The sequence below is a fragment of the Bubalus bubalis genome, chromosome 12 (genome assembly GCF_019923935.1).
Source record: "Bubalus bubalis isolate 160015118507 breed Murrah chromosome 12, NDDB_SH_1, whole genome shotgun sequence".
Lineage (NCBI taxonomy): Eukaryota > Metazoa > Chordata > Mammalia > Artiodactyla > Bovidae > Bubalus > Bubalus bubalis.
The window spans coordinates 2,607,786-2,851,578 of NC_059168.1; the positions used below are offsets into that span (position 1 = coordinate 2,607,786).

Here is a 243,793-nt window from a genome sequence, read left to right on the forward strand (position 1 = left end):
AGTGAGTGAAGAACAGGCTGGTGGGAGCTGAGGCGGGAGCCAGACCACGCTGGGCCTTACAGGGCACAGTAAGGGTCTTGGGGGAGCCTCAGATCAGCTCCCCAGCTGTTCTCTTATACCACCGGTGGCCTATGTACAGGACTACACAAGGTATGAAATGAATCAGTGGACAATTAAACTGCTGGAAAACTACTCTCTACCACTATGATTTAGGACAAGGGAATTATGAATGCGTTGTCAGCAGTTTACTGAAATGGGCTTCGGACGAAGAAAGTGCATAACTTCAGTGTACAATGAGGGAAAAGAAGGGATTGAAAACGCACTCGGGAGCTCTGGTGATCCCAAGCCTTGCTTGATGTATCAACCCCAGTACCTGGGATCAGAAGTTTAAGTTGTAACTTTTGAGGGAGTGCTGAGAACAGTGATCTTTAACCTAAGGGGTCCTCACTCTTGCCAAGGCTGGTGAGGCACCCTCTTTTTCAGCACCAGCCAGAGTCAGGTGGGCCTCAGCCTGACCTGGGGGAGCTTTCCAACTGCACATACATGAGGGAACTACAGTCAGAGAGCCTCATTCAGCAGGTTTAGAATGGGGCATGGGACTATGTATTTTTTAAAAGGCAGGACTTCCCTGGTGGTCCAGCGGTTGAGAAGCTGCCTCCCAAAGCACGGGCCACAGGTTTGATCCCTGGTTGGGGAACTAAGGTCCCACAGCCTCGGGGTAACAACTAGAGAGCCTGTGCGCCGCTACTAAGACCTGATGTAGATAACCAATTAAAAATTAAAAAAAAATAAAAGGCGCTATGGATGATTGGGATGTGCCAGGTGAATTTAAGAAATATAGCACTAGACAGAGGCCTACAGCTTCAAAGCTGGAATCTGTCCACTTCAGCAACTCATGGCTTGGCCTTCAACTTGCCACCTCACGTTAACCCTAAGTCTTTAAATGCCACTTTAACTTCTACGCCCAGTCAGGAGTTCCTGAAGGGTTTCCCAGGTACCCACTAATTTCACACACAAGCTAAGTTTCTTTGCTTGAAAGCAGCTTATATACAGCCAGAACCAAAGGCAGAAGAATCACCCTGACTGTGGCAAAGGTGGCCGTTTCATTCCTCTTTGAAGAGTCACCAAAAATTAGGAGCTCCTGCCTGCTGTGCCTGAAGAGCGGGGAAGTGTTTTTAACTTTTTGTACTACAAGGTACTATTATACCTTCAGCACACCTTGAATGCAAAGAGACGCGTGAACTTGTGAATCCTATGCTAAAACCCCACAGGTGCAGAGCACACTCGCTGTGACTCGCCAGGTAGAAAAAGGGGCACACGCAGCCCTCAGGAGGCCTCCACTGCCGCCTGCGTCATCTCGGAGATTCTCTATCCGCATTGTGAGCAGAGAGGGCAATACACAGCTCCCAGGGCTCGCTATGAAGATGACGTGCAATACGCAGCGCGTTCAGCACAGTGCCTGGCATTCGAAAGGCAGTCAACACTCATTCAATGACTAAGTGAGTTTCTAGATCTAAATACAGTTTACAGGTGCTCATATGTAAACACAAAACCAAACATATGTTTTTTAGAGCAGCAATTCCCAGACCACTGGCTGTTATGGACCACTAAAAATCTCCAAACACATAACACATTCTGGGGATTAATAGGTTTGCTTTTTCTTGATTTTTTTTTTTAACCTATTAAATATGTTAAAATACAATTAAAATACAATAACTGTATTAAAATATAATGACAAGACAGCCATCTAAAATAAACATGTTTTAAAAAGAACATTTTAAATGAAAAAAAAAAGAAATATTTCATAATAAATAAATAATAAAACATTTCACATTTACAAGAAGTCACGTCACTGTTCCTACTGTCAAACCAGGGAAACTGTTACCAACCAACACAAGTCTATGAACCAGCATCCAGGAGTCACTCTCAGAGCAGGCTTACCAACCTAAACCACACTGCATGAGCAAGCTGACCAGGTCTGCTCTCTGGAACCCAGGTGTGAAGACAAGGAGGATGGGAGGGGAGAGCAGAGCACGGGGCCGCAGCAGCACCGCCGAGATGCCTGCAAATGCCCCTGGGGATGTCACTTGGTGCTGTGAACACTAACGGCCAGCGCCTTCTGAGAGCTCACCCTGTGCCTGCGCTTTCTGAGAGCTTGCCCTGTGCCTAAGAGGCACGCCTGAGCCTTCACTGCTACGCACCGTCACGGCAGCACAGGAATGCCGCGCTGTGCTGTCAAGCCTCAGTTGCATCCAACTCTTTGCAACCCTATGAACAGACTGTAGCCCACCAGGCTCCTCTGTCCATGGGATTTCCCAGGCAAGAATACTGGAGTGGGTTGCCATTTCCACCTCCAGAGGATCTTCCCAACCCAGGGATCGAACCCCTGTCTCCTTCGTGCCCTGCACTGCAGGTGGATTCTTTACCACTGAACCACTGGGAAAGCCCAGTAGATGAATGCTCTTGTTAATGAGAAGATAATTCAACTCTGTGGAAGAGGAGACCTTGTCTAAAGTTCTACTTTGGGGAACCCAGGAACCTCCTGAAATTGCATGTATAATCTTATTGTATTCAACTGTAGCAGAAATACATTTCTACTTCTCAGCCTCAATCCCTAATGACATCTGAGAGCTGGCCAATATTCCTGGGACCTAATTTCCAAAGGAGTGTCTCTTAGAAAACACTGCCTCACCAAGGATTGAGAAAAAACAAACAAACCCCACTAAATCACATCCAAATAGTATAACGAGAGAATTTATGAAGTTACAGAGTTCTTTTAATAATGTAAAAATTCTTTCCACCAACAATGAAGAGATCAAGAGGGATCAGTGTTTTCATCAACATAAAGATTGGAGGGAATGTGTTGTTAAATTCACAGCATATTATTGCTTATTCCAGTTTCAAAAGAGGAAAAACAATCATTACATTAAAAAAATATGGGAAGTACATGAAACTCGACTTCCAAGCTGGCCTGATCTCAGAAGAGCAGTGAGCTGCCCACGCCACTCGCCAACCAGCTGTTTCTGCGTTCAGGGGTCCTTTATGCCAGCTATATATGGGATTCACCTAGAGATGTTTGAAAAGGTTAAGCTGCCCATCAGACTCTCTGAGCTTGGGGCCTGGAGAGCAGTGGCTTTAAATGCTTTGCAGATAATTCCAAGGGCAGTTGCAGCTGAGGCAGAAAAGTCCCAGTTTTAACCACCTGAAACTGATATTTTTGGTTAACATCTACTCTCCTTACAAAACAAGGCCCATCAGATCTGCCCTCTTAAGCAGAATGACTCCTGCCTGATGGTGAAATGGAAGCTAAGAGAGCGTGAATGATTTATTTCTGGGAGAAACAGAGAGCCACATGTAAAACTCTAGTCAAGCCCTAAAGCCCACGCGTGCTTCAGATGCATTTCTAACCACCACTATTTCCTCAACGGGACTGCAAACCCTTCTCACGACGTCCCGCTCATTAAGATCCTTTAGTGCACTTACCCTCTAAAACACTTTTAGCTCCAGACTCCCTGATAGGCACACCACCCTTCAGAACTCGCCCCACCATGTGCATGGTGAGGGCGAGTCACCTACACTCAAATAGCTCTGCTGCTGGTCTAAACAGTCAGGTCACCAGCTACCTGAGGAGACGCTGCTCAGTCACAGTGGCCCATGAACGTGCTTGGAACAGAAGAGCGTTAGCAGCAAAGAACGCAAGGTGAAGGGCGGCCTTGGAACACAGGGAGACTGAGGGCCCTCTTTTTCTCTCTAGCCTCATCTCTCTCTCACCCCGCCCCTTCCCCTTCACATTCATTGTCCTGTCTCTAACTTTAACACATTAACATATGCTTTTCTATCTGCATCTAATCTGATCTAATTCTGCAGATTTCAAAGTCAGTATCACTTCCTGGAGGAAGTCCCCCGCCAGGTGAGATGCTCCTGCCAGGTCTTCCGAGAGCACCTCCGCAGAGCCCCCATCAGCATGCTCACACGCCAGGGCTACCGAGCGCGAGGGCCACGCGGATCTCGTGCACTGATTCCCGGGCCGGGCACCTCAATAGTGGCTGATGTCTGGCAGACTGAAGAAGAGCCCAGAAGTGACACCGAGAAGCAAGTCTCTAATTGACCCACAATGAAAGGTTCCCCTCGTAACTCAGGTCTCACTTTCCACCCCCTTTAAGCCAAACTCTGTGCGGAAATGTGAAAAACTGCTGAAGCTGGGTTTGCATAGACAATGATCTGTTCATCCAATTTGTTTTTATACGTTTGAAAATTTTCATAAAGAACTTTTTGGGGAAAAAGTAAGTTCTGCTTCCATTTCTAATCGTGCCTTTCTTGCTAAATATTATTTAGTGATAGGATACCCAGCAACAACATGTCCTAATCATTTTCCCACCATCTGCTGGCAGTCACCAGGCACAGAGCGCACACAGCCCTGCTGCTAGTATAAGCAAGTACCAGAGAACCCTATGGGCAGCTACCGAAATGCAGGATGCTTCTGCTAACAGCCAGACTGCTGTTGCTGTTTAGTCACTAAGTCGTTTCTGACTCTTTTGTGCCCCCCTGGCGGGACTGTAGCCCGCCAGGCTCCTCTGTCCATGTGATTTCCCAGGCAAGAATACTGGAGCAGGTTGCCATTTCCTCTTCTGGGTAGTCTTTCCAACCCAGGGATTGAACCCGTGTCTCCTGCAGTGGAAGGCAGATTCTTTACCACTGAGCTACCAGGGAAGTCGACTGGATCCTCTACCAGGTTTCAACAAAATGCTGAGATTTCATCAATATCTTTTTACAGCCTTTCCTAGAGGAAGAGAAGAAGAAGAAGAAAAGGATACTGGCAACAGGGAGTAGCTGCAGAAGAGAGATCGGCAGCGACACAGGATGTCAGGGGAGTAGAGGCATACAGGTCAGCTCGCTCTGGTGCTGGCCTAGGAGCCAAGCACCACCCGGCCACGCATGCTCGAGTCTAGTGGCTCCCAATGTGCGCAACAAAGAACACTGTTTAACACTGAAAAGCCCTCATCACGAGGACCACTCCCAAGACTGTGCACCATGAACGACTCTCTTCTAGGAAAAAAAAACTGACACAGACATTAACTCTGTGCAACAGACAAAGAAAATAGAACCAAACCCCTCACTTCCTCTTCCGTGTTCCCTCCTGAACAACATTCCTAAGGCAAAGGGCTGTGATGTCAGTTCAGTGTGGCTGACCTAAGCTATGACACTGGCCATTACCTCTTGCTGCTTCTCCTCATTGGGATAGGTGTCTACAAATACTCCCAGCCCCACAAATTTGTCCATGTTTCCAAACACAGGCCCTAGAGAGAGAGAACAGACGATGAACAACAGTGAAACAAAGCCAAGAGTTGATAAAGGAGTAACACATCACTGTGATGGAGGAAAAAGTGAGATTCAGAGGACCCCCAGGCGTCCCTTTAAGATGAGGAAACAGCTGTAACAAGCATTCAGTAAGCACCTGCAGTTGATTGTCATTAAAGGGGAGAGAGAGAAGGCCAGCGTCTCCTTGCTTAGCACCCCAGCTGCTCCCTGATGTGACCTGGTTGCTAAGGTGCCCCTGAAGCATTCTGCTTCACAAACACTTGTTGAAGACTATGCCCCCGAGTGAACTGAATCCCCAAGTTTCTGCTTCTAACTGCAGAAGAGATCAGGTCAGATCAGGCTCAGTTTGTCTTGTACTTGCAGCAGAGCCTCCAGTACAAACAGGAAAAACAGCTAACTCTTCTCCTTTCTCCTGACTCAGGAGTTCTGAGATAGGTCTCTACTCGGGCGCAGGAGAAATGCCCAGTGTCAGTATTTGGTGGGGGGCGGCCAGTGGTTTCCTTCAGCCAACTGGGCCGTGAAGTTTCAAAGAGAAAGCGGAAGTAACCAATAAACAAGAAACCATCCCAGGATGAGTCAAGGTCAGCTGTTTTTAGGACTCAGACCCCATTCTAGAGACTAAACAGGCCAGTGTTTATCCAAACATCAAGGGAGAGGGAATACCGCTGGCACTGTGAAGTCGTGCCCACCTCACGAAGAGGGCACGTGAGAAAGCAGGCCTGTCACACCCCCACAAGCACAGCCCAGGGCCCCAGTACCTGGCTGCATCCGATCCTTCGTGTACCAGATGGCCAAGCCATCCCCGTGCAGGTTCTTCTTCCCTTGCCCGTGGATTCGGAAGTGCACCTGCAACTCCCAGTCTCTCAGGAAACATGGCTAAAGGGAAAGAGACGCTGCAATCAAAGAGGAGCCTAAGACACCAGGCCTCGGGCCCTCATCCACGGCCTACAGACTTGGAAAACACAAACGCGGGGGACGCGAGGCTAAGAGGTAAAACCAAAATTTAAGACTTGCTAAGGGTTTGTGTAGTAAAATTAAACAGATTGAGCCATTTATCTGTATGCGGTATTTAATATGAAAAGTGAACACACCTCCCAATCAGCGTCACCATCTCCCAACAGAAACAGGATAGCATCCCAGGGTTGGAAAAGATGAGAGAACTTCATGTTAGACTACTGTGATCCTATGCCCACCCAGCAAAAGATCTCAGCGTCCAGGATAGAGGTGGCTGAATTAATACTCATCTGCAATTATGATCACCCCTCTGAGAGAAAGACTCTAACAAGCTGGGATCTCAAGAAAGGTCAAGGCCTCATTCATTACAAAAGAAAAAGATAACCTAAGTCATCTCCAGGAATAATTAACATCTGCTACAAACAACTCTAATTAGCTAGACTTGGCCCTATGCCAAGCTGAGGGGCAACCCAGAGTTCCCACGAGAAGGGATAAGCTATGCCCCCACCAGCGTCAGGCCCTCAGGCAAGGAGCAGAAATCCACCAAAGGAGACACCCCCGGCCCCACCACAGAGACAGCCTCTGGTGGAAAAACACGAAGGAGGTAGGCACTAAACAGACTCCTGTTTTTCTTTTGAACTGTGTATCAAAACCTTGGGGAAAAAAAAAAAAGTAGAGACAGAAGTAAGTGGATAATTCAGTGTTCTAAATAGTTGAACACTTTCAAAGAGAAACTAGAGTAGGTATTTAGAGAGGCTCCTGGTTAAGCTTCACCGTGAAAAACGAGGGGAAGGAAGAGCAGATAGGCCAGTTCAGGCAAAGGCCCTCCATGTAGATTGTTCAGAAACAAACAAACAAAAAAAACCAGTAGACTGCTCTGGCTCTTTAGCAACAATTATTTGCAGCTTCCATTTTCAATTTCTGGGAAATCTCTTAAAATGCTAGTATTAGTACATAGTCAAAATAAAAGGGGTGTGGACACTTCCGAGTTCACCAAAGAACCCTGAAATCTCCAATAGCTTCCCCTCCTCTGATAAGCCAAGCCCCCAGTTGTCATCCTGGGTTCTCATCTTTCTGCTATTTGATTTTGATTTCAGAGCAAGAGTGAAATTCAGTGGCCGGAAGCTGCCCCCATAGCCAGTGGGGTATTACGCCTCTGGGAAGACACTGAGCCAAGAGGCCTCCGCCGCTCTTGCCATTGGCCTCGTGTAGCACAATGTCACACAGCCCTGCTAAGGGTTATGTCTAACAGTGGGTCTCAAAGTTTGCTGCATGTCAGATTCACCCAGGGAGCTTTTAAAAATCCAAGTGTCCAGGATGTACCCATTCTAATTAAATTAGCATCTCTGGGGGTGGGACCCAGCCACCAACTCCAAAGGACAGCCAAATTGGAGCACTACTGCTCAAACAAATCCATCCTATTCAAATAACTCAGAAACAATGCTAAGGCTCACTCTGACAGTCAGATAACAAAAAATATAGGTAACAGAGAATCTGAAAAAGAGCAAGATAACTAGATCCTAGACTAGAATCACTGCTACATAAAAGGGTTACAAAGAGACAGCCAGCAAGATAACAGCAAAGTATCAAGCCTTGGACAAAATCACTTATAATCCATAGACCTGTATCAGTGACTCTTGTAACAGACATATAACAAACAACAGCGCATTTCTGTAACCATCTTAACTTCCCAAAGCTTTTTCATGTCTATTGCCTTATTTTACTCTCACAGTAACCCTGGTGGGCAAGTAGAACCAATATGATGAAGCTCATTGACAGTGGGAGAAACTGAAAACTGAGAGAGGATAAATAACTGCCAGGGCTCACAGAGGGTCTGTGAGACCACCAGATTGAGAATTCAAGTCTTTCAGCCGCCAGCCCTCCACCTCTTCTATCCAAGCACACTGCCCTGCATTCCGTCCAAGAATGAGCTCAGCACTGCAATCTGGGTTAAGGGGCCAGAGTATACAAATAGCTCACATAGAAACTTCTTGTCTCTCTGCTTCTTCAGAATTCTCTGCCACATAAAATGAGCAGGGACAAGAAACTGTTCCTTTTTCTGACGTGCACTTATCCACAACCAATGATAAAAACCATGGGAAAGTAAGTTCTTAGCCTCTGAGCACCCAAAAGAAAGTATTCAAGAATGCCAAGGTCACGCCCCAAAGTAAAGTGATCATAAAAGATTTGCAAAGAGCCCTGGAAACCGAAAAGAAAGCATCATCTTACACTTGTACAAAATCACAGTGCAGCCACACCAGGAATACTGCATTCACTTCTTGCCGCCATACCTCAAGGAAGACAATGTCGCTAGAAAAGGCCCAGAGAAGGACAAAGAAAATGACCAAGGGCTCAAAGTGGCTTTTACATGAAAATAAAATTTAAAATTCAACTCAAAAGGAAATAACAAGGGGTGAGGGGGAAGGGGGTCAGGGATACTGGAATGAAGTGTTGGATAAATTTAAGAGTAGTTTTTTATTTTATAAAGCAAAGTAATTAAATGTGAGTTGACTTATTAACCTCCAAAGTAACACTATCAGGTCAATCAGGAACTAAAGACATTTCAGAAAACTGAATCAAAACCAATTATTTGCTATAATTAGGGGAAGAGAGATCATCTCCCTAAATATCTGATTTCAATATGAACGTCATCATAATCTCTCAAATGAAAATACTTCATATTCACAGAAGACAGAATATGGAGGCGGGGGCGGGGACTGAGAATAAGTCAGTATGCCACTGAACTTTTTCAGTATTTTTCTGGGTCACCAACACAGAAGGGAAAAAGATTCTTACCACCCGGTTCCACAGGGCACCCTGTTTACTTTGCATATCCGGGGTAAGGCGGATATACTGGGTCATCACCATGGCATTGCCCATCAGATTCCACAGAGAAGAACTGCTTGTGCCCACACCTACGGGGAGGAAGTAGATCAGTTCATTCTCTTCAACCCCAACCTATTTGGAAAACCGCCATGGGCCCTCTGAAAGCTGGAGTCATCTTTCTTCCCCCTTCATGTCCCACCTCCTGTCACTCATTAAATCTTAACTCTTTACCACCTTTCTTCTTTTCACAAAGACTTTCTCAGGTGAAGACCCTAGAGCACATCAGAGTTGTCACTTCATCCACGCCACAGTAACCATGCTCAGATTCATTCTTCCCCATTTTATATGTGAGTAAACTTTAGCACCGTGAAAGAAAAAATTTCCCCAGTTATACAAAAAGAGCTTGACTCTCTGGGGCTCTAGGGCTTAATCACATTCTTTCTTTGAAGGAGAAGCTACTTTCCCCCTTACCTCAGACTATCAGCCCTTGCAAGTGAGAGCTCTGTGTCTGTTACCCACCATATTAGCAAGGAGGAGGCACTGGAGACATCCTCTAAGTGAATAAGCAATCACCTTTAGCAGCAGAGTATACTCTCTTATGCTTTGTGTTTTTGTTTGTATGCTGTCCCCATATCCTCCAGTAGGGAAACAAATTAAGCCATCTGCACTGATTTGGTCCTGTCTGTAGCTAACCATGTAAATTTGCTGGTTGATGAGTTGTGCCTAGTGGCCTATGTACACTAAACACACCAAAGCTAACCAGCCTCTTTTATCAGTAGGGCTCCTGGACTGGAGAAGAATAGGTGTCTTAATTGACAACAGCATTTTATCTTCTCAGTGCGGCCAAGTTCTACCCCAGTTCTGCCTCATGCTTTATTTCTCGCACATCCACAGCTCCATCAGAAGCCCAGCTTACTGCTAGTGGCCCTCAATCACGGTCCACCGTTCGCAGTTCTCTCCCCTGCCCACCTTCCACCTGTCCATCTCTAAATCCCCTTCATCCACGCCCGGAGCTAGTGGCATCCGAGAACCCTGCTTCGACCTGCTGGAAACTTCCAGGACTAATTCCGAGGGGTGGGGAGAGAGAAAGCTGACCCCTGCCCTTAGGATCCGTGGCTCCCGAACACAGCCAGAGTCCCCAGGGGCTCCCACCCACCGCCCCCAGCTTCCTCGGGGTCACGAAGCCCTTCGCCGCCCTCGCCTCTACGGACAAGCTGAGGTCCCGAAGCCCTCCCCGTGCACGACCACCTAGCTCCCGGCGCCTCACCCTGGTAGGGCTTCGACAGCGAGTGCTCCCGTTTCAAGTACTCGAACGTTTGACCCGCCCCGACTTGTCGTGGCCCCTGCCCAGACCCTAGCAAAAGGAGAAGGAGCAACATCCTGGAAACTTCCCGTGCCGACAAACGCCGCCGCCACCGCTGCCACCACCCAGAAGGTCCCAGGGCCACCGCCATCTTTCCCACCGCCGTCCCTTCATTAAAAGCCCGCCCCGTCCTCCAAGCCATTGGTCCGTGGGACCATCTGCTTCACGTCCTATTGGCTCTCATATAATCCCCGCCCCCGCAGGTGAGACTTTCACCGATTGGCTGGCTTGAGTACCAGTTGCCTTGCCAACCCGCCTGGACTCCCTTACGTTTTTGCATTTATCCTGAGTGCCAGTAGGCCTCCTGGCATACATAGTGATTTCCATTTTGTGTCTGCGTTCTGGAGTAAATTTAAGGAGATAAAGTGTTTCTTCTAGTCCCCACGCAAACGTTCTAACTTCACTGCCACTCACTCACTCACTCACTCACTCCTGACTGTACGGAGGTACCAATCAAGAGGCTATAAAACTGAAAAGAGAAATAGAGAAATTTACAACTCAAGGAGCTGGAAAATTATCAAATTTATAAGAGGGGCTTAAAGAGTACTTATCAAACAACTTGACCTGATGACATTTATAAAACCAGCCAACAATGGCAGAAGACACATTCTCTTCTGTGAAAAAGAAACATTTACCAAGATAATCTGAGCCAAAAAACTCCAAACCTCCATAAATTTAAAAGAATTGAAATCACACAAAGGATATTCTCCTATCATGACGGTATTATACTAGAAATCTGTAACAAAGATTTCTGAGAAATCGCCAAATGTTTGGAAGGTAAACTCACTTTTAAATAATCTGTGAGAGAGTAGGGGTCTCTGGGGGACTTCAGCAGGTCCTCTGAGAAAGGAAACAGAGTAATCAATCCTTTACCTGTTAGTATAATCGCATCTCCAGCCCTGAAGCCAAAAAACTGAGATTCATCCCAGCTTCCATTCTCTTCCTCACCAATTCCATTACCCAACCAATAAATAACTGATGGTTTTAGTCTTAATTATTTCTCAGAGCCACCACGGCCTTTCCATCCCTCCCTTTGTCTTTCTGCCGAACAACAGCAACAAGTGTCCCAACTGTTATTCTGGCCACCATCATCAACGTGGCCATTCAAGTGATCTAAAGCATGTAGCCATGCTCTTTCCTGAGTGTCAGAGTTAAGCCAGTCCATATTGATAAAGCTATTAGAGTAGTGTCTGGCATGTTGTAAGCACTGCTTCTGTTTAGTCCCTAAGTCTTGTCCCATTCTTTGCGACCCCATGGACAGCAGCACGCCAGGCTTCCCTGTCCTTCACTGCCTCCCAGAGTTTGCTCAAACTCATGTCTATTGAGTCGGCAATGCTATCTCACCATCTCATCCTCTGCCACCTTCTTCTCCTTTTGTCTTCAATCTTTCCCAGCATCAGGGGCTTTTTCAATGAGTGGGCTCTTCACATCAGGTGGCCAAAGTGCTGAAACTTCAGCTTCAGCATCAGTCCTTCCAATGAATATTCAGTGGATTTCCTTTAGGGCTGACTGGTTTGATCTCCCTGCAGTCCAAGAATCATCCTTATTAACAGAGCCCATGACGGTTCCCAGGTGGCGCTAGTGATAAAGAATCTGCCTGCCAATGCAGGAGATGCAAGAGATAGATGCAAGTTCAATCCCTGGGTTGGTAAATTCCCCTGGAGGAGGAAAATTGCAACTCACTCCAGCATTCTTCCCTGAAAAATTTCATGGACACGAGGAGCTTGGCAGGCTACAGTTCATGGGGTTGAAAAGAGCTGGACCCAACTGAGCACACACACAAATGAGGGTTCACCATCACCTGTGAGGAAGAGATTCGGGCCCTTCAACTTAGCACACAAAGCCCTCTGCCATCTGACCCACAGCCCAGGTCCTTCATCTATATGCTCCAGTTTCCCTGTTCCCTCTTCTTTTCCCCAATCCACTTTCTCTGAAAGCCTTCCCTGACTCTCTCAGGCCCTCTGAGCTTTCAGTGTTCCAAGAACATTTCTTACACAGCATTTGCTTGTCTTCCTGATAGACTTAATCAAAGTTAAATCTTTCTTTCTTGAGCATAAATATATTTAATAGGAGATACATGACTATGAGGGCTTCCTAGGTGGCTCAGTGGTAAAGAATTTCATGGACTGTATAGTCCATGGGGTCGCAAAGAGTCAGACACAACTGAGCAACTTTCACTTTCACTTCACTTTTCAGTATTCTTGCCAAGATAATCCCATGGACAGAGAAGCCGGGCAGGCTATAGTCATGGTATCGAAAAGATTCAGATGTGACTGAAGCAGTTGAGTGCACAAACACATGAATAGGAGCCTGTTGGATGCGGGATCCACTTTTTAAAGTTAGAGTTGCCACAGCCATTGATCTTTACACAAAGCAGATGACGGGGTGATAAAACCTTAGGAATTGAATGAATCTATTTGTGTCATATCCTGGCTTTAAAATCATTCATGCCTCCAATTACCAGGAGTTAAAATTCAAACTCCCTAGTCTAACATTCAAGGCCCTGCTCAGCCTGCATCAAGTCAATCTACATGTGTCCATTACAAAGTGTGTCATCCTGAATTACGGAGCTCAATTAGCAGAGAATGTGTTTGTTGCCCCAGCAAGTCTGGGTGCTCCTGGACCACAGGGAACACATCTTACTCATTTCCTATCCCAGGCCCCACCCACTTCCTGACTCTTTAACCCATCACCCAGCACATAGTAGGGATTCTAATTGTTTTTAATAAAACGATGTCCATTGTATTTCTCTGTCAGCTGGAATTTTTTTATGGTGGTAAAATAGACATAAAATAAGATTTTCCATTTTAACCATCATTAAGTATATGATTCAGAGGCATTAACTACATTCACATTGTTGAGCAGCCTGTCAGCTGGATTTTTTGTAGATTATGTCAGGAGATCTCTCATTATAAAATTCATTACAATGAATAAAAAGGGAATAAAAGAAGGGTGTGAAAGACAAAATGCATAAATCAGACTGTTGCAAAAAGCAGAATGCTCACTAGTGAGGAATGTATCACAGGAAAAGAGGGAGACCTGGGGTTTTATAGGGGCAGGTAAACAAGGAGCCGTCACGATGAAGGCTGAAGAGAATCTTATCTGAGTCAGCGAGGAAGTGTGGAAGTGAGTCTTATCTTGGAATATTCTATAACAGAATATTCTGTAACTAACCTCCTTTAAGGTTAGTCATTTTCAGAACTCAAAATGGGGTGTGGAGGGGACACAAAAACAGGGAAGGCATTTCTTGACTGTAGCTGCTTTCCAGAATTACAGGGTTCAGACGGAGTTCAACATGTCCAGGTGTGCAGGGGAGGTGGAGGGGAAGAGAAAAAGCCATGTCGCCCTCCAGCATGGCCCTACACACACGGACGCAACTTCTGAAAGCTGGGTCAGGTCTTGAACTACCACCCTTTTGTGCTAAGTCACTTCAGTCACGTCCAATTCTTCGTGACCCTATGGACTGCAGCCTGCCAGGCTCCTCTGTCCATGGGATTTCCCAGGCAAGAATACTGGAGAAGTTTGCCACTTCCTTCTCCAGGGGATCTTCCCAACTCAGGGATCAAACCCATGTCTCTTGTGTCTCCTGTGTTGGCAGACAGATTCTTTACCACCCTTTCAGCTGTCTGAAAGGGTTAGATTCCTCTTTACTCCATGGAATCACAAGCTGGGGTTGCACATCTCCAGGGAGGGGGCATTGATGTACAAAGTGAACTGTGCATTCTGGGGTTCTGGATAATTCCTAGCTTCCTGTCTTCAAAATCAGGCAGGCACCTCCACTCAGGAGCACCTGAAAGCCTGATGCTCCCCTACTCCATGAAAGAGGCTCCAGGTGGAAGCTTGGCCCCATCCTTTCTTCTCTCTCCCATCCTTCAGTTCTTTTTTTTCTTTGAATTAAAGCATAGTTGATTCACAATATTGTGTTAGTATGACCCTTCAGTTCTAAACCTTGACATTCCATTTAAATCTCATCCAAGTCTAGGACACAGAGCAAGGTTTAACATCAGGCCTTCTATTCTTCCAGGATCAAGACCATTCCTTGATCCTCAGAAATCCAGGTTGGGCTTATCTTCAACCCTGTAGTTACATCTGACCTGGCTCCACCAGCTACATTCCCAGCAGACTCTGGAGGACAGAAAGGGACAGTAGCTCAAACATGAACCAGTGGCAATGCATAAATTTTGACTTCCCAACAAGTCATAATTTTAAATAGTCTGGAGTGCTTTTGCCATGTACAGTTGCCTGAGACTCACTCCCAGACACCTGATTCATAAGTCTGGGGTAGGGCCCAGGGGTATGGTTTCAAAAATCACCTCCCAGAGAATCTGCCCCCAGCCAATTTCCAGACCCATATCCCTCTCCAGTCTCTCATTTTAACATCACAAGGACTTGGTGTGGTGGGCAAGGCAGCCACTGCTCCACTTTCAGATGAGGACATTTGTTCTCAGTTAACCGAGTAAATTTCAAGCAGCTTACTGCACCTGAATTTAGAGATAAGAATCAGTTATTGTTCAGTCGCTCAGTTCTGTCTGACTATTTGCAACCCCGGACTGCAGCACGCCAGGCTTCCCTGTCCTTCATCATCTCCCAGAGCTTGCTCAGACTCAGGTCCATTGAGTCGGTGATGCCATCCAACCATCTCATCCTCTGTTGTCCCCTTCTCCCTTCAATCTTTCCCACCATCAGGGTCTTTTCCAATGAGTTGGCCCTTCGCATCAGGTGGCCAAAGAATCGGAGCTTCAGCTTTAGCATCAGTCCTGCCAATGAATATTCAGGACTGATTTCCTTTAGGATTGACTGGTTTGATCTCCTTGTAATCCAAGGGACTCTCAAGAGTCTTCTCCAACCCAACAGTTCAAAAGCATCAATTCTTTCTTTATGGTCCAACTTTCACATCCATACAAAACTACTGGAAAAACCATAGCTTTGACTATACTGGCCTTTGTTGGCAAAATAATGTCTCTGTTTTTTAATATGCTGTCTAGGTTGGTCATAGCTTTTCTTCCAAGGAGCAAGTGTCTTTTAATTTCATGGCTACAGTCACCATCTGCAGTAATTTTGGAGCCCCCCAAAATAAAGTCTCTCACTATGTCCATTGTTTCCCCATCTATTTGCCATAAAGTGATGGGACCAGATGCCATGATCTTAGTTTTCTGAATGTTGAGTTTTAAGCCAGTTTTTTCACTCTCTTCTTTCACTTTCATCAAGAGACTCTTTAATTCTTCTTTGCTTTCTGCCAAGAAAGCAAAGGGTGGTGTCATCTGCATATCTGAGGTTATTGATATTTCTCCCAGCAATCTTGATTCCAGCTTGTGCTTCATCCAGCCTGGCATTTTGAATGATGTACTCTGCATATGAGTTAAATAAGCAGGGTGATAATATATAGCCTTAATGTACTCCTTTCCCAATTTAGAACCAGTCTGTTGTTCCTTAGGGTCTTCCCTGTAGCTCAAATGGTAAAGAATCTGCCTGCAGTGCGGGAGACCCTGGTTCAATCCCTGGGTCAGGAAGATCCTCTGGAGAAGGGAATGGCAGTCCACTCCAGTATTCCTGCCTGGAGAACCCCATGGACAGAGGAGCCTGGCGGGCTACGGTCCGTGGACTCGCAAAGAGTCAGACACGACCGAGCAACTAACACCACTACTACTATGACTACGTTGTTCCATGTCCAATTCTAACTATTGCTTCTTGACCTGCATACAGGTTTCTCAGGAGGCAGGTAAGGTGGTTTGGTATTCCCATCTCTTTAAGAATTTTCCACAGTTTGTTATGATCCACACAGTCAAAAGCTTTGGTGTAGTCAATGAAGCAGAAGTAGATGTTTTCTGGAATTCTGTTGCTTTTTCGATGATCCAATGGATGCTGGCAATTTGATCTCTGGTTCCTTTTCTAAATCCAGTTTGACCATATGGAAGTTCTTGGTTCACGTACTGTTGAGGCTTAGCTTGGAGAATTACTTTAAAATACCCTGGGGGAATATGGTGTGTGTTCGGGCTAGGGTAGGATAGATTGAAAAAAAAAAAGGCAGCAGGATATTGATACATATTGAAACTGAGTTATGAATATATGGGGATTCCCTCTAGCTTTACAGATGTTTGACAGTTGCCATAATAAAAAGCTTTATAAAATCTCCTTTGGAGATGATTAGGAAACGTGCTGGGTATACATTTGTGTGTGTGTGTGTGTGTGGTGTTTTCTAAATTTCCTGCAGAAAATGAAAACTATGATTAGCTATAACCTGTAAAGGTCATTGTGATGCATCCAAAACAATGTTGTCATAACTAAAAAGAAAGGAGTCTACAATCTAGATAAAAGAAGACTCAAGGGATGAAAATATGTCAGGGTGTATCAATTCTGTCCAGGAGAGAGGCTATTTCCAAATGTCCTGTGTTGGATATTCAAATCAAGTCTACTAATATATTCATGAGGATTTCCCACTGAACACTCTAACCCTTTTAGCAGTTTTTAAAAATTTTTTATTTGAAGCACAATTGTTTTACAGACTCTTAGCAGTTTAATTTCTCAGTATATTAAGAAATTGAGCTTCCCAGGTGATACAGTGAGAAAGAATCCACCTGCCAATGCAGGAGACACAAGAGAAGTGGGTTCGAGTCCTTGGGTCAGTAAGATCCCCTGGAGGAGGAAATGGCAACCTGCTCTGGTATTCTTACCTGGAAAATTCCACGGACAGAGGAAGCTGGTGGACTACAGTCTATGGGGTCACAAAGAGTTGGACATGATTGAACATAGACACACATATTAAGAAATTAGTATTAGTATATTATTACATTGTAAATATTAGTATATTAGTTAAGAAATTTATATTTGGGAGCTTCTTTGGTGGCTCAGTGGTAAAGAATCTGCCTGTTAATGCAGAATAAGAGTTTGATCCTGCATCCAGGAAGATCCCATATGCCTAGGAGCAGCTAAGCCCATGCCCCACAATGACTGAGCCTGTGCTCTAGAGCCTGGGAACTGCAACTAACTACGGAACCCCACATGCCTAGAGCCTGTGCTTCCCAGTGAGAGTAGCCAGCACAATGAGAAGCCTGTGTACAAAATCAAAGAGAAGCCCCCACTTGCCGCAACTAAAGACAGTCCACAAGCAGCAATGAAGATCCAGCACAGCCAAGAATACATTAATTTAAAACAAGAAATTCATATTTGGGTTGACCACTTAGTTATGTGTTTAATTAGTGTGGCCTACCCTCCCCAATCTATTAACTCATCAGTGAATTAATAAAAGTCAGTGTCCTAAGGACCAGAACTCAGATCTGCAATGACTCAGTGAAGTGGTAGAACACCTACAGATTAGGGATGGCCTCTAGGCATCCCGAGGCCTGTTTGTCACAGAGTTGGGACATAAGTGTCATCAAGAATTGCAGGCTGGGGGTGGGGGAGGGAGGAGAACCCTGGCATATTTGAGTTGGAATGAAAACCTCTGCCCTTTTGAAACCCAGCTCCACTGTATGACCTTGGGCAAATTATATAATCTCTCTGAGCCTCAAATTCATTATCTGTAAATTGGGTGTGATGAAACTTACCACGCTGGATTGCTGACTGCATTAAACTAAAGAATGCATAAAAATGCACAAGCACCTTGCTGACTCTAAAGAGTGCCTTAAGAACAGAAATTACTATTGTTTCGAAGGCTTTGTTATGGCTTGTCCGCAGTGTTCTGGACTGTGTTCTGGTCCCTTTGGAAGAAAGTACCTCTGTCAGAGTTGCTTTCTAAATGAAGTGGAAACCACTGGCTTATTTGAGGATATTGCTCAGGGATCTGGGGTGAAGAGTGGAAGTTGTGTAATGTGCAAATTTTATCACTGGGGTTTCTAATTACAATAAGCTATAGTTTTATAGGACTTCTCTGGTAGCGCAGATGGTGAAGAATCTGCCTGTAATGCAGGAGACCAGCATTCGATCCCTGGGTTGGGGAGATCCCCTGGAGAAGGGAATGGCAACCCACTCCTGTTTTCCTTTCTGAAGAATCCCATGGAGAGGAGCCTGGTGGGCTACATACAGTCCATGGGCCCACAAAGAGTTGGACACAACTGAGCAACTAACACACGTAGCTTTGAAGGTCAAACAGCCAAGTAAAGTCTTTGTTGGGTATAATTTTCCTCATTCTCCTTCCTGTGGAAGATGGATGGATGGAGGAGCCCTGACCTCTCCAGGAGCTGGATGAGTGGGGAAGTGCTTAGGTACAGCTGAGCTACAGCTACAAGAGAAGCCATGGGAGGAGGTGGATGAGGTTGGACATTCTCATTCTGTGCAGAGAATTCAGAGCCCATCACAACAATGGCAGGCTCTTCAGGGTGACTGGGAGCCATGGGGTCTAGGGAAGCTGTCCTTTGCCTTTGGAAATCAACCTGGTTCGAAGTTCTAAGTCAGTCTGATGATGGCCATTTCCAAAGTCATGTAGAGGTTTGTTGGCTCTGGGAGGAAGCCAAGAAGTCAAGGTTAGACTAAACACTAACGGACAAAACCTGAAGATTAATGTGCAAGAAGCCCAGTTATAAAAATATGGCTCTATTTCTTTAAATTGTATTCCACTTAGAATTTCTTTAAACAACCATACACATGCATGTCTGGGTTTCCCAGGTTGTACTAGTGGTAAAGAACTCACCTGCCAATGCAGGAGATACGAGATGCAGCTTCAATCCCTGGGTGGGGAAGATCCCCTGGAGGAGGACATGGCAACCCACTCCAGTCTTCTTGCCTGGAGAATCCCATGGACAGAGGAGCCTGGCGGGCGACAGCCATAGGGTCGCAAAGAGTCAGACACGACTAAGCATCTTCGCACACATGTATGTCTGTTTTATAATAAAGATTTCTGTTTTCTGTCATGAGGACTTATGATGCCCTTTGGTTTCAACACTCCTCAGTGAAAATGACAGCTTGGAAAGCATCAGCAGTAGACACGTTTCATTTTCGGGACATGGCTCTGTTGACCTTGCCTAGCTGTATGACCTTGGGCAAGTTATTTTACCTCTTTGGGACCTGATTTTTCTATCTGTAAAAGGAGAATAATAATAATAATAACCCTATTCATGAAATTGCTATACATATTTAAATGAGAAAAGGAGTTCAAAGGGCAGTGCCTGGCACATAGAACTCACTAGATGGGAGCTTTTTTTTGTTAATAGCCTGTCCCTTCACATTTGAATTGCAATAGCAGTTTCCTCCTAGGCTTCACTGGTGGCTTAGCAGTAAAGAATCTGCCTGCCAATTCTGGAGACCTGGGTTTCAATCCCTGGTTGGGGAAGATCCCCTGGAGGAGGGCATGGCAACCCACTCCAGTATTCTTGCCTGGAGAACTCCATGGATAGAGGAGCCTGGAGGCTACAATCCATGGGACCGCACAGAGCTGGACACAACTGAGTGGCTAACACTTTCATTTTTCTGCTATATATAAACACCTAGGCCAGACTCCTAGTTGGCCCTTCCTGGTGTCCTGCCCACCCTAGGTCAACTGCTGTGGCCTAGGGTACTTTGGTTCAGGCCGGGTCAGTTGCCCACCTCCACTAGAAACCGTGAAAATGCTGGTGGGGCAGGTTCCCAGAGGAAAAGTATGAAAGTATCAGTTGCTCCGTTGTGTCTGACTCTTTGTGGCCCCATGGACTATAGCCTGCCAGGGTCCTCTGTCCATGGGATTCTCCAGGCAAGAACACTGGAGTGGGTAGTCATTCCCTTCTCCAGGGGATCTTCCTGACCCAGGGATCAGGAAGCCTGGCCTTCTACATTGTGGACATATTCTTTACCCTCTGAGCTACCAGGAAAGCACCGGAGAAAAAGGGAGGTGCCATTTCCATGAGAAGGGGAAGGAAGCTGAGCACACCAGAACAGAGGCCCACTACTACCTCTAATCTTGCCGGTCTGGCCTTTACCTTCCTCCCTTGGTTACCCAGGAAGAATCCAAGATCAAAGACTTTAAATTAGAATAGAACCTAATTATCTGATCCGGTTCCCTCAGGTTAAAGATAAAGACCCTGAGGCCTGCTAGATGAGCTGGTTGCTGAAGGCTCCACAGGTGTTTGGTGACTTGGAAGTTGTTTGAGCTCTTGGGAATAAATATCTGAAGGGCCCTCTCCTTTCTGGGTCAGGCTGGGAGCCAATAAGATTCGGGAATCAGGAACTTGGCTCACTGATCTGCTGGGCTGATTTATTGCCATGTGTGGATTATGGCACGCACTGTGGGTGTGAGGGCCATTTACAAAGAGAGTCTTCTAACTCCCACCCTCCTCATAGGCACTCCCGAAGGGAATTCCAGTGGATGCTCAGGAGCAGTGCCTGAGACTAGTGTTTTTCAAGTTGTGAATCTGTCAAGACATCAATTTAGTTGGGTCAAGATCAGATTTTTTTTTTTTTTTTAAGAAATAGAGTAGAGGAGAAATGATATCAAGGGGGCAAATATGAAACAGTTTTCTCAGTTACAATTTTACACATAAAGCTACTGGCTAAATGCTTTCCTCTCATTTCCCATCCTTGTCCCCCAGCAGTGTTTTTCCCATCCTCTTTTTAAGGAAAATCCAATTCATTCTACAAGCACATATGGAATGCTGAATATTCTGGATACAGAGATGACTATGACATAGTTTTTGCCCTTGAAGTGTTCTCGGCCCAGTGGGAATTGATCTCCAGTCCAGAGTAGGGGAGAGATGAAAATGAAGAGGGCAGAGAGTGGCGGAATACTTTGCAGAAAGACAGCCCCTGGGCAGTGGAAAGGGGGTGAGGGGGACTTTCCTGTTTTACTTTATACATCCTGTGCTATTTGAATTTATTTCAATGAACACGTATAACTCAGTTATTTTATAAGCCTAGTAAAAATATAAAAAATACACAAATGGAGAAATGAATGAAGGGTACAGTAATATGAAAGTCCTAGCCTGGGTAAAGGGAAAGAAACCAAGGTTTACAGAGCAGTGCTTAAAAACATTTTTTTTTCATTTATTTATTTGGCTGTGTGGGGTCTTCATGCAGGATCTTTAGTTACGGAGTGTGGGATCTAGTTCCTTGATCAGGGATCAAACTCAAGGCCCCCTGAATTGGGAGCTTGGAGTCTGAGCCACTGGACCACAAGGGAAGTTTCCAGAGCAAAACTTTCAAACTTGGACTTATTTGGTCCTTTTAATACATCAAGAAAAGTTTCTTGTTCATCTTTTTTTTTTTTTAATTTTTCCTCTTTTAGCTATATGAATTCTTATTCTGGATGGACATCATGGTCAACATTTTGATCATTATTATCATCAGTTTAAGCAGGTCTTCAGTCAGTAACAAAAGAGTTATTGGAAATCAGTAAAATGTTCATCTTTTTTTTTTTAATTTTCCTCTTTTAGCTATATGAATTCTTATTCTGGATAGACATCATGGTCAACATTTTGATCATTATTATCATCAGTTTAAGCAGGTCTTCAGTCTACAAAAGAGTTATTGGAAATCAGTAAAATGTTATTATGATCTTCATCTGTAAAGTGGAGAAACCAATGCCGTAAGAGGCCAAGCACTTTGCACCAGTTTACCAGCTGGTGAGGTTCAAAGCCCATGACATTCCCTCCAAGAAAGAGTCAGATACTAGGGACAATGACTCTGAAAACCACTCTTAAGTCTCTGTAAATACTCAGGGTTTGTTATCTTGCTCTTCCTAGTTTTTCTCTAGTAATGAGCCATTGCTGCTCCTAAGTCACTTCAGTCGTGTCCGACTCTGTGTGACCCCATAGACAGCAGCCCACCAGGCTCCGCCGTCCCTGGGATCCTCCAGGCAAGAACGCTGGAGTGGGTTGCCATTTCCTTCTCCAATGCATGAAAGTGAAAAGTGAAAGTGAAGTCGCTCAGTCGTGTCCGACCCTCAGCGACCCCATGGACTGCAGCCCTCCAGGCTCCCCCGTCCATGGGATTCTCCAGGCAAGAGTACTGGAGTGGGGTGCCATTGCCTTCTCCAATACTTTGTTAAAATAGTAAAGGGTCTCGGGACTGGTAGTCCAGTGGTTAAGACTTCCCCTTCCAGTGCGGGGGTGGGTGGGGGGGTGGGTTCAACCCCTGGTCTGGGGGCTGAGATCCCACATGGCTCTCTGCCAAAAAAGCATAAAACAGAAGAAATAGTGTAACAAATCGAATAAAGACTTTAAAAAAATGATCCACATCAATAAAAGGGGGGCAGTCTTTGTGTTTTGGGAGGCAGAAGGGAAAGCTTGCTATGGTTGCCAGTCCCGGGGACAGAAGGTGTCCCAGTACTTCTGAGGGGGAGGGAAGCAGGGGAGAGGGATGGGGGCAGAGGCCTGGGCCTGAGGGCCACCGTCACACCCAGCGCTGCCTGAGGTTCTCAAGGGGACCCTGGGTTAGCAGGGGCTCCCCAAGCCTGAGCTTGCGCGGTGTTAGGTCTATCTGATCAGGATCCCAGTTGAAAGCCTTGTGTCCCTCCCACCAGCCTGAGCCCTTTGGGTGACGCTCCCTGAACTTACACTCCACCAGCCTCCCTGCTTCCTTTCCCATGGGGGCCCCATGTGGTCTTGTTCAGGCCTCAGAGATCTTCCGCTCATCCTCAACTGATTTTCTCCCTCTGCAGGAAGGGAAGGGAAAGGACAAGAAGACTGGCTGGAGTTGGATGGGGAGACGTAGGGGAGCTAAGGACATCCGCACGTCCTGAAAATCCTGGCTACCTCTTTCCCATTGTCGTCGTGGTTACTGATCAGGTATTGCGCTCTCACCATGGGCCAGACTTCCTCTCACTAGGCACTCAAGGATGTCCCAGAGTCCTAGGTCATGCAAGCGATCTGTGGACAAGCCAACCCGCGAATTGGGCCTCCAGAGCTCTGCCTGAATCCCCATAGTGGGGCATCCTACCTCCCGTGTGCCTGTCCCAAAGGAGAACAACCTGTCCTATGGCAATAGGAAGCTTACCCAATGAATACAAACACTCCTCCCCCTTGCCATTCTGGCATTTGACTGCCTGTCAGGCACATCCTTTTATGGGCCTGGATCCGCTGACCTGATGTTTTCATCCACTTCTCTGGCTCAATGAAGAGTCTTTCTCACACATGGGGTCCCCATGTCCCCACTCCCTGGGATGACCTGAGTTGGGATGTGAGTCAAGGCAGCATCCAGGGACTTCCCTGGCAGTCCAGTGGTTAGGATTCTGTGCTTCCAATGCCGGGGAGCATGGGTTCAATCCCTGGTCAGGGAACTAAGATTCCACATGCCCCTAGTCGTGCCTCCCCCGAGAAAAGAGCAGCATCCAGCTAACTCCATGCTTGCTTCATCCCTCAGAGGAGGGACAACTGCCCCTTCCCTTCTGAAACAATTAAATAGAACAGATCTATCTTGAAATGCTCAGAGTTACTGTAGACTTACAGACAGTGGTGAACAGGCCATGGCATGTATTTTTTAAAATGTTAATTTATTTATTTTTGGCCTTAGCTGCAACATGCAGGATCTTTGTTGTAGTGTGCAGGCTTCTCTATAGTTGTGGTGTGAGAGCTTAGTTGCTCTGTGGCATGTTGGATCTTAGTTCCCCAACCAGGAATCAAACCTGCATCCCTTGCATTAGAAGGCAGATCCTTAACCACTGGACCCCTAGGGAAGTCCTCACAGCATGTATTGAGGATGGCCTGTGTCTCACTCTGCTTCTATCCAGGCTCTCATACCCCAGGCCCACAGCATCCCTGAGGACTCTGTCCAGCGTGGGGGCTGCGGCAGGCCTCAGGCTCTGAGTTCCACCAGCAGACGGGCAGCTGTTCTGCCTAGACCCAGAGGTTGAAGAGGGTTAAGAAACCAGCCTGGGAGGATCCCAGCCTAGGGAGTAGGGGCAGGAGACCCCAGGTCACGGATTCAAGACCTTGTTCATCAAGGATCCTCAGTGTTAGCAGAATGCCAGGTATAGAAAGGGCAATAAGCCTTTAAGGGTGTCTCCCTGCACAGGACCAGAAAGGAGTGGACTCAACTGCGGGAGCTGTAGGCATGCTAGTGCTCCTGTTTCATTTAGTTTATGTTTTTCAATTTCTCCATCTCTTCTTTTTTTTGATGTTCTTTTTCAAACCTTTATCAAGTGTAGTAGAAAAACTTTTGTATGCTGCTGCTAAGTCACTTCAGTCGTGTCCGACTCTGTGCGACCCCGTAGACGGCAGCCCACCAGGCTCCCTCGTCCCTGGGATTCTCCAGGCAAGAACACTGGAGTGGGTTGCCATTTCCTTCTCCAAAACTTTTGTATACCTATAATATAAATAGTAAGGGCTTCCCAGGTGGCACTAGTGGTAAAGAACCTGCCTGCCGATGCTGGAGACATAAGAGACTTTGGTTCAACCCCTAGGTCAGGAAGATCCGCTGGAGGAGGGCATGGCAACCCATTCTTGTATTCAAGTATTCTTGCCTGGAGAATTCCATGGACAGATAAGCCTTGCAGGCTACAGTCCATGGGGTTGCAAAGAGTCAGACACAACTGAAGCACCTGGCATGCAAGTACATATAAATACTATGTATAATATATATATATATATATATTAGAAAACTTATGAACTTTTGCCTAAAATATTAATGGCATTTTGATTCTACTTATTTGGCTTAGTATGAATAGAATGCTAGATTTCTAATTTAAAAAACAGATATGCAAGAAGAACAAAAGTTTACTATATAGCACAGGGAACTATAGGCAATATCTTGTAATAACCTAATGGAAAATAGTCTGAAAATAATATATGTGTATATATATATCCAAATCACCTTGTTGTGTACCTGAAACATTGTAATTTAACTATACTTCAATCAAATATATATATATTAAGAAAAAAATATATATTAAAAAAAATCACACACAGGAGCTGTAGACATGCTGCCATAGCGCCGGGAGAGAACTCTTCAGGCCCATGTCAAGAACAGAGTGCTTAGGGGGACTTCCCTGGCAGTCCAGCGGCTAAGACGCCCCGATCCCAATGCAGGGAGCCCAGGTTTGATTCCTGGTCTGGGAACTAGATCCTGCATGCCACTATTAAGATTAATTAATTAAGATCCCAAATGCCACAACTAAGACCCAGCTCAGTCAAATAAATAATAATAATAATAAATTAATAAAGAATGGAGTGCTTTGGGAGGCTTGGGAGGTCAGGTATCAGGACCCCTCAGAGAAGGATCCTCTCTAAACTCCTTTCTTGCAAATGGAGGAAACTCAGGTGAGTAAAGACTTCTGCCCCAGGTCTGCCCCCCAAAGGAGGAGGATTCTCATTTGCAGGTCCCTCTCTGCCATTCTCACAGCTGGTTCACAGGAGCCAGACATGGCCCAGGCCTCCTGCTCTGTACATTAAAACACCTCCATCTCCACGTGGTCCTCACCATGCTACGGGAACTCTGCAGATGAGGCAAGGTTAACTGCCCTAACCAGGGACCCAAGCCAGGCAGAGAATGAACATGGATTCCAGTCTGGGCCTCAAATACCTCTTCTGACATTTTCTGGGTTATATTGCATTTGACTTTTTCTTGGGAGTCCCTCAGACAGCAAGGAGATGAAACCAATCAATTCTAAAGGAAATCAACCTTGAATATTCATTAGAAGGACAAATGCTAAAGCTGAAGATCCAATACTTTGGCCACCTGATTCGAAGAACTGAATTATTGCAAAAGACACTGATGCTGGCAAAGACTGAAGGCAGGAGGAGAAGAGGGCGACAGAGGGTGAGATGGTTGGATGGCATCATCAACTTAATGGTCATGAGTTTGAGCAAACTCTGGGAGATGGTGAAGGACAGGGAAGCCTGGCGTGCTGCAGTCCACGAGGTCGCAGTTGGATACAGCTTAGTGACTGTACAACAACGAGTCTTGTCTTCCCTGCAGATTGAAGGCCTTGGGAGGGTAAAGAGGAATTTCTTTATTCTGTCTTTCTTCTTTCTCTCTCTCTCTTTTAAGACCGTATAAACTATTTAATAACAGATTCCTTCTCTTCCTTCATTTGCAGGACATCAAGGATTCTGGATATTGCAAAAGTTTCCCTTTAAGTTACACTGGGAACCCAGAGCAAGGCTGTATGGACCCCTGCTGGGGTAGCACAGAGAGGTGAATTTCATTTCTTGACTTCATTGGATCGGCTGTATTCACTTAATCACTGGTATGAATAAGAGCATGGATGGGTGTAATTAAATGAACTGTGGTGGTTTAGTCGCTAAGTCATGTCTGACTCTTTTGCGACCCCATGGACTGTAGCCTGCCAGGCTCCTCTGTCCATGACAGGATTTCTCAGGCAAGAATACTGGAGTGGGTTGCCATTGCCTTCTCCAGGGGCTCTTCCTGACCCAGGGATCGAAGCAGCACCTTCCGCATTAACAGGTGGATTCTTTACCACTGAGCCACCAAGGAAGACCCACCCCTTGCATTTTTAACCTAAGTATCTCGAAAGCTTCTGTTTGTTTTTCCTTCTCTTTGCTGGTTTCTGTCATTGGGCTCAGTCCATGCATAGAACGCTTCTGAGTACAGACATCTGAAAAGGGCAAAATAAATACAGCCAATTGGTTGATAATAGGATGGGAGTCTCTGAGGACCCTGGGGGAGGGCGCTGGTCCTAAAACTGGCTGGAAAGATATGAGGGCAGAAGATCCCTTGAGACTGCACTTGTTCCCAAGCGATGGCACATGTTGGTTGGAGGAGGTAGGTGGAAACAGCTGGTCAAAGGTTCTGCTTGTGTTCTGTGTTGGCCAGTGCCCACCTGAGGGTCCTGTTTTCTGAACAACTGGCAAGCTGGGCACTCCCTGTGAAATATGAAGTGAGGGACCTCCCTACAAGGGATTGCTTTAGGCTGGCCTGGGATGCCACACTCACTACCCCTGCTAACAGGGCTTATTTGAGTCAGCCTTCTGCCACCTTCCTAAACTCTATATGATTGTTCCTCTCTGTTTAGTCTCTTTCCGGCTGCTATTGATTGTTGTTTTTACTGGCAAACAGTACGCCATTATAAAAATAAACACCAGTGTTTGTGCAGAGAGACAGTGAAACGGATTTCTGTGTCTCCAGGGCCAGCAAAATCCTTGCTTCAAGACCCAGTGCTCAACTTGGTACCTGATCCTCTCATCAGCACACCTCTGTGATTATTATAAGGATGTTTGTCTGTCTTTCTCCTTCCCCCCTAACAGGAGCGGCAGCTGCGGTTGGTCTTCCCCCCACACCCTGAGTGCTTGGCACTCAATTCATAGTTGCTGACTGACACTGAGGAGGGCTGGCCAGGAAGCAGTCATTTCAGGGTTAGGCCTGGCGCCGTGCCTCTCAGCTCGTTTCCACACGCAGCTGTCCCAGCTGGTCAGTCACCACAATCTAGGGTTAGGAGTTTGGTCCCGGAAGGGCAGACAATAACATCAACAATAACAATAACAGCTACATAGTCAAAGAGCATTCCGAGTTGTCCTGTCCTGTTCCATGCCTAGGGCAGCTGTTCCCACAAGCTTAGTGAAGCGGTGCTCTGTTAGCATTTTTTGCTTTTTATTTATCGATTTGGCTGCATCAGGTCTTGGTTGCGGCATGTGCACTGTTCCCTGCGGTGCACCCGGCTTCTCTGGTTGCTTTGCGGGCTTAGGTGCCCTGCGGCATGTGAGATCTTTGTCCCTGGACCAGGGATCGAACCCACATTCCCTGCATTGGAAGGTGGACTCTTAACCAACTGGACCACCAGAGAAAGTCCCTGTGTTATCATTCTTTACCCCCATTTTACAGGTGAGGAAGCTGGGGCTGAGAGACATTCCAACTTGTCTTACTGAAGTCTCACAAGCCTGCTCTAAAGATAATAGTCTAGATGGGCCCTGATTTGTGCCCAGACACAATTTCTTCATCTGTAATATGGAAATATCTTAGGGTTGTTTCCTAGGATTAAAAAATATTATGTATTAAAATTTTTTTTGGCTGAATTGGGTCTTCATTGCGGCACAGGGCCTTCTCTAGCAGGCAAATTCTCAACCACTGGACCAACAGGGAAGTCCTTGTATGTGCTTGTTGATTGCCTGTTTTCTATCCTAGACTGCCAACTCCAGGGGGCAGGATCTTTGGCTCATTCACTGCTATATTGTTTGAGCCTGGAACAAGCGCCCGGCATGGGAGCGCTCAGTATTTGTGTCCTAAAGGAAAATGACAGACCATGCTCCTTCCATCTGCATTCCCTGCATCTGGTCCCCCAGATTTCCCCTCCACTGGCCCGAGAGATCTCTGGCCTGGTCCTGGGGGATCAACTTCTGGCCTCTGGACAAGGTGGGCAAAAGCCCCAGCAGTGCAGAGGTCAGAACAATGTCTGTGGACGTGATGACCTCCCTCAGGCCTCTGCTCTCGGATTCTCCTTTTCTTTTCTTAAAGCAGGAAAAGCAATTTTCTGGCCCGAGCACCACGTGGTGCTGCTTCGGAGGTTCTTACAGAGAAGAGTCACCGCCTCCGTTGCAGCTTTTTTGGGGAAGGGGAAGGAGCCCAGCAAGCGAGGCCAGGATAGGCTGCGGAAGGGGAACAGTGCGATAGGCAGAGCAGGTCGGCGCGGAGGACAGCAGGACCCGCCAAGAGGGCGGAAAAGCTTGCGAGGAGGAGGGCGGGGCGGAGAGCCTCCCGCTGCTCCCGCGCTCTAGCGCCACGCCACCTTAAATGCCGGACTTCCTTAAGGGAGGGCGCCCGAGCCGCGCGCCAGGGGGCGGAGCCTCCCATGCAAATGAGAGGCGTGGGTCGCGGGGCGGGGCAGATGGGGCGCTGACCTGACGTCAGGGCCGCGGCCGGGACAGTTGGCTCGGCGGCGGCGGAGCGGCAGGAGCGGCGGCGCGAGCGGGGCTGCGCGGCGGGGCGCGCGGAGCGGCGGCGGCCGAGCCGGAGCAACATGGCGCCGGTGGGCGGGGGCGGGCTCCCGGGCAGTGGACCTGCCCGAGGGCGCCTCCTCCTGGCGGCGCTGGTGCTGCTGGTGCTGCTGTGGGCGCCGGGGGTCCGCGGCCGGGGCGACCCCCAGCGGAGCGCGATCCTGGGCATGAGGCTGGCGAGCTGCAACAAATCGTGTGGGATAAACACGGATGGCATCATCTACGTGTCCGAGGGCAGCACGGTGAACCTGAGGCTGTACGGCCAGGGGCTGGACTCCTTCTCCAGCAACCTGATCTCCTTCACTGAGGTGGACAACGCCGAGACCTTCCACAACTCCACTGACTGCCCCGAGCTCACCAAGGACCTGGTCGTCCAGAAGCTGGTCAACGTGAGCCGCGGGGACACGTCGGGGATGCTGGTGGTGCTCACTAAGTTCCTCCGGAGGAGTGAGAACATGAAACTCTATGCGCTGTGCACCCGGGCGGGCGTGGACGGGCCCTGGCAGAGGTGGACGGACAAGGATTCGCTGCTCCTCATGATGGAGGAGGCTGGGAGGCTCCTGCCCCTCTGGCTGCACGTCCTCATCATTATGGTGCTGCTGGTGCTGTCAGGCATATTTTCTGGCCTCAATCTGGGGCTGATGGCCCTGGACCCCATGGAGCTGCGCATCGTGCAGAACTGTGGCACTCAGAAGGAGCGGCGCTATGCCCGCAAGATCGAGCCCATCCGTCGCAAGGGCAACTACTTGCTCTGCTCCCTGCTGCTGGGGAACGTGCTGGTCAACACCTCCCTCACCATCCTTCTAGACAACCTCATCGGGTCCGGCCTGGTGGCCGTGGCCTCCTCCACCATTGGCATTGTCATCTTCGGGGAGATCGTGCCTCAGGCCCTGTGCTCCCGGCACGGGCTGGCCGTGGGTGCCAACACGATCATCCTCACCAAATTCTTTATGCTGATCACCTTCCCCCTCAGTTACCCCATCAGCAAGCTCCTGGACTTCTTCCTGGGTCAGGAGATCCGCACCGTTTACAATCGGGAGAAGCTGATGGAGATGTTGAAGGTGACCGAGCCCTACAATGACCTCGTGAAAGAGGAGCTGAACATGATCCAGGGGGCCCTGGAACTGCGGACCAAGACGGTGGAGGATATCATGACCCAGCTGCAGGACTGCTTCATGATCCGCAGCGATGCCATCCTGGACTTTAACACCATGTCAGAGATTATGGAGAGCGGCTACACCCGCATCCCCGTGTTTGAAGACGAGCAGTCCAACATCGTCGATATCCTCTACGTCAAGGACTTGGCCTTCGTGGATCCCGATGACTGCACCCCGCTCAAGACCATCACCCGCTTCTACAACCACCCAGTGCACTTCGTCTTCCACGACACCAAGCTGGATGCCATGCTGGAGGAGTTCAAGAAGGGTAAGGCCCCAGGATGTGGCTCCCGCATCCCTCTATGCGGCACCTCGCATATCCTGACCTGTTTTGTGTCTGCTGATCTTAGCATTCCATTCGTGTGACTCTGTCCATTTGCCCAGCACTCCCTATGCCTCTGCAGAGATGGGCACTCAGGCCAGCAGAAATAGCTCTTAAGCATCTGCCAGGAACTGTGCTTTGTGCCCCAGGTGGATCCAAGCAGGGCAAGGCATACTTGCCCGCATGGGAGCAGGATGGAGTGAGGCTAATGCCTTCAAGGAGGCCAGCACCGGGGCATGGAGATTAGGGCATGGTGCTGGAGCCAGCGGGTCCTATTGGGGTCGGGTGGGGAAGGGGCTGGGGAACCCGGAAAACCTTCACAGCAGAGGGAACATTTGGGGAGATCCTTGAAAGCTGGGGAGACTTGGTCCTTGAGGCAGAGGGTACCCCTTGAGCAGAGAAGCTGAGTTGGGCAGCAGAGAATGTGCTTCTGGTTCAGCAGGTGGTTCCATTCCTGTGGGTACAGGCACTGCTGATCAGCGGTCAGTAGGGGAGAGACCGAGACACCCAGGGCCTTGGGAAGAGCCTGAAAGTCAGGGCAGCCAGTCTGCTGGGCTCTCGGAGCTCTGGAAGGTTTTGGAGCCAAGCGAACACAGTGTCACTGGAGCGCCTGGCCCACGGAAGCCAAGTTGGGAGGGCACTCACTGGCTCCCTGCCGAGAGCAATGCCAAGTAATGCTTTTGACTGTTCAGCAGAAGTGAGCAGATTAAGCTTTGGTTATTCTATCTTTCCCAGGCGCCCCACATAAGCGTCCCTCCTGTGGTCTGCTGGGTATCTTCAGTCGGCCTGGTGTTTTTTTCCTCACACGTGCTCTTGGTAGTTAGACACTTGGAGGGTTTACTCGGCAGCTTCAGCGCTCAGAGCACACACCCCTTTCCTTACTTCTAGCAAAACTTTCCTCCTGCCTCTGCCACTCCGAGTGACAGTAAACAAGCCAATTATGGAGCAAAACCCTCCTCGGCCAAAGGCGGTGAGGAGACCAAAAGGGGAGCTCTTTATAAAGGAATGGGGAAGGTCACCTAAATGCCAGAACTCTGCTTCACTCCGCACACATGGGACTCCTGCTGGCTGAGGCAAGACCTCAGCCCGTTGTTGCTCATTTCTGGAGAGCCTCAACTGGCTGGATCAGTGGGTGACAGAGTAGGATAGGGAGGAGCTGGCCTGGCAGGGATGCTGGGGTTAGAGCCAGGGTGGGGACTGGGTACCTTCCCTTTTTCAGTTTGACAGACTGACTCTCAGCATCAGAGCTGAGGAGAACTCCAGTTATATAAGCTTGAGTGGGAAACAGCCTGTAAGGTGGTCTGCAGAGGGGCTGGTAATGGCACAGCCCTGGGGGAGCTTCAGTGTGGGCAGACCCAGGAATGGGGGAACCCAGGTATCAAGTCCAAACAGAAGAGCAGGGGGACTTTGAGCTCCACCCCCACCCTGCAGCCTCTAGGCCCGGAGGACTTTTCCTATGTTGCTTGGTCAGGAGCAGGGTTGGGCCTCGCCAGGGCAGCTTCCTCCTTAACCAGCTCTGTGGTCTTTGGGACTTGCTGGTGACACAGCCGACAAGCACGTTTGCATCGTCCAGCCCGGATCTGGGTCCAACCCGTGTGGACTGGCGTGGTCAGGCGTCCCGGCCCCTGATCAGCAGGGTGGGAGCTTCCTGAATCCTGGCAGGGCCGTCTTTGGGCTCATCTTTTTTTTTAATTTAAAAAGTACCACCACTTCCTGAAGCTGGGAAAACAGAGCTAGCATCTCCGAGGGCAGAGCGGTGTTGAGTGGGGCTCTGCAGACACACACTTTAGCCCCCTGGACCCTCCTCCTTATCAAGCCTGTAGCCTGAGGCTGACGCCTGGTGGGGCTGCTGGTAGCTGTGTCGGAGCACAGGCACAGTTTGCTTCCTGCGTTGTGGGGCCCTGGGCATCACACCATCACTTCTTGGTTCCTAGTTTCAACTCATGGCCGTGCTGGGCTCCCCAGAGTGTGATCTCTCACACATCTTCTCCTCGGGCATCTAAGGCCCTCTTGGACATAGCAAATGCTCAGTGTACACCTGCAACTTACTGCCTTTTCTTTACAAATCTGGTATTTAGAAGGCTTCTTTTTTATTTCATTTTTAAAAATATTTATTTGGTTGTTCTGGGTCTCAGTTGTGGCACATGGGATCTTTCTAGTTTCTACCTGTGAAATCTTTAATTGCAGCATGTGGGATCTAGTTCCCTGACCAGGGATCGAACCCAGGTGCCTGCATTGGGAACCTGAAGTCTTAGCCCCTGAACTGCCAGGGAGGTTCCAGGCTGCTTTTCCGTTGTTATTAAGAAACACCAATGAGCCGGGTTAACACAGCGCTGTCAGCAGCACAGATATTTGAGCCGGGGTCCCTGCCTAGTCGAGCCAAGGGGCTTTTCTGTGTTCTGGGGGACCCTTCATCACCTCCAGGTTGGATGAGGGCCCTCAATCCCTCCAGAGTCTTTCCGCTGTGGGTGTGACCCTCTTTTAAGGTCATTTCATCTCCACCTCACCCACCAGCATTGTGAGTTCCTTGAGGGTTGGCATCGTGCGTACCAGCACTTTCTCCACTCATTTGCCTGGCGAAGAAACGAACAGTAAACGTTTGTTAAACAATGAGTGAGCAACAAGTGAGTGGCTCTGTCACTAGCCAGGCCGGCCTTGCTGGCCCTGAGGACACTCCCAGCCTGGAGCCTTTGTGCTGGCTGCTCCCGCAGGCGGAATGTTCTTCCCCAGACTCTGTGGCTCACTCTCCCCTCCCTTGTGTCTGCTTCATCTTCTCAGTGAGGCCTTCCTGCCACCCTTATTTAAAGCTGCAACCCCTGGTCCCTCCCTGACCTTCCTGATCTAACCTGACCCACCCTGTGCTCATTTTTCTTTTTCTCCTATCACTTTCTAACAACTGTGTGATTTACGGGTTTACATTTTTATTGTCTGACTCCTCCCACTGTACCAAAGGGCAGGTCTAAGTGTTGTTCACCCATATATCCCTGCCCATAAAATGGTTCTTGTTTAGTCCCTCAGTTGCATCAGGCTCTTGCGACTCCACAGACTGTAACCCACCAGGCTCCTCTGTCCATGGGATTTCCCAGGCAAGAATACTGGAGTGGGTTGCCATGTCCTCCTCCAGGGGATCTTCCCAACTCAGGGATTGAACCCATGTCCCCTGCATTACAGGCAGATTCTTTATCGCTGAGCCACCAGGGAAGCCCTAAAATGGTTCTTGGTACATAGTAAGAGTTTGATTAAAAAGTCACTGAAGGAACGAATGACCTGTCAGATTTGAGAATTACCCCCATTCCAGAAGTGTTAGAATTTTGAGGAGCTGATAAGGGATACAGACAAATGGGTGTGCGGTGCTGTTATCCAGGAACTTGACTGTTTCCAGCTGCACCAGGAAAGCCAGGAGGAGCTCCTGCAGAGACACATGTGTTAGAGGTTCGGGTCACAGCCTGAGAAGCAGAGTTTGGGGTCCTGGTTCCCCTTCCCTGTGCCTCAGTTTCTCAGTGCACACAGCGGTCTTTGAGCATCAGGTGCTGACATAACTTCACTCACCAGTGATAATCATGGATATGTTCTGCACACTTAGAGACAGGTGCAGAGAGTCATTGCAAGCCTGTGGCTCTGAGCTTTGCCTTGAGACTAAAGCAAGGAGGTAACAGCTTCCTGGGCTTCCCAGGTGGCTCAGCAGTAAAGAATACACCTGCCAGTTCAAGAGACATAGGAGACACAGGTTTGATTCCTGGATAGGGAAGATCCTCTGAAGGAGGAAAAGGCAGTATCCCTGCTCCAGTATTCTTATTCTTACTGGGACAATCCCGTGGACAGAGGAGCCTGTAGTCCAAGGGGTCATGAAGAGTTGAACTCGGCTGAGCATGCCCACCTGACTGCTTCCCAGTTGCTTCTGCCTCCCAACAGAAGGCAGCTGTTGCCAGGTGTTTACTGAGCCCTGTACAGTGTGTGAGACCTGGCGCCCGGTGCTGCGGGCCCCCAGAGCAAGGCCCATCAGCTGGTGGGGCCTGTCAGGCCACTGGGAGGCTCCTGCTGTTGGAACCTTGGTCCTTCTTCTCCTTGAACCTCCCCTAGAATGTTGGCAGTACCGCGTGTTGTGGTTGAGTTTGGCCACAGCTGGAAATCTGAAAACAAAGCCTCCCTGGGCTACTCCTGGCTGGCCATGTCTTTCCTTCACCACAGATGCCTGCGAAGACCCTGGAAGCACAGTAATGAATGAACTCTCCACTAGAGGGTTTGGAAGCCCCACCCCTGATTGAAACCCACCCTCCAGCTTCTGCTCTGCCCCTCCCTGCAGCTCATTCCTCCCCGCCCCAGACATTCAGCTCTTCTTTAGTCATCTTATCTTTCCCCACCCACTTTATAACCACCTAGCCCCCAATAAAGAGCTGTGTTTAAACTCTGGGTTGGTCACTGACCCCTGAGGTAACCTTAGGCCTATTACTGCTCCTTATAGATAGTGGGTTATATACTGGAGGTTATGTATTGGGTATCTATATCCTATAGATAGTGGGTTATATATTGGAGGGAAAAAGCTAGAAACTATTTCATTAAAAACTCCTCCCGTATTTCCTATGCCATTCTTCCCCAGCGGCTTAATTTTATTCCTGAAACAACTTTATAAAGGCCGGAAAGAACACTGCATAATTTTTGCTTTTGGTTCCTACCATCTGGCACACCTTAAAAGCATCTTGTTTCCCTCCGCCTGCTTGTTCTTTCATTTGCTCAACAAACATCTAATTTTTGGAATCCTGTGTGTCAGACGGTGTGCTGGCTGTTGGGAGTCAGAGGACTAACACAGCCCTGTTCACAGAAGTCGTGGTCTACGAGGGAGACAGACGTGTAAACAAAACTTAGGTAGGCACTGTGGGGCTCCCAGGAAGGCCTAGGCTTCCAGAAACTTCTGAAGTTAGAAGGACAGGATGCAGTGATTATTTCAGAGATGTCGTAGTCCGACTGGGAAGTATTTGTGAACATGTGAGGTTTTTGCCTGGGATTCAGGTTGAAGATGTTGTCATTTAAGGGAAGCGGAGGAGGGAGCAGAGCCAGTGTGGCAAGGGTTGGGGGAGGGGCAGCGGTAAAGAATAACGGGGTGACCCTTTCTGGGGCTCCAGGGTGTCTGGTGGGTCAGTGATCGTCCATACCCGCCTGGGCTTCCTGTTCACGTGCAGATGGGGCACGAACAGAACTCAGTGGGGCTGGGGTGTGGCTCTCAGTCCTAGCATGTGCTTGTTGGTCCTAGACCACCCTGAGCAGCACGAGCGCAAAGTCTACCCGGGTAGGTGTGCAGGTCAGGTGCCACGCGGGCTTGGGAGTGAGGCCCGAGTGGGGCTGAAAGGTTTGGGAGTCAGCTGAGAGCGAGCAGCACGTGTGAGGCATGGAGGAACCTGGCTGAAGCGAGCCCAGGTGTGGGATGGGACAGTCGTCAGGAGGAGCTGGGAGAGGGCAGCCTGCAGAGTGGAGATCAGAGGCAGTCCTGCACCTGGACGGCGCCACCTAGAAACAGTCTCGATCTGAGCTGGTGATTTTATCTCCAGAGGCCTCTCTGGGGGCCGGTGTATCTGAGCGAGTGAGGGAGATGCCATCGGGCAGCTGAAAAGACGCTGGCCAGACTGCCGCTTGCTTCTCTTCACTGTGAGGCTTGTAGGCACCTCGTCCCCTCGCTGGCATCGTGCAGCCCATGGACAGCTTCCACAGAGGTGCTGGGGCTGAGAGCACTTTGAGCCATCTTCTGTTTACGGACCTTTTCCTACAGCTCTTGTGTGTGTCTGGAAGGTGCTGTCTTACAGCCAGGCCCTAGTAAGAGCTGCTTAGAGCTTTACTTGTCAAAAGTCTTGTATTCCTAATTCAAAAGACCAGCTCCAGAGTTTTCCTTGACCGCTCTGGTCAGGACAGGAGGTATCGGACAGTGCACAGACATCAAACCCCAAGCCGCAGACCTGTGTCCACAGAAGTGGGCAAGAGGCAGGAGACTCCCAGGAAGTGAGGCTTGTCAGTAGAAGTCTGACGTTTCAGTTGGCTTTTCAAAGCAGAGTAGACACGGCTCTTTTCACGTGCTACAAGCACTTGGATGAGGTCACGGGGTGAGAGATGAGCTTCTCAGCTCTGGGTGCCCTCCTTGGAGAAAGCTGCTTCTGTGTGTTGTGACTGCCTCTCAGGCCTTCCCAGAGGGGCAGGGAGACTCCAGCATTGAGTGCCCGTCCCCACGGTGGTGCTGTCATGCTGACGAGCCGGGTACCTGAACCGCTGGGACGTCCTTGAGGGAAAGAAATGGTGCCTTGTGACGTTTTCCTTGTCTCCTCGATGGCAGGGACTGCAAGCCTGTTTATCAAACACTCCCTAACAGGGGAGTGTGCCCGGAATGGAAGGATGGACCGGGCCCTTCTGTTGCTGACTTGGTGACTGATTCTGGCAGAGCCCCTGGTTACTACAGCCCCTCCCTGTGGGGAGGGACGGCTTGTCTTGTCCTCTCATCACACCTGAGCATCCAGGACGGACATCCGGTTGTACAAAGCTTCCTGGCTACAGCACAGACTCCTGGCTCATTTCATGGACTGGATTCTAGACTACGTAGTCTATTCCTGTTCCATTGATTATGTGATTTTCTTTTCATTGATGTTAATTGAAAAGATCTGTATGTTATTATCAGAATCTTTGAAAACACACAGAAATCAAAACAAAATATCTATAAGCCTGTGATCTTGTAGATAGAAAGAACCACTTTTGCTATTTTGATCTATTGTGATAAATTTTTAAGAAACTAAAAATTTTTTTAAAATTATTGTTGACTTTTTTTTTTGGATGTGGGCCATTCTTAAAGTCTTTATTTGTAATAATATTGCTTCTGTTTTATATTTTTGTTTTTTGGCCTCGATGCACACGGGATCTTAGCTCCCCCACCAGGGATTGAACCTGCACCCCCTGCATTGGAAGGTGAAGTCTTAGCCACTGGACCACCAGGGAAGTCCCTTAAATGTTTTTTTCTTCTAAGTTTAAAAAGTCTTATGACAAAACAACAGGGTCAAAATCATTTTCGTTTTTATTGTCATGCTCTCTCCATTGAGCTTCCCATGTGGCTCAGTGGTAAAGAGTCTGTCTGCAGTGCAGGAGACCTGGGTTCGATCCCTGGGGAGGGAAGATCCCCTGGAGAAGGGAATGGCAACCCTCTCCATTATTCTTGCCTGGAGAATTCCACGGACAGAGGAGCCTGGCGGGTTACAGTCCATGGGGTTGCAGAGACGGACACAGCTGAGTGACTAACTCTGCTCTCTCCCATTAGCTGTCCTTATGTGTTTTCACATTGAAATCACTGTTTGTGTACACAGTTTGCTGCTCTGCTCTTTGGACCAGAGTTTAGATCCCTTCTTCAGATTTCCCCTTTGATAAGAAATGAAATCCCTTTCTATCCCTGGGTTTCTTAGGAGGAGCGTCTAGGAGGATTTCCAAAGGCTGAGGGCTGGGCTGTGCCCTGTGGCTGACAGGGGAGCCCAGAGGGCTGGGGTGTGCAGCCTCCAGCCTGTTGTGTTGGGGGTTAAAGCTGCGATTGCTGGAGCGGTCCCCGGAGCTTACAGCCAGAGGCGCTCCCCTGCTGCAGGGCCCATTTACCGTGAACTGGGCAGGGTGAACTGGGCAGGGTGCTCGAAAGACTGGTTTCCCCGGGCTCTCTGGAACGCCTGGTCTCTGGCCAGCAGGCAGCCAGGAGCCTTGGTTGGAAGGTCTCCCCCTCCTCCACATTGTCACCGCCCCAGGCAGGCTCACTCACACACCCAGACACATCCATACCCCCACACACATACACAGTCCCCCACACATCCATACCCACACACTCAACAACCCCCCACAGCCACAGCCACACCTGCACGCTCACACACACAGCCCCATACCCACACCCACACATTCACACGTACAACTCCATACCCACACCCGCACACTCACACACACAACCCCATACCCACACCCACACATTCACATGTACAACTCCATACCCACACACTCACACACACAACCCCATACCCACACCCCCATACTGACACGCACAACCCCATACCCACACCTGCACACTCATACACACAACTCCCGCCCACCCACTGCACACTCAGACACATCCATACCCACCCCTTCACACATACAGTCCCCCACACGTCCGTACCCACACACTCAACAGCCACACACTCACATAACCCCACAGCCACACCCACACACTCACACAGCCCCATAACCACACCCGTACACTCACACAACTCCATACCCACACCCGCACACTCACACACACAACCCCATACCCACACGCACACACTACACACAACCCCTACCCACACCTGCACACTCACACACACAACCCCATACCCACACCCACATACTACACACAACCCCTACCCACACCCGCACACTCACACACAACCCCTACCCACACCCACACACTACACACAACCCCTACCCACACCTGCACACTCACACACAACCCCTACCCACACCCGCACACTCACACACAAACCCATACCCACACCCACACACTACACACAACCCCTGCCCACACCTGCACACTTGCACACACAACTCCTACCCACACCTGCACACTCACACACACAACTCCATATCCACACCCGCACACTCACACACACAACTCTCGCCCACCCACTGCACACCCAGACACATCACACACCCCTCCCCCGCACACATCCACATACATGTGCACATCCCCCTACCCAGCCTCACACACCCCACACAGGCAGGCTCACTTACACATACACAGGGACATGCTTTTACACGGGCAGACAGGCATACGCATTTATCCCCTCCAGGCAGGTGCTTCCCTCTCTCTCACACACACACACACACGCAGGCCTGTGCACATACACTCAAAGTCACCTGGAGTCCTGCTTTTAGTGTACATCCGTCTCTCATCAAACTTGCCCAAGAGTGAGTTTAAAGAGGAGCAAAAGCTTATGTAGTGGAGTTTATTTTGTTAAAGGCTCAAAACAGTGACTGGCTTTTGGGCTCTGTGGTGTCTGGTGACTTGGTCACCCACATTAATGACAGCATCTAGCCAGAGGCTGTGGGGAGGATGGAATGAGGTGAGGCACACACGGGGCTTAGTTCAGGGCCTGGCACCGTGTCGTCATGCAGGGTCAGCTATCTTAAACATTACTGTTATTACCATCCGAAAAATGCCCCCATTTGGGCCATGGTGGTTCACACGTACCAGCTTTGCTGGCAGCTGCCCCACCGTCTGGGCGTGGTGCCTTTCTTGGAATTATGAAGACATTGAGGTCAAAAAGAGCCTGCTATGTAATTACAGGCTCTTTTTAATTCAGATGGCATCTTATCTGGACCCTAGTGGGTATGTTAAGGGTAACAGAAACCAGAGCTTAAGGAAAAGAGAAGTCCAGAACAGTAACTTAAAACTGAGGAAATGCTCCTCATTTACTTATAATTTTTTCCCTGAAAATTCCTGCCACCATCCCGATTGCCAGCACCGTCACGGCAGGAGCACAGAGTGGGGGTCACTGCCCTGGGGAGATGGCCAGGGAAGCAACGTGGCTGCACCCCACGTGGGTTCTCTCATCTCAGGGCCTGCCAGTCGCCTGTCCTCCTTGGTGCCCTGGTTAGGGAGGGCACCTGATAGAAAAGCAGGAACAAGAGGGGGACCCACGGCCTGGAAGAGGGTGGAGCAGGGGTCATGAAGAAGGAAGCGCCTTCATGAGTGGTTAGCCTTTGTTGAATCCTGGGTTAACCCTCCAAGCGCTGTAGACGGGGAGCCGAGGCTCAGAGAGGACAAAAATCTTTCTCAGCCACGTGACAGCTAAGTGGCCGCCCCAGACTGCTCCCCTCCCCGGGGCCAAGCCCTCAACTGCTGTTCTGTGTCACTTAGTGAGAGTGTAGATTCTGAAAATGAGACCAGAAGATTGGGATATCCCAATAACCCCAGGCTAAAAAATGTACTGTCTGTTCTACATTAAAAAAAAACAAAACTTATTTAACCAGTCAGGTAGGTGGGTGGTAGTATATCAGTGTAATTTTCTTTTCTTTGTGATTTTAATATAGAGTTCCCTAGTGACTAATGTTGATCACATTCTCAGCTGCTTATCATCCATTTTGGTGATTAATGCTTTTGATTCCCTGTTTAAGATTCTTTGGGGCTTCCCAGGTTGTGCAGCGGTGAAGAATCCACCAGCCAAAGCAGGAGACTCAGAGGTTCAATTCCTGGGTCGGGAAGATCCCCTGGAGGTGGAAATGGCAACCCACTCCATTATTCTTGCCTGGGAAATCCCATGGACAGAGGAGCCTGGCAGGCTACAATCCATGAGGTCACAGAGAGTCAGACACGATTGAGCATGCACACATGAATGCATTAAGATTCTTTGCCCGAATGAAAACCGGGAGGAATCCTGTGTTATATTCTGGAAGCTGTATTGTTTACCTTAGAGATCTATAATCCTTCTGGAATTTGCTTTTTATGTGTTACAGGTTAAGATTTTTTTTTTTTTAATTCCTATGGATGTCCAACTACTCCAGTAGAACTCATTGAAAAGACTCGTTTCTCCGCTGAACATGCTGTATGTGGGGGTCTGTCTCTGGATGCTCTTCCATTGGTCTGTGTATTTGTTTCTTTTTCCAGTTCTGCATTGCCACAATTGCAGGAGTTTTATAGTGAACTGTAGTTTTATAGTGAACTTTGGTTAATGTTAACACTTTGTTCTTTGTTGTTCTTCAAGATTTAACCTCTTGCCTGGGAATTGTATGGAATTGCGTTGATTTCCTGCGTAGCTCAGTCAGTGCCCAAGATACGGGAGACCTGGGTTCAATCCCTGGGTTGGGAAATTCTCCTGGAGGTGGAAATGGCAACCCACTCCAGTATTCTTGCCTGGAGAATCCCCTGGACAGAGGACCCTGGCAGACTGCAGTCTGTGGGATTGCAAGGGTCAGACTTAGCACTATCTTTTTTTTTTTTTTTTTTAAACATAACTTGAAGACAACGTCTTTATAGTAAAGAATCTTCCAGTCTCCAAACATGGTTACGCCTGTGTTAGTACATGCTCTCTCTCTGTGTGTTTTCAAATCTATACTTAAAAATTTATTTATTTGGCTGCACCAGATCTTAGTTGTAGCATGTGGGATCAAGTTCCCTGACCAGAGATCGAACCCAGGCGCCTTGCGTGGGGAGCTCAGAGTCTTAGCCATTGTAATACCAGGGAAGTTCCTAATTTGTACTCTCTTAATTTCTTTCAACGATAATAATCATTTTCTGTGTAGAAGTCTCATGCTTTTCTTAGATTTATTGGTAGATGTTTGGTGATTTAAAAAAATTCTTTTTCCAGATGCTTGTTGCAGATTGTTCCAACCACGGTGTTCTGCAGTTCAGTTCAGGTGCTAGCCACCTGGAGTTAGTAGACTCAGTCCCCTCGCGTGTGAGGGCTCAGACCTCCACAGACTGCCCTCACCTCAGATGCCGGCCTCAAGTGGGGTTCCCTACACCTGTGTACGTCTGGCCAACTGGCTCTAAATTCAGGGGTCTGAGAATTTGCTAGAATGGCTCACAGAACTCAGAAAAGTGCTCCACTCAGGATTGCAGCTTTGTTTTACGGGCTGTGCCTAGGATGGGGTCTGTCTGAGGGACGGAGTGCTCCAGGCCTTCTCCCCCTGAGCCCGGGTGCATCACGCTCCTGGTCCATCAGTGGTTTTACCAGCCGGAGCGCTCCCCTGAGTTTTGAGATCTAGAGTTTTCATCATCAGAACTTCCTCAGCATGACTGGTGCAGTCATCGGGCTTCCCTGGAGCGGGGCCTTGTGTAGCTTCTTGTATTTAACTGGTGACCATCCCCAGTCTCCCTCCAGGGTCCCGCCTAGAGTCACCTTATTAACACCACAGAGACACTGCTGCCTCTCAGCAAGTCCAAACGTTTTCCAAGCTCTTTGACGGGAAGCAGGATCAGAGACCAGGTGTATTCTTTTTATTAAAAATTAAAAAAAAAAAAAATATATATATATATATATATATTTTTGGCTGCACTGTGTGGTATGTGGGATCTTAGTTCCCTGATCAGGGATTGAACCTGTGCCCACTTTGGTGGAAGTGGAAGTTCTTAACCCCTGGACCACCAGGGAAATCTCAGATGTATTCTTTATTACATTATACAAATATAATGAAATGTAGTTAATTTTTGTATAGTGACTCTGAATTTATTGACCTTACCAAGTTGACTATTCTGATAGTTTATTTTAGATTCTTTTGGCTTTTCTACACATATGATTATGTTGCCTATGAATATGGCAACACTGCTGATAAACTTTAAGCATTTTATATCTTGTTCTTGCCTTAGTTCACTGGTTAGGACCTTTGGGATCATGTTGACCTGGTGACAGTGGGCATCCTTGTTTAAATATCTATTGAGATGATTGAATGATAAATCTCTTTTTTTCCTGAATTATATGATTGATTTTTGAGTGTTAATCCTTAAACATTTGTTGCATAACTGGAATAAACCTAACAGTCACGATGTATTCTTTTTACACATCACTGGATTTGCCAGTACCTTTTTTAGAATTTTGGCATCTACATTCATGAGAAAGATAGGTCTGTAATTATTTCTTCTGCCATTAAAAAAATAAACAAAAAACAATTGAGAAAGATATTATTACAGGGTGTCCCTGTTAGGTTTTTGTTTGTTGTGATAGGAAAAATAATTGCTTAATTATTACATCTTTTCCCTTCTTTCAAAATATCCCAATTTAGGCAAGCAGATTTGAACATAGTAAGTAATATTCTCACCCTCTCCTTCCCCCTCACCTGCTTCTCCTTCTGACAACAAGCCTCTTACATCACAGCAAATGTTGCTGCAGGTTTTTTTTTTTTTTTCCCATTTTTTAGTTTTTTTCTCCTTCTTCGGGTTTATGATATCAAGGTCTTGAGTTATTTTAATAGTTTACAAATTATTTGGGAACATGTGTGACTATCAGGAACCAACTGAGATTCATCAAAGAAACGCCCCCACCCCCGCCTCTTTTTTTGTGTGTGAAAGGGGTAGGATTACTAGGTTAGTTCAGGAGAAAGCCAGCCCTAGACATAGGTATCTTGATGTCAGCATTTAAGAGAATTTCCTGTTATGTCTTCATGGCTAACATGAGACACGTGGGCCATGAATGTCCCATTTAATTTTTTAAAATTTATTTTTAATGGGAGGATAATTGCTTTACAGTGTTGTGTTGGTTTCTGCCTCGCAACAAGGTGAGTCGTCCATACGCATACGTATACCCTCTCCCCGTTTGGCCTCTCTCCCAGCCACCCCAAAGCCCACCCCTCTGGGTCATCACAGAGCGCTGAGCTGAGCGCCCGGTGCCGTCATCAGCTTCCCACTAGCTCTCTTACACATGGTAATGTGTATATTTCAGTGCTTCTTTCTCATCTCACTCTCTCCTCCCCTCACGGTGTCCGCAAGACCGTTCTCTGCGTCTGCATCTCTGTTCCTGGACGGTGGTCCAGTTTTTAGATTGATTTGCCCGTAGTTATTAGTTGGTTGCACAAACAGGTCCGAAGAGTGGATGCCTCTCAAGGCAGTAAGTGCGCTGTGAGTCTGAGCCATTGTGCGAGGAGTGATGGGGAAGGGGCGCCTCCTGGGGTGGGGGGCTCTGGGGTGGGAGGCCAGGCAGCCAGGAGCTGGGGTTCTAGGGGGAAAGGCCAGAGGGGCTGCTGAGACCAGAGGACTGGGCGGAGAGAGAATCAGTTTGCTGGAAGTGTCTGAAGTTAGGAGGCTAGCGGCTCCTTCCTCCCGTCACAGAGCGGATCAGCTGGGCCGGCATCTTCTCTCCTATTTCCTCTGCTGTGTAATGCTCCTCCAGTTCTGTGTTCCTCCCCGCCTTCTGCACCGTCCCTGCCTATGTCCTCCAGGAGAGGTTTTTATATCCCTGAGGACCAAGACACCAGCTCGAGGTCTGAACTCAACGCCTCAGCTGACTGAAGAAACTTCAGACAAACAAGAAATAACCCCTGTCCTTTGATCCAGGTATTCTCCTTCCAGATAGCTATCTTAAGGACATGAAGATAGACCCAAATATGTTTATTACAGGGATTTTCATAATGCAAGAAACGGGGAAGGGCACACTTTAGGAACCCAGTGGGGCTTGGGATTATGTATATGTGTGTACAATGAAATATTATGAGGCCATTCAGTCTCTACAGATATTTCTATGACATGGGCAAATACAGAGAATGTGAAATATTTAAAAAGCAGGGTACAAAACTGTTTACCCAATGATCCGGTGCGTGGAGAAAATATATTGGGTTGGCCAGAAAGTTCAAGTGTTTGAATACATGGAAAAACATGAATGAACTTTCTGGCCCCTGATATATGGTTCCATTTTATTTATGTATATTTTAAAAGGCCAAAGAAAACATGCAGTTACCAATACTTACCTCTGATGAAAAGTAAGATTAAAAGTTACATTAATTTCCTTTTTCTATTGTTGTTACTGCTATCAAAAAAATCATGTAAAAATTAGTTAAATGTGAGAAAAAATTACTAGAAAATTGGGAAAGTTAGAGCACTGACTATTGAGGATCTTAAGGAATTACACGTTAGGGTGTGATGATACTGTTGTGGTTTTGCTTTTTTTTAAGGGTCCTTAACTTTTTGAGATGCTTAGTGAAGTGCCTTGGGCTTCCTTCCCTGGTGGCTTAGTTGGTAAAGAATCCGTCTGCAATACAGGAGACCTGGGTTTGATTGCTGGGTCAGGAAGATCCCCTGGAGAAGGAAATGGCACCCACTCCAGTATTCTTGCCTGGAGAATCCCATGGACAGAGAAGCCTGGTGGGCTACAGCCCATGGGGTCACATGAGTTGAACATGGCTGAGCGACTAAACCACCGCCACTGAAGTGCTTGGGTAAAAGTAGCAGATGTTTACAGATAAGATCTGGGATTTCCTTCATAATAAACCAGTGGAGTGGGTGGGAGGAGAGAGGAAACAAGATTGGCCAGAGGAGTCGTTAATTGTTTCAGGTACGTGAAGGGTGTAATTATATTATTTCCTCTACTTTTGTATATGCTTTTATTTTCCATCATAAAAGGTTGGAAATTAGAGACTACTGGTTAACTGAAAAATCAAAGGCATGAAGACCTGTCCCCAGCGTGAGAGACCAGGCTTAGGGTCCCCCAGCATCTGCTTGTCAACAGCTTCACCCCTGGGGCACTTGGGTTAAAGAAGGCTCTTTGGGGAAGTCCCATTTCTGAATCCCACCTTGCTCACTCCCTCACAGTGCAATCCTGGGCAGGGACCTCTCTGAGCAGGGGTTCCTGCCTGTGAAGAGTGGGGTCCATCATAGGTGCTCCTCAGGGCTGGGAAAGAGGAGAAGGGACAGTTCCCTGCCCCCCTCCCCCAAACTCACTTGCCCTGACTGCTTGGTGCTGGGGTAGGGGGGAATGGACCCTGGGAAGGACACCCAAGTGTCCACTAAATGAAGGGACAATGAAAGTGTGGCTGCCTTTACAGGGAGGCTCTAAACAGCTCTTGAAACTTTTTGGATTATGGACCTTATTAGGAAAAAAAAAAATGTGTTTGTTTTTTTTTTTAAATTGTTTTGGCCACGCCACACGGCATGTGGGATCTTAGTTCCCTGACCAGGGATCGAACCCTTGCCACTTGAGTAAGAAGCTCAGAGTCTTAACCACTGGACTGCCAGAGAAGTCCTTCTTCTAAATTTTTAAAATTTCTATCTCCTTTCAAACACTGTATACATGTATGTTTTACTAATACAAATATTATAAAACAAAGGAAAAAATTTTTAAAGAAGTAAAAACAGAATAACCGTTCTTTTAAAATGTTTTGCTAATAGTTATCACTTCCTATCATCTCTACCACATACTTTATATATTTTCTCAAGGCACAAAATACCCTTGTGCTGGGGTCCTTCAATACTGACAGTGGCTGTATGTCTATGTTTCACATAGTTTTCTTTGTTTTGAATTATTTTGGCCAGTCACTCAGCCCTGACTCCATCCTTACTGATTTCCCCCCAGTGCGGGTTGGGGCGGCTGGTGGCAAGGGGGCCTTTGAAGGGGCCTCTGTCTTTACCCCGGGATTTCCTTGTTAAGCAGCTGTCTATCTTGTGAGCTTTGCTCCGGTTATGTTTTTTACATCATGTGTAAATCCCTGTCTGCACTTGCTCTCGATTTGCTAAAATATGAGTGAGTGAGTGTGTTTGTGTGTGCAGGATCCCCGGAGCCCCTTGGTCAACCGTGATGGCTGGTGACCTGCTGGCTTGCAGACCTAGTCTGGGTCCACCCATGGTCAGTCTGTGTAGTAACAAAAGCTAAAGTTGCTTATATATCTTGGATTTTCTGTGTAGTAACAAAAGCTAAAGTTGCTTATATATCTTGGATTAAAAATCCACGGAAGCTGTCAGGGACAGGTGCCGCCTTGGGAGATCCTGTCCTGACAAGCATGTCTGCGTTGCTGTCTTTTTTTAATCTTTCTTTGGCTGCATCGGGTGTTAGTTGTGGCACGTGGACTCTTCTCTGCATCACGTGGGGTCTTCTCTTGTGGCTCACAGACTCTCTAGTTGCGCTCGGGCTTAGTGGCCCTGCAGGTTGTGGGGTCTTGGTTCCCGGATCAGGGATCGAACCCCAGTCCGCTGCAATGGAAGGTGGATTCTTAGCCACTGGGCCACCAGGGAAGCCCCTGCGTTGTTGTCTTGCTCAGGGTGGCTGGGCTGGTTGGTTTCCTGCTCAGCCTATGAACCCCTTTTTACCTGCGCTCTCCTGTGCAAGTGAGCACCTGTGTCTCCATTTCCATTTCTCTTTTCCATGAGGCTGTCCCCATATCACTTTTTTTTTTCTGCTTTACTCTGTTGAACCCTTTTTCTTGCCATCCATTTTCATGTCTTTCGTTTTACAAGCCCACCAAAAGGCAGTATTTTCACTGCTGATATTTACTGAGTAGCTTACTTATGGAGTACCTGCTGTGTATCTAGACATGGAGGAATGAGTCAGGAACCACCAGGTGTAATTTCTATAGGTGATAGTGTAAATGCGGACACATCCTGGAGAAAGCAGTTTGGAGGTTTCTGTCAAATTTGCCCTTTGACTTAGTGACTCCACATCTGTAAATGTTATCTCACATGTGTCAAATGAGGGATTATCCTTGCGGGGCTGTCTGCAGTAGGAGGAAACCTGGAAACAATCATGTGTCCAGCAGCAGAAGCTCCATCCTGGCCCCTACCAGGATTTGTCCACGGGGCAGCTGAGGAGCCCTGTGCTGCAGTGACGTGGCCGAGTGCAACATGCCAGGTGCAGAAAGGTGTGCCTTATATTTTTAGTTATAATAAAAATAGAAGTAGTGGATTTTATCATAGAAACTTTCAGAAAAGTGGAAAATGATTAAGAATTAAAAGTCAGAGTCAGCCTCATCCTGCCACTGTAGATGTTTTTGTTGGGTTTTCTTCCCATGAGTCAGCAGTGAACTAGATTGATTTTCCCCTTCAAAACGAGATAGGCTTCTTTTCTTTTCTGATTATAAATGGAAACATTAAAAAGTAATACAGATTGACTTTAAAGTCCATTTAAAATTCGACCGCATGAGCTGTGGCCTCTGTCCGTGGAATTCACCAGGCAAGAATACTGACTCGAGTGGGTTGCCATTCCTTTCTCCAGGGAATCCTCCAGACCCAGGGATCAAACTAGGGTGTCCTGCATTGCAGGCAGATTCTTTACCATCTTGCCCCTAAAATGCATTAAGCCAAAGTGAAAGAAACCGCCGCCACTCTTACTGCCCTGTTCTGGAGCTATCTGCTTTACACAGATGGTGAGCCACCGTCTTTTAAAATAAACCTGCATCTACATTCGCCTTTGTAGTGGCTGTCGCACTGTGTCCCGAGCCACACTGGGTGGACCCTCCTGGGCACACCTTGCTCGTGGCCTGGGCACTGCCTTTGTGTTAAGGTCCTTTTTAGGAGTGACAGAAAACTGGCTAGTCCAGGACTTACATGTCTACATCCTGATGCACTGTCAGATCATGACGGAAAAGTTTCATTGTTCTTTCCAATAGCGCTCTCCTTTAGTCACCAAAGCCTCATATTTTAATGTATTAAAATGATTCTAATGAATTAAGGACCTCCCCGGTGTTTTTTTAATTAAAAAACTAAAAAGTTTTGTCACTGTTTTTTTTTTTAATATTTAAAAACATTTATTTAATTTTATTTTTGGTTGCCCTGGGTCTCTGTTGCTGTGTGTGGGCTTTCTCCAGTTGCAGCAAGTGGGGGAACACTAAATGCAGTGCTGGGGCTTTTCTTTGCTGTGGCTTCTCATGTTGCAGAGCACAGGCTCTAGGCGCAAGAGCTTCAGTAGTTGCAGCCCTCGAACTCGGTAGTTGCAGCTTGGGGGGCCTAAAGCATGCAGGTTTCAGTACTTGTGACACAGGGGCCTAGTTGCACTATGCCACGTGGATCTTCTGGGACCAGGGATCGAACCCATGTCTCCTGCATTAGCAGGTGGATTCTTATCCACTGAGCCGCCAGGAGAGTCCCTCTGTTCTTTTAAACTGCTCATGGATTAAACAGTTCCCTTCCAGCCCTCCCCAGTCAGGCCTTCCCTGCTGTAGATATTCTGCGACATTCTTTTCGTGTGTAACTCTCCCACCCCCTTGGAACTGATGGCACTGGGGGTTGGGAGGGCTGTGCTTTGCCTCTCTGGTTCCTCTCCTGCCCAGCCCTGCCTTCCTGCTGGGCTGGGCCGAGGCTCCTCCTGCTGGCTGAGGTCAGCACTATTAATAGTCAGCTTAATCCTGCCCTGGCCGGATGGAGGGAGGCAGAGGAGGGGGATTCCCAGGAAATCGGGGTGCCCACTGTCTGCAAGTGCCGACCTGTGGCCCAGGGCTCTGTCTTCTGGCAGCCTGGCCAGCTCCTCTCCTGGTAGGGGTTGCTGAGAGTTCAGGGCCAGCCCTGGAACCTGGGTTGGCAGGAGATGGGACCTGCTGGGAGGCCAGAAAGAGATGCCGAGGACACCATTTTGGGTTGTGGGATGCCCGCGTCTGATCTGGGGCCCCTGGATCTTTTCGTGAGCAAAGGCGGCTAGAGCAGGTGAGCAGGGCCTCTTGGAGCCCTTGTGGACTTTGAAATCCAGCACCTAGTAACGTGTTTTTCTTATGGTCTTTGAGAGACTATAAAGGTTTTTTATGGGGGAGAAGAGCACACAGGCGCTTGCTAAAAGGGAGTTGTGGCGGGTTGAGGAATGGGCTTTCCGGTGCCCCTGGAGACCTCCCTGTGTGTTTCTAGCAAAGACTTTGGAGTGTCTGCTGTGTGCTGGCATTGGGTGAGGGGTGGTGGGAGGATGCCTGGAGAGGAGTGAGTTACCGTGCCCTGCCGAGCCGCATCCTGACCTGGCTGGATGCCAGGCGGCTGATGAGACAAGCCCTGCAAGTACTGAAAGGAAGACCTGGGGCATGGCGGGGGCAGTGAGCGCTCACAGGGCACCCAGGGCTGAGCCTGGGCAGGGTGAAGGGTGGAGAGGTGGGGAGGGTTGTTGAGGAACTCAGGCAGGTTCTGGGTCCTCCCTCTGCTCGCCTCCTCTTCCCCGTGGGAGAGGGCAGTGAGAGGCCCAGGCTTGCTTGGGCCACTTGGCAGTCTGTACCTGCCAATCGTACCAGGGTTTCTCGAGGTCTCACGTGCAGGCTTCTGACCTGGGCCAAGGCTGACCAGGGCGGAGCGGGCAAGCTTGCAGCCAGATATGGCCCAGAGGTGACCTGGGGACAGCAGCTTCAAGGTGCCTCCGGCCCCACAGGACTTTCCCCGTCCTCGCAGTGCTTGAGTGTAGAAGGCATGGGAAGCCCTAAGCCCCAAGAAGCAACGTGAGAACGTTTGTAAGAGTTTCTGTCTTACGAGTTTCTTTCTGATTGTACTATTGACTATGGAAATGTTAGAATTTCTATTTAGGAAAGTATAAAAAAGAAAACAGAAGCTATACTGAGTCCTCCTAGACTGGTTAAACCATTTGAATTGAAATTGTCTTTTTTCTTTTTTTCGGTTGGAAATACTCAAACATCAGTAATTTCATATGGCTCAGCCAAATATAATCTTTTTGCTACATTTTTTTTTTTTTTAATTAGGACTGCTTTGGAAAATGTGGGATTATCAGTTTTTGGAGTAGACACATTATGTCAGTTTACATGTCTCATTTCTCATTCCTACCATCCCCCAAAACCCAGTTATCCAGTTGAATGGACACTCATAATCAAATGAGGTGGCTCATTAAAATAAAATTCTACATTAGATTTAATAAATATCATACAATGAGAGTCACAAATCTGAGTCCTGAGTTGATCCTCTTATTCTAAATGGTAAATCAGCTAACAGTAATTTCTGAATTATAGAAGCTTCTTTTTTTTTTTTTTTAAATATATTTTCTGTTTATTTCATTTGGTTGCACTGGGTCTCACTTATAGCATATGGGATCTGGTTCCCGGATCAGGGATCGAATCTGGGCCCCCTCCATTGGAAGCACAGAGTCCTAGCCTACTGGGACCCCTGGGAGATCCCAAAAGCTTCTTGATGACTAAAACTCAGAAGGGTTCTTTACCCAGTCTCTGTCCTTCTCCCCCTGCACCGTTGGTTCCTAAGGCACAACCACGTGAACTGTGTCATTCATTCCACGGGTGTTCATTGCACACCTGTTACATGCCGCTCGCTGTTCTGAGTTTTGGGAACACAGACGAAAGCCTTGGGCTATGATGGAGCTCTCAATCTAGTGGGAGAAGATGGGCTATAAAACGATAATCACAATGAACAAGCACTTTCTATTGTTTATTGTAGGTGATAAAGACCTGGGTTGTGGGGCTGGAGGAAGGGTTGCAGTACTCAGTGAGGCCCTCTGGGTAGGCCTCACCGAAAGGTGACGTTTGAACATTGAACGCAGGCCTGAAGCAGGGCTGAGCCGGCAGGTGTTGGGGGAGGAGCAGGTCAGGCGGAGGGAGCGGCCTCATGTGTTTGAGGAAGAGCCAGGGGGCTGAGAGTAACCTGCGCTGGAGAGGAGGGCAGCGTGAAGGGCTTTGGGGCCCAGGCCTCTGTGAGGAGTGTGGCGTTTCTGTGGAGTGAGAGAGCCACTGGAGGGTTTGGGGTGCAGCAGGGCTCCCCCTTGCTGCTGTGTGGAGAGTAGACTCAGGTCCAGGATGAAGACTTAGGATCTCGCTCTTTGGGTGAGAGGAGATGCCCGTGGCTCAGCATACTCCAGACAGTAAAGAATTCGCCTGCCATGCGGGAGACCTGGGTTCCTTATCTGGTTGGGAAAATCCCCTGGAGGAGGGCATGGCTACCCGCTCCAGTGTTGTTGGGCTTCCCTGGTGGCTCAGTGAAGAATCCGCCTGCCATGCAGGAGACCCAGGTTCCTCCCTGGGTCGGAAAGATCCCCTGGAGGAGGGCATGGCAACCCACTCCAGTATTCTTGGGCTTCCCTGGTGGCTCAGAGGGTAAAGAATCCGCCTGCAACCCAGGAAACCAGGTTCCATCCCTGGGTCGGAAAGATCCCCTGGAGGAGGGCATGGCAGCCCACTCCAGTATTCTTGCCTGGAGAATCTCATGGACGGAGGAACCTGGTGGGCTGCAGTCCATGGGGTCACAGAGAGTCGGACATAACTCAGCGACTAAACAACAATAGCAGCATGTGGCAGTTGCAGTGGAGGCTCCCAGAAGCGGTTGGATTCTGGGTGTCCGTTGCAGGCAGAGCTGATGGGATCTGCTGAACTGGCTGGATGTAGAAGGGTAGAGAAGTAGTGGAAGCAGTTTATTCCCCCAGGGCCCCATCCGCTTCCACAGGTCTGGGGCAGGAGGTTGACCGAGTCAAGGTCAAGATATTGGGTTGGCCAAAAAGTTGATTCAGGTTTTTTTCCATAACATCTTACAGGAAAACCCCAATATTAGACATCCATGTGGAGCTAGCTGTCAGTCAGGAGCTGGATGGAAGTCTAGAGGGCACAGGAGAGGGCTGCAAACAGTTGTTGGAGATGCCTTGATGTATAGTTTGTATTTAAAGTCGTGAGGCAAGGGCCAGGGGCAAGGACTGAGCCCCGGGACTCTTCTCAGGAAGGAGAAGCAGCCCTGGGGGCAGAGGAGCACCAGGAGAGCTGTGCCTGGAAGCCGAGGGGAGGGAGGGTTTCCAGGAGGAGGGAGAAAGGTGCTCAGAAACCGCAGCCTGGGCAGGTCTCCTGGGAATGAGACGCCACCATTGGAGGTCATTGGTGACCTGGGCAAGGAAGGTTTTGTGGCCAGGGGAGAAGGTTCTGCTAAGACCGAAGAATGGCCTCGCTGGAGACAGATAAGTTAGGAAAAAGGCAAAACACAGCCCAGGGTCCATACTCGGGTCATCAGAGAGTGACCTCTGTGTCGGGGCCCCACCTGGCCAGCCACAGTTGGCGCTGGGGCTCCAAGCTCTTAGCCTACAGGGCAGGGCTGGCCGAGGGCGGTGCCCCAGGTCCGCTCACCTACAGGGTTCCTCAGTCCAGTTCAGCCTCTCAGTCGTGTCCGACTCTTTGCAACCCCATGAATCACAGCACGCCAGGCCTCCCTGTCCATCAACAACTCCCGGAGTTCACTCAAACTCATGTCCATCGAATCAGTGATGCCATCCAGCCATCTCATCCTCTGTCATCCCCTTCTCCTCTGCCTCCAATCCCTCCCAGCATCAGAGTCTTTTCCAATGAGTCAGCTCTTCCCATCAGGTGGCCAAAAGATTGGAGCTTCAGCATCAGCTTCAGGACTGGTTTCCTTTAGGATAGACTGGTTGGATCTCCTTGCTGTCCAAGGGACTGTCAAGAGTCTTCTCCAACACCGCAGTTCAAAAGCATCAGTTCTTCAGTGCTCAGTCTTCTTTATGGTCCAATTCTCACATCCGTACATGACTACCAGAAAAAGCATAGCTTTGACTGTATGGACCTTTGTTGGCAAAGTGATGTCTCTGGTTTTTAATATGCTGTCTAGGTTTGTCATAGCTTTTCTTCCAGGGAGCAAGAGTCTTTTAATTTCATGGCTGCAGTCATCATCAGTCGGAGGGGAAGACTTTTCCTCAGATTACTGGAACTGTCCTTTCTCTCCAGGGGCTCCGACTTCTAGGCTGTGAGCAGGGACCCCCTAACTGAGCCATATCTGACACCCACCTGCTCCCGGGGCTCAGTCTGCGGTAGGGGTTAGGCACGGAGGGTCCTTGTCTACCCTCTCTCACCACTTTCCCTTTGTTCCCTTTAATTTGTTTCTCCCCTTTATTTTTTTCTCAATTAAAAAAAAAAAACGCTGTAGAAGTGAAACATGCCCAGCAAGTAGAACAATATAGAAGGGTACTGAGGCCCTCCCTCAAACTCCAAATACCCGTAGAGGTGACCATCGTTAGCGTCCCCGACAGTGACGGGGCAGCTTAGCACCCCCATCCCCCGTGTCTGCAGACGGCGCCATGCATCCTGTCCCCTTGCAGTCTCGCCAGGGCTTCCTTCCATGCTTGGTCCATCCCGCTCTGCCACATTCTCCCCAGAGCGGCAGTAGCCCCTGCTCCGTTACCTTTTTAAAAAAAATTAATTAATTTTTAAATTTTAATTGGAGGCTAATGACTTTACAATATTGTGGTGGTTTTTGCCATACATTCGCATGAATCAGCCATTGGTGTACATGTGTTCCCCATCCTGACCCTCCATCCCACCTCCCTCCCCATCCATTGCCCTTGAGGTTTGAGATTGTTGAATGTTCTGATGAACCCTTTTGCTTTTTCTGCATTTTGAAAATTACATCCATAGAAAAAGTTCCTACCCCTGAAATTTCCAGATCCAAGGTTAGGGACCCTGAATTTTGAGACATACTGCCAGTTTGGCCTGCTGAAATGGGTGACCGACCTGCCCAACAGACAGAGTGCCTGTGAGGACCTGCGTGTCTCCCCAACACCGGGTACTGCCAGGCTTAATTAGGGCGTGTCGGTCCGAAAGTGCTAAGAGCTGCCTTGCTTTAATCCTGGCTCCCCTCCCCGCCCCATGACATAGTTTAACTGGCTGCCCCAGGCCCCTGGGGACATTGCTTCTGTCTCCAGAGGGCATCTGGCAGGTCAAGAGGCTGGGGGCTGGACCCTAGGCTCAGGTCCCTGACTGGCCGCTGCCTACAGAGGACCTTGGCCAAGCTCTTGCTGGCTCATCTCTCAAGATCCTCGGGAAATTTTGATCGAGTCTAGCCATGGTTCTGCCTGGCAAGGTGCTGAGAATTATTTGAGCATGTGCATGCGTGCTAAGCCGCTTCAGTTGTGTCCCACCCTTTGTGACCCTATAAACTGTAGCCTGCCGGGCTCCTCTGTCCATGGGATGTCCTAGGCAGGAATACTGGAGTGGGTTGCCATTCCAGGGGATTCCAGGGGATCTTCCTGACCCAGGGATTGAAACTGCATCTCTCTGTCTGTTGCATTGGCAGGTGGGTTCTTTACTACTAGTGCCTCCTGGGAAGCCCTTGTTTGACCACAAGTGGAAATCAGTGTACCACAGTGACTGGCACATTGTGGTAAAGTTTCATAAAAGGGGCAATACTTCCCCCATCACATGTGGTGTACTCTGTGATTTGGGGCTTTATTTTATAAAATGCCAGTCACAGGAAGTGGCATTTCTCTGTTCCCCCTCCAAGGCCCCTGGGAGTTGTGAAGATGCGTCCTGGGGCTGGGCTTCCCAGGGACCCTGGAGACCTGGAGAACCTCCTCCAGGGACATGGTGCAGAGTCACGGCTACGATTGGGTCATGAAGGGGAAGCTGAGCGGCAGGCCTGACTTGACCTTCACCGCCCTCCGGCTCTTTTCCCCTTAGGCCCTTCCAGGCCCGTGTCCCTGTGTTGGGGGCACACAGTCCCTTTCAACCCAGAGTGCGGGCCAGGCCCTGTCATTGTCTCTTGCTGGGGTTCGGGACCTGTGAGAAGCGTGGGACCCCAGAAGAAGGCCTGGGAAGCCTGGCCACTCCACTCAGCTTTGTGGAGGGTCCTTCCTCCCCACCCTCTGCCTCCTAACTTTCTCTTGTTTGGGGTTCAAGGGTGGCCCTCCTCTAATTATAGTACCCGCCTGGCCTAATTATAGCCTGGGCTAATTTGTTAATGGCTTTGGGAACTGAGAGCCTTTCCTGGGGCAGGATCATGGCTCCTGGGTACACGAAGAGGAGTTTTACCAAGGGGCACTGGCTGAAGGAATGTGGGTGGCCCTTGAGGCCCCCCGGGGAGCCCCGTGTCCACCTGGCACACACAGGGCTCTGACAGATGTTGTCTGTGTCTGCAGGTTGTCAGGGTGGGGCTCTCCCCTTCCCAGGAGCCCCTGATACACCACACCAAGCAGGGACTTGCCGTCTTCATTCTATTTAAACACATGGTCCTAAATTAAAAGATACTTTTGGTTTCCCTTTCTGTAAAAGCAATATCCGTTTCCAGCAACAGCTTCAGGACTCGTGACCCCAAATGTGTTAATATTTTGCTCGAGGAGTCTCAGGAATAGTCTCTCTGCTCCTCCAACTCATTATATTTTCTCCTCAGGGAAGTCCCACCTGGCCATCGTGCAGAAGGTGAACAACGAGGGCGAAGGTGACCCCTTCTACGAGGTGCTGGGCCTGGTCACCCTGGAGGACGTCATCGAGGAGATCATCAAGTCCGAGATCCTGGACGAGTCTGATATGTACAGTGAGTTCCTGGCCCCACCTGGCTCGCTTGGACGGACCCCTGCTGTCCTGGGGTGGGAAGGCCAAGTGTGAGGCAGGGCCATGCTTCCTCCCGGCCTTCATGTCTCGGTCCAGATGCTGCTGCTGCTGCTTCTGGTGGAAAGAGGCCCCGCTCAGCTGGGAGCCAGCGGATGGGCTCTAGTCTGTTCCCGAGTCCTTGCGGGACTGGCCTCAGTTTCAGATTCTCTCTTGCAGCTGACAACCGAAGCCGGAAACGGGTCTCTGAGAAGAACAAGCGCGACTTCTCAGCCTTCAAAGATGCTGACAATGAACTCAAGGTGAAAATTTCACCTCAGCTACTTCTGGCTGCTCATCGCTTCCTGTCCACAGGTAAGAGCAAGAGGGGGGGCCCTTCGGGTAGGGGCAGAATATAGCCGTGGAGGGAGACGTCCTGGCTTCTCCTCCCCAGAGGGCTGCGGCAGATGAAGGGCCCGGGCAAGCTTGCCTGCCTCTGGAAGGGGGCAGGGTGTTGTCCCTCCATCCGCCCCCACCCCTGACAATCCCTGCAGTTTATTTCCCTGTTAATGAGTTGCTGCTGCAAACTTCCAGGAAGCGTCCGGGTTTGTTTTGGAAGTTTTGTGCTGGGAGGATGGGAGGTGGGCACCAGGTTCCCCATTGAGGAGGGAGAAGGCCCTTCCACATGCCGCCTCCCGGTAGGTGTACCTGCAGCCCTGCCCGCTCATCCTCTCCAAGCCCCTGGATCCTGCTCTGTTCTCATCTCTCCACCTCCCCTCCGCCTGCATCTGCCAGGTCCCACGGGACCTGACCTCCCAGTCAATCATTTTTCTCTCTTCTCACCCCCGATTCATAGCTCCCTTGGAGACCTGGGTGATTAAATGGGAGCATGCCGGCCTGCCCTGTCCTCTCCCCTCACTCTTGGCTTCCTTCCCGCCCTCACTTGCTGAAGCTGTGACCCTGTGACTTCTCTGCCAGGACATGGACGCTGTGGACTCTGACAGTAGCACCAGGCACTCCGCACGGCAGGCGCCCGGCTCAGTGTCTCACGTCTGTTACCCCATTTCAGCAAGCAGTGGCCCCATGACGTTTTAGATCCCCATTTTACAGATGAAGAACCTCAGGCTCAGGTGAAGGAATGCGTCCGAGGTCGTGTTCTATTAGTGCAGGAGCCATGGTTACAGCAGGCAGACAGCTTCATGTCTACTGAGGCCGGAGCCGAGGGTGCGCCCCCTGCCCGCCCCAGGGAGGCAGGGCCAGGCGATGAGGAGCTGTCCAGTGCAGGTGTGACCGAGCCCCAGGTGCCGCCTGGCCTGTGAAACTCTCCTCTCTCCTCCCTCAGAGGTCCCCCAGTTCAGCCCCTCTCTGGTATCAGAGAAGATCCTGCTGCGGCTGCTCAAGTACCCAGACGTCATCCAGGAGCTCAAGTTCGACGAGCACAACAAGTACTACATCCGTCATTACCTGTACACTCGCAACAAGCCGGCGGACTACTTCATCCTCATCTTGCAGGTGGGTCTGTGCCCCTGTGCCCGTGCTGCCCCCTCGCCTGCCCTCTTCCCACCCCCCATTGCCCATCTTCCTCCTGAGGCCCGCCTTGGCCTCCTCGTGGTTTCCTGGTCTCAGCGCCTCCACGGGGTCTGCGCCCACTCACGCCTCGCTCCTCCTTTGCGCCTCAGGCTTTTCTCCCTGGTGGTGTTCTCCTCTCAGTCTGTGACCATGACCCTTGCTCTTTCAGGGGAAGGTGGAGGTAGAGGCCGGGAAGGAGAACATGAAGTTTGAGACGGGTGCCTTCTCCTACTATGGGACCATGGCCCTGTCCTCAGCCCCTTCTGGTGAGTTGTTGAACCACCCCCCAGCACGTCTGGAGGGGCTCAGGATATGGACGGGCTGCTTCCCCGGAACCTGGGGCCGTCTGCAGGCTCATAGCCCAGGTGCCTTCAGGGAGGGGAGGCCAGTGAGGGCCTGGGCTTTGAGGAGGTAGGCTGGAGAAATGATTTGCCCATGGGGACAGGGGTCTGAGGGTGGAGGGAGGAGATGGGAAGGGGATTCTGAGCAGAGCCTGGAGGGGAGTTGAGAGTGCGTTCTGAGATGGAGGAGACAGCCTGGAGGAGACAAGGGAGCTGGTGGGTGTGTGTCAGGGAGGCCCAGGAAGTCGATGGTGTTTGCTCATGATACGAAGCAGGAGGCCGTTAGTGGCCTGTGAGCAGGGGGACCCACACCAGCAGAATGGGCGACCTGGGCAGGCAGGCCACCGTGGCCATGACGGTGGAGAACAGTTGAGAGAGAGGCAGGTGGAAGGAGGCTGTGTGGCCTCACTAGTGAAGACTGGGCCAGGGGAGTTGGATGGGGTAAGGAATCCAAGGCGCCTGTGGTCGGGGGCCAGGCCAGGGCCTTTTGGCCATGCAGTAAAGGGGCTGAGCCACCGCCTCTTGGTTAAGAGTCAGTTCTAATGGAGTAAAGGAGCTTGGGGACAGAGAAAGGACTGGGCAGCCTCTGAGAAGGCCTCTCTTGCCACCCCGGTGCCCTTTGCTTCCCCAGTGTTAGGTGGCTCAGGCTCCTGTTACCAGAGGAGCCCTGTGGCTGGAGTGGGCTTCCTGCAGACAAGGCCCACGTGTCACCCAACTTGGCATCTCGCTAGTGGTATGATGCCTCCAAGCCTTGAGAGCAGCTGCAGATTCTGCAGGCTGGAGAGGGGAAGTCTGCTTTGGTGCTGAGCAGTGCGTAGTAGGGGGAGGGGCGCCTCCACGCTATGGCTGCTGCTCTCCTTTGACAAAGATGACCCCCGTGTGGGCGGCCGGGCACACATGCGTTCTGACACAGTTCGGCTCATCTACCGGCATGAGCAGGCACCTGCAGGGAGGGGGATGGGAAACAAGGCTCCAGAGCCGGGTTTGGGAACAGGTGCCCCTGCCCAGGTGCCCCAGGCCTGGGGAGGACGTCTCTGCCCCTCCCAGGAGGACCTCTTACCATCCAGCTTGGGGAAGCCTTCTAAAGCAGGGCACACCATCACAGGACGTTCCTCTAAGCGCTCTTTCTCTGCAGCGATGCCTCAGAGCCGGGTTGGGGGCCTGGGCCCTGTCTTGACCTGGAGGCCCCTGCTTTCCACTTGCAGTAGCCGGAAGGGAGGGCAGATGACTTCTGGAGGCTCTGTGTTCACTGTGAGAACTCTGGGCTCACTCCGCCAGCCTCTGCCCTTCTCTGATCAGGGCTCATTTGTGGGCTCTGAGCACCCTCCCCATCAGAGCCAGTGCCCCTTCTCTGCTCAAGGCAGCCTGGCCCCAGCAGGTCTGCTTCTCCATGCTGTTCCTGTGGCTCTGTGTCCACCCCACCCATCACTGACCTTCTCCTCTTTTGCTCCAGTACCTTCCACCCTGGTTGGGTGTCCGCCTGGCAAGCGGAACTCCCTGCTCTCCTGGCTCTCAGGTAACAAGGCATGGCTAGAAAATTTGCACTGCCTCCTGTCGCCTGAGCCTGCATCCTGCTGCTGCATTAACCTCTCCCAGCAGGCAGTGGGGCCACCTCTGCCCCTCCTCCCAGCACCCCACCTGTTCACATGTGTGGGCCAGCCTGACAAGCGTTGGTTCTGCTTGACCTGGGGTTCTGTGTTATTGTGTCCCTTGGCCCAGGTCCTGGAAGCATTTCCCCAAAGGCCCTTCAGTCTTTGAGAAGACTCGTGCACACATACATACACCCGCAGGTGACAGGCTGGGAGTGAAAGGCTGTTCCTGGCCAGGCCAGGTGAGCCCTGCTGCTCAGGGCCACACAGACTTCAGCAGGATGACTAGTCACCTCTCAGTATTCTTGCCTGGAGAGTCCCAAGGACGAGGAGCCTGGTGGGCTGCAGTCCATAGGGTTGCAAAGAGTCGGACACGACTGAAGCGACTGAGCACACACACATGCAACTTTCTCTAAAAAAACACTTCCCACCTATCCTCACAAGCTTTGCTTTTTTATTCTGTGGCTGAAATGGTGTCCACCAGCCACGGGGAGGCAGCCTCTGGGAGTTAGAAGTGCGGCCACTCAGACTGCCCTAGTTGAGTGGCGTCTCCGCCAAGACCGGCTGAATGGTTCTGGTAGCTGACTGTCTCTGAGTCTTGATTTCCTCCTGTGAAACAGGAACAAGACACGTGCCCACTTCTTAAGAATTGTTGGCTGCAGTAGGCAAGAGAATTGATATAAAATGTTTAGCTAGAGCTCAATTACTACTTGTACTTTCTCTATTATAGTCAAACCAGGAAGTATTTGGGAAAAGGCCAAAGGCCTGTGCTGTTTCTGGCCTTCCACAGGTCACACTCCCGAGCGCTGAACCAGGGTCTGCGGGAACCGTGTTGGCCCCAGCATCATTCAGTTCATGGGATCCCCATATCCCATGTACACTGGGGCAGCAGAGGTCCTGATGGCAGACCCGCAGCCTGGGCTGCTGAGCCCGGGGGTGAGGAGCATGGCGAGTGTCTCTGAGCTCCAGTTTCAGTGCATAGCTTAAAGCAACTCCCGGGACCCTGGCTGTCCTAGAAACCTATCGCTTCAGGCTCCTGTTTCCCATTGATGTTCATACAGTTGGGCTACTTTCCTTCCTAAATATACGAAAGCACACTTAAAAAAAAACAAACGGATTCTCTTAAAAAAGTAAAAGGATGACTTAGCAGTCACTGGTCCCATTCAGACGCAGCCAACTTTTGGCTGTGATGAGTGGCCTTTGAGCAGGAGGCTGCCTGACGAGAACAGAGTGGACCGTGTTGGCCTTTACTGGCCAGCCCCTCAGCCTCCCTCTCCTCTCCTGCACTTGCTCCTGTCTCATAGATGGCGGGGTTGACACACACATGGCTTGAATTCTAATGTCTTTACCTAATATGGGAACCAAGACACTTTTCCATAAGCTTTCTAGTTAGAGCTATGCAGGGTCTCACTAAGCAGAGATGCCTTTGTTTGTTACTTCCCCTTATGCATGTTCATGGGGGTCTGTATTCTAAATAATGGCATGATATAGACCTCTTTATGGAAAAACTTCTTCTGTATTTAAGATATGTCCTTAGAATATTTTTTAAAGAAATGGAATTACCAAGTCAAAATTACTGTGGTTTTCTTTTTTGTTACATTTTTGGGTTTGTTTTAATAGTAACATAGCTTATTTAGAAAAGTAGAAAAGTAGGAAAAATCCTAAGAAAATTAAGTATCATAATTTCATTATTCAGAAACAAACCTTCGTATTTTTAAAATTTCTAGGACCTCTGTTTTAACACACCACGTGACTAATGTATGTTGGTTTAAATTCACTTTCTGTCTCTGGAGTGCTAATAAGCATTAATTAAAAGCATTCTGTCATCCCAATAATTAATGTTAAACAGTAAGAAATATTGAACTTCCAGGTGTTACTTAGGTTTGAATGAGTGACAGATGCACGTGGTTCTCTAGTGTTTATATACCAGGGGTCCCCAACCTCCGGGATCTAATGCCTGATGATCTGAGGTGGAGCCGATGTAGTAATAATAGAAATAAAGTGCACAAGAAATGCCATGTGCTCGAATTGCCCCAAAACCATCCCCCCTCACCCTGGTCCACGGAAAAATTGTTTTGCGTGGAACTGGACCCTGGTGCCAAAAAGGTTGGGGACTGCTGCTGTATGCTACCCATCGTAGAATAACCAGACTGTGTTTCTAGTTTTATGAATGAACTTCAGATGTGGAGTATTACTGAATTCAGTCTCATTTGGTTCAGTCAGTCACCCAGACTCAGTGGTTGCTTTTTTCACTGGGCTGTTTGTTAGAATAGTTAACTGAGTCATTAGTAAGTTAGTAGTTAACTCAGCAGATCAGCTTAGTCCACTACCTGTTTGTTTAAAACAAGCCAGCATGCCTTCACAATTAACTTCTGGATTTCATTGTTCTCTGAATGTTCCCCCAAAATATGAGCTAATGAGGTACAATAATGTGTGTGCCCTTCCTTTTGCAAAATAAGGAGCTGGTTCCTTCCTCATTGGAAGTTGAGTCATTCCCTTTTCCTGGTTACTGTCAGCTGAGTGAAGCCTGTTCTGCCCCTAGTGATGGGAAGAGGCACTGCCATAGCCCCCAGGGCTCTGCCTCCTGGGACGGAGACTGGGAGCAGTCTCCACACACCCCAGCGTGGGAAGCTGGAGCTCTGGGGCCTCCAGGTTCCTGTGAGAAGAGTCTGCTGCCTCCATCCCCCTGCCAGACTGGCTGGGCTCAGCAGACACAGGCAGGACTGTTCCACACACGAGTCTCATGGAACACACTTTTGAGCTCTTACAAGCATTTTGAGATATGAACAGGGTGTCACGTTGGGGGTGTCTGTATGTATGGTGAAAGAGTGCAAACTGTAGGTTCTTCATCTTCATATAGTTTAAAAGTGTGCAGTTTACATCCCTTGACAGAAGTGGTCATTGAGATGCTATCTACCACACTCGGGCCATCTTTGTGTTGCCCCTGCCTCGTTAGCTGTCCGGGAAATGAGAGCTTTTGTAGACATAGACTTTCTGTGTCTCAGGTTTTTGTTTTCTGTTTTGTTCTCTGTTCGGGTAGACTTTTGAATACTTACTGCACAACACTTCTAAACAAACTAACTCGTTTGCTCTGATGAAGTCAGACCTTGCAGTAAGGGCTTTGTTTGCACCCAAGAACTCCTTCCCGTTTCCAGTGAGGGCCCCACTGCCCTGGCGTCTGAGGGACGCAGTTGGACAGGAGGCTGTGCGGGGCGCCAGGCTGGCTGCTGGCCTCATGGTCTCTGTCCCTGCCACAGACCGCTCTCCATCGCACCCCACGGCCCTCAGCCGCTCGGCCTCCCTCAGCTACCCAGACCGCTCAGAGACGGCGAGCACCGTGCCCTTGGCAGGCAGCAGCAACCAGTTTGGCAGCTCGATCCTGGGCCAGTACATCTCTGACTTCAGCGTGCGGGCACTCATGGACCTCCAGTACATTAAGGTGAGCGCTCCCCATAGCCCTCTGCCTGGGGCAGCCCCATCCTCTGCCTCCTGGGCGTCTGGATCACTCTGCCTTCAGGCCATCGGCAGCTTCTTTGATCCACTGCACCAGCATGATAGGCTTCCCAGGTGTTGCTAGTGGTAAAGAACCCCCTGCCAATGCCCGAAACACAAGAGACATGGGTTCTATCCCTGAGTTGGGAAGATTCCCTGGAGGAGGACATGGCAACCCACTCCAGTATTCTTGCCTGGAGAATCCCATGGACAGAGGAGCCTGGCCGGCTACAGTCCATGGGGTCGCAAACAGTCGGACACGACTGAAGCGACTTAGCACACAGCACACGCACCCAGCATGGCGGGCCCGGACCTGGGATGTGTGTCCTTCCTACTCTAGTTTCTCACTCTGTGGTCGGGAGGGGGGCTTCTGATACCCTCTGCCCTGGGTCATGCCCTCTTTCCTGGACTCAGCTTCCATCCCGGCCACGTTTCCCTGGCCCCCCAACCTTGCTCTCAGTGACCACCCCACCCCTGCCCACCCCCCTGCAGATCACCCGGCAACAGTACCAGAACGGGCTACTGGCCTCACGCATGGAGAACTGCCCCCAGTTCCCCCTGGACGGGTGTACCATCTGCACCGAGAACTCAGCTGACAAGGCCGAGGCGCTGCCGGTGGATGAGACCACGAACCTGCTGAATGAGCGCAACTCCTTGCTGCACAGAACGTCTCACGAGAGCGCCATCTGACAGGAGGGCCCGGGGTCCCCCGCCAGCCCCGCGGGGGCCTCCCCAGTGGGCCCACAAGAAGACAGGGAGCCTGTTAGGCCGGAAGGGGTACAGTTACCCTGTCTGACTGAGCAGCCAGAGGGTCCCCTGCCTGAGGGGGACCTGGTCTCAGACAGGGACCTCTGAACAGCTTGGAGGTGGCAGCTGCACGGCCCTGGACTGTCGGGCAGCATACCGGCCACCAGGGGCGCGTCTGGATTCAGCTCATCGCACCTCTTTTTAAATATCATAGGGGGAAGGGAAGACAGGGTTAAGGAACTTTATTTAAAAGCAATTTTTTTTTCCACAAAAACTTTAAAAGGGGTAGGGTTTCTCACCCCGGGAAGCAATAGCCATAATGTGCTCCCAGTTGTGGCCTCCTGGCTGCACCCCTGACTCAGGGAGCCACTTCTCCCTGCTCCTCTTCCACGCCCTCCAGAGATGGCACCGCCGTGGCCTCCTGGAGGAAGATTTCTTCTTAGGAGAGAAGACAGTTTCCCAGGAAGCAAAGAACCAAATAGCGCTGAGAACAACTGCCTGGACGCACGCTGAGGCTCACCTGTCGTCACCGAGGCCAAGGGATTTTTCTGGGAACCGTGGTCAGGGAGGTGATACTCCAACTGTGGAGAGGAGCACGCCTCCTCCTGTTAATCGCTGGACCCAGGAACCTCCTAGAACTCTGCTGATGGGGTCTCCTGGTGAGTTGGGCTGGGCCGTGGACTCTCAGCCCTGTCCCCGCGATCTGCCTCACATCCACCCCTTTGGACAGCTCTCCCCTTGTCGTGGGGCTGACTCCAAGTGTTAGGGCAGGGTCTCACACCTTTAAGACTGCTAATCAGACTGCTTCCCAGGCCCTGCCCTCAGTTTCACCAAAGGTTTTCCCCAGGTGGGGAGAGTGTCTGTGTTAGAGGGGCTTACCTGTGATGCTCTTTTCGGGGCCAGGAGGGAACTTGGTCATGAGCATCTACATTGTTAGCAATCAGTTTATCCGCCTCCCATCCCATAGCCAAAGTCAAGTCTCGTTACTGACCTACGAAGCCCTTCTTTCCAGACTCCCTGCTTCTAATTCCAAACCCCAGTGTCTCTTGGGGATTGAGGTCAGGAGGATGTGTAGGAAGCCAACCCAAGTGGGTTCTTCATGGCCTTTCCTCTGTGGCCGAGGCTCACCTGACCTTGTTCACGTACTTACAGAACCCGGGAAAGGAGGTTTCCACCTAGAAGGCACCCAGCCAGCAGCCCTGTCCTACACATGAGTGAGATCCTAGTGTGAGCTGTCATCCCAGTCTTTGCTGAAGCCCGTGGTACTGGACCCTGAGTGCCCCAGCCCCATCTGCAGTCCTGCACCATCTCCCTGAGCAGCAGGCTTCCCACTGACGGGGAGGCTGTGGGACCAAAGTCCACTTTGACCTTTTGGTTGGGTGGAACACTTGCTGGGGGGCCTGGAACAGACGAGGGAGCCTCAACAGGCCTTCCCGCATATTATTTATTCACTTCTTTCCTCAACCCGTGAGACCTGGAACCCCAAGTGCGCTGTTGGCAATGACCAGAAAATGCCTCACACCAAGTATACTGGTCAGCTTAACAGGCCTTCCCAGTGACAGAAGTGATTCCTACAAGTCTGGAGAGAAGGTGGTGACACCCATGGGTTCTCAGCCATAAGGAAGACACCAGACCTTCGTGCCCTGTCCAGGGAAACCCCTTAGTTTTCTCCAGGAGCAGCTTGCTCTTCGCGTCCACATGGGGGCTTGCAGTGCGGTTTTCCTGGGGCCTGAGTGCTGCCTGAGCCCACCCACTGCCCGAACCTAGTGTTTGTGTGTGAAGTCCATGGAGCAGGTACACACACTTCCACGGCTACCTCTGTGCACACACAGATGCTCTCAAGAGATGGTCCCTCCTCCCCACCTCTCCCTGTCCCCATTTATAATCACTCTTAGCAGAGGGTCATGGTTATTTCCAAATATTACTGGTCCGATGACTTCCTCTTCCCAGTGCAATTTCTCATTTCCTATTCCAGCCTCTGGTTCCTGGGCTGAGCTGTACCCTGGACCTGGCCCAGCCTTGCGTGTCTTCCCATGGAAGGGGGACTTCCGCAAACAGCAGGCCTCCATATGGGTAGGCGAGTCACAGCCACCGTAGCAAATAACTCGTATTTATTTTGCATAAGATTTTAATTTGTATATTTTTGTGATTTATTTTGGCATTGTTATGAGTTTTGACTCTCGGGGAGTTTTGTTGTTATGACTCTTGTGTCTTTTGTCACAAAACAATGATAATATTTGCTAAACGATATATGGAATTTATTTTTGATTGGTAATAAAAAAATGAAATATGGATAAATCTTGGTGAGCCTGCAGTTGGCCTGTCTGAGCTCAGGACTTGTCACAGAGCTCGAAGTGGCTGTGCTTGGCTATGACAGGGCAAGAGGCAAGCATCCTGGGATTGTTTAGCGCTAAAATTAATGAAACGGACATGTAACATACAAAACATAATCAAGGCTGTTGTCACAGGAGCTAGAGAGTGCCCAGCTGCTGCTAGACCGGTACGGCAAGTGTGCTCAACTGCCACCATTACGAATCCAGTAAAATGGAAACCAGAGGACCAAGGACAGCTGGAATGGGCAAACTGCCCCTCCTCTCTCCTCTAGGGGCTAAAGGAGAAAGGTGCTTCATCTAAACTATGATCGCATCGTCTAAGAACAGCAGTTGCCTCTCGGTCAAGACTTGGAGGCTGGTTGTGGTCTCCAAGTTGGAGTGCCCACCCCCAGAGAGCCCACCTAGAAGGGACCTCACTGCATCCACTCCGGAGGCTTCAATCGGGAAGACTCCCACAGTGCCCCCAGGTGCCTAGCCAATGGGTAATCGAGTGCACCCAGGCCAGGGGCTCAAGGAACCCTGGCTTAAGAGGGGAATTGGGGGGAATGCTAGGCATTGGGTAGGCAGAAAGGAAAGAGGACATTTCAGATAAAAGGAATAACAAAGGCAGAGTCCTGTGTATAGGTGGGCAAGAATAAATTTCTTTCATCCATCTGCCCCACACACGTTTCAGCCTCTGCTACATGCCACATGCCACCACCCCCTCAGGCTATCTTCTCCACCTGGAACATTCTCCCAGATCTGTGTGAGGCTCACCCCTTGCTTCATCTAAGCCTCTGTTCAAATGCTACCTCCTTGAAGAAGTCTTCCCCCATCAGACCACTCAAAATTTGAGTTTGGCCCCCATCCCTCTGTCCATCTCCTCATCTTGCCTTGTTTTTTTCTCTGTAGAACTTAACTGTCAGGTATTAAAATAAGGATTTGTGTATTTTTTGTTGTCCTCACACTAGAGCTTAAGCTCCAGCAGGTCAGGGTATTTGTTATTTCAACTGGCAGTCCCAGTGCACTGCAGGCACCGGATGCAGGAAATACTTGTTGAATGAATGAATGAATGGGCCTTACCAGAAGGTAAGTACCGGATTTTATTGGAGGGGAGCATGCTACTCCTATAACCTTGATTGAACCTAGTAAAGATGGTCGAGGAAAACTGGCTAGAGGAAGTGACGTATATAGACTTGAGAGAGAAGGAGGAGTCAGTCAGGGGTCACACACGATAGTTTTGGGTTTAAAACTCAAGAATAAATATTTCAATAAAACATGGAAATGTCTTGAGCTGAATGGTCAGAAAGGAAAATCACCTATGGGGGACCTGAAAGTCTGGTGACAAGTGTCTCCACCGATGCTGTGATAATGGACCAAAGAATGGTGCAGAGCCAAGGAAGACAGAAGCTGGTAAAGTGGTGTGGGACCTGTGTTGTTCATAGAAAGTCATTCATGGGCAACTTTGTTTGCCCTGCGCTGGATCCTTTGGGTCTCATGGTTTAAATCATCATTTGTGTTTTCCAAGTGTGATCTGATTGTTCTATCCAAAGGTTTCCCTGCCAAAATAAGTTACAAGGTTGTTTTCCAAGGGAGTCTGAGACCAGAGGAAAAGTAACTTGTCAGAGGTCAGAGCCCTGTGTAGATGTACTGGGCGTTTTTCCCACCTTGCCTCTGGAACTGTTCTTTGCTGGTTAACTTTTCAGGCATTGTGGCTCATTTCAAGCTGTTGTCCATTCTGTCTGTGTCAGCATTTTTATCTGGACTTAGAGACAGAAGTGTGAACCAAAGGGACTGAATCTATTATTATTTTTTCAAAAGAGGCATGCCAGTCCGGTGGAAAGGGTCAAAGGTCATAATTGCTTCTGCTGGCAGCTTATTCTGGAATTTTTCAGACAATACTTATGTTGGTCACTCATCACAGGTTTACTCATTTTTGTACATTACCTTCCACACAAGTATACTTCACTTAATTGTGACCACAGTGCCTAAGCTTTTTAATAGTATTTTCATGACAATATATGTGTTTCTATACAGTCCTTGCAAAGACCATTTTAAATGACACGCATATGGCTGGTCTTATCAGTCTACTTATGTTAGGAAAGTTGAAAATACATAAAAACGTAGAAAATACAAAAAAAAAAACCATTTTGTCGGGACACTTATAGAGAAGTCTTGTTAGCTTGTCTTATTTCCTTACAACCAAGTCAAGTTCACATATAACAGGTTGAGGAACATTCCATACTGTCAAGCACCATACAGTCTTCTAAAACAACAATCCGGGGAGGATCCTCTTGAATCGTTCCTGTTGGTCGTTAGGAATTATTTTCCCAAGGATGCTCTGCTAGAAGTGAAGTGACCAGATACAGTAATTCCTGACAGAGATGCCAACTCCTAGTGTGGCTGGGATGGCGACAGGGTATTAGGCTGATCGCTTTGGAACCCATCATCCGTGCCCAAGTAGTATTCACTTTTCTCTGGTAAAGCGTATTAATAACGAAGTAGCTGCGAGGATCCAATGAGGCAGTGATTTCGTGTGTTTACGTACTTCGTTCTCTCTGGCAGGGGTGCAAGTTCATCTAAGGAGGGACTGAGTGTGTGTCACGTCCCAGATCCATAGCAGAGTCGCGCGCGATCAAGGAATAGTTTCAATAAGCTTTAGCTTCCGACGTCCGGTCGTCGGTTCTTTTAGCCCTCTTCGAGGTTTGGGTCGTTGGTTTTTGGGAAAACGGACCATCTCCCTTCGTTAAATTCTCTATCTGCAATTTCAGGAGCGCCACTCCTCTCGGCGGCCCAAGTCCCGAGCCAGGGACTTCCCAGAGTAAGGGCCTGGCCTCCCGGCGCTGGGGACGGCCGAAGAGAACTAGACCCCCGCGGAGAGCGGGCCAGCTCGCCGCCCAGCGTCCTCCTGGTGCTGCGGCCCGGGCCCACAGGGCCGAGAGCCCCACGCCCCCGGCCCGCCCCGGGATCGCGCCGCTGCTTGTTTACTCCCCGGCGCAGCCTAGTCCGACCCTGGGGCCCGCCTCCACCCGCCGCCTATTGGCTGAAAAGACTCCAGGGCTGGCGACGATTGGCCCGGCGGAGGCGGAGAGGTAGGCTGCGCGGGAGGCCGAGAGGGGGCAGCAGGCGATGGCGGCGGCGGCGGCGGCGGGTCGGCTAGGCTGGTTGCTCGCCGCGCTCTGCCTGGGCAATGCCGCCGGGAAGGCGGCGCCGGACCCGCGAGTGCTGGGCGTCTGTCTAGAGGAGGACGGAGCGGCGGGCGCGGGGTGGGCGCACGAAGGGGAGGTGCGGGCCGCGCCGGAGGCCACCTTCCGCTTGCGCCTCTTCGGCTCGGGCTTCTCCAACAGCTCCTGGTCCTGGGTGGCTCCTGAGGGGGCGGGTTGCCCCGAGGGCGGGCCGGCCGCAGCGCCCGACGACGCGGCGGCCCCCACGGGCGAGTGGCGTGCGTTGCTGCGCCTGCGCGCCGAGGCCGCGCGCCCGCACTCTGTGCGGCTGGCGGTGCGCGGGGAGCCGGGGGATTCGGCGGCCGAAGAGGCGGCAGCCCTCACGGGCGAGTGGCGCGCACTGCTGCGCCTGCGCGCTGAGGCCGCGCGCCCGCACTCGGCGCTGCTGGCCGTGCGTGTGGAGCCGGGCGGCTCGGCAGCCGAGGAGGAGGCGCCGCCCTGGGCTCTGGGCCTGGGGGCGGCGGGGCTGTTGGCGCTGGCGGCTCTGGCGCGGGGCCTGCAGCTGAGCGCACTGGCGCTGGCGCCCGCCGAGGTGCAGGTGCTGCGCGAGAGCGGCTCGGAGGCGGAGCGTGCGGCGGCGCGGCGCCTGGAGCCCGCACGGCGCTGGGCGGGCTGCGCCCTGGGCGCGCTGCTGCTGCTGGCCAGCCTGGCGCAGGCGGCGCTGGCGGTTCTGCTGTACCGCGCGGCCGGCCAGCGCGCCGTGCCGGCCGTGCTAGGCAGCGCGGGGCTCGTGTTCCTGGTGGGCGAGGTGGTGCCGGCCGCCGTGAGCGGGCGCTGGACGTTGGCACTGGCCCCGCGCGCGCTGATCCTCAGCCGCTTGGCGGTGCTGCTCACCCTGCCCGTGGCGCTGCCGGTGGGCCAGCTGCTGGAGCTGGCGGCGCGGCCAGGGAGGCTGCGCGAGCGCGTGCTGGAGCTGGCGCGCGGCGGCGGCGACCCCTACAGCGATCTCAGCAAGGGTGTGCTGCCCTGCCGGACAGTGGAGGACGTGCTCACGCCCCTCGAGGACTGCTTCATGCTGGATGCCAGCACCGTGCTGGACTTCGGCGTCCTGGCCAGCATCATGCAGAGCGGCCACACGCGCATCCCCGTTTACGAGGACGAGCGCTCCAACATCGTGGACATGCTCTACCTCAAGGACTTGGCTTTCGTGGACCCCGAAGACTGCACGCCGCTCAGCACCATCACCCGCTTCTACAGTCACCCACTCCACTTCGTCTTCAACGACACCAAGCTGGACGCCGTCCTGGAGGAGTTCAAGCGAGGTAACTGTTGGGGAATCGCGGAGGGGACTCGAATGTCAGCTGTCTCTCCCCAGAGAAGAGTGGGGTTTAGGGAAGCCTTGGGGAAAGGTCCCAACCCGGTGGACGACAGGGAGGCCTCTGAGCGGCCTTTTAATGAAGATGATGGTTTTTTAGCTCCAAATGATCTTGCCTTTGGTTCCGAAAATGACAGTACTATAGACAACAAAAATCTTTTCCGGGCAGGCCCCCAGTTTGGGGAGATATGTGTACTTGACTAACTCTCCAGCTTTTTACCGGGTCATTTTTGTGGGCTTGGGCTTTGTGGCAGGTCCAGACTCTTGGATAGAAACTGAAAGAACATAGAGTATACAGTCTAGATACCTGGACGCTGCTGTTTGCACATGTGTAATACCAAAGTAGCTGAACCTGTGATGTTTCCAGCGTGTCATTGTTAAGGTCAGTGATGGGCTATTGCCTTCCTGATTACAGAAAAGGGTATGATTGATCATTACTTCCTGTAGTGTGAAAGAAACTTCCACTTTGATTTCAGCAGAAGCAACTTGATGGAGGCCAGTCAGTCTCCCCTTCCTTTAAAAAAAACAATAAAAACCCAAGTAAGGGCTTAAGTTCTCTTAACTCCACATTTTTGTCCTCTCCTTTCACCCGCGTTCAGGTGAAAACTGAGACCCTCCCGTTGTGAAGATTCGGGTTCTCCTGCAGTCTCCCTCTCTGTGATTGGGCTTGAGGTCTTCCCCAGAGCTTGGTCATGCTTCTCACACCTGAACTTCTGTGGGGACACTTCTGGTCTCTGAATGAGCTTGACCATAAAGACTGCAAAAATGAGGCCGAGAAGTGAGCAAGGCCCCCTCATAATGACTTCCTGACAGCTGTGAGGTCTCCAGGTCCCAGGATCCCATAGGAGGTTCCCTGTGAGCCCCTGGACTGTCAGGGCAGGGAGGCAAAGCTCTGCCGTACTGACCATTAGTACTGCTGTATGCCAGCCACTTGGAGAAGGCAATGGCAAGCCACTCCAGTACTCTTGCCTAGAAAATCCCATGGATGGAGGAGCCTGGTGGGCTACAGTCCATGGGGTCCCCACGAGTCGGTTGTGATTGTGCGACTTCACTTTCACTTTTCACTTTCACGCAATGGAGAAGGAAATGGCAGCCCACTCCAGTGTTCTTTCCTGGAGAATCCCAGGGAGGGCAGAGCCTGGTGGGCTGCTGTCTATGGGGTCGCACAGAGTTGGACACGACTGAAGCGACTTAGCAGCAGCAGCAGCAGCAGCAGCAGCAGCAGCATGCCAGCCACTAGTGGGCACACTCCTGCACCATCTCCTTTAATCCTTTCAAGAGGCTGGGGTTTTAAAGAATTAGGCAGTTACTGTTACTACTGTTTCTCGGGATTGGGTGGGAGACTTTGATGGCAGCTCTGGCTGCTGCACTGGAGAATCTCTGGGTGCTTCTACTTGTTTCCTCAGAATGTAGCCATGCAGCCCTGCTCTGGGGAGAGGAGCCCGGGATCCGGGCAGGCAGAGCCTCCCAGGAGCAAATGCTCCATCTCCGAGTAATACGGTATTTTCTGAGGCAGTGGTGGTTCTCGTGGCTGTGTGGCCAGCCGGCCTGGCCCTGGAGTCAGCAGGGGAGGGTATCATCTTCCCCCTGCCACCTTTCAGCTTGAGGCCAGGCTTGACCACCAGGGCGGTGGCTGCAGGCAGAGCATAGCACCCTGTTTAAGTGGTTTCCACAGATCACTGACTGGTGTGGAGACCAGGGTAGGGGGGTCCCCGTGGTTGGGGGGCCCAGTGAGAGGTGATGGTAGCCTGAACAAGGGTGCTCAGTGAGCATAGAAAGGGAACACCCAAGAAGGCATTGGAAGGTGGGCTTCGGATTTTGTGGTTTGCTGAGGGGCTGTGGGAGAAGGCAATGGCAACCCACTCCAATACTCTTACCTGGCAAATCGCATGGACCGAGGAGCCTGGTAGGCTGCAGTCCATGGGGTCGCTTAGGAGTCGGACATGACTGAGCGACTTCACTTTCACTTTTCACTTGCATGCATTGGAGAAGGAAGTGGCAACCTACTCCAGTGTTCTTGCCTGGAGAATCCCAGGGACGAGGGAGCCTGGTGGGCGGCCGCCTCTGGGGTTGCACAGAGTTGGACACGACTGAAGCAACTTAGCAGCAGCAGCAGCAGAGGGGCTGTGAGGCGGGAGGAGGAGCTGAGGATGAATGTGGGTTTGACTTGGTGGTGGCCTTGCCTTTCCCTGAGGCCGAGCACACGCAGGGAAGAGAGGGCTTGGGGGTTGGGGCCGGGGCGGGCAGATGAGTTTGTTGTGAACACTGGAATTTGTGTGCAGTGGCCTGAGACGTGGGTTGCTAGGAGCAGCCCATGTGCAGTGAAGCACAAGTGAAAGTCGCAGGCAGGAGGGAAGGATCTGGATGTCGGTGGGGAATCGGTCCTGGGGAGTGATCCTAGAAAGCCGAAAGAGAGGCACTAGCAGGGCAGGGGTGGATGGGCAGTGAGGATGGGTGCTGAGGACAGCCAGGGCCCTGGAATGTCCTGGAAGCTGAGGGAAGGAGAGTGATCAGGAGAGGAGGCTTGCAACATGTCCTTTGGATCCAACAACCAGGATACCCTTGACCTTGCAAGAGCAGTTGTGGCATGGCGTGGGGAAGCTGGGGTGGGGGCCAGCAGTGAAGGAGGATGGCCCAAGGAGACTAGAGAGCGGTGGCTCGGAGAGGCCCGGCAGGGTGGGAGGCCTTCTGCTCTGGTGGTGTTTTCCCACCTTTTCTTCGTTAGCTTTTAAAACATTCTTAATTAGAGGAAAATTGTTTTACAATGTTGTGTTGGTTTCTGCTGTACAGTAACTCCAGCTATAATTTTACATATGTCCCCTTCCTCTGCTGTTTTTATTTATTTATTTAATTTGGCTGTGTGGCATGTGGGATCTTAGTTCCCTGACCAGGGATCGAACTGCAGCCCCTGCGGCCAGAAGCATGGATCTTAGCTAACCACTGGACCACCAGGAACGCCCTGCTGTTTGGTTCTAGTATGCGGGAATCCAGTGGGCTTAGGTCTAAATGTTGGTAGGAAGTTGCTGGTAGGGAGGGACAGCCACAGTGCAGGCTGCTCTTCTTCTGGGGTGGTTGCCTTGGGGCAGCTCTGGAGAGCCCCTTCTAGAAGGTAGTTGGGGGGTACAGTGTGGAGGTTGAATGGAGGACTCTTTGGTCCCCTTGACCTCCTGATTCCTGTGGACAGCGAGGGCCATTCTCAGGGCAGGATAGCTTTATCTTTCCTGTGTCACCTGAACCCTCTGCTTCTCCTGTGCGATGCAGCCCTTCGGCAGCTAGCTTTATGTTTCCTCACTAAAGTCCTCATTAACCCAGCCCTCTTCTTCATTCCTCTGCTCATGAACATGGAGCATATTGTAGCCTCCGTGGTGCACGAGGTTTTAGAAATCAGTCCCCTTCTTGTCTCTCTGCCAAGTGTATGAGGCAGGGGTCCCTCTGAATTCCCTGAGGCGGAAGGCCCTGGCATCTTGGCAGTTACCATTTCAGGCCCCATTCCTTTCTCTCTTTCAGATTGTGGTTTGTTCTGGAACTTTAGAGTCTGGAAGAGGCCCCTTCCCTGATGAGGTGCCCCTCAGTCAATGTGCAGACCCGAGGTGACAGCTGATTGTTTTGTGCACACGTTTCCAGGAGTGTAGACTTGGAGGTGTAGTTCAGTTCAGTTCAGTTCCTCAGTCGTGTCCGACTCTTTGCGACCCCATGGACTGCAGCACACCAGGCTTCCCTGTCCATCACCAAATCCCAGAGCTTAGTCAAACTCATGTCCATTGAATCGGTGATGCCATCCAACCATCTCATCCTCTGTCGTCCCCTTATCTTCCTGCCTTCAATCTTTCCCAGCATCAGGGTCTTTTCCATTGAGTCATCTCTTCACATCAGGTGGCCAAAATATTGGAGCTCCAGCATCAGTCCTTCCAATGAATATTCAGGACTGTTCTCCTTTAGAATTGATTGGTTTGATCTCTTTGCAATCCAAGGGACTCTCAGGAGTCTTCTCCAACATCACAGTTAAAAGTATCAATTCTTCAGCTCTCAACTTTTTTTAAAATTTATTTATTTTAATTGGAGGCTAGTTACTTTACATTATTGTAGTGGTTTTTGCCATACATTGACATGAATCTGCCACGGGTGTACATGTGTTCCCTATCCTGAACCCCCTTTCCACCTCCCTTCTTATCCCATTCCTCAGGGTCATCCCAGTGTACCAGCCCTGAGCACCCTGTCTCATGCATCGAACCTGGACTGGTGATCTGTTTCACATATGATAATCTACATGTTTCAGTGCTATTTTCTCAAATCATCCTACCCTTGCCTTCTCCCGCAGAGTCCAAAAGACTGTTCTACACATCTGTGTCTCTTTTGCTGTCTCACATACAGGGTTATCGTTACCATCTTTCTAAATTTCATATATATGTGTTAGTATACTATACTGGTGTTTTTCTTTCTGGCTTACTTCACTCTGTATAATAGGCTCCAGTTTCATCCACCTCATTAGAACTGACTCAAATGTATTCTTTTTAATGGCTGAGTAATACTCCGTAGTGTATATGTACCACAGCTTTCTTATCCATTCGTCTGCTGATGGACATCTAGTTTGCTTCCATGTCCTAGCTGTTGTAAACAGTGCTGCGATGAACATTGGGGTACACGTGTCTCTTTCAGTTCTGGTTTCCTCAATGTGTATGCCCAGTAGTGGGATTGCTGGGTCATATGCCAGTTCTATTTCCAGTTTTTTAAGGAATCTCCACACTGTTCTCCATAGTGGCTGTACTAGTTTGCATTCCCACCAACAGTGTTAGAGGGTTCCCTTTTCTCCACACCCTCTCCAGGATTTATTGCTTGTAGACTGTTTGATAGCAGCCATTCTGACCAGCGTGAAATGGTACCTCATTGTAGTTTTGATTTGCATTTCTCTGATAATGAGTGGTGTTGAGCCTCTTTTCATGTGTTGGTTAGCCATCTGTATGTCTTCTTTGAAAAAATGTCTGTTTAGTTCTTTGGCCCATTTTTTGATTGGGTCGTTTATTTTTGTGGAATTGAGCTGCAGGAGCTGCTTGTATATTTTGAGATTAATTCTTTGTCAGTTTCTTTGTTTGCTATTATTTTCTCCAGTTCTGAAGGCTGTCTTTTCACCTTGCTTATGGTTTCCTTCATTGTGCAAAAGCTTTTAAGTTTAATTAGGTCCCATTTGTTTATTGTTGCTTTTATTTCCATTACTCTGGTAGGTGGGTCATAGAGGATCCTGCTGTGATTTATGTCAGAGAGTGTTTTGCCTATGTTTTCCTCTAGGAGTTTTATAGTTTCTGGTCTTACATTCAGATCTTTAATCCATTTTGAGTTTATTTTTGTGTATGGTGTTAGAAAGTGTTCTAGTTTCATTCTTTTACAAGAGGTTGACCAGTTTTCCCAGCACCACTTTTTAAAGAGATTGTCTTTTCTCCATTGTATATTCTTGCCTTCTTTGTCGAAGATAAGGTGTCCATATGTGCGTGGATTTGTCTCTGGGCTTTCTATTTTGTTCCATTGATCTATATTTCTGTCTTTGTGCCAGTACCATACTGTCTTGATGACTATAGCTTTATAGTATAGTCTGAAGTCAGGCAGGTTGATTCCTCCAGTTCCATTCTTCTTTCTCAAGATGGCTTTGGCTATTCAAGTTTTATTGTATTTTCATACAAATTGTGAAATTATTTGTTCTAGTTCTCTGAAAAATACCATTGGTAGCTTGATAGGGATTGCATTGAATCTATATATTGCTTTGGGTAGAATACTCATTTTCACTATATTGATTCTTCCCATCCATGAACATGATACATTTCTCCATCTATTTGTGTCATCTTTGATTTCTTTCATCAGTGGTTTTTTTTTTTAATTTTTTTTTTTTTATTTCTACCTGCACTATAAGCACTTTATCATCAGTGTTTTATAGTTTTCTATATATAGGTCTTTTGTTTCTTTAGGTAGATTTATTCCTAAGTGTTTTATTCTTTTTGTTGCAATGGTGAATGGAATTGTTTCCTTAATTTCTCTTTCTGTTTTCTCATTGTTAGTGTATAGGAATGCAGGGGATTTTTGTGTGTTGATTTTATATCCTGCAACTTTACTATATTCATTGATTAGCTCTAGTAATTTTCTGGGGGAGTCTTTAGGGTTTTCTATGTAAAGGATCATGTCATCTGCAAACAGTGAGAGTTTTACTTCTTCTTTTCCAATCTGGATTCCTTTTATTTCTTTTTCTTCTCTGATTGCTGTGGCTAAAACTTCCAAAACTATGTTGAATAGTAGTGGTGAGAGTGGGCACCCTTGTCTTGTTCCTGACTTTAGGGGAAATGCTTTCAATTTTTCACCATTGAGGATAATATTTGCTGTGGGTTTGTCATATATAGCTTTTACTATGTTGAGGTATGTTCCTTCTATTCCTGCTTTCTGGAGGGTTTTTATTATAAATGGATGTTAAATTTTGTCAAAGGCTTTCTCTGCATCTGTTCAGATAATCATGGTTTTTATCTTTCAATTTGTTAACATAGTGTATTACATTGATTGATTTGTGGATATTAAAGAATCCTTGCATTCCTGGGATAAAGCCCACTTGGTCATGGTGTATGATCTTTTTAATACATTGTTGGATTCTGTTTGCTAGGATTTTGTTAAGGATTATGTTCATCAGTGATATTGGCCTGTAGTTTTCTTTTTTGTGGCATCTTTGTCAGGTTTTGGTATTAGGGTGATGGTGGCCTCATAAAATGAGTTTGGAAGTTTACCTCCCTCTGCAGTTTTCTGGAAGAGTTTGAGTAGGATAGGTGTTAGCTCTTCTCTAAATTTTTGGTAGAATTTGGCTGTGAAGCCTTCTGGTCCTGGGCTTTTGTTTGCTGGAAGATTTCTGATTACAATTTTGATTTCCGTGCTTGTGATGGGTCTGTTAAGATTTTCTATTTCTTCCTGGTTCAGTTTTGGAAAGTTATACTTTTCTAAGAATTTGTCCATTTCTTGCAAGTTGTCCATTTTATTGGCATACAGTTGCTGATAGTAGTCTCTTATGAGCCTTTGTATTTCTGTGTTGTCTATTGCGATTTCTCCATTTTCATATCTAATTTTGTTGATTTGATTCTTCTCCCTTTGTTTCTTGAGTCTGGCTAATGGTTTGTTTATTTTATTTATCTTCTCAAAGAACCAGCTTTTAGCTTTGTTGATTTTTGCTATGGTCTCTTTTATTTCTTTTGCATTTATTTCTGCTCTAATGTTTATGATTTCTTTCCTTCTACTAACCCTGGGGTTCTTCATTTCTTCCTTTTCTACTTGCTTTAGGTGTAGAGTTAGGTTATATATTTGATTTCTCTTCTGTTTCTTGAGGTAAGCTTGTATTGCTATGAACCTTCCCCTTAGCACTGCTTTTACTGAGTCCCTTAGGTTTTGGGTTGTTTTGTTTTCATTTTCATTTGTTTCTATGCATATTTTGATTTCCTTTTTGATTTCTTCTGTGATTTGTTGGTTATTCAGAAGTGTGTTGTTTAGCCTACATATGTTTGTATTTTTAATAGCTTTTTTCCTGTAGTTGACATCTAATCTTACTGCATTGTGATCAGAAATGATGCTTGGAATGATTTCAATTTTTTGAATTTACCAAGGCTAGATTTATGGTCCAGGATGTGATCTATCCTGGAGAAGGTTCTGTGTGCACTTGAGAAAAATGTGAAATTCATTGCTTTGGGGTAAAATGTCCTATAGATATCAATTAGGTCTAACTGGTTCATTGTATCATTTAAAGTTTGTGTTTCCTTGCTAATTTTCTGTTTAGTTGATATATCCATAGGTGTGAGTCAGGTATTAAAGTCTCCCACTATTATTGTGTTACTGTTAATTTCCCCTTTCATACTTGTTAGCATTTGCCTTACATATTTTGGTGCTCTGATGTGGGGTTCATGTATATTTATAATTGTTATATCTTCTTGGATTGATCCTTTGATCATTATGTAGTGTCCTTCTTTGTCTCTTTTCACAGCCTTTATTTCAAAGTCTGTTTTATCTGATATGAGTATTGATACTCCTGCTTTCTTTTGGTCTCCATTTATGTGAAATATCTTCACTTTCAGTCTGTATGTGTCCCTTGTTTTGAGGTGGGTCTCTTGTAGACAGCATATATAGGGGTCTTGTTTTTGTATCCATTCAGCCAGTCTTTGTCTTTTGGTTGGGGCATTCAACCCATTTACATTTAAGGTAATTATTGATAAATATGATCCTGTTGCCATTTACTTTGTTGTTTTGGGTTCAAGCTTATACACCTTTTCTGTGTTTCCTGTCTAGAGAAGATCCTTTAGCACTTGTTGGAGAGCTGGTTTGGTGGTGCTGAATTCTCTCAGCTTTTGCTTTTCTGTAAAGCTTTTGATTTTTCCTTCATATTTTAATGAGATCCTTGCTGGGTACAGTAATCTGGTTTGTAGGTTTTTCTCTTTCATCACTTTAAGTATGTCCTGCCATTCCCTTCTGGCCTGAAGAGTTTCTATTGAAAGATCAGCTGTTATGGGAATCCCCTTGTGTGTTATTTGTTGTTTTTCCCTTGCTGCTTTTAATATTTGTTCTTTGTGTTTGATCTTTGTTAATTTGATTAATATGTGTCTTGAGGTGTTTCACCTTGGGTGTATCCTATTTGGGACTCTGAGTTTCTTGGACTTGGGTGGCTATTTCCTTCTCCATTTTAGAGAAGTTTTCAGCTATTATCACCTCAAATATTTTCTCATGGCCTTTCTTTTTGTGTTCTTCTTCTGGGACTCCTGTGATTCGAATGTTGGGGCTTTTGACATTGTCCCAGAGGTCTCTGAGGTTGTCTTCATTTAATTCTTTTTTTTTTCCCTCTCTACTCTATTTATTTCCACCATTCTATCTTCCACCTCACTTATCCTATCTTCTGCCTCAGTTATTCTACTGTTGGTTCCCTCCAGAGGTTTTTTTTTTTTTAAATCTCATTTATTGCATTATTCATTATTGATTGACTCTTTTTTATTTCTTCTAGGTCCTTGTTAAACATTTCTTGCATCTTCTCAATCCTTGTCTCCAGGCTGTTTATCTGTAACTCCATTCTGTTTTCAAGATTTTGGATCATTTTTACTATTATTATTATGAATTCTTTTCCAGGTAGACTCCCTATCTACCCCTCTTTTGTTTGGTTTGGTGGGCTTTTATCATGTTCCTTAACCTGCTGAATATTTCTCTGCCTTTTAATCTTGTTTAGGTTGCTGTGTTTGGGGTGGCCTTTCTGTATTCTGGCAGTTTGTGGTTCCTCTTTATTGTGGAGGTTCCTCCCTGTGGGTGGGGTTGGACGAGTGGCTTGTCAAGGTTTCCTGGTTAGGGAAGCTTGTGTCCATGTTCTGGTGGGTGGAGCTGGACTTCTCTCCGGAGTGCAATGAAGTGTCCAGTAGTGAGTTTTGAGATGTCTTTGGGTTTGGTGTGACTTTGGGAAGCCTATATATTAAAGCTCAGGGCTATGTTCCTACATTGCTGGAGAATTTGCATGGTATGTCTTGCTCTGGAACTTGTTGGCCCTTGGGTGGATCTTGGTTTCAGTGTAGGTATGGAGGCTTTTGGACTTCCCTGGTGGCTCAGACAGTAAAGCATCTGCCTACAATGTGGGAGACCTGGGTTCGCTCCTTGGGTCAGGAAGATCCCCTGGAGAAGGAAATGGCAACCCACTCCAGTATTCTTGTCTGGAAAATCCCATGGACAGAGAAGCCTGGTTGGCTACTGTCCATGGGGTCGCAAAGAGTCGGACACGACTGAGCGACTTCACTATCTATCTATCTATGGAGGCTTTTGGATGCACTCTTATCGATTAATGTTCCCTGGAGTCAGGAGTTCTCTGGTGTTCTCAGGTTTTAGATTTAAGCCTCCTGCCTCTGGTTTTCAGTCTTATTCTTACAGTAGCCTCAAGACTTCTGCATCCGTATAGCACAGATGATAAAACATCTAGGTTAATGGAGAAAAGATTCTCCACAGTGAGGGACACCCAGAAAGGTTCGCTGAGTTACATGGAGAAGAGAAGAGGGAGGAGGGAGATAAGGGAGATGGAGGTGACCAGGAGGAGAAGAGGGGGAATCAAAAGGGGAGAGAGCAGGCTAGCCAGTAATCACTTCCCTGTGTGCTCTCCACAGTCTGGATCCCTCAGAGACATTCACGGAGTTAAACAGAGAAGAGGGAGGAAGGAGACAGAGGTGGCCAGGAGGAGAAGAGGGGAAATCAAGAGAGAGACAGATCCAGCCAGTAATCAGTTCCCTAAGTGTTCTCCACAGCCCAGAACACACAAAGAGATTCACAGTGTTGGGTAGAGAAGAGAAGGGGGAGGGAGGAGATAGAGGTGACTAGGGGAGAAAAAGGAGAGTCAAAAGGGGAAGAGGGCAATCAAGCCAGTAATTACACTCCTAAGTAAAAATAGGTACTAAAGATTGGATTCTTAAAGGTACAAAATTGATAACAAATACTAAAAAGCAAAGATTAAAAATCTAGAGTAGAGATTTGCTTTAAAAATAGGGTATTTTTTTTTTGCAAGGTAATAGGTTACAAAAATGAAAATTAAAGGAGTAATAAAGGACTAAAATTTTTTTTTTTAATTTAAAAAATGATAATAGTAAAAATATATCTTGGAATTTCTCTGAAGCTGTTGCGGGCAGTGTGGGGTCAGTTCAGTTTCAGATAGTTCCTTGTTCCAGCTTATACTTCTCAAGGTCTGCAGGCCCCTTCCAGTGTAGTCGGTGCTAACTACAGGGTTTTGATTTGTTGCACCTGTCACTTCCAAAGCAGCTTCCCTCTGTTTATTTTGGCTTCCTCTGTTTGCAGGTCTCTTCAGTATCTAACTTCCACCCTGATACAAGGGGGCAAAGGGGGTCACTTGTTTGGGGTCACTTGTTTAGGCTCACTTGTTCAGTCGTGCTGTGGGGAGGGAGGAGCACTGCAAACAAATATCACTGGGGAGTGCTCGCAGTGTCTGGGCCACACGGGGTTTGGCCCCGCTCACGGCGGCGTGTGTGCTTTCCCGGCAGCGTGTGTGCTTTCCCGGTCTACACTGCTCAGGCTCCAGGTTGTTCTGCAGGGGGACTGTCTAAAGGGGGCCCTGGGCTGCGTGCACTTCCCAGGTCTAAGCCACTCAGGTTCAGGTTCTTGGGTACTCCACAAAGGCGCAGACTCAGTTAGCCTGCGTTTGTGCCCTTCCCAGGTCCGAGCAGCTCAGGCGCCCAGGTGCTTGGCAAGCGCGCTCTCCCCAGGTGGGGCAGGGCGTCTTATCGCCTCCCCTGTCCCAGCCGCTGCAGTCTCAGGTGTGCTGTGTGTCTCCTCTGGGGAGCTGATCGCTGGCTGCAACCCTCCTGGCGGATGTCAACCGTCCAGAATCCCAGGAAGACTCGGTTAGCAACTGGGAGCCTGCTCGCAGTTTGGTAGAGGATGCCGTCCCTGGGGCCGGGATTGTCCCTCTGGCTGCAGCCCGCCTGCCTTCCTGCCTCCGGTGGGGCATGGGCTGGTCCGCAGCTGGCTAGCTCTCCTCTGGTATTCGCTCAGTCCTTTGTTTTGTGAGCGGGCCTGGCAGTGCCCTAGGTTAGAGGTTTTTGCGGAAAAGTTCTCTCTCTCTCTTTTTTCTCTGGCTATCCCACAGTCTGGATTGCTATCTCAACGTTATCTCCCTCAGATTGCCCCCAGGGCATTCAGTGCCAGTCCTTCCCCTAAGCAGTGCAGCACGCGCCTCCCTGTTCAGCCCCCGCTTGCTGGTGGTGGATCCCAGCGTCTGGGCTACTTCTCCACTGGGAGTTGCCATTAGGTACGTCATCTGTGGGTTTTATTTATTTATTTATTTATTTATTTTTCCTCCTGGTTATGTTGCCCTTGGAGATTCCAAAACTCCCCACAGACTCTCAGGTGAGAGGGTTTCCTGGTGTTTGGAAACTTCTCCTCTTTTACAACTCCCTCCCTGGGATGGGTCTCCATCCCTAACTCTTTGATCTCTCTTTTTATCTTTTATATTTTGTCCTACCTCCTTTTGAAGACAATGGGCTGCCTTTCCGGGTGCCTGGTTTCCTCTGCCAGCGTTCAAAAGTTGCTTTGTGGAATTTGCTCAGCGTTCAAGATGATCTTTCGATGAATTTGTGGGGGAGAAAGTGGTCTCCCCATCCTATTCCTCCACCATGTTAGGACTGCCCCCTCAGCTTTCTTTATAGTCCAGCTTTCACATCCATACATGACTGCTGGCAAAACCACAGCTTTGAGTAGACAAACCTTTGTTGGCAAGGTAATGTCTCTGCTTTTTAATATGCTGTCTAGGTTGATCATAGCTCTTCTTCCAAGGAGCAAGCGTCTTTTAATTTCATGGCTGCAGTCACCATCTGCAGTGATTTTGGAGCTCAAAAAAATAGTCTCTCACTGTTTCCATTGTTTCCCCATCTATTTGCCATGTGATGGGGCCAAATGCCATGATCTTAGATTTTTGAATGTTGAGTTTCAAGCCAACTTTTTCACTCTCCTCTTTCACTTTCATCAAGAGGCTCTTTAGTTCCTCTTTGCTTTCTGCCATAAGGGTGGTGTCAGCTGTGTATCTGAGATTATTGATATTTCTCCTGGCAGTCTTGATTCCAGCTTGTGCTTCATCCAGCCTGGCATTTTGCATGATGTACTCTGCATAGGAATTAAATAAGCAAGGTGACATTATATAGCCTTGTTGTATTCCTTTCCTGATTTGGAACCAGTCCATTGTTCCATGTCCAGTTCTAACGTGCTTCTTAACCTTCATACAGATTCTCAGGAGGCACGTAAGGTGGTCTGATAGCCCCATCTCTTTTAAGAATTTTCCACAGTTTGTGGTGATCCACACAGTCCAAGGGAGACCCGGGTTCAATCCCTGGGTTGGGAAGATTCCCTGGAGAAGGAAATGGCAACCCAGTCCAGTACTCTTGCCTGGAAAATCCCATAGACGGAGGAGCCTGGTAGGCTATAGTCCATGGGGTCGGAAAGAGTCGAACATGACTGAGTGAATTCACTTTTCACACAGTCAAAGGCTTTGGCGTAGTCAATAAAGCAGAAGTAGATGTTTTTCTGAGATTCTCTTGCCTTTTCAATGATCCAGTGGATGTTGGCAATTTGATCTCTGGTTCTTCTGCCTTTTCTGAATCTAGCTTGAAGCGTGTGAGATGTGTGCAATTGTGTGGTAGGTTGAACATTCTTTGGCATTGGAATGAAAACTGACCTTTTCCAGTCCTGTGGCCACTGCTGAGTTTTCCAAATTTGCTGGCATATTGAGTGCAGCACTTTCACAGCATCATCTTTCGGGATTTGAAATAGTTCAGCTGGAATTACATCACCACCACTAGCTTTGTGCATAGTGATGCTTCCTAAGGCCCATTTGACTTTGCACCCCAGGATGTCTGGCTCTAGGTGAGTGATCACAGCATCGTGGTTATCTGGGTCATGAAGACCTTTTTTGTACAGTTCTCCTGTGTATTCTTGCCATCTCTTCTTAATATCGTCAACTTCTGTTAGTAAGTAACAGATGGTGTAGTAAGTAGCGCATACTTTCTGTAAAGCCATTAACCCCTGCCTTCTTTGTCAGCCCTCAGTTACCTCAAGGACATTCAGCCAAAGGAGGAATTAGAAGAGGGGAGCTTTTCGGAGTCCATTTCAGATTCGCTGAGTTCTGGTTCATTGTTTGGCAGAAACCAAAGGATTGTTTCAGCTCTGAAAATAGTTAGACTTGCTCAGGCATTTGTGAGGGACGATCACACGGTACTTTTCTCATAGGATACATTCAAACAGTTTAAAAAAAAACTGAAGTGAGAAGACAGGAATTTCAACTCCAATTGCATTTTTAGGAATGTTCTAGAAATTTGGTCCTCTAGCATCCGTGTCATTGGTGAGGGTTCTCAAGCCTGCTAACTAAAATGAGAGCGCTGGAGCTTTCCCCGGCTTCCTGGTTGGTATTGGCAGGTATGTGGTCCACCTTGGCCTTTGGCAGGGAGAGCCCGAGGCCTCTGTCTTGGGGCATGTATCAGTGTTTGTAGTCAGCCAGCCAGGGCCCCGTATCTTGCGAGCATTTTACCCGGTCAGATGAGGAACTTGAGTCTCTCCAGCTGCCCTTTCTCTGTGTGCCTCTTAGCCCTTTCTCCTGGTTGCCTCCTGGACCCCTCAAACGTTCTGTCTTAAGGTTAAGTCACGCAGCCAGTGTTTGAGGGATCTTCCAAGGCTCTGCTTTCTTCTGTTCATTATTGAATTATCTCCTCACTGAGAACCCTGAGCCTCTTCTATAGAAGTTTAAAGCATGGGAGGACTTTGTCATTTCTGTAGTTTCCTGGAAGGAAGGGGATCCTCTCTGCTCCCAGGTGGCCATCTCAAACCTGAGCTTTGGTTCTCAAAATCCAAAAAGACTGTTGACCAATATTCTGTGTTGAGGCTCAGGCTTCCTCATGTGGCCTGATGGATTTATATTCAGTGGTTGTCTCTCCAGGACCTTCGTAGCAATGCTGCCTGCCCACTGGTGTCAGCCATTCCCAGCTCAAATATCATGGGCTGGGAAATGTGTAGAAGTTCCTCATTTGGTGTCTGTGTCTCAGCAGGAATGGGCGGGCAATGCCCCAGGCATCCCTCACCCGTTCCTCATGGGAAGAGGGGAGGCAACTTAATGTGGGCTTTTCCACCTTTAATTTTGCCCCAGGATGGTGGAACCCCCTGAAGAAGGCTGCTTGCATCTCTCCAGCTGGGCCCTGTGCTGAGGATGGTGCCTTGGCACCATGCATGTCACCCAAAGAGAATGAGGCTCCTGAGATCCAGTCTGTTGTTCTCTTCAGTGAAAGTCACTTGTGCAGGGCGTGAGGAGAGTGGACCCAGAGCCAGCTGTCTGGGTGCCAGATTGGGGGGGCGGTCACTGACTCTCTTGGCCTCAGTTTTCTCTGTAAACTGTAAAATGCAAATAAAAAATACTATGTGCCTCATAGAGTTAGTTGCCAGAGATTTGGTAGGTTAATCAGTGACTAAAGCACCTGGTGGCTGACACTCAGCAGGCAAGCACACAGGACAGGCACGTCTCGGCTCCAGACCACTGTGATAAAGTGAGGCGTGCAAATGGTTTGGTTTCTCAGTGCATATAAAAATTATGTTTATGTTGCAGTCTGTTAAGTGTGCAATTGGCATTAGGTCTGAAAAAAACTATGTATCTTAGTTTAAAAACATTTTATGGCTAAAAGATGTTAACACCATCTGAGCCTTCAGTGAGTTATAAACTTTGATGGAGGAGGGTCTTGCTTCCATGTTGGTGGCTGCTGGCTGATAATTATGGGTGGTGGTTGCTAAAAGTTGGCATGGCCACAGCAGTTGTTTTTTTTTAATTGGAAGGTAATTGCTTTACAATATTGTGTTGGTTTCTGCTACACATCAACGCGAATCAGCCACAGGTTTACATGTGTCCCCTCCCGCCCACCTCCCGCCCCATCTCATCCTCTAGGGTGAGCACCCGACTGAGCTCCCTGTGTCACACAGCATGTTTCCACTGGGCACCTGTTTTACACATGGTAATTCATGTGTCTCCTTGCTCCCCTCTCAACTCGCCCCACCCTCTCCTTCCCCCACTGTGTCTACAAGTCCCTTCTTTTTGTCTGTGTCTCCATTGCGGCCCTGCAGAAGGTTCATCAGTACCATCTTTCTAAACCCCATGTATATGTATTAATATATGATATTTGTTGTTCTTATTTTGACTTCACTGTGTATAACAGGTTCTAGGTTCATCCACCTCATTAGGACCGACTCAAATGTGTTCTTTTTTATGGCTGAAGAAGAGATAAGAAAGCCTTCCTCAGCAATCAATGCAAAGAAATAGAGGAAAACAACAGAATGGGAAAGACTAGAGATCTCTTCAAGTAAATTAGAGATACCAAGGGAACATTTCATGCAAAGATGGGCTCGATAAAGGACAGAAATTGTATGGACCTACCAGAAGCAGAAGATATTAAGAAGAGATGGCAAGAATACACACAAGAACTGTACAAAAAAGATCTTCACGACCAAGATAATCATGATGGTGTGCTCACTCACCTAGAGCCAGACATCCTGAAATGTGAAGTCAAGTGGGCCTTAGAAAGCATCACTACGAACAAAGCTAGTGGAGGTGATGGAATTCCAGTTGAGCTATTTCAAATCCTGAAAGATGATGCTGTGAAAGTGCTGCACTCAGTATGCCAGCAAATTTGGAAAACTCAGCAGTGGCCACAGGACTGGAAAAGGTCCGTTTTCATTCCAATCCCAAAGAAAGGCAATGCCAAAGAATGCTCAAGCTGCCGCACAATTGCACTCATCTCACACGGTAGTAAAATAATGCTCAAAATTCTCCAAGCCAGGCTTCAGCAATACGTGAACCGTGAACTTCCAGATGTTCAAGCTGGTTTTAGAAAAGGCACAGGAACCAGAGATCAAATTGCCAACATCCGCTGGATCATGGAAAAAGCAAGAGAGTTCCAGAAAAACATCTGTTTCTGCTTTATTGACTATGCCAAAGCCTTTGACTGTGTGGATCACAATAAACTGTGGAAAATTCTTCAAGAGATGGGAATACCAGACCACCTGACCTGCCTCTTGAGAAACCTGTATGCAGGTCAGGAAGCAACAGTTGGAACTTGTCATGGGACAACAGACTGGTTCCAAATAGGGAAAGGAGTACGTCAAGACTGTATATTGTCACTCTGCTTATTTAACGTATATGCAGAGTACATCATGAGAAACGCTGGGCTGGAAGAAGCACAAGCTGGAATCAAGATTGCCGGGAGAAATATCAATAACCTCAGATATGCAGATGACACCACCCTTATGGCAGAAAGTGAAGAGGAACTAAAAAGCCTCTTGACGAATGTGAAAGAGGAGAGTAAAAAGTTGGCTTAAAGCTCAACATTCAGAAAACGAAGATCCTGGCATCTGGTCCCATCACTTCATGGGAAATAGATGGGGAAACAGTGTCAGACTTTATTTTGGGGGGCTCCAAAATCACTGCAGATGGTGACTTCAGCCATGAAATTAAAAGATGCTTACTCCTTGGAAGAAAAGTTATGACCAACTTAGATAGCATATTCAAAAGCAGAGACATTACTTTGCCAACAAAGGTCCATCTAGGCAAGGCTATGGTTTTTCCAGTGGTCATGTATGGATATGGATGAAATGGCTGGATGGCATCACCGACTCGACGCACGTGAGTTTGAGTGAACTCTGGGAGTTGGTGATGGACAGGGTGTGCTGCGATTCATGGGGTCACAAAGAGTCGGACACAACTGAGCGACTGAACTGAACTGAACTGAATACTCCATTGTGGCCGTTTCTTAAAATAAGACTACAGTGACGTTTGCCGCATGAACGCTTCCTTTCACCAGCAGTCTCTCTCTAGGAGGCAGCAGAAACGTTTGGTAGTGTTTTACCCACGGTAGACATTCTTCCAGATTGCGACTGTGTCCTCTCAACTCTGCCAGCCCCTTATCAGGTAACTTGGTAGAATGTTCTAAATCTCTTCTTGCCATTTCAACAGTCTTTGCAACACCTTTAACATGAATAGCGTCCATCTCAGGAAACTGCTTTCTTTCCTCATCTATGAGAAGCAGCTCCTCATCTGTTGAAGTTTTACCACAAGATGGCAGCAATTCAGTCACTCTTCAGGCTCCACTTCTAATTCCCGTTCTCTTGCTGGTCCCACATCTGCTGTTACTTCCTCTAGTGAAGTCTTGAAGCCCTCAAAGTCATCTGTGAAGGTTGGAATCATCTTCTTCCAAACTCCTGTTAGTGTTGATATTTTGACCTCTTTTCATGAATCATGAATGTTCTTAATAGCTTCTTGAATGGTGAATGTTTTCCAGAATGTTTTCAGTTGACTTTGCCCAGATCCATTAGAGGACTTGTACCTATGACAGCTGCGGCCTTATGAAATGTAGTTGTTAAATAATAAGACTTGCGAGTTGAACTCCTTCATCTGTGGGCCGCAGTGTGATGAGGTGTTAGTAGGCATGAAAATAACATTCACCTTGTTGGACATCTCCATCAGAGCTCTTTGGTGACCAGATGCATTGTCAGTGAGCAGAACTACTTTGAAAAGAATCTTTATTCTGAGCAGTAGGTCTCAACTGGGCTTAAAATATTCAGTAAACCACATTGTAAAATGATGTGTTGTCATTCAGGCTTTATTATTCCATTTGTAGAGCACAGGCAGAGTAGATTTAGTGTAGTTTGCATAGGCCCTAGGATTTTAGGAACGGTCAGTGAGCACTGGTTTCAACCTGAAGTCACCTGCCAACTGCATTCAGTTCAGTGCAGTTCAGTCACTCAGTCGTGTCCGACTCTTTGTGACCCCATGAATCGCAGCACACCAGGCCTCCCTATCCATCACCAACTCCCAGAGTTCACTCAAACTCACGTGCATCGAGTCGGTGATTCCATCCAGCCATCTCATCCTCGGTCGTCCCCTTCTCCTCCTGCCCCCAATCCCTCCCAGCATCAGAGTCTTTTCCAATGAGTCAATTCTTCACATGAGGTGGCCAAAGTACTGAGTTTCAGCTTTAGCATCACTCCTTCCAAAGAACACCCAGGGCTGATCTCCTTTAGAATGGACTGGTTGGATCTCCTTGCAGTCCAAGGGACTCTCAAGAGTCTTCTCCAACCCAACAGTTCAAAAGCATCAATTCTTTGGCGCTCATCTTTCTTCACAGTCCAACTCTCACATCCATACATGACCACTGGAAAAACCATAGCCTTGCCTAGATGGACGTTTGTTGGCAAAGTAATGTCTCTGCTTTTGAGTATGCTATCTAGGTTGGTCATAACTTCCCCCCTGACAAGAGGGTCAGCTGTCCTTTGACACTTTGAAACCAGGTCTTGCCCTCTGCTCTCTGACTGTGAGGTCCTTCATGATATCTTCTTCCAGTAGAAGCTGCTTTGTCTACACTGAGCGTCTGTTTTTCAGTGCAGCCACCTTCATTAATGATCTGAGCTAGCTCTTTTGGATAACTTGGTACAGCTTCTACATCAGCACTTGCTGCTTCACCTTACACTTTCTATGTTATGGAGTCAGCGCTCCTTAAACCTCATGAACTGATCTCTGCTAACTTCAAAATTTTCGTCTATAGCTTCCTCACCTGTCCCAGCCTTGATAGAATTGACAACAGGTTGTGGCTGGTTTGATCTTCTCTCCAGACCACTCAGACTTTCTCCATATCAGCAATAAGATTGTTTGGTTTTCTTATCATTCACGTGTTCATTGAGTTGTTCAGTTGCTCAGTTGTGTCTGAGTCTTTGTGATCCTGTGGACTGCAACACGCCGGGCTTTCCTGTTCTTCATCATCTCCCGGAGTTTGCTCAAACTCATGTCCATTGAGCCAGTAACGCCATCCAGCCACCTCATCCTTGTCGTCCCCTGCTCCTCTTGCCCTCTGAGTAGTGCATTTATTTATATGCTTGTTTGTGTTTATTTTGAGGAAGTAGCTCTTTTAATTTCCTTTAAGAACTGATTCTTTGCTCTCATGACTTGGCTCTTTGATGCACGAGGCCTAACTTCTGGCCTGTCTCAAATGAGTCAGCTCTTCACATCAGGTGGCTAAAGTATTGGAGTTTCAGCTTCAACATCAGTCCCTCCAATGAACACCCAGGACTGATCTCCTTTAGGATGGACTGGTTGGATCTCCTTATAGTCCAAGGGACTCTCAAGAGTCTTCTCCAATACCACAGTTCAAAAGCATCAATTCTTCGGTGCTCAGCTTTCTTTAGAGTCCAACTCTCACATCCATACATGACCGCTGGAAAAACCATAGTCTTGACTAGACGGACCTTTGTTGTCAATGTCTCTGCTTTTGAATATGCTATCTAGGTTGGTCATTACTTTCCTTCCAAGGAGTAAGCATCTTTTAATTTCATGGCTGCAGTCACCATCTGCAGCCTAGAAAAATAGTCAGCCACTGTTTCCTCTGTTTCCCCATCTATTTCCCATGAAGTGTTGGGACCAGATGCCATAATCTTAGTTTTCTAAATTTTGAGCTTTAAGCCAACTTTTTCACTCTCTTCTTTCACTTTCATCAAGAGGCTGTTTAGTTCTTCACTTTCTGCCATAAGGGTGGTGTCATCTGCATATCTGAGGTTATTGATATTTCTCCTGGCAATCTTGATTCCAGCTTGTGCTTTATCCAGCCCAGCGTTTCTTATGGTGTACTCTGCATAGAAGTTAAATAAGCAGGGTGACAATATACAGCCTTGACGTACTCCTTTTCCTATTTGGAACCAGTGTGTTGTTCCATGTCCAGTTCTAACTGTTGCTTCCTGACCTGCAAATAGGTTTTTCAAGAGGCAGGTCAGGTGGTCTGGTATTCCCATCTCTTTCAGAATTTTCCACAGTTTATTGTGATCCACACATAGGCTTTGGCATAGTCAATAAAACAGAAATAGATGTTTTTTTGGAACTCACTTGCTTTTTCGATGAAACTAAGCTGTGTAGGGCTACCCAAGACGGACGGGTCATGGTGGAGAGGTCTGCCAGAATGTGGTCAACTGGAGAAGGGAATGGCAAACCACTTCAGTATTCTTGCCTCGAGAACCCTATGAACAGCATGAAAAGGCAAAAAGATAGGACACTGAAAGATGAACTCCCCAGGTCAGTATGTGCTCTATATGCTACTGGAGATCAGTGGAGAAATAACTCCAGAAAGAATGAAGGGATGGAGCCAAAACAAAAACAATACCCAGTTGTGGATGGGACTGGTGATAGAAGCAAGGTTCGATGCTGTAAAGACCAATATTGCATAGGAACCTGGAATGTTAGGTCCATGAATCAAGGCAAATTGGAAGTGGTCAAACAGGAGATGGCAAGAGTGAACATCGACATTCTAGGAATCAGCAAACTGAAATGGACTGGAATGGGTGAATTTAACTCAGATGACCACTATATCTACTACTGTGGGCAGGAATCCCTTAGAAGAAATGGAGTGGCCATCATGGTCAACAAAAGATTCCGAAACGCAGTACTTGGATGCAATCTCAAAAACGACAGAATGATCTCTGTTCATTTCCAAGGCAAACCATTCAATATCACAGTAATCCATGTCTATGCCCCAACCAGTAACGCTGAAGAAGCTGAAGTTGAACGGTTCTATGAAGACCTACAAGACCTTCTAGAACTAACACCCAAAAAAGGTGTCCTTTTCATTATAGGGGACTGGAATGCAAAAGTAGGAAGTCAAAAACATCTGGAGTAACAGGCAAATTTGGCCTTGGACTACGGAATGAAGCAGGGCAAAGGCTAATGGAGTTCTGCCAAGAGAACGCACTGGTCATAGCAAACACCCTTTTCCAACAACACAAGAGAAGACTCTACACATGGACATCACCAGATGGTCAACACCGAAATCAGATTGATTATATCCTTTGCAGCCAAAGATGGAGAAGCAGTTGGTGGTGCCCCCCCCCACAACAACCAAATAATAGTTACAGTAGAACATCACAGATTGCCATAACAGATACTATTATATCTTGTTATATCTTGTTCTTACAGTGAAAAAGCTTGAAAATCAGCAAGAGTGACCAAAATGTGACACAGGCACTGAGCAGATGCTGTTGGACAAATGGTGCCGGCAGGCTTGCTCAAGGAAGGGATGCCATAAACCTTGCATGTGTAAAAAACGCAGTTTCTGTGAAGCACATTGAACCATGTAGGCCTGTACTGCATTTCATCAGTTCTCAGATGCACGATTTTTTGCATTTTAACATCTCTCTAGTCTCATAATTGATGATGTCTTGGATTTGATGAAATACAATAAATGTGATCTTTTTATTGTTTTACAGCCTCATTCCTTTTTTAAAAAAATTAATTGAGTTCATTGTGTTGTTTTTATATATGTACAGTGGTTTGAAGTTTTTTTTTTTACTTCATATGTTTTTTAATATTATTTATTCAATTTTGGTTGCGCTTGGTCTTCGTTGTGGCACTGGGTTTCTCGCTGCAGTGGCCTCTCTTACTGTGGAGCGCGGGCTCAAGGCCTGCAGGCTCGGCTGCGGTGGCCTCTCTTACTGTGGAGCGCGGGCTCAAGGCCTGCAGGCTCGGCTGCGGTGGCCTCTCTTACTGTGGAGCGCGGGCTCAAGGCCTGCAGGCTCGGCTGCGGTGGCCTCTCTTACTGTGGAGCGCAGTTGCACACAGGCTTATTGGCCCTGCAGCATGTGGGATGTTCCTGGACCAGGGATTGAACCCTTGCATTGGCAGGTGGATTTCTTTACCACTGCACCATTAGGGAAGTCCCTTATTCCTTTCTTGACCATCTGGTTAGTGGTCTAGTAGTAATAGCTTTTGCTTGACTCTGGACAGTTTTCATTCCATCCAGCTTTGGAGCAGCAGCTGCTGCTGCTGCTAAGTCGCTTCAGTCATGTCCGACTCTGTGCGACCCCAGAGATGGCAGCCCACCAGGCTCTCCCGTCCCTGGGATTCTCCAGGCAAGAACAATGGAGTGGGTTGCCATTTCCTTCTCCAGTGCATGAAAGTGAAAAGTGAAAGTGAAGTCGCTCAGTCGTGTCTGACTTTTAGCGACCCCATGGACTGCAGCCTACCAGGCTCCTGCGTCCATGGAATTTTCCAGGCAAGAGTACTGGAGTGGGGTGCCATTGCCTTCTCCGGCTTTGGAGCAGAGGTCTTCCTGTATCTGATTACTGGGGGTAGGGGAATGGGTTGGGGAGGACCGTGGAGCATAGATGCTGAAAGAATGAGGCAGAGCATGATGCTTCCAAAGAATGTGCTTCTGAACCCAGTCCCCTGCATTGGCACTGAACCCAGGGCATGTAAAGTAGGATTCACACACAGACGTGAACTTCCCTTTCTGCTTTGCCAGAAGATTCTTGAAGCAAGCACAGCTTTGTGTGCAAGTCCAGGCCAGCCTCCACCCTGCGCTGTTTTTACTAGTGACAAGGGGCATGGCTGAGATGAGTTTGCTCCAGTTCTGTACCCAGATCTGCACAGCCTAGGCCAGTAGTCACTACCCACCTGTGGCTGCTAAGTTCTTGAAAGGTCAGCAGTCTGAATTGAGGTTGAGGTGTGCAGTGAGTACCGAATACACAGCAGATTTCCAAGACCTAGTACCCCGCAAAGGCAAAGTATCTATTCATATGTTTATGCTGATTGCATTTTGTGATATTTTGACTGTACTGAGTTCATCATAATATATTATTAATTTCATTTCTTTTTATATTTTTTAATACAGCTACTCAAAAATTTTGCCTTGCATTCTATTTCTTTTGGACAGGCATAAAGGTTATAGCTTCCCTGGTGTCTCAGTGGTAAAAAAAAAATCCACCTGCCAATGTAGGAGTTGTGGGTTCAGTCCCTGGGTTCAGAAGATCCCCTGGAGAAGAAAATGGCACCCCACTCCAGTATTCTTGCCATGGTTAGAGGACCCTGGTGGGCTACAGTCCATAGGGTCACACAACTTAGTGACTAAAGAACAACAATAATAGGCTTGTAGAGGGAAAGCACTTAGCTGAAGCAGAGTAAATTCTTGAGATTTCCGCAGCAGTCCCCAGCATTCTGAGGCTGGGCTTCTCTCAAGCTTACGTTTTCTCTTTAAACGAGCAGCTGCCTGACCTGAGGAGGAAGGACGAGAGTCACAGCCTCATGCTCTTCCTCCCACATAGTTTGGGCTCTAACTGCCCAGGTTACCATTGTCTTCATACCCCTGCGTGACTTTCGTGAAAACAGAGGGCAGCATTCAGAATTGGGGACGCTTCCCTTGGAGACTTCCGACATGGCCCCCTTGGCTCCTGGGTCCAGATGGTCCCTGGGGAGCCGGCGTCTCTGGCGTCAGGGCCCTGTGTCCTCAGTCCAGCTGCTCATTACCATGTCTGTTCTGGTCCAGACGCCTCCTTGTCTAAACCATGTTTGCAGCGTGGAGTCACGCAGACCTGGGGTGTCCTTGGGCAGCTGGGTGTGGGGTCTGAGATTTAATCCTCACGGGCACTTGGAGAGTTAGGTAGTGAGAAGCTAGGAATAATCTCTCCTGATGCATGGCGCGTCATGGGAACACAAATCAGCTTCCATCCTTCTGGTGGGCTTGTCAGTCAGGACAAGGGAAAACAAGAGGCCTCCAGCAAGCTGTAATGTTAGCGTCCTCTCCCTGCAGGGAAGTCCCACCTGGCCATCGTGCAGAAGGTGAACAACGAGGGCGAAGGTGACCCCTTCTACGAGGTGCTGGGCCTGGTCACCCTGGAGGACGTCATCGAGGAGATAATTAAGTCCGAGATCCTGGACGAGTCTGAAGACTACCGTGAGTCCGGGCTTCTGTGTGTTTCCAGCTCATCTGGTCTCAAGTTTACGGAGACATGTGTTTATCAGAGGCTGGAGATCCCCATGTTCGAAGTGGGGCTGGATCTCGGGGCAGGGCTGTCACATCCCCAGGCCCCTGTCCTTGCCCTGCGGGGGCTGGGATCACCTCTCACTGGAGGTGGGGCTCACCTGTGGCTGGACTGCCCCTTTGGTGGCTGTGCAGTCCCGGCACTGGACTAGGCTCTGGCCCGAATGGGCGCTGCCCAGTCTTCCTCTTCCTTGCAAGGCCTCTTGTGCTGTTGTACATTGTAGAAGTTCTCAAAGAACCCCCAGCTTTACTGCCGAGAGGTTCTTCCCCAACCAGATGATCTTGGGGCCTGTGGTTGTGTCTTAGGAGGGCCTGCCTCTCAAGTGGCTGCAGTCTGCAGGGCAAACACAGCCCATGCTTGGTGGGGACTCACAGGGGCCCCAGAAAACTAGCTGCCCGCCCCTGTGAGTTTGCACGTGAATCTCTTTGCCCGTGTGCCTGTTCCCCAAATGCAACGTCTTGGTTCGGCTCCTCAGACAGCCATAGGCACGGGGTCTGCAGATCAGCGGCTGTTTGGCACGAGTGATGCTCATACTCACGCTTCCTGGAGGGGGGCTGCTGTTTTATGTAAGCTTTTTGCTGTTACGTCTGCATTATCTGCTCCCAACTTCAAGGAGGGAAGCAGGCCTTTCTGCTACTTCTCAGGCCGTCCCTGGAACTCAGGCCGCTGCCCCTCTGACATGGGTACTGGATCATTGCCTGGTGGGGGTGGCAAGGCAGGTTCCGGCAAAGCAGCGGTGCCCGGGACAGGGCCTGGGGTCCTGATGCCGTTCCCCCAGGAGCCCCAAGGCCTTGGAGGCGGGGGCGGCAGCAAACCCCTCTGTCCGGTCTTGTTGGTGGAGAGCTCCTGGCGCCTCAGCAGGCCCTCTTCACCCCACCCCAGGAGACACCATAGTGAAGAAGAAGCCTGCATCTCTGAACGCCCCTCTCAGGCAGAAAGAGGAGTTCTCCTTGTTCAAGGTGTCTGACGATGATTGTAAAGTGAAAATCTCACCTCAGCTGCTCTTGGCTACCCAGCGCTTCCTGTCCCGAGGTGAGAGCCGGGGTGGGCCTCGTCCCTGCTCTCTGGCTCACCCCGCTGCCCCCTGCCGTTCCTGGCGCTCCTCTCTTCTGCCATTAGCATCTCGGTTCACCGGAGGGTGGCTGTCCTCTGCCGACGACAGAGAGCTGCGTCCGGTGGGTGTCGGGGAGGCTGGGGGAGCTGAGACGGGCAGTGGTGTGCTGACACGGGCTGTGCTGGGCCCAGAGGACGGTGTCCCCATCCCTTTTTCCCGCTGTGGGGCAGAGGTGGATGTTTTCAGCCCGCTGCGGGTCTCTGAGAAGGTCCTCCTGCACTTGCTGAAGCATCCCAGCGTCAACCAGGAAGTACGGTTTGACGAGAGCAACCGCCTGGCCGCCCACCACTACCTGTACCAGCGCAGCCGGCCGGTGGACTACTTCATCCTCATCCTGCAGGTACTTGCCAGCCGGCCTGCAGCCCACTGCTTGCCCAGAATGTGGGGAGGGTGTAGGAAGAGGAACACCCAGGTGCATGCCCCCTGGATAGGCAGGGTCCATGCTCTCTCCTCCTGCTCTTTGCTGGCAGGAAAGGTGACCTGTCCACCCCTCTCCCTGTCCACTTTTCCTCCCTCTCTCCTTGCACCTCCCAGGGCAGGGTGGAGGTGGAGATCGGTAAGGAGGGCTTGAAGTTCGAGAATGGGGCCTTCACCTACTACGGGGTTTCTGCCCTGACAGCGCCATCCTCGGGTAAGCTGGGCACTCCTCTTGGCGCTGGAGGCGGGGGTGGGTGGGCACTGTGGGAGCTCCCCAAGCCCTCTTGCAGGGCGGTCTGCCTGGGGACCTGTTGGCCCTTACCGTCTCCTGGCTGTGTGGAGGGGAGGGCAGGGTTTCTTCAGGCCTCGTCTTTGCTGTTCTTCCGACCCCTGCCAAATCTGTCCCCAGAGGAGCGCATTTGCCCTCCTGTCCAGAGTCCCGGGCTGCATTCCCTCGCTGGGGTGATCAGTAGGATGGATCTCAGAGGCTGGGCAGGGCCTGGCCGCTCCCCCATTGACAGCTGACGTCACTGACTGTCCTTTCTGCAGTTCACCAGTCCCCCGTGTCCTCGCTCCAGTCCCTCCGCTATGACCCACCGCCCGAGCCCACTGACAGCACCCGCCTGTCTGCGTATTGTCCCGACTACACCGTGAGGGCCCTCTCGGACCTACAGTTCATCAAGGTGACCATCTGGGTTGCTCCTTAGTGCTTTTTAACCAGCTTTGTGTCCCCAAGGGCTAGACTGGCTGGTCACAGGTTAGAATGGATTAAATCGTGATTGAGTCTCAGAGCAAAGCCTTGTAGTTGCTCTGAAGGACAGGTCGCCTGGCCGCTCTTTCTGCTGGCGGCCTAGGCGCCCAGAGTCCTTGGGGACCTTAACGCCGTAGCCAGTGGCCCCAGGCGCTTCCTCTCTCCTTGTCCTGCAGGCTGTGGCTCCACCCCTAGTTTGAGTGCTGGAGGGCAGGAGGGGCTGCTGTGGGCCTGCGTCTCACTTTGCCTGCCTGCCCGCACGAGTTGCAATGCTTCCTGCACCCCAGGTCACTCGGTTGCAGTACCTCAATGCACTCCTGGCCACCCGCGCCCAGGCGCTGCCACAGTCCCCGGAGAACACAGAGCTTCTGGCCATCCCTGGCAGCCAGACCAGGCTCCTCGGTGACAAGGCGGCCACAGCCCCAGGTAAGCCCGGGTCCCGCAGTGTCGACCCAGGGTGAGCGTGCCCTCCACCCTCCCGGCTGCACACACACGGTCCTGCTCTCTGCCTCGCCCTGCCCTCCGTCCGTTCTTTCTCCTTTCATCTCCCCATCCTTTCTGTCTTGTGTTTTTAATAATTTGGACAATACTGAGCTACAGCCCAGCTGTCATTTTGAGTAGAGCACGTAGGTCAGCATTTCCTCTCAAGGGCCTGCAGTGGGGGTTGGTTTATTTAGGGAATACAATTAGCCCTTGAATAGCATGGTAAGGGGCGCCGGTTCCCTGTGCGGTAGGAAATGTCTGCATACCCGTGGTCGGGCCTCTGCATCCGCAGCCCCACACGCACGGGCGCCGTCAGCTGCGGCCGGCGCGGTGCTGCAGTGTCCACTGGCGGAAAGAAACCCGCATGTAAGCGGCCCACGCGGTTCAAACCTGAGTGGTTTAAGGGTCAGCCCTAGTTGCTAAATGGGAGTAAGGGTGGATTCAGACACACTACTGGTCATTTAGGGAAGATCCCCTGCAGGAGGGCCTGACAACCCACTCTAGTATTCTTGCCTGGAGAATCCCCATGGGCAGAGGAGTGTGGTGGGCTACAGTCCTTGGGGTCGCAAAGAGTCGGACATGACCAAATGACCAAGCACAGCACAGTGCCTGGAAAATGAAGATTTAGGTCCAGTGGGCCTGATTCAGAGATTGGGTGGCAAGTAGACCCCATCCCAGAACCAAGAGGGGCACCTGCTGAGGTATTTGTTCAGGGTACCCCTCCCGTGGGACTCCCCTGGGAGCAGGAGAAAGAGGACTCTGCAGGGGGAGAGGGGAAACCCCACCCTAACTGTGTAAGGAGGGAAAGCAAAAAGGAGTCTGTAAACGAGGGGCTTTGGGTGGGCGTGGCAGGACAGGTGAGAGAGCTCTCCTGGCCTGGTTGTTCAGGAAGCTCCCGGGTGGGGCTCTGAGGGCCAGGGTTTGGTGGGGCTTTGGAGAGGCCGCAGGGGGCCTGCAGGGGTCTGACTCCCCTTGCTCCACCCCCCAGAGCATCTCACCCTCCAGTGGGGACACCGAGATCTTCCTGAAGGCTGCCTGTGCCTTGCACTGTTTTGAGAGCCCGCCTTGTCCTGACTTGGCTAAGATAACTTCCCTGAAGCTGTCAGAAGTGGTAGTTGTTATGCCCATTTTCCGGATGAGAGTTGCAGCCCAGGAGAGACAGGCACTCTGGCTTAGAACCTGGGCGCACCCTTGGCCAGTGGGTTGTGGTGCCTCACAGGAAATGGGTCTGGTTACTGGAGCCACAGTTGGGAAGAAAACATGTTTCAGTAATGGCCAGGTGCTTCCTGAGATGTCGGGGGCAGAGCGCACCCTGGGCCTCGCTGTGGCTCCACTCCGTGAGTCTGGTGCTGGTGAAGGGCTCCCGGGTTATGCTGGGTCCTGGAGCCGGGCACAGTCTCGGCCCTTTGTGAATGAACAGATCGTTCGTTCCCTTCAGCCTGCTCCCGTGTTTACCCACCATGACCTTTTATTTTGTGAGACATCCCCTGCACGGAAATTCACACCATCTCTTTAGACTCAGGTCTCGAAATCCAGTGCGAGTTTGTTTTTCAGAATGTGAGCCCTTTGGTTTTAGTTTTCTCACGTGTGAGCCTTTTCTGGCTCCATCTCCTACTCAGACTGCACAGGTTGTAGTTAAGGTACAAATCTAAGAATCCTGGTTTTTCTGTTCATCTTTTACCATATACCCAGAGTTTTTTTTAAAAATCCTGTTGTGGTTTCAGCCACTTGTTGGCCAGTCCGCCGGGGGAATGGTTTGTAGTGGCTTGTGGGTCATTTCCTCTTTGTAATGGATTACTAGCCTCTATAGTCACAATGTTAAATCTTCCCTAAATGCAGCCTGGTGTTGGCCCTGGGCAGCCCTCAGGGTCTTGCATTTCATCTCTCTTAACCTCGTGCTTTGCTGCTGAGGGAGCTCGGTGGACATGTCCCAGTGCCCTGCTGAAACAGCGCAGGTCAGAACTGCCTTCTGAGTGACTCCGGCTCTAGGTTCCCCAGCAGAGAACTACTTTTATTGAAATGCTTGGAAAGCACCATAATTTGCAGCTGCATATAGCTGGGTCGGCAAATGGCCTGAGGGCCAAGTCTGCCCTTTCTCATAGGGTTTTATTGGCAGTGCCCACCTGCTGATGGCTTGCATGCGGCTGCCTTTGAGCTATGACAGTGGAGCTGAGTCGTTGTCACCAAGACCCACAAATCCTAGGCATGCTCTTTGACACTGCTTTCTGAGCTCTGGGCTGCTGTTTGCAGTTTGGAAGCTCTCCACGCCCGTTGCCGCCCGAGCGCGGTTGCCAGGGAGAGCCACGCTCAGTGCTGAGCCGCCCAGGCCCCTCTGGCTTCGTGGCCTCGCCTCAGCCGCGCTGCCGAGCGGGGGCCCTGCGGGTTCAGCTCTGTAGCTCGCATCCTCTCTCTCTCCCCTTCTCCCCACCTCTTCCTCTGCTCTCTCTCTAGCCTTCCCGGTAGACCTTTCCCTCTTTGGCACATTTGGAAACTGCAGTTGATAATTGACTGTGGACTAGTGAGCATTTTTTGTTTAAGACAACACCCCAGGTAAATATCTCTCCTTTTACCTCCTCTTTGCTTCCCTTCCCCAGCCTGTTAGCTGCTGGGGGGGCCCTTCAGGCCTCTCCCCCCAGAAGGGAGGCTCTCCTCCGTGAGGGATGAGGGGCACTTCCTGTCCCTTGTTGCTGTTTCTCGGGTCATTTTCTTAGAAGGCAGGAGGCCTGGCAGTGACCGTTCCTGCTGGGGCCAGGTGTGCTGTCCAGGGCAGGTGTCTTCCGCCTGGCTGCATGGCCTTGGCCTCCTGTGGGCAGCAGCCCTGCCTCCCCTGCCTCTCGGTGATGGCCTCTGTCCTCACAGTGGTTTTCTCTCATGAGGCTGACCGTTTTCCTAACTAAATCCTCCTGGCTCTGCCTCAGTGCCTCCCGAAGAGGCCTGAGGCTCCAGTGCCTCGCCCGCCCGCGCCCTTCCTAGAGGATTTACACCTTATTTCGTAGGACCCACTCCCTTGATTGATGCTCTAACGCTGACTCTCCTCTCCTCTCTAGGATCCAACCACAGCAGACCTGGCCTCCCAGCAGAGGAGAGCCCTGGGCGGAACCCGGGAGTTTAGCCGCTTGTCAAGCAGCCCCAGGTCTGGGGAACAGACAAGCACGTGGGGAACTGGAGCAAGCTGGAAAGCACCTTCCTGCCAGCCCATCCTGTCCCCTGCAGGCCACGTTTTAGATGGCCTTGTACATGCAGGTCCTGGCTGTCCTCCGAACCAGACATCAGTGCCAGGAGCCTTCAGCAGGTTCTGCGCCCCCACCCCTAGAACATGGGGGTCATTGGGGGCCAGCCCTCCAGGTCTGCTTCCGAATGGAATGAAAGGAACAGCGTCATCTCCAGTCCCCAGGGCCAGCCTCCCTGTGACAGTGTATTTATACCTCTTCCGGCCAAGCCACGATGTGAGCGCGGTAACTGCCTTCCTGTGGCCGTGACCTGTACTCTCTCTGCTTTATTTGCCAACCTTCTGCTGCTGGCAGCATTTCTCGAGCAAACCAAGAGCACCACTGTGGGCTGGGGGTTCACATCCATGGCCTTGGCCACAACCACCTTGTTGGCTTCCCTTATGACACTATGCTTCGGAGCACGCACCTGGCCTGTCCCACGTGCCAAACCTGGAAGCAGCTGTGTCCCTCCAGGCCTGCTGCCTCCCATGGAGGTGGCTTTTCTTGCCCTGTCCCAAGCCCAGAGCGAGCACACTGGCCCCTGGGGGGTTCAGGAGCCCCTCCTTCCTGCCGCGCCTCCCCCTGCCTGGCTCAGTGGCCACTAACAGTCTTGTCGTTTTCCACGTGTTAAGAGGGAGGTCACAGGTGAGGGGAAGGGTTGCTGTGATGCACCTGGTCCGTTGTCGTCGGATCCCAGAGTGGGTCGCCGGTGGCCCCTGGGGTGCTGTGTGGCTGGAAGGCGCCTAGAGAGCAGCAAGGGAGGCAGGGCTGGGTGTGGCCCAGGTAGACCCCCATCACCTTTCTTTGGAAAAAAGGTGACATCAAAAGTTTTTCTTAGAGCTCTGAAACATTTTAAGCTCTTGGCTTTATTCCCGTTCCAGCTCTCTGGGGCTTTAGAGAAGTGGGAACAAGAAGGCGTTTTTGTCGTCTTCCAGTTACCTACATCCACCTTCCATGGTGCTTTAGCTGCGCAGAAACTGGGGCATCATGGGGACCCCGGGGAGGGAGGCAGGAGGGTTTCTGGAACCTTTCTCAGTGGCATTTGGGTCCTTATCAAGGATCAGTGGGCGTGAAGGCCAAAAAACAGTGGCATGCTCACTTAGAAACTCTTCTCAAGGAATTCTCTCCCAAGAGCAAACCCAGGTGGGAAATAGATACTTGAAAATTTTTTCTCTCTGCAGAAGAGTGTTAACCTTGGCTGCACATTGGAATCACATGGCAAGTTAAATATACTGCTCCCTGGGCCGCTCCCCACAACCCACCCACCCAGGGATTCTGATTTACTCAGTCCAGGCATCAGGATTTTATTCTGTAAAATTATTTTATATTCACAGATCATGCCTGCTTACCTGAATGTTAACATCTTCTATAACCTTGGTGCACTTATCAAAATTAAAAAATTAACATTGGTACAAAACTGTTAACTAAATTACAGACTTCACTTAGGTTTTTATCTAATTTTCCATAATGTCCTTTTCTGTTGCAGGACCCAACCCAGGACACCAAGTTGCATTTAGAGCTATTGCCTTTTTCCCTATTTTCTCCTATAACTTTCTACTTTGAAATAATGACAGATTCATAGGAACTTGCAAAGCTAGAGATCCCATGTATCCTTCCTCCAGCTTTCCTCCATGATGACACTGTCTTACATAGTTAGACTACAGTATGAAAACCAGGAATCTGACTCTGGTGCAATGTGGGTATGTAGTTCTGTAGCATCTTATCACATGTAGGTTTGTGTAACCACCACTTCAGTCTAGATACAGAATTGTTCCTCACTAGGATCTCCCCACAACGGACGCTCTTAATGCCACACCCACCCCCTCTGGCCACTACCCCCAATCCCTGGCAACCACTAATCTGTACATCATCTCTGTAATTTTGTCATTTCAAGAATGTTGTATAAATGGGATCCTACGGTATGTAAGTGTTGGGACTGGCTTTTCTTACTCGGCACATTGTTCTGGAGTCTCCTCCAGGCTGCTGCACATGTCAGTCAGTCGTTGCTTTGTGATTGCCGTGTGGTATTCTACCACAGGCTCAGTCCTGTCGAAGGACATCTGGGTGGTTTCCAGTTTTTGGCTATTCCAAATAAAGCTGCTATGAACAGTCATCACAGGTTCTTGCGCAAACATTGGTTTTCTTTTCCCAGAGCTAAATGATTAGGCATGCAGTTGCCAGGTCTGTATGGTTATTGCATATTTAGGTTTTAAAAGAAACTGCCAAACCTTTTCAGAGCACCTGTACAACTTTACATTCCCACCAGCGATGTGTTGAGTTTTTTTTCCATGTCCTCCTCAGGACTTGGTGGTGTCAGGTATTTTAGCCTTTCTGGTAAGTGTGTAGTGCTGTCTCATTGTGGATTTTATTTGCATTTCCATAACGTGTATTTTTTCATGTGCTTATTTCACTTTGTGAAAAGTCTGTTTATGTCTTTCGTCCATTTTCCAGTTAGATTGTTTGGTTCTTTTACTGCTGAGTTTTGAGAATTACTAGGCTTGATTGGGTTTTTGGTTTGCAAATATTTTCTCCCAGTCTGTAGCTTATTTTTTTTTTATCTTAACAGGATTTTTTATAGAGCAGAAATAAATTTTGGTGAATTCCACTTTACTCATTTTTTATGGATCATGAAATGGCAGCCCACTCCAGTGTTCTTGCCTGGAGAATCCCATTGACAGAGGAGCCTGGCGGGCTACAGTCCATGGGGTCGCAAGAGTCAGACATGATTTAGCGCCTAAACCACCTAAGAAATCTTTACCTAGTTTTTTTTCTTCTTTTTTTTTTTTAAATTTAGACTTGATCGTGAAGATTGTTTTTATAAAGCGTTTATAGTTTTTCATTGCATTTAAGTTTGTGATTTTCTTTCTTAATCATTTGTTTTTGGCTGTGCTTGGTCTCTGCTGCTCGGGCTTTTCTCTGGTCGCCGAGAACGGGGCTGCTCTTCGCGGCAGTCTGCAGGCTTGTTGCGGTGGCTGCTCTTGTTGTGGAGCTCAGGCTCAACAGTTGTGGCTCATGGGCTTAACTGCTGATGGTCTGTGGGGTCCTCCCAGACCAGGGATCGAGCCCGTGTCTTGTACATTGGCAGCTGGGTTCTTCACCACTGAGCCGCCAGGGAAGCCCTTTGTGATCCATTTTGAGTAAAGGGTGTTTTTTCTTTTTTTGCCTATAGATGTCCATTACCTTAAGTACCATTTGTTGTAAAGCATATCTTTCCTCCAGTGAATAACTTTTGGATCTTTTGGCATATTTATCTATTTCTGGGTCATCTCTTCTGCTCCACTGACTGATGTGTCTCTCTCCATTGGTACCACCCTGTCTTGATTACTGAGTGCTGCTGAGTGACTTCAGTCGTGTCCCCACTCTGCGACCTCATGGACTGTAGCCCACCAGGCTCCTCTGTCCATGGGATTCTCCAGGCAAGAACACTGGAGTGGGTTGCTATGCCTTCCACCAGGGGATCTTCCTGACACAGGGATCAAGCCCACATTTCTTAACTGTCTCCTGCATTGGCAGGCAGGTTCTTTACCACTAGCACCATCTAGGAGCTGTTTAGTAGTTCCCTGAAATCAGTAGACTGATTTCTCCCATTTTGTTCTTCTCCAGAGTTATATGTTTTAAATTTTCAAATAACTTGTCTAATCTACAAAAAAAAAAAAAAAAACAAAAACACTCTGCTGGGATTTTATCAGGAACTGGTTAAACCTGTGTATCAATTCAGGTGGCACTGACATCTTTATTATAACTTTCAATCCGTGCATATGTCTCCATCTATTTAAATTTGATTTCATTCATCAGCACTGTGTAGTTTTCAGCCTACAGGCCCTTACACGTTTTGTAAGATTCACACCTAAGTGGGTTTCCTTTTTAGCAAATCATAAGTACTGCTGTGTGTTTTAGTGTTCAGAATCATCACTAGTATATAGAAAAAGGTTTTTGTATCCTGAGAGTATTCTAGGTGCTGTTTTCATTTTTTTTGAAAAGAAGATTCCTTAGGATCACCTTCATAGACAGGCATGTCAACTGTATAAAAGTGCTTATTCCTGGGCCCACCTTGGGGTTCTGATTTACTCAGGCTGGACATCAAGGTTTTGTGATGTTTTAACCTTTTGGCCATATGGCATGCCGGATCTTAGTTCCCTGACTAGCGACTGAAGCCCTGCCCCCCTGCAGTGGAAGCACTGGACCACCAGGGGATTTTCAAAATTCCCTGAACATCAGGATTTTTTCAAATTAATTTTTTGACTGTGCTGAACCTTCGTGCTGCGCTTGTTTTCCTCCAGCTGTGAGTGGCGCCATCCTCTGCTGTGGCTTCTCGTGGTGCTGAGCGCAGGCTCTAGGCGTGTGGGCTTCAGTAGTTGTGGCTCCCAGGCTCTAGAGCACAGGCTCAATAGTTGTGGTCACAGGCTTAGTTGCTCTGCATGTGGGATCCTCCTGGACCAGGGATTGAACCCTTGTTGCCTGTGTTGGCAGGTGGATTCTTAACTCCTGAGCCACCAGGGAAACCCAGCATGAGGATTTTTGAAATCTTCCCTCCTCATTCTAACAGGCAGCCTAGCTGAGAAGCACTGCCCTGCCTGCCTGCTCTGCTTTCAGGGGCCGGTCTTGCTCTCAGGCCAGCACGGTGATCAGGTCTGGGGTTTGCTGCTGAGGAAGACGAAGCCCAGAGCCAGTGGAACTGGCCCTTCTGGCCCAGAACAGACAACCAGGCCATGATGGATAATCAACCAGTTTTAATGAGCAAAAAATAGTGATGTGTATAAAAAGGTATTTCTGTCACCTAAGTGTCCCCATTTTCTAGATGGGAAGTTGTCTTCTCCGTGGACTTGACCACCTGTTCGCCTGTGGCCCCCATGTCTGGGTGAACGGAGGGCTCTGTCAGTAGTGCAGGAGCTGCCCGTGTGAGGGGAAGGTGTGCGGCCGTCCTTCGGAGCTCTTGCCAGCTTTTTCACCGAGTAGAAATTGCCTTGTCCTTGGCCTGAGAAGGTGGCCATTGAGACGCAAAATAACTGCTGCAGAGTGGCTATCAGCCCAGGTTCTTTACGTGAGGGAGGCTGACCTCCGTCCGGGAGCCCATCACTTTACCTGTGATTCTCCATTTGGGGCAAAGTTGTTCTCAAAGGTTTGCTATCTGGTTTCTGGCATTAAAGGACCCAGCCCCGCCGTGACCCGGGAAGGATGGTGAGAGGAAGCTTTGGGGAGTGTGCAGGGAAGGATCGTGAGAGGAAGCTTTGGGGAGTGTGCAGAGGCTGTGCGCTCACGGCCACCTCGTCAGGGGAGAAGGGGAAGGAGCAGGTGAGCTCAGAGCCCTCCACGTCCTGCCCTGAAGGAGGGCGAAGCGGCATGGCCACAGGGGCCAGGCCATGGTGCCGCGCTCAGGCCAGGCCTCGGTGCCGTGCTCGGGCCAGGGGGCGTCCGCGCCCAGGGCAGAGCAGGGTTACGGGCCACCACCCCAGAAGCTGAGTGGGCCACAAGCAACCCCCAGCACCCAGGCGCTTCCTCTGCAAGGAGCTGCCAGCTGGCGGACGAGTTCGGCAGGCGGGCCTGACCGAGAGCACAAGGTTTCCCTGGGGTAAACATTAGCTCCAGCTCGTCAGCCCTGGGGCTGCTGAGGCAACTGGGCTGGGGCTGGCCTTCTGTACTGGGGGGCTCAGACCCGCTGAGCAGCCCCCTCCAGACAGCAGACCCAGCTCAGAGCCTCAAGGCTGAAGCATCTGGAGCCACTCTGGACGCTATCAGGGTTGCTGCTGATAGGAACTGAGGCCCCTGGAGAAACCTGTGCCCAAGGGCACCTGTGTGGCCCGATGGCGCTGGCCACGCGACATGTCACCCTCTGATGGCAGGTGGGCCCTCGTGGAGGGCTGAGCCAGGTCATCTCCTGGCCGCAGGCCTGGTGGACACTGAGGAGCTATATCCTGCACTGGCCCTGGAAGCCTGGGGCTTGCTCCCTTCCCGTTCCATCCTGGCGCCAGCCCCCTGCTGCCCCTCGACTGGACCCAGTTTCCTGCCCCGCATACCCAGGTCCTCTGCTTCGGCCCCCAGCTCGCGCCCTGCTGGGCACGGCTCAGCCCCAGACTGGAGGCAGGAAGGCTTTCCTACCTGTCCCCCTCTCGGAGTGGCCCTGTCTGACAGGGCTGCCTGGAGACGAGGGGTCAGGCCGGGGTGGGGGGTGTACCAAGGAAGGACCATGGGGAGGGTGGGGGGGTGATGGGGCTGGAATGAGGCTGTGAGCGGCCCTGCAGGTCGTCAGCACCGGGTCCGGGTATGCCTGACATGGGCCTGCAGTGCTTCCTGAACGCCCCTCTGCCAGTCCCGGGCCAGCTGCACTGGGGTCACCGAAGCCTGGAAGGAGGGCGCTGGCTCAGTGCCCACTCTCGTCCCTGAGCTGCCCACCCCGCCCAGCTGCCCGCCCGCACTCACCGCGTTGCGCACGCCCAGCCCAGCTCCGTAGAGCAGCAGCAGCTTCATGGCTCTGTAGCGCCCATGTCGTACTGCCTCGTGCAGAGCCGTGTCACCTTCCTGTCGAGAGAGACGGGGTGTCATCCTCCTCAGCCTGCTCGCCGGGAGGGGCAGGCAGGTCAGCAGGTGCCACGCGTGGCTGAGCTAGGGCTCCCTCAGTCCCCAGCCCCGGGGGTGAGCATCCCCAACCTCTGGTGCCCAGACGCTGACCTTGTCCTGCGCGTCGATGCGGGCCCCGCAGGCGATGAGGTGCTCCAGGCAGGCGCAGTGCCCCGTGCGCACGGCCACGTGCAGGGGTGTGCTCCAGATCTGAGGGAGCAGCGAGGGGCGTCAGTGACACCACAGGCCGGCACGGCTGCGTCCCGACCCCCAGAGAGCATCGGGCTTCCCCCGGCCTGTGCCCTCACCTTGTCTCGGGCGTTGACCTGGGCGCCCCGGTTAAGCAGCTGTTTGAGGATGTCCAGGTGCCCTCTGCGGCAGGCCCAGAACACTGGGGTCCTGTCCAGCTGCAAACAGAAGCACCCAACTCACCCTGATGTTTGGGGGAAGCCAGTGGGAGGCTCGCCGTGGGGGTGGCCCTTCCCTGAGTCTCACCAAGTCCCGAGTGTCCACGGCCGCACCTGCCTCCAGCAGCTTGTTCACAAGCTCACAGTGACCCTTCAGACAGGCCCAGTGCAAGGCCGTGCGGTGCAGCTGGGGAGAGCGCGGGAGGTCAGGTGCAGGAAGCTTGGCCACCCTTGGCGGTCCCACTCCCTCCCCACTCAGGAGGCACCATGGGACTTGTGCCCCATGGAGCAAAAGCCCTGTGGTTTCCGAGGCATTCACCATGCCTGCACCACCCTTGCTACCTTGTCATGGGCATTGGGGTCCCCTCCGTCTGCCAGGTACTTGTCAATCAGGGCCTCCTGGTTCTCGGCAGCTGCCTTCAGGAACACCTCCAGGCCCACGGGTTCCAGCTGGGCCTGTGGCTGCGGCTGAGTAAATTCAAAGTGTTAGTCGCTCAATTATGTCTGACTCATTGTGACCCCATGGACTACAGCCATCAGGCTCCTCTGTCCTTGGGTTTTCTCCAGGCAAGAATACTGGAGTGGGTTGTCATTTCCTACTCCAAGGGATCTTCCTGACCCAGGGATCGAACCCTGGTCTCCTGCATTGCAGGCAGATTCTTTACCATCTGAGCCACCAGGAAAGCCAGTTAAGTTCAAGGACAAGGCCCACTCACTGGAGAGGCTGTTGGGATGCACGGCCTCACCAGTCTAACCAGAGAGCCGGCTGAGGACCAGCGCACTATCAGCTTATACAAACAACAGATTAAAAAAACCTGCCCCCAGGGACTTCTCTGGTGGTCCAATGGTTGAGAATCTCCCTTGCAATGCAGGGGACAAGGGTTCCATCCCTGATGAGGGAACCGAGATCCCATATGCCACGGAGCAGCTAAACCCACACATCAAAACTACAGAGCTTGTGCGCTTCCAACTCCGAAAGCCACAACTAGAGAGTTCATGTGCTGCAACCAAAGATCCAGAATGAGGCAATTAAGACCCCACACAGCCAATTACATAAATAAATACAAACTTTAAAAACACAATCCTGCCCTCAGAAGACTGACTGAACAGGTATGGGGTGGGGTTATGGACTGAGCGGTGTCCCCTCCAAGCTCGTATGTTAAGGTCCTAACCCCAGCGCCTGAGCGTGACCTTGGAAATGGGGTCACCGTGGCTGTAACTGTTCAAGATGAGGTCATCCTGGAGTAGGTGGGCCCTGTTCCAGTATGACAAGTCCTTACTGAAAGGGGACATTGGGATACAGGCATGCACACGTGGAAGGCCTTGTGGACTGTGTGAGCTCAGAGCAGAGACCGGAGCAACGCATCCACAAGCCAAGGAAATGACAGCAGATTACCACCAACCCCTACGCTGGGGAGAGGCATGGACAGATCCACCCCCCAGAGCCTCGGGATGAACCAGCCCTGATCAGAGATGAACCCTTGATCTCGGACTGCCAGCCTCTGAGCAGACCATACATACACAGCTGCTGTCTAAGCCCCCAGCTTGTGGTACTTTGTTCTGCCAGCAGCCGAGGCAGACTGACAGCGGGGGCAAAGGGGTCTCCAGGTGGGGGCTGGGCAGCTCCTCCCCAGGCCTCTCATGGGGACAGGAGGCTCCCGCTCATGAACTCCAGCCCGGGTGTGGCACCCTTGCTCACCTTGACCTCAGGCTGGGGTGCCTTGGGGGGGACCCTGCGTTTCAGTCGCTTTTCTTTCCGTCTTTGAACCAACTTTTCCAAATCAGCCAGGTTCTCCAAGTTAGTTCTGGAACTGTTAAATCTTTCAAGCTGTGGCAGAAACAGGACCATGCCAGCTGTCAGCAGCTGGAGCCCTGGGGCATCTCTTGGTTGGTCTCACCCTCATCTTTAGGCAGCAAGAGTGCCCACCCAGGCCATCAGCTCCTGAGCCCCGCCGCTCAGCTTGCCCGCACCCAGCCCCTCGGGCCGCCACCTCTGGCCACTCACTCTCCTCCTCTTCTCCTCGTCCAGTTTCTGCCTCTCCCGGGCCTCGGCCTCGTGGGGCCCCAGCCTCCAGCTGCGAAGGCCCCCTCCAGGATCAGGAACTCCATGTCCACATTCCAATTTCGTCCTTTCAACTCTCTCTCCACTTACCTGTAGGAACAGATGAGGACAAAGACTCAGGAAAATAAGGAGGAGCCCTAAGGCAATGGCTACCCACTCCAGTCTTCTTGCCTGAGGAATTCCATGCACAGGGGAGCCTGGTGGGCTGCAGCCCATGGGATCGCAAAGTCAGACACGACTAAGTGACAAAACTTAGCAAACACAATTGTGCTGGACTGGGGGTCCTGCCAGGAGCTGACACACAAGATCAGTGAGCCTATCTGGACCTGTGCGGAGTGCCGTGGTGGTCCACCCGCTCCTTGTTGGCTCTCACCACCTACAGCATCGTCTGAGACCTAGGAGGGCTGGCTGCTGCCCACTCTGTCCTGTCAGCAGAACCCAGCAGCAGGCGCCTGACACCGCATCTATTTATACTGCTGGGCCACATCCAGGTGAGCTCAGGCCTCCCTCGTGGGTGGCTGTCCTTAACATTCCTACTAGATCACGCCACTCTGCCACCTGACCCCAGGTGGGGGCAGGGGGTAGGGGGACCGCGGAGATGCCTCCTGGGTAAAATGCGAAATCCCCGCATTCATTGGGTCTTTGGGAAGCAAGCTCTTTCCTCTCGGTGCCGAAGATGAAATGAGTTACTGGGGCTGTGCTTAGGGCAGTGCCCATTGTACAGCGAACCATTCTTTTCTCCCTCTCCTGGCCCCCGCCCCCAGGATTCAGAAGCTGGCGGCACCCAGGCAGAAGCAAGCTGAGGGGAGAGAAGAGGCTGGGACGATAGGATGGCAGAGTGTATGGCTTCCAGCCACATGGAACTATTCCATTCCCTTCTAAAGTGAACTCAGGCAGTCAGACAGTTCCTGGGCCTTGCAACCCGCCTCCCAGCACAGGCTGAACTGGCTGGCAGTGGGGCCGGGGGGCAAAGTGACACCTGCGGCCTCCATGCCCGGCTCCATGCCCGGCCTCCCGCAACAGACAGCCTGAAGTGCCACCGATGTCCCTGCTTCTCTCTCTGCCCAGGGAACGCGAGCACCTTCATCCCTTCCCCAGGCAAGGCAGTCAGACCTTCCAGACCATTTCCCCAGCAACGACCAGCAACACAACTGAGCTCAGCCAGCACCTGGGCCACACTCGTGTCTCCCGGGCTAATGTGCCACTTCCCACTCCTCTTCTGCCATCAAAGTCAAGGGCAGAACCCACTGAACTCAAGGAATTTCTTGCCGACCGTTGCCTGGCCCCTTCCCGTCTCCTCCCTCTTTCGCTCCCTAGCCCCTCACGTGAGACCTGGGCAAACCGACCAGAACGGAACTGCATGTTTCTACTCCTCAAACCTCCATAGGCTGCACGAAGCAGCTGCCCAACCCCCTTGTTCTGCTGAGACAGTCCCAGGGTGCCCAAACCACTGCCCGGCCCCTGCCGCCTGGCCCCAAGTCCTCACCAACTGCTGGATGCTGAAGTTCATGGTCCCCCCACTCTTCAGGCCCTCAGTGAGAAGAGCCGAGCAGCTCAACCCTTTTATAGTACAGCCAGCGGGGGGCGGGGGGAGGGCAAGGCAGAGGCCTGGGCCCAGGCCAGATAACTCTGTGGCTCTGTAACCCTCACCAAAATACTGCCTCGGGCACTTAGCCTGTGCAGGCAGGAGAAAGAGCTGTTCTGAGCTGAGTCAGCTGCATCCTCGGACACCCCCATCCTGCACCTACTCAGAGGTGCTTCAACCAATCAACACACATCCTGGACGCGGGGCCACCAGCCCAGGTTCAAGGGGAAATATCTCTCATTCTCCCAAGTGTGGGCTTCTCAGGCAGCGCTAGTGGTAAAGAATCTGCCTGCCAATGCAGAAGATGCTGGTTTGAACCCTGGGTCAGGAAGATCCCTTGGAGGAGGGCATGGCAACCTACTCCTGTTTTCTTGACCTGGAGAATCCCAAGGACAGAGGAACCTGGCGGGCTACGGCCCATAGAGTTGCAGAGTCGGACACAACTGAAGCGACTTAGCACACATACATGCTCCTAAGTGTAGACACCATGGAGAAAAAGAAGTGTGAGCCTCCGTGTTGCTGTGGAGGGAGACCCCGGGAGATGGCACGACTACCCTGGCAATAGGAGGCCAGAATCCTGAAGTGGACCTCCACGGGAGAGGCCGAAGAGGCTGATTTCTGCCTCAGGAAGCTCCCTGGCTCCTACAGGAAGAAACCAAGTGACTTCCCACCTCTCGGCCAGTTTCCAGCCTGAAACCTGGCTGCTCCCACTGGTTTCCTTCCCCAGGCAACCCCCTGCCCCCTCACCACTCCAATGGTCAAGGTCAACGTACTAAGCTAGGCCACCATCAGGAGCCCAGTCTGTCATTGGCACCTCACGCCTCTGGAAGAGACTTCCATGGCTCACAGGCAGGTCCCCAGCCAGATGCCCTGCCGGGCCTGGGGCACATCCTTCCCCAGCAAGGTGAGGTTCAGATGCGCTCCAGGTCCAAGAACAAACGTTAACCATTAACCCAGCTGCAAAGCGATTCGTCTGCCTCTACCGGTCAACCTTCCTGATTCTCCCTAAGACACCAAGCATGCCTTCCACCCAGTTGTGCCTTGAATTTCTGCCTTGACCTTTGAAAGGAAACCTGATAGCTGGTGAGTGAGACTCGGCCTCGAAGCCATATGAGCAGAGATGAGCAGGACGGGCGGCGGGGGAGGGAGAGCCGTGGGTCCAGGGCCGCCGAGGGCCCAACTGCAGTTGGCTCTGAGCTCCCAGACCTGGGGAGCCCAGGGCTTTTTAGAGCAACTCTTCTGTGCCCAGGGTGTTTTTCTCAAAGATGACTTTTGGCCTGTGGTCCTGAGGAAGGGAAGAGTTACCTGGAGGAGAGTGAGGTGAAACCGACAAAAATAAGCAGGATTTGAATTTGGACTCCACTGCCCGCCACCGACACCACGACTCCTCTCCTCCAACATCCCAGGGCAAGGGTATCGATGCTGCATCTGAAATGCTCAGTAGAAGACTGTTGGTACTCACATGGAGCTAACTAGTATTAATTTATTGTTGGTATTACTTTATCGAAGAAAAAAATTACCTCTTATAAATAAGTCCACACATAGCAAATCACACTCAGGACCCCCACCTGGGGAAACAGTGGGTGTAATTTCACACACCTCCTCCTGACACTCCTCCTGAGTGTGTGTGAGCGTGTCTGTGTTCCTATGTGGCTCTACCTACCCTAGTGTGGTCACGACTCAGCACTCTCTCCACGTCAGCACAGGCTGCACTCATGGCCGGGAACCTCAACTCTGCCCATGTGGCTCCAAGGCTGGAGTCTTACTTGTCCCCCTGTTGGGAGCACTGGGTTTAGCTCTACTTTTTTTCTTCTTTTTTTAACACTTCACCCCATGCTCTGGTGCACATCTTTGTAAATGCATCTGTAAATAAACATCTTTGGGGACTTGCGGTTAAGACTCTGCTTCCAATGCAGAGTACACGGGTTCCATCCCGGGCGAGGAAACTAAGATCACACACACACACACACGATAACTTTGTATACATGGATATTTCTCTAGGGAGCTACAGAGAAACTAGAAGTATTGGTCTTGCTCACTTAAATTGTAGTAGATATTGCCAAACTGCCATCCACTGTACCCATTTTCATAAACAGGTAACAACAAACACAGTTAAGACAAGAGACAGCATGAAAAATATATATGGATATATGCATACAAAACAAAGGATCAATATCCAAAATACATAAATGACTCCTATGAATCAAGGAAAAAATTTTTTAAAAATTTTAAAATTTAAGTTTGAACAAGAAGGTCACAGAAGACAGGCATTCAACCTCACTGGCAATTAGCAATGAATGCAACATAAAGCAACAGCACCTTGTAGTCTCAGACGGAGACGGCGATGGCATCCACTCCAGTGCTCTTGCCTGGAGAATCCCAGGGACGGAGGGGCCTGGTGGGCTGACGTCTATGGGGTCGCACAGAGTCAGACACGACTGAAGCGACTTAGCAGCAGCAGTCTCTCAGACAGTTAACATGAATGGAATTATGGTATAGATGCAGGTGTGGGTCAGGTTTTCGGGAGGTGGGAGCTCAAATGCTGTCTGCAAGGCTCTGAGCGCCCCCTCAGTGCTCCTCAGATCTTCACTTGTCTCATCCCCACAGGGACCCCACCAGTCACTCCTATCTGAGAGATGGGGACACGGGACACAATGGGTACCGTGACTTGTACCAAGGTCACCTGGCTAGAAAGCAGCTTTTCATGTGTCACGTATTCCATAGCTTCTTCTCATGCTTACATAGTTTGATATTTTCAGATTTGGGTCTTAACTCTAAATTTATTTTTGTGCAGGGGATGAGGTAAGGCTGTAACTTTATTTTTTCTAAATGGATAGATGTTTCCACATGAGCTAATTTAGAATACGATCATCTGTCCAGGCGGCAACCTTGGCAGCCCCCGCAAGCTAAATTCCCTCGCTTCGAGGGGTCAGAACGTGGCTCTGCCGGTCCTTCGGCCTCAGGCTCTCACCCTGCGGCTCGGGTGCTGTCCAGGTGGGGGCTGGGAGAGCTGTCCGAGTCCTCAGTGCACGGCTGAGACAGGAGGCGGCGACTCAGCTGGCCAGCAGGTCCTGCAGGTCGCTGTTGCCAGGCAGCAGGTCGCAGGCGAGCCGGGACTTCCGGTCCCGCACGGCCTTCAGGGCTGGGCTGTGCTGCAGCAGGAGGGAGCAGATGTCCATGTGACCCTTCTCAGCAGCCTGCGGGGAGAGGAGCCCGATCAAAAGCTGAACCCCACTGTGCCCCGCTCTTTCTTGCTCTACGTCTGGGGCTCTTTAGGTCCTAAAACAGGTCTTGCTGGCTGGCTGAACAGATTTCCCTTGACTCCAGCCAATGATGCATGTGCAGGGCGGTGGGGCGCCCTGGTGCTGCTCGGGCAGTTGGCTTGAGCTTTCCCTCCTGCACCCTTTGCTCAGGGGCCATGCTTCTTTGCTGAAGCCTGCACATTAACGACAAGTACAGAGGACGTCCCTGGCCATCCAGTGGTTAAGACTCTGCACTTACACTGCAGAGGGTTGCAGGTTCAATCCCTGGTCCAGAAAAATTCCACATGCCACAGGGATCTGGCAAGGAACCAAGATCCTACATGCCACCAGGTGCGACCAAAGAGGGGAAAAAAAAAAGAACAAGTACAGTGGACCACAACCTCGGTGGTCCAGTGGTTGAGAATCTGCCTGCCAATGCAGGGGACACAGGCTTAATCCCTGGTCCAGGAAGATCCCACATGCCACAGGACAACTGAGCCCACATACCTAGAGCCATTCTCTGCAACGAGAAGCCTGTGCACCACACTAGAGTAGCCTCCACTCGCTACAACTAGAGAAAGCCCACACACAGCAACAAAGACCCAGCACACGCCAAAAACGATAAAATTAAAAAAAATAAAGAGCAGCATCTATACAAACATGCATATTGTCTAGAGGGGGCACCATGGGCACGAGAACGTCAGACATGGCCCTTGTCCTGGGGAACTTGCAGATGAGCAGAGAGAAATAGGTCTACTACCCAGGTTTCTCCTCTTCCCTCTGAGATAAACAGTTCGGATGTTAATTCTAACCCACATCTTCCAAAAAAGAACAGAGTTAGGTGACTTACACAGATTATCTTATTCAACGTCTCCAATAACCATCAGAGGTAAGAAATACTATTGTTTCTATTTTACAGATGAGGAAACTGAGGCTTATAAAAATTGAGTAACTTGTCCAAGGTCACAGAGCTAGCGTAGTTGTCCGGGGAATTCTAAGTCAGGTCTGTCTGACCCCAAAGTTCGAGCTCTCAATAGCTATATCACTCTATTCCCCACTTCTTCCAACAGACAAGGGCTCCTGAAGGATAGCAAATATTAGTACCCAACACCATCTCAAATTTGAATCTAAATCTTTACTAGGCATAAATATCTTGATGAGGACAGACCCGGGGTTCTGAATATTATTGCTTCAATTCAGGCAGGTGAGTTATGAGCAGTTGTGAGACGAATTCCAAATAATTTTTAGCAAACAAAACAAAACACAAGGTGTCAACGTTTGCAGAAGGGAGGGAGGGAGGGAGGCTGGAAGGAAGGGCCGGGTGATTCAGATTCCTCACACATACTCGCTCTCTGAATTTCTCGAGAATGCTGCAAGCCGTCGGTAAAAGCAGCTGGTCTGTCCCCGGGAGTGTCCTGCCTGTCAACACTCATCGCGGGCGCTGTGGTGGTGAAACACTCGAGCAACACCGGTTCAGACCACTGGGAAATGAGCAATCTGCCTCTCCAACCGGCAAGGGTCTCCACACAAAAGGGCCCCCAGCTGGTCTCTCAGCATCTGAGCCTGGTGCTCCGGCTGCAAGAGGAAACAAGGCCAACTCCAGCCGCCGCAGTGAGAGAGGCAGAGATCATGGAGAGGGGGCTCCAAGAGGGAGGAGGCAGGAGTCAGGTGCAGGGTGCTCTGGGCATCCGGGTGGGGGAGCTGCCCTCCGCGAGGAAGAGGAAGGCTCTCTGAGCGTGTGATGGTCCAGAAAGAAGAACAGACACAAGCCAGAGGGCAAAGGGAGAGGAGAGGCCTCCGGACAGCAGAAGCCGCTGCCTGTGGCCTGCAAGGGATACAGAAGTGGGTTCTAGAGACGGGAGATGGGGGCTTCCCTGGTGGCTCAGTGGTAAACCATCTGCTGCCAACACAGGAGACACGGGTTCATCTGGGAAGATCCCAGATGCCGAGGAGCAACTAAGCCCGTGGACCATGACTGGACCTGTGGTCTGAAGCTGGGAGCGGCAACCACCGAAGCCTATATCTCTACAGCCTGTCTTCCAGAACTAGAGAAGCCACTGCGATGAGAAGCCGCTCACTACAATGAAGAGGAGCTCCTGCTTGCTGCAACTAGAGAAGAGACCACACAGCACAGCCAAAAATAACGAAATAAATACAATTACTTAAAAGAAAAAGAAAGAAAGAAACTGAAGACAACTAGCGGGGCCTGAGCGTAACAGGCAAGGGGCCGGGAAGGAGCTCAGGACAAGCCGACAGACAGGCAGGGGCCAACCCCGAAGGCCTGGTAACCAGCTTAAGGACTTGGTAGAAGCAAGCCTCCAGAGGACTCGAAGGCATGGTGTGGTCCGAACTGCGCTTTAAACCATGGCTCTGGGAGAAGATCAAGTGGGCTGAGAGAGGACCAGATTATACACACAGGCTTTACGGACGCATCAACTGCCTTTCAAAGATAAACAAGAAATTGGCAAAAGGGGATGCCCTAACACATGACTGTGGAGAAGGCGATGGCACCCCACTCCAGTACTCTTGCCTGGAGGGTCCCATGGACAGAGGAGCCTGGTGGGCTGCAGTCCATGGGGTCGCGAAGAGTCGGACATGACTGCGCGACTTCACTTTCACTTTTCACTTTCATGCACTGGAGAAGGAAATGGCAACCCACTCCAGTGTTCTTGCCTGGAAAATCCCAGGGACAGGGGAGCCTGGTGGGCTGCCGTCTATGGGGTCGCACAGAGTCGGACACGACTGACGTGACTTAGCAGCAGCAGCAGCAGCACATGACTGACCAGAGACATATCAATACGTTTTCAGACAGCGATACAGTTACCTCACTGTGCGCTGCTGGAGTTTAAAGCTGATCAGGGTTCATTCTATAACATAACCGTCGGCGTCATTTACATTTTGCTCCATTAGGTTCCTGTCCCAACGCTGTATATACTATAAATGTAAATTTTCAAAAATGATGCATCGAGAAATTTTGAGTGAAGAATTTTTTGGTAAATTCTATGAAGATACTTCTTCCAATCCTCCAAGTGACACATATGCTAGTGTCTAAGAAGATGCTAGTTCTCCAGAATAAAGTTCTGATTCAGACGATACGAATATTAGACCAACAAGAAGAGAGAATGCTCCTTTGCATCTACAGCAGAGTGGACTGAAGACAACGTGTCACAAAAATTAGAAGCCTTTACAGGTGTGTCCAGTGGTAACTGCTGAATGTAATAACCCACAACGCGTGCGCTCAGTCACATCCGACTCTGTGCAATGCCATGGACTGTGGGCCGCCAGGCTCCTCCGTCCACGGGATTTCCCAGACAAGAATACTGGCGTGGGTTGTCATTTTCTCCTCCAGGGGAATCTTCCCGATCCAGGACCAAACCCACATCTCTTGCCTTGGCAGATGAATTCTTGACCACTGCCCTACCTGGGAAGCCCAATAACTTGCAAAGTGTTGGTGAAATAACAGAATTAATTTTTGGCCAAAAGAAAAATCGCCAGCCACAGGTGTTAATTTCTTCAGAAATCTCCCCAGTCAATAAAGTGACCCAGAAGACGGAGCTGCTGGGAAGGGGGGCAGGGAGCGAAATTTGTGTCCAGAGCAGGTATTCTGTGCTCCTCAAGCTGTTCACTGTGGGTACGTGTTTCTAGGCAGAAAACTTCTAATTAAATGATCACTCTGGTCACAGTGTGGAAAGTGGACTAGAAGGACAGGCAAGGGTAGGTACAAGTTTCAAAACCTACGTTAAAAAGGCATTGAGGATGCATCACTAGGAGAAGAAAATGACACCTTATGTTTTGTACTAATTTACGTGCACAGGAAACTGGCTGGAAAATTATATGTTAATCCTCAAGTGATGATAGGCAAGCACTGAGATTACAAATGATTCAGATTTTCTACTTTACGCTTTTCTGTTATCTCCATGTTTCCTGCCATGAACATGTTATGCCTTTTTTATTGTTGGCTGTACCATGTGGCCTGTGAGGTCTTAGTTCTCTGACCAGGGATGGAACCTGGGCCCAAGCAGTGAGAGTGCCACGTCCTAAACACTGGACAGCCAGAGAATTCCCATGTTCTAGGCTTTATCATGACAAGAGACAAGAAGTTCTTGCAGCCCGTGAAACTTCTGAGAGGCGACGCACCTTGTGCAGACTGGTCATGCCGTCGGCGTCCACCAGCCTGGGGTTGGAGCCGTGCGAGAGCAGGAGCCGGGCAATGTCCGTGTGCCCGCAGTAGCTGGCGCGGTGCAGGGCAGTGGCTCCCCCGTGGGTCTGGGCGTCACACTTGGCCCCGCTCTCCAGCAGGAACTGGCACACGGCGTAGTGCCCATTGCGGCTGGCGTAATGCTGCGGTGAACAGAGCTGGGGTCAGGAGGCAGAACCCTGGGCGAGGGCTGCAGCGGTGGCCGGAGCCCCCTCTGGCAGCTGGGTGACCAGGGCGAGACTGCATGCCTAGCTTCAGATTCAGCCACTGGAAAGTGGGAATAATAACCATTCCTTTTAAAAAATGTTTATTTATTTTGGGGTGTGTCAGGTCTTAGTCGCGGCATGCGGGATCTTTCCTTGCGGCACTTGGGCTCAGTAGTTCCCAGGAATGTGGGATCTTGGTTCCCCAATGAGGGGTAGAACCCGTGCTCCTGCATGGGAAGGTGAAATCTTAACCACTGGATTGCTGGGGAAGTCTCAATAATTACCAATCCTATCTCACAGTATCATTATGAAAGTGAAAAGTGAAAGTGTTAGTCGCTCAGTTGTGTCTGACTCTTTGCGACCCTATGGACTGTAACCCAAGAGGCTCCTCTATCCATGGGATTTTCCAGGCAAGAATACTGGAGTGGGTTGCCATTCCCTTCTCCAAGGGATCTTCCCGACCCAGGGATGGAACATAGGTCTCTCACGTCTCCTGCATTGGCAGGTGGATCCTTTACCGTTATGAAAATGATGTTAAACAATCAGTGAAAAGCACCTCGGCTAATTAAAAAAAAAAAAAAAACAGGTTCATAAGATGCTTAAACAGAAACCCTGCTGGGAGAGAAGAAAGAGTGGGAGAAGGGAGAAGGCAAACACCATCCCCGCCCAGAGAGCAGGAACCCAGAGCTCAGGCTCCTCCCCAACTCACTAGAGCCGTGTAGCCTGCGGAGTCAGGCTGGCTGGGGTCCACTGCCTTTTGGATTAAATACTTCACTCGGCCCAGGTCTCCGTTCAGGGCTGCTGACCAGATTCCTGCAGAGGCACAACCCAAGCACTGAATAATGTTCACGGACTGGGGGCTTCTAGCACTTCCCTTACCTCTCGACCTCAGTCTTCTCATCTACCAAATGGGAATTCGTCTGCTCAACAAATGTGAACTGAGCACCTCCTCTGAGCTGTGCACTGAGGGGTGCTGGAGCCAGAGAGAGCAGGGGCTTGTCTAACCAGGACAGGAGACCGGCCAGACACAACTTCCCTTCTTCCCCACTTCAAACACACCAGTGTTGGATAAAGTACTATTTCAGATGTTTGAATATACAGTCACAACCAAACACTGTCAGGTGTCAGCCCAAAGTGAAAACCACAGGCAAAGTGGTGAGCAGGCATCTAATTTGTGGAATCCTCAGAGTCCTCGGAACCCTACACACATCTCAGGGACTCTGGCTGGAAGGCCTGAGCAGAGTCGGGGGCAAAGGTGGCAGGCCGTGCGGGTGCTGGGGAACCAGACAGAGCAAGGCTCTGCGCACACAGCTACGGGCACCATGGACAGTCTGGGGCAAAGGAGTTACCCCACTTGACGCACACGTAAGGACGACACCTGCAGTGCCCGACAAACAGCCCGGAACAGCGCAGCCCCCTGGTCTGAAGCTCCATACCCTCGGGGTGGGTGCAATACCCTGGAAGCAGACTCTGCCGCCCGGTCCCTCTCAGACCCCGGAGCGGGCCTGGATGTCCCGGGGTCGCACCAGGTCGGGAGTCGGATCCCGCCGCACCACTGCGGAAAGTTACCGAAGCCAATGCCTGTTTCCCGACCTGCAGACGAGCCGGCGTTTCTATTGCCAAGCTCGCGCCAGGTCCCCTGTGGGCTCTCATTACGCGGGAGCTGCGAGCCCACAGCCGGCCCGCGCTCCGACCAGACCCGCTCCCACCCCCACCCCGGCTGCTTCCCTCCAGGGATCCCGGTTCACGGCCACCTTCTTGGCCCCGGGGGCCTGCGGACGCCGGAAGGCGCCGGGCCGGCAGAGCCGCGCGCCCCCTCACCCCTCTCGAAGTCCATCTCGTCCAGCGTCTGCTGCACGCCGGGCGCCGCGCTGGGGTGGGAGCAACAGTGGCCATCCGCGCAGGGCCGCGGGGCCGCCATGTCGCTCTCAGCGCCCGCCCACCGGCTGCCGGGCGCGGGCACCGCCACGGGCCAGCCTGGGCGCGGCCTCGGCGTACCGCCCGGTCGGACCATTCGGCGTCCGCACGAACTACGGGGCCGACCAATCAAGCGTCTGAGTCTGGGCCCGGGAGCCAATCGCGATGGCAGGGCGGGACCTGCGGCGCTGTGCCGCGCCGGCCCGAAGCGGCCACGAGAGGGCGTCCTAGGCTAAGCGGAGGCCCGGGCGCGCCCGCTGAGACGCAGGACCGACGCTTGGGGAGGGCAGCCGGCCTTTTATGTGCCCCCCTCCAGGTTCTCCTGGTCCCACCGGGATCCCCAGGGTCAGGGGTCACCAGGCGGGCCCCAAGGCCCTTCCCCACCTATATCCCCCACCATCTCGGGCTCAGGTTGATGGGTCCTTACGGCCGCACGGTGACCAGTTGAAAGGCTAAGACCCCATCCTTCCTCTTCTGCCCACTTCCTTCTGCTGCCCACTTCTTGGAACGCCATGGGAGGCAGATGGTCACAACTTGTATTGGCTCCTGAAACCACCTTTAAGTAGGCCCGGGGTAGCGGCTGGGGGAGGGGGGGCAGGGAAAAGAAACTGGAACCGTCACCCCGCAGTAGGCACCTCATTTACTGAATCAGCTTCCTTCGGCTGTGGGTTACTGACCGTGCAGGAAGCTAGCTGCTCAAATCAGCAGATGCCAGGCCTCTGTTACAGCAGGACACCGCAGCAGCTTGTTCCAGCCCCAGCAGGCCCCTCAGACCGGTCAAGGGTACAGAGGACTCTTCATTTCCACTGCCTGTGTGTGGGCGTGAATTATAGAAGCCAGGCTAGGTCCTGGTTTTCTTAAAAATATCTTGGCCCTGGACAGGCTCCTTCCTATAGCAAAGGGGCTTGGTGCCTACCTGTGGCAGTGGAGGAAGTCCCACACTGCATGGTTATCTGAAGCATTCAAGACTAACATTCCTGGAGGGAAAGGCTGCAAGTAATCATTCTTCCCTTCAAGTGGTGGGAGCCCCATCCTCACATCAGCCAGTCCACACAAGTTTAAGCTGCTTCTAGGATGTTCCTCTCCACGGCCCCCACTCCCATTTTCCCTTCCCGGAGTGCTGGGAAGCCAGGCCCCTCCCCTTCTACTGCTTCTATCCCCCAAGCCCCGACTTCTCCCTTTGGCCAGAAGCCATGGTTGGCTCCCCAGAGGCTGTGGCCCTGGTCTGGTTCCCAGCCGACCCACCACTGTGGGAAAACACTGGAGCCTGGCCTCTGGACCCCGCTCTAGAGGGGCACATGCAGGAGGGGGGCCACTGAAGGGCGGACTGAGTGAGGCTGGTCCAGCCCCACTCAGCCCATAGGGAGCCTCCCTCTTGGCACCCAGAAGGTTTCAGCCCAAGTGTCTTATCTCCATGACAAGAACGGTTTCATTTTCTCCATTTTATTTGTCAATATAAAAATACTCAAATATTTACAACAAATAAATACGCGGGGACACAATAAGTTACACTGCTGGGAGCCCTCCTCCTAGGGCTGGGAGAGGATATGCCAGATCCACAGCATGCCCACCCCTCTTGCCTTCCCCCCCCTCCCCCACACACACAACCTTTCCCAGCCCTGCCAGGGAGGACAAGTATAAAATACCACTGAACCCCAGGGCCAAGTGGGAGGCCCCTCCCAACCCTTCCCCCCAAACACACAGGAGGCTGCATCCCCCTCCCCCCCACCCTGAAAACATTCATAGCCCTGGGAGCAGGACCAGGCCCCACCCCAGAGCCCTGATTCCCCCAAAGGGGCACAGCACCCTGCCCAGCCCACCCCCATATGTACATGGCTGCCCCCTACTGGGGACAGGTGGGGGCAGGAGAGGCAAAGTGATACGTCCCCTTCCCCTTCATAGCTCCAATGACCCACCAGGAGGACCCCAGGCCAAGGGAAGACTTGACAGAAACAGGAAGACTGCATCTCACACACGCGCACACACACACACACACGCACGCACATGTATGTACGTACATATGTGCACACATCTGCATTCACACACAAATGTACACAAACACACCCACATCTGCAACTTCTGCCTTGAAAAGTTTTGGCTGTTGGGGTCCCACGCGTCTGTGATCCACAGCCTCTCACAGAGGAGGAAGGTGCCCTCTGCAAGGCTGGTGCCCTGGTAAGCCACACCAAGTGGCAGTGCCCGTGCTGGCAGAGCAGGTCCTCATGGCCGGGCAGTGCCGGGCAGAGCAGGTTGCCCACGCCATGTCCCTGAGGTAGCTGGTGCCTGTGCAAAAACGTAGGGAGCCGTGCCTCCCAGGCTGCGGCCCGAGGGGCGCCCCCTCATACTGAGGACTCCTCGGGGTTGGAGTCCGGCAGCGGCTGGCGCTGCTGCAGTTTACGCCTCAGTTCGTCGGCGAGCTCGGGCAGAGGATGCCCGAGGCCGCCGCGGTCCTCCCCTCCCAGCTGGAGACGCACGTAGCCATTGGCGTTGGAGTTCCGGCCACCTCCCAGGTGGAGCCGTGTCGGAGAAGGCAGGGGCTGGCCGGGGATGCCGGGGGGCGGCGAGGGGGGCCCACCGCCAGGCTGGCACCGAGCGTGGCCAGGCACGATCTTGAGAGAGCCATCTGAGTAGTAGTAGCCCACAGGGTCCCAGAGCTTCTCGTCTGTCTCAGGGCCGGGCCGGAAGGGGGGGCTGGTGGGCTCCTTGGGCAGCTCCAGCGGGTACACCAGGGTCCTCTCGGCCGCCTTGGCACCTTTCTCCAGCTCCTCGCGCAGCCGCCGGCGCAGGGACAGAACCAGCAGCAGCAGCACCAGGCACACGGCGCCCAGGGCCACCACAGCCAGCCACACCAGCCCCAGGTTCTCCAGCGGGGCCCGGGCCTCCAGCGTCACCGACGGGCCCGCCACCACCGCCACAAGGTAGCCCTCGGCAGCCAGCCGGGCCCCCTGCTCCTCTGAGAAGCAGTGGTAGGCGCCGGCGTGGCGGGGCTGGGCAGCCATCACCACCAGGGCCTGCAGCCGGGCATCGTAGAGGAAGGAGCCAGGCTGCTCCGCGGGCAGGTCGCGGCCCCCGAAGGTCCAACGGGCGTGGGCGAGGTTGGAGGAGAGACGGCAGGGCAGCACCAGGTCTGTGCCTGCCACCACCGTGATGTTTTTGGGTGTGAGCCTGACTGTAGCGGCAGAGAAAATGAGAGTCAGTGGGTGCAAGACGCCCAGGCCGAGGGGGGACAATGACACCCCGGTTCTGGTCCCCCGAGGCCCGTACACCATGCAAGGAGGACTAAGACAACAGCTCACCTTTCTTACTGCCCCGGAAATTACAGATGCTTGAGGTATCCGAGACGGTCACGTGCTGGATCAGCAGGGACCTGGTGGGGGGAGAGGGATCCATCAGCGTCCCAGGTCCTGCCACCCTCCTCTCCCCGCTGGTCCCCGCACACGCAGAAGCCCCCCTCACCCGGAGTGACCGCCCACAGCCACGCAGCGGCTGCTGTTGGCGTTCCAGGCACAGTAGGGGTCCCGGGCGAGCACACAGTCGGCACAGGAGCGGTACTTCATGCAGTCGGCTGGGGGCAGCTGCACCAGCTGGGAGCGGGAGCCCGCGAAGAGCAGCTTCTGCCAGAGAAGCACAGGAGGGAGACTGAGCCAGGTCCGGACACGGCCCGGGCGGGGGCTCGGATGACTGCCAGGGCGCCAGGGCCCAAAGCAGGAAGTGGGCTGTGCTCGCGTCCCAAAGCGGGAAATCTGAGGGCTGGGAAGGCACAGAGGGCTTACTATAAGCCAGGAGCAATCCTAAGCCCCTTACAGCCGTGACCTTGTTAGAAACGAACAGCAGACCTGTGAGGCTGAGAAGTTTCCTTGTGCCTGCTCACTCACACCCATGTACACACACTCTTACACTCACACACACAAACCCACTCACACACACTCACAGACCCCCACACACATACCCTTACACTCACACACACTCTCACATACACTCTCTCACACACACACACACACACACACACACACACACGGCTCCAGAATAGTATAAATAGCGCAGGAAGTTCAGTTTCCGCAGATCCCGTCAGCCTCACAATAGCACCAGCAAAGCATAAGGCATTTTCCTGTTTCAATGGAGATCGCCAATCTGTGTGTTTCTGCAACTACAGGCTTTCTTTCTGCCATGGTTCCACGTTCTGGGGAACAACCCGAGCCTCCAGAGTTGGGAAAAGCCAAGCATGTGAAAGTGCCACAGACACGCGGGAAGAGAGTGGATGGGGGAGGGAAGCTTCGAGCGGCACTTCGGGGAACTGCTGACTATGCCAGGGGCTGGGGCTGGCAGGCAAGGAGGCATCACGCGGGCGTCAGGAGCCACAGTGGCACGAGGCTGGGCGGGCGGCGGCACAGTCCCCTCAAGGGGCCTGAAAACAGCTGACAAGCGCCGTCAGGACCAGGCTGTATACTTCTATAGAAGATAGGGCGCCCGCAGAGTGCAGATTCCACGAGCGTTCTTGCTCCCCTCTCGGGCATCTCCCCGCCCCTGGACTGGCCAGGCACACGACTGGGGGCCATGCGGGGACACGGTGGGTGGGGCCTGATGGCTACCTTGCTCCGGGACAGGACCAGGCTCTCCACAGGCTCCTGGTCAAACAGCTGCAGCTCCTCAATCAGGTGAACCCAGGGCCCCAGGCTCACGGCCTTGAGCAGCCAGCCGTCTCCTGTAGGGGTTGGGGGGAACAGGTGTCAAGAAAAGGGAAGGAGGGTCCCGGGGTGGGGCTGTCTCTGGATCTCCCTGCTTCGGGCACACAGGCCTTCGCCTAGCCCCCAGCCGCTGCGCCCGTACCCACCTGTGCCGATGAACAGCACTGTGTAGGTGGCCCCATCGAGCCCCAAGACGCGGTCCGCCACCAGGTGGGTGAGGTTGGCATTCTTCTTCACCAGCAGGGGGCGGCCCCAGCGAGGCCGCACCTGCTCCTCCATCAGTGGGTGCTTCTTGATGAAGTTGAGGATGTTGTCGGGCAGCTCCAGGGAGCTGGTGTAGCCGTGGCGCCGGTGCCAGTTGTTGATGCACTGGGGGTGGGCAGGGTTTGGGGGGCAGCTGTCAGCCCAGAGGGCAAGGCACCAGAGCAGAGAACGTGCGCGCGTCCCCGCCTGGGACAACTCACCGAGCCGGGCCGCGGGCTAGGGACAGGGTCAGTGTAGCGGCCCCACTTCTGGGCCTGCTCGTGGTACTCCTTGTAGGGCCCCTCGAACACCTTCTGGATCTCCTCCAACTGGTACTCGCACACTGCTGACAGGTCCATGTCGCCCCTGTCACAGCAAGGGAGGGACCCCAAGGGTCAGAGCTGGGGTGCCCACAGCTCAGGGCAGCGGAGAGGGAGCGCCCAGGCACAAGAAGGCCATGGCCACGCGTGATGTGGTGGCAGCTCAGAGTGCCACTGGGGGCACCTCTCACAGAGGGGTGGTGAAAAGGGCGGGAGCCCAACATCCTTCTGGACCCCCAGGACCTCCCCCAGAGGCCTGCCCCATCAACCATCCCTAACCCACAGACCCGCTCCTCCCCACCCCCAAGGGCTCCTAGCCAACTCACCACCGCGCCCGAAAAACCCCGAAGAAGGTGGTGTTGTGCCAGGAGGCATCCTGGAGCGTGTGCAGCGCCTGCAGCCGGTTGAAGTAGAGCTGCCAGTCAGGTGCGGAGCACACCAGCCGCGCCTTCAGAAATGTGGTCCACTTCCTCTGCAGCGTCCGCGCGCCCCCCACGTCGCCCTGGCAAATGGCAAGGGGACACCGTGGCCGGTCAGCCCTGCCGGGCTGCCGGGCACCCAGGGCTGCCCGCCCCGGCGGTCTATACCTTGCAGACGCGGGCCACGCGGGCCACCACCTGCTCGGCGTAGCAGTCGTACTCCACAGCGCGTTCGCTGAAGAAGAAGTACACTTTGTCGTCGTCCCCCGTGTAGCTGCCCACGCTCTCCGGGACGTAGGCGGAGCCCACGAAGTGAGGCTCTGGGGGGAAGGGGGGGTGTGTCAGCCCAGACATCGGGCCCTCCAGGTGCCTCCCACACCCAGCTGGCTTCTCAGGGCTCACCGTTGAGCCAGAAGGCCAGGTACTCGGTCTTCATGGCGTGATGGGGCCCCATGTTCCGCAGGATGACTGGCTCCGTGCCCAGGAAATTGTTGAGCGTGGCCGAGTACAGCTCACCGTCTACAGGAGACGCGGGGTCAGCCCACGCAGAGGCGAGGTGCAGACACTCAGGCCACGTGGTCCCAGAGTGGGAACAAGTCCTGGGGACCCCCAACCTGCAATGGGACAGCACTCACCCACAAGGAGGCCGGTGTGGCCCTTGGCCGGGTCATAGGGGCACTTGCCCTTGCCATCCTCAAACTCACTCCGCTCCAGGGTGAAGGTGAGCATGTCCTAGGGGTGGGGACAAGGCCATGAGAATGCAACAGGGACAGGCCTGGGGCTGGGGGAGAGGAGCAGCACTCACAATGTAGGTGCACTTGGGCTGGAAGGCATAGGTACCGCACACGTACAGGTGGGATGTGTTATATGGCTGCAGGAAGCGGATGAAGTTGAAACACTCCGTCTGAGGACAGAGAGGCATCTATTACTCTGAGTGCCTGGAACACAGGGACCCTGGGACCCAGACCAGCACTGGGACGGAGCAGAAAGAGCGTGCATCATGCACCCCCCGCCCGCCAGCAGGTCCCAGAGAGCCGACCTGGTTACTCTTCCCTTTCTGGATACACTCAGCCTTCTTCTCCACTGGCGCCTCCCAGGAGATCTGAGGATAGGGAGGGAACGCGTCAGCATCGCTGCAGGTACACACCAAGCATGTCTTCAGCACGGCTCGTGGCAGCAACATGGGGACTCCAAGTGAGAAGACACTGTCCCCACTCTCTGGGAGCTTATTCCAGAGAGGACCAGGGCCCCTGCTCCCCCAGCGCAGCGGTCCCAGCGAGTGCTGCAGACTCGTGGGTGAAGCGACATGCTCACCAGGGAGGATGGGTGGGGGCGGCCAAGCCCAGGGGACAGCCTGTCCAAGCGAAGTCCCCAGGTCCTTCCTCTCTCACCCCTGTGTGCCTCCCGCTCCCCCACCTCTCACCACTCCCTGCAGCTCCAGAGCCTCCACGCTGAAGGCAAACAGGGCCTCCCGGGCCCCGACGTACAGGAGCCCCGTCTGCTCAGTCAGGGTCAGCGTCAGGAAGTCCTGGATGCCCGTCTGGGAGAAGCGCCGCACCACCGTGGCTAGCTCTGCAGGAACAAGGCCGGAGTGACCAGGGCTGGGGTGAGTGGACCTTCCTGGGACTCCAGGCATCCCCTCTTCCCCAGAATTAGCCCTCCTCTATGCAATGGTCACCGTACATTAGAGCCAGCACCCCACAAGCAGATGCCAGCCAGGCTCCTCTGACCAGCAATAAAGGGCATTTTCTGAATAGGCTTTTGACTCTGACAGCTCCACCCAGGCCTCCCTGGCTTTCCCCACCCAGGGAGGCAAATCTGGGCTGGAGAGGAGGAAGGAAGGATATCTCAGCCACAGCTTCCGGCCAGAGGAAACCATCAGACTGATGGCTCTCACTCTCAGGGTCAGTAGCCACCTCCCCATCCCGCCCCCACTTCCTTCTCTGCTCTGTTGCCCGCTGCCCCCACCAGGGTCCAGCCTTGCCCTGGCTCCTGATCCAGCTGGGCAGGATGGATGGAAGTTGAGAGCGTTCCTTGTCTTAGAGAACCCTTCCCTCCAGTGGGTCCCAAATGCAGGCTGCTAGGGGTACGAGCAGAGCCGGCCATGGGATGTGGAGACGGAATCGGGCTGGGAGACCAGGGCAGGGAGGGCGGGGGAAACCAGAGGCTGGGGACCAGAGATAGTGCTGCAGCCTGGGGCTGGGGAGACCTGTTGCCATCCGTTGAGCAGGGTGCCACGACATTCATGTAGCCACAGGATTCCCATGTCAACCCCCAAAATAGCTGCTGGACTGTCCTCAGGGTCCCCCTAAATCACCCTTAGTGTTTGGAGCCAACGATGGGCCCAGACACAGGCCAGCAAGGGAGGGCTTCGTTAGCACCGAGGAGCCTGTGGGAGGTGAGCTCATCCCAGGTCCCCAGAGCGCACAGATGATACAAACACCTGACATCACCTCTGCATACAGGTGTGTGTGCACAGAAGGGCTGTCAGGCCCACTGACCCCCTCCCCCACAGGAGCATGTGCACACACACCCCCCACCCAGGGCCATCAGATGGCACGCGTATCAGGTCAGCAGAAGGGGGAGTCTATCATATCAGGGTTGCTAAGGGGGCTCCTGGGGGCACAGAGCTTGAAGACTTGGGAGTGGGTGGTAACACCCTTTGCTTCGTGCTTATCTTGGCTCAGGTTTCTCTCTTTAGGCTCTCAGTGCTAGGGATAATTCCAGAAGTGAGATGTGGGGAGAGAGGTGAAGAATGGTCACTCTTGGATAACAAGGCAGCCAGGTCCTAAGCGTAAGGAGGGCCACCCCAGATCCTGGCCTGGACGACCAGTTCTGGGTTCCTAGAGCCACTCATATTTCTTAGAAAGCTGTGTCACGTACATGAGGGCCTTGAGCCCAACTGCAGAATGAAGCCAGACGTTCCAGAAGGCAATTCCTTAGCACCCATCTTCCCCCAGCAGTCCCTCCTGGCCTTCTGCTCCCCAGCGTTCAGACACTCACCCCCAGAAGATACCGTCTTCCGGGGTACCAGGTTCCACCACACCTCAGCCCCAAGGCCCAGGCCCCACAGCTCCACTACCAGAAGCCAGACGGCCCAGTGTGGGGCCATGGCACACGCCCGGGCTCTGAGCTCCAGGCCAGCTGCCCTGCTGGGGGAAAAGAAAGGGTCAGAATCATAGCCAGAGAAAGCAGACCGGAAGGGGGCCCACACAAGCCGTGCCAGGAGGCACTGACAGAACAGAAGATCTGATCAGGCCTCCCAGGGCTCCCCCCACTGCCCCAGCCCTGGGAGCCACCACCTAGTGCCCTCCCACACCTGGCCTCCTTCCCCACAGCTTCCAAAGGACCATGGGGTCTCCCTGAGGGAACGGGGAGAGCTGAGTCAGCTGGAAGAGTGGACACTCAAAGATCCTCCGGCCCTCCCCCACTTCTCGACAGGAAGTTGTTTAAGAAAATAAAGAGAGGACCCTCCTCCTCCCCCACTCGGGCCTTACAGATTGGAAGGACTTCTTAAAATAACCTCTGCGATCAGGACCTGGCCCTACTGGGGCTCCAATCAGCCCAAAGGGGATGAACCTGTAAGTGGGGCAGGCGGTAGGAAAAGCCCCCCAGAGAGGACTCGGTGCATCAGGCCTGCGGGGGTCGCGGTCCAGCCTCTCCCCTCCCCCAGCGCAGACAATAGCCGGGCAGAGCCCGAAACCCCGTTCCACATCACAGGGCTGAAGTGGGGCCGGGAGCTGGGCCCCCTGCTTCCCGAGGCCCCTTTGTTGCCCAAGAAGGCAGGCAGGAAGTGGAATGGGATGGGCGTGGAAAGGACCGGGGCTTCATCCTGTTCCACGCACAGCCTCCTAGGAGACACCAGCCCTCGGGCTGAGGGGCCGCGGGACAGATCTCTGGTCTCATCAGGGATCTTTCCTGCGGCGCTTTCAGGCGGGGGCGGGGGGAAGTGAGGACCTGGTGGGGAGCGTCGGGGGGTTCTTCCTGAACCGCGGGGGCGCCCGGAGCAGGGCCAGCGCCTGCTGCGCTCTCCCCGGGTCTGATGAGCCTTCCCAACTCAGGGATCGCGCCGGGACCCCGGCCGGGGCAGGCCATCTGGATTAATTTCCACTGCTTCGGCCCTCCAGGGCACAGAGACACAGAAGCTGAGGATCTGTTCACCCCAAAGCAAAGGGTCCAGTTGGGACCCCGTCCTGGGTTCCCCTCGATTCTCCCCTCCCCCAGCTCCGGGGATTTGAATGCAAACAAAGCGGAGGCGCTGGGAGCGTGGCGGAGCCCGACCGACGGACGCCCCCTGTCGGCCCAGTTCCCCAGCGCGGGAAGGGCGGCGGGGGGTGGAAGGGGGGCGGGGATGCGTTCACCCCCAACCCGTCCCCAACACACTCCCAGCCTTCCCTCGGTTCCTTACCCCAGGCCCAGGCCAGACCCTGCAGCGCGCTCCGAGGCTCTGCCGGCACTACTCCTCCTTGGGCGGCGGAAACGGGCAGCCCCGGGGGGTAGGGGTGTGTAGAGAGGTGCGAGGTGCCGGCGGCGCGCCCCCCACCCTTGCCCACCCCGAGCGGCAGGCTGCGGACGGCGCCCCAGCAGCTGCAGGGCGAGCGCTCCAGCGGGGACTGGGCAGCGCGGCTCCGGAGCCTGGCTTTCCAGGACAGCCCGCCTCCCCAGCGGAGCGGGCGCGCGGCCGGGGGCCGCGGCAGGGAAATCCGATCTCACAACATCGGCCTCCGTCCAAGCCCGCCCCAAACTTTCCGTCGGGGGTGGGGGAGCCGGGGGCAGTTCGGGGGCCTGGAAAAGATCGCGGGCGTGGACCGGATAGTACGAGGGACCCCCCCCCCCAACCCCGAGCACCATTCCCCCTGGCCAGTCCGTGCCTCCGGACCCTGGGGCTACGGGCGCCGCTAGCCCCGCTCGCGAGCCCCCGCGAAGCAGCCCGCGGGGGGCGCAGGGAGGCGCTCGGGCGGACAGCTGTCCTCGCCGCCGCCCTTCCCTGCGCCCCCAGACCCTGTCTCTCGCGCGTGCGGCGTCCCCTGCTCGAGTCTGGGGACAAAGCGGCGGCCCCGGAGAGCCCCTTGGCTTTGGCTCCGTGCAACCCCGGCCTCACTCACCTCTTCTTCGCTGCTTGAATCTCTGGGCGCCGCCCTCGCGTTCGGCTCCGACCACGGTCCGCCTCTGCCCGCGCGCCGCCGCCCGCCCGCCCGCGCGCGCCTGCCCGCCCTGCTCCGCTGCCCCTCTGCCACCGCCCCTCGGCCCGGCTCGGCTCGGCGCCCCTGGGCTCGGGCTCCCCGCGCCACCGCGGCGGGCGCCGGCTCTTTCTCCGCCGCTGCCGAGGCTCTCCGCCACCTCCCCCCTGACGTCAGGCGGGGTGGGGGCTGTCGTCGGAGGCCGGGGGCGGGACGTGAAGGCCCGCCCCGGAGGGGGCTGCGACCCGCACGCCTCCCTGTTCCCTGCCTGGGGGCTCGGACCCCCGCCCTTCCCGGTGCCAGGCCGCCCCGCGCCCAGCAGCAGAGATCTGCGCCACCGCGCCGGGAGGTGGGGCGAGGGAGGGACACCGGGCCCTAGCAAGGCGGGTGTCGGACTCACCCGGTTTTTCCGAAGTGTCCCCCAAAGCCAACCGTGCTGGCTGGGCAGCCCGGTTCGGGAAGGGGTCTAAAAGGCTCCCCACGCTATGGTTACTGGAAAGAAGGCGGGCGGGCCACCTCCTGGAGAGTATTCCAGGCTTCTCTTTGGGGCGCACCAGAGTGGTCTTTTGGCCCTCGATTCTGTTTCCTTTAACTCCCACTGACCCCTGCGATCAGACCGGAACGGGCCTCACCAGCCAGGAAGACGGACACCCCCCCACCCCGCCCCCGCCTCAAATCTCCCGAGACCTTGTGTCTCTTGTTTCTCAAGCTCCAGAAGGGACCCGCTCAGCGACCCCCTAGTCCTGATCGGGGTGAAACCACCCTCCAGTTGCGCTGAGCTTACCCTCAGGAAATGACTCCTCCTGGTGCCGCTAGAAGGCTGAATAACAAGTGACATGAGCCCTGATGTTCAGATGAAAGGGACTGAGGGGAGCCACGCTGGAGAAGGACTCGAGCCTCCGCCCACAGCCGCTCCTAGAAGTACCTTGTAGCTCTGGGCTCCTGGGTGGTGCTGGGCTGTCCTTGCCAGCTAGTTAGTCCTCTGAACTGGGCAGGTGAACAGAGGAACCCCAGGGAGGCCACCCCACTGGGACCTGGAGACAGGTGCCACCTCCTGGTCAGGGACAAAGGGCAGAGGTGAAGAGACTGGCGGCCCAGTGGCTTGGGTGGTAACTTTAAGCATGGTGCAGCCCTGGAGGGGAGGGACCCTTTAGGGCCTTGTCAGCAGATCTGGATTATAAATCAGTCCCGACAGGAGCTTTTGTTCTGGGTTAAAACTTGGCATCAGAAAAAGTGGAGACCAGAAGGGTAGTGGAGATAATTGGGAAAAGCAGCCCAGTTTGGATTCAGTAACAATTGGGTCTTTGCTGGTATACATAAAGGCCCCTTCTCCTGCACTGACCACAGCCACATCTCCCAGCTCCTTTGCACCAGAAAAAGAAAAAAAAAAAAAAAAAAAAGAAGCTGAGGCCTTGGAGATACTGGAGATAGGGGTGAGCCAGTGAATCAGCAGGGGTGGGCAGGGAAGGCTCTGTTCTAGTTGACAGGGTGGGAGATGTGCGACCCCCTTGTCCCAGTTAGACCCTGCTTCCTTAATTTAAGGGCAGGTAAATCCATAGGCAGGTACGCTCACATTTGGGTCTGTGCTTTAGACTTTGGAACCTGCCTTCACTCTGTCCTCATGACCACCCTTTACAAAGTAGGCACTGCTTCTCTCATTTTATAGATCAGATGAGTGGCAGAAAGGCATAGCCTGCCCAAAGTCACACTGATAACTAGCAAGGTCAGAATGTTAAATCAGGCTTTATGACTCCTGATCCCATCTCTCCACTAAGTTATGGGATATCCTGACGTTTAGGCCACAGACACTTCGTTTTCTGCTGTCTTTCCTCACCTCTAGGTGTGAGGATTACCAGGCCAAGACCTGAGCTCCTGGCCCCACTTGCAAGACTGGCCCCAGTGGAAACTCTCTGAAGGGGTTTGGTTTCACTGGCAGGGATGTCTTCTGTAGCTCAAGGCCGGCTGCTTGGTTCCTTATCACAGAGCTCTTCCCTTTCAAACGCTCCTTGCGTGCTCCCCTTTTCTACCCTGCTCATTTCCTGCTAGATTCTCTTCCTTTCCAGTGCTTGCCTTTTCCGTGGGTGGGTGGGCAGGGGATAAAGTTTCCTGCATGACTGTTTGCTCGTGATTCATACTTTAAAATGAGGGTTTCCCTGGTGGCTCAGATGGTACAGAATCCGCCTGCCAATGCAGGAGATACGGGTTGGATCCCTGGGTCAGGAAGATCCCCTGGAGGAGGGCATGGCAACCCACTCCAGTATTCTTGCCTGAGAAATCCCATGGACAGAGGAGGCTGGTGGGCTACAGTCCATGTGGTCGTGCAGAGTCAGACTGAAGTGCAAAGTTGTACTTCAGTGCAACTGAAGTGACTGAGCACACTCTTATGGAAGGGGCCCAGCATTCATACCTTAGGCCTCAAAAGACCCTCTTACTTACCCCATTTGTTTAACTGCTTGTGGCCAAGAAAAGGCAGATGTGCTAAATGCCGCGCCCCCCTCCCCCTCGGCCGCCAGGTTCCCTAAGGACCTACTGGCAGCTCATGCTGGCCCCTAGAGACAGATCTGGGAGTCTTATCTAGATAGCTAGGCCCCCCTTGTCCCCATGTCTTGGTCGCCCGCCATGGTGCCCCTTCCTTTTAACTCCAGCTCGCCAGAGGCTGCCTTTTGCCAGGAGCGGGGCCCAGGGTTCACGGTAGGGTTTTCTAGTCCACACTGCTTGGCCAACTTCCAAGGCAGTCAGGAGCTGCAGTCAACCCACAGGGGGGAAATGAAACAGCCTGGGTCAGCCACCCTTCAGGGATCTGGGGGCCTGGGGACCGAGGTGAGTGGGGACAGAGGAAAAGGACTTCCTCCCTCCACTTCCTCCTGAAGGAGGGTTATCAAAGCTGTCCACCTGGGAAGCCCTTCCCTTCCAGCCCCTCCCTGCCACCATCACCGAAGGAAGCAGGAAAGCATCGGTCATCACAGCCCCGGACGCTGCGTTTCCAGGGGCCTCCATCAGGATATCCCCCAGCCTTTTCCCAGGCGCTCAGGGATCTGGAAAGGGTGAGTGGTGAAGCTGCCAGCATCACTGTGAATTTCTGGCCTCAAGGAGGCTGACTCTTTCACTGGTCCTGGACTGATGTTAGAAGATCTGGTCAGCTCCAAGCCAGTTCCAGAGAGGGCCCATTACACATCCCGAGGGATACCACACGCCCTTGGGTGACCTGAGTGCACACCTCTGCTCAGGTTACAGTGGGGCCTCTGGAGGGCCTGAGCTGGCACCCACACCTCCTCCCTCCTTGGTGTCTGTTTCTCTCTCGGGGGTGAGTGTGCTTGAGGGGAGGGGGCGGTGCACAAGAGCCCGGCCTGGAGAGGACGGGGTCCTGAGCTGGACACTCGAGCCCTCTCTCTCAGCCCAGCAGGGGCGGCTTCGAGAATTTGGAAAAATCCCCACTTCAGTTTCTTAGGCCTCCCTTGGCAGCGAGAACAAAGAAGGGAAATTTCAAAGGTGATTTCCAGGTTTCCAGAGCAAACTGAATAGCCGAGCACTAACCGTCAGGATGTGCAGTGTCAGGAGCCGGGGCCGCCCTGAAGGGGGCTGAGGAGGTGGCTTCCCGCAGCCGCCGCTCTGTTATCAGAGGATCTCAGGCCTACCTGATGCTCCTGGGGCCTCTGCAGCGCCCTGGCCGAGGGGGCCTGTGACATGGCCAGGAAAAGAAACCAGAACTCCCAGGCAAGCTGCCTGGGCCTCCAAGCCTGCCTGGCAGAGAGCTTCTCCACCCCTCACCTGGCAAAGGCAGGGAGACAACCTGCATGGTGCCTGGCGCCCTGCTGTGAGCTCGTGCCCTTTGAATTATAGATGCCCCTGACTCCCAGCAGCTCCCCAGGTGGTGCAGTGGTAAAGAACACACCTGCCAATGCAGGAGATGCAAGAGACGTGGGCTCGATCCCTGGGTTGAGAAGATCCCCTGGAATAGGGAATGGCAACCCACTCCAGTATTCTTGCCTGGAGACTCCCATGGACAGAGGAGCCTGGTGAGCTAGTCCATAGGGTCGCAGAGTCCGACACAACTGAATGATTGGGCCCACACACCAGCTCCCAGCATTCTGGGGACCCAGTGAGGACCTCCAACAGGCCCAGGGAGTGATGGGCTGCCCTTTGGGTCTGCAAATTGAGGCACTTGGCCTGGAAGGGCCTTTATTTTGGGGGAGTCTCTCTCCTCCTTAACCAGTCTTAACTTGGCATGACAGAACAGAGGAGAGGGACAAATAAACAGAGACAGTCACAAGCACAGCCATGGTCAACGCGGGCAGACGCTAGGGGCTGAGCTGGATCATGGGCACGGGCCCAGTGCGCAGGGCTACTTCCTCTTCAACTCCTGTGGCCCCTGCAAAACCCCTTCCAACCTAGAAAGGCTGAGGAAGGGCCCGAGACTAGCAATGGATTCTCAGGACAGAGAGAGAAAGCGATACTCAGAGAAAGTGATACCCATGGATATCCTGGGGGTGCTGAAGGATACCTGCTCTCAAAGGGAGCAGGTCGAAGACATCTAGCGCCCCTTTAGGGATCAGGGCCCACAAAACCTGATCTTGGGTAAGGCCAAGAGAAAACAAAAAGTATTGGCAACTAACCAACCCCACTCCCAACACCTAAGTCTGGGAGTTGATTTCAGAGCTCAACAATAAACCGAATTAAGGGTAATTACAGCCCTCATCTACCATTTCACCCCATGGCTCTTCCCCAGTGGCAGCAGGGGCGTGGTTTCAGACTGGTCCAAACGGATGTCCCCCACCCCTGCTCCCGGGGTTTCTGACAGCTTTCAGGCCATAGCCAAGACTGTTCATAAACCCTGAAGGTTTAATAAACAGTCCTCTGCTGCAGGGGGCAGGGCGGGGCCTGAGACTGACCCCAGGTGAGAATTCTGCAAAGCACAAGCGGAGAAATCAGGAAACTGGACGCTGGGCACAGGCCCTCAGTAAAGGATCGGAGGAACTCTTCTAAACCACTGATGCTGAGACTTTAGTGTGCAGAAAGAACCCTCACATAAACAACACAGGGAGAAGTGGAGGAGGGTGGGGAGGATGGTGGCTGGGGGGCTCGGGAGGCCCAGGGAAACCAGAGTTTTGGAGACGATGGTCTTGGGGAGCAGAGACAATGGGGAAGGGATGGAGACGTGCAAGGCAGAACCCTTGCCCAGCGGGCCTCAGGGCAGCGGGGGAGGCAGGCGCTCGCTTCGGCTGGTTGGTCTTCTCCTGGCCTCCATCCTCCATGACTCGTTACCTAGGCCATGTTCAGTTCTTGCGAGCCAGGAGCACCGGGCCACCCTTGCCCTGCTCCATTAGACACCTTCCCAGAGTCTGAAGTACTGGGCCTGTGGCAAAGAGAAAAACATGGTGTGATGGTCTGGGCCCTTGGGGCCCATGGACCTGATGTTCCCTGACTCTCCATTGCCCCTTGAACATCCACCAAGGCCTCCTGCCACTCGCTAAGCCCCAGGGCTCCAGGGGCTCCTGTCCAGGTGAGGATGCGGCAGGTCAACAGGTCGCCCGGCCACAGCTCTGCCTTGCTTCCCTCTACTGCCAGCTCGCAGGCCCAGGCGGTATGAGGGGAAGCTGGGGCCTGGCCCTGGCTCGGCCAAGCCGCCAATCATTTTTCCTTCTTTTCATGACAAGCACACCGCTTCCCACCAGAGACCAGTGTGATCTAGTCCCTCAGGGGTGGAGGGTGAGGCTTGCTCTTCAGCTTTCTCAGAGACTTGTGCAATCTGAGACCCAAGCCACAGCCTGTGGCTGATGTGTCAGCCCCAAGTCAGAGGTTACGGGCCACTGGGGGGTGGGGCACAGAGGAGAAGGAAAGCTGGGGGCTCAGGGGCAGTGGGAGGGGAGTTGGAGACAGAGTTCTTAGGAGACCCAGCTCATCTCTATCAGGGGCTGGGGGTGGGACGGCTGCTTATTGGCAGAACCAACAAGAGGCCAGAAGCCAGGCTGCCAGAGAGAGGGGCTGGACCGTGCTTAATTCTGCAGGCGTGCAAGTCAGGCTGGCTTGGTGCCTTGGTCTTGATATTTGCAAGCCACAGCCTGCGTGATGGAGCAAGCTGTTTAACCTCTCAGTGACTCTTCGCTAGCTTGACCATCTGTAAAATGGGATCACAACAATACCTGCCTCATGGAGGGGGGCGGTTATGTGGATTTATGTAGAAGAGGATCTTTGTTCAATAAATACTAGCTATGAATATTATCACAAATCAATCCTAAAGGAAATCAACCCTGAATATTAATTGGAAGGACTGATGCTGAAGCTGAAGCTCCGATACTTTGGCCACCTGATGTGAAGAGCTGACTCACTGGAAAAGACCCTGATGCTGGGAAAGACTGAGGGCAGGAGGAGAAGGGGGCGACAGGATGAGATAGTTGGATGGCATCACTGACTCAATGGACATGAGTTTGAGCAAACTCTCGGAGATAGTGAAGGATGGGAGTGCCTGGGTTGCTGCAGCTCATGGGGTCACATGCAAAGAGTTTGACACGACTGAGTGACTGAACAATTATCACTCCTAGAGTCTGAAAAATCAGGAGCGCAGGGTCATTGCTACAAAAATTAGGAGGAACGAGAGCCGCTATGAGTCGGGCACGACTGAGCGACTTTACTTTCACTTTTCACTTTTATGCATTGGAGAAGGAAATGGCAACCCACTCCAGTGTTCTTGCCTGGAGAATCCCAGGGACGGGGGAGCCTGGTGGGCTGCCGTCTCTGGGGTCGCACAGAGTCGGACACGACTGAAGTGACTTAGCAGCAGCAGCAGCAGCAGAGCCGCCTGGGTGTGTTCCTCCCAGCAGAGTGGGAGGCCAACCTCAAGCCTGCAGGACAGCTGGGCAGAGGGTGGACAGCTGGTGCCTCTGGTGTCCCTTCCTGGCACCGCTCTCGACAAACCGGCCCTCTGGTCTAGGCGCCTCCCTCTCTCTGGGGTGAAGTTTCTCTTTGCCTTTACCCAGGAGTCAGCTTGTCTGTGTCCCCCTCACTGCACCCTACCCTGGGCATTTGACCCTTGATAAGACAGATGATGGTCCACCAGGGATGCATCTCCCCGCAACCCCCCACTGCCCTCTCCCATCTCCCAGCCAGGAGCCTGGCAGCTGCAGAGTGGGTAGGCGCTCTGCGGGCTCTGGTCAGGCGACTGGCCACTCCCCCTCCAAGCCTGGGGGTGGGCGGGTGGGGTGCCACCTGGGGCTGGCACTGTGCCAGCAGCTCCTGCCAGCGGGTGTGGGTCTGGGCAGCTAGGTCCTTGAGTGTGGTCCAATGCATGGCCTGGGGGCTCTCCCGGATACGGGTGTTGATGTGGCGGTCCAACTGCATGCAGAGCAGCTGCAGCTTTCCCTGCAGAGGCCACGGGAGGGCAGGGAGGGCAGGGAGGGCGGGCCACAGGGTGGGGGAGGGGAGCACGGAGTTAGAGAAAGAGGAGGATGGGTTTGAGTGACTGCTCAGCAGTGGGGCAGGAAAGGGAGGGGAGGCATGGGCAACTGGGGGCATGGGTCAGTATCCCTTCAGAGGGCCTGCTGGGAGGAGGATGAGGCCGGCTCCCCCAGGCCTGCTTTCTTCTCAGCCTCCCACTCTTTCCAGTTCCTGGCAGTGGGCTGGGCTCCTCCACCGCCAGCCCCAGCCCAGCCTCTCTCAGGAGACTCACCCACTGGTCTGGAGTAATGTCCTGGCAGCTGACCACCACCCCGGCCAGGGTCAGGAGGCTGTGGCACAGGTAGCAGACCTGGGGAGAGACGGGCTTCCTTGACTCCACTGCTGCAAGCCCAGCCCGGGTTTCCTGCGCCAACAGTGTCCGGGAGGCATCTTCCAAGAGGGCTCTGGGCCCCACTCACTCAGCACTCCTGATGAATGGGCCCTGATGAATGACCATCCTCTCCCGCTTCAGTAAAGGAAGAACTCTCTGCCACCTGGAAATCCACGCTGTCCCCCAGCCCTGGGGCTCCCGTGGACACCCCTTCACAGACAGATGTGGGGGTCAGTCCGGACACCCTCGCTGTGCTGACCCGAGGAGGCACAGAGGGAAGGAAGTCTGGTTGAGCATTTGCCCCCTCACCCACCTACTCATGCCCTTGCTCTTGCCCCCTGGACAACCAGGGGTGAAAGCAGGACCAAGGCCAGTTCTATCTGATAAGAGGATGCTTTGATCCCCTGGTCCCCTTGGAGGCTGTTGGGGCCCATTCGTTTATGGGACATTCACCTGCTGCACAGAGGGAATGAAGGGCGGGGCGCACCTGCCCCGAAGACGGGCGAGGCTCCTGCCGTGAAGACAGCCGGCTCCTGGCACCCAGCGGGCACACCCCTCCCCCACTCGGAGGCTCCCACTGCCTCGTCCCCTTCAGGCTCCTTCTAAGATAGGAAGGGTGGCAAGAAACACCCCACCGTGGTGCCCCGGGCAGATAACCCACCCCGGGCTGTGCTGGGAGGGGACAGGCAGGCTCCAGAGGTGGCCAGCCGGGCTCCGGCTTGGTGATAATGGGGTGGGAGCTCAGAGTCAGCCGAGGTTCCCCTGTTCCCCCACTTCCCCTGCCCTTATCACCCTCCCCCTTTACAGCATCTGGAGGTGCCCCAGAAATAGTGACAGCCTCTTTGCACAGAGCCGGCGGCCTCCTAGGTGCAGAAGCTGGAGCCATGTTTGAGGACAGCACACACTCTGGAGTGTAGACATTCTTCTCTCACTCAAACACCATGTGCAAAATCCGAGGACACAGGCCACTTGCCCCGCTCCTCCAGCAGCACCTGTGCTGCCCAGGTCCCAGCCTGCTCTTTAGCACAACATCTGAGGCCTGCAGGTGGCCGATGCCATGGGCTGGCTGGGTTGGGACTTGACACCTGGCAGCAGGGGAAAAGTAGGAGCCCACTGGGTGTGCCTCCAGGCCGTGATGCCCTCGGGGGTGCTGGGGAATGATCCAGCATCCCTAGCCAGCTCCATCTGCAGGATTCCCCTTCCCCAGCCTGGCCTTGCCCTCGGAGGCCCAGGGCATTTGGAACTCCTGAGCTCTGCAGTCCTGGCAAACGGCTCTTTCCCGCCACCTCAGCCCCAGAGAGCAGGCTCAGGCCTGTGTATCAGACACTGTACCCTGACTAAGACACCGCCGCAAACACCCAGACACTAGAGGGAAAAGATACTTCAGGAAGGCAATTGTCTGGTCCATGAATACTGAATGAATCTCAGCTTCGCCTTGGCCCGGAAGGAGAAAGGGTCCTTCCACTTTTCGGGGCAGGAGGTTGCGGTGATGTGTAGTAGTTCTGAAGGCTTCGGGGAGGAAGTGACTAAACCCAACCAGGCCCCAAAGGAGCAGTAGGATTTGAGGTGAAGATGGCCCTGTGGGGGCGGGAATCACAAAAGCAGACAGACCCCAGGGGTTGATGCAAGAAGCTGAGGCAGGGCTCACTTCTGGGGGACCGACCGCTGCTGGGGGACCAGCTGAGCTGGAGCAGAGGGAGGGAGGGGCACCCTGGAAACAGCTGGCTGGCGGCAGAGGGCTCAGACAGTGGGCAGTGGAGGCCACTCAGAGCTGCTCTGGAGCAGGGAGACCGCGTGGTGGGGGACAGAGGGGGTTAGGGGGCACGTGGGGAAAGCAGACACTAGAATCTGTTGGGATAGAATCCACCCAAGCGGAACTACCACTCTGAGAAGAATTACAGCTCCTCCTTCATCTTTTTTTTTAAGATTATTTCTTTACACTGTGTGTGCTTTCCTCATATAATCAGAATATAATGCAAAAAATTTTACATTAATTCTAAAGGAGACAATGCCAATTATAATTGACCTTGTCCAGTTGGGTCTGGGGTGGGTGTGGGGCGGGACAGAGGGCGGAGACCTTGGAAAGCACCGAGCCGGAGTCTGGTCTTGGAGAGGGGCTTTGAGCAAGTGGAGGGAGAAGCTGAGAAGGGGGGAGGCCAAGGAAAACATCCAGGGGCAATGACTGCAGGGAAGGTGGCTGGGAGGGGCAAGCTTGGGAGTGTGGCAGAGGGCAGAGAGGACCTGAGGCTTCTAAACATTTACTTGTTTGCAGGTGACATGTCAGCTGGACCACTGGCTCAGGTGGAGGCTCTGGCCCGCCTTCCCCCGGCCCCTGACCCCCAACTCCTCTCAGAACTATCTTCCCGGCTGGGAGGCGTGGTGAGGGTGGGCCTGGGATCTGAAGACAGCCCTGGAGGGAAGTCTGTGCAGTGGGGAATTACTGAGAAAAAAAAACAAACAGGTTTCACAATTTCATTCTTATGCCGATTCCCATCATTGAATCTGGAGGGAAAATCCCAGGAATACGATCCTGAATATGGGGCTTTTTTTTGGCAGGGGGAGGTGAGGGATTGTAAGGAAAGCTGACCTTTTCCAGTCCTGTGTCCACTGCTGAGTTGTCCAAATTTGCTGGCATATTGAGTGCAGCACTTTCACAGCATCATCTTTTAGGATTTGAAGTAGCTCAACTGGAATTCCATCACCTCCACTAGCTTTATTCGTAGTGATGTTTCCTAAGGCCCACTTGACTTCACATTCCAGGATGTCTGGCTCTAGCTGAGTGATCACATCATCGTGATTATCTGGGTCATGAAGATCTTTTTTGTACAGTTCTTCTGTGTATTCTTGCCATCCCTTCTTAATATCTTCTGCTTCTGTTAGGTCCATACCATCTCTGTCCTTTATTGTGTCCATCTTTGCATGAAATGTTCCCTTGGTATCTCTCATTTTCTTGAAGAGATCTCTAGTCTTTCCCATTCTGTTGTTTTCCTCTATTTCTTTGCGTTGATCACTGAGGAAGGCTTTCTTATCTCTCCTCGCTATTCTTTGGAACTCTGCATTCACATGCTTATATCTTTCCTTTCCTCCTTTGCCTTTATTGTCACCCTGCTTATTTAATTTATATGCAGAGTACATCATGAGAAATGCTGAATGAAGCACAAGCTGGAATATAACCTCAAATATGCAGATGACACCACCCTTATGGCAGAAAGCAAAGAACTGAAGAGTCTCTTGATGAAAGTGAAAGAGAAGAGTGAAAAAGTTGGCTTAAAACTCAACATTCAGAAAACTAACATCATGGCATCCGGTCCAATCACTACATGGCAAATACATGGGGCAACAATGGAAACAGTGAGAGTCCTTATTTTTTCGGTTCCAAAATCACTGCAGATGGTGACTGCAGCCATGAAATTAAAAGACGCTTGCTCCTTGGAAGGAAAGCTATGAACACTCTAGACAGCATATTAAAAAGCATAGACATTACTTTGCCAACAAAGATCTGTCTAGTCAAAGCTATGGTTTTTCCACTAGTCATGTATGGATGTGAGAGTTGGACTATAAAGAAAGTTGAGTGATGCTTTTGAACTGTGGTGTTGGAGAAGACTCTTGAGAGTCCCTTGGACTGCAAGGAGATCCAACCAGTCCATCCTAAAGGAGATCAGTCCTGGGTGTTCATTGGAAGGACTGACGCTGAAGCTGAAACTCCAATACTTTGGCCACCTGATGCAAAGAACTGACTTACTAGAAAAGACCCCGATGCTGGGAAAGATTGAAGGTGGGAGGAGAAGGGGACAACAGAGGATGAGATGGTTGGATGGACATGAGTTTGAGTAAGCTCTGGGAGTTGGTGATGGACAGGGAAGCCTGGCGTGCTGCAGTCCAGGGGGTCGCAAAGAGTTGGACAAGACTGAGCGACTGAACTGAACTAAGGTGTGGGAACAGCAAGAAGGAATACGTAATTCTGAAGAAAAGCCCTTTAAATCACCTTTTATAAGTCGATTTTCCAAAGGACAACACCTACCTGGAAGGATGACTGGGAGCACGTGAGGGTGACCCCTGCAGGTGGGCCTAAGTGAGCGGAGGCCCTTTAGGAAAGACTGCTCTGATTGAAGGGGATAAGGTACCACCTGTGGTCAGAAATCAGGACCCAGACAGCAGTCTTGACAGTGGTGCTTTAGGAAAAAGGGGGCTTCCCTGATAGCTCAGACAGTAAAGAATCTGTCCGCAATGTTGGAGACCAGGGTTCGATCCCTGGGCTCAATACCTGGGCAGGGCATGGCAACCCACTCCAGAATTCTTGCCTAGAGAATCCCATGGACAGAAGAGCCTGGTGGGCTACAGTCCATAGGGTTGCAAAGAGTCAGACATGACTGAGAGGCTGAACACTCTGGAAAAAAGGACTTTGTTAGCAGCAGAGTCGCGTAGACCATTCCTCCACTCATACCCCCTAGACCCGCGGTCTCTGCTTTGAGGGGATGAGGAGAGGCAAGGCAGTGTGTGTCCTCTGGTTCAGACACAGGGACAGACCAGGGCACTGGGGGCCTGCCAGGATTCTCCTGAACCCCCAGCCTCCCCCAGGCTCCTCTCCCTGGCCCTATTTCTGTGAAGGTCAGAATGTGAGCGCAGCGGGGGCTCCGGGAGGCCCTCCGGGGAGGGGGGGTGGCTCGGGCTGGGCAGGAGACAGTAAACAGCCAGGTGTGAGGGCTGCGTTTCCTGCTCCATTCGAGCTGTGACCAATTCCTGAACTCAGCAAGCCCCATCCTGTCCTGCTGGCACCAGAGACGTAGGGAAGGGAAGCTGGGCAGAGGCCAAGCCTTGGCAGGCCAGGGCCGCAAGCGCTTGGTGGCCCTTCCTCCAGCCCGCGCTCCCTTTGTTGTTTCCTCGCTCAATTGTGCCTGACTGTTTGCGACCCTGCAGACTGTAGCCCGCCAGCTCCTCTCTCCTTGGGATTCTCCAGTCAAGAACACTGGAGTGGGTTGCCACTTCCTTCTACAGGGGGTCTTCCCAGATCCAGGGATCGAACCCGAGTTTCCTGGGTTAGCAGGCGTGTTCTTTAGCCCTGAGCCACCTGGGAAGCCCAGGTCCTCAAGGGCAGGTGTGTGTGTGTATGCGGGGATAGGGGTCGGTGTGGCTTCAGGGTCACCCAGCAGTGCGGGGGGCATGCCCCTGGTAGGGGTTCGTGTCCGTCCAAGCCTGGACATCTTGTCTGTAGAATGGGCCCCTCCCCCTCTCCACAGCTCAGGCCACCCAGTCCCTCCAGACTGGCCGTGAGTGGAGGCTGGGAAGCCCCCATGGGAAACAGGACCTGGAAACCTCAGTCCACAACTTGGGGAGAGGCAGAGTCTGAGGCATGGGACGTGCCTGAACCCAATGCCGACAAGAAAGGACGGTCCCTTTCCACCGCTGCCAGCGAAGCCTGCAGCTTCCATCTTCTGGGTCTGGTGGGAGGGCTTTTCTGAGAAGGGCTGTGCTGGATGCCTCCTTCCCGGCTCCAGAGCCTGGAGGCGGCCCTGTCCTCCCCCTGGGGAAGGATGACAAGGCAGAGGGATAGGAGACAGGCCCGCGCGGCTTGTCACCATGAGGGGGCTGGGGGAGGGGAAGGCCACTGCCTCCTTTTCTGGTCCATCAAGTTCCAACCCGGGAACTGCTGGCCAAGTCTCCGTTTGTAGAGCTTTCGTCATAAGACGAAGGGAGAAAGGGTGGACGTTTCCCAGGAAATTCATGCTTTAGAAAATTCCCCTCTAGCTAATGCCAAGGGAGCTGGCTGTGCGTTATTTACGCTAAGAAAGGGCAGAGAGGGGGAGGGAGAGGATGTCCCAGGAAGCCTTGAGAACTGTGCAGTTTCTCCCACCTCGGATCTGACCAAGAGCCTAGGATCACCCGAGGTAACCCTTTGAACCCAGCCCCCTCCCCAGACGCTGCCAGCCTGGGGCCCGAGTGAGGGTGGGGTATGGGAGACCTTGCCCTTGGTTGGGGGATCCTTCAGGAGCAATCCAGCCAGGCTCTGGGGTGGCTGCTGTGGGGGTTGGGAGGTGGGAAAACTCAGGCTGACCAAGGAACACCCGCTGGGAAGGACAGACTGACTCAAAGGACCTTCTAGCCAGCCTGCCGGGGCCCAGGAGCACACGATGCACAGGCATGGTTCAGCAAGCTGGCCTTCAAAGCCGACTGCTGCCCGGGCCCCTGCCTGGGGTGCCAGGACCCCAGAGCAGCTCCCCTGGGCTCGCCGCTCCATGCTCACAGGCTCTGGGAGAGAGGCTGTCCTGGGGCCACAGTCCACTCTGCTCTCAGCCCCATTTGGAACACCTGTGCCACAGGTCCCATCGCTACCACCTGTGGGTCCTCTCGGGGAGGGGGGGCGGGGTTTGATCCCTTGGAGACACACACATGCTGAAGATTGGTTCTAGTACCAGTGAAGTCTGGGAAAGACTGAACCATTTCAAGCCCAAGGCTCGAGCTGGGTCCTAATGAATTCTCTTCCTTGCTTTCTCCATTTATCAAACTGAGTCCTACAGCCCCACTGCACAGTACCCTGACCCAGCACACTCCCACAGAGGCCACAGTAGATGTGGAAGCTGAGCTTAGAGAGGTCCCCTGACTGCATGACTACCTCCAGTAAGGCTTAGGAGTGAAACCGATGTGCGTACATGCTCCCTTAAGCTGGACAAGCTGTGAATGTTTCCTAACAGATTTAACCCTGGGGGCTGCAGGCCAGAGCCCCAGGAGAGGCTGGGCAAATAACAACAAAAATAACTAGTCATGAATAATCCTGAAGTGGGCCTCCCTGGTGGATCAGTGGTAAAGAATCTACCTGGAGCGCAGGAGATGTGAGTTTGATCCTTGGGCCAGGAAGATCCCCTGGAGGAGGAAATGGCAACCCACTCCAGTATTCTTGCCTAGGAAATCCCAAGGACAGAGGAGCCTGGCGGGCTACAGTCCATGGGCTTGCAAAGACTGGACACAACTGAGCGACCCCAGTGGCTCATCAGGTAAAGAATCTGCCTGCCAATGCAGGAGACACAGGAGAAGGGGGTTTGATCCCTGGGTTGGGAAGATCCCCTGTTAAACAACAACTAGAGGAGGAAATGGCACCCCACTCCAGTGCTCTTGCTTGGAAAATCCCATGGACAGAGGAGCCTGAAGGGCTATAGTCCACTGGGTCGCAAAGAGTCGGACACGACTTAGCAACTAAACAACAGTCCTGAGGTAGGGTACGTGTGGGGTCCCAGGCCAAGAGCCTCAGCGTGGTGACAGACAGGTAAGAGGGGATGCATTTCCCTGGGCGAGCTGCTTCTGGACCTGTGGAAGGGTGGTACCTTCCAACACCTCTAGGATGCTATTTCTTCCTATCTTCTTCCACCCCACAAGTTAACTGCATGATTTATTCTTCTTGCTCAGGCTGCTCCTGCTCCAAGGTCACACTCTCTGACCTTGGCTTCAGTAAGCCCCAGAAGCAGCAAGTGGAGGGCGGTGCCCAAAGGAAAGCCGAGTTTGAAAGTGACTGACCAGGGCAGGTCACCAGCACAAGTCCCAGAGAGAGGGAAATGACAGGGACGCACGCACCATCACCAGGAAACGACATGACACGGCACCTCCTCCCGGCCCAGGGCCCGAGAGCCCAGGCCACAGAGGCCAGAGAATAGACCTCACAGCCGCAGGCCTGCCAGACGCAGCCCGGGCCCGCGAGGCCAGACACTCAATGCTGTAAATGAAAGCCTCTTTAGGCAAGGGCGTGGGCGGAGCCCTAAACGAGGAGCAGGATGAGGCCGACAGGGTGATGGGAGATGGGCTGGCAGCCTCCAGTGGGACCAGGACTTCTGGCTCAGCCGCCAGGAATGGCCACCTCCTAGACAGCTGCTCTCAAGGCCCCAGCTGGGCAGAGAGATGTGATATGACGTCTCTGCTGAGGCTGTGGGAGGACCCCGGGGCCCAGCCTGGGTCCCCCTCTACAGATTCCTCAGAAGATGAGCCCCTCACCTGCTCTTTTAGCTGTCCACAGGAAGTGTGTTCACAGACCTGAGACCCTGAGTTCACTGGAAAGGGATGGAGGGATTCTTTTTCAGCTGTATCCTGAACTTGGAATTGGACCTGGAGTGGCCCTGGACCCTGGGCTCAGCAGTGAGATACGGAAGGAACTGGGTGCCGTGGTGGGGCCAGGTGGGAAGGAGATGAGTGTGTTAGACGCTCAGTCGTGTCCGACTCTTTGAGACCCTATGGACTGTAGCCTGCCAGGCTCCTCTGTCCATGGGATTCTCCAGGCAAGAATACTGGAGTGGGTAGTTGTTCCCTTCTCCAGAGGATCTTCCCGACCTGGGGACTGAACCTGGGTCTTCCACGTTGCAGGTGGATTCCTTACTGTCTGAGCCACCAGGGAAGCCCTATGAAAGAGATAAGCTGAGGCAAAAGCAGGAAGGCTGAGGGCTTTTTGTTCCTGTGGATCTGCTGCAGGGGCTTATCTCGGAGCATCTGCCCCGTCCAACGTCCACGGGTGGGAGGAACCAAGGGGCTGCAGGCAAACCCTTGTGAGCGCGCTCCCACCCAGCCTACTCTTCCTTTCTGGCTTCCTGCTGGCCATGGGGTCAGGGGAGATGACAGGCAGGGACTGGCAGCCCTTTCTGCTTCTCAGCTGGGATAGAGACCCTGACCCCAGGGGGATCTGGAACCGAGGCCCTGCTCTGCCGGCTGCGCTGAGAGGGATGGGATTCTCAGTGCCTCTGTTTGGGAATCTATGTCTGGGTGTGCGCGAGCGCATCAGTGCATGGGTGCACTGCGGGGAGCCCCTGAAACTAGCCGGGGTGCTGGTAAAGGCCTCCTCCAGGAGAGGAGAGGCCCCTTGGAGCAGTGGCTTCCTGCCTTCTCTTTCTTATCTTTCTTATTCACTGAGTTGTTGGGAAGCACTTCCCTCCTTACATTTCCCACATGGGGCTCTGAAGACCAGAGGGATGCTGTGGACACTAAGGTTTCCCAGCGCCCAGGATCCCATCCCCTCCTTCTGTCAAGTCCCAGCCTCCTGTCCCCAACACCCAGGCCAAGGTGCCCCATAGTGGGGACTTCAGCCCTGACTCCAGTAGTCTAGGCCTGCCAATCACTGTATGCCTGGCTATGTGACTGGCTGAGAGGTAAGCACACGACTCAAGCCAAGCCAACCACACTCAACTCTGGGACTCTGTTAGGATATAGCACAGAAGCTCTTTCTTCTCCCTAGCTAGGGAGTCGGCTTAAAACTCTATATTAAAACAACTAAGATCATGGCATTTGACCCCATTACTTCATGGCAAACAGAAGGGAAAAAGGTGGAAGCAGTGACAGGTTTCTTTTTCTTTGGCTCTAAAATCACTGTGGATGGTGACTGCAGCCATCAAATTAGAAGACCACTGCTTCTTGGCAGGAAAGTTATGACAAACCCAGACAGTGTGTTAAAAAGCAGAGACATCACTTTGCCGACAAAGGTCTGTATGGTCAAGGCTATGATCTTTCCAGTAGTCATGTATGGATATGAGAGCTGGACAATAAAGAAGGCTGAGCACTGAAGAATTGATGCTTTTGAACTGTGGTGTTGGAGAAGACTCTTGAGAGTCCCTTGGACTGCAAGGAGATCAAACCAGTCCATCTTGAAGGAAATCAATCCTGAATACTCTTTGGAAGGACTGATGCTGAAGCTAAAGCTCTAATACTTTGGCCACCTGATGAGAAGGGCTGATTTATTGGAAAAAAAAAAAACCCTGATGCTGGGAAAGACTGAGGCAGAAGAAGAAGAGGGCAACAGAAGATGAGATGGTTGGATGTTGTCACTGATTTAATAGACATGAATTTGGGCAAACTCCAGGAAATGGTGAGGAACGGGGAAGCCTGGTGTGCTACAGTCCGTGGGGTCGCAAAGAGTGTGCTCTCACTGCCGGGCCCTGGGTTTGATCCTTGGTTAGGGAACTAAGATCCTGCAAGCCGGCCCTGCTCCCCTCCATTGGCATTCTTGAGACTGGTGGGTGGGGCTGGGTATACAGAGATGGGGAAGGGTTCCTCACCAGACTGTACCTGCTCAGGGCAGGCATTTTAGTGAGCGCATTAGACCCTAGCCCCTGCCCTCAAAGGCGACTCTGTTCAGGCGTGTGAAGAAATGGGCGGACAAGCCAAGGGCTGAATAAACAGACTGCAATGATCACCAAGGACAGAAGAGACGGGCCAGGCATCACCAGGAAGGAGGACCAGCAGGAGCAAAAACAAAGGCGGAAGAACAGCAGGTTTCTGGGAAAGGCACCCATTGCTCGGAATCAAGTGGAGTGGTTTGATTCACAAGAGAAGAACTGCATGGATGGAGTAGGGTGAGCTGACAAAGCCCTTGGATGGTGGGGTTTGAATGTGATGTGACAGGCGCTCAGGTTCACTTTTTCCTAAGAAAGAATAGGAGGAAGACGATCACAGAGTTGTCCAGGAGGACTTGAAGGAGGAAGAGATGGAAGTGGGCTGCTAGGTCAGAAGCCGATGAGTCACCCACCTGGGATGAGGACTGAGCTTAAGGAGGGACCCTTGAAGGGTCCTCAGGAGAACTGAACCCAGGGTGGGGCAGGGCAGACAGCAGGCCCAGAAGCTGCCGAGGAGGCCAGCTGGCTGGGCTTAGCAACAGCTGCCTGCAGAATCCACGCCTCTCCTCCCAGCTCAATAACATCACTTGAAGCCCTGCTCATACACTTACAAAGAAGCCAGAATTCCTGGGAGTTGGAATTCAAAGTTGGTCTCAGCCCTGGCCCCCTGTGCCTTCAGATGCTCAGAGGTACCCGCTCTGAAGAGGCCTGCAGCCACTCAGGTGGCTGTGACGTGTGGCTGGGGCATGGGCCTCCCCTTAGGGTCAGCTGCCCAGAGGCCACCTCTTTGAAGTTTATTTCAAAAGATGTCAGATGTTCCTCGTTTTGGAGGAAGTGAGGAGGAACCCACAACAGACTAGCCAGGGAAGGGATTCAGGAGTCCAGAATAGCCACAGCCCATTCTTCAAAACCAGCCAGTTCTTCCCAACCCTCCTCCTCTTGGCCTGACCAAGGTCCCCAAGCCTGTGGGCACGGCTCTCCCTATGGTGCAGGGCAAGGGCCAGAAAGTGCAGGGAGAGGTAGAGAGGGGAGGGAGAGGGAGGGCTTCCCCCTCCACCTGCCCTTCTAGGTGACACGGGGCTAGATGCCTGTGCCCCAGCCAAGCCTGAGAGACTCCACGTCCCCTTGCTGGTGCTGCCTGCCTGCGGGACAGTGTACGGTGCAGAGGCGGCTTGGAGAGCCCGAGGGCAGCAGCACCCTCCCTTCCTCTCTCCAAACTCCCCAACCACACCCCAGTCACTTAAGGCCGCTCTTGGCAGGGTCACCCGACACAGGGACAGGCCGGCGCAGGAGCAAAAGCGGTATAACTTGTCTGTCAACTCCATGAACACCTGGGCACACCATGAAGATATACATACAGGGGATGCACAGGACACACACACACACCCGCGCACGCATACACAAGACATATGTGCACACGCATGTGTGGCAGGCCCGTGCCCTTTGCAGAAGATGTGCAGAGATACGCAGAGGTGCAGAAATCCCAGCAGTGAGTTCAAAGGAATCCATGCAGTCGGGTGGGGTTCACCCCAGAGCTTTACCCGACCTCAGAGCATACCCCGCCCCTTCACCTCTCCATGAACGCACTTCTCCTATAAACAAGCCGTCCCGAAGCCTTGTGAGCACAGACGCGGGCCGAAGGCCCCGTGCCCAGCGAGGACGCTGATGGGGGCTCCTGCAACTGCCAGGCTCAGTTTGGGTGGGGTGGCTTCTTGCAGCTGGGCCCTGGGGGACAGGGAGCACCACAGAGGCAGAACCTCCAGTGGGTCCTAGGCTGTCTGTCCCGTGAGGACACTGTCAGACCATGAGGAGGATGCAGCCTGGAGGCAGAGGAGGAGACGGGACTGGCTCCACACAGCCCCGGCCCTGGGACACCTGGCTCCATGCCCTTTGGTTTTCTTTCTACACAATGAGAGATAGTTAACTTCCTCGAAGTCTCTGAGTTTAACCAAACCAAGGGGTAAACCTCCACCCTACCATAAAGACCCTGGTTCTACATGTGGTGTGTGCTAAGTCACCTCACTTGTGTCCAACTGTACAACCCTGTGGACTGCAGCCCGCCAGGCTCCTCTGTCCATGGGATTCTCAGGCAAGAATCCTGGAGTGGGCTGTCATGCCCTCCTCCAGGGGATCTTCTCTACTTAGGGATCGAACCTGCGTCTCTTACACCTCATGCACTGGCAGGCAGGTTCTTTACCACTAGCGCCACCTGGGAAGCCCTCTTGGTTCTATAGACTTTCCAAATCCCTAGGGGGAAAACAGAACCCCAGATTCCTTCATGGTAGCATCGGTGAAGAAGATAGCCCTGGGGAGAAGCCAGAAAGGGCAGGGGAGTGCCATCAATAGGAATATCACATGTAGTGGAGTTTAACATGACCAAAGCATCAGTCATCTGGATAAAAGTGAGTAAGTCAGTCTGGCCAAATATGGTTTACACATGTCAGCTACAAGAAAACAGAAAGCCCCCAGGAAACCCTTGGTTCCGAGCTGCATGGCTGAGCTGGTTGCTCTGAGTCCAGTTACATGAAGTCTGTCTGCACAGGAGCCGAAAGGACAGCCTCACACACATGGAGGCCGCTTGTTGACCTGGTGCCCATGGACCAGAGGGAAGCACCTGGAGGCCAACTCCCAGAGCACACACGTGCACTGAGACACCCGCTCCCACCTGCAGACTCGCAGGGCCCCGGCCCATGCAGGTCCCCAGATCATCACTTTGACTGCAGTGATCCTTCTCTGGGAGACCCTGCCTTCTCAAACCAGGCAAGCCCAGCCCCGCCCCCCCCAAAAGCACCCAGGGGCTGAGCAGCTTCTTTATCCAAAAGCACTTTAAATATCGTATGACATCACTTATATGTGGAATCTACAGAGATGATACAAATGAACTCACAAAACAGAATCAGACTCACAGACTTGGCGACCTTATGGTTGCCGGTGGGGAAGGATGGGGGAAGGGATACTTAGGGATGGACACGTACACACTGCTATATTTAAAACGGATAACCAACAAGGACCTACTGTGCAGCACAGGGCACTCTGCTCAGTGTTATGTGGCGGCCTGGATGGGAGGGGAGTTTGGGGGAGAACGGAAAGATGTGTGTGTATGGGTGAGCCGCTCTGCTGTGCATCTGAAATGATCACAACACTGCTGATCATGCTAAGTCGCTCAGTCGTGTCCAATTCTTTGTGACTCTATGGACAGTAGCCCACCTGGCTCCTGTGTCCATGGGATTCTCCAGGCAAAAATACTGGAGTGGGTTGCCATTTTTTATTCTATAGGCTACCGGGGCTAGGGATCAAACTCATGTCTCCTGTGTCTCCTGCATTGGTAGGTGGGTTCTTACCCACTGAACCACCTGGGAAGTCCTAGGCAGGACTCTTACTAGCTTGTAATTACAAACATTGGCTGTGATTGGCTTTCTCGTCAGCTGGTGACACTTCTGAAGTGAAGGGCTCCCACAGAAGCAGCCCAGGCCATCAGCCCTTGTAGCCTTAAGGAAACGGGGACATCAGAAGACAAGGGGGCCTGCGGGTAAAGGCTGGTCTGAGGGCGGAGGGCATGCAGAGGGAGGGCGCTTTCCAGTGGAGGGGTGCGAGGCCCAGAGCGGGTGGAAGAAGAGAGTTTAGACAGGGAGACTTACAACTGCATTCATTCACTTCTTCACTCATTCCATCATCTAGTGCCAAACACGGCAGGCGATGCTGGGACAGCAGCTGTGCCCACAGTCTAGCCGGGGAGACAGACAAGTCAGGGGACAACTGCAAAGCCAGGGAATCCGAGAGGAGAGAGAGTCATGCCATGGGCATCTGAGCACCCAGCCTCTCGGGAAGGAGCTTCCCAGGGGAAGCAGGAGCTGGGCCAAAGCCCCAGGCAGAGACAGGATGGGGGAGGTGGGATGGAGGCTGGCACAAGTGTTTATCCGGAGCTGGAGAAGGGCTGTGACCCAGCAGCCTTGGGCAGGAAATCTCCTCGACAGAAGGGAGTGGGAGCCCAGGGGATGGGGCCCAGTGCTGGGAAGGGCCTGTCCCCCTTTTCTCCAGGCTGGGTTGCCTTGGGCCAGCCTCACTCTGGCCTTAGTTTCCCCTGTGCACCCCAGGGAGAAAGAAGGCAGACACTTTGAGCTCTGCGGATAAAAGCTCAGCGAGCCCCGACCACCACTCCCTGTAAAACAGGGCGGATGACGCCACTGCTTCTTTTGGCTGGTGAGCAGCCTGATCACCTTTGAAGATGAAACACGCTGGGGCCTAATGAGGAGTCAGTCAGCTGAGTGGGGAGTGGGGCTGGGTGGCGGGAGTCCAGTCACCTGCCCCACCTAGCCCCTCCCAGTCAGAACAGTCCCCAGCCCAGGGAAACAGGATGCTTCACATTGCTGTGCAGACCCCCATGTCCCCCCACCAGCCCTGCCCCTCCTCTGGTGTAGGCTCCCCACCTCTTGGGCCAGGATCAATCCCATGGGCTCGTGCTGCAACAGAGGCATGCAAGAGCTGCCTTGGACTCCCTAGACCAGCATACCCTACGTGTGTGGGGCGCCTGGTCGAGACATACCTGCCCCTTTCAATGTGGCAGCCGACCAAGGGGACACTTCACAGCATCCTTCACATGCGTGAGTTTGTTAGATGCTCAGTCGTGTCCAACATTCTGCGACCCCATGGACTGTAGCCCACCAGGCTCTACTGTCCATGGGATTCTCCAGGCAAGAATACTGGAGTGGGTAGCTGTTCCCTTCTCCAGAGGATCTTCCTGACCCAGGGGTCGAACCCAGGTCTCTTGCATTGCAGGCAGATTATTTACCGTCTGAGCCACCAGGATTACATGCATGAAAATAATCCTCAAGTATAAAAGGATACCCTGAGCCTGCTACTCCCCTCTGTTCCCAGGCTTTTGAAGGGATATCTCCTACCAGATGGGCTCTGGAATGCAATGAGCCAAACGGCACCCTCTGGCCAGGCAATGACACCACCTCTGCGAGGCAGATGAGGCCCAGGGGTGGCCCCAAGGTGCCTTGGCCAGACCAGACACAAGCCTCCACTCTCCTTTCTCAACCTTCCCTTCTTCCTGTCACTTTTCCCATCTCTAGCCCAGGCCTGGGGCCTGCCCACTTGTGTTCTGCTCAGACGTACCATCCCCAAGGGCTGACCCCACCTGTGTTCTCGAGCCCCGCACCCCTCATCCCTGAACAGCCAGACTCAGTCTCTGTAACAGGCTCCAGATTCAGGGGAAAGGGACAAGAAAGAAGACAGGCTCTCCTGGGAGGCAGCAGCTTCATAAGTGTGCTCATGTCAGGCTCAGCTGAGAACCTTCTCTCCATGTTCCAAGAGAGGAACGTACACCTGGGGGTGATCACATCTTCTTAATAGTTCCTTTGTGTTCATTAAGTAATTAATTCCTTATCTGATTTTCAGAATGATGCCCAAAGGCTGGCCTCCTGATCATTAACAACCAACCTCCAGGAGAGCTTTAGGAATTAACCACCTTCCGAAATTAGGAAGATGCCTATCTGCATCCTTCATCCCCCATTCCCCAGGGATGGAGGGATGGGGGTGCTCATTGAGGGAGCCCAGCTTGGGAATCCCAGCCTGAAGGCCCTACACAGTCACCCCGGCTTGACACTCACCCCAGAGGCCACAGGCCTGACCATTCCAAGCCCCACGACCTGCAGGCTCTGGGGCTCCTTGTTGCTCCTGACTTCCTCCAAGCCTAATTTTCAGGCAAGCTGAGTGAGGTCTGGGAGGCCACTTCGGAAGAACTGGGAAAGCTTAGGACTCGGCCTTAGTGAGGACCACAGAAATAGGAACAGGGAGCTAGACTTGGCTCTGATCACCAGAAACAGGCAGCTTCGTGCGTGAGAATGTTCCCTGTGTTGCTTGTCTACAGCACTCCTTTCCACCCCACTCCCCTCACCAGCAATTCAGTTCCTGTGTCCTCTCCAACAAAGCCACGCCAGGCTGCAAAGGACGCAGCAAACCCCACAAGCCTGCGTGCCTGTGCCCACAGCATGCCACCTCTGTGAGGGGCGCCAGGGACAGGCTCTGTGGAGGTGGGCAGGAGCAGCTGGTCGGGCGTGGTCCTGTGCAGCAGGAGTTTTGGGAATGGCAGCCTTAAGCCCCCGAGGCTGTGCCGTGTGGACAGCCCTGCCATCCCTGGGGTGGCGCCCTGGTGGAGGCGGGCAGGGGCTGGGTGCTCACCTTGTGGTCGAGCTGGGCACTGGCTTTTGGCTGTTGCTCCTGGCCAGGCAGCATGGTCTCAGGGCCCAGGTACCACCTCAGGGATGATGGCCTCATGAGGCTCAGGAGCTGGCAGAGCGAGGACAGCTGGGGAGGAGAGAGGGGGCGTCACTCACGAGTTCTTGGGGTGCTTCGGGGATGCATGGCGGGGATACTCCGGCTGGCAGGAATATGGGCTCTGGAGCCAGACCGTTGGCTCCTCTCCCTTGGGAGCTGTGTGGCCTCTTGGAGCCTGTCCCCAGCTGTGGAGTGGAGACAAGCTCCCCCATTCTTCCCGGGGGAGGAGGCTCACGTGCTCCTAGGGCCTGGCCCAGGGCAAGCATCCTTGAGACCAACCTCTGGGATCTAATGTCTGATGATCCGAGGTGGCGCTGATGTAACAATAGAAATAAAGTGCATAATAAATGTAATGCGTTCAAGTCATCCCCAATCCCCGCCCCTTCAATTCAACCAGTCCATGGAAAAACTTTCTTTCACAAAACTGGTTCCTGGTGCCAAAAAGGTTGGGGGCTGCTGCTTCAGACAAGTGAAGGAGGACGCGCAAGCGCTTTAATCCACAGCCCGGGACTGAGCAGACACTCGGTTTAGAAGAAACAAGACCAGAACGAGGGTCTCCGCCCCTGCCGGACAAGACCTTCCCAACTCTGAGCTGCTGCTGCTCAAGCCCACTGGTTACTATGGGGGTTGTCAATCCTATAGGAAATCAACTCAGTATTCATTGGAAGGACTAGTGCTGAAACATCAATACTTTGGCCTCCTGATGCAAAGAGCTGGCTGACTGGAAAAGACCCTGATGCTGGGAAAGATCGAAAGCAAGAGAAGAGGACGACGCAGGATGAGGTGGTTGGATGGCATCACCGACTTGATGGACATGAGTTTGAGTGAGCTCTGGGAGTTGGTGAGGGACAGGGAGGCCTGGCGTGCTGCAGTCCACGGGGTCGCTAAGAGTCAGACGTGACTTAGAACCCGAACAACAACAACACAGGGCTTTCAATGCTCTTGAAAGAAAAGAGGCTGAGAACTGCCCCCAGCCCATGTCTGAATGTGAATGGTGACTGCACTCATCACATCCTCCCCAACCCCTCCAACCTTTTTCCTTCCAGAGAATTTAGAAGCAAATCTAAACCTCAGATCGTTTTACCCACAAAGATCTTCTAACAGAAAAGGATAAGGACTTTTTTCCCCTTGTAAAGTAATCACATTATTCTCTTGCCCAACACAACTAACAAGCATTCCTTACACGACCCCACACCTGTGCTCGGGTTTCTCTGATCGTCTCAACAATGTCTGCACGCAGTTGTTTTGTTGGAATGGGATTCCCCAGGAGGTCCATACGGTGCCCTTTGGTTATTATGACACTGGGCCTGCTAGCCGCCCTGCCCTGCACCTAAACCGCCCACCTTCTGTGAACGTGGGCACACGCAGCTTCGTAAGTCAGGGGTCTGCAGCAGGCCACCGTTCCTGCCCAGCCCTTGCACCTGGTCTCGGCAGTCTCAACTGGGCCCCAGCAAGGACAACCAGCTGCCCCAGGGCTGACTGAAGGCTGGGGCTCCAGAAGGCAGGCAAGTCTTGGGCCCCTCTGAGGCTGCCTATAGCCCTGGGGAGGGAGGACCCAGAACGAAGGTGTGGGGCCAGGGAGGTTCACAAAGGCGCCATCTCTTCAGATGTAGCAGGTGTGGGCTGGCCCAAAGGGCGAGGGCTAAGCCCTGGGCCAGCTCCCGCCTGATCACAGCCCAGTCCGGCACACCTGGCTTCCTCCCCAGCTCAGCCGCAGACACCTGCTCAGCACCTCGGCCAGTCATGGGCTGAGACAGCCCACAGGAGCAGCTGGGCTGGGTGAGGGCTAGGAGTCAGGCCCGGGGCCCTTGGCTGCTGGAAGGCGGCCAGGACTTCTTGGCTGAGTGTCTGATCCCTGCAGAAAGGGAGAGCGGGCAGCAGGGAGACAGAGCGGGGAGGTTTTTGGCGAAGACAGGCACCATCTGGATTCTCACCAAAACCAGGGCTGTGCTGCCTTGCTCAGGCCTTCCAAGTCTGCGGATAGTTTCCACAACAGTCCTGCCTGCTCCGGGCTCACAGCTGTGCACGCACAGGGCGAGCTTAGCAGCCCACAGCCCCAGAAGCAGCCCTCCGGCCGGCAGCTCCACCCCGGCCAGGACCCTGGGCAGGGGCGGGGGCAGGCAGGGGCCCACAGGGCAGCGGGCTGGCTGCTCCCACGTTTTTCCTCTCACTCCAGGAAAACAGCTTCGCTCTGCTCAGCATGGCAAGCTGCTGCCTTCTGATTGCTTATTCTCTTTTGTTCCCAGCTCTGGCAGCCCCAGCCGTTCCCTCTCCAGCAGACACACCCTTCTCTGGGATGAGGACTTATTTGGGCTGCGTGGGTCCCCGGCAGGGCCAGGCTCTGACCAGCACGTATCCCCGCTCCACCCCTACTGCTGAGAGCTGTCTCTGCAAACAGTCAGCCCTTCAGGACAGACATCCCCGGGCAAGAAGCAAACTATCACCCAAAAAGGCAGGCCTCCGCTGGCCTCAGCGGTTCGTCTGGCTAGAGGCAGCAGACCGTTCCCAGCCAGGCAACTGTCCACACAGCGGTCATTCCTGTGCTCAGACCCCAGCAGCTACTTTTGTTAGCTCAGTGGAGAAGGCCAGGACCTGAACATATTATTGACCAGAGACGTATTCATATGTCTGTTGATACCCGACCTTTATGAGCTGCAAAAGTTTCAATATTCACTTATCAGAAACTAAGGCCACAGGAACTAGTTTCTGCAAAAATCCTCTAGTCAGTAATGAAAGTGTCTGCAAGGCCCAAAGTGTCCCTACTGTTCCCGGAGCCTGTGCCCTGCGTGGACCTTCTGACTTGACACTGCATGGCTGCCCCAACCTTCTTCCAGCCTTCTGCCGCCTCCCCCTCCCGTCTATCCTGCGGGCCCACAGAACCTGCACTTGCTAATCCCCTTCCGGGCATGACTTTTGTTTTCCAAGCAGTTAGCACCTTCTGACACTGGACAGGAGGCAGTGCTCAAGATCATCCCCAAGAAAAGAAATGCAAAAAGGCAAAATGGTTGTCTGAGGAGGCCTTACAAATAGCTGTGAAAAGAAGAGAAGCAAAAGGCAAAGGAGAAAAGGAAAGATATACCCATTTGAATGCCGAGTTCCAAAGAACAGCAAGGAGAAAGCCTTCCTCAGTCATCAATGCAAACAAATACAGAGAAACAATCGAATGGGAAAGACTAGAGATCTCTTCAAGAAAATTAGAGATACTGAGGGAATATTTCATGCAAAGATGGGCACAATAAAGGACAGAAATGGTATGGACCTAACAGAAGCAGGAGATATTAAGAACAGGTGGCAAGAATACACAGAAGAACTATACAAAAAAGATCTTCGTGACTCAGATAATCACGATGGTGTGATCACTCACCTAGAGCCTGACATCCTGGAGTGTGAAGTCAAGTGGGCCTTAGGAAGCATCACTACAAAGCTAGTGGAGGTGATGGAATTCCAGTTGAGCTCTTTCAAATCCTAAAAGATGATGCTTTGAAAGCGCTGCACTCAATATGCCAGCAAGTTTGGACAACTCAGCAGTGGCCACAGGACTGGAAAAGGTCCGTTTTCATTCCAATCCCAAAGAAAGGCAATGCCAAAGAATGCTCAAACTACCGCACAGTTGCACTCATCTCACATGCTAGCAATGTGATGCTCAAAATTCTCCAAGCCAGGCTTCAGCAGTATGTGAACCATGAACTTCCAGATGTTCAAGCTAGATTTAGAAAAGGCAGAGGAATCAGAGATCAAATTGCCAACATCCACTGGATCACTGAAAAAGTGAGAGAGTTCCAGAAAAACATCTATTTCTGCTTTATTGACTATGCCAAAGCCTTTGACTGTGTGGATCACAATAAAGTGTGGAAAATTCTGAAAGAGATGGGAATACCAGACTACCTGACCTGCCTCCTGAGAAACCTGTATGCGGGTCAAGAAGCAACAGTTAGAACTGGACATGGAACAACAGACTGGCTCCAAATAGGAAAAGGAGTACGTCAAGGCTTTATATTGTCACCCTGCTTATTTAACTTATATGCAGAGTACATCATGAGAAATGCTGGACTGGATGAAGCACAAGCTGGAATCAAGACTGCCGGGAGAAATATCAATAACCTCAGATATACAGATGATACCACCCTTATGGCAGAAAGTGAAGAAGAACTAAAGAGCCTCTTGATGAAAGTGAAAGAGGAGAGTGAAAAAGGTGGCTTAAAACTCAACATTCAGAAAACTAACATCATGGCAAATAGATGGGGAAACAATGGAAACAGTGAGAGACTTTATTTTGGGGGGCTCCAAAATCACTGCAGATGGTGATTGCAGCCAAGAAATTAAAAGATGCTTGCTCCTTGGAAGACAAGTTATGACCAACCTAGACAGCATATTAAAAAGCAGAGACATTACTTTGCCAACAAAGATCCATCTAGTCAAAGCTATGGTTTTTCCAGTAGTCATGTACAGATGTGAGAGTTGGACTATAAAGAAAGCTGAGCACTGAAGAATTGATGCTTTTGAACTCTGGTGTTGGAGAAGACTCTTGAGAGTCCCTTGGACAGCAAGGAGGTCCAAGCAGTCTATCCTAAAGGAAATCAGTCCTGAATATTCATCGGAAGGACTGATGCTGAGGCTGAAACTCCAATACTTTGAACCGCCTGATGCGAAAAACTGACTCATTTGAAAAGACCTTGAGCTGGGAAAGACTAAAGGCGGGAGCAGAAGGGGACAACAGAGGATGAGATGGTTGGATGTCATCACGGACTCAATTGACATGAGTTTGAGTAAGCTGTGGGAGTTGATAATGGACAGGAAAGCCTCGCGTGCTGCAGTCCATGGGGTCGCAGAGTCGGACACGACTGAGGGGCTGAAGTGAACTAGCACCTTCTGATATGTGATGCCATTTACTTGTTTGCTATGTTTATTATTATCTGCTCGTCCGTCCCTACTAGGATGTCAGCTCCACGAGGGCAGGGGTGATCCCTGCAGTGTTCCCAGAGCCTCGTATAGCAATGGCCCCTGGCACAGCTGTGCCCCCTTATCCAAAGTTTCACTCCCCATGGTTTCAGATACCCGTGGTCAACCAAGATCTGAAAATGTTAAATGGAAAATTTCAGAAATAAATAATTTGTGGGACTTCCCTAGGGGTCCAGTGGCTAAGACGGGGTTCTCAATACAAGGGGTGTGGGGTTCGATCCCAGGTCAGGGAACTAGATCCCATAAGCCACAAGTAAGAGTCCGCGTGCTGCAACTATGACCTGGCTCATCAGGCGCCCACAAGCAGCCTGCACTGTGCCTCCCGTGGAGAGCAGGGGCTACTGTATGTGCTTAATATGTGTTTGCTAAATGAGTGAACAAATGAATAGCAGGTCAGGTCTGCAGCTGGTCTTTCCACAATAGATCCAACTCTTTGTCCCCCTTGATTTCAGCCATTTGAAGCCTATATTTTCCAAACTCCAGACTGGAAGGCATGGCTTGAAAAAAGAGGCTTATGATGTTGCAAAAGGTGGCCTGGGATAAGAAAGAAACTCCCGATTTCTCTCCAAACCTGTTCTGCCTGTATCTTGCCTGTCTTAGTAAAGGGCTTCTCCATCCTGCCAGTTGCACAGGTTCTGGAGCCCTCCACGTCTCCTTTCTCTTACATTTTACTTCCCGCTGGCTGTACTTGGGAAATGCGCCAAGAACCTAACCTGCTCACCACCTCCGTCACCATCTCCCCAGGCTACATCGCCAACAGCTCTTACCAGGATTACTGCAACTGTCTTCTTCTACCCCACCCTAGGGGCGCTAGTGGTAAAGAACCCACCTGCCAATTCATGAGACAAAAGAGATGCAGGTTCGATCCCTGGGTCCGGAAGATCCCCTGTAGGAGAGCATGGCAACTCACTCCAGTATTCTTGCCTGGAGAATTCCATAGACAGAAGAGCCTGGGAGGCCACAGCCCATGTAGTGACACGGAGCTGGACATGACTGAAGGGACCCGGCATGCACACACCCCACCCCTAACAGTCTAGTCTCAATGCAGCAGCCAGTGTAACTGTAAAAGACTTTTATGAATCAAGTTATGTCTCTCCTGTTATGAACACCTTCCTGCAGCTCTCCACTTTGGCACGGAAGTCAAGCTCTCTCCTGAGTCCCCACTTACCCCTCTGGCCTCAACGCCTCTTACTCCACTCTCAGCCCTCTGCTCCAGCCACACTGGCCTTGCTTTTTCTCTAATCTAAGAGGCCTTTGTCTGCTCCAGTGCCTTTACACATGCTGTTCCCTCTGCCTGGAATGTCTTTCCCCCAGGAAACCTGTGTGACTTCTTCAGGTCTGTGCTCAGATGTCCCCTTCTCTGTTCATTACTATAAAGCAGCGTCTTCTCCCAACACTCCCTTCTCCTCCCTTCTCCTCTTTATCGGGCTTTATTTTTCTCCACAGCACTTAGCACCATCTGGAATGCCAAAGATTTGCTTCTCTCTTGGTGCCTGTGTCTGTCTCCCGGAGAGTTCTAGGAGGGAAGGACTGAGCTCTGTTCAGGGCTGTGTCTTCCACGCCCTGAGTTGTGTCTGGAGCACACTGGTGCCTGGAGTCCAAACCCTGCTGTTTCTGGGTTATTCTCAGGATTCGCAGGAACAACAAGAAAGAAGCAGTTTGATCCTAAGACTCTCCTGGAAGATGCAAGCCTTGGGGCTGGTGCATTCTGACCACCTACAGAAGTCCTGTCCCTCAGATTCAGTTCTCCAGCACCCGCTTCTGCTCCTGGGGCCTTAGGCTGCAGCCTCAGACAGAAACACAACCCATCCAGGCCCTGGGGGCTCCTCCTGCCCAGCAATGCCCCAAAAGCCCCTGCCTGGGCACTCACCCCAGACCCTCTCCTCTGGTGAGCCCGTTATCACCCCTTGAACTGCCCTTCACGGTGAATCAACTGCTAAGGTTTATCAAGCAAGTAAGACAGAGATTCAATCCCTGAGCTGGGAAGATCCCTCGGAGGAGGAAATGGCAACCCACTCCAGTATTCTTGCCTGGGAAATCCCATGGACAGAGGAGCCTGGAGGGGTACAGTCCATGGAGGTCACAAGAGAGTCAGACATGACTTAGTGACTAAACAACAACAGCAAAAATCAAGCCTGTATATATGGATGAAGGAAGTGGGAGGGCTGGCCCTTGTCCTCCTGTCTGCCGTCTGGGACCAAAGTTCAAGGCACCAGCTGGGTGCATCGGCATGAAGCAGCAGGTATGGTTCAGGCTGTCCCCACAATGGGAGCCGAGGAGGAAGGGGCTGGACGAGCAGAGGCGGCACGCTGCAGGGGTCCAGGGCACAGACTCTGCAGTCAGGGCACCTGGGTTTTGCATCCTAGCTTCACGGTTCTCCCACCTCGTGACCCTGAGAAATTTCCTAGTTGTACCTGCCTCTGTTTCCCTATCTGTAAATGTGGATGGCATCACTGACTCAATGGACATGAATTTGAGCAAAGTCCAGTAGATGGTGAAAGACAGGGAAGCCTGGTGTGCCTCAGTCCATGGGGCTGCAAACAGTGGGACGTGACTGAGCGACTGGACAACAGCAAAGCGGGGACAAGAGAACCAGACCTGACCACCTGGGGCTGCTGCGAGAGGCGAGTCCTGTACAGGGCACCGGAGCTCAGCTGTGCTCCGTGGCACGTTAGAGCCAACACTCTGGTTGGCATGTGATGGGTGGAAAGGAAGAAGTGCCCTGGGCACAAAGCCGCGAGCAGAGGGCAGCCAGGCTGGCCTGTGAGGAGGGTGGGGGCAGCCCTGGCAGCCAGGGCTTCGAGGAGAAGTGGGGAAAGGGGGCATGTGGGCGGGACGTGGGTGGCTCTGGGCTTGAGGTGACCCTTCGAAGGCGTGTCTCCTAAGGAACCGTCTGACAGGCCCAACTGGAAAGGGGAGTGCTTGCAGCCCGGAGACCTGGGAGGAGGCCGTGCGGCAGCCCTGGGCTTGCAGGGAGGACAGACGGGGAAGCACACGGGAGGGATGGCTGAGGCAGACCCGGCCGGTCCATCGCCCCCTCCCGTCTGGCGTGGGTCTGCACGCGCTGCGCTGCCCGCCTGCTGACGGTCCCAGCTCCTCTGCACAAGCACTGACTCACCCTTCAGGACCTGGTTCAGGGCGCCTCTGGAAGCCACTTGGCTGCCTGGGCCAGAATTAGTCACTGTGTCCTCAACCTGGCTCGCTCACAGCCTCTCCTTTGAGGTCGTCTCCGGGTGCGGAGCCTGCACACGAGAGGTGCACCACTGGGGTTTCATGAATGCACGGTGGGCATGCGGGCAGGTGGGTGACTGGTGTGGCAGGACGGCTGTGGAGCTGGGACCCACAGGGGCAGGGCTGGGCCTGGCCGGACAGGCTGGGAGCACCCAGGCCAGCTCTCCCCGGGGGAGGCCTGCCTCCCGCCCCCGCCAGCCCTGCTCAACTGCCTCCCTTGCGGGTCCCCCCCAGGCCCAGACCCCCAGTGCTCCCCCCACACCACTCTCCTCACCCTCTCCGGCCTTCATTACGCTCCCCACACCCTCCCCTGCACAAGCTCCAGCCAAAAACCAAATCAAAACAAAACCCCAAGCCTTGACCTGGCCCTGACGCTCTAGCCAGCCTGTGTTTTCCCGGTTGCTGCCAAGTGCCGCCAGAAGGTGGCTACTCCCACCCACCACCTGCGGCCGGTCCTGCCTTTTCTGATCTCGACACTCTGGCCTCGCACCTGCTCTCGCTTCTCTGCAGAGTTCACAGGCTGCCCTGCAGTGCCTGTCTGTTAGGCTGCCCCCGTCGCCCGGGGCCTCCTGGGACCGCTGGTCTCGCTCCCACTGCATCTCTGCCTGCCCTGCACCTGTCTGGTCCCTCCGTCCTCTTTCTCACAGAGGTTCTGTCATCAGGCCCTGTGTGCAGGCCACCCCTCAACTCCTCACTGTCCTTCCTAAGCTCTCTGCCTGGGGAACCATCCTTGAACACCCTGGAGCTCAGCCCTGGGTTCCCTCAGTCCACGAGTGTGTGCTGAGGTCCTGTGTGTGCCAGGTACTATGCTAGGAGCTGACAAGCACGAGTGAGCGTAGACCATTTGGTCCTTGCACTCAGGGAGCTGCTCTTGGGTGTGTGTGTGTTTGTGTGTGTCTCTCTGTGTGTAACATAGACCCTGAATAAATTAAAAAAAAATTCAGGAGGTGAGCATCATGTGCTGTGTGTGCTTAATCGCTAGTCACGTCCGATTCTCTGTGACCCCATGAACTGTAGCCCACCAGGCTCCTCTATCCATGGGATTCTCCAGGCAAGAATACTGGAGTGGGTTGCCATTCCCTTCTCCAGGGGATCTTCCTGACCCAGGGATCGAACCCAGGTCTCCTGCAGGTGAATCCTTTACCAGCTGAGCTACCAGGGAAGCCCGGTGAGCACCATGAGTACTTTCAAATAGGGTGCTGATGCCAGGGCACTTTGGGTTGGGTGGTCAGGAAAGGCTTCCTGGAGGAGGTGACACTTCAACTGGAACTGAAGTGACCAGAAGCTCCTGCCAAGCTTGCCCTGCGCATTTTGCAGGGGAAAAGCATGAAAGGCAGAGGGGGCAGCCGGGGCAAAGCCAGGGCCCACTTGGATGAGCCCACCCAACCAGTCACCTTTCTGAGCTCCTGCACTGTGACTGTGGTCTCTCAGGCCACCCCACCCCAGGAGGGTCCAAAACATTCTCGGCACTCTGGCCAAGGGGTGATGCCACCTTGCCTTGTGCACCTCCAGTGACTACAGACTCAGCCTTTCCCTGGGACTGCCTCGCCTGGCTCATGCGGTGGAGCTAGACGGCTCAGCTGTCCCCGGCAAGTCTTATGGGTTCCAGGGAGACTACTGGGGTTGGAGGCAGGTAAGAGCATTCTCACCTCCCCCGCAGGCCCCCCAGGCCTCCCCCCACCCCACATCCTGGGCGGTTGTGACCCACGCTGCCTCCAGGGCCCTTAAACTACTGCTCTCTGAGCTGCAAAGAGATTGCAATCAGAGCTTTCTGGAGAGAAGAGGGAAAAAGAAAGAAGACCCTTCCTCCCCTGCTGCGCCCAGCATGCTGACATGGGAGAGCAGGCAGTGTTCATAGCCGTATTCGTTTGTACCTTTGTTGTTCTTCCACCTATAAAATGTCATAGACGCCGGGGCTAGGGAGGAGGGAATGGGAGTCGGAGGCCAGCAGGTGCGGAGTTTCTGTCTGGGAGATGGACAGTGGTCCTTCAGAATGGTTAGAGCTCTGCACTTAAAACTGCTAAGATGGGGACTTCCCTGGTGCTAAGCAGCTAAGACTCCAAGCTCCCAAGGCAGAGGGCCCGGGTTCAATCCCTGGTCAGGGAACTAGATCCTGCATGCTGCAATTAAAGATCCTGCATGCAGTTGCTGGGGGGAAGGGACAGTTAGGGAGTTTGGGATGAATTTGTACACAGTGCTATATTTAAAATGGATAACCATTAAGGACCCACTGTGTAGCACAGGGAACTCTGCTTAGTGTTATGTGGTGACCTGGATGGGAGGCAGCTTTAGGGGAGAATGGGAACATCTATATGTTCGGCTGAGTCCCTTTGCTGTTCACCTGAAACTACCACAACATTGTTAATCGGCTACACCCCAATACAGGATAAAAAGTTTAAAGTTTGGAGGAAAAAAAAAAAAAGATCCAGCATCCACAACTAAGGCCCAGTGCAGCCAAATGAATAAATATTCCTTGGTGGCCCTGACAGTTAAAGAATCTGCCTGCAGCGCAGGAGACCTGGGTTCGATCCCTGCGTCGGGAAGATCTTCTGAAGAAGAGAATGGCAACTCACTCCAGTATTCTTGCCTGGAAAATTCCATGGACGGAGGAGTCTGGCAGGGCTGCAGCCCATGGGACACAAAGAGTTGGACACGACTGAGTAACTAACGTACACACACACAAATTGTTAAGGTAGTAAAAAAAAAAGTCAAAATAGTAAATTTTATGTTATGTATATTTTACCACAGCTTTAAAAAAAGCAATACCTGCTCCCAGCTCATTGCTTTATCCTCAGTGGCTGGCACAGAGTAGGCATGCAGAAAGTGACTGTTAGATGCAAGGATGTGAGCAGAAAAGGCAAACCCACCTTGAACTTCCCTGGCCTGAGGCTCCCAACCTTCAGGAAAAGTGGCAGGAGGGGCTGGCCGGCTTCCCCCAGCCCCCAGAGGATGCTGAGGCAAACACTTACCTGGGCCTTCTCCTGCCAGAGAGGGAGCCTCTCTTGCTGGTTCAGCAGCCGTGCCATGACCAGGAGGCTGAGCTGGCCTCGAAGCTGCCTGCGGGAGAAGGGGCGAGAGAGACTGAAGGCATGCACTCTGCTGGGCTTGTGGGGGTTAAGGTCTGTGGGTGGGCAGGGAAGTGTAGGACACACATCGAGAGGGGAGCAGAGCCCCTCTGTCTGGGGAATTTTAGCTTTCTCCTTTGGTTTCCAGCATTTATGATTTATTTTAGAAGTCATAAAAAACATGCCAGATGGGAAAGTTTAAAAATAAGCAAAAAGAAAATAATTAATGAAAAAAAAGGTGGTGATTTCAGAGGCTAGCATAGTAGTGTTTTTCTTCTTAGTTTTTTATTTTTTCTCTATAAGTCTGTGCTACACAGAGATACCGTTCAACCACTTCTGTACAGACCATCGTCTTTTTTTTCCTTTGCAGCGTTAAGATCTTTCAGCCTGTGGAAGGTGGTAGAAAGTGGGTGACCAGGGCTGGTGAGGCCACATTTTGTTGGTTTTTTTCCACCCAGTATCCAGTGACTTTTCTTTGGAGAGTCCCCTCAGTCCCACCCCCAGCCCAGATTCAGGTTCCCAGGTGGGCACGTGAGCCGGGCCTGGCCCATCAGCCCCTGTGTTCAAGCCACTGCGAAGGGGCCTCGGGGTTTCGACTGGAACTAGTAGAGTGAGTGCTCTTCCAGCAGGGCCACTAATCTGTCAGGAGGGGCTTCTATAGTCACTGGTGCCCACCCTGCCTCTCTGGGGGGCTGGGGCAGGGGTGAGGGAGGCTGGAGGATGAAGCAAGTAGAGATAGAGCCCTCCCTGCCTGAAGCCTCCAACCCCCAGACCTATGCAGTCAGCGGATAAAGTCCCCTTTGCTTCTTCAGCAAGTCTGAGCTGTGCTTCTAAGACTAGCACCAGTCCTGACTGATTCCCTCAGGGTGGAGTGGGTACCGGCTCTTCTGTAGTAAAGCCTTATAATGGGGATTTCAGATGCTAATGTTTATGGCTCTGATTTTTTCTCTATTTTATTTTTTAAATTATGAAAATATGATAACACATTTACAGGAGACTTGGAAAATACAGAACAAAGTTACACATAGCTCCACGATATATTTGGAGAAGGAAATGGCAACCCACTCTAGTCTTCTTGCCTGGAGAATCCCGTGGACAGAGGAGTCTGGTGGGCTGCGTCTATGGGGTCGCACAGAGTTGGACACAACTGAAGCGACTTAGCAGCCGCAGCAGCAGCAGCAGCCACGATATAGTGGGGCTTTCCTGGTAGTTCAGTAGTAAAGAATCCACCTGCAACACAGGTGACCAGGGTTTGATGCCTGGGTAGGGAAGATCCCCTGGAGAAGAAAGTGGCAACACACTCCAGTATTCTTGACTGGAGAATTCCACAGACAGAGCAGCCTGGCAGGCTACAGTCTATGGGGTCGCAAAGAGGCAGACACGGCGGTGGCTAAACCACCACCATCACTATGTATTACAATGACTTTTTAAGTAGATTAAGATTTTTAATTCGAGTTTCAATATAAAATTCTCAAAAATTAATAGAATGGATATACAGAAAAGTAGAAGGATACAGTAGACCTGAAAAGCACCACAAACCAATCCAATAGCATTAAGATTTACATAATTTTCACGCAAGTAGGATACAAATTCAAGTTTCCATAGACTATTAACTAGGAGATACTGGAACATATCCAGGGACATAAAACAAGGCGCAAACTTTTCATGGTCTAAAGGTATTAAAATCATAGAATCTGTTATCAGTGGAATTATATTACAAATCAGTATCGAAAGATAAGTGAAAATAACCCACATATTTTCAAGTGCAATGTGACATTTACCAAGAGAGATCTTTGACTTAGTCGGGCTCTGGCTTTCATGGGTCCCTGAGGGTTGGGGTGAGTAAGGGGAGAGAGAAGAGGGGAGTAGAGACCAGAGGATGGGACTGGGGGTGGCAGTGGCCAGGAGGGGCTGGAGGGGGCGACGGGAGGAGGGGTGGGAGGGTTACATCTTCCTCACACTTCCACACATTTGTGGCCCCCACGGGCAGCAGAGGTCAGCCCCTGACATGGATTCTGCTGTGGCCACAGTCTCTAATTCCCACAGAAAGCTATCACCAGAAAGCCCGGCGACCGAGGTGGGTGTGCGCATTTGTGTCCCCTAGAGCCGGAGGAAACTGAAGGAACATGGTGGAAAACACTTGGGTCAGAACCAGCTCCATAGAGGAGACATGCCCTTGAGTAGCAACACGGCTGGAGGGACCCCGCGGGCGCCCCCGCCCCCATCCCAAAAGGACCCCACAAGGAACAGAAGGGTGGCACAAGGGGACAGCAGGCTGCAGGCAGTCCTCAGAAATGGTGTCTCCCCAAAGAAGTACTTGGGGGAGGCAGGACTGAGCCTGGCGCCCCCTCAGCGGGGCTGAAGGCACCCCTGCAACTCCCCCAGGGCCTGCGTCCACCCTGGCCTCATGTGGCGGGGGTGCGGAGCTCCTGGGTGGTGGGGAACGGAGGTGGGAATGGCCTCTGCCAACTCCCATGGGGCTGAGCAGGTGGTACCTGAAGCAGGCACCTTATTTATATTCTTATTCAAGAAAATCAGAGAAATCAACAATGCAAGAAGCTCTTGATTTAAAAAAACAAACAAAAAACAGCATCAGGCAGCAGTGCCCCTTACCAGAAGGGCAGACGTGAGAAAGAGCAGGGGGCGCTCCCACACAGCTGGAGGGGACACAAACACGCACACCCAGCTCGGTCACCTGCCGGGTGAGACCTGCTCACCCACAACCCAGCAGTCCTCCTCCCTGGCACAGAGATACGACTTAGGAAAAAACAGAGAGGCAGACGTGCAATGTCGGTCCACGAATGGACAGACGACTGGACTCCATCTGCAGCACTCAACAACCATGGATGAGCCAGGATTCCTTCCACCCAGCAGCATGGGTGACCTCACAGCGCTGTGCGGAAGAAGCCATTACAAAAGACTACATGTGTATGATTAAGTACAAAAGCGCGGATCCTGCTATCCTTGGTGGGGGGCAGGTTCTGTTCGCGTTTCACTTTCTTTTCTTTTTTTTTTGGTCGCACCACATGGCTTGCAGGATCTTAGTTCCTCGACCAGGGATTGAACCTGTGCCCAGCAGTGAAAAGTGATGAGCCCTAACCACTGGACCGCAGGGGAATCCCCTCCTTTCGTTCTGGGTGCTGCGTGTGTTGGACTTGTGAAAACTCGCTGAGCACACACTTACAGTCGGTGTTCTGTTTGTATGCTGCAATTCAATAGAAGGATTACTTAAAGAAGTTCAGCTGGGCGGGGGTGGGGGTGGGGTAAGGATTGCCCAGTTTAGCCAATAAAAATACAGGTGGTTGTTGTTGTTCAGTCGCTAAGTGGTGTCCAACTCTGCGACCCCATGGACTGGCAGCATGCCGGCCTCCCTGTCCCTATCTTCCAGAGTTATAGGATGATATAGGATGCCCAGTTAAATTTGAATTTCTTATAGATAAGGAATAATAATATCCTACAGACAAGGAATAATTCCTTAGCATAACTTCCTCGCATGTGATCTTGGTGTTGTATCTGGAGTCCCTGAGAAAGATCAGCCATCCTGGACTGGGAAGAGCTGCCATTAGGCAGCGCAGGGCCCTCTCTGACCCCGGTTCCCTCTGCAGAGCGCATCAGTGTTCCCACCGACCACCTGAGTCCTGGGGAGAGGCAATCCCATCTGGACTCCGCCAAGAAACAGAAAGCAAGAGCCCCTCATCCAGCGAGCCCCCATACCAGCCTCCTGCGGGTGAAGGCAGGCAGGACCCCGCCCCACATCCGGAGCTCCACCCCGTCTCTCCTTGGGCTCCGCCCACCACCGCCGCACATTCGGCCAGAACCTGCTCTCCAGCTGTTCCCCGCCAGCCCGGCCGGGCCGGAGCACAGTGGGAGGTAGACGGACCCTGCAGCCCCTCCAGCCGCTGCTGCAAGGCGAACTTGCAGCGGGAGTCAGAAGTCCAGCATCTGGGCTTCATTAACCCAAATCCGAGCCTTCGGGAGCGCTCTTGCCCACAGCGGGAAGGGAGGGGCCGACCCTGGATGGGGGTGCAGGCAGAGCCAGGGCTGGTTCCAGGAAAAAGAGGCGGACAGAGCTGTTGTCCGGGGGTGAAAAATAAAGAGCAAAGCGCTAGAAAGAGCACCGAGGGGACGAATGGATGAAAGAAACCCACATCTGCGGGCGGCGTTCCCTGCTTGCCCACTGCCTTTCATCCCCAAGGCCCTTCTCTGCCTTCTAAACACAGTCCCCTGCCCTCTCAGTTCCCACTGGGACACAGACAGGGAGACAGGACCGGTTTTCAATTTTACACTGAGAAGTCACTGGTCAGAGGAGGAAAAGCCAAGACTCACCCCAAACACCACCCAAACTGCGCAGGGCGCAAGCAGGGGCGGGGGCAGGGAGGAGGGTGGGAGTGGGGCGAGGCCTGCGGCTCTGGAGGTTGACCCCACCCGGGAGGCCTCCCAGGAACAGGCGGACAAAGGAGGACGCAGAAAGCCCTGGAACCTTCCCAGCTACTGTCATATAAGGCAACGGGCTCAGCCCACTGCGCTCACACCAGGCCAGGCCCCTTCAGCGGCCTGCCCCCTCCACCCCCGCGGGCCGCTGCAAGACCAGGACGCTGGATCAGCACACGGAGGGACCTAAGGCGCAGGGAGGTTTGGAAATGACTTTTCCAAACCGAAAGCAGAGCCCGGTCAGACGTGGAGCACAGGCGCTCAGTTTCCCAGCCTCCAGCCCCTCTCCCCCCAGGTCCTGCGAGGGGCAGCCTGCTGGAGCCCTGGGGGCAGCAAAGGCCCCATGCCCGCAAGGGCCAGGAGGGTGCCAGGACCACCACACAGGTCAACGCAGCCTCTTCAGACGGGAACCAGGCCCTGCCGAAGCTGAACTGCCCAGAAAGGCCATCGGGCATCTGGCCAAACGTGTGAGCGGCCTTTTCCATGTCTCCAGGGCAGTTCAGGAAGCAACCACAGCGGCTGGTTCCCGGTGGAAACACTGCCCAACACCCTGCCCCAGGGCATCAGCGGGCCTGCCGCTCCCGGGCCACTCAAGCCCCCTCACCCGCACTGCCTTCTCTCAGCCACCTGCCACCCGGTCCTTCCCCTGGAGTCTCCTGTCTTGCATGTGAGCACGTGTTACCCGGGCAGACAGATGGGGGCCTGGGCTCAGAGGTGCGGGTCACCTCCTCAGCCGTCTGCCCAGTCATCTCACACCCGCTGGGGCACAAACGTGAACACAGCACAGGGCTGACAGCAAGAGAAGGCGGCATGCAGCCAGCCTCGGACCCACGCGGGGGGCTCCCACCAGGCAACGCGAAGGAGCTGCTATGATCACTGGCTTTGCCATGACTGACGCCCACAAGTGCTGGCCATGCTAGGGGAGCCAGATACGAGACAGAGCACTCTATGGTCCCACTGGGACCCGAGTCTGAAGCTTAGCACAACAAATCCACGGGACGAAAGCTGCCAAAGTGGTTCTTTTCGCAGAGCCAATGCCTGGGAGGGGTCCAGGGACCTTCTAGGGGAGCAGGTGCTTCTGGCTGGTGGCGCAGTGGTGGCCGCACAGACCTGGCACAGTGCCCAGTGTCCACCTCTGATATGTCCTCTCCTGCTTGTACATTATAACCAAACAAGAAGGTGACTGCCCTTAGCAAACAAAGTTCACATCCACAGTCACATCTAGACTGCCATCCTTCTCTCTCCCTTCCTCCCTCCCTCTCTTTCTCTCTTTCTGGTATTATGATGAAACCTAGACCCCTAACAACACCTGAAAAGTCACCTGGTCTCATGTCCCGGGACCCGCCTATCAGTCCATTCAGTCAGGGCCTCCGCATACTTGAAGAAGAGTCGCCAGGGACTTCCCTGGTGGTCCAGTGGCTAAGACTGCGCTCCCAGAGCAGGGGGCCTGGGTTCGATCCCTGATCAGAAAATTAGATTCCACATGCTGCAACTAAGACCCAGCACAAATAAATAAATATATATATATATAAAAGTTGCCATACTTCACACACTATCCCTTCCCTCTGGTGCAACAGCTACTCTTCTGTCTTTTGGAATCTTCTTGCCATTGTGGGTGGGTTCTTCTGAAAGCCCTTGAGGTTGTTGACATTCTTTCTCATCAAGCAAGGCTCTCAGAACTGAAGTGGACCCTTATTTTGGGGGGAGCCCCTCGACGCTACGCTCTTGACAGGTTGAGCCCAGAGTCTAGTTCACACACCTGGCTGCCCAGCCCCATTTCCTAGATCCTGTTCTTCATTGTGCAGCTCAGCCTCTCTCCCACTCAGCCCATCATTATGGTCTTCTGAGATCTTCGGGAATCTTTGCTGTTAGTTGCCTTCATGTTATGTATGAACCCGACCACTGTTCTGTTAATGGCCTCATCCAAGACCTTGGGTCTGTGCTGGCCCACCTGTCAGTGGAGACAGAGCTCTGGGTGGTGCTGGGACCTGTCCTCCAGGTGGACTCTGATGGCCAGTGGCACCTTCCAACGACGAGTCCGTCTAATTGGACATCACTCTTCAGCCCACGCTTCTGTATGTTGTGGCAAGACAGGATGTGCGTCTCCATCAAATGCCCTACAGAATCCAGATAGCCCTCTCCAGGGTATTCTGGTTAGCCTATCAAAAACTAAATGCAACTAGGCTGGCATGATTTATTCTTAGGAACCCTAGAAAGCAGGGCTTCCTTTTCTATGTATGCGCTCACAGGCTTTCCCCTGGGGAGTTCTGTTGAGGAACACGTCAAGTCCACAGCGCTGAGTGAAGAAGGACACCCTTCTTCTTCATACCCCGGGGAGCTCTCCCTTCCCCAGAGGTCTCTGTGGAGTCAGGGTACCCCCACATCGTGCAGGACAGACAGATGTGGAGGGGACCTCAACTCACCCCACCCAGTTAGATGCTGCCATCCTGTCTCCCCCTGCTATTACAGGCTGCAATCCCCTTTGATCAATATTCCAGTCCAGGTGAAAAATTAGGCTCCTTCACAAAGAAGACAGAAACAAAACAGGAATTACATGGTGTTGTTCTCTCTTCACCAGGGTTATCATTTCCCTGTCAGTCCAGAAGAGTGCTCCTCACACCAAAAATAACTACACAGGGGACATCCCTGGCGGTCCAGTGGTTAGGACTCCACGCTTCCACTGCAGGGGGTGTGGGTTCGATCCCTGGTCAGGGAACTAAGATCCTACATGCCTCTCAGTGTGGCAAAAAAAAAAAAAAAAAAAAAAAAAAAAATATATATATATATATATACATATACACACATACACAGAAGCTCCTTCTGTGGGCTTTAGCTATTCCCAAAAGAACTGTCTGCAGTTCATCTGGTTCATGTTATTTTTCCATGTGCCTTGCCTTCATTCTCTCCCGTATCTTTCAAGATCCGAGATCATGCATGATGAGCTCTGGGTGCAGACCTTGCCGTCTCTAGATATTAATACTTACTGCTTTTTCCCTTGCTGGATCTATTTGCAATCCATGTTCAAAGTCTTACTGTAGGATCTTCTGGCCCACCTGAGCCATTCTGCCTTTGGAATCTGCTACTAAAAAAATTCTCGCTCTCTCTGCTTTTTGAAATCTGCCCTTCAGAAGCCAGCTCTCCACCAGCAAGCTCCCTCTTCTGTGCCAGGATTCCAGGGACCCAGAGTGCAAAGTCACAGCCCCTGTCCTCAGGACACTCACAGCCCAAGGCGTCAACCAAGGGCACCAATAACCAGGATTCTGCATCCGGAGGTTTCTACAAAGAGGAGCTGCCTCCTTGGAGCCTAGTCTTGGGGTTGAGGAAGCACCGACCAGGCAAAGAGGCTTTTCGGCGAAGAGGGAACAGATTGAAACATTCGAGACAACTGCTCCTCGTGGGTTTGGGTAGCGGCACAGCTTCAGGATAGGGCTGGAGCGTGGAAGCCTGCAGGGGTTGAGGGGCTGGGGAACGTGGAGGGACATGGAAGGTTCTGGAAAGCAGGCAGGAAGGCCCTAGCGCACCAGGCAGGGCTGTTTGAATTTCATCCTGGGCACAGAAGTCTGAAGGATTTTAAGTGAAGGAGTGACAGGGCCAGATGTGCACCAAAAGCAGGATCCCGCTGCCGGACAGCATGGGGACGGTCACAGTGGTAAGAGACTGGAGACGGTGAGCTGCGGCCAGCCTTGGAGGGCGACGAGGAGAGGCGACGGTTGTGGGAGATGGGGCTGCTTGAAGGACACTGGTTTGTACTCTCCTTTTTCACTGCTAGGCTCCACTTTGCCTTCAGCTTAACACCGCATTCCTGGTTGAGGAGGTCGGGGAGAGCGCGGGCAGCACAGCAGTGTTGGTGAGCGTTCTTGATCGTTTGTGCTTAACTAGTCGGCAGACAGAGGCAGTGGCAGCCCCTCGCACAACAATACGCCCTCCTTCCCGGGTTGGTCTGGGCACCGAGCCCAGTGGCTCAGCCGCCAGCAAGGGAGGGGGGACAAGGCCACCAACACGGGGGAATGGCGAGGGGAGGGGGCAGCCAACTGAGACCACAGGAAACACAGGGCAGCTGTGGAAAAGAGTTAGGGGCTCTTTCCGATCCAGTTTGGAACGGCTGCCAAAACCCACGCTGCAGTGGAAAGAGGGGCGGGGAGGACAAGCTGTGTGCAAGAGCAGATGAGAAATGGGGACAGGCTGGGTGGCACAGGCATGGGGGAGGGGGACGGGTGCGTTTTCTAGAGGCGCTCCCTGGTCCTTGTTGAATTTTGACCAATTGGAGTGCTTTATCTATTCAGAAAAAAGAAATACAACTTCTAAATAAATGAATAAATAATATCCGCCCCAGTGAGGAGCCCTCTTTCTCAGCAAAGTGCTCAACAGCAGGGTTTACCCTACTTGGTGTGCCCGTTCGAAAGCAGGTAAGTCTGTTCCACGATATTCACTCCGAGTATTCAAGGAGCATCTGCCAAGGGCACTGGAGCTCCAAAAAGACACGCTCTGAAAGACACTGACTCCTGGAATCTGAAATCGCCGTTTGGCTAACAGATGAAGGATGTCATAAATTCAGGATGTAACAAAAGCAGTTTCAAATCTTTTGGGAAGTGACAGATTATTAAGACTGAAAAGAATTGGTATTGGGTCACTGGCTCTTTGAGGGTGGGGAAAAACATCAAGTTAGATCCCTGTTTCGTACCTACAAAAAATGGATTCCAGATGGGATTAGGAGCCAAGAGAAACAAAGTTATATAAGTACTGAAGGAAAATAGAACACAATATTTTTATGCTCTTGGGGTGGGGAAGGCCTTCCTTTTCAAGCTAGAAAGATTCAATTACAAATCAACCCTCTGTACTATGTACAGTAACTTTTCTGAAAGTCTGAAGCTATTCTGAAATGAAAAGTTTACTGGAAAAGGAAAAATAATCATTTTGTGAAAGGATAAACACAAAGGTTTAAAAAGGACAATTTACAGGCTTAGGAGAAAACATGGTGCCCCAAACATACGTAATAAGCAACTTACAAATCAATATAATTAAGAAGAAGAGGGACTTCCCTGGTGGTCCAGTGGTTAAGAGTCTGCCTTGCCATGCAGGGGATACAGGTTTGATCCCTGGCTGGGGAACGAGGATCCCACATGCTGCAGAGCCCCTAAGCCTGACGCTGAACTACTGAGCCTTCACACCACAACTAGAGTCCATGAGCTGCAGCGAAAGGTGACGCGATGAAGATCCCACATGCCTCAGCTACGACCAGATGCAGCCAAATACATAAACATGTAAAAAAGAAGAAGAAAAATTACCAGATAGAAAAATGGGTGAGGAATATCAAGAGATAATTTACACCAAAGGAAACACAGAAGAAGATTCTCAGTTTCACTGGCAACCAGGGAAATGAAAATCAGAATCACAGGATGAGACTTTTCACTTACCAGATTAACTAAAACTTAAAAACAACACTGAGAATGAGAGTGCTAATAAGAGTGTGGAGAAACAGGCATTTTCATGTCTATTATTGATTAGTACGGCTTCTTTTTTGGAGACCAAATTTTAAATATTCATACTTTAGGATGGCAGTTTCAAAGAACTTATCCTATCGAAGTATTTGCATAGATGCACAAACTTGCATACTGGACAAATATGATAACCAGGGACCAGGTGCAGGCACGACCAGGGAATACTGTGCAGCTATGGAAAATGATGCAGTTCATCACACACACATACGTGCAGGCACACCTTGGAGAAGTTACAGGTTTGGTTCCAGGCCACCACAATAAAGCGAATACTACAATAAATCAAGTCACATGAATTTTTTGATTTTCCAGTGCATATAAAAGCTGTACAGACCAGGAGAAAATATTTGCAAATGATGTGATTGGCAAGGGTTTAATTTCCAAAATATACAAACAACTCCTATAATTCAATAACAAAAAAAACTCCCGAACAATCCAATCAAAAAATGGGCTGAAGATCTAAATAAGACATTTCTCCAAAGAAAACATACAGATGGCCAATAGGCACATGAAAAGGTAATAAATATTGCTAATTATTGGAGAAATGCCAATCAAAACAAAAATGAGGTACCACTTCACACCAGTTATAATGGCCATCATTAGCAATTCTGCCAACAATAAATGTTGGAGAGGGTGTGGAGAAAATAGAACTCTCCTACACAGTTGGTGGGAATGTAAATTGGTGCAGCCACTATGGAAAACAGCATGGAGGTTCCTCAGAAAACTAAAAATAGAGTTGCCAAATGATCCATCAATTCCACTCCTGGGGATATATCCAGACAAAACTATAACTGGAAAAGATACATGCACCCTCACGTTAACGGCAGCACTGTTTACAATAGCCAAGACAGGGAAGCAATCTAAATGTCCATCAACAGACGAGGCGATAAAGCAGATATGGTACATACATACAACGGCTACTACTCAGCCATAAGAAAGAATGAAATGACGCCATTTGCAGCAACATGGATCGTCCTAGAATTACCATACTAAGTGAGGTAAGTCAGAAAGACAAAGACAAATGCCATATGATATCACTTTATGTGGAATCTAAAATATGACACAAATAAACATATCTACCAAACAAAAACAGACTCACAGACACAGAGAACAAACTTATGGTTGCCAAGTGGGAGGAAGCTGGGGGGAGGGAAGTACTAGAAATCTGGGATTAGCAGATATAAACTGTTATATTGGGATGGATAAACAACAAGGTTCTACTGTATAGCTCAGTATATATATTTAATATCTTATGATAAACCACAATGAAAAAGAGTATGAAAAAGAATATACATATGTATAACTGAGTCACTTTTCTGTGAAGCAGAAATTATTAACAAACAAAACATAATTCAATAAAATTTTTTCAAAAGTTGTATTAATTCTGTAGTCTATTAGTGTGCAACAGCATTATGTCTGAAATAATAATGTACCTATCTTAAATAAAAACATTGCATTGTTACAAAATGCTATCATCTGAGCCTTCAGAGAGTGAGTCCTAATCTTTTCACAATAGTAACATCCAAGATCACTGATCACAGGCCATCATCACAAATATAATAATAAGGAAAAAGCTTGCAGTATTTTGAGAATTACCAAAATGTGCCACAGAGACATGAAGTGAGCAGACACTGTTGGGAAAATGACACTGGCAGACTTGCTCAATGCAGGGTCGCCACAAGCTTCACTTGCAAAAAACGGAGTATTTGTGAAGCGCAATCAAGTGAAGAAGCGCAATAAAACGAGGTCTGCCAGTACAGACACATTTCCATACATGTAAATACACATACACATGAAAGTGAAAACAACACACACAAATCACATGGCCTGGCTGGAGCAAAGGAGAAATTGGGGCTGGGCCACAAGGGGCCCAGAGGCCAGGCTCAGCCCTCTGCACTTCTCAGCGCAGGCGACGGGGAGCAAGGCCGGGCAGAGACAGGACAATCACGTGCAGCCACAGAACAGACAGGCTGCAGAGGAGGAGCTGGAGTGTCTGTGCAGGTGTCGGGTCCCCTGGAGGGGATCCAGGACAGCCTGGCTGGAAGGTGGGGAGAGGTGTCACTCTAGGTGGTGGTGGTGGTGGTGGTTTAGTTGCTGAGTCGAGTCCAGCTCTTCGCCACCCCATGGACTGTAGGCCGCCAGGCTCCTCTGTCCGTGGGGTTCTCTAGGCAAGAATACTGGAGTGGGGTGTCATTTCCTTCTCCAGGGGATCTTCTTGACCCAGGGATCGAACCCAGGTCTCCTGCACTGGCAGGCAGATTCTTTACCACCGCGCCACCGGGGAAGCACCATTCTAGGTAGGAGCAGCTGCAAATAGACCTAGAGAGGAGAGGAGGGGACGCAGGGAGAGGCCTGCACAGGGAAGGGAGAGGGACTCCCTGGGGCTGTGCCCTCAAGTAGAAGGAAGGAGGGGAGAAGGGGAGCCTGAAGTGGGTACAGAAAATTGGTTCTTATCTTCCTGCAGGCTGAGTTTGTTTGTTCGGCACATTCATTCATTCAAGAAGAATTTACAAAGTGCCAACAGCGTGCCAGGCTCTGTTCTGGATAAGAGGTGATATGACGGTGACCCCAATAAACGACCTGTTCACTGGAGGTGATAGGAGAAGAGGCAGCCATGAACACGGAACAAACAGGACTTCCCTGGTGGTCCAGTGGTTAAGAATTCGCCTGCCGATGCAGGGGACATGGGTTTGATCCCTGGTCCGGGAAGATCCCACATGCCTCAGGGCAACTATGCCATGTGCCGCAACTACTGAGCCCTTGAGCTGCAACTATTTATATCTGAGCGTCTAGAGCCTGCGCTCTGCAACAAGGGAGGCCACCGCAATGAGAAGCCCACTCACCGCAACTAGAGAAAAGCCCTCACTCAGCAAGGAAGACCCAGCGCAGCCACAAATTAATTAAATTTTTTAAAAAGGGAAACAAATATAAAGAAATTTCTGGCTGAGATCAGCGCCATGCAGAAAATAGAATGATTAACGGAGAGTTTGAGAAGAGGGTGTCAAGGGGATTGATGAGGGGACACTGTGCAGCTGATGTCTCAATGGCGAGGAGGAACCCTACCTCCACGAGGACTGGGGGGAGCAGTCTGGAAGGCGGGTGGGGGTGCTGTGAGTCTGAGGCTAAATTGCACAAGGCAATTGTTTTGCTAATAAGACCATGTTAAGAAAATGAGGCTTTTTTTTCCGTTTGGTAATGAAGTCATTAGTGAGTTGTATTTTTAGTTCTTGCTCCTGGGTTTATGACACTGGGCGGGAGGGGGAGGTCTGTGGGGACTGATGGGGCAGACGGTGGATCCTCCACACCCCACAGGGTGTCACGAGGGCGGGGATGAGCCTCAGAGGGAGGGGAGACGGAGGTGGGGCAGCACCCACCTGCTCCGCGGGGTCACGTCCAGGAAGAGCTGCACGAGTGCCAGCAGGTTGTGGTGGTGATCAGATGCTCGACTCAGGGCGCAGCACAGCTGCCGGAGCTGCGGGGGGCACAGAGGGCATCCAGCTTGGCTTCCAGAGGCAGGGCGCCTCCTACCCTGACCTCCCACCAGCCCACTAAGCAGGGAGGCCTGGAGAGCAGAGGGGTGGACCGCTGGAGCAGCGTGGGCCCCGCTGGGGGCCGAGAGAGCACCCTGGCGACCTCACAGGTGAAGCCGGGGGCTTGGGCTTTGACTCAGGGGTCCACAGTACCTTTTCCGGCCACTCTCGGATGTTCTCCAGGAGCTGGAGCAGAAGCTGCTGGAGATCAGTCTTGGGCAGCAGGCGGAGTCTGGTGTCCAGGCCAGCTCGGCATAGCAGCTCAATCAAGTCCAGAAGGTTCTGGTCAGTGTAGGCCCCTGGCTGGGCCAGTGCACACAGTGTTAGGAACTGGAGAGGAGAAAGCACTAGGGCAGGGGTGCCTCCCTGGCACTGCGAGCTCCCAGCTGTGCTGGGAAGGAGCTGAGAAAAGTAACGCGGCCTGAAGTCGAGCCTCCCAGGGTCGTCAGGGGCAGGCACGGGTGTGGAGGGAGCCAGCTTCGGTAGCATCCATCCTGGCAGCCAGCAAAGCGCCTGTGATGGTGCCCAGTGGGACCCCCTGAATTAGATGCTGGGTGGGTATGGATTGAGAGCGGGCACAGGGACGGGTGGGACTCACCTTACAGATGTAGTTCAGGCTGCTGTCCAAGGCCACCTCCTGGAGGGCGTCCTGTTGCTCACTCTGGCTCAGGCCGGCCTTGCTACGTAACACAAAAGCAAAGGAAGGGAAGCAGTCAGAGGCAGGCACAAGTGAAGAACTGAGGCGGGGGGAGGCCGTGCCTGCTGGAGAACAGAGTTCTTGGACGATCCATTCAACCCAGGGCCCTGGTGCCCTGTGTTTGCGGGTCTTTCTCTTGTTGTTATTGTTCAGTCGCTCAGTCGTGTCCGACTCTTTGCGACCCCATGAATCGCAGCACGCCAGGTCTCCCTGTCCATCACCAACTCCCGGAGTTTACTCAAACTCATGTCCATTGAATCGGTGATGCCATCCAACCAGCTCATTCTGTCATCCCCTTCTCCTCCTGCCTTCGATCTTTCTCAGTATCAAGGTCTTTTCAAATAAGTCAGTTCTTTGCATCAGGTGGCCAAAGTATTGGAGTTTCAGCTTCAACATTAGTCCTTCCAATGAATATTCAGGACTGATTTCCTTTACGATGGACTGGTTGGATCTCCTTGCAGTCCGAGGGACTCTCATGAGTCTTCTCCAACACCACAGTTCAAAAGCATCAATTCTTCGATACTCAACTTTCTTTATAGTCCAAGTCTCACATCCACGCATGACTACCGGAAAAACCACAGCTTTGACTATATGGATCTTTGTTGGCAAAGTGATGTCTTCGCTTTTTAATACACTGTCTAGGTTTGTCATAGCTTTTCTTCCAAGGAGCAAGCATCTTTTAGTTTTATGGCTGCAATTACCGTCTGCAATGATTTTGGAGCCCCAAACAATAAAATGTCACTGTTCCCATGAACACAATGTCACATGTCACATGTCATGAACACAATGAAAAGGTCATCCACTGCTGCGTAACAAATTACTCCCCCCAAATGGAGAGGCTTAAAAACAACAAATACATATTATCCTGTGCAGTTTCCAAGGGTCAAGAATCTAGAAGCAGCTTAGCCAGGGAGCTCTAACTCAGGGTCTCTGGGGAGGCTGCCCCCAAGGCTTTCGTGGGGGGTGCCTGCTGTCAGCATAGGCTTGACTAGCCTGGAGGAACTGCTTCTTAGGTCACTAGGGGGTCACCGGCCTTAGTCATTCCAGGAGCTTCACCCCAGGGCTCCCTAACTTGCCCCGACTTTCTCTAAAGTGAGTGATCTGAGAGAGAGGAGATGCCCGCCTAAGACGGAGGCTGCAACCTTTTAGAACCTAACCTTGGAGGTGACATTGCTTCTGTGATCTCCCCTGGTCACATGGGCCAGCCTGACTCAGGGTGAGAGAGCTGCACAAGGGGGTGAATACCAGCACATGGAGCCACCGGTTCCCCTCGGGGGCTGGCACCCCAACACTGGCACTCCAGGAGGGCCCCTAGCTTTAGTTTTCTGGGGCTTGGAAGCCTGAAAAATCATACTCCAATGATTCCTGCCACGTATTCCTCAAAAGCATTGTTTGGAGTTTCACTGGTGGTCCACTGGTTAAGAATCTGCCTTGCAATGCAGGGGACAAGGGTTCAATCCCTGGTCTGGGAAAATCCCACATGCTGCAGAGCAATTAAGCACCACAACTACTGAGCCTGTGCTCCAGAGTCCAAGGGCCACAACTACTGAAGCCTGTGGCCAGAGCCCGTGCTCCACAACAATGAGAAGCCTGCATTCTGCTACTACAGAGTAGCCCCCACTCGCTACAACTAGAGAAACCCTGCTCGCAGCAACAAAGACCCAGTGCAGCTAAAAACATAAATAAAAATAAATAAATAACTAAAATTAGGAAAATCCATTTAAAAGCATTCTCTGTGCACACAGGTATGGTGAGTCTGCATGCATGGAAAAGCATGCTTTATTGTAGCTTATGTCAGGTTAGCTTCCAAAGTCTGCAAGTAAGGTGAAATCAGACTGAGAGAGATCCTCAACAACCCCCCCAAAGGTGTTCCACGACCATGCTGTCCACAGACAAGCCTGGCACGAACAGATTCCTCTTAGACAGCAAACAGCCTGGACGAAGGCAGAGGCCAGCGTCACATTTAAAACACCCTCTTTAAAGACCAGAGTCACACACAGTTTGGCGAGGGCATCCCACTCCAGTACTCTTGCCTGGCAAATCCCATGGATGGAGGAGCCTGGTAGGCTGCAGTCCATGGGGTCGCAAAGAGTCGGACATGACTGAGCGACTTCACTTTCACTTTTCACTTTCATGCACTGGAGAAGGAAATGGCAACCCACTCCAGTGTTCTTGCCTGGAGAATCCCAGGGACGGGGGAGCCTGGTGGGCCGCCGTCTATGGGGTCACACAGAGTTGGACACGACTGACGTGACTCAGCAGTAGCAGCTACAAGAAGGGAGGTGCTGGCAACACAGCAGACTCACATCTCTGCACGGGCCTGCCGGGCACACGCTCCCGGTGAACCCCTGAGCTTGGGTGTCCTTACTAAATGATGCTCTTTCTCTGGCCACGTGTATATCACTGGCATCAAATAAGTGAGGTGGCTTTTTAAAAATTAATGTGTTATTTATTTTTGGCTGTGCTGGGTCTTCCTTGTAGCGCGTGGGCTTCTCATTGCGGTGGCTTCTCTTGATGCAGAGTGCAAGCTCTAAGTACAGGCTTCAGGAGGTGCAGCCACGGGCTGCACCTGCCCTATGGCGTGTGGGATCTTGCTGGACCAGGGATTAAACCCATGGCCCCTGCACTGGCAGGCAGATTCAACACTGGACCACCAGGGAAATCCAAGTAGGATGACTTTATGACAAGGCTCCCTGTGCCGTCTCTTGCACTGCTGCAGTCTTGCTAACTACCTTGCAGTTCCTGATAACAAGGGACCCCCTACAAGTGGAGTCCCCCGTGCTGACGACACTGCTGACAGCAACAGCCTCCGGGGCCGCCGCCCTGGCCACGGCCCCCAGACGCTCCAGAGAAGAGGCTCCGCTCTCTCCTTCTCTACGCTGCTTCTCAGAGAGGCAAGAAAAATGCCATCTCTAGGCACCCAGGAAGTCGGTGTCAACAAATCACTGCTGGAGTGGAGGAGTGGGGCGAGCGCTCGATAGGCCTGGGCTGGGCCGTTCTTCCAGGCCATTCTTCCTCAGCATTCATGAGGGCCAGAGAACACGAACAAACGGCGGAGACTGGGGCTCACGCACTGGGCCTGGGTCAGAGCTGCAGGGGAGTCCTGGCTTATACCAGTCCGTGAGCGTGCGTAGGGCCGTGCAAACATGGGAGGCAACGCTTTTAGATTGCCCAAAGAGGCGGGGAGCCTCAGAGCCAACTTTGTGACTCTGCCTAAGTGGAGGGGGCTCTCAGACAGTTTCGTGCTGCCAGTGGGAGAAAGAGGGCAGAAACTGTGAGCTGGTGACTCATCTTCTCGGAGCTGGGGAGGGGAAGTGTGTCTGTGACAAGAGTCTCTCCTCCTGGGGATGGACAGAATGCCAGGCTTTCCAAGTGGGAAGGATGCATGGCCTCCCCCTACTGCTGCCCCCACCCCCGCCACACTGCGCCCTAGTGTCTCCCCAGGCTGCCTCTGCTGAGAACATCCAGCAGGCAACATAACGGGTTCCCCTTTCCCGCCTGCCTCTCTAAGGAGCCGCTTGCCTGGAACGTGGCATCTGAGACTGCTATTCTGGGAAGTAGCATCGGCTGATCCCCAGGCCTCCACCACGAAGAGGAATTCACAGTCTAAGGAGCCCACTCCTCTCCTGGATTCAGCAGGTTGGAATCAAGTTGAGGGTCCCACCACCAGCCTCACCAGCAAAGCAGCTTTCCCCCACCCCCACCCCCAGCCTTGACACTGGCCTGGCAGAGTTAGGGTTCCTGGCCCGTGGCCAGCACCCAGGAGCTAGAGTTTGGGTTGCAAAGGCATCGTTCTACATTCTTAAGAGAAGCGTGTCAGCTTCTAGCGACTGATCCGATTACTATTTGAGAAAAAAAAATAAAGTGAAAGTGAAAGTGACCCTCTGCTCCTTTTCCTTGGGAAGACGGGAAAACCAAGGGTCTAGTTGGGGGTCGGGGCCCACCACACATTCCGTGGGCAGGGCGTGCTCCCAGGCTGGCACTGCTAAACCAGACCAGCGCTGTCAGCTGGGCTCTAGTGACCGAAGTCAAGGCAATGAAGAGGAATTGATGCTGAGCTAATGGGGGGCGGGGAGGCAGCAACTTTTACCTAGATCCAATTACTCTGTCCCAAGGCCACTGCCCCCACACTTGACAGGATGCCCTTTCAATGGACTGATAGCCATTTATTTAGCCGACTGGCCTCTGCACCAGGCCTCCCTCTCAGAGAACCCAGTGGGTGAAGGCTACCAGGACCAGGCAACAGCAGCGGGCTGCCGGTCCTTAGGGGCTGGACCTGTGGTCTGCGCTTCCTGGGTGGGGCAGTGGTAAAGCAGCTGCCTGCCAGCGCAGGAGACACAAGAGATGGGAGTTCCATCCCTGGGTCGGCAAGATCCCCTGGAGTAGGAAATGGCAACCCACTCCAGTATTCCTGCCTGGAAAGTTCCATGGACAAAGGAGCCTGTTGGGCTACAGTCCTGGGGGTCGCAAAAGAGTTGGACACAACTAAGCGCGCACACACACCTATGATCTGATCAGGGCTCTTCCTCTGGGCTTTGCAATCAGGGAGCAGCCCAGGAAGATCAGCCACTGCTCCCTCTCTTTCCAGACGAGACCGGGGACACCTGATGAAAAGTCTGTATAGCTGAGCGTGGCACTGGTCCCCTCTGAGGATGCTCAGGCTCTCATCTGCTTCCCGTCCAACGTTCACACTCTGGTTCCTCCTCTGCTGGCTGTCTCCCTCCCCAGGCTCATTACAGGGCAGAAGGCAACTCTATCTGCAATAAGGCAGACGTCGGATGATGCACGTGGTCCGGCAGCAGCAGGGCTGTTTCCTTTTGGAAGGAAATCTTGAAGCATTCGATGAGATGGTGATGAGTTTCAAGGAAATCTGGGATTAGGAACAGCTGGCAAGAGACCTGTCTTTCTCATAGCGACTGGAGAGATGGCCAAGCCGTGGGCCCACATGTGGCCTCATTTCCAGTCTCGGCCACTGACGGCACGTGGGTGCCTCAGAAGAGCCCTAGATGGGGACATCCCTGGAGGTCAATACAGAAGCACCTGATGCGGAACCAACTGACATGGGATGAGCCTCTGAGGACAAGGACGATGGAGAGAGGGCACCCTGTCCTGAAGATGCTCTTGTGGCCCATGGAGCTGTGAAGGATGCCACAACCTTGGTAGAGGAGATGCCAGAATTTTCTTGATGTCCCCTGAGTGCTCTAGAAGAGTCTTCCAACCCTGAGACACCCCGAGTTTCCCAAACACAGAAGCAAGCCAGCACTTCACCATCCCCCACCCCAGGGAGGTCACAGGAGAGGTCTCTCCTGGACCTGTCTGCTTCTTGAAAGGAGGCTATACTCCCAAAAGAACGTCCCTAGACTGAGTGGCTTGGCGGCTGGTCCCAGCCCCTCTTATAGAGCTGTAACCTGTACAGGGGCAATCTTAAAGGAGCAATCCATTGGCCAGATTCTCTGGGCCAGTTTTGAATCCTCGGTGGAGAGCGTGTGCCAGCAGCCATCCCAAGGTGGGGGGCCCAAAGAAAGAGGCAGGGGTGTCAGAACAGCCGTCTGGGGCCGCAGCACTCTGGGTCTTGCCCTAGGACCACGGGGCTCTGCCTTGCTCCCACAGGGTGCTGAGAAGTGGGAAGCCTTCGTGCTGGGGTTTGTGCCCTCAAGTATTTGTGCTAGCATGCTCAGTTCCTCAGCTGTGTCCGATTCTTTGCCAACCCATGGACTGACTGTAGCCCGCCAGGCTCCTCTGTCCGTGGGATTCTCCAGGCAAGAATACTGAAGCAGATGCCCTTTCCTCCTCCAGGGGATCTTTCCAAGGATCTTTCCAATCCAGGGATCAAACCCGGGTCTCCTGAGTCTCCTGCATTGCAGGCAGATGCTTTACTGCTCAAGTGAGCCACCCTCAAGTATTTGAAGTGATGAATTTAAATGGCCACACTTCTACAGATCACCTGCCCCTGGGGGAAGGGGGAAGTTAGGGGAGTGTGGCTCTTTGCAGAGTAAATGGGGAGGTTAAGAGCCTCCAGTGCCACCTTCCACTTTCCAAGTGGACACCAGGTGTGCACCACTTTCCAAGCGCTCAGAAAAGCTCCTCTGAATCCTGAGGCCCTCCAGGCCCTCCCCTTCATGGACATTTGTTTTTCTGAGTGTAATTCTCTCCCTGATTCCTCCTAGAAGGTGGTTCAATTGAAGCTCCGTGTTGGGGAAGAGACAAGTGACTTATTACACCTGGTGTGAATGCCAAGGAGGGGGAGGGGCAGGCGCAGGGCAGGCTGGCACAAGCATGGGGTATTTATAGCAGAGTGAGGGTGGTTTGGTCTGGTTTGGCTTGGCAGACAATTACCAAACACAGTGGTGGAACAGGTTCTTGAGAAAGCTCGGGCCGTACCCTAGAGGGATGTCCGCCCACCACAGCCGGCCCCAGGGCTAGTTGGCAGGAGGGAGGGGGGGCAGCCTGTCCAGGGTCCTAAACACTCGTGCATGCGTGTGCGCTAAATCACTTCAGTTGTGTCCGACTCTCTGCGACCCTATGGACTGCAGCCCACCAGGCTCCTCTGTTCATGGGATTCTCCAGGCAGGAATACTGGAGTGGGTTGCCATACCCTCCCCCAGAGGATCTTCCCGACTCAGGGATTGAACTAGCATCTCCTATGTCTCCTGCATTGGCAGGTGGGTTCTTTACCACTAGCACCACCTGGGAAGCCCCCTAAATACTCAAGTCTCAAACCGACTACTCAGAGAAGTCTCAACAAAAAGTTTGCCTTTACAACCCAGATCTAGTCCGCCATCCATCCAACAAGAGTCGTTTCTGTATTGCACCGGTTAGCATCCCTGTCCCACCCAGCCCGAACCTAGTGCTCAACGGGGGCTGCAACAACACAAAATGGGGCATTGTAGACTTTCCATGCGAAAGTGTGCCCGGCTGGCCACGAGCTGATGTTAGGTCATGTGTCAGGAGGGGCTTGGAGACAGACCAAAGGGACTGGGACACATCTTGGAAGAGGAGGGGCAGCAAGCGCTCTGAGTCAGGAAGGGGCAGGAGCAAATGTCAGCCTCCAGGGCAGTAAGACCCGGCCGTGCCTGGTTCTTCCCATCGCTGCCTTGAGCTGTGAGCACGGGGACTCACACGCCGATCACCCGTGGTATGACGCACAGTTCACTGTGGCCCCTCAGACTCTGTGCTTCACTCTTTGGGCTGGAGTCTGCAGTCACCAGTCTGGTGACTTTTTAACTTAAAAAAAAATGCACATAATTTCCAATAATCATCAGAAGAAATCTCTCCTTTATCTAACTAGTAAAATGCTCATTGAGCCCCGGCTATCACCAACAATGATGACTATGGAGCTTTGTACAGTGACCGGCCAGGTGTGTTACATTTATGGAAGAGCAAATACTTTAGTGTTTCCAAGCAAGAATATGTGGGCTTCCCAGGTGGCGCAGTGGTAAAGAATCCACCTGCCAGTGCAAGAGACATGGTTCGATCCCTGGGTCGGAAAGATCCCCTGGAGAAGGAAATGGCAACCCACTCCAGTCTTCTTGCTTGGAGAATCCCATGGACAGAGGAGCCTGGTGGGCTACAGTCTGTGGGGTCACAAAAGAGTAGGACACGACTGAGCATTAGGTGCATGGATGTATTCAGTTGGCTGATAAGTTCATTCAGGTTTTTCCGTAAGATGTAACACAAAAACCCCAATGAACTTTTTGGCCAACCCAATATGTTTAGAAGAGTCTCCTTTTTGGGTTTTTTATATATATATATATATATATATATATATATTTACATTTTTCCTGAGGTGTAATTGGTACCGCACGTATTTAATGGACACGATTAGACAGGTTTGAACTGCTTTCAGTGGCAGTGGCCGTGTGAGCAAGGCTACCAGGGAGGGGCGTACTCACCTCCCAGTGTGCTGTATGGGCCTCAGGGGCCGCAGAGCAGGGCTGTGGGCTCCGAGGCTGTGGAACGTGGCTGAGACCTCTTGCAGTGAGGGGCACCACAGGTTCGTGTCCCCATCTGTCAGACCAAAGACGGTGGGGGGGTTAGGGGGCAGAACAGGACGGGCTGCACTGGGCCCACGGCGGGGCCACGGGGACCAGCTGCACCCCTGGGCAGCACAGGTGTTTCCTGGAGGGTGAAGCCTCCAGAGGTTTCAGACACTTGTGGTGCTCTGGGAACCTGGATGCTCATTCTCCTGTCTTCAAGCTACGGCCACCTTGACGTGTGGGCCTGGGGAGGACGGTGCCCTCACCAGCTCCATCAGCTGCCCTGAGCTGAGCCAGGCGCTGAGTCCCCAACCAGAGGCCTCCAAACCCCAAGACAGGAGACACGAGGCTCCCCAGCCATGCACTCTCCGCCACCGAGGCCTGAGTCTGGGTTGGCACCTACTACGGACTCTCAATAGCATCCTTGGGGCAATGTCTGGGCATTCCCAGCTCCACTGATCCTGCCGGAGGGCCTCCCCACAGTCCCGGAGGTGTTTTCTCAGCAAGCTCAAGCTTTGAGGACCATTCTCTCTTGACAGGAGCGATCATCTGACCTCCTCAACAAAGGGGAAAAACCTTACGGACTGGAGGGCCTTTCTTCCTTCAGACTGTTTAAGGATATTTCCTGAACTAGGAGAACAGAGAAGCAGAAGACAACGGGGTGGAGTGTGCTTCCCAAGCTGGCTGCACCTCTGCGGCCCCAGCCCCACGCTGGCCCCTCTCTCTCCTTCCTCTCCCTCCTCTGCATCATCTTATTTGCTGATCTGCTTGCTGCTCGTCTGTGTCTCCCCATTAGAATGTAAATCCCGTGAGGACAGGGGCCAGGTCCATGCTGTTTCTCCCTGCACACTCAGAGTGGCCAGTGTGTGGAGGAAGCTGAATGGATGGAAGGATGGATAGATGATGAAATGAATGAATGCATTCTACATAAGCCTGACCAAGCAGCAGATGGCTAAGAGGGAGACTGGTAACAAGTCACAGGACAGGCTGGCAGTGTTTGGGAACACAAACGAAGGGTCTGATGAAGGGTGAGCTGCAGGAATGCAGAACCAAGAGCAGCGCCAGCTTGAACCTTCACCATTCCGGAGGGCGAGCCTTCCGTCCTAAGGGCACCCCTTGATGGACCCCACTGTGTGTAGGAAGCATGCCAGCTGCCAAAGACTAAAAGGTGATCCAGTAGATCCCTTGACCTCAGGGAGCTTGTGGTCTAGGAGGCGGAGAATCCAGGTGGATAAATCAATACAAGAGAGTATGTTGCTGTAAAAACCCAGAGCTGGTGAAAGGTGGGGAACCTGCTCAGGCAAGAGAGACTTAAGTGTGGGCTGGGGCAGGGGGCAGACAGCACAGGTAATTGGAAACGAAGCCCATGCTTAGCCAAGGAACGGAAGTGGCAGAGGGCATGAAAGAGTGTGGGCACGTCTAGCCAGAAACAGGGCACTGAGATGTCTTGGCCACAGTCCTATGTGGCAGCCGGCTGAGGGTCTGAGTCCCAGCCAGGGCCGTGCCTTCGGGGATGGTGGCATTGAGTGTCTCTCTCTGGAAACATATCTTGATTGAAGCACACCCAACAGGTAATGAGACTCTGGGAGGAGGAAAAACGTTCTTGTTTTTTTTTCCTCTGGGGCAACTTAACAAGTCAGAAAATGGTAATAATACCCCTTGCCCAAGTCGCAAATGAGCTGGGAAGAATGAAGGCTGCAAAACAGGAGAGAGGGCTGTCTGCCCGAGCAGAGCCTGAGCCGGGAAGTGGGTGGGAGCGGGGCTGTGTGGGAGGCCGGTGACCTTGCCAGGGCGGGGAGGACGGTGTGGCAGGAGAATCGCTGAGGCGGAAGCCCCAGGGAGGCCTGGCTGGGCAGGACATCCTGCCCGGGTGGCCTGCGAGCCCCTTCCCCATGGCAGCCCCCGCAGGTGCCTCGCTCCAGAAAAGCCCTTGACAGCATCGCAGACTCCACTGGCCTGGGGCCCAGTCAGGCCTCACCCCTCTCTGTGTTCCTGCCCAGCCATTTACTGCACACCCCCGCTCCCCTGGGGCTGATGGGCCAGGAGAAGTTCCAGAGAAAGGGGTCTGGGTGGCCCCAGGATAAACCAGTCCCGTCAAACTGATAGCCCGGGAAGCTGGTTAAGTGACAACAGGCCCCCGGAGCCCGTAATTAACACTGCCTGTAAGTAGGCCAGGCACTCAGCTTTTCCCGAGCACTGTGCGTCCCCAGTGAGGGTTTTCTGGAGAGCTGACACCGAAGAAAAGTCTCGAGAACTCGGTTTCTGTACGCCCACGGCGCGGTCATCTGAGGTGATCCCCCGGGGGAGCACCGGGGCCCTGGGCTGATTCCAATGCCAGGCCCAACAGCCAGCGCATCTGGGCTCGGTTGAGAGGCTGAGTCTGAAAGCTCTCCTGGGACGGAGCGGAGGCTTGGGCGGGGGCGGGGAAAAGAGGCACAGGCCGGAAATAAAAGCGACTTTTCCATCTGCGCCTCAGCAGCCTCTTGACTTCATGTAGCCACCCTTCTTCTGGCTCCGTGTGTGCACAATGGGGAAACCACGCACATCCCCGCAAGCCTCTCAGTCCCCCGAGTTCCAGCCCCTCTGCGGGGGCTTCCTTGCACCTTCCTGACACCTGCCAGGTCCCACCCAGGGCTTCAGGGGAGCAGGATCTGCAGACATCTGTCCTTGTTCATGCCCTCCCCCGACCCCAATCAAGCTGCTACGCGCACTCTGAGTGTTGCTGTGGGGAGACCCAAGTGACATCATCTGATGGGGTCCCGATTTTCGGACATGGAGACCCCACAGGGCCACAGCAGGGGAGCCCCCATCAGCCTTAAATGGGAGTGCTGATCCCCAAAGGAATGTGAGCTACTGACCCATCACACACCCGAGCATGGGGCTCATGACTTTTTTTTTTATTGTTGTTTCAATGGACGTGAATCTGAGTGAACTCCGGGAGTTGGTGATGGACAGGGAGGCCTGGCGTGCTGCGATTCATGAGGTCACAAAGAGTTGGACACGACTGAGCGACTGAACTGAACTGAGTCACTAAGTCGTGTCTGACTCTTTGCAACCCCATGGACTGCAGCCTGCCAGCCTCTTCTGTCTATGAGATTCTCCAGGCAAGAACACTGGAGTGGGTTGTCCTTTCCTCCTCCAGGGGATCTTCCCCACCCAGGGATAGAACCCGCATCTCCTGCACTGCAGGCGGATTCTTTACCGATGTGCCACCAGGGAAAGGGAGGCTTAAAACCTTACTCTTTTTCATCCTCCCAACTCAGATTACTTAACTTCCCTCAGCATTTTTGTATTTAAATTTAAACTTGCTCTGTATCACAGGTTTTAGCCAATCAACTCTAGCCTTAGTCACATAAAATTGTTATTCAGAGGACTTCCCTGGCGGTCCAGTGTCTAAGACTCTAACTCCCCATGCAGGGGGCCCAGGTTCAAACCCTGGTCAGGGAACTGGATCGCACATGTTGCAACTATTGAGTTCACCTTTAGTGGCACCTTTAGTGGCAACTAAAGATCCCGCATGTAGGAGCCACAACTAAGACTTGGTGCAGCTAAAAAAAAATTGTTATTTAGTCAACAAACATTAAGTGAACACCAGGTGACTGAAGTTCTGGTCTCGTGGAGCTGAAGGTTTGATGAGGAAACAAACCACCTGCGTGGAAGCGAAGCATGCCACACCAAGAGGTGTACATGGCATGGAAGGCGGCCGGTGGAAGGTCAGCGTGATACAAGAGTGATGTAATGGTCAGGAGGAAGAGCCCTGCAGACCCTGGGTCCAGCCAGGAGCCCGTGGTGCTGGAGCTGGTGCCAGGCCCAGAGGTGGGTCAGGGTTAGGGTGAGGTGGGGACAGGGAGACATGGGAGGGGAGGGGACAGGCCTGTCCCCCGTGGGGCCAGGGCAAAGAACAAAGGGGATGTTATCAGAGGAATCTGCCATGTTTGTGGTAGAAACACAAAATCCCGTCAAGTCCACATTTCACAAACACGAACATTTCATTGCCTTCAGGGCTCACCACAGAGGACCACACCCCAGGGCCTCGAGGAAGCCCACCCAGACCCATGCCACTCACATCCCTGTCTCCCCTCCAGACCCACTCTGCTCCGGTCTCCTTCCTGCTCCTCCTCCGCTCGGCAACGCTCACGGCCCCTTCACCTGCCCTCTTCTCACCGCGCCCTGGGGCTCAGGCCCTCTCCCACTATGGCCTCCCTACATGTAACACAGCCTGCGTCTGCCCCTCCACACACACACACACCCATCCATCCATTCACATACTGCAAAGACACACACCACTCACATACACCCCACCACACACACCACACACTGCATAGACACCACTCACACACATCCCCACCCCACCACACACACATACACTCATCCATCCACTCACCACCCACACATACCACATACCGCATCGACACACACACCACTCACACAATCTCCATCATATACATCCCTGTATCCACTCACTACACACACACACCCCACACACGCACACCCCTCCAACTATTTACTTATACCCATCTATTTACTTATCACACATACACATCCCCCCCACACCACGCCACTCACACATCTCCACACATATGTGTACACCCCACTTATTCACACACACATCCCACAACACACACACACACACACACACACACACAGGGCTCGGTCAGCTCCTGGTCCACTGATCCACGAGCTGAGGGGGGGTGTGGGGTGCGTGAGGCCATCCCCAGGCCACCTCTCCTCCCTGCTGCCCTCTGTAACTCACACCACTGTCACTGCCATCTAACACTATCGAGCCTTCCAGGCCCGTGTGTAGGACACACCTGCTTTGTGCCAAACCACCGAATCCCTGGTATCTGCTAGAATTAGCTTCAGCTGCAAATAACAAAGAGCTCCAAAACAAAACAAAAAACCCACCTGGGCTTAACAAAACTAGAGTTTCATTTCTTTCTGATGGAAGAGAAGTTTGGAGGTGGGTGGGCCACACTGTGCAGGAACCCGACTGATGAGTGGGATCATAGATGGCTTTGCTGCTCTGTTGTCCTCTGCAGGTGCCTCTTCTTGGGACCACCTCGTGGTCCAGGATGGCTCCCGGAGGCCAGCCATTGCATCTCAACTCCAGGCAACCACTTCCTCCTTTTGCCACTTCCGTATGCATCCCTGGGCTGTCTATAAGGATGCCAGGCCCCCTCAGTGTGAGTCAGGAAGGCACCTGCAAACTGCCCTCTTAAGTTTCAAAAGCAAGAATTTGAGACGGATTCAGACTCAAACAAAGAGCTTCCCAGTAACATCCCTGAAAGCATGGCCCACCAGTTCTCTCTACCTTTGGATTCCTGAACCTGCTATTTTGGGAATGGTCCTGAGGTCTAGAACGAAATGAAGAAGACAGCAAATGCTGGTGAGCATGTGGAGCAACGGGAACTCTCAGTCGCTGCCGACAGGAACGCAAGATGGTAAGACCAATTCGGACAGCACGGCAGTTTCTTACAAAATAAAACATACTCTTAACATACCACTCAGCAACCGCGCTTCTTGCTATTTATCCAGATGAACTTAGAAACTGAACGTGAATAAAGCTGCAGCTTTATTCATAACTGACACACAAAAGCCACCAAAATGTCCTTAAATAGGCAAATAAACTACATCCAGACAATGGAAACCCATTGAGCAATAAAAAAATAAATAATCAAGCTATGAAAAGACATGGAAAAACGTCCAATGGATATTGCTACGAGAAAGAAGCCAGTCTGAAAAGGCTATATGCTGTATGATTCCAACTATATGATATTCTGCAAAGGGCAAACTATAGAGATGGTAAAAAGATCAAGGGTTGCCAGGCAGAGGGAGGGAGGAGCACGGGATTTTTAGAGTGAAACTAATCTATATCATGGGGCTCCCCAGTGGTGCCAGTGGTAAAGAACCCACCTGCCAATGCAGGAGATGCAAAAGGCATGGGCTTGATTGATCCCTGGGTCAGGAAGATCCCCTGGAGAAGGATATGGCAACCCACTCCAGTATTCTTGCCTGGAGAATCCCATGGACAGAGGAGCCTGGTGGGCTATAGCACATGGGGTTGCACAGAGTCGGACACGACTGAAGCATGCATTCTGTGCGATAGAGACATGATAATGATGGACACATGCCATAAACTGTACAACAGAGTGCGAACCTTAAACAATGAATTTCCGTTAATAATAATGGCTCAGTAGAGACTTCCCTGGTGGTCCAGTGGCTAAGACTCCATGCTCTCAATGCAAGCAGATTCTTTACCATCTGAGCCACCAGAGAAGCCTACTGAGCCAAATAAATAAATAATTTTTTAAAGTTCTCTCATCTATTAAAAAAAATAACAATGGATCAGTAATGGATCACATTATACTGCACGAAAGCAAGATGTTACTAAAAGAAACTGGGGTGGGAGAATAGAGGGGAACTCTGTACTTTCCCATCAATTTTTCTGTAAGCCTGTAACTACTCTTAAGGCTTCCCAGGGGGCTCAGTGGTAAAGAATCTGCCTGCAATGCAGGAAATGTGGGTTTGATCCCTGGGTCAGGAAGATCTCATGAAGGAGGGCATGGCAACTCACTCCAGTACTCTTGCCTGGAAAATCTCACGGACAGAGGAGCCTGGTGGGCTACAATCCATGGGGCTGCAAAAGAGCTGGATGTGACTTAACAACTAAACAACAACTACTCTAAAAAAAACAAAAAATACAAAGAACTCTAAAAAACAAAACCAAGAGAGGAAAAGGTCTCCCCACACAGCACCTTTAGCAGCAGAGCCCGATGGTCTGAGGGACGGCGGTGTATTCTGGATTGGGGCCCCGCTGGGAACCTAATACAGTGCTTCCTGGACTTGTCTGCAGAATTTGGAATCAGGGAGCAGCTTCAAAAGTTGCTGCTGCCTGTGTCCCACCCCAGTGACTGTGGTTTAATTAGCATGGGTGTGGCTTGGGCGGTAGAATTTTTAAGAATTCCCAAGTGATTCTAATACCAGACAAGTTCAGGAATCACTGAGCTAAGAAGAGCCGTGGTATCATGGGGCCCATCCTCACCTGCTCTGGCAGATAGTATGGGCAGGGTAGGGGAGGAATCAAGGGAAGGCAGCCCTAGCTCCACATCACACCCAGGGCTCCCATCTTTGCACCTAAGCCAGCTGCCTGTGGCATCATCTAGGGAGGTTTCAAGGTACCTGCACCCAGGCTGCATCCAGACCAGTATCGGAGGATGGGACCCCGGCCCCATTCTTTGTAAAGCTCAGGCACAGCTAAGAATTGCAGTGGCCAGAAGCTGAGTCCTGGGGGAGCTGCTGACATCCCACGATCAGGGTCTGACGCCAGACGTTCAGGTGTGCTCACCACACGTAAGTCATCTGAGTCTATTCCCCTCATTTAAAAAGGTGGGTTGAGAGTCTTAGCAGCTAATGCAGCAGGATGAGCCCCTCTGATGCGTGACCTCTGCTCCATCAACAGGCTTGCACACCTGCACACACCGGCACCTTCTCAGCCTGGCTGTGCCTTACAGTCACCTGCGAGCTGAAAAGATCCTGTGCCTGAGAGCCAAGCACACAGCAGGACATGGACTAGCCCCACTGAATGAGTGGATGTGTCTCAGGGACCACGTGCGTTACCCACAGTGGACATCTGCATCCCCTCCCGCCAGCTCCTCTCATCCCATGCAGTCAGTGGTTGCAGAGCTGCCTGTGTGCTCCCGCAAGGTCGGGACATGGGTCTGCTGGCCCCGTGGAGACCGGATTGCATGTGCGCTCCACCCTCACTCAGCAGCACCTTCCTGGTCGATTCTGACCACCACCTGTACAGCCGGCTCACAGGGGCCACATCAGGAGCTGCTGGGTTCAACTGGTTTTGCTCCCAGGACACAGGTACAGTGAGAGAAAAAGATAAAATGAGCTGGACTGGGGGTCAGGCTGACCACATAGGAGACTGCACTTCATACGAAGACTGTGAAGCTCAGTCTTTCCAGCCCCCGGAAAGTGAAGTGCTAGTCGCTCAGTCAAATGTGACTCTTTGTGACTCCATGGACTGTAGCTCGCCAGGCTCCCCTGTCCATGGAGTTCTCCAGGTAAGAATACTGGAGTGAGGTGCCATTCCCTTCTCCAGGGGATCCTCCTGACCCAGGGATCGAACCTGGGTCTCCCGCACTGCGGAAAGATTCTTTACAGTCCGTACCCCCTTCCAGTCCCCTGACTACCTGTAAAACGGGGAAAATGACAGGATCTACTTGTTGGATGGTTGTGGTGACTGAAGGAGATAGGCAGAGCCAGGGGCTCAGGGGCTGGCATGAGCTCTCTAGAAAAGTTAGCTCTCATTCTTAATGAAATCACATTTATCATCACAAGAGACAATAATGTGTTTCAAAAACGAGGCTCAGTTATGAAGCTGAATTACTATTATTGTTGCATTCCAACTGGAGACTCTGGAGAGGCTGTGCTGAGCCAATTACAGTTTCAAGGGAGCCAGGGAGTCGGGGGCAGATTTCCTGAGTGGTCCTCAAAGTGTTTTCCTGCCCATTTGGGTCTACATGACACTCTTGCTGCACCATCAGGGTTAGGATGGAGATTTAGTGCAGCTGGGCCCATAGAACTGGATCCCTAGGGCCTTCCCTGGTGGCCAAGTGGTTAAGACTTCACCTTCCAATACAGGGAGGTGTGGGTTCAATCCCTGGTCGGTGAGCTAAGATCACAGGTGCCTCCTGGCTAAAAACTGAAATCCTAAAACAGAAGCAATATTGTAACAAATTGAATAAAACTTTAAAAAAATGGTCCACATGAAAAAAAAAAAAAGTCTTTAAAAAAGAACTGGATCCTGGCCTCTCTCTCTGGGCCCGGGGATGGGGCAGCTGCCCTGAGAAATTTAGGAATAAAGGGCACCCACATAGCAATGCAGAGCGGGCCCTGGACCCAGTACAGACGTGCTCCGTGTGTGTGTGATCCATGAGTAACAAGGCTGTGGGGAGCCCCAAGGGGCAGCTGTCCACAGGCTAGGCCTTCACTCAGCTCCAGGAGGCTCTGAATGGGCTGCTTCCCAGCACCCCCCCCGCCCCCCCGCCAGCCCCGTACCTGGAGACTGCCTGGCCCACCGTGGCAGGCAGAGCAGGTCAAGTGAGGACAACTCCTTATAAGCCAGCAAAGAGCAGACAGTGTCAACTGGATCTAGAGACTAAGAAGTTTTTGACTGCTTAAAAATGTGAGAAAACAGAAAAAAGAAAAACAAAACTCAGCCATCCGAGAATAGGGTGAGAGATAAATGGCCAAAATAAAAAGCTGCAGAAATTAAAAGGAAGTACAGAGAGTATTTAGAACATTCGTGCTGCTCAGTTCCTGCGGTCTATCTAATGATCTCTGATTCATAAAGAAATACATTAAAATTTTTTTTTTTTGGGCTGTGCTGCACGGCATGTGGGATCTTAGTTCCTCACCAAGGACTGAACCCCTGCATTGGCAGCTCGGAGTCTCAACCACTGGATGGCCAGGGAACTTCCTATATTTTGTTTTGATACTAGCTATCGTTCTGAATGTCCACTGTACACCAGGTGCTTCATATACGTAATTACTTATTGTTTAGTCCCTAAGTTGTATTTGACTCTTTGCGACCCCATGGACTGCGGCATGCCAGGCTTCCCTGTCCTTTACTATCTCCTGGAATTTGCTCAAATTCATGTTCATTAAGTTGGTGATGCCATCCAACCATCTCATCCTCTGTTGTCCCCTTCTCCTCCTGCCTTCAATTTTTCCCAGCATCAGGGTCTCTTCCAATGAGTTGGCTCTTCACATCAGGTGGCCAAAGTATTGGAGCTTCAGCTTCAGCATCAGTCCTTCCAGTGAATACTCAGGGTTGGTTTCCTTTAGGATGGACTGCTTTCATCTCCTTGCAGTCCAGGGGACTCTCAGGAGTCTTCTCCACACCGCACTACTAACGCTGAGGAGAGCGCTCAGTGCTCGGCACCTGCCGCTCAGGTGAGGACTTGGTGCCTGACCGCTGAACTCCGCCTGGGTCCTGAGGTGGCCCGGACCTGCTGCACGGCCTCCCCACCCAAAGCCCAAAGAAGGGTATACCAAGGGGAGCCCAAAGAAGACATACAGATGGCAACTGAGGCAATGCAAAGATCATCAGGCTTTAGGGAAAGGCAAATTAAACTGCAATGAGCTACCACTGCATACCTCTTAAAAGGACTGACTAAACCGAGTGGTGGGGAAGACGTGGAGCAACTGGAGCACGGCTGGGGGAAGCTGCACAAGAGCTTTAGAGAAAAGTGGGGCAGCGCTGTCGGAACAGCTTGAACACACATCTACCGTAGGACCCGGGCTACGCACGCATACATGCTTACCCTAAGGGTCCACACAAAGACCTACATGAGAACATTTATATCGACTTTAATAGCTGCCAAACTGAAAGCAACCGAAATGTCTACCAAGAGGTGACTGGATGAACACACTGTGGTACTGCCCCACAAAGGAACACCACAAAGCTGCTGACTGGAAGAAACTACGGATATACACAATGCTCTTGGTGCATCTCAAAGCAATTGAAAGAAGCAAGACAAAAAAAGTACACACTGCATGGTCCCATTTATATAAAACGACAGAAAATGCCTGGAGAATCCCATGGACAGAGAAGCCTGGAGGGCTATGGTCCATGGGTTGCAGAGAGTCGGACACGACAGAAGCGACTTAGCATGCATGCAGGCGTAGGAAATGCAAGCTGATCTGGAGACAGTAGATTGATCGTTTCCTAGGTATAAAAGGGGAGAGGGATGGATTAATGACAAAGAGCCACCAGAAAGCTTAAGGGCCCGGGACAATGGACCTTGTTATTTTGACCGCGCTGAGTTTTACGGGTCTACGTTTGTGTTCTGTGTGTAAGTGGCACACGCTGAATGCATATAGGTTAAGGTATGTCAATTACGCCTCAACAAAACTGTCTTTAAAAAGATGAGTTAAAATGTAAATGTAAGTGTTGATGTTTTCTTTTCACACCCAGGGGTGGGGGGGCTGTTTCATCTCCCCCCACTCTGGAGAAAACCCTGCCTGACTTGTGCCGTGTGGCCTGTGGCCTCTCCTGACATCCGGGAGAGAGCGGGGAAACTCTTACGAGATTAACTCTCCACGGGAGGCAACTGCAGATAAATGTCAACGTGACAGAAGAAAGATGGTGTAAATAAACCCGTAAATACAAAAACACACACTAAGTGGATTGTGCATTAATTCCGCTCCTGAAAATCATTACAAGAAGCTATTGATTATGAGGAGAGGAGCGGGCTGTGGGGAATGGGTGGAGAGCTGGCGTTCGCTTTTCAAATACCTTTCTCTTGTCCTATTTGAATGTTCTGCGCTTGATGCGTAGACCACTTCTGAGAAAATAAAAACAGGTTCCGGGCTACTAAGATTATTGGTTATCTTTTGGCATTATTCTTTTTTTTTTTTTAATCATTTATTTAGCTGAGCTGGAACTTAGTTACAGCACTCGGAGTCTTCTGAGCTTCATCGGGGCATTTGAGATCTTTAGTGGCGGCGTGCAAACTCTTAGTTGGGGCATGTGGGATCTAGTTACTCAACCAGGGATTGAACCCAGGGCCCCCTGTATTGGGAGTGCTGCGCAGTCTTAGCCGCTGGACCACCAGGGAAGTCCCTGTTATTTTTCTTATAAGAAGTAATCCTATAGATATTATCTGGGAGGCAGGAAGGAAGGAGGGTTGAAAAGGAGGAAGGAGAGAGGATGCAAGCAATGACAGAAAAGAAAGTCACCCACAAAATGGGGCACGTCCAAGAGAGTCCCAAAGTTCCAGTGACTACAATCCTGGAGCTCTGGCGACAGAGGGAAAAAGCATGGCGATCAAGGGAGGCAGGACACAGCTTCCCAAGACACTGCTCATGAAAACAAATTTCTTCTGAAAGCTAAATGTCACACCCACTGAAAAAAATATCCAGAGAATGTCCTGGCCAGGGTCGCTTTATTCTGATATACCTTCTCCCTCCTACACAGCTATCATAGAAGCTGGCAGGGAATGGAAGGAGTAGGTCAGAATGAACCACACCGTCTTGAAAACTAATGGGAAAGAAGCTACACGTGTTTTACTTCTTGTCCAGTGTTTCGACCTCACTGACGAGCTCCTCTTCTCCAGGCACTGCTGCCTACTCAGTGTGATTTGCCCTGGGTTACTGGCCAGTCCTACATGGGCACGGCTGAAGCATGTTTGTTACAGAAACATGAGGTCATTTCTCACAAGCAATTAGTTGCATAAGAACATGTTTGCTTTCAAAATCAAACTCTGCCATTAAAAAAAAAAAAAAACCTGTTAGTGCTAATAAACAAGTTCAGCAAGGTTGCAGGATATAAGGTCAATACAGAAATACTCTGTTGTATTTCTACACACTAGCAAGGAATGATCTGAAAAGAAAATGAAGAAAAAAGTCCCACTTATGATAATATCAAAAAGAAGAAAGTAGTAGGAATAAATTTAACAAAAAGAAGTGCAAGACTTGTATACCAAAAACTACAATACATTCTTAAAAAGAAATGAAAGAAAATCTAGAGAAATGGAGAGATAGCCCATGTTCATAGATTAGAAGACTCAATATTATTAGATGGTAGTAACTCTCAAAGTAATTTATAGCTTCAACACAATCACTATAGAAAACCCAGCTGTCATTTTTGGGAGAGGTTGATTCAGTTCAGTTCAGTTCAGTCACTTAGTCATGTCCGACTCTTTGCGACCCCATGAATCTCAGCACTCCAGGCCTCCCTGTCCATCACCAACTCCCGGGGTTCACTCAAACTCATGTACATCGAGTCAGTGATGCCATCCAGCCATCTCATCCTCTGTCGTCCCCTTCTCCTCCTGCCCCCAATCCCTCCCAGCATCAGGGTCTTTTCCAATGAGTCAACTCTTTGCATGAGGTGGTCAAAGTATTGGAGTTTCAGGCTCAGCAACAGTCCTTCCAAGGACTGGTGTCCTTTAGGATGGACTGGTTGGATCTCCTTGTAGTCCAAGGGACTCTCAAGAGTCTTCTCCAACACCACAGTTCAAAAGCATCAATTCTTTGGTGCTCAGCTTTCTTCACAGCCCAACTCTCACATCCATACATGACCACGGGAAAAACCATAGCCTTGACTAGACGGACCTTTGTTGCCAAAGTAATATCGCTGCTTTTTAATATGCTGTCTAGGTTGGTCATAACTTTCCTTCCAAGCAGTAAGCGTCTTTTAATTTCATGGCTGCAGTCACCATCTGCAGTGATTTTGGAGCCCAACAAATAAAGTCTGACACTGTTTCCACTGTTTCCCCATCTATTTCCCATGAAGCGATGGGACCAGATGCCATGATCTTCGTTTTCTGAATGTTGAGCTTTAAGCCAATTTTTTCACTCTCCTCTTTCACTTTCTTCAAGAGGCTTTTTAGATCCTCTTCACTTTCTGCTATAAGGGTGGTGTCATCTGCATATATGAGGTTATTGATATTTCTCCCAGCAACCTTGATTCCAGCTTGTGCTTCCTCCAGCCCAGCGTTTCTCATGATGTACTCTGCATATAAGTTAAATAAGCACGGTGACAGTACACAGCCTTGACGTACTCCTTTTCCTATTTGGAGCCAGTCTGTTGTTCCATGTCCAGTTCTAACTGTTGCTTCCTCACCTGCATACAGGTTTCTCAAGAGGCAGGTCAGGTGGTCTGGTATTCCCCATCTCTTTCTGAATTTCCCACAGTTTATTGTGATCCACACAGTCAAAGGCTTTGGCATAGTCAATAAAGCAGAAATAGATGTTTTTCTGGAACTCTCTTGCTTTTTCCATGATCCAGCGGATGTTGGCCATTTGGTCTCTGGTTCCTCTGCCTTTTCTAAATCCAGCTTGAACAACTGGAAGTTCATGGTTCACGTATTGCTGAAGCCTGGCTTGGGGAATTTTGAGCATTACTTTACTAGCGTGTGATATGAGTGCAATTGTGCAGTAGTCTGAGCATTCTTTGGCATTGCCTTTCTTTGGGACTGGAATGAAAACTGACCTTTTCCAGTCCTGTGGCCACTGCTGAGTTTTCCAAATTTGCTGGTTGATTAGCCAATCCTAAAATTAATATTATTTTTTTTAATTTTTATTTAAACTAGGTCATGAAGTGAAGTGGCTCAGTCGTGTCCAACTCTTTGCGACCCCATGGACTGTAGCCTCCCAGGCTCCATCCTTGAGATTTTCCAGGCAAGAATACTGGAGTGGGTTAATCCTAAAATTAATATGGAAATACAAGTAACCCAGAATAGCTAAAATGATTTTGAAAAGAGTGAAGCTGGAGAACTCACACTTCTCAATTTCAAAACTGACTACAACTATGAAGGAGGAGAAGGGGATGACAGAGGATGAGGTGGTTAGATGACATCACTGACTCAACGGACATGAGTTTGAGCAAACTCCAGGAGTTGGTGATGGACAGGGAAGCCTGGCGTGCTGCAGTCCATGAGGTCACAAAGAGTCAGACATGACCGAGCGACTGAACTGACGATAATCAAGAATTTGTGGCACTGGCATTAGGACATATATATATCTCAATGGACTAGAACTGAGAGTCAGAAATAGACTGATATATCCATTGTTAACTGATTTACTGATTTTCAACAAGGGTGCCCAGATAACTCACTGTGGGAAAGCACAGTCTTTCAATAAATTATCCTGGGACAAGAGCATCTCCACATGAAAAAGACTGAAGCTGGACCCCTATCTCACACTGTATACAAAAATCAACTCAAAATGAATCAAAGGCCTAAATGGAAAGTCTACAGCTACAGAATTCTCAGAGTAAAACATAACAGGACACCTTCATGACCTTAGACAAAGCAATGGTATCTTGTTTGACATCAAAAGCATAGGCAACAATAGAAAACAGAGCTAAATTAGATTTTATCAAAATTAAAAACTTTTGTGCATCAAAGGCCACCAGCAAAACAGTGAAAAGGTAACCCACAAGATGGGGGAAAATATTTGCAAATCACATATCTTGTAAGTGAAAGTGAAAGTTGCTCAGTCACATCTGACTCTTTGCAACTCTATGCACTATACAGTCCATGGAATTCTCCAGGCCAGAATACTGGAGTGGGTTGCCTTTCCCTTCTCCAGGGGATCTTCCCAACCCAGGAACTGAACCGAGATCTCCCGCATTGCAGGAGTACTCTTTTACCAGCTGAGCTATCAGGGAGGGGTCTAGTATCCAGTGTATATAAAGAACTCCTGCAACTCAACAGAAAAATACAAACAATCCAATCAAAAAACACGAGTGAAGCAAATGAATAGATACCTCCTCTAAGAAGATACACACATGGCCAACAAATACAAGAACAGGTGCTCCACATCCTTAGTCATTAGAGAAATGCAAGCCCAAACCACAATGAGATATCACTTCATACCCACTAGTATGACTCCTATCAACAGATGGACATAACAGATGTTGGCAAGGATGTGAAGAAATTGGGACCCTCATACACTTCTGGTGGGAAAGTAAAATGACGCAGCCCGTTAGGAAAACGGTTTTGCAGTCCTTCAAAAAGTTGAACAGAGTCACCCAATTAGCCAGCAATTCCACTATTAAGCATATACCGGGGAGAACTAAAAGCGTATGTCCCCATACACTTGTGTGGGAATGTTCATGGGTGCTTAGTTGCTCAGTTGTGTCTGACCCTCTGTGATCCCATGGACTGTGGCCCGCCAGGCTCCTCTGTCCATGGGATTTTTCAGGCAAGAATACTGGAGTGGGCTGCCATTGCCTCCTTCAGGGGATCTTCCCGACCCAGGGATCAAACTGCATCTCCTGTGTCTCCTGCATTGCAGGCAGACTCTTTACCTGTCACAGCAGTGTTATTCACAATGGCCTCAAAGTGGAAATAACCCAACAGTCCATCAACTGATGAATGGATAAAATGCGGTATATCCATAAAATGGAATATTATTCATCCATAAAAGGAATAAAGTACTAGTACATGCTACAACATGCATGAACCTTGAAAACATCACGCCAAGTAAAAGAAGCAGGCACAAAAGGTCCCATATTATGTCATTTCATGTATATGAAGTGTCTGGGATAAGCAAGCCCATGGGGACAGAATGCATTAAGGGCTGCAGGGGAGTGGGGGGTGACTGCTGATACATGAGGTCTCTCCTGGGGGTGATGAAAGTGTTCAGGAATTAGACAGTGGTGGAGGTTGAACAACTCTGAATCATACTGAATCATACATTTTAAAAGGATGAATTATATGGCACATGAACTGTATCTAAATAACAACAACGGCAACCACCTGTCCTGGTCTTGCCAAATGTTAATAAAGCTTCATGATGCCTGCAACGGCCCCCACTGTCCTCCAAGAGATGGCCCCAAACGTCCAGTCTTCTCTCCTACTCGGCCCACTCTTCCCACTTCCTCGTCTCCCATCTCTCCTCAGCCGGGGCTATGCCCAAGGCTGCAAACAGTAGAACTATGTTCCACCTTCAGTCGAATACAGTCTGCAGATGGGCTCACAGTGGGGGTTTTCTGGGTTTCGTTTTTTAATTGAGTTCGTTACCACTGGGAGACTGCGCATAAACACGCGTAGTCTGGCTACAACAGATTCTCTTGGCTGTCAATCCAAGTGCCAGGCTTCCCTTCTTCCCAAGAAAGGGAACTCCGGTTTCACCTTGTGTCTGCTCAGGGACAGTGGCCCACCCCCAGCGGAGGAACCATGTCATCCATTTATCTTTGTAGATAATGGCCGAGGGTGGCTACTGAAGCTCTGAGTCATAGCAACAGCAAAAGGCTCTGGCTCTATTAGCAGAAAACAGTTTTATTATATGTCAGAAACCAACTGACCTTAAAGTTCATGCAGCTTAAGCTCCAGGACACCTCACCTGCATGGCCCTGTGAGTGTTCTAGGTCAGCCAGGGAAGCCACGCTGCAGTCAGCAGGTGAGCATCAACAGTTCTGAAAACTATCCTATAAGGAGATTGAGCGCAAAAGGCCCTGAGACTCCCAGGGTTTAATGTTTATCCAGTACGATTTCTCGACTCATTCTCAGTAAACACTCACTTCCATATTTAATTTTCCATGTAATGAATTAGATGCTTCAGGTGTCAGAACTGCAGACAAAGATTTTAAAACAGCTGTTAGAAGTATGCTCAAGGTGGTAAATGAAAATACGCTCATATTAAATGAACAAATAAGAAATTCCAGTAGAGAAACAGAAACTATTAAAAAAGAAACAACAAAGGACTAAATGGAAATTCCAAAACTAAAAATTCAAATATTTGCAAGGAGGCTGGAAAAAAGTGTATCTGCTGTATTCTACCCTGGAGGTGTAGGATTCACGAGGTTGAAAATTCTTCAGACCTAGTCCATATTCAAAGGGTGCTGGTAATTAGAATACAGGGAAAGGGTCCTCTAAAGCCTGTGATCCAGTTCTGTGTAATGAAACAAAATGGAAAGAATGTCCTGACAAAAAGAGAGAAAAAAGTACAAGAAGCTATGACCTCTTATCCTTCACCCTTGTCCTTTCTGCCTTGAATACTGTTGTCTTATGAGAACATGATTATGCTTGGAGCAATAACAGCCATTTTGCAACCTTGAGGGGGAGTGGTGAGAAGCGGGACACAAGCTAAGCCAGAGCCCTGAGAGCATGAATCTGTTGAACATCCTATGGAACAACCTGGTTCTGGATTTCCTGTCATGTGAGATGATAAACGGCTCTTAACTGGACACCTGTTACTTAGTCTGAGCACATCCCAAGGAAGACACAGCTTCTCTTGAAAATGGAGAGATCTGGCAACACGGTACCTGCCAGCCTCTTTAGAGAGGGCAGGAGCTCTCTAGTTACTGATCTCACTTGGTCCCCACTGCAACAAAGTTTGCAATCCCTGCCCTACACATCTGTTGAGAGATGGATCCATCAACCACTCCCTCTTCTACAAAGCACTTCCGATTCCCACCTCCTCCACCCCAACCCCATCCAACTAGAAGTAATTTTGCCGCAGTTCAATCTCTCCCTCATTTCTGTCTCCTATTGTAATTGGACATTTAATCCCCTCCCACTTGACTGTCAGCAGAAACCATGCCTTATTCTTCCCTGTATCTCCTGCTCTCTGGTGAAGTCCCTGCACATATATGGGAGGCACTCAAGGTCTGTTGGCTGAATAAATGAACAAACACTCCTGCCATTAAGAATGTAGGCATTCCAGAATATCCCACTCTCTAAGTTCATCAGGTGCTATGTGTTGCTTCTTAATCTAGGAAGACGATTCCCACCTTATTCCAACAGTCTAGCGAATTCTTCTCAGCCCTCAGCCCCAGTCACCTGGGCACACCCATGACAGTCACCTCTGAAGCCTGGATCCCAGGTCCTGCCAGAGGCCCGGACTTGTCCCTTAGGAAGCATGCGGGGATGAAGGCAATTGTACAAGACCTTTCCCAGGATAATCTGGGAAGAACTTCTGGTCAACCACAAATTCCAGGAAAAAGTGGAAATTTACACACATACAAATCCCCTGTTTTACAAGAGAAAGGCTAGGCAACTTGAAAGTTCACCTCCCCACCAAAGAACCAAAGACCTCAGAGGGCAGCTCCCCTACAGGGGACAAGGACACTCAGAGCACCTCATGGTGCTGTCAACTCTGAGAAGCACAATTTCCTTTTGCATCAAGCCTGAGAAACCTGTATGCAGGTCAGGAAGCAACAGTTAGAACTGGACATGGAACAACAGACTGGTTCCAAATAGGAAAAGGAGTATGTCAAGGCTGTACACTGTCACCCTGCTTATTTAACTTATATGCAGAGTACATCATGAGAAATGCTGGGCTGGAAGAAGCACAAGCTGGAATCAAGATTGCCAGGAGAAATCAATAATCTCAGATATGCAGATGACACCACCCTTATGGCAGAAAGTGAAGAGGAACTAAAGAGCCTCTTGATGAAAGTGAAAGAGGAGAGTGAAAAAGTTGGCTTAAAGCTCAACATTCAGAAAACGAAGATCATGGCATCTGGTCCCATCGCTTCATGGGAAATAGATGGGGAAACAGTGGAAACAGTGTCAGACTTTATTTTTTTGGGCTCCAAAATCACCGCAGATGGTGACTACAGCCATGAAATTAAAAGACACTTACTCCTTAGAAGAAAAGTTATGACCAATCTAGATAGCATATTGAAAAGCAGAGACATTACTTTGCCAACAAAGGTCCGTCTAGTCAAGGCTATGGTTTTTCCAGTGGTCTTGTATGGATGTGAGTTGTACTGTGAAGAAAGCTGAGTGCCGAAGAATTGATGCTTTTCAACTGTGGTGTTGGAGAAAACTCTTGAGAGTCCCTTGGACTACAAGGAGATCCAACCAGTCCATTCTGAAGGAGATCAACCCTGGGTGTTCTTTGGAAGGAAATGATGCTAAAGCTGAAACTCCAAGACTTTGGCCACCTCATGCAAAGAGTTGACTCATTGGAAAAGACTCTGATGCTGGGAGGGATTGGGGGCAGGAGGAGAAGGGGACGACAGAGGATGAGATGGCTGGATGGCATCACTGACTCGATGGACGTGAGTCTGAGTGAACTCCAGGAGATGGTGATGGACAGGGACGCCTGGCGTGCTGCGATTCATGGGGTGGCAAAGAGTCAGACACGACTGAGCGACTGAACTGAACTGAACTGGGTCTAATTTAACCATATGAATGCTTCCTGAACTGGCAGTTGATTTTCAGTTCCAGCTCTTGGTAGATTCTCTCCTGGCACCTGACTCTTGACTCTGTAATTGGCCTTTTGTTTTTCAAAATTATGTAAAAAACAGGTAATACAAAAAGTACCATCTTAGGCATTCTCAAGTGCACAGTTCGGTAGTGTTAAGTACATTCCCATTGTTCTGCAACCTTCATCACTACCCATTTGCAGAACCTTCTCATCCTCCCAAACTGAAATTCCATACCCAGGAAATACTAACCCTTCCAGTCTCCCTCCCCCAGGCCCTGGCAACCACTATTCTATTTTCTGTCTCTATGGATTTGACTACTCTAGGTACTTCACATCAGAGAAATCCTACAATATTTGTTCTTTTGTGTGTGACTGCTTTATCTCACTTAGCATAATGTCCTCAGGTTCATCCATGTCATAGCATGTGACGGAATTGCCTTCCTTTTTAAGGCTGATTAACACTCTGCTGCATGTACAGGCCACATTTTGCTTATCCACGCATGTGGACGTTTGGGCTTTGGGTCACTTCCTCTGTTGGACTATAGTGAGCAATGCTGCTGTGAATGTGCGTGCGTGCGGGCGTGCTTAGTCACCTCAGTCCTGTCTGATTCTTTGTGACCCCATGGACTGCAGCCCACCAGGCCCCTCTGTCTATGGGATTCTCCAGGCAAGAATACTGGAGTGAGTTGCCCTGCCCTCCTCCAGGGGATCTTCTTGACCCAGGGTTCAAGCCCGTGTCTCTTCTGTCTCTGGCATTGGCAGGTGGGTTCTTTACCACTAGCGCCACCTGGGGAGTTCGCTGTTGTGAACATGCTCGGGGGGAGGGGGTGGCAGGGGTACTGATAACTGCTCCAGTCCCTGCTTTCAGTTTTTTTGTGAACCAGACCTTTGCCCAAATCAATCAAGATCTTGACCTTGGGCATGGGATTCTGGGGGCCAGTCTCTATTCCAAGGGGAGGGAAAAAGACATCCCCCACCCCACCCCCTACACATGATGCCAGGAGAACTGCTCTGCAGTGGAGGGGGCCCTCCCAGCTGAGCTGAGACTGGGACCGAGGAAGCCGTTCCTGGCCCCACCCCCTCCCTACAGGGCAAATCAGGGACAATGTGGCCAAGAAACAGAGAGGAATGGGACGCCCCCGCTGCTTCTGTGTCTCTGAGGGGACACATACCACTGCCTGGAGGAGAAGAGTGGAACAAGGGAGGCCTCTGTTGCCCCAAAGGGCAGGCCAGCCGCAGAGGCGGCCCCAGGGGCTCGAAAGGGCAGCCGGGACTGCAGGGGCAGAGGTTATGTAAAGGCAGAGGAGGCTGAGACTGGCGCTATTCAGAGGACCTCAGTGAGAGGGGTCCCAGGCGTGGGGGTGGGGCGTGGGGGAGCCGGAGGAGTCTGGAATGCTCTCATCTGACAGATGGCCCCTAGCTCAGCCAACTCCTCCAGGAGGGGAGGCACAGAGGCAGAAATCCAAAGGGCTGGTGGCCGCTGGGGGTGGGGTGGGGTGGGGGGTGGTTAACGGCGCGTCGTGGCTCTATAACCTCGGCCTTCAGAGCTCGGTGCTCCTGTGTTTAGTGGGAGTGTGGGTAGACTGCAGCTGGTGGGCAAGGTCTGGACACCTGTGGGTCTCTCTGTCTGCCGTAAGCAACTTTCAATAGGTTACATGATATTTTTTGGTGCCAAACTGTCTAGGTTCAGGCACCAAATGATGACAGGCGGGGAAAGGTGCAGTCACTAAAGGGGAAATTAATTGCGTCTGTGCACTCTGAACATCTTAGGAGTATAAAAACAACTAAGTGTACGCCTTACATGTCAGGACCGAGGTACAGACTCAAGGCTCTTCCCCCAGCCCGGTCCAAACTTCGGGGCTCCGCAGATGCCCTGGGAACTGAGGAGGGCTGCTGCTGGGGGCTCAGCTTCAAGAACCACCCCCCACCTTGGTGACTCCAACTCAGAGAGCTTCCCTGATTCAATGCAACCCTCCCAAGCAAACTGGTGCTCTCAGTAAGAAACTGGAGGCCAGCTGTCCCCATAAATCCAGAGAACCCCCCTTCCAGAATGTTCTGGGATCCTAAGGTTGTGAAGTCAGCCTGGACTTGGCCCCCGTGATGTGATTCTGAGGCCAGATAAGGTGGCAAGAAGCCTGTTGGCTCAGCTTTTTCCTAACGCTGGACCCAGAGCCCAAGAGGGCCTGATGTCTACATGTCCCACAGTGATGCAACACCCCCACCAGCACCTGCCTGCGTGCTGGACTGGGGGCGGGGCGGGGGCGGCGCTGAGAGCTGGGCACTGGGTGGGCTCCCAGCTTGGGCGCCCAGAGTGCAAGCTGCCACCCTGCACTTCTGACAGGCACTAACCGGACTGACGGAAGAGCCCGTCCAGGCTGAGGTCCCACAGGAGACCAAAGGCTCTCGAAGAAGTTTCTGGAGGCCATGTCAGCAGCTAGGAGAAGAAAAAAAAGAAAAACAAATTAGTTGGGTCATCACTATGGAGTAACAGTAGTAAACCTTTATTACGTCATATTAAACAAGTCCCATTTAATCCTTACAAATCCACATGGTAGAAAGATACTGTCATTACTGCCACTTTGCAGATGATGAAACTAAGCTCAGAGAGGTCAAGCAACTTCCCCAGGGTCACAGCAAGTAAGGAGCAAAGCCAGGAGTCAATCCCAAGTCTAGGTGACTTGACATCTACTCTGTCCATCTCCCTGTGTGAGAGTCTTGTTCCTTTCGCCACGCCCTGAGGCCCCAGCCATGCCCCTCAGGGCAGGCACCCGTGTAGGGAAAAGAAGGAGCTCAGAAGCACTAAGCTGGACAAGGTCAAGTTGGCTCCTCTTCGTGAGCCTCACATGGCTTCCAGGTCAGCGCCTTATCTCACAGGCATGGGTGATCTCTGACTCTGCAGAGACCTTTCAGGACCAGGGCTCCCATCCCCAAGGGCTGGGAAAAACTGTTGGCCGAGGGCCCAGACCTGAGTCTAAGGAGAGTCCCTCACTCAAATCACTCAAGGTCACACCCTCCCCTCCCAGGGCAGTCTTCCTCTGATAACTGGCCAATGCAGGGGCTCAAAGGCCAGGACCCTTGCCTCAACTGAGACAACTCTAAAGTGCAATCCCAGTTCCAGGGCCCCCTGCCCTGCTGCCGAGGATCGGCCATGACCTCTCTTGCATTAGTTTTGCTCCTCAGCTTCCCTCTCTGCCCTCGCCTGCTGCCTCCTTCCCTCACAGGTGCAGTTGTCTGTTTCCAAGAGGTCTAAGACACCAGAACTCTGCCACTCTCTTCCTCTCCTAACTTCTTCATAGCTAAACACACAATCACTCCCCAGCAAGAACGTGAATTCAGTGATGGCATATGCTTCCAGGTTTTGGCCTCCGAGGCTCACCTGAGAAGTCCACTCTAGGGCTCCGAGGACGAGCTTACATAATTGGTGAGCACTAAAGCTGAAGCCTCAGCTTTCCAGGTGGCTCAGTCGGTAAAGAATCAACCTGCAGTGCAGGAGATGTGGGTTCGATTCCTGGGTCGGGAAGGTTTCCCTGGAGGATGGCACTCCAGTATTCTTGCCTGGAGAATCCCATGGACAGAGGAGCTTGGTAGGCTACAGTCCATAGGGGCGCAAAGAGTCGGACACGACTGAGGTCACTGAGCATGCACCAAGGCTGAAGCCCACTCACCCAGTGCCCACTGTTTGCCCCGCCAAAGCCCGGGGAGCAGGGAGGTGGCAGGCAACAGGAACTGGTTCCCATGGGGACTCAGGATGGCCCTTCTGGAGATGCAGTTGAGGGAGCAGGATTGGAGAAGTCTAACTCCCCAACCTCTGGCTCTAGAATTAATCCCAGGTATGTGTGCGGGCCTCCAGCAGCCTTGTGGCCCTGCTCCCCTAGCTGCCTTTGTTTGGGGGTGGTCCCTTAACCCCTCATAGGCCAATTAGACTCTTCTTCCTGGGGGTTTATTTGACCACGGACAGCCTGGGGCATAGAGAGAAACCGAAGTCTGTCCTAGGATCCCGACCTGTCTCCATTGTGATTCCAGCTCCTGTGAGGCCCAGCGCTGTCCCTATCCTTGGATCCCACGAATCACCCGTGCAGCTACATAGGAGGCCCCCAGCACCTTCGGGGATCCCCCATGGATTTGCGCTTCTCTGAACTGGAGTCCTCACCAACAGCGTGAAGTACAGGGAGCCATGTCTACCTGGGATGTGTGTGTGCATGTCAATCACTCAGTCGTGTCCGACTCTTTGAGACCCTATGGACCGTAGCCCACCAGGCTCCTCTGTCCATGGGGATTCTCCAGGCAAGAATACTGGAGTGGGTTGCCATTTCCTCTTCCAGAGGATCTTCCCAACCCAGGGATGGAACTCCGATCTTCTGCATTGGCAGGTGGATTCTTCACCACTGCGCCACCGGGGAAGCCCTCAATGGACACCTGGGTCACCGCTGCCAGAATCTTTCTGTCCCTGCAGCTCAGCACGCAGCCAGTCCTCAGCCAAGGTCTGCGAGAGAACAAGTGCTGCTGCTGCTGTGGGAAGAGAAGTTCCAAGCGGCAAGAGAACCTAAACCTCGGAAGTGAAGTGTCAGAGCCCACCCTAAGGCCTGCAGGGTGGTCACATGAGTGGGAGAGGTCAGCACCCTGCTCTTTCTTTCCCTCCAGAGACAAAGATGTTGGGCGGGATCTCCCCGAGAAGACACCCCCAAGGCCAAGTGCACCCCTTGCATGGATCCGGCTTCAGCTTTTGTTTCTCCTTCCTGAAGATGGAGAGCCTGGCCCCTGGGTTGACATCATTCCTTCCTGATGGTGTCCAGGCCCTGGGCAGAGCAGCGGGCAGGACCAGAAGGACAAGGCAGGCCACGGGAGTTCCCCATTCGACCTTCACACGGGATTGCTGAGCCCAGTTTACGGAGTGAGAGACAGAGACACAGCTGCTGCTGCTGCTAAGTCGCTTCAGTTGTGTCCGACTCCGTGCGACCCCATAGATGGCAGCCCCATAGACGGCAGGCCACCAGGCTCCCCCGTCCCTGGGATTCTCCAGGCAAGAACATCAGAGTGGGTTGCCATTTCCTTCTCCAATGCATGAAAGTGAAAAGTGAAAGTGAAGTCGCTCAGTTGCGTCCGACTCTTCGTGGACCCCTTGGAGCCTACCAGGCTCCTCCGTCCATGGGATTTTCCAGGCAGGTGTACTGGAGTGGGGTGCCATTGCCTTCTCTGGACAGAGACACAGAGCCGCTGTTAAATGACGGCCCACGTCACACAGTACTGGGTGGAAAGGCAGGGCTGGGGGTCCTCTGCTGCCGCGCCCCTCCCCCACAGGCGACAGAGGCTGCGGAAGAGACCAAGCGGGGCTCGTGCACGCCTCCATGCCATGCCAGGGTCACACAAGGACCCTCTGTGGCCAGCATCTCAGACTGGCTCTATGTCTGTCATGTGCTGGGCAAGGAGAGAGAAGCTGCACTGACAGGACAGGGAAGAATGGCCACTGTGTCCCCTGTGTCGCCCGGGGCCTGGGGGAGCGGCAGGGAGGGGCAATGGGGAAGGACCCCAGTGGGAAGGAGAGCTGGAGGGCTGTTTCTGGAAGGCAGCCAGTCTGCCGAGGCCGAGGAGTCCCAAGAATGATCCGCCCCGCATGGCGGCTCTAATTTACAGCCAGGGTCCAGGCTCCAACTGGCAGGAATGAGACCAGCTGGAGCTTGGGACCTGCTGTCCCCGGCAGAGATGGTCCGGGGTGGGGGCCAAGGCCTCATCCCTGTGCCCTGCATTCAGATCCCAGCAGCTGGTGCCTGGGCTTTCCCTGCTGGCTGCTCCTCGCTGTCTTTCTCCGTGTGAAGGTTCCGAGCCTAGGGCAGAAAGCATGTTCCGCCAAGGCAAAATGTTCTGGCAGTGACCAGAAAGGAAGGGAAGTGAAGACAGAACAGCTGTTCTAGGCTTTTCTAGCTGACCCACAACTCCACAGCGAGCACCCCAGCTCCATATCCACGAGGGCCCTCACACCTGCAAGGCCGCTGCCCGCAGGACGAGGGCCCAGACCCGGGGCCTGGAGAACAGCCTGCACACAATGGGAGCACCTGTTGAGCAGGAATCAGAGAGAGGCAACACCCTGCAAGGCACACGCGCAGGGGGGTCCCGGCGTGGGGCTACAGGCCGATGCCTGCACCTTCCTTACTCCATCACAAGTCTCCCTCCCTCCTCCAGCCTCAGCGAGGACCAACCCAGCAGCCCCACGGGCAGGAGGGGGATGGGAGCCCCGCCCCGCCGGCCAGCGGCCCTTCCCCGGGTGCTGGGCCGGCTCGCTCCCGCCACCTAGCGGCAGTCGCGGTCCTCACCTGTAACAGCCACTGGAGCAAGGATATGGGGCGGTCGCCCACCGGCAAGTAGACGCTGCTCAGGACGCCCTGGTGCAGGAAGGTGAGCTGCCGGGCCGGCGACGAGCTGCGGGGGCAGAAGGACAGAGCGGGAGGTCAGGGAGGCGACCCTCCTCCGTGACCCTCTCAGCGAGGCTGAGCGGGGCCATCCGGATTTCAGCTTCTCCGGGACTAGAAGCGGTCACTGCTGTGGACAAAGACGCTCAGTGCAGGCAGCTGCTGGAACAGAAAACAACCCACAGCGCCATTCAGAATCAACTGCTGCCCAAGAACACGTCTCACGATGTCTTTTGCTTTTTTTTTTTTTTGGCCGCACCCTGCCAGGCTTGCAGCATCTTAGTCTCCCTGCCAGGGCTAGAACCCAGGTGCCTGGCAGTGGAAGGGCCAGGGAAATTCCCCTCTCAGTGTTTTACACACAGGACTGGGGAGAACAGTTTGTTTTTCCTGCGTGATGGAGGGGGAAACTGAGGTGCTGACCAGTTTTGAGAAAGGTCTGGGTTGTGATGAGGAGCGTGCCCGGGAGCCTCGCTTCTTAGCCCGGCTGCAGCGGGGGGACAGGATTACAGGACAGGACAGGCGGCGTGGGGCGGGCGTCTGGGTCCGGTTACACAGAGCATGTCTGCCCCATCTTGTGTTTTTCCAAAACAAAGGGGACACCTGAGAAGACGGGAAAAGAACAGACAGGGGCCCAGGACGGGGAGATCTGGGGAAGGAAATAACTGAGGGTGGCAGAGGGGTCTCAGAAACCATGTGAACAGCAACGGTCCTGACCGGGGGGCTGGGGGGGGTTGAGGGGCACCCCGGGAGGGGGACCCCCCGTGCTTCTGGGGCCATGATTTCATGGCGAGCTGTCAGGCCTCACCCTTCTGCCCTGAGCTGCTGGCAAGGGGAGGAGCCCTGGTTTGAGCTCACTGTCACCCTGGGAGATCACCTGGACCCATGGGACCCCAGATCCCCGGACAATGAGGAGTTGATGTATTTCGTGTGATTTTCGGGCCTCTGGTGGAAGGTGCCGGACTTCACTCCCCTCCTGTACTCCTGGCATTCTGGGGAAGTTGGGTTTGGGGTTGAATCCTCCCTGGAGGACAGGGAAGACTGGCATGCTAAAGTCCATGGAGTCACAGAGTCCAACACGACTTAGTGACTGAATAACAACAACCTAATACTCTCTGAATCTGGTGAATGCCTCTTTGCTCTCTTTCTAGATAATGTCCTAAAAGCAATTAATAAGGATTCCAGATAAATGAAACCGTTAACTTCATGTCCATTCTTCTTTTTTTAACAACCAAATCCAGGCAAACATTTCGGATGGCATTTAAAGTCATGACTCTAGATAGAAATTTCCTCGGCCGGCCCACCCTCCTCCTCCTCCTCTTTAAAAAGGACATCATATTTTAATCTGCCAGGAACAGAATGCTCCAAAACAAAGATGCTCCTCCAAGCCAAGTTGCTGTCTCTTTGAGTATATCCAGGCAATTTACAAATTGTGTACTTTTTATCCACCACCCCCCCCCCAAAAGCATTTAAGTTCAGAGGAGAAAGCAGCTTTGTTCCTGTGTTTGTGAAGCTGACGGTTCTAAAGCAGACCTTTATTTGTACATACAAACACGTGTGTACCCCAGGGCTGCTGGCACACACCGCTTCTGCCCCACATGCCCAGTCACACAGCCACTTCATGTGCTGACCCCGGCAATGCCTATGTGGTTCATGCACAGCCCCCCAAACGCAGACAACAGCCAAGCCAGCCACGTCTGGAGGACCTCACAGATTGGCAGGGCCTGGCCGGGGGCCATGTGGAAGGAGGCCGGCGCTCCAAGGACTCCAAAAAGACGCTGGCTCTGGCATTCTGCTCAGGGGGCACCCGCCAGCTTCTCTGTAGGGGAATGGATTCTACAAGCCCCTGCCGGCTCAGATCAACACATTTCCAACTGCTGCTCAGAGAGAGAGACGCCTCTTGCTTGACGATGTCTCCCTTCTGCTACACACTTGGCAGTGCAGTTTCTGCCAGAGGAAGGATCAGTCTGCCTCGGGGTTCACTGCTGCTCAGTTAGGCTTGGTGTGTAGGACCAGGGGTCAGAGATTAGGCAGCAAAGGGCATGGTTCAGCTATGCCTGGAAGCAAATGGCTGTCAAAGAATTCAGCTAGACGAGATGCGAGGAATCTCCTGTGAGTGTGCTCAGTGAAAGGGCACTGCTGCCTTCCCTTGGCTGGACCGCAAGCCCTGCCACCCTTCAGCGGAAGGACAGAGAGAGGGCAGGAGGAACCTCCTGCCTGGTGGAAGGGCAGGGAGAGGCCTGGCAGGCAGAGACCACCCTGATCCGAGGGAGAACGGTCTGCAAGTGCGGAGGCCCTGGGGGGAGAAGGTAAGCAGGTTACGGAATCCACTGCGGTTAGATGTAGAAAAATCCCTGGCAGGTTCACAAACTGAGAATGCTGACACGGGGTCCAAGCGGGCACCCATGCCTGTGGCAAAGCCAACGCCAAGGTTGGAAGTTATCCTGAGAATGTCAGAATGCCATGGGGCGAGCAGGGAGGAGCAGAGCCTCCTCTTGGAGGCAGATGCCGCTCCGGCCCAGCTGGGTGTGAAGCCCCAGCTGCCAGCCCTAAGGATCCAGGGAGGGGAGGTCCCCACCCCAACAAGGAGTGGCCATGGTCAGAATGCGCTAATCCCCAGCCTTTGCCCACAGGGCAATGGGAAAAGAAGGAAGGAAGACAGGGTGTGGGGGGGGGGATCAGCAAGAAGGGGGAATCACACAGAACAAAGGCCCCAGCCTCAGTCAGGATGCTGGGCTCCTGGTGCAATGCTGATCTTCTGCTTGGACTGTGTGTTCCTGATAAGGCTCAACTCAGGGTCTCCCAGCCCCCATCTCTGGTCTAGTCTACGGGCAGCAGCCCCAGGGGGCAAAGTCTCTAAATGCCTCCGGGAATCCCAAGTGACAGCAGAAGGATAAACACTAAGTGTCGTTATTTACAGGGCATCAGTTTCTGCGCCTTTGCCAGGCTACTAAGATGAAAGCTTCAGTGAAACGCCGAGGGAGACCAGCCACCAGTAATGATCCCAGTAGCTCTTCTTGCTCCTTCCTTTGTTTAAAGATCGGCGAGCCGAGGGCTTCCCTGTGGTCCAATGGTTAAGAATCCACCTGCCAATACAGGGGACACGGGTTCGCTCTCTGACCCAGGAAGATGCCATGAGCCACGGAGCAACTAAGCCACGCACCACAGCTGCTGAGCCTGTGCGCCCTAGAGCCCCATGCTCCCCAGCAAGAGAAGCCACCGCAAACAGAAGCCTGAGCACTGCAACTGGAGAAAGCCTGAGTGCAGCAACGAAGACCCAGCACAATCCAAAATACATTAATCATCTTGTGAAAAAGATTAAAAACAAAAATCAGTGATCCTAGCAACTGCCTGGAGGGCCACTCTCACTCGCTCTGGATTTGGGGGCAGGCGCAGGCAGTGGGGTGGCTGAATGCTGCCCCTGCTCTGGGACTGCTGGATTTATTTCACCCGGTCTTCCCCTGCCTGCCAGGAAGACGAGAAGGAGGTCTTGGCAAAACGGGAGCTGGGGCCTGGGCCTCAGGGAGGTCTGATGCCTGAGCACCATTTACATCACTGAACTGGGACCCATGCCGCCCCTGCCTGCAGAGGCCATTGCCGAGGAAAGTCCCCAGTGGCACTTCCAGTGTCCTGAGAACAAACTGCAAACTGCAGGTGCACCCAGAGGACAAACGTGGGTCCTGACACCCCCACACACACTGGGGGGAGGGTGGGGAACAGGGAGGACCCAGGGCGCTTCAGCGGGCAAGCTCCACCCCCGAGGCGCTGGTTCCTGTCTTAGAGCTGCCCTGGGGCACTAGCTGCTCTAGGTCCTGTCACGAGGCTTGGATTTCCCGCTGAAGTGCTGTCAGGGGACGAGGAAAGAGTTCAGCCGCCCTCCTCCTCCCCTCCCCCGCCCAGTACCAGCTTCTGTCACAGCAGCATGTGACTTTGGTCTCGGGGAAGCGACCTGAGGTCACACGTCCAGCAGGGTGACAAATGAGAAAGGACAGTCCAGGCACCTCCGGTCCTACAGCTGCAGTTCAGGGAGGAGTTCAGTTCAGTTCAGTCGCTCAGTCGTGTCTGACTCTTTGCAACCCCATGAACCGCTGCACGCCAGGCCTCCCAGTCCATCACCAACTCCCGGAGTTCACCCAAACTCATATCCATTGAGTCAGTGATGCCATCCAACCATCTCATCCTCTGTCGTCCCCTTCTTCTCTTGCCCTCAATCTTTCCCAGCATCATGGTCTTTTCAAATGAGTCAGCTCTTCGCATCAGGTGGCCAAAGTACTGGAGTTTCAGCTTCAACACCAGTTCTTCCAATGAACACCCAGGACTGATTTCCTTTAGGATGGACTGGTTGGATCTCCTTCAGTCCAAGGGACTCTCAAGAGTCTTCTCCAACACCACAGTTCAAAAGCATCAATTCTTTGGTGCTCAGCTTTCTTCACAGTCCAACTCTCACATCCATACATGACCACTGGAAAAACCATAGCCTTGACTAGACGGACCTTTGTTGACAAAGTAATGCCTCTGCTTTTTAATATGTTGTCTAGGTTGGTCATAATTTTCTTTCCAAGGAGCAAGCGTCTTTTAATTTCATGGCTGCAGTCACCATCTGCAGTGATTTTGAAGTCCCCCAAAATAAACTCAGCCACTGTTTCCACTGTTTCCCCATCTGTTTGCCGTGAAGTGATGGGACCAGATGCCAGGATCTTCGTTTTCTGAATGCTGAGCTTTAAACCAACTTTTTCACTCTCCTCTTGAAAGAGGCTCTTTAGTTCTTCTTCACTTTCTGCCATAAGGGTGGTATCATCTGCATATCTGAGGTTATTGATATTTCTCCCTGCAATCTTGATTCCAGCTTGTGCTTCTTCCAGCTCAGCATTTCTCATGATGTACTCTGCATATAAGTTAAATAAGCAGGGTGACAATATACAGCCTTGACGTACTCCTCTACTCAGGGAGGAGAAGTGCACGTAAACCTGTGTAGGTCCAACCCGGGAGGACCAGGGCTGGGTTAGACACTGAGACTGCCTGTCCTTGCTCTGAGATGAACTGCTGGCTTAATCTGTGCCAACATTTCCCACTTTGTACAGTGGAAAGAAAGATAACATCCCTCTTCACCAGACAGCAAGCAGAGGTGAATCTACTTCAAGAAGTGGTTTTTTACTTTTGTATACCTTTCGTTCATTCAGCGTTAAGTCATGTCCAATTCTTTGCAACCCCATGGACTCTAGCCCATTAGGCCCCTCTGTCCATGGGATTTCCCAGGCGAGAACACTGAAGTCAGTACCCATTTCCTTCTCCAGGGGAACTTCCAGGGCTCGAACCTGCATCCCCTGCATTGGTAGGCAGATTCTTTACCACTGAGCCACCATGCAAGCCCAAGAAGTGATTTTTTAAAACTGTATTCATTCTCCCCCCAAACCACTAATGATTACACAAAGTGTGAAAATACAGAGGAGTCTAATGAAGAGACTGAAAGTCACCTGAAATCTCACAAAGTGAGATTCACTTTCTGAAAGGTGAGAAACTGAACCATACTGCTCTTTGAGAGATGAAGTAACCTTTTCTTCTTCCTCCATCCTCACATTTCCGGCTGCCCACAACACACTAATTATTGAATGGCTAGTAATCCCCACTCTCTGTCTCAACTTGAGGTCTTCGGCACAAACAGGAAATAAAGGATGACCCGAAGGCTAAAGGGCGACCTTCAGGAAGTGGCCCTTCCCCAGTGCCTGGCAGGCGTCCCCTGACCTGGCAGGGCACAGACACTCCTGGCCCGAGGCCCCATCTCCGCTCTGCTTCGTTAGCAAACTTGAGGGAGGAGGGTCTGGACTCTCCGCTCCAGAAGGCTGGCCAGCCACCTGGCCCCATTAGGCACAGCTGCTCTGATCCCAGGCCACCACTCCACGGGCCATCTCCTCTGTCAAACACTTCCTGCCCGCCATCTAGCCCGGGGCAGAAAATCTGCCATCCGCCCCAAATCCTGAGGAGAAACAGCTCAGGAAGCCACCTGCCTCCCCCCTCTTATGTCTTCCCTGTCCAGCGCTTCTCTGTCCCTGTGCTTCCTCTGGTTCCACTATCTGTCTTCTTTCCCTTCATTTCTTCCCCTGCCCCCTTTTCATCATCTCTTTATGAGATATATTTGTTTTTTAAAAAATCTTTATTTATTTGGCTGCCCTGGGCTTTAGTTGTGGCATGCAGGATCTTTAGTTGCAACATGTGGGATCTAGTTCCCTGACCGGGGATCAAACCCGGGGCCCCCTGCATTGAGAGCTTGGAGTCTTAGCCACTGGACCACCAGGGAAATCCCTAGATGTATTTTCAATTTGGCAATGGGAAATTTTACCACTGTTCATACCCTAAGACCCAGTCATCTCACATCACATCCAGAGATCTATTCCAGAACTGCTGACAAATGTTTCTGTATAAGGACACTCTCTACCACACTGTTTACTATCAGGGGGAAGCTGGAAACCACCTGCATGTCAAGAAAAACGAAGAAGATGGTTAAATATGTCGGGCATCAGTGACATGTGAGGTGTAATTTCAACATTAACATTACTTGGTCTGATTGCAACATCTGGGCCTTATATTTAGATTCTTCTTTCAACAACATATAAAAAAAAACACTTAGCAATCACAGAAATCTGAATGCTGATCGATATTAATGATATTAAGACCTGCAAAGATGGAGAAGCTCTATACAGTCAACAAAAACAAGACCAGGAGCTTACTGTGGCTTAGATCATGAACTCCTTATTGCCAAATTCAGACTTAAATTGAACAAAGTAGGGAAAACCACTAGACCATTCAGGTATGACCTAAATCAAATCCCTTATGATTATACAGTGGAAGTGGGAAATAGATTTAAGGGACTAGATCTGATAGATAGAGAGTGCCTGATGAACTATGGAATGAGGTTCGTGACATTGTACAGGAGACAGGGATCAAGACCATCCCCATGGAAAAGAAATGCAAAAAAGCAACATGGCTGTCTGGGGAGGCCTTACAAATAGCTGTGAAAAGAAGAGAAGTGAAAAGCAAAGGAGAAAGGAAAGATATAAGCATCTGAATGCAGAGTTCCAAAGAGTAGCAAGAAGATATAAGAAAGAGATAAGAAAGACTTCCTCAGCGATCAATGCAAAGAAATAGAGGAAAACAACAGAATGGGAAAGACTAGAGATCTCTTCAAGAAAATTAGAGATACCAAGGGAACATTTCATGCAAAGATGGGCACAATAAAAGACAGAAATGGTATGGACCTAACAGAAGCAGAAGACATTAAGAAGAGGTGGCAAGAATACACAGAAGAACTGTACAAAAAAGATCTTCATGACCAAGATAATCACGATGGTGTGATCACTCACCTAGAGCCAGACATCCTGGAATGTGAAGTCAAGTGGGCCTTAGAAAGCATCACTACGAACAAAGCTAGTGGAGGTGATGGAATTCCAGTTGAGCTATTTCAAATCCTGAAAGATGATGCTGTGAAAGTGCTGCACTCAATATGCCAGCACATTTGGAAAACTCAGCAGTGGCCACAGGACTGGAAAAGGTCAGTTTTCATTCCAATCCCAAAGAAAGGCAATGCCAAAGAATGCTCAAACTACCGCACAATTGCACTCATCTCACATGCTAGTAAAGTAATGCTCAAAATTCTCCAAGCCAGGCTTCAGCAATATGTGAACCGTGAACTTCCAGACGTTCAAGCTGGTTTTAGAAAAGGCAGAGGAACCAGAGACCAAACTGCCAACATCCGCTGGATCATCAAAAAAGCAAGGGAGTTCCACAAAAACATCTATTTCAGCTTTATTGACTATGCCAAAGCCTTTGACTATGTGGATCACAATAAACTGTGGAAAATTCTGAAAGAGTTGGGAATACTAGACTACCTGACCTGCCTTTTGAGAAATTTGTATGCAGGTCAGGAAGCAACAGTTAGAACTGGACATGGAACAACAGACTGGTTCCAAATAGGACAAGGAGTTCGTCAAGGCTGTATATTGTCACCTGCTTATTTAACTTATATGCAGAGTCCATCATGAGAAACGCTGGGCTGGAAGAAGCACAAGCTGGAATCAAGATTGCCGGGAGAAATATCAATAACCTCAGATATGCAGATGACACCACCCTTATGGCAGAAAGTGAAGAGGAACTAAAAAGCCTCTTGATGAAGGTGAAAGAGGAGAGTGAAAAAGTTGGTTTAAAACTCAACATTCAGAAAACGAAGATTATGGCATCTGGTCCCATCACTTCATGGGAAATAGATGGGGAAACAGTGGAAACAGTGTCAGACTTTCATTTTTTGGCTCCAAAATCACTGCAGATGGTGACTGCAGCCATGAAATTAAAAGACGTGTACTCCTTAGAAGAAAAGTTATGACCAATCTAGATAGCATATTGAAATGCAGAGACATTACTTTGCCAACAAAGGTCCGTCTAGTCAAGGCTGTGGTTTTTCCTGTGGTCATGTATGGATGTGAGAGTTGGACTGTGAAGAAAGCTGAGCGCCGAAGAATTGATGCTTTTGAACTGTGGTGTTGGAGAAGACTCTTGAGTCCCTTGGACTGCAAGGAAATCCAACCAGTCCATTCTGAAGGAGATCAGCCCTGGGATTTCTTTGGAAGGAATGATGCTAAAGCTGAAACTCCAGTACTTTGGCCACCTCATGCGAAGAGTTGACTCATTGGAAAAGACCCTGATGCTGGGAGGGATTGGGGGCAGGAGGAGAAGGGGACGACAGAGGATGAGATGGCTGGATGGCATCACTGACTCGATGGACGTGAGTCTGAGTGAACTCCGGGAGTTGGTGATGGACAGGGAGGCCTGGTGTGCTGCGATTCATGGGGTCGCAAAGAGTCGGACACGACTGAGCGACTGAACTGAACTGAACTGATTAAGTGTATATTAAGACATGCATATTAAGTGTAATAATGTATTGAAGTTATGTCTAAAGATAGTATTTTAGAGACCCAGATTGAAGGACTTAAAGGAATTGTATGCATCTGGGACTTGCTTAAAAATGATCTTGAGGGGACAGGGTGAGTGGGCAGGTGTATGGAAGAACCAAGACTGGCTCTGAGTCAGTAACTGACTCAGTAACTGGTAGGTACACATAGGTACCCTTTGCTTCTGTGTGTGTTTGAAACTTTCCATGATAAAAAGCTTTAAAGGAAACACATCAAAGCACTGTTATTTTTCTGTTATAAAATAAGATGGGCTAGCCGGAAAAGAGAACAAGGTTCTTGTGTTCAAGTCCTAATGTGTCCCTAAACTCCATGTGCCTTATGGGCTGGTGGGGAGCGGTCAGGTGGTCTCACCTTCATCTCCCAAGTGGCCGGGGCCCAGCAGGGCGCCAGCCTGAAGTGGAGGGCCGATGGCCTGAATCCTGCAGGCTTTCTCGCTCTTATTCTTAGACATGTGAACTCACAATCCCAAGAGTTGCATGTTATTGTGGTAAAGTTTTCAAAAATCCCCTAAAAAAATCAAACATAGTCAGGGGTTATGTGATAATCCCTGTGAACAAGTCCCACCAAGACAAGGACCAGGGCAGCTGTCCTGACGTTATGCTGAGTTGTCCTTGTGGCTGGGGACAAACTTTCCAGGAGGAAGAGAGGAGGGGATGATGGGCCCTGGGAAACTGCTGGACGGCCAGGAAAGCGGCTCCAGTGTTGATGGAGACATAACACCAAGGGCATGTGTGATGAGTCTGACCATGCAACGGGGCCATGGGGGAGGAAAAGGTAGCACATAACAGATGATGAATATCTGCTGCAGTGTAAGATTCTGTGAAGGATACACATCTAAATTAGTGAAGAAAATACCATAAGCAGACATGTGTGTACTGCGTGTTTCCCTAAAGGCTGACACACCCACACTGGGAAAACACAACTTCCGAAGGCCTCCTCTGGGGTGGTCCTCGCCGCTGGGCTCCTCGAGGGAGGGGCCTGGTCAAGCCGCACGGATGTTTACCTGAGGAACAGCTTTTCCAGGGGGTTCCGTGGCTTCAGCTGTGAAGTGTCCAGGATGCAGGGCACAGGGTGGTGCCTGGGGAGAAACACGGTCTCGCCCGGATGCACTGCTGGGATGGCCTGCGGTGGCATGGAGAATCTCTCCACCGGCGTCCTGGCAAATCAAGGGGCAGGGGAGAGCCGGGCATCAGCAGGCGCACCTTATCTGTAGTCTGGAGGGAGGCCAGGGAAGGCCAGAGGGCGGCCCCCTCCCCGCAGCCCCCGCCCGGTGGGGACCAGACCGGGGGCACAGCGCCCCCTGCTGACGGAGGGAGAGCCCGCCAGATGGAGACAAAGGGGCTCACTCCCACTCCCTGTCGGACCCCGACCCCTCTCTCAGGGCCTGAGTGCAGGCGCTGGAAGTCCTGGTCCCCAACCCTGCCCCACTCGTGGGCTCTGGTCCAACGTCCACTGAGTGCCCACGAGTGCAGGTGCCAGAGGCTCAAGGATGAGGCAGGCGTGGGCTGCCTATGCTCCGCCAGGACAAGTGGAAGGGGATCACAGCGAGGCCCTCCAGCGAGTGGACCAGCCCCAGAGCAGCAACAAGGCGCGGGGAGAGGCTTGGGAGAGAAGCCCCGGGTGGGTGCAGCAGGCCAGGGAGGGCCCCTGTGGCATGATGAGGGGGCCAGGGCTCTTTCTCTGAGCAGCATCCTCAAGGCCTCGTGAGCAGGAGGACTCCCCAGGGAGCCTGGGAAATGCAGAGGCCCAGGCCCGCGCTGCTCTGAGAGTCATTTAGTGAACCAGAGCTAGGTCCCACGGATAGGGAAGGAACAGGCAGAAGAGGGGACACATTCCAGCTCTGTGGGGCAGGAGGTGAAGACTGTCCCTCAGAATGAGGCCAGTCGCAGTGCCATGCAGGATGGAAGGGTCTCCCTTACACAGAACGTGGAGGGTGAACACAGCCAGCCACAGAACGGCAAGAGTGTGTGTGTGGGTGTGTGTGTGTGTGTGTGTGTGGTGCAGGTACACAGACATGCACACAACAGCCTGCACACATCTGACACACCCAACCACGGTCCAGGGTCATCCCGAGGGAACAGGATGCGGGAGGGGAAGGAAGGGGAGACATTTCCTGTTTACTTCAAACAACAGTGTTTGGCTTGATTTTGCACTAACATAACATAAACTCAACAGTAATAATAACAAAATAAAGCAAGTCACAGGCACTGCACCCCTTCTTCTCATCACAGGAAGGCCGGTACCCAGGCTGCCAGCTGGGCCCTGGGGCAGTGAACATGGAGGGGACACGGCCAGGGGCTCCCTTGAGTATCTGAGGCCTGGCAGCCAGTGCCGGAGGTGGATGAGCTGGGCTGGGGGCCCACCAGCTGCCAGAGGAGACCTGTTACTCTCCTGCCAAGTGACCCAAGGTAAGGAAGGTCATCCTAAGGGTGAAATGGCACAACAGATGGGAATGACATCGGAAAACCGGACAGATTCTGACCTCACAAACTTCGGAAACAGCCTCAGCAAACCACCATACAAATGGTACAACAACTTTATGTTTTGTTATTTGCCGTTTGAATTTTTGAGTATCTGCGGCTTCCTATGTCCGCAAAGAGTTGGACACGACCGAGTGACAGAGCAACAACAACAACGGCTTCCGAGGTTGCTTTTATAATTTTAGAAAAAGTACAGATTATTAGAAGTCTGTTAAGAACCAGATTCATCTGCAAAAAGCTCTCGGCTCCTGACCCCAAACCATCGCTCAAAGGGAGTTTTGTGATATTAAATACAATGTATGTGCATTATTAAGAGTTCTGAGATGACTCTAATTGAGAACTTCCTGTGCAGCCCAGAAGTGAGGATAAAGGATGATGCTGTGGTATAAATATCCTCCCCTCCCTGGCACTGGCACACACATAAAGGGCTTTTAACTTTAAGAGCTAGAGAATGCAGGATGTTGTCTGTTCAAGACACAGGCTACCCTTGGAGCAGAAGCAGCTGATCAGCTCGGGATGACTGGGGGCCTTCCTCTGCCGGCCAAGGGTGAGGGGTTACATGACTCCTGGTCACAGGGGACCTGTCCGCCAGATGGGGGCCAGCCCCCCGGCCTGGGCCTCACCCCTTCTGGACCCGTACTCTTGCATGGCACCTCCCACCCACCCCAGCTCCACTCAGGGATGGAAGAGGCTGCCAGGCTTTGTACATCAGTGAGTAATTTTCTTTGAAGCAGAGAACCGAACTGACCCATCAAGATGATCGCACATCAAAACGACCACCTCAAAGTGGCTGTTGTCAGAAGAGGCTGTCTCAGAGTACTACCTGAAAAGGTCACGTGCCCAGAGGATTATCAGCATGATATTTCAAAGCCCGGAGCACCAGCTGCCCAGGTTAACTCCCTTTCTGTGGGGAATTTTAAAAGCATCCAGGCCACAACTTCCAAAATCCTGGATGCACTCGGGAGAAAGGGAAAGAGCTACGGAGATTATCCAGGCTACAGAGATGTCTTAAACCATTTATTTCCAAGGTTCTCCATGCAGTGAGTGGGGACCGTGGGAAGTGAATCCCCAGCCCCGACAGAGAAAATTGCGTCATTACTCATGATGCCACGAAAGCCTCTGGCCCAAACCTGCTGATTCCATCTGCCAGGAGTCACCGTGTGCCCGTCAGGCACCCTTTCCCGGCCTCTGGGCAGCACGTGGAAACTGGGGCCAGCTACAAGGCTGCTGCTTAGTTTTTTAGTCCGATTCTCTGTGACCCCATGGACTGTAGCCCGCCAGGGTCCTCTGTCCTTGGGATTCTCCATGCAAGAACACTGGAGTGGGTTGCCATTCCCTTCTCCAGGGGATCTTGCCAACCCAGGGATCGAACCCGCCTTTCCTGTATTGGCAGGTGGATTCTGGACCACTGAGCCACCAGTTAGGAGGCAGATGTCCCTAATCCAGGCTGCGGCCACCTCCTGCCCATTTCAATTAATGAGGCTTTCACTGCCACACAAGCAAGCTCACCATTGCTACCAAGCAGCACAGCCCAGCAGGCTGTAAAGGCCCTCAGAGCCAGAAGGAACTCTTCACAGTTCACACGCTTCACAGCCGCTGTCTTGGACTGGGCTAGCTGGATGACTGCCAGCCGAAGGGGTACAGCCCTTGGTCCTCAGGTGCCCAATTCTGAATTCCTCTTCCCAACACAGGCCCCAGCCACCCAGGGTGAGAGGTCCCACGGGAGCCAGCTCATCACCACTCTTCCTCCCTCTCACACTTCCTGTCCATTCTCCACAATGCCGCCTGGGCACTCTCTCTTAAACACATGGGAAAACAAACACATCACGACCTGCTTGAAATCCGTCCATGACTTGACCTTGTGTTCACGAGGCCCCGGTTCACATCTTGGTTGCAGCTCCTGCTTTGGCCTGCCCCCACACTCTGACACAGAGTATTCCAGTCCCAGCACCATCTGCCTGACATGCCTTTAGCTGTGTGGTCATTCCCATTGCCCTCCCAACTGTAATCCTCCACGGTCCAAGGACAAGGACCCCCTGGGGATCCCGTCCTAACCTTCAGGCTGAGTTAGGTGCTCCTTTTCCAGCCCCCTCTGTGTGTGCTCAGTCACTCAGTTGTGTCCCGACTCTTTGAGGTCCCCTCTGTCCATGGAATTCTCCAGGCAAGAATACTGGGGTGGGTTGCCATTGCCTATTCCAGGAGATCTTCCCAACCAAGGGATTGAATCTATGTCTCTTGCATCTCCTGCACTGACAGGCAGATTCTTTATCACCGGCGCCACCTGGGCTGTGAAATACTAGAATCACTGCGTTCAGTTTTCAGGGGAAAATACGATAATGCATGCCACACATGTGTTTAACCCTCTCCGGTGGGGCAAGAATATGGGGCTGGGGAAAAACAGAGGCCGCTGAGATGTTATTCCGATAAGAACCCGAGCATCTGACAATAGCAGTGCCTCTCTCTATGCGTAACTTCCACAACGGAAGCGTGCAGCCACTGAGCGAAAACAACCCGAGAGATGGGAAGAGGACACGGAGAAGACGCCTGTGGACGACGCCCTCCTGTCAGACGCAGTGCAGGTGCAGGGTGGAGTCCACCTGCGCCCTGGCCACCCCAGTCCCCACGGACAACGGAGGTGTGGGGTTCTTGTATCTTCACTGCAGGTGGGACCTCAGTGCAAGCCAACCAGGTCATCTGCTTCCCAGGGAAGAAAGAGCACTTGTACTGGTTTCCATTCCCCCACTGTGCCTCCCTAAGGGATTTCTGGTTCTGATCCCCTGTGACTTTTGCTTTAAGAAACCAACTTCAGGCTTCCCTGGCGGCTCAGTGATAAAGAATCCACCTGCCAATGCAGGGCACACGGGTTCGATCCCTGGCCCAGGAAGATCCCACATGTTGCAAGACAACGAAGCCCGCGCCACAACTCCCGAGCCTGTGCTCTAGAGCCTGGGAACCCCGACTACTGAAGCCTGAGTGCCCTGGAGCCCTTGCTCTGCAACAGGAGAAGCCACCGCAATGAGAGGCCGGCTCGCTGAAACTCTCACCTCAACTAGAGAAAGCCCGTGAGCAGCAGTGAAGACCCAGCACAGCCACAGCTAACTAAACAAGTCCTTTTTAAAAGAAAGGAAAAAAGAAACCAACTTCTATGTGAGACAGGCTCACTGTAATCCCAGAGGGAGGGCAGGTGAGCTAGAGCAAGCGCTACAGGAACGCTGCTCAGGGGCTGGGCTGGGCCAGGACGACCGGGAAGGCCAGCTCCTCATGGCTGCCCCGACCCCCCAGCGCTGTCAGAGTTATCGTCAGGCTGCACGCCTCCGTGTCAAAGCTGTCTGTTTCCTCCACTTCCCTCGAGACCTTGGATGGGAGCTGAATGAGCCCCACACTGGCAGGAACTGGGCCGAACGGGGCTCAGGTGGAGAGAGAACCAGGAGCGAGGTCTCTGTGAGTGCTCCGGTGCAGCGCTCTCTGCCTCAAAGATGCTGTCCTCTGACCCCCTGCCACTCCGAGTGCTGGTTATGCACCAGGGCATACAGGGCACTCACTTGGGAGGCCCGCTGAGGAGGGAGGGGAGTAGGCTGCTTTATCCAGGGAGGAATTTGCTCTGAGTCTTCGAGTACAAACGAATGCTGTAAAATTACCGCTAACCTCAAAGAAAAGAAGACCCTCCCCGCTCACCTTTTCTCCTGCAGTAAGTAATCCAAGCTGTTGACATAGCACCCTGAGCTCCCAGAGGCGAGCTGGTGAAACCATACAGGAATGGGCATCAAAGACAAAGGGAGAAAAAAGACTGATCAATGTAAAGCCCTCTATTTAGTTTACTTCTCTGAACAGGCAGTATATTCACTCAATTAAAACAATCGGAAGGCATAAGGGCACACAGCCCAAGGACTTCGCCTCACTGCCACTCCTGGCCCCCCAGGCCCCTCCGCACAGGTAGCCTCAGGTGTCCACTGCTGTTCTGTTCACACAGAGAAGCAATCAGGAATACATCAGGCTCTCCTTCAACACAAATGGTAGTGTAATGCACCTGCTATTCTGTACTGAGCTCTGATTTTCAATTAACAATATGTAATCAGGGTCATTCTGTATCAATACTAAAGAGATAATTAAAAAAAACACCACTTCCATGGTATTCTGAAGTATGATAATGACCTAATTTACTAGTTCACTACTGACAGGCATTTTGGTTATTGGCAATCTTGGGCTATTACAAATAAATAGGTCCTATTCTTAGAATACATTTCCTGGATCTACGGGCGCTTAAATGTTCCCAAAGTCTTCCCAGCAACCATGGTTTATTCCCAGGAATGAAGTTCATCACTCAAGTTTCCACTTTGGAATTCCCAAGTCGCTGGACCACAGTTAGCCTGAGGCTTTGTGCCTGACCTAGCCCAGATCCATGAACTCAACCTGGGGCGCGAAAGCCCTGAGGGGCCCTGCACCACCCCAAGCATTTCTGTTAGGAGTTAGGGGCAGAAATAAAGGGGGAGACAGTCCAGCCTCAGGGGCCCAAGCTCCCAGTCACGAGGGCCCAGGGGCTGGGGAGAAGTCAGAGGGTGTGGAGAAAAACTTATGGTCAAGGGGAGGGGACCAAAGGAGGGTAGTTGGGGTGTGGCTGAAGAGGAGTGGCCACAAAGGGATGGCCTGGCGATGACTCTGGAGAAGTGGCCAGAGAGGGGTGGCAAGGAGAGGAGGCCCCAACTTACTGAGGTGTGGGTGCTCATCCCAGGAGTTGCAGCCTCTGGGCTGGTGCCTGCCACGTTCCAGAACAGCTCCCCCAGTGAGGCCAGGCCTCCTAGTCGATCCAGGTCCTGGGGCACCTGCTCTGACACCTTGGGGTGCTGGAGAGCCAGCCTCCTCAGGCCCCGAGGCCCTGGGGCTGGGTCCCCCTTCTTGGCTTGTGGGATGCTCAGGTTCAGGAACTCCACAGGCGGCGGGCTCCAGTCATTGGAGAACGTGTTCACGGTGGCCTGCATCTTGGGCTTTTTTGATGACTTGGAGGCTGGAGCAGAGGAGGGACTGCAGAGGCGCCGGGTGGGGTGCAGGAGCCCCTGGTACAGGGGATGGTCGAAGCAGCTGCCCTTCAAGTTGGGCAGGAGGATGGGCCTGGTGGTGGCAGCCTGGTCATCTGTGGATGGGACACAGAGCTGTGGTGTCCCCAGTGGCCCACCACCATCCCAGCCCCTGGGCCACTCTGACCGAGGAGGGGGCAGCAAGCAAGGGGAGCCTATCGACTGGGTTTTCCACTCCCTTGTGGCCCCAAACCTCAGAAGGGCTCCACCTGCACAGGTGAGAGATACTTACCTTCTCTCCAAGGAAGGTCTAGCACTGCCTTCCTGGGCCCGGCCATCGGCAAGCCGCTGGGAGTTTTCTCCTGGAAGGAACAACCTGTCAGGTGAGGCTAGCCTTCGAAAGGGCCGAGCGCTTGAGAGGAGGGCCCTGGGCCCCTGGGTGCCCGGGAAGGAACTGCCCTCCTCCAGCTCCACGCCAAGGACCCAGCACGTGCTCCATGAGCATCAAGTTGCTAAGGTCAAGGAGGCTCCATCTGACCTCTCATTTCAAGGACGCGATGTGCAAGTGTACAGACATCAACATTTACAAAACCTGTATGAAATGAAAACCAGCACAGCACAGACGGAAGGCCATATTCTAAAACGATATCCTGGGACTTCCCTGATGGCTCCAGTAGTTAAGACTCTGTGCTTCCAAAGCAGGGGGTGTGGATTCGATCCCTGGTTGGGGAACTAAGATCCCATATGCCACGCAGCATGGCCAAAGAATAAAAAATAAAAATGAAACGACATCCTGTGCATCTTGCTTGCTTGGTGTCACCCCTGTCTGTTAAGAAGGGGCTGGACAGGGCTGTCTGGTCCCTCCCATTTCCCCAGTATCAGCACAGACCTGGCACCCAGTAGGCTGGGTGCATTTCTATTGAATGAATGAATGATTTCAAGAGACCCTGGGGCTCCAATAAGCCTCCTCCTGTGTTAGCAGCTGCCTGTCCTCAGCTAAGGTGGACCCAGCCACATATACAGACATCTCTCATCACAGCAGGCCCGGGCTCAGACAACCTGAAACGCAGATGAAAGGCTAATGTCTGAATGACCAATGATCAAAGGAAATGACAGTTTACAAAAAAAGCTCAAATACGCACTCAACAAGGGTTCAAACTCAACAATAATAGAAGAAACCCAAATCAATATGACTATGAAGCATTATTCAATAATAAGAAAACAATCAAAAACTTAAAAATTTATAACAACGAATGCTGGCATGGCTATGAAGACATGCATGAGTGTTAGCACTGTCTAACTGGTGTATTCTTTCTAGAGAGTAATCGAACAATACAAATATCACTGTGAGATGTCCAAATCAGGGAGTCAGGAACCCCGGAAATCTGTCCCTCCACAAATGCAATAATTAAGCTGGAAAAACCCGTCAGGACCAACACTTATGGAACTCTGAAACTAATAAAAAATTAACAACAATGACGGGAGTGTTTAAAGAAGAAGGATCTGCTAGATGTCAGTAAGCCTGTGATCTGCCTTTTGATCTGACCTTCCCAACACCCCAGCTCCCAGCTCGGAGGCAGCGGTGGGGGCGGCATTAGTGGTGTGGCTTGTGGTGCCAGCAAAGCAACACAAACTTTGCTCTTGAAGAACTGTGGTTGTGTGTGTTGACCTGTTTTGCAGCTCCCAGAAGAATCAACTCAGGGTCTTGTTTTTGTTTTACACTCACTCCCGCGCTGGAACTTTCTTAGGGCTGGAGTGTCCTGGGTGGCATCTGTTGAAATTATTTAAAGATAAATCTACCAGTCAGAGCCACCTGGGGCAAGGAATTGACAGGTGGCACAAGCAGCCAGAGAGACTGAGTGGCCCAAAAAGGAAGGGGCTGAGGAAGCAGATGATGGAGGAAAAAAAAAAGTTTTACAAAGTTCCCATGGGACTTCCTGGGTGGTCCAGTGGTTAAGATGTCTCACTTCCAATGCAGGGGGCATGGGTTCCATCTCCGGTGTTGGAACTAAGATCCCACATGCCAGTGTGGTATGGCCAAAAAAAACGAATTAATAACTAAACTGTAAGTTAACAAAAAAAAAAAGAGAAAATGAGAAAATTCTGGACCAAAAAATATTCCAAATTTCTAAAATAAATAAATAGTTCGCAATAGTGTCTAGAAAGCCACATGCACGCCCAGGACTAAGGCATGCCAGTGAAAGACCTGACAAACCCATAAGCTTTCTCCTCTGTTCACTGTTGTTATTGTTGTTTGGTCAACAACAACAAAAGAGTTGTGTCGGACTCTTTTGTAGCCCATGCGACTGTAGCCCACCAGGCTCCTCTAACCGTGGGATTTTCTAGGCAAGAATACTGGAGTGGGTTGCCATTTCCTTCCGGAGATCTTCCCGACCCAGGGGTCGAACCTGTGTCTCCTACATTGGCAGGAAGATTCTTTACCACTGAGACTACTCATTAGGCTCCACATAATTAGGGAGTGAAGGGTAAGGCAGAGTTGCCAAAGGCCTGGCTAAGTGTTGAAGGGAGACTCCAACTCAGAACCAATCTGCAGACCCTGGAAGAGTTTCGTCATTGTTTGGGCTCTAGACATTTCAAGAGATCTATAAAATCGCCAGCTGGCCATAAAGCTAAAGGAACAGTGACTTTGGTGACCACATACAACAAAATAATTGTCTCCTGGGCTTCCCTGGTGGCTCAGATGGTAAAGAACCTGCCTGCAGTGCAGGAGACCTGGGTTCAATCCCTGGATTGGGAAGATCCCCTAGAGAAGGGAAAGGCTACTCACTCCAGTATTCTTGCCTGGAGAATTCCATGGACTGTATAGTCCATGGGGTCGCAAAGAATTGGACGTGACTGGGCAACTTTCACTTATAAAAATAGTTTTGAAAAGTCATTACATGAACACTACCACTCACAGCCAGTGGCAACAGTGAACTCTTATTTCCAGAGTTACTGCATTATAATATCTAAAGACAAGAAAACTGTCCCAAACCAAGCAAATGCTTTGGTGCTCAGAAGTCCATGGAGATGATAAGATAAAATATAAAAAGAATCAGAAACTGCTGATACAAAGAGACCAATTCCACGTAAAAAGCTGTGTGCTGAGGGGATGGGGGGTGAGGGGGTGAGAGGGGGAGGCTATGTTCTCCCTTTCAAATCGGTTTCTTTTCTGAGCACAAGTGCTTTCTGTGTCTTCCTAACAATGTGGAACTCACTAAGTTTAGGAGACACAGCACAGCCTTTGTTCCAGTCCAGAGTGGCTGGCTTTTGCCATTCCGCTTTCAAGATCATGACAAGCAGCTCACTCTGGTCCCTGAGAGCTCAGCAGTTGAGGGCTCTGGATGGGAGGATGATGGGGTTGCCAAGGGGTGGGCCATCCTGATGAGTGAGGAATCTGCACTTTCATCCCCACACTGAGGCGGGGTGGGGTGGGGTTGGGGTCCTTGCTCTTCCTGCATCACTTGAGAGCACAGTATCTCCATACTCCAGTGCCAAGCCCAGAAGGAAGCTCAGAAAACTAGGCGGACTTCCCTGGTGGTCCTGTGGTTGAGATCCCCTTCCAATGCAGGGGATGTGGGTTCGATTCCTGGTGAGGGAGCTAAGATTCCCACGTGCTTCGGGGCAACTAAGCCCACATGTTGCAACTAGAGAGCCCACACATCACAGCTAGAGAATGAGTGCCACAACTGCTGAGCCCGCGTGCAATGAGAAGCCACGCACCACAACAAAGACGTAGCACAGACAAAAGAAAAAAAAAAACTAGGTTGTTGATGCTATCGTACATTTATGTGTCAGCTTGGGCGGCCTTAACGAAATACCATAGGCTGGGGGGTTGCTTCAACCACAGATTTATTCCTCGTCAAGTGGCAGATCCAGGTGCTGGCAAGGCAGGCTGCATTCTGAGAGCTTTTCTTGTGCTTTGTGGCAGGACTGCCATCTCTCTTGACCTCTCTTTTATGGACTCATGGGACAGGGAGTGGGACGGGGCAGGGAGAGAGAGAGAAAGTGAACCTAAGTGTGGGCGCTGGTCTCTTCCTTTGCTAAGGTCACTAATTGCAGCATGGGGTCCCAACCCTCATGACCTAATCTAACCCTAATTTCCTCCCAAAGGCCGCATTTCCAAATAATATCACATTGGGGGTAAAGGCTTCAATGCAAGCATTTGGGGGGAGATGGACACAGTTCAGTCCATCGTGATATGCAATATATCAAACATTACTATGCTAGGTACAAATCAAATGCATCAATTTGAATGGACAATACACATGCAGAAAAGGGAACCACAGTGAGAATACAGCTCGATGAACTTCCACCAAGTAAACATACCCAGGTAACCATGTTGTCGTAGCTGTTGTTTAGTTGCTAAGTCATGTCCGACTCTTTCAAGACCCTGTGGACTACAGCCCACCAGGCTCCTTTGTCCATGGGATTTCCCAGGCAAGAATACCAGAGAATTCCTTCTCCAGGGGATCTTACCGACCCAGGGATCAAACCTATGTCTCCTGCATTGGCAGGCGGATTCTTTACCAGCGAGCCACCAGATAAGCCCAGGTAACCATGACGCAAGTCCAAAAAACAGCATATACCAGCACCCCAGAGTCCTCCTCACACTCCCTCCCAGTCAGGATTCCATCCTCTGCTCGAAAGGTAGGGCCTAACCCCGCAGATTTGCCTGCCCGTTTTCTGAGTAATGTGTAATGAGTCACATAGTGTGCATTCTTCTGTGTCCGGCTTCTTTTGCTCAGGGCCGTGTTTTCATGGCTCTGCAGGGTTTCATTGTGTGAATACAGGCTCAACTCTTCTACTCCAGAGGGACACATTCGTTGTTTTCAGGTTTTGACTACTATGAATAACGCTTCCATGAACACCGTTACACTTGCATTTTGGACACACACAGCCACATACCCACACACCCAGCCACACACATTTCTGTTGAGAATGCACCTAGGTGTCAAATTGATGGGTCACAGGAATAGTTATGCTCATTTGTGGTAGACAAGGTCAAAGGATTACAAAGAGGTAGAATGGGTGGGACCTCCCTGACGGTCCAGTGGTTAAGAATCCGCCTGCCAATGCGGGGAACACGTTTGATCCCTAGACTGGGAAGATTCTGCATGCCTCAGGGCAACTAAGCCCGTGCACTGCAACCACTGAAGCCCACGTGCCTGAAGCCCTTGCTCTGCAACGGGAGGAGCCACCGTAAGGAGATGCCTGTGCACCGCAACTCAAGTAGCCCCTGCTCATCGCAACTGAAGGAAACCCGAGCATAGCAGCGAAGACCCAGCGCAGCCAAAAATTAAATAAATAAGACAAAGAATTCCACATGACCCGCATCCAAATCTCTCCAATGTTAATATTTCACTATGTTTGCTTTATCATCACCTCAAACATGTGTGTGTGCATGTGTGTGCGCACATATATGATCTTGACTGTTGAAGAGTACTGGCTACTTTGTAGATTCTCTACATTTGGGTTTATGTGACGCTTTGTCATGACTGGATTCAGGTTATATGTCTGGGGCAGGAACATACAGATGCAGTGGTATGTCCTTTTCAGAGCCTCATATCAGAAGGCACAGATGTCAATTTGTTCCATTAATAATGTTGCTATTAATAACTTTCATCTCCTGGCGAAGCTGATATCTCCACCAGCATATCACTATTTTCTTTTTGCTGTAATTAATCAACATCTTATGAGAAGATCCTTTGAGACTATGTAAACACCCTCCTTCTGATCATACTTTCATTTCCTAGTTTCAGCATCAATTGATGATTCTCACCTCAATTTTTGTAACGGTTGAAAACCCGTGTTTGTTTTTAATGACTTCAAATTTTGCAAAGATCTTACAGTAATAACCATTGTGTGTGCATGTGCGCTCAGGCCCTTCAGTCGTGTCTGACTCTTTCTGACCCTACGGACTACAGCCTACCAGGATCCTCTGTCCATGGGATTCTTCAGGCAAAAATACTGGAGTGGGTTGCCATGCCCTCCTCCAGGGGATCTCCCCAACCCAGGGATTGAACCAAAGTCTCCTGTGTCTCCTGCATTGCAGGCAGATTCTTTTACCATTTACCACAGTAATAACCAGTACTTCTCACAAATCAAATGGGAACTGGAAGATCATTAGACAATTCAGTCATTCAGTCATGTCCAGCTCTTTGTGACCCCATGGACTGTAGCACGCCAGGCCTCCCTGTCCATCACCAACTCCAGGAGGTTACTCAAACTCATGTCCATACAGTCGGTGATGCTATCCAACCATCTCATCCTCTGTCGTTCCCTTCTCCTCCTGCCTTCAATCTTTCCCAGCATCAGGGTCTTTTCCAAAGAGTCAGTTCTTCCATCATCAGACGTCTACCATTAAAACATCCTCAGAGTCCCCTTCAAAGATTAAAAACAAACAAACAAAAAACAGCAAGCTGGGGGTGGCACTGGAGATGGCTGCTTCTCAGGCAAAGTATAACCCTCCCTTGAAGGCCCGAAAGGCAGCCAAAGAAGACAGAGATCACCTCTCCTCAAAGTCTCCACTTCTGTACAAACCACCTGCAGACAATCCTGGTGCAAGCTGAGAAAAGACGTTTGGCATGCTCAAAGCATCTCATTCTAGAAGAAGCACACAAGGTCACCCAGGGCAGGGGTGGGGGCAGGATCAAGGTTGGCAGATCTGGAGGGCTCTGGGGTCAGCTCATGTCTTCTTTGAAGACAAAGAAGAAGATGAACTTTGGCCCATGTTTCCAGGACAGTCTCACTCCTGTCTCTAGTTCTCCCCAGGCTGGGACCTGCTCATCTGCTCAAACACCAAACCCAACACAGACAACCTGCTACACCAGCTGGAACCCTGCTCTCCTGCGGCTTAACTAGCCAGGCTCTCTGGGGGCAAAGTCACCGAGGGAACTGACGTAGAAGCAGGTTCTAAAATGTATAAGCGGATTTTCATTGTGTTGTTTAGTCTCTAAGTCTTATCTGACACTTTTTGCGACTCCACAGACTGTAGCCCACCAGGCCCCTCTGTCCATGTAGTTCTCCAAGCAAGAATACAGGAGTGGGTTCCCATTTCCTTCCCCAGGGGATCTTGTTGACCCAGGGATCCAACCTGAATCTTCTGTATGGGCAGGCAGGGTTTTTTTTCTTTTACTACTGCGTCACCTGGGAAGCCCGTAAGTGGACTAAGAAGTCCCAAAAGCTCATTCTGAAAGCTGAGGATTAGAAATAAGAAAGATGAGGGCTGGAGAGAAAGACAGCCTTCAGGTTAGCTCACAAACTCAGCAACCCACAAAGCAGCTGCACGGAGGACTGAGGACCGTGAATGGAGTCTTGACCCAGAACATGATTCCTACGGGATGCAGACTGACCTGGGCACTGGAAGACAACCTGCCCCAGCGAGTCCAGTACAGTTCCACTCAGCAAACCCAATTTAGCATGTCTGATGCATCAGGCCTTGTGTTGAGCCCTCAGACACCAAGGAAGGGGAAGAGAAGGTCTCTGCCCTTGAACGTGCAGCAGCGGGAGGTGTCTGCCAAGAGACAGATCCAGGGTCACCAAGACTCCAGCAGATGATGGAGCCTGGGCCCCACTGCCCCAACAGGTGTATTCAGATTGGCTGGCTGTGAGCAGGCTCGTGGGCTAGGGCCACTTGCCCAGTGGGCAGCTAAGCCTGGTTACTGCAAGACACCTGTCACTCAAAGCTACGGCACTGCCAATGGTTGTACGGCAGTCCAACTTTCCCTATAAAGGAGACACAGCCGGCGGCTGTTTCTTTCCTCTCCAACCCACAAAGGAATACATTTTCATGCTTGTACCTGTTGCTCCTGGCTTTTACCAACCCCTTCCCTTCGGTTCCTTAAAAACATTAGCATCTTCAATGAAGAAATGAGCCATGCTGCTGCTAAGTCACTTCAGTCGTGTCCGACTCTGTGCGACCCCATAGACGGCAGCCCACCAGGCTCCCCTGTCCCTGGGATTCTCCAGGCAAGAACAATGGAGTGGGTTGCCATTTCCTTCTCCAGTGCATGAAAGTGAAAAGTGAAAGTGAAGTCCCTCAGTCGTGTCTGACTCTTAGCGACCCCATGGACTGCAGCCTACCAGGCTCCTCCGTCCATGGGATTTTCCAGGCAAGAGTACTGGAGTGGGCTGCCACTGCCTTCTCCAGAAATGAGCCATGGTACAGTCTAATAAGGGGTCATCTTTTCTGCCTGAATCGCCAACTCTGAAAACCGCAACCCATCAGAGCTAAGATAATTCTGATTTTAGAAGCACTGTGGGGACTTCCCTGGTGGTTTGGTGGTTGAGACAAACCAGGGGGCACTGGTTTGATCTCTGGTCTCCCTGGTCAGAGAACTAAGATCTCACGTGTTGCTCCGTGTGCCAAAAAACCAGAAAAGCACCGTGACTTTCCGTTCGATGAAGAAACATAAAAAGCTGCCAAGTGAACGACGGCACAAAGGGAGTTACCATCCGGCACGGGACCCAGCTCAATATCGAGCTGTGAAATGGGAACAAAGATGCATTCCAGAATCGATGAAAACGATAATTACGGTTAGTAACAGGCTCCAAGCACTGCATACGAGGCGTCAAGACAGGAACGCACCGGGGAACAAAAGCGATGTTGTCAGGGCCCTGCGCCAGTCAAACAGGGAAACACACTTACTGTCTCAACTTTACTTCTTCTGTTGTCTCCCTCCCAAGCCCCCACCACCCAACATCCAGGGCCTGTTCCTCCTTGTTCTCACACATATTCTTTCCAGGTTAAGAAAACCATCTTAGGGATTTCCCTGGTAGTCCAGCAGCTAAGACTCCAGGTTCTCAAGGCAGGGGGCTTGGGTTCAATCCCTGGTAAGGTAACAAGCTCCCACGTGCCGCAACTAAAGACCGTGCATGCCACCACTAAGACCTGACACGGCCGAATACACCATCTCAGAGCATGGGCCTCTGGTCCAGCCATGCTCCCTCCTCCCCAGTCCAGCCCAGGAACCGGGTTCCATCTTCCAAACACACCCCACTGCAGGGTTGGTGCTTCCCCAAGTCCCTCAAACCCCAGCCCAAAGCTGTTAATGCTCGGCCTCTGTTCCCAGCCTCTCCCACTCTTCAGCATGCTCTCATGTGTGATTTCAGCACATCACCTCACTTTTTTTGTTCTTTTACTTTCCAGGCTACAAAAAAAAAAAAAAAAAAAAAACAATCTGTCTTAAAATGTGACTACCAGGCCAAATAATTACAGGTACCAAAGTGTTTTGAGCCTTTGGTATGTAAAGAGATCCAAGATTAACTCAGAATATAAGTGTACTTCTTATGAAGATCACTTCTTCAAGATGCCATATTCCTAACACCGTGCTTTGTATCTGTCCTTTTAAACAAATATTTAATAGCTCAGGAATGTTAGTTAGGGCAGAGGCTGCCATCAGCAAGGACTCAGCTCACAATGTGAAAGATGAAGCGAGATGAGTTTTATCCACAAAGAAAAGCCAAAGAGTCTCCAGCATCATAAACCACACATCCATCAAACTGGGAACAGGCTGGGAAGAGAAAGCCTTTCTGGAAAGAAAAACAGCAGTGACCCTTTGTGCCCTGGGAAACATGAAAAACAAGCAAACAACAACAAACCATCAAATCAAAACATAAACTGATTCCAAATCAGTCTGAAGAAATTTCACCCCAACAAAGCAAACCGCGGCGTGGCGACTGCGCCACTGGGGGAGACGAGGGCCTGCCCATCTTGGTCGAGGCAGTCCCTATAACAGATCAGAGTCAAATGCAAACACGCAAACACACCCGTAGAACAAAGGAATCCATGAAAATACAAGACAGGAGGAGAGCTGACCAACGCTGGGCTTGGGGCCTACCGCAGTTGGGCGGGGGCGGGGTGCAGGGGGAGTGGGGGGAAGTTGGGGGCGGGGGGGAGGAGTGGGGGGCGAGTGGAGGGAGTGGGGGGAGGAGGGGGGTACCGTGGCTGCCATGCCGCTTGAGGATCCTTAGCCTGTTTCCTCACCTGTACAATGGAGCTGACCAGCCTACCCCCTGAGTCACAGGACCGAAGGCCCCACAGGGCGCCCACACCACGGAGGCCTGACAGGGCGGGACTCAGGAGGGCCCGGTTGGTGGCAGGGGACCCGGCCAGCTATTGGGGAAAGGGAGTGGGTAGAGGCCTCTAGGGTGGTGGAGGTGGAGGATGGGGGACCGGCGGGCTGGGTGGGGACAGGCGCGGGTCTCCAGGGCCTCCCCGCGCCCAACGCTGACCTGGACACAGCAACAGAACCTCGGTACACGCTCCGTCCGCTGTGGCTGCTCTCGGCGCCCCCTCACGCCGCCACGCAACACACATGCGCAGTCGCACCACGTGCGCGCCACATGCCCGGCCTCCAGGGTGCGCGCCCGCCGCGGTGGCGTCCCAACAGTCGGCTTCGCTCCCACTGCGCCTACTCAGACCCCACCCCTCAGGAAAATCCCTGCGGAAGTCGCCAAAGCCTGGGCACAATGGCTTCCGTTTTACGGTTGAGAACACCGAGGCCCAGGGGGAGAGGGCCACTTGCCAAAGGCACACAAACAGAGGGAGGTGGCTTCAAGATTTCATTCCAGAACAGACCTGCCCTTCCCACCTCTTTGGTCCTTTTTGAACTGTGAGACCCTACAGGCCTGTTGTGTTGAGAACACTCCGCTCGTAACCACCAACAACATTATGATTCCTCACATGTATCTGCGTGTGTATGAATATCCGTGTGCACTTTGGAGGATGCTGGCCCTCAGATTCACACTCAACAATGGATTGAGCCCCAACCCAGTGCCTGGCACGGAGCTGGGCCATTTACACATTATTCCTCTTTATCCGGAGAAGGCAATGGCACCCCACTCCAGTACTCTTGCCTGGAAAATCCTCTGCCAATTCTGTCATCAGTTAAAACCCCCATCCTGCTCTTCTGGGGGACTGATTTTTAGTTAAGTGAAAGTGAAGTCGCTCAGTCGTGTCCAACTCTTTGCGACCCCATGAACTGTAGCCTACGAGGCTCCTCTGTCCATGGGATTTTCCAGGCAATAGTACTGGAGTGGATAGCCATTTCCTTCTCCAGGGATCTTCCCGACCCAGGGATTGAACCCAGGTCTCCCACATTGTAGACAGCTGCTTTACAGTCTGAGCCACCAGGGAAGTCCGATTTTTTTTTTTTTAATTAGGCATCACAAATAACTTATTAAAATGATCCCCTGGCATGGTTTTTAAGACAGGATGGTGGTAGAGCTGCTGCTGGAACTCTGGGGAAGCCCATACTCTGCGGAAGCCCCTATTCTGGGGACAAGGTGTGATGGGTGGGGAGGCAGCAGCCCTCCTGTGCTGAGAGGCCCTCCCAGCAACATTGCTTCTTGATTTTCTTTGATCAACACCTCTAGGAGTTCGGGCCCTTTAATTCACCTTACTTCCAGTTGTCAAAAGGGATAATGGGGAGGTTCAA

The 243,793-nt window shown here is 51.7% G+C and overlaps 7 protein-coding genes across 32 annotated transcripts in view; 2 read left to right on the forward strand and 5 right to left on the reverse strand.

Annotated features, from left to right (window-relative positions):
* The window catches only part of LMAN2L (lectin, mannose binding 2 like), a 19,379-nt gene extending 8,791 nt beyond the window's left edge, over positions 1 to 10,588 (reverse strand). Inside the window, exons 1-4 of one of the 6 annotated variants that reach the window (XM_006059871.4) lie at positions 10,367 to 10,588; positions 9,070 to 9,188; positions 6,078 to 6,195; positions 5,215 to 5,297 (exon numbers count right to left, since the gene is read on the reverse strand). In XM_006059871.4, the coding sequence (XP_006059933.2) occupies positions 5,215 to 5,297; positions 6,078 to 6,195; positions 9,070 to 9,188; positions 10,367 to 10,553 (507 nt within the window). In that variant the 5' untranslated portion in view covers positions 10,554 to 10,588. Of the gene's footprint in view, positions 1 to 5,214; positions 5,298 to 6,077; positions 6,196 to 6,410; positions 6,572 to 8,502; positions 8,584 to 9,069; positions 9,189 to 10,366 lie in introns of those variants that run through there. The other 5 variants (XM_006059869.4, XM_006059870.4, XM_025260638.3 and 2 more) reach the window with 5 other exon arrangements.
* Positions 10,589 to 29,172: 18,584 nt separating this feature from the next.
* Positions 29,173 to 66,415, forward strand: CNNM4 (cyclin and CBS domain divalent metal cation transport mediator 4). 4 transcript variants are annotated; one of them, XR_006543177.2, is made up of 9 exons: positions 29,173 to 30,675; positions 56,243 to 56,386; positions 56,620 to 56,754; positions 57,722 to 57,891; positions 58,118 to 58,214; positions 59,743 to 59,805; positions 63,136 to 63,317; positions 63,863 to 64,776; positions 65,270 to 66,415. XR_006543177.2 is itself a non-coding variant. In XM_025260649.3 (8 exons), exons 1-8 carry the CDS (start codon positions 29,274 to 29,276, stop codon positions 64,058 to 64,060), a joined length of 2,391 nt encoding a protein of 796 aa, XP_025116434.2. In that variant the 5' UTR covers positions 29,173 to 29,273; the 3' UTR covers positions 64,061 to 66,415. The 4 variants fall into 4 exon arrangements, 3 of the variants coding, with proteins under 3 accessions (XP_025116434.2, XP_025116436.2, XP_006059937.2); XM_025260649.3 differs by having other exon boundaries at positions 63,863 to 66,415; XM_006059875.4 differs by lacking the exon at positions 59,743 to 59,805 and having other exon boundaries at positions 29,174 to 30,675; positions 63,863 to 66,415.
* Positions 66,416 to 69,495: 3,080 nt separating this feature from the next.
* On the forward strand, positions 69,496 to 103,409 carry CNNM3 (cyclin and CBS domain divalent metal cation transport mediator 3). 3 transcript variants are annotated; one of them, XM_045162188.1, is made up of 9 exons: positions 69,498 to 70,915; positions 95,091 to 95,234; positions 96,205 to 96,354; positions 96,607 to 96,776; positions 96,971 to 97,067; positions 97,403 to 97,536; positions 97,892 to 98,030; positions 100,539 to 100,637; positions 101,135 to 103,409. In XM_045162188.1, exons 1-8 carry the CDS (start codon positions 69,559 to 69,561, stop codon positions 100,586 to 100,588), a joined length of 2,241 nt encoding a protein of 746 aa, XP_045018123.1. In that variant the 5' UTR covers positions 69,498 to 69,558; the 3' UTR covers positions 100,589 to 100,637; positions 101,135 to 103,409. The 3 variants fall into 3 exon arrangements, with proteins under 3 accessions (XP_045018124.1, XP_045018123.1, XP_025116433.3); XM_025260648.3 differs by lacking the exon at positions 100,539 to 100,637 and having other exon boundaries at positions 69,499 to 70,915; XM_045162189.1 differs by lacking the exons at positions 100,539 to 100,637; positions 101,135 to 103,409 and having other exon boundaries at positions 69,496 to 70,915; positions 97,781 to 97,923.
* Positions 103,410 to 106,009: 2,600 nt separating this feature from the next.
* Positions 106,010 to 114,206, reverse strand: ANKRD23 (ankyrin repeat domain 23). Of its 2 annotated transcripts, none has more exons than XM_006059876.4 (9): positions 113,211 to 114,206; positions 110,264 to 110,410; positions 109,958 to 110,086; positions 108,601 to 108,726; positions 108,347 to 108,445; positions 108,160 to 108,258; positions 107,963 to 108,061; positions 107,714 to 107,812; positions 106,010 to 107,635 (listed from the first exon to the last, which is right to left on the reverse strand). In XM_006059876.4, the coding sequence occupies exons 1-9, from the start codon at positions 113,331 to 113,333 to the stop codon at positions 107,540 to 107,542; spliced, it is 1,017 nt and encodes a 338-aa protein (XP_006059938.1). In that variant the 5' UTR covers positions 113,334 to 114,206; the 3' UTR covers positions 106,010 to 107,539. The 2 variants fall into 2 exon arrangements, with proteins under 2 accessions (XP_006059938.1, XP_006059939.1); XM_006059877.4 differs by lacking the exon at positions 113,211 to 114,206 and adding an exon at positions 111,807 to 111,933.
* Positions 114,207 to 114,665: 459 nt separating this feature from the next.
* ANKRD39 (ankyrin repeat domain 39) lies at positions 114,666 to 121,553 on the reverse strand. The gene is made up of 4 exons (XM_006059878.3): positions 121,373 to 121,553; positions 120,261 to 120,364; positions 119,285 to 119,488; positions 114,666 to 115,102 (listed from the first exon to the last, which is right to left on the reverse strand). Exons 1-4 carry the CDS (start codon positions 121,470 to 121,472, stop codon positions 114,959 to 114,961), a joined length of 552 nt encoding a protein of 183 aa, XP_006059940.1. The 5' UTR covers positions 121,473 to 121,553; the 3' UTR covers positions 114,666 to 114,958.
* A 1,342-nt stretch (positions 121,554 to 122,895) lies between these two features.
* SEMA4C (semaphorin 4C) lies at positions 122,896 to 133,311 on the reverse strand. 6 transcript variants are annotated; one of them, XM_006059879.3, is made up of 15 exons: positions 133,100 to 133,311; positions 130,139 to 130,284; positions 128,559 to 128,707; positions 128,175 to 128,237; positions 127,941 to 128,039; positions 127,771 to 127,867; positions 127,538 to 127,654; positions 127,304 to 127,455; positions 127,043 to 127,218; positions 126,618 to 126,762; positions 126,300 to 126,522; positions 126,058 to 126,170; positions 124,925 to 125,082; positions 124,765 to 124,835; positions 122,896 to 124,637 (listed from the first exon to the last, which is right to left on the reverse strand). In XM_006059879.3, exons 2-15 carry the CDS (start codon positions 130,245 to 130,247, stop codon positions 123,808 to 123,810), a joined length of 2,502 nt encoding a protein of 833 aa, XP_006059941.1. In that variant the 5' UTR covers positions 130,248 to 130,284; positions 133,100 to 133,311; the 3' UTR covers positions 122,896 to 123,807. The 6 variants fall into 6 exon arrangements, with proteins under 6 accessions (XP_006059941.1, XP_025116431.1, XP_025116430.1 ...); XM_025260646.2 differs by having other exon boundaries at positions 130,139 to 130,287; XM_025260645.2 differs by lacking the exon at positions 133,100 to 133,311 and adding an exon at positions 132,241 to 132,644.
* A 3,981-nt stretch (positions 133,312 to 137,292) lies between these two features.
* On the reverse strand, positions 137,293 to 242,770 carry FAM178B (family with sequence similarity 178 member B). 10 transcript variants are annotated; one of them, XM_044925593.1, is made up of 16 exons: positions 242,589 to 242,768; positions 232,645 to 232,714; positions 232,047 to 232,468; positions 231,016 to 231,077; positions 225,864 to 226,016; positions 215,808 to 215,913; positions 211,849 to 211,933; positions 189,736 to 189,850; positions 181,745 to 181,826; positions 181,300 to 181,449; positions 180,991 to 181,088; positions 167,595 to 167,682; positions 156,340 to 156,465; positions 139,979 to 140,056; positions 139,519 to 139,671; positions 137,293 to 137,668 (listed from the first exon to the last, which is right to left on the reverse strand). In XM_044925593.1, exons 2-16 carry the CDS (start codon positions 232,688 to 232,690, stop codon positions 137,636 to 137,638), a joined length of 1,797 nt encoding a protein of 598 aa, XP_044781528.1. In that variant the 5' UTR covers positions 232,691 to 232,714; positions 242,589 to 242,768; the 3' UTR covers positions 137,293 to 137,635. The 10 variants fall into 10 exon arrangements, with proteins under 10 accessions (XP_044781528.1, XP_025116437.2, XP_025116438.2 ...); XM_025260652.2 differs by having other exon boundaries at positions 181,300 to 181,476; positions 242,589 to 242,767; XM_025260653.2 differs by lacking the exon at positions 242,589 to 242,768 and adding an exon at positions 242,341 to 242,548 and having other exon boundaries at positions 181,300 to 181,476.
* Between the last annotated feature and the right edge of the window lie 1,023 nt (positions 242,771 to 243,793).

Bases quoted from the DNA above. Each gene is read 5' to 3' on its own strand.
- CNNM4 (XM_025260649.3), top strand. From the start codon at position 29,274: ATGGCGCCGGTGGGCGGGGGCGGGCTCCCGGGCAGTGGACCTGCCCGA. The intron at 56,387-56,619 runs GTGAGTTCCTGG...TCTCTCTTGCAG, and splicing joins GGACGAGTCTGATATGTACA to CTGACAACCGAAGCCGGAAA. The intron at 58,215-59,742 runs GTGAGTTGTTGA...CTTTTGCTCCAG, and splicing joins CCTGTCCTCAGCCCCTTCTG to TACCTTCCACCCTGGTTGGG.
- CNNM3 (XM_025260648.3), top strand. From the start codon at position 69,559: ATGGCGGCGGCGGCGGCGGCGGGTCGGCTAGGCTGGTTGCTCGCCGCG. The intron at 97,068-97,402 runs GTAAGCTGGGCA...TCCTTTCTGCAG, and splicing joins CCTGACAGCGCCATCCTCGG to TTCACCAGTCCCCCGTGTCC. The intron at 97,537-97,891 runs GTGACCATCTGG...CCTGCACCCCAG, and splicing joins CGGACCTACAGTTCATCAAG to GTCACTCGGTTGCAGTACCT.
- ANKRD23 (XM_006059876.4), bottom strand. From the start codon at position 113,333: ATGCAGCATCGATACCCTTGCCCTGGGATGTTGGAGGAGAGGAGTCGT. The intron at 108,259-108,346 runs GTGAGACTCAGG...TTCTGTTTGCAG, and splicing joins CCGTGGACACTCGGGACTTG to CTGGACAGGACCCCAGTGTT. The intron at 107,636-107,713 runs GTGAGTGCGGGC...CCCTCCTTCCAG, and splicing joins GGCTGGGCGTGCGCAACGCG to GCTTCGGTGACCCCAGTGCA.
- ANKRD39 (XM_006059878.3), bottom strand. From the start codon at position 121,472: ATGGCGGCCCCGCGGCCCTGCGCGGATGGCCACTGTTGCTCCCACCCC. The intron at 120,365-121,372 runs GTGAGGGGGCGC...GTGCCTCTGCAG, and splicing joins CGAGATGGACTTCGAGAGGG to GAATCTGGTCAGCAGCCCTG. The intron at 119,489-120,260 runs GTGAGTTGGGGA...TGTTCACCGCAG, and splicing joins CCGCAGGCTACACGGCTCTA to CATTACGCCAGCCGCAATGG.
- SEMA4C (XM_006059879.3), bottom strand. From the start codon at position 130,247: ATGGCCCCACACTGGGCCGTCTGGCTTCTGGTAGTGGAGCTGTGGGGC. The intron at 128,238-128,558 runs GTGAGAGGTGGG...CCCTATCCTCAG, and splicing joins CTCTGGAGCTGCAGGGAGTG to ATCTCCTGGGAGGCGCCAGT. The intron at 124,638-124,764 runs GTGAGCTGTTGT...CTGCCGCTACAG, and splicing joins TTTCCGGGGCAGTAAGAAAG to TCAGGCTCACACCCAAAAAC.
- FAM178B (XM_025260652.2), bottom strand. From the start codon at position 232,690: ATGGCCGGGCCCAGGAAGGCAGTGCTAGACCTTCCTTGGAGAGAAG. The intron at 232,469-232,644 runs GTAAGTATCTCT...TCCCATCCACAG, and splicing joins AGACCTTCCTTGGAGAGAAG to ATGACCAGGCTGCCACCACC. The intron at 156,466-167,594 runs GTAAGTGTTTGC...TCTCCTCCCCAG, and splicing joins TCTGGCAGGAGAAGGCCCAG to CTGTCCTCGCTCTGCCAGCT.